The 288,358-nt window shown below is 41.2% G+C and overlaps 1 protein-coding gene across 1 annotated transcript; it reads left to right on the top strand.

Moving 5' to 3' along the window:
* The first annotated feature begins 28,246 nt into the window (after nt 1-28,246).
* On the top strand, nt 28,247-152,433 carry KCNU1 (potassium calcium-activated channel subfamily U member 1). The gene is given in 27 exon segments (XM_069485045.1): nt 28,247-28,441; nt 31,164-31,286; nt 43,702-43,763; nt 44,931-45,021; nt 46,520-46,631; nt 47,602-47,677; nt 48,941-49,016; nt 52,988-53,158; nt 54,081-54,172; nt 55,745-55,855; nt 65,341-65,446; nt 66,609-66,691; nt 67,812-67,881; nt 68,309-68,461; nt 71,661-71,773; nt 72,131-72,202; nt 76,183-76,272; nt 76,412-76,509; nt 91,470-91,581; nt 127,396-127,486; nt 130,710-130,934; nt 132,425-132,611; nt 137,301-137,375; nt 140,468-140,607; nt 148,248-148,442; nt 150,150-150,274; nt 152,067-152,433. Coding segments are annotated over 27 exon segments (3,411 nt in total).
* Nucleotides 152,434-288,358: the final 135,925 nt, after the last annotated feature.

The raw sequence follows: 288,358 nt of genomic DNA on the forward strand, positions 1-288,358 counted from the left end.
TCCATTATTTTCTCTCTGTGTTTAAATACCATATAAACAAGTGTAGACTTTTTGGCATTTATTCTGCTTGGTGTTCTCTGAGATTCTTTGATCTGTGATTTGTTGCCTGTCATTAATTTTGGAAAATTCTCCATTATTATTTCAAATATTTCTTCTGTTCCATTCTTGCTTTCTTCTTCTCATATTTTAATAATGTGTAGCTTATACCTTTGATTTTGTCCTACAGCTCTCGGATGTTCTTGTTGCTGCTGATTTTCATTCCTTTCTCCTTTGAATTTCAGGTTGGTAAGTTTCTATTGACACAAACTCACTCATCCTTTCCTTGGATGTGTCTGGTCTACCGAGGAGCCCATCAAAGGCTTTCTTCATTTCTGTTTTAGATTTCTAGCATTTCCTTATGATTTGTCTTAGAGTTTTCATTTCTCCACTTATGTTACCTATGTGTTTATACATGTTGTCTACTTTTTTCCATTAAAACACTAATGTATTAACCACAGGTACTTTAAAGTCCCTGTTTGACAATATCATACCGTGTGTCATATCTGAGTCTGCTTCTGGCGCTTGCTTTGTCTCTTCGGATTGTGCTTTTATTTTTTGTTTAACATCCCCTATAATGCTTGGTTGAAAGCCTGACATGATGTTTAAGATAATAAGAAATGAAGTAAACAGGCTTTTGTATTTTTTTTTTAATGTTCATCCAGCATAGAGTTGGGCTGTGTTTAATGCTTGCTGTAGGTGTAGGTCTCTGAGGCTTCAAATTCCTCTTGTTTTGTCTCCTCTGGTTGTCTAGGAATTCTTATATAGAATCTTCATCTTGCAGCTCTTTTGGCTATAATCCAAAATCACACTGGACCCCACTGTGGTGGTGGTAAAGTGTAGATGAGAGAAAGCATTTTATGCTCTTATGACTAAACCCCAGTCTTTTCATGAGCCTGTGCCCCTGAGCTGTGACTTCCACAAGAGTTTCTGCCCCCAGCTTTCTGCCCACCTTAGCTGAGACAGGAAGGCTAGAGGGAGTAGGGTAAGTGCTCCTTTCCATGTGGGGTAAGTCTCAGATAGCCTTTTCTCCTAGAGAGCAGGCCTTGGGGAGGGTAGTCAGAATGATTACTTCTCTGTTTCCTCTGCCAGAGCCAGGAGATCTTTCTCGGTTCTTCGACAGGAGAATTTGGCCGAGTTCTTGGAGACAAAACGTACTAACATGTGGGGGTTCCTCTAAGACTGAGGCCTCCAGGAGTTTCTCACTCTCACGCTAGTCTACACTTAGCCTCCACCCATTTGTCAAAATTAGCATTTAAGTATTCCTGCCACTTGATGCTACTGCTCTGAATGAACATATCTGGGTTGTGACTCTTTGGATTTGCTTATGTCTCTAGATTTAGGGGTGGCAATTTTTCCTGCAATCTCAACTCTCTGATAGTTCCAAAAAAAAAAATCATTGATTATCAGTTTGTTCAGCTTTGTTCTTATTGTAAGGACAGGAGTTATGATTTTCAAACCCTTTACATGTCAGTCCCAAAGCTGGAAATCTTTCTGTGTCTTTTAAAAAGTTAATGTCTTTTTAAAAAAAAAAAAAATAGAGGAAGGACTTTCCTAGAGGAGAAAGGCATTAACATAAATGCTACCAAATGAAATTTGTCTTGCTTTGCTTGTTTCTAGTTTGGACAATATGTATTTCTTTTTAAATACCACAAATTTGGGATACAACTGAGAACATTTTAACATAAACTTTGTACTAGATGATATTAGAAACATGTTGCAGTATTTTGGTGTATTAATTGTTATTTTAAAAACTGCCTAATTTTAGAGCTGTATACTGAGGAATTTAGAATATAATGTCATGATAGCTCTTAATTTACTTTTAAAAACTTAGAGAACATAAGGTAAATGTGACAAAATAATGTTAATTAAATTATTAAATCTGGGTAACAGATATATGAATGTTCATTACACTACACTGTCTAATTTTCTAGATGTTCAAACTTTTTCATAATAAAATCTAAAGATAAATTAAAAACATCCTACCTTGTCATGTTGATGAGTCTTAAAAAGTGCATATAAGATAATATTAATAAAGTATAATCCATGACACATAGTGGGAATTTTCCCTTTTTTTTTTTCCATTTTTTATTTAAGTGGATTTAGGGGGTCCAAGTGATTTTTTGTTTACATGGATGAATTGCCAAATAGAGAAGTCTATGCTTTTAATTTACCTGTCATCTGAATAGTGTACATTGTACCCAATAGGTAATTTTTCATCCTGCAGCCACCTCTCGCCCTTCCCCTTCTGAGTCTCCAGTGTCCATTAAGTCACTCTGAATGATCATGTATTAATGTATCCATTGCTTAGTTCTCACTTATAAGTATGAACTTGCAGTATTTGGTTTTATGTTCCTGGGTTACTTCACTTAGAATAATGGCCTTCACGAAGTGGGAATTTTCTGTTCCAGAATAAGGATTGTGTACTCATTTAGAATAAATAACGTGGTCCTCTGAAATTAGTTTCACTTCACCTAACACTCATCATTTTAGAATAATGGAGGGTAAATCAATGTTGCTTGTCAAACAAACACTATTAGCATGAATGTAGCATATGTTGATGCTATTTCAGCTTGATGATGAATGATCAGTAAGTGAGGTAGACACCCATAATACCAGCCCAGCTGTGAGTTCCTGGCTTTGGTGGGCATCCATTCAGTGATTGATGCTCATTGAAGGATCAGCAGGTCAGCACATTTCTTGATTTTCTGTGCTTCAGAGAAAGTTTCAGTCCACGAAGACATGATCAGGAGGTTCATGCATATTTCCTATATAAATGGTTTGTAAGCACGAAATTACATGCCTTCTCCCTACTTCATTAGGGCATTTGAAAATTCTACATTCTGTGACCTGTGAATTGCTTTCAACATCCGTGAGAACTTGAAACTATCTGAAACAACTCCCTCATTTCAAAAATGAGGAAAGTGGAAGTTCAGAGGAACCAAGGGACTGCCCAGGTCAGAAAACAGGGCTCTGAGTTTCCAGTTTTGTGTCCTAATATACATGACACGTTTGAAGGATGTTTCATAAAAAATTTTTTGAATGTGACTGCAACATATTGCTTGGAAGTTATTTTGTATTTTTCTCAAATATTTTTAGTTCAAATACACATTAGTTAATTGTTTACTGTGTGCCAAGCAATCAAGATGCTAAAAGAAATGAACTGTTTCTTGCCCTCAGCAAGCTCGCAATCCAGTGGGAAAATGAAATGACAATGGTAAACTGTGGGCCGTGGAGACATCAAATCAGGAGGAATCGATGGTTCCAGGGTTGACCATGAGAAGAGAGTAAACATCACGAAAAAAAAATGGATTTGATCTGGGCCACAAAGATAATGAGTGTGAGTTCACTTGATGAAATTGGAGTGCCAGCATGAGCAACGGCACAGTACTTTGCAAGAGCTAGGTATGTTTAGAGGAGGGCGAAGAGTGTGGTGGCTGCTGTGTGTGCCGCAGGGAGGTGAGATACGAGAGAAGGTGAAGTTACCAGGAGACAGTCCTCAGCTGTGGCCATGTGTTGAAATCACCATACAGTGTGTTCAAAACTACTGATGTCCAGGCACCACTCCCAGACCAAATTACACCTAGTGTCTGAGGGTTGCTGCAGGCACAGGCATTTTAAGAGTTCCCCATGTGATTCCTTTGTGCAAAGTTGAAAAGCTGTGAATTAAGCCAACATCTTAAGGAAGGAAAAGGTTTTAGGTCAACAGTTATCTGGATCATGCTGACCTGATCCAAGAACAGATCCTGAATGTTAAATGACTTTTTTATTTCTAAGAAGTAGTCTCAATTGAAAAACAACAAATGTATCTGATGACTCAGGATCCTAGCTCTTGCTGAAACTATTAATATTAGTTTTAGTTCTTAAGATAGTTCCTAACTCTCTGTAATAAGGTAAACTTCAGAGTCAGAGTCTGTAATTCGACTTGAAAGAATCTAGTTCCCCAAATTTAGTTCCCACTCAAATATCTAATGATCTAATGACACTGGCATTAAAGAAATTTCACCATGGGACATTCTCAACCTCCCTGGATTTCCCAAATCCTCGTATTACAGTTCCAGTCCTGAAGTTATCCAGCATTGTTTTAACTCAATAATTTCAATTTCCATTCATTTTGTTAATATGTGTTGAGTATCTACCGTGTGCCAGGCAGTGGCCTGGGCTCTGCGTTCAGAGCTGTTTCCGCACTCACGGTGCTCACAGTCACCCAGACGACTTCTCTCTTCCTTTCACGTCAGCACTTCCCACTTCAACCTCTCATTCTTTAAACAATCCAACCAATAACAAATTCTGAGTTTGATTATAATATGCAATCACCTTTTCTATCTCTCCTCTTACTGTCTCTCTTCTACTCATCTTCCATGTTAATCTTTTGAAAACATTACTGTCATTGTATGCCATTTCCTGTTCAAAACTCTCCAATAGCTCCCCCTGGCTTATAGCAGGGAATCTGTTATCATTTTTTAACCTCCTCTCCCATCCCACCGTTTTTTTTTTTTTTTTTTTTTAGGACACCTGCTGTGTCAGTTCCTGTTACTGAGATGAGTGAGGCTCACTCCTCGGGAACATTAAGTAGGAGAATAAAACACGAATACCTAACGCTAACCATGCCCGAGCCCACACTTATCTCTTCAGCCTTATCCACATCAGATAAAGAAATGCTAGTGGGCTGTGTTGTTGATGTCCCTTCCACATCCCTGCCTGAAATGTCTTTCTTTACCCCCTTTCTTCTACCCAAGAGGCCCCAGTACTTTTAGCCTCTTCCATTCTTTAGCAATTATTTTTTTTGTTTTTCTTGAAATATCTCTCATGTTCTTATTTTCATCTCTATTTGCTTCAAAAGGAAAATAGTCTCTTAAGAAATCAGGGCTTTATTTCATACACGTGTGCATTATTCATAGCACCCAGAAACAATGAGCACATTGGGGTAGTACAGGTTGAACGCAAAAGCTTTGGGTTTAGACTCTGACGGAGCCTGGTTTAAATCTGATAGCCAACATTATCAAATTCATTTTTCTCATCTCTACAATGGGAAGTGTAGAACTCACTTGTCAGGTACCACAGAATAAAAACAAACCACAAGCTCTTTGAAAAAACATAACTCTGTGTCTATTAACTTTCCAACAAGGAAACATACCAATGAAGAAATTCACTGAATTGTTTACTAGCCAGAGAAAAAAGAAGAAATCAAGGGATTTTAAGTGCTGAAAGGGAAGAGTCAATGGTGATTATGATAGTTAAGCATTGAAGATTAGCACCCTGGACAGAACAGAATGAGTCCATTGTTTGAAATAAGTCCCATTGTTCATGGGTTAGAACAGCATCTTCAGTTAGGTCCAGTGAGGGTTATTTGAATAACTGGGGTTATTCAAAGTTCGTGTCTTCTATCTGCTTCAGCTGGTTAGAGTCAGTTATTGGAAAGACAATAGTGAATTTTGGTATCACTTAAGAAAGTGCTTCCTTAAGTGAAAAATTTCTTTTATAAAGCGTTGCTTTAAAATGTTTTAAAAATAAGCAATTAAAATGCCTATATTATGTAGTATATAGCAAACAGTTGATAAAATTATATGTGGCATTCTTATTAGGTGAGCAATATTTGCTAATTAAATTTTAGATTGGTCCCAAAAGACATATTTTTGAGTTTTGGTAATGTTTGGAGAGAATTTTGGGAATGAGGAGAAGTAAGTATAACTATTTTAATAAATATTACGTTAGAGGGTGTATGGTTGAATTATGTCCCCCCAAAATTCATATGTTTAAGTCTTAACTCCCAGTACCTCAGAATATGAACATTTTGGGATTTAGGGTCTTTAAAGAGTTAACTAAGGTAAAAAAAAAAAAAAGGTGATATGAAGGGTGGGCTAATGCAATATGTCTGGTTTCCTTATAAGAAGAGGAGATTAGGACACAGACACCTACAGAAGATAAACCACATGAAGATTCCAGAAAACAGTGTCTACAAGCCAAGGAGAAAGGCATCAGAAGAAACCAACTCTGCTGACACCTTAATGTTGACTTCTAGCCTCCAGAATTAGGAGAAAATGAATTTCTGTTGTTATGGCCACCCAGTCTGTCTGTAGTTTCCAACAAGCTGTCCTAGAAAACTACTACAGACAGGAGCTTTCATATATTGTATCTGTTCTAACCACCACATAATTCTGTGTAGTACACAATGTCCACAGTTTACAGATTAGGAAACAAGGGTTAGAAAGGGCACCGTTTTTCTGTGGTGTTTAGATAAAGCAGAATAATTATTTACGAAAACTTTCCTGTCTTACTAGACTGCCCCTTTCCTGATCCTTTGACCAGAGAGAGCATCTGGCGGCAGCTGGAGCTTCCCTGCTTTAACTGGCCTTTGTGGGTCGCCTGCTTCTTCAGTTCCACGTGCAAGTTACAAGAGGCAAAAAGATAATCTAAGGAGCTCACCACGGTGTCATTCCTCTGGTCCTGGGAAACCTGTCTGCCTTCTACCATCATTACATGTATAATGTATGTCCAAGGTTTTTCATTGTACTTACTAGGAGGAATAAGAATAAGTATTTGTAATTTATCTCTTCGGGAGCAAGAGTTCCAATGCAATATTTTTAAAAATCAAAATTAATGCCAAAAAAAAAATCCATGATGAACAAAATATCAAAAGTTTAAATAAAGACAGGATTAGTTTTACCAAATTTTCCTCTTCTTCAAGGCTCCAACGTGGCCTTCTGTAGCACTGTTAATTGATCTTGTGTATAACAGCTACCAGTGGCGTAAACAAGAGAGAAATGTGTTTCCTTCTTGCATAGAGGAAGTGCTCTGAGTCAGCAGCTCTGGCAGATGCTCCAATGCATTCTTAGGAATCTGGGCTTCTCCTTGTGGAGTCCACCATCTACAGCCTACAGATTCTTTTTCAAGGTCACCTTGTGGTGTGCATGCCTGTGCTAAGGCCCAACAGAGGAGAAATGGCAGGACGGCACAGATGGGTCCCCGCTCGGCTCAGGCAGTGCTCTTCAAATAGCCTTTCTACAAATTCTACACATTTCCATTTATACCTTCCCGGTAAAGATTCATCCCTTTGTCACTTCCAGCCGGAAAGGAAGGTTGGATATAGTATATAGTCTTTTATTCTGGGCTGCAATGTGGACAGCTAAAAATCGGGATTCTCTATTTGAGGAAGAAGAGATCAGATGTTGGGGGAAGAGAGTTGGCAATGCCTGTCGTACATGTGATACTTCGTTAGTTCCCAAAGTCTGAAGAGGACTGGCCCAATCCCTACTTATTTCAAGACGCCATAACTACTGGTAAGTAGGAATAATTTTTTTGGAGGTGACTGCGAAGTCAAATGCAGTAAGTATAAATGCAAGACCGCTAAGGTACATGCGTGCTGAGAACTGCACGCATGTACATTAATACTTGCAGCCGCTGCCCTCGCTTTTCCTAGGGCTGACTCGGAAGTTCTCACTTACCACCCTGGTCACTTGAATGGATGCTAGTCTAGATCCAAGGGGCAGGGTGTCCCATTCAGTGACACAGAGTGTGTGCTCTTACTGCTTCAAATCAGTCCTATTGCTCCAGATACTTACAAGGCAAATTCTCATCAGCATTCAGGGTACCGTGGTTGATATCAATATGTTCACATGTCCTGTGCTTAAACTCTCTCGGTTCTGACTGCTGACAGCTTTATAGGGGCGACTGTAAAATTTCTAGGGCAGCTCATCAGGCCTAGAGCAGTATACCCATGCAAGGAAGCGGGACACAGCCTCATACTGTAGCAATTTTGAACAAGGTCAATAGTTTTTTTTGGCACGACCCAAACCGATGCAATAACAAGATGAGAGTTCCAAGCCAAGGGCTGAAAAGCAGGATTTTAATTAAATCTTCAAGGAAAAACAAACCAACCAACCAATAAAGCCATGAATCGGCAATAGGGAAATGTTTGTTTGTTTGAAGGCCAAAAATATTTAAATAAATAACATCACACACACAAAAACAAATATAAAGCATACACGGAGTAAAGCATACCATTTTAGTTTCCATTACTTTATATATTTTATTCAACTTTATATGTTTATATATGTTCATATTTACATTTTAAGATATTCATAAATATATATATTTCATTCACTCGATTTATAGATGTTAATGTAACGGACCTTTTCTCAAGGCAAGTTCAGAAAAGATTTTCATATATTTCAACTTGGGGAGGCAGGTGTAAAAAAGGGAAAAATAACACTTGAAAAGACCTTGTTAGTCGCAGATGTTGGGATGGGAATGGGATTCTAGCGTCACTGCCATCTAGGAGCTGAGCATGCTGCATTGCCTCTCAGAGAGATGAAAATATTCTCCTAAAGTCACACATTTGGAAGGAGTCGGAGTCAGAACTCCAACAGGTCTAAACCTTCAACCTACAGAAAAACATGCTGCTTTCCAGGCATGCGGACACAGTTGGCATCAATGGCAGTCAGGCAAAAAGTGACAGCCGGACCCCACTAGGGAACAGCAGAGAGCAGGAGTGGCCATGGCCAGGACTCCAGTGCTCCCCAGTGTTCCTAAGTGACTGACATCACAGCCCACCAGCCACCTGAGCTAAGGACAGCCTTGTCTCTTCCACCTGCCACCACAGTTTTGTGAAATATGATATTCCTGTGTGCAATCACTGTTCGTAGTTCTTCAATTTCTCTCTTCTCTTAAGCCACATACAGCACCCACAGTGGTGAATTAGGAGGGAATCGTGCACGGGCTTAAACAAAAAGGACCACATCATTTAATCTCAGAGGTAAATTACATTAAGTTAAAAGCCCTCCCCCGCCCCAACCCCTAGGCTGATGGTTTCTCACCCTGATCCAGGAGGTGGTAAGAAAAAGCCATCCTGTGCCCAACTCTACTCCATCCACCCATAATATGACCACATAGACCCGCCTGCAGGAGACTCCTGCCCAGTCTGTCCTTGGAAAGGTTCCATCCCTCTCTCTCTGGCCCACTCACTTCTAGGTGTTGCAGCTTGTGAGTCACTTGTCCTAGGACTTTCTTGAGAAGGGAACACATGTTTCTCTATTCAGTACAGATTTCTTTAACGTTCCCTTTATCTCTGTTGTATAATTGCAAGAAAACAGCTTTGCAATTCATTAACAACTTATTAGTATTGGGTTGCCGTATTAATTCTTATGAGAGATGTTAAATTTCACAAGGGAACCAAGAAAAGAAAATCTCCTAATGCAAAGGTAATGCAGGCTGGTAAATAAATCGCCGCAGAGGAAAGAGGGAAGGTGTTGGAACTTCACATCACTCCCTAGAGGCTGCTGCCAGGATTAACTTGCTCCCGACGGTAGAATCAGGAGTTCCGCCGCTGTCTTTCCAACTTGAAGGAAATACATGGAAAATGGTCACATTTTCTCTCCTCTGAAGCCTCCTGGTTTCTGTGGGCACTCAAAGATCCAGAGGCTGAGAATGGTTTCAAAGAAGATGCTTTTGTAATTGGGAGAAATGTCTATAGCTGCAATGTTAGCTTCATGAATTCTAGGAGATCTCTTTTATCTTCCAATCTGCAATTCAAGACAGGATAGCTTAAGAGTCATGTTTAATGGTTAAAAAAAAAGCTGTATGAGTAGCAAAAAAATATATGTGGCATATCAGAAGCATGAAGTAAAATTTAAAATATTAATAGTAAAATAATATATTCAGTCACATCACTGTATATAATCCTGTTTAAAAAAGGGTTCTTTCCTTTGTTTGCTTAACTTAGTCTAAAATTCCATCAGGTATCTGTGGTGTCATTGTAAGATTTTAAACCAAGGAGATTAGCTCACTATGTTAAAGAGGAAAACTCTTTCTGCTCAGAAATGTTAGTAAAAATGGGTTGAAATATTGAATATCATTCCTCTCAAGCAAAGCTGACAGAATATAAATCACTCTTAATGTGTCTTATCCTCTTTAAAAAATGCACCAGGAGAAAATGGTCTCTGCTCTTTACATGCTTTGAGGGGGTTTAATCCTAATTTGTCTTCTGAATCTTATCTGTAAAACAAATGACACTGAAGACGGAAGCAGGAGGTTGGGTTCTCATACCAAATGAGATTTTGGGTTCATTTGACATGTTGCCTAATCCAGAAGAAATCATAATCCCAGAACAGTTGTCAAACTAGGAGCCAGTTCTGGGTTTTCCTGTCATCTGACATTTTCTGACTTTTTTTTCTAGACCTAGAGTCCACTTTGATGCTAATCAAATTGATAGAGTTGTCAGGCTGGCAGGATCAACTGACCCAGTGCAGACAAATTATCTGGTCCTCAAAACATGGGCACCCCCTAGTAAGAGTTGACTCTTGTTAAGAGAAAGAATTAGGAGCCCCTATTCATGGCCAAAATCACTTTTAGTTACAGTGCACGTATTTGCTCAGAAAAAAAAAAAATTCTCTAAGATATTCTCCACTTAACAATTAAAACATTAAATATTTATGTTCTAAATAGAAAATAGATTTTAATAAGCCAGGGAGCCTACTGTATTGAAGCCTATAATTTATTAGAATAATTCAAATATGATTACTTTCTCAAATTAGAAACACTAATCATTTCGGCAAGTTAGTCTCTGTTTGATTCCTTTGGTGGAGACTCATATACCTCCGTGCATGAGTGTTGCTAAACCAGTATGATCCCAACAACCTTAAACATCTCTTTTATTTGCCGACCTACACAGTTTGGACTTAATCAGCATTCAACAAATGAACCTAATTACATCTAATATTGGCTACATGGAGAATTGCCTGACAATTAGCAGTGGGAGAATGGAGAGGGCCTGATAAACTAAAGCCCCAGAAAATCTTTAGGAGTCAAAATGGTGAGATATTTTAAGGTAGAAATCAATCATGTAGATTTCAATTCTGGGTTCCTAAAAACAGATGTCACAGAGGATTTCAGGTGTAGATGGACGAACTCTTCTTTTCACGAGTTACCCAGTATAGCATGTTATTGAAAATCCATGGTTAACTGACACAGAGAGGTGTGATGTCCTGTAGTTCATAAGTATGTGATCATGATAGGCTCTATAGACTAATATGACCAAGGTTGGAGTTTTCTGTAAAAAAAAAAACTTAAGAATACTCCATGGCTCAACTAAGACTATGTGAGGGTTAGTGAGAGATGTTGCAACAGAAGCCAAAGCAGAGAAATCCAGAATTTGGAAAATGTACAAGTGTCAAAGTCATTCAGATTTTATTGACTTTACCGGCTAAAAAGGAAACTGATCCCATAGGAAGTATCTCTGATGCAAGACAAGGTACTAGATGCTTTAGATAGACATTATTTCTTTTAATCTTAACAAAAACCCTATGACGTATGTATTATTAAGGTTATTAAGTATGAAATGTTCGATTTCCTTAAGTACTAAGTTTGACAGCTGCTGTCTCTGACATTTCACATTGACACTTCTGTTTTATTTTTTTTTTTTGTGAAGGTACAGCCTCATTCTTTCAAACACATAGTTTGGCTTGTGATTATCTTTCATTTTTAGAACATTTTTATGAAACCATGGGTAAGTCAAAAATTTGTGTTATTTTTGAATATGAGTTCCATCATGGAACCAATGTAGTGCATACAGCTCGAAATATCAACCAAGTGTTTGGAAAGGATGTGGCTAATGAATACACAGTACATCGATGGTTTCAGAAGTTCTATCCTTGTGATTTTAATCTTGGAAATGAGCCACGTGTGCGAACGGAGACCAAGGTGGAAAATGATGAGCCGAAAGCTGTAGTGGAAGTGAATCCATCTCAACCTATGCGTGAATTAGCAGCAAGATCTGATGTTACTATTCCAACAATATTGGACCATTTGAAACAAATCGACAAGGTAAAGAAGCTGGATAGATGAATTAAACAAGCGTCAGAAGGGAAATCATCATCTGGAAGCCTTGACTTTCTTTGCTGTCATGACATAAAGGTGAACCATTCTTACACCATACTGTTATGTGTGATGAAAAATGGTTCTTTCTGACAATCGCAAGCATTCAGCACAATGGTTCAATAAAGATGAAGTGCCAAAGCATAGTCCAAAACTGAATACTCATCAAAAAAAAAAAAAAGCTAATGGTGTCTGTTTGGTGATCCAGCACTGGTATTATCCACCACAGCTTCGTGAAACCTGGTCAATCGATTACAGTGGATGTTTACTGCAACCAATTGGGTGAAATGATGAGAATGCTTGTAAGTAAGCAGCCGAGACTGGTCAATAGAGACAGGCCGATCCTCTTGCAAGACAATACTCGACCACATGTTGCACAAACACTGCTCAAACTACAGAGGCTGGACTTGGAAACTCTCTGTCATCCACTGTATTCACCAGACCCTGCACCAACTGACTACCACTTCTTCATGCTTGCTTAAGAGGTGTAAGCTCTGGATTTGTGGAATTGCTGAAAATTTGTAAACATTGGTAGGTGAGGTCAGGACACCTATGGGTTCAAACTAAAAGAACCAAAGCATTATCATTATCCTTAAAACGAAAGATGTTCTTACACTGAAACAAAGGAAGGACTGGCTTTCCAATGGGGAAAAAAAAGTCAAAGGATATCAACAGATAATTTGCTAGTAAAGAACTTATACTTATAAATGCACATGGACAAACATGAAATTTTAAAATGAAAAAAATTAAAATGATAAAAAATATTAAATCACTGATTGAGACAACATGTAAAAAATATTAAATATGATAGGGTGGCTGAAATGGAGAAGATCTAGGACTCCCAGTAGGTGTAAAAATATTATGAACTTTCTAAGAAGAGATTTGGCAATAGATATCAAGCACTTTAAAAATGCTCATTGTCTTCGAAATAGTAATTTTATTTTTAGGAATCAACCCAAAGAATTCACTGGAGATGGAGACAAATATTTACAAAGATGCTCATTGCAGCATTTTTAGAATGAAAACATCCAAAACAAACTAAACATACAGGAAATGCCTAAGTAATTAAGATAATATAATAAGCACTGCACATTCATTAAAACAGTGTTTTAAAATAATGGCAGTGACATGGAAAATATTCACGATCTAATGTTCAGTGGAAGAAACAAAAGGATGCAAAACTATATAATGTGATTACCTACAAGCCATAAAAACCACTGAACTGTACCTCAGGCATTACCCAGGCCCCTGCAATCATTTTATGGATGAAGAAATTAAGGTTCAGAAAAGAAATTAAGGATCGAAGAGCATAAATGACTTCCTGAAAGTCACAGAGTTGCTTAACAGCGGAACCAGGACTGGGAAGGCCAGGCTCTCAACTTCCCATTCGATGGTTCTGAAATTTGCTCCCATTTATTTCCTTAATCACAATATGCATTTTTAGGGGCTCCCAACGTCCTACCTGTATCACTACCCTCCCCTTCTTTCGCTCTGTCTTCCTTAATATTACTCTCATCGACCCATCGTGGCTCTGAGTCAAACCACCTCATCTCCAAATCCTCGTGTCACTGAGAAAGGGAATTCTTTACTAAGAATTCCCTACGTTGCACCCTCTTTTCTCCAAGTGCTTTCATTCACCTCATCTGTCCCCATATCATCAACACTTTAAGAAACATGCATTCATGAGGGAATGTCCCTGGGCCTTCTCACACTCACAAATTTGAAAATACCACTTTTACATATCATTTGCTCCATAAAAATGCCATAAAGTATAACAAAATTTTAAGTGACCCCCTTAGACAATTAATGATTCTATAAATTCAGTGCTAAAGTCTTTTACACAGCTATTAAAATAAATTCTGGCAGAAGTAATTGCTGAAATAGTTTCACAGATTGCTTACTCTTGTTCCTCTGTACAGCGCATGATAATTCTTGAGTTGAATGACTTCTTTTTTTTTTTTTTTTTTTTTTCGGTTCTGTCTGAGAAACATAAGCTTTTGGAACCACTTAATTTTCATCCCAAACTTAGTTGTTGACTTTCAAGGTCATGTATTCAGAAGAAATAAATGTGAGTCTTGGTGTTTGTTTTTTGTGTTTTGTTTTCATTTATTTAATGCAATCACATAGTGAACAGACAGTGCTGAGCAGAGAATAAAGTTGGGTCAAAATTTAGCTGCTAGGAAGCTGATTAAATTCACCTAAGACCATTCTGGAATACTGCATTCAAACTCATGAGGTCTGCAAAATTACTAATTACTATATGTTCCCAAATAATTAAAATTGTAAATGTTATCCACAAATGCCAAGAATCTATTCTACTGTTTTGTTTTCTGGTAGAGTTTGATTCCCAATGAGACACTTCATTGTCTAGGGTCTATTTTTTAAATCATCCTATGCCCACCTTATCCCCCTTCCAAGTAGCCAATGTATTTTGTGTTCCTAAACTGATCTCCAGCACAATGTTCAACACATGTTAACTATTGCTCAGTACTCACCTGTTTGTCTGACAGGACATCTGCAAAAGCAGCAGGCCTGGATTAGTGATTAGAAGAGAGGGGAAGACTGAAAGATCCCTATGGTCTGATGCAACCCAACCTTTGATTTTCTACATTACCCCAAAGCAAATGCTTTGCTCTATTATAAGAGAGTGAAATGTACCATGATCTATTAGAGCCTTTCTTCAATGAAAATAGAATACTGTAGTCCCCAACCCCTGAGCCATGGACTGGTACCGGTCCATGGCCTGTTAGCAACCACACTGTACAGCAGGAGGTGAGCGGTGGGTGAGCCAGTGAAGCTTCACCTGTATTTACAGCCGATCTCCATCACTTGCATCACTGCATAAGCTCCACCTCCTGTCAAATGAACAGCGGCATTAGATTCTCATAGGAGCGCGACCCTACTGAAAACTGCTCATGTGAGGGATCTAGGATGTGTGCTCCTTGTCAGAATCTGACGCCTGATGAGCTGAGGTGGAGCTGAGGCGGTGATGCTAGAGCTAGGGAGTGGCTGCAAATACAGACTGTCATTAGCAGAGATATTTGCACAATAAATGCACTGCGCTCAAATCATCCCAAAACAATAACCTGTCCCACTCTCCATCCCCTGCCACCAGTCTGTGGAAAAATTGTCTTCCATGAAACCAGTCCCTGCTGCCAAAAAGGCTGAGCACCACTGATTTAATACACCAAATGAAAGGGGCAAATTGCATTGCAAATGTATAGTTGAAGGATCAAATTCTGCTATTCCTTGCATGAAATAAAGTACAGGTCGATACTTTAATAGTCATGATCTTCTTTACTTTCCAGCAAATACCAGTTTATCTCAGAACTATTGGATAAATGTGTCAAAAACCATAGTCTGGCCTCTTCATGCCAAGGACTATGAAAGGGTCTAGAACATGGTCCAAAGTGTAGGAAGCCAAGACTTCTAACTGGTGACCTAGAGGCAGGCGTTAATTAGAACATACATATTTGTGGCTTTCAACAGTGAATTATTTTTGATTTGGACTTAATCTTGACTATCTTTCTGGTATAAATTCACTTTGGTTAAGGGAACATTTAAAAGGTTTTTTTTTTTTTTTCCCCAGTGATTATGATAAAGCTCACCAGCTGTTAACAGCTCTTTGTGTCTAGTAAATAAATCTCAATTAGATTTCACATGATAAATACTATGTGCCCGACCACCATTTACATATGCAATCATAAACAAGTCATTGCAATTTTACCTCCTAAATATCCCTCAAATGCATCCACCCTTCTCTGTTTCCACCACCATCATTCAACTCCACGCCACCCTACACTTGCATTCTGACAACTGTTTTCCATTCTGGTTCCCCACCAATCTCTTCTGCCCATGACAGAGACAGATTTAGAAAATATAAATCTGTCATCAAGTTCAGGCTCAAATGCTTCAAAGCCTTCCTAGTACTGTCAGGATAATCACCAAATGCACAAGATAAGAATCCCACCACCCAGGGGCCTGGCATCCCTGCCCACCTGCCCTGATTCCAGTCGCATGCCCTCCCGGTGTCTGCATCCTCTCTCACTTCCGCCCCCCTCCCCCCCCCCCCCCCCCCCCGTTGTCCTCAAACCCACCCGGTTGAATGTTACATCACCTGGACAGTGGAACTGGAGCTGATGGGAGAGGGGTGGGGGGTAGGGTTGTATTCTTTTAAGTTTACCAGGTGACTATAATATCACAGTTGAGAACTATGTCTCCCAAGTCTTTTGGTTCAGGTTACTTTGTTTTAAATTTTTATGGAAATTGTTTTAATATTTGTTTTAATATTTATGGAAAATTACTATCTCCGTCTATAGTACATGTTCTCATTTGTAATCTTACACATGATCATTGGCTTGAAAGCTCCCTGGGAATAAAGACTTTGCTCACCATGCTGGGCAGGTGCCTAGCACCACAAAGCAACATCTCAGTAGTGACTTGTTCAATGAGTGGATGAATGAAGGAACAGCTACAAGCTCGCTGATTATTTTATTTAAAACATTTACTATGAAAGAGCACATATTCATTTTAAAGACTATGGAAAATATGTTTTAAAAATACCTATAACCTCACCACTAAAAAATAACAATTAACCCTGAATTACATTTCCTTCTAGTCTTTGTTTCCTAACCACATATATTTAAATACTATGGGGATACTATTGTACATTCAATGTTGCTACCTTTAAAAAAACTTAATATTCTTTTGTGATAATTATCTATACTATAAATGGCAGGACAGTAATCCACCAACGGATGTCTTTTTTGTTTTTTCCATTTAATACTTAGGTACTTTCCATTATTTTCCCATTAAAAGTATAAATTATCTATTGAAGTGGTTTTTTCCAAAGTTCTGATTACTTCCTCAGGATAGAATCCTAAACAATGAACAAATATTTTGATACTTCTGCAACATTTACGTTTTCAACAGCAGTATACGAGGCGACATTGCTGTATTCATGACAAACAAAGTTTCCTGCATTTGAGTTTTCAGATTGTTTTCAAATATTAGCTTTTGTCTTCATCACTGAATGTTAATGCTGTTTTTCATCTTTCTGGTAGTGTTTAGTGTTTCTTATATAAATTATCAGTTATTTATAAGAGGTAACAAAATTTGTACCAATTATTTGCTATAAAAATGTATGACTTGGTTTTAATTTTATGTTTATGAACTATAAACAATTTAATTTCTTTATAAGCAAAGAAATCTATTTATCTTTTGTGATTTTTTTTCATTCTTTTTATGCTTAGAAAGTTTTTTCCCCTAGTCCTATGCTGGAGTAGATAAATAATAACTGGATTTTCTTCTGGTTTTTAGTTTCTTTCCTTTTTGTTAGACATTTGTTTGTAAATCTCATTTTTCCTCTAAAATCAAGCTCTAAAATTAAGAGGAAACATGGTTTAGGAGGAAGAATCCAAGATTTGGGATGAAAGGGTTGGGGCTTTGATTCCTGATTAGGTCTGTGATCTTAGACAAGTTAACTCACATCCCTGAGTAAATTGGGTATCAACACCCCCATCAGGACTGTTATGGTAAAGGATATATAAAATGGCTAGATCCAAAAGATGTTATTTTCGCTCCATTCTTCCCTCTACACATACATTCATTCTTCCATTTCATGACATATTCTTATCCGAAATGACTCTGTCTCCTTCATCCTCGAAATTCTACCTGGTCTTTCTTTATTACTGTCTCTTCCTTAAAAACAATACCTGATCTCATGTCCCTCTTTTGGGCTGCACTCCTGAGGTCATAATTAAATACTAAATACTAAATGCTTCTTCATAGTTTTTCACTGCTTTTTTTGTTTGCCCTCCCTGCACGGGTATCTCCTCCACCAAACTCATCTTTCAAAATGCGAACAGATTTTGCAAGCTGCTGTGGAGGATGCAAAAGATCTGCAACTCTCAGCTGGCTGCTTGGTTGATTTATCAAAATAAAATCCATCCAGAAGAGTTTAACCCTGACTGCCAACTCTACCCTAACCAAGGATCTTGCACCTTAAAAAGATAAAGGAAAAGGTTAACCTAATTCCAGGCAGGTACACCGAATAGTGAATGGCAAATGAGGTACTGCATGTTATAGTCTCTTCCTGGTGCATTGCAGAGCTCTGGAGCTATTCCCAGGTTCTGAGCGTAGTCTCCAGAGTTCAGACCACAAACTGAAGTACTTCTCCATGACCTTGGCCCCACCTCCCGGAGTCCACTCCTTCCTGTCTCCTAGGGGACAGGAGCTCCTCCGAAGCACCACAGTCTCCTGCTCTGGCTGCTCCTTGGGAGAACTGTCCTCTGTGCAGGCTGCAAAATGCTGCTAATTAGGTGCGGGGGCTGGCTGTCCCTGTTCTCCAACTCCCGCCCCCTTTTTTTCCTCGTTAGAGTGAAGAGGTCCCCTTAGATACCACGTGATTTCCAAATCAGAGCGGCGGAGGCAATCAGGATAGTTATATAAGGCCATTAAAGATCCTTCATTAGCATCGAGTGCCCCTTTGTAAGGAGCCATGTGGCCTGGAAGGAGGAAGCAGGTTTAACCTCCTGCAGGGAAGCAGCCTCAGCTGCTGGAGATCTCGCTGCCCAAGGTAAAGGCAGCGGCTTGCGACAGACCGGTCTGCAAAGCCGTGTTGCTCCATCGTGAGGACACCAGCCCTGCAGCTGGCAGGACAGAGCTTTGAATCAAAATAACCACCTATTAGCTCGGCGACCCTGCGGAAATCACTGAATTTCCCTGTACCTCAAATTTGTAACCTCGTAAGTGGGGAAATTCATATCTACTCTGCATTGTTGTGATGAGTCAGTCTGCAAAAAGTGTTTAATATATAAATGACAACTATGATTATATAAACAATAATGGCAACTATGATCACAAGACCCCCAGTGGATGCCTGAAACTGCAAATAGCACTAAACCCTATATACACATACCATGCTATGCTTTTTCCTATACATACATACCTATGATAAAGTTTAATTTATAAATAGGCACAATAAGAGATTAACAACAACTGATAATATTAATAAAATAGAACAAATAATATACCATCCACAATATCATGGACAGATTTTTTCTTTTCTTTTCTTATTAAGTGGAGACCTTTCACCTTTTTTTATTTAAAGGAAGCACTTCACAACTTCTCTCTGGCAGATTTGAATGCCACCACCCTTCCCCTTGCGCTTTGGGACCATTATGAAATTAAATAAGGGTGACTTGAACCCAAGCACCACAATATTGTGACAGTCGTTCTGATAACCGAGAGGGCTCCTAAGTGACTAACGGGCAGGAGTGTAGACAGCGTAGGTACACGAGACGAAAGGGGGTCATGTTCTGGGCAGGTCAGAGTGGGACAGCCTGAGATTTCATCACGCCACTCAGAACAGCCTGCAATTTAAAACTTAGGAATTGTTTCTTTCTGGAATTTTCCATTTAATATTTTTGGGCTACCGTTGACCACATGGAAAGCACAGCCGCAGATGGGGGCGCTACTGTGTCATTACTGAGCGCTGCAGTGCTATGCCGTTGAGAGCTTGACACTTAAATTTATAAAGCGCTTCCTCTGTAGTACCTAACTTGACCTTTATGCGATCTATGTGGCGGACACGGTAGGTATTTTATCTCCCAGGATTCTGTGGGGCTTTTTTTTGTTTTTTCCAGATCTGGTAAGTAGCAGAGTCAAGATCAAAGCCATCCCCTGAGGGTCCTAGGTACTTTTCTCCCTGCCACAAGGCCCTCTTCACCATTCACAGAGGCAGCGATTCCTCTGCAAATAATGAGCTTCTTCTTTTTTTTTTTTTTTTGAGACAGAGTCTCACTCCGTTGCCTGGGCTAGAGTGCCATGGCCTCAGCCTAGCTCACAGCAACCTTGAACTCCCAGGCTCAAGTGATCCTCTTGCCTCAGCCTCCCAAGTAGCTGGGACTACAGGCATGTGCACCATGCCCAGCTAATTTTTTCTGTATATATTTTTAGTTGTCCATATAATTTCTTTCTATTTTTAGTAGAGACAGGGGATCTCGCTCTTGCTCAGGCTGGTCTCGAACTCCTGAGCTCAAACAATCTGCCCGCCTCGGCCTCCCAGAGTGCTAGGATTACAGGCGTGAGCCACCGCGCCCGGCCAATAATGAGCTTCTAAATGAGGTGCAGTGGTTTGTTTGGGTTGTTTTCATTCCATCTACTTGATTGAGCCAGGTGGTATTAAAGCCAGGCAGTCCAGCTATTGTGTGCTGTCAATTGTTTAATGATTATTCAAGGAGCAGGTGATTTCTATGAGATCACCCATTAGCTAGGAAAGGCGTGTTTTCCAAACCGGAAACCCTCAGCAAGCAGGGACGCAGAGCGGGCTTCTCTACCTCTCTTAGTGCCACTGTCCTCAATCCCACATTCAGCAGAAAAGCTAGTGATGTAGTTAGCTGGGGGGGTTGTGCACCGGACGGACTCTGAACGTGTTCTCTGTGTCACTCCACCAGTGAGAAGGACCTCAGACAGGCCAGAGGACAGAAAATGACAACCAGCTTGTGACAGGTTGAAAGAAGAGTCTAGAAACCAAAAGAGCTCCCAGAAGCTGATTTCCTAGTGGGAGAAGGAAATTAGGAAGCACTCGCATAGGCAAGAGAGTCCTGGACGATTTTCTAGATTTTCTAACAGCACCAGGGCCTTGCTGGGGAAAACGAGTTACATTTCTTCCACCTTTCTGTGCTGTGTTTTGCATGGTACATTAAATGGGGAAAAGTGTTAAGACTCTCCTGCCTCTCTCTTGATTCCTGGGTTGAACCTTGATTATCTCTGACTGCGATCACTGCTATAAGGTGGACTCTGCAACAAGAAGAGCCTGTGCTCAAGGCATGTTGAGTGGAGGTGCGATAAAGTAGTTCATTACTGTGGTTCTTTCGTGGAGTTTACCAATCCAAGAATGCTGACTCATGGCAAGGATTAAGTTTGCAAATCTATGGCACAGGTCTCTGACTTATGAAAATCCACAGAGGAAAGGTACATTGAGCAGCCCCTCCCAGTCCCAGACATCTGCCCTTCCAACTTGATTGAGGTGAGACCCCAAGTACTTGCCAAAGAAGAAATAGTCAAGGGCTCTCCTTCATCTCTTGTTAATCAGGACTGCATTTCTCCCTCCCTGTTCTGAGCAGGAGCTGCAAAGATGTGGTTTCTGAAGGGTTTGTTTGGCATATCCCAGGACAAAGAAATACTTTTCTTAAAAAGCAGGGAGGTGGTAGGGGCGGGCAGGGGATCAGGGGTGGGTGTCCCTCTCAAGGCAAAAGGTAGTCACTGTTGCCCCCTGGTGGCACGATATTTTCAAGGACCTGCAATGACAGTCCAGTGAGGGACTCGGTGCGTGGCGCTACTGATGCAGACAGTGTCACTGAGGAGAGGAAGGGGTTACTTGCTCAGAGATGGCCATTCCATAGCGTTTGCCTTCCTTGACAAGCAAATAAAATCTTGCCACTATCTCCCCTGGCCAGAAAGGATTTGATCTTTATCTCTCCTGTAATACTTTCTTTTCTCCCATCAGTTCAATGCTTGTTAGAAGTGAGATTAGAAGATATTTTAAAACACTCAGGAGGCTCGAAGATTTTGCCAAATAAGCTGACCATTAGTCCCTGATGATTATTCACCACCATAGGGTTTGTTTTTTTTTTTCCTCCAAAATGTTATGCATTTGGATGGGTTGGGGTAGCTCTGCTTTCACAGACTGAAGAACAAATTCTTCTGCGTGGTTGCAGTTTCTTCCTTTTTAAAAGGAGTAAGTTGGCTAAAGCCTGAAAGATTTAATGCTCAATGATTCTTGCACCCCAATACTTATCTACATAGTTTTTGCATATATATTCCAAAGGCTCTTACTTCAAGGACATGTTGAAAAAAGAAAATAAATGTATTAATGCAAACAGCTCTACATCAAGGGCATTGCATATAAAGGCAGTTCTTAGACAAATGCAATTAAAATCACAATACTGATAAAGTCAGAAATACCGATACAGAGGGCAACATTATCCTTTGATGGGCGAATAAGCAAAGCTCTGTCTTAGAATATGTTAACCAGTTTCAGGGTCTTTCATTTGCCTCATGCATGCGTCTTATATCATTTGTTTGGATTTTCTTTAAAATATGTAGATTAAAATGAGTTTTATTTTTGGAAAGTTTTTTATTTATTTTTTTTTTATCTGCGGCATTTTAGTTTTTCTCTCTTGAGATAATTGGAAAACTGCTGGGCTTTCCGCAAACCAGAGATGGGGCTAAAGACCAGTCCCTTCAACTCCTGACAAAGCTTGCAAGGAAACAGGGGGCCTGGGAGAGGAGGGTTTGCGTGAACATGCCAATTCCATGGGATCTGATCCAGAAAGGACAGCTTTCATCTCTTATGCCATTGGTGACAACTGTTTTTTAATCTAAGCTTCATGTTGGGACTCCAACAAACGCACAGTTCCTTATAATTAGGATTTTGGAAACACAATCACACAGAACCCATAGAAATAATGCGACCAGCCACTGGGACGATGCTTGGTGATTTGCTTTAGCCTTTCAATGGTAGACCAGTAATCCCAAGCAGAAGCAGCACAAGGGTGGGCAAAAGTTTGGCCTGACAATCCCTGCATTGGAACCACGGCCAGACCCACCGGTGGGAACTGCTTGCATTGCCTCCACTCCCGTCTCCCTCCCCTCGCTTGTGGTGGACACGAGCATTCCCAGAAAATTAGCAGCTTTAGGCTCAGCCGGCCTGATTGCTGCAGAGACTGATTGCATTATTCATTCTCATGAAAAGATTTTTAGGACTCTCAAGAATCCATAGAGATTAGATATGAAAAAAAAAAACAAAACCCTTCGGAGTTATCAACAGTTTAATTTATACTTCTATTCTTTCAAAAAGGACAGAATCACAGAAGATAAATACAGAAAACCGGAAAAGGAACCAGGTTTTTTGATAAGGTTTAAAGACTTTGGAAGCCCTGTATTTTACAGAGTTGCGTGCCGTTCTCTTCGTCTCTGACTTTCTCTTTCTTATTCCCCATCGTAACCTCTTTTCCAGGCAGGTCCCTCCATATTCTTAGCAAAAATAAATAAAATAAAATAAAATAAACAAAAAAGAAACAACAGAACCCAAATAAATACATAAACTCTGCAGCTTGCGGCTTGCAGCGTGCTGGCTAATTCCCTGTGAAACACTTCCATCTACTGGCCGAGTGGAGAGCACTCATGTCTTGACTTCTGTTTTTAAATTTGCAATGCAATTTATGAAGATCCCCCTCCAAACATTTAAGACGATAATTAGGAATCAGGAATCCTAAAATTAAAGAGGAAATTCTTCAGTTGCACTTAGCAATTCACCCAAGTAATACCGCCGTGTATTTGATGTACGGATGGACATACGTGTGCAGTCTGCCGCCCAAGTGAGGCACAGCTCTGCGGCACCACGGAAAGCAGACTAGTGAGGGGAAAAAGGAATTGGGACACCGAGGAGACAAAGGGGAAGAGAGGGTCTCTCTGGCAAGGCAGTTAGCATGTTTCTCATCTAACCACACAGGGCACGGGGCTCTGGGTTTAGAGACAGTGGCCAAGGCAACCATGTTCCCTGTAGGAAGAAAAGTAATTCCAAGAGAAATCAAATTAAATTCCAAGTTAATTTATTAAAGGGGATACCCCCTCAATAAAAAGCCACTCAGAAACAATGCTTCTTTCTTTTTGCTGCTTTTATAAAAGAATCCATTCGGGGAATGAGGTCAGCTCCCGGAATATGGTAAGATGTTTGTCATCTATTAGAGAAATTATCCAGGACTCTTGAGTAAAATATTGGCAGTATGTTGAGGCTGGGAGAGATCTCAAAGACCAGTCCAGACTCTTCGTTTTACTGATGAGAAAACTAGTATTCAGGAGACATAAGAAGCTTGTTCCAAGGCTTAACATTTCAGAAGTATACCAACAAATCCAACAATAAATAAAAAATGAAACTCAAGGTTTCCATATGGATTTTAAATACAGTTATATTGTTCATAATATCAGCCTCTCCAGATTTGTTAGCTTCTAAAAACAGACCCACACACCCATGAAACACCATAGACATTCTGCTGTTGGGTTCGAATTCATACCACAGTGGAACATCTTACTGTGGTTTGTCCACTTAGAATAAACAGGAAACAACAGAATGAAGGATACTAAAGGGTGGGTTTCAATAGATCGTGGATCTAAATAGAATATTCACTCAAGGATAAACTTTCTCTGAAAGTAGTTAATATGCTGTCTCCTCTATTGATGAGACTTAAAAGGGCTTAAACCAGTAACGAAACCTCAAGGTGGTGTAAAGAACAGACTTGGAGGCCAGCATAGTTCCCTGAACACACCCCGAGAAACTGAAGGCTTCATCTCTAAGTAACATTTCCAAAGTGGTAGACACAATAAGTCCACAAGGAGATGTTTACCCTAGGGACAGCTAGTTGTGAGCTTCTGTCACCATGACTCTAGTGCTCTGTGGAATTACAACCATCTCTATCCTTGGCTTTAGACCTGGTTTTGTCATTGACTAGTTGCATGGACCAAGGCCTAGTATCTCTTAACAGTGTGCTTGCCCAATGGTGTGGATGTTCGCTGAGGATAGAAAATCAACCTATGCTTGTAAAAATAGAAAAATGTAAGGTTATAGCATTGAGTGCAGTGGGATTTAGACACTTAAAAGGCAACATTACAATATAATTTATTACTTTCAGAAGCATTACAAACACACACACATATATACATATTCATGAATGCTGCCATGTGGCTTAAAAAATGTAATTCTTACTTTCCATTCTCAGATTTGGCATGCTTCTTGAAGAAGTAAATTTTTTAAATTAAACATTTATTGAATCCCATTAGAAAGTATAATTTTTCCAGAATATTTGAGTGCCCAGAGGTAAATTACAGAGATGTGTACAAAGTGGAGCAATTTTTCTAATCAAATCACTGATATGTTTAAAAATTCATCTGAACTAAAAAAAAAAAAAAAAAAAAAAATCTTCAGTAGCATAGTCTTCATTTCTTAGATTTAGTTTTAAAGGCATAGCGGTGAAAAGCCCAACAAGCACCCAGAGATACCGTCCAGAAACCCAGGGTCACCTTGGACACCTGCTGGTCCTCATGTCCCAAATGCTGACTTTTCTCCCTGAACGTCACTCACATCTGCCCACCTGTGTCTCCTCCCACCACCCCTTCCCACCAGGACTCACATTCTCTCACTGCCTAGACCCGTGTCTTCTCTGTGTAGAAGCTGGAATGATCCTTTTACAACTGAAGTTCAACCACTTAACTTCCTTCATTATAACCTTTCAGCTGTTTCCTCTTGTTCTTAGGCTAACTTTGCTCACTTGTTTGCATTTTAATCTTAAACCAGAACTCAAGGCCTTGTATAATTCAGTTCCCTTTCTACTCGGCCAGCCTTCCCTTGGGTCACTGTGTTGCACCTGACCGCCCTCTTTCCCGTTCAGCACTGCAGTCTCCCTCCCAGGGTCGCGCACCATAATTTCTCAGCCTAACACTGCTCTCTGGCGCCTCCCAACCCCATCCGGGTCCTGGCCTGGGCACCTTCTCATCCTGCAGACCTCAGCTTCAAACATGGCATACTCTAGGTGGCCTTCCCGATCCCTTGCTCCTCACTAGATTAGATTCCTCTTTCCACCATAGAGTTTTTCTCCAAACACTTCTCCCAGTGGTGAACCGTAAACATCTTCCTCGGTTAACTGTATCCATTATGAGGGAATGGACTGGGTTTGTTTTGTTCACTGTGGATTCTCTGAGTCCCTGGCACATAGTACTTGTTCAGCACACACACACACACACACACACACACACACTACAGATGGTGCTGCCTTCATGGGAACAGTTTGCAGTGAGAGGTGGGGAATATACAGGAGAGAAATGTGGAAAAATTGGATTGAGATCCACAGCGATTCAGTATTTCGTTCACCTAACAAATATTTCTGAAGTTTTACAATTCATTCCTCCAATCACCACATAGTTATTAAGCCTGTACACCCAGCCAGGTGTGCGCCAGGTACAATACTAGACGCAGGGTCCTCGGTGATGAGTAGAGCAGGAATGATTCCCCGAACCTGTGGAGCTTCAGTCTTGCAAGAGACCCTAGAGGGACAAACTGCCTGGCTGCTTGAATTGAATGGAATCTTTTTTGTGTGTTCCTAGGACAATCTCCGCACAAAGGGAAACGATGCCCAGAGAGCGTCTTGGAAAGAATCATAATACTTTGAAAATACTAAAGAGCAAAAGTTGAGAAAGCAAGAAAATTAAATCAGTGATGGTTTAATCATTACTTAAGAAGCAGCAGACTAGGTAAATGATGTGGAAGGATTTTGACTTGGAAATTCTGAACTTATTTTTCAGATAGCTGTAGGTATGTGTGTGTGTGTGTGTGTGTGTGTGTGAAATAAACAAATGATTCTTTCTTCTTTCCTTCTTTCTCTTCTTACTTTATAATTAATGCCATTCATAAAAGGAACTGAAATGGCTCATGGCATCTTTTCTTGCATCAAGTTTTATGCTTTTCAAAATATGCTCACACTCTTATTGAACCCCCAGAACAATTCTATCAAGTAGGTATTATCGTCTACGTAGAATCAGACTATGACAATTTAAATGACTTGTTAGACACCCCCAGTAATGAAATAGAAACACCATGGCTGGGACTCAGACCCCTAACTCCTAGACCAGGGCTCTTTGTCACACCAGCCTACGTTATTAGCTAGCTCAATGACAGGATTTTGTCGAAATGGTAGGTAAGCTGGAAGGATAAAAATATAACTGTGGTCGTGGTTCTAGGAAATGCCACCGTTATCTTCTAGAAATAGACTGCCACACAGAGCAGGGTCTGGTGGGCTCCCAAGGAAAGCACGATCCCCCTGGGACTCCCGCCCTCGTGTCGGGCCATCTTCGTCATAACTGGGGTGCGCCAGGCCCTCCACCAGGCTCTGACATTTCTCCTGCCCCTGGAGCACACTGAAAGGCATGACATTTCTTACGCCTTGGAAAACATCAGGGAAAATAAAAGAACTTTCTCTCATTCTGAACTTTACCTCTGCTGGACCAAAAGCTTTGATGACAGGACAGTGATAAAAGCCAGAAAGGGGAAGTTCCCACCGAGAAGAGATAAGGAGAATAGATTTGTGGGCTCAGATAAGGACCAACCAACGATCTCACGTAAAATTGCCTTCTACGCAACCTTCTACCATACCTGCATTTCTTATTTGAAAGATAAATTTTTTTTTCTGTTTCAAGTCAATCTTGGTTTTTTTATTGTGTATATTTAAGGACAACAATATTTGTAATTGATACATAATAAATGTGTTAATACATATTTTGGGATACATGTGACAATTTAAGAGATTCACATAATTTATACAGATCAAATCACCTTAAATATTTGTCTTTTCTTTATGCCAGAAACATCTGAATTATTCTCTTCCAGCTATAATATTGTGAAATATACAATAGATTATTGTCAACTGTAGTCACCCTACTGATCTGTGGAACTCTAGGTATCACTTCTTCTCTCAAACCATGTATTTGTACCCATTAATCAGCCTCTCTTTATTCCCTTCCCACCTCCCTGGCCTCTGTTAACCACCAATCTATGCTCTGTCTTCGTGAGATCTGACTTTTTTAGCTGCCACACACAAGTGAGAACACAGTTTCCACGCAATCACACACAGTAAAATGCTTACCGTAGCCAAGCACGCCAACATAGCCATTATCTCACATAGTTACCCTTGTTTGTGTGTGCTTGGCAAGAGCACCTAAAATCTACTCTTTCAGCAAAAATCCCAAATACGAAACAATAATATTAACTATAATCTTCATGTTGTACATTAGACTTATTCATCCTGTGTTTATATCTGCTACTTTGTTTAAAGGATAAATGAAAATATCAAAGTGCTTCTCTCTTCTGTCCTTCTGCAATGCCTGAGAATTTGGCATCCTCTCAGATAAAGAACCGACTCACTCCCACATAGAGAGGTGGATGCCATTTCACTCAAAAGTGTCGTTTTCAAATTGTTTGACCAAACAAACCAAATAGCCAGCCAGCCGCTCATAGATAAGAAGATGAGAAAGTCCATGCCCATTGGATCTAGAATTCCTGTCTTCTGACAACCCATGTTGTGGGCCTTAGCCACGTCCAGCTGTTCATTCATTTGCAACTTTTGAGCCAGCACCGCAGTGGTTAGCAGACTTTTGTTCCTGGACTGGATCTTAACCTCCAGCATCAGGATGCTGGAACACAATGAACTCTAAGCCCTGGAATTGTTACCGTGTGACCATGACGTCATAGAATAGCCCCACAATTCCGTCTCCTGATGTTTCGAACATGTTTCGGACTGCGCCACCAGAAGAAGAGAGGGAAGATTTGGGGAAAATATCCTGCACAACTGAGATCCAAGCGGCGTTTATTCTCTCCTCCTTTGTGACCTTCTTCAGTGGACTGATCATCCTATTTGTTTCCAAGCTAGTCTGGAGAGTTATAAATAGATGGCAAAGGCTCAAGGGAATAGGAATTTTCGTGGTCAGTTTCCTAATTTGGGTCCCCGCCATATGAAAATCAGAGACAGGTTTGGCCTATGTTTGTGCTTAGCGAATAATGTAGGCTTTGCTCAATTTTTCAGGCCGACAGAGCCAGTGGCTCTGGTCTGGTGCCCTAGAAAGGGGGGTAAACAGGACCCCAGGCCACCGTTCAAAAGCCTGCAGGACCAGGGATGGGCCTCCTCGCTCTCCTACCACCGGGAGAAGCAACATCTTGTATGGATGGATGATGAATGTTAGCTCTGAACACCAAGGTTGCTTTTCTGAAAAGACGTCCATAAACATTATGTCCAGGCTCGTATTTTGAATTTTAAAAAGACAATTGTGTTAGGTACCAGAAAGGAGGCAAAAAGGAACAAGACATCAATGTGTCAGTCTCTCCTTCAAACATTGTTCGTGTGTGATGAATGTGTGCTGACTTGTATACACCGCTTTTGTATACAATGGGAGCAAAACATAGCACGCACCAAACTGCGCATACCTGCAGAAACCCACACACACATGCAGGCGCCAGCCAGCCACAAATGCAAGGACAGTGCTTATACTTAAACAGGCTTTGCAAGTGTGGGTGTTGTAGTATGACAGCGGCAAATAATGATGATGAGAAAAAAATTATATATTACCCAGATCAGACACTGCTTAGGAACTTAAAATAAAGCTCTTGTATGCTACATAATGGCTATTCTATTACCTGAGGTCAAAGGCAAAGCACTTTATTATGGCCTATGTAGTTTCTTTCCATTTTTGTCTCCCTAACTTTGTTTTTCTCTGATTATAATAATTCCCATAATAGAACACATTTTACGTGTGCACCATAATTAATATTGAAAATATGCTTAAAATATTTCTCTTAATGCTAATAAATGAGATAAAACAACATAATTTATAACTTAGTAAATTTTTAAGGTTATTGGAAATATGAAAATCAGGTTTCTATATTTAAAAATTATCTAATATTGAAGCTCATAGATTTTGTTACTAAATGACTTCACTCTATTAATAATTATTTCTACATTAAAGATTGTAAGCAGTGGCATAAAAATTGCAGAAAGACTCTCAGAACACTGACTTATGGGTATATAGGTATGGTTAATCGGCCTCTTGGTTTCTACATTTTAATTTTTTTATAATGTACAACTGAATTTATAGAAATTGTATAGTCTCTTGCTTCAGGAAATGTTTCTTCTTCATTATATTAATGTTTGTATGGTTACAAACCTGTGAAAACATGTTTCAATTCATATTTGCTCTGTATCTTATTTCTTACTTTGCATGTAATTCATATTTATACTTCAATCCATGTGTACCTTTTAATTTCAAATATTAAGAAAATGTTACAAAACGTTAAAAATGGGGTCTGAGAAACCAGAGTGATATACTGTTCTGCTTTTGAAACTTGAGAAGAAAGTTTGATCAAAGTTGAGTTACTTCTCACTAATGTGTTATGTTAAATTGAGAATACTCTTGCTTTGCTCGAAATCTTTGGAAAGGTGGTCAAATGCAAAAAATGTCACAAATCTAGGTACTGTGAAGAATTCTTTTAAAAATTATTTGGAGAGTTACAATTTCTCCTTAAATGTGCATTTTGGAAGATTTACTACATCCATAAGTATGATTTTATTATATCTTATGGCCAATTTGGTTTTCTACAAAAGGCACTTCTGATTTTATAATGGAATTCAAATGAGTGTCCCATATTAGTATCACACTGTATTTTTTTTTAAAAAACTCAATTCTCAAACAACATCTAAGGAACATACATGATGAACCATGTATATTAGAGGGTAAATCATTGATCAGGATGCAAACTCTATCAAAAAGACTTTTTATAAGAGATTCCATCCTCCCATCCAGAAAATATGAGTAGAAAAATTTAAGCAATTTTTAAAGCCCTAGTTCCACATAAAATGAGCTTTTCTGAAAGTCAGAGGGACTCTGTCAGCTTGGTGTGGCCTGTCCTGGTTAGTGTCTTTGTTGGCAATAGTTCTCTAGCCTGTATCAACAGACAACGGGTGACAGTGCCGACTCTAGCCTTTTCCTCATTGCCTGATATTGGACTGGCCATTTAATTTCTCTATACCTTGGTTCCCATGTCAGTATAACATTGATCCAGTCATATCAATATAAAATTGATTTAATCATACCTGCTTTGTTTACCACATAGGATTACTACAAAATTAAAATATAACAAATAACAGCATTCTGGAAATGTGAGGAAGGATTACAATTTCAGGAGAATACCAGGGAAAGACCTAAAAGCAACATAAAATTGTTGAAACTTTTCTTCCTCCTTCTCTCTTAAAAAGCAGATGCTTAATTCATCACCTTCAAATAGATCTGTGATCTTTCTTTCTTTGTCCGTGTATCCGGATGGAAAATTTTAAAACACTTATCCCCAGAGCAGAAAGAACCATGCTGTTTCCAGTCCCGATCTCTACAATGATGTCAGTTTGAAAGGTGAAAAAAGGCATGGGTGAAGACCACAGAATTCAGGATAAAAGATCTGGGCAGAAGCCAGTACAATGCAAATGCAGTAACATTCATATTCTGAAATATTGAATAAGCCACTTCAGGGTTTCCTGGGTTGGACAAGGTAGGGTGATTTCCGGCTGATACCACAACAAGAGGCTCTGTTGACATAAACACAGCAGATCACTTTCTCTGAGATCCAGCTCACACAGTCAATTTCTTTCTCTTGCCTGTAGGAACTATTCTCACCAGATAGCGTCCATGATAAGCCTTACCTACGAAGCGTTCGCTTCCATGGAGTATTTCGTGATCGGATAGAAATGTTGCTTTCAGCACAGACCTTTGTGGGGCAAGTGTTGGTAAGTACGCTCTCCTTGTTAGCTGCTAATGAACTCTAACCATGAGTGTGATTGTAGTTAGTATATATAATTTTATCACCCAGGTAAGCATCTGGTATTCCCTGCTGGTCTCATCTAAAATTTCACTACCTCCCAACCACTATCTGCCTTTGTCGACTACTCTTTAGTTTTCTGCTTTTTTCTCTGGAGTAAATATAATTACTCTTGGCATTATATTTTATATTTATTGTCAGCCTCTCCACTAAAAGGAAAGCTTTCTTTAGACAAAGGTTGCCTGCATTTTGTTCATTTCCTCTGACCATCCAGATGGATGTCTGGCACATAGATATTTTTAAAAATGATGTTTAGTAAACTAATCTGACCTGAAGTGTGTAGTGACTTTCCCCTGCTTTGTTTCTGGTATATCTTTTTGCTTCATTATACGAACCTGCCTTTATTGCCCCTCTATGATATTGATCACTTTACTTCCTATTTTAATGCTGTAACTCAGGTGTATTAAAGCTCAGTTCAGGCATCATCTCCTCCGTAATGTCCATTGAACATGGTCATTAAAATTATCTGCACACATTCCTATCTCCCACAGGGCACTGTGGGCTCTTGCAAGAACAGACTATGTCATGGAAATGTTTGTGTCCCATTGTCTGGCTATAACACGTGCCCCGTAAATAGATATTGCACTGATTATCATTCCGGTAGTATAGTTTGATCTGAAAGATAGAAACAGGGCATCTGTAATTTGGGGTATGCTGCCACCAGGTGGTGTTTTGATGGAAGTAGGTTCACGTGCGCTAGAGATTATCCTCTGCTTTTTATAATTAGCAAAAACATGGCTCTTTTCCAGTTACTGTTGTTTAATTCAGATGTAATAAATTGCTAAGGCTTGCTTGGAAGTATATAAGGAAAATTGCTTTCGTAAAAGCTGCAGGGAGTGTTGACTCACGTGGAAATGTGTCCCTGCTTTTTCTGTCTTCTAAAGCTTTTGGTCTCTTTTCCTGAATTCCCTGTGGGGATGACCTGTTGCAGAAGGATTTTGTGATTCTCTCTGACTACATCAGGGATTTCTTGGCTAGGGTTTCTTCACACGTTCAGATCATGTTTGCCTGTGTGAGGATAATATTGGGAATAACTTGTTAAACGTCACTGGGGTGAGGCAGAAGGGAGTTTATAACACCCGGCATATAAGCATTGCGTATCAGGAATGGGTGAGGAAGGAATGATCATTGATGGTATGCCATTAAAAATTACTTCTTTAATGATGGAAAATTGTATTCTTTTAATCTGCAATAGATGATGATCATCTAGTTGGAGCACCAGGAGGCTCAGAGTTAAGGTTAGATAAGAATAAACACTCTAGCATTGAAGGGTATAACTGACATTCTTAGGGATTCCAAGTAAGTGTCTATGAAAGAGTGAGAAGAGAACAAAATGCCTTATAGAATTCCTCCTTCTATCTTTCTTTCCTTCCTTTGTAATTCCTTCACTTGTTTCGACAAATATTTATTGTTTGCCAACTACTCTAGGCATGATGAAACATGCATGTGTGAAACTTAAATTCTAGCAGAGATGGAGATGATATATATACACACCTAAATAAATAAGACAAATTCAGATGTTGATCAATGCTATGAGGGAAATACGATGATGTGTTTGTGCGGGCTGGTTATGGAGCTAGATCACATTAGCTACAGTGATCAGAGAAGAAATCTCTATAAAGGTTAAGATTTGAGCTGGGACATGAAGACCAAGAAGAACAAGGCAATTGAAGAATGGATGAAACAGGGCTTCAATTAGAGAGAACAGACTTGTAGAGGCAAAGAACTCAGATTACCGTAAGTACGGGAAGGAAGCCCATGTGCTAGCTGCCAAGGAGGCCAGGGCGGAGTGATGGCTGAGAAGAGACTGGAGCGTGGCACAGTGTCTGGTGATTCACAGGAGAGATCTAGACAGCTCAAGTGGAATCACTCCATTCTAACGCCACGGGAAGCCACTGAGGTCTCAAAGCGTGCAACGACACGGTCTGCTTATGTTTCAAAATTGAAGAGACACTACAGGCTAAAAATAAAGGAATTGCCAAAGATATACCAGACAAATGACAATAGAAATTGGGAATTCCATTTTAATATCACATTAGCTTGAATTCAGGGCAAAAAAAAGCATTAAATGAAGCCAAGTAACCTATATTAGTTGTCTAGGATTGCCGTACCAAAATGCCACCAACGGAGTGGCTTAAACAACAGAAATGTGTTGCCTCATTGTTCTGGAGGCTAGAAGCCCAAGATCAAGGCGTTGGTAGGACTGTTTCCTTTTGAGTCTGTGCAGGAGACTCTGACCCATGCCTCTCTGTTAGTGGTTTGCTGGCAACCTGTGTTCCTTGGCTGATAGCTGTGTCACCCCAGTTTCTGCCTTGCTGTTCACGTGGTGTTCTCTCTGTGTGCATGCCTGTCTCTGTGTCCAAATTTCCCCCTTGTATAAGGTTACCAGTCACACTGGATTAGATCCCACCCGCATGACCCCATCTTAAATTGAAGACATCTACAAAGACCTTTTTTTCAAACAAGGTCACATTTTGAGGTACCGGAGATTAGGTCTTCAACATATTTTGTGGATGAGGGGACACAATTCAACCCATAACCTTTGAAATGATAAATATAACCAACCACAACCAAGATATAACATCATTAATATCACTGCACCAAAACTATTACCTTAAGATGTGCAAGACATTGTAAAGTTATTCAGATAGATAAAAAATAATTAAAATAAATGAACTAAGTATCAAGCTCAAAAAGTTAGAAAGAAAACAGATTAAATCTAAGCAGAATACATTTTAAAAGATAAAGTCAGAAATTAATGAATTATAATACAGCTGATTATTTTGAACAAACAATGAGCTAAAGAAATCATCAGCCAGCCTAAACAAGGAAATAAAGGGAAAAATACAAATGTATGAAATAAGACATTAAAATGAGAAAATAAGTTCAGATAGAAACGAAATTGAAAGATATATATGCAATTAAATTTGTAAACTGGGTGACCCCTTAGAGTAATATAAATTATCAAAACTATCTGTAACAAAAAGGAGCTGAGAACAAACATCTGGAAAAAATAAAATTGTCAAAGACCTCTGATCATCATCATCCCACACCTTCCTCTCCCTCCTATGGGAGTCTTGATGATTTGAAGGTCCAGTCTAGGAAGCTCTCAGGGAGTGGATATCTTTCAGGCTAATTAAACAGTTCCAGGGCATAGGAAATAAAAGAAAGCATTAAATTTTCTTTTTCAATGAAAGCATGGAATCTATATCAAAACTCCCCAAAATAGAAAATTCTTAAAAATCTACAGACTAATGTCTTTAGTACTTTGGGGGGAGAATACCTGGACAACGGCCCAGTGTCAGAAGAAGAAAATGAAGAAGGTGGAAGATGAAAAAAAAAGAAGAAAATAAGAAACGGGGAAAAAAAAAAAGAAGAATGAAAATAACAGGAAGAGAAGTCCAATAATCAAATGGAAAGAAAAAATTCTCTTCCAAACAAAATGCTTTCTAGAGACAATTCTAGATTAGAACATGACAAGATATTGATCATCTCTGTAGTATCTATGGGTTTGGTATTTTAGTGTTATCACAAGGTGCGTTTTATATCAACTACCTGTAGAAGAAATTTTCTTCTGAATTTAGTGCCAAATGTAGTCCTATTTCTAAATAATTATTCTCTTTCATTTTGGATTTTGGGGGAATGTTCTTAATTGTATCACTGACTGCGTTTCTCTGTTGCATTGTGGCTAGAAAATTTAAAACGAAAATTATGGCTTATTTTTATCAAGTGTATCTATTGTTAGCATCATTCTAGGCACCACTGTATGTTCACATTCTACTTTTCTGTCTTCTCTGACTTCTATTTTTTCAGCCAATCTAGCATTTTATGTCTTTGTATTCTGCCTTAAATCCTTTCTGTAAATGTAAATGTAAATCTTTTTTCTGTGCATGTATAATCCTTTCTGTAGATAAATAAGGCCTTAGCAACAACAGTCGTCAGTTTTTGTACAGAAAACAACTAAAAGGAACAAATAAAGCATCACAATTCATTTGGAAATGAGAAAGATTGTTTGAAAAATGATGCTGGGAAATTGACTAAATAAAAACCTATTTTGAAGCCGACTGATCAGAAATACCAGCTGCCAGATTGTCTCAGAAAGAAGGAAAAGTTTTAGATGAAAAGAAAAAACAAACAAACAATCGTAGATTGGGTGTACTTGCAAGGAAAAAGTGCTAGAACCTACCAGAGATTGATTCTACGGGAAGAAGTTGCCGAGAAAACAAGAAGGAGCAAGATGTTGGCAGAGATCAACCCCCAAGAGGCTCGGAGTCAATATGGAAACTGCTTCCTTTCATACTGTCCAAAAGTCCACCCCCAGCAGAGGGAAGAGAAGGCTGGGTGGGCCAGGAGTTTCTTGGGAGAAATCCTAAAATTGACATATTTCCTGTTTGTAAGGAATTGCAACAGGGAGAGCAAGTTCTAGACCCCAAGAAATAAGGGATGAATGAGCAATGAACATGCCACTCAATCTGTCTTGTGAAGCCTGCCCTTAAAAAGGAACAGGGATTTTTTCAGCATGGCCGTGGCTCAAATTGTGTCCTGTGGCAGAGGGCCCTGGGCTCCTGCTGGAGCCTCTACCCTCCCTCTGCCATCCGCGGTGTGGTGGACCAGAGCGCGGTTGGCCTTGGCAGTCTCGTGCACTTGGTGCTTTCTCTTGATCACAGACCCTGGTCCTCGGTCCAGCAACCTGCAGTGACAGCTCCTCCCGCATCCACATGGACATGGACCCCTTCTCCAGACACACGGCAATCACCCACTTCAAGGCCAGCAAGTGGCTGATTGGCAAGGAACACAGGAACCTGGTAGCAATGGTCCCCATCCTTGAGACTGGCAGCCATGGGAGGTTTCTCAGGGCCCGGTAGAAGGTCCCGTAGGGGCTGCGTTTGATGGTTGCGCATAACTTCTGTGCAAGCAGCGTGGCACTTTTCAAACTTCTTTCCTCGGCTACCTGAGTCTGTGTCCTGAGGGGTCTGGCCAGTTCTTTGTTTCCTCCTCCTGTCATCAGGTTGGCGAATGTACTAGACCACTGGATCTTTGGACACAGAGCTGGGGCAGCTGTGATGAGCTACCTTCCTGGGCTCCGGTTCATACTTTGTCCTCTCGGTCCGTTAAAAAATCAGGCTGGCCTAATTCTTCCAGTTTCGTGAGTTGAATTTAATGTATAAAAATGTTTCCTCAGAGTTCTTCTTTGACTATATCTCGCAGACTTTGAGAAGTGATGCTCTTATTTTTATTAATGTCTCATTGATCTTTAAGTTATTTGAATTTTGATTTTGATTTCTTATTTGATTCATGATATATGTAGAATGTTGTGTGCTTTCGTTTTCCTTTGAGGGGAGAGCTTGGCGATACAGTGGCTGTCCTTTCTGCTTTGATAGACATTTATGGTCCAAGAATGTCTCAGCTTTTATGATTTCTACCTTATGGAATTTATGGAGAAATTCTTTGTTGCCTAGTATATGATCAATTCTTACCACTATTCAATGGACTTTTGAAAAACTATCCCTTATCTGTTTTATATATGAGCAATGCTAATTATGTTGTATGTGTTTTCTATATCCTTAATTATTTCCTGAATGATTGAAAGGGACATGTCAAAAAGCTTAATTTATAGTTTTTTAGTTTTATTGATTTTTTGCATTTCCAACAGACTTGGAATGATATATTCCTATATAATATCAATTGGTGCACAAAATTACCTATTATATTTTCTTGGCTGAGAATACTTTTTACCAATATGAAATATCCATTCTTTCACATTTAGCACTGTTTTTGCTGGAATATTTTAGAATACAATATTAGCATGTCATGTCAACTCTCCTGTTTTCATTTTAATCATACTTGATTGGGATATCTTTGCCCAGCTCTCTTTCAACCTTTCTGCCTTATTGCCTCTTAACTATGTCTCTTGTAAATGTCATGGAGCTGGAATTTTGTTCTTGTATTGATTTAGGAATACATTTATTTCTTAATATACCAGGAGAATTTAATCTTTTTCCTTTATGGTGATCTGTTTTATTGGTCTTTATAATATTTAGAGATTGAATTTGCTGGAAGTAGAATGTGTAGGTATCAGGGGCTTAAACAAACAAATGGGAGGTCTGTGCATATTCAAAGGGAGAACAGGCGTTGGACTGAGTTTCTTATCTCCCTGGAGAGGCAGAATTACACGGTGATTGTGCATTTTGAGGGATTTGGGTTAAAACTTTGGCTCCTCCACTTCCTATTTATGTAAGCTTGAGCAAGTTAATTTTTCTAAATTGGATTTCATTCACAAACTATGAATATAAAGGAGATTATAATAACCCCAATTAGAGTGTTGTAGGGAGAATTATATCATAATACATGTAAAGCACTCAGGGCATCGTAAGCACTGACCACTGGATATTTACATTTCAAATTTATTTTTTGCTACTTTATTTTTTTGTCTCCTCTAATGTGGATAATTCTATTTTTAATAGCATATTATAGGCATTGCATTATGTGAATCAAATACAAAACACACTTTCTACCCTATACCTCCCTATCTATCTCTGCATGTTTTATATTTTCTCCTTTTGCATGAGAACTTTCATGCTATTTTCCTCCATGCTATCCCTCCTTCCTTCCTGAAACTGTTGAACTAATTTGAACATTCAGTTCCAGATTGCTGTTGTGTATAGGGAGGGAAGGAGAAGGTAGCATTATACATTTGGTAAGACGACTTCTTAATATTTACTTTAAGGTTAAAAATTATATTAACCCTCAATATTGCAAGTTTCATTATTCACCACATTTTCTTATATAACATACTTTATCTTTCTGAATTTTTTCTTCTTTCTTTAGTACTTCCCATATTAATTTGTAAAAGGAGAGTATGAGTAGTGTCTTTGAATGTCCAAAAATGTTTTTTTATTTGCTCTTACAAGTAAATGACAATTTTTTTGAGTTTGGAATTCTTTTTTTTTTTTTTTTTTTTTGAGGACTAGAAAATTTCTTTAATTTTCAAAATAATTTTAAAAATTAGTATTAATATAAACATAGCTTGGCCTATTTAGTTGGCCAGTTTTTATTTATTTATTTATTTATTTATTATTTTTTTAATTCAGGATATTATCGCGGTATAAACATTTTGGTTACATATAATGTGTTTGCCTTCCCCAAGCCAGGCTATAAACGTGCCCTTCCTCCATACAGTGTGCTCTGCTTCCATTAGTTGTGGGTTTACCCTCCCATCCTCCCACCTGACCGGCACCCAATGAGTATTACTACCATGTGAGCACCTTAGTGTTGGTCAGTTAGTACCAGTTTGATGGCAAGTACATGTGGTGCATGTTTTTCCATCCTTGTGATGCCTCACTTCGAAGGATGGGCTCAATCCATATCCAGGATAATATAAGAGGTGCTAGTTCACCATTTTTTTTTTTTTTGTAATTTAGTAGTATCTAGAGTTTAGAATTCTTGACTTGCAATCATTAAAAAAAAAAAAAAATCTTTGTAAAAGCCGTTCCAATGTCTTCTAGCACTTATGGCTACATGCTAGGAAGTAAGCTGTTGTCTAGTGGTTCCAAATCCACACTTTTTTGTCTGCTTTGCTTTGTGGGGCCAGTGTTCAGCAAAGATGCCTCTCTGGTCAGCTCACTCATGGTGCTCACACTTAGGCTCTGCCAACAGGGGTCCACGAAGAGACAGGAAGCCCAGAAGAAGGGAGGGAACTGCTCCTTCTGTGTTTTATGTCTGCTCTTTTCAGCCTCACTGACTCAGTGAATTTGTAGTCCAGTTGCAGTCCTGGGTTCCTGTTTCCATTTTTCCCAACACCTCCAGAACCAGGTTTCAGCATCTCCCCAGAGGTACAACGACCAGCTGTGCTGGGACTCCTCCTCCTATCTCAGAATCACAGCTCCGAAAGTTACCTCTTTTAAACCACTAAATTTGGGTCATTTCAACCTTTTTTGTTGATCCCTTAAAAGCTTGCAGTTTTTAACTGTGTGTTACCCCCATACTCCTTTCTTGTCTTTCTGCTCCTCCAATCTTACTTAATAGATTATTTTATTTTTTTGCCATCAACATGAACTTTGTTTACAAAATATAAGTTAAAATTGATCACAGAAAGATATTGATCACAAAAGAATAGCTACTGTTATGAAAGGGAAGAATTATTGTTGCAGAAAAATACTTTTTTAAAAAAATTCAGAATACTACAGGGATACAAATATTTAGGTTACATAAATTGCCTTTGCCCTGCCTGAGTCAGAGCTTCAAGTATGCCCATCCCCCAGACAGTGTGCACCTCACCCATTAGGCATAAATATACCCATGCCCTAGATTGTCAAAATTAAATTCTCTTGTAAGATGGCTTATGTGATTTCTACCTTCCCTGCTGGACCCTAATTGATACAGATCAGAAATGAGAGTTATGAAGTTAGTCTTATACTCTTTAGTTTGTGAATAACCTATTGTATATATTTTCCAATGTAGAAGAACATAGAATATCTTTTCAATATCTGAAATTTCACTATCCTGTGTACCTTCTTCCAACGTTTCCTGCCTAATGACTCTTGTGAACCTTTCCAATCTAGACTCAGGTCAGTTTTAAGTTCAGGAAAGTATTTTTTTCTATTTTCTTTAGCTAATATTTTTTTTTTAAAAATGTGGTTTTTTTGTCATCCTAAACTGCACATTATAGTTGTATCTCTTGCATTTAACCTCCATGCCCCTTTGTATCGTAGTTTTTATCTCTGTTGTTTGCTTAGTGGTCTCGGAGAATTCCTTTATTCTATTTCACTTTCATCAATATCCATTCTGCTATTCAGGACCTCTGTTGAGATTCTAATTTAGTCAATCACATTCCCTCCAGCCCCAAGAACTTTCTCTTGCTTCTGATCGTAGGCTGCATTTATTTTATCAGTGCAATGCCCTCTCAAATCTCACCAGGAACCGTAATTGTGAGTTTAAAACGTTTAATCACATATTCTGCATTAACTCTTTCATGGAAGGTCATTTCACATGTTTTCTCTGCCTGCTCTTTCTGTTTTCTTGCTCTTCTCCTATAACTGACACTTTTCCATCATCCGCTAATATTCATAAATGGACATTTGGAATATTCAAGGTGTCCATTTTTACTGCATCAGTCATCGTGTTCTGAAGACACTCACAACTACCAACTCACTAAACAGGGTTTTGAAAGTCCCACTGTGGAAATCAAAGTCCCAATTTACTGTGTTTCCCCATAAACATGCGGGTAATGCCGTGGCCAGCAGCTGCACAACAAGGCTCTATCTGGGTGAGGTCCCAGATCCTTCAGTTTCTTCCTCTCACTATTTTCTAAGGTATTTCTGAGAAAAAAGTGCTGCCACTAGCCAAGAGGTCCCTCCTCTGTGACTGCTGGGCCCCCAGGTGTCTCCTCCAGGCTGCTCTGGCCCAGCGTCCCCATCTCCCATCCACACCGCCATGGCCCAGGGGCAGGGCTTTCTGCTCTTCCCTAAACAGCCAGCTCCTCCTGATTTTGCTCCTCCAAGCCAAGACAAACTTCCAAGTCCTCTCAGAGTCACCTCCCATCTGTACCTGACTCTCTCCCTTAATGGCATCCACAAGCTGTTAGCTCCTGGTGTCTTCCTTGGGTTTAGTATACATTTTGCTGCCAGTTGTATAGTATTTATGGATAATATTCCTTGGGCTTGTGGTGTGGGGTTGGGATTGTTCTTAGTTTCAATAAAACTAAAATTTTCTTATTTATTTATTTATGTTCATTTTTCCACGGTTTGGGGGGCTGTAAACATATGGCACACACGCCAACATCATCCCAGAAGTTTGTCAGTACAATTCATACTTTAATTTCCTGTGCGATTTAGTATGAGAAAAAGAAATATACATAATGGAATGTAAAGAAAAGAAAAAAAGACTTCATGAAAACTATTAATAATTATCTACATGCTATCACATATATAATGTACATATATGTATATTCACTCCCAACATTTTTCCTGAGCTTCAGATTACATTTCTAACTGAATATCTGCACCAAACCATCAAACTTAGTACTATCTCCATCAACATTTAGCCTAGATGTTGAAATGGAACTTACAGTAAGAGCCAGACCCAGAACTGCCTCTTACAAATCAGTTGGAAGAAAATCAGTTGAAGCTGTTAGTAGCTTACCCAATTACTTGCAAATTAGGGCAAATTGAAAATAGAAGAGCAGTTTGGGGATGATCTCTGCGCGGCAGAGGTGGGAGTACATTCCTCTCATCTCAAGCCTAAGGAGAGGGGCTGAAGAGAGACCATTCAGAAATCCCAATTTGCATCTCTTAGAATTTTGGGAGCACAGAGCACAGATTTCTGGCTCGTTTATGACAAGAGTCTGTTGGATAAGGAATCCTTTCCCCAGTGTATGTTTTTGTCTGCTTTGTCAAAAATTAGATGGCTACATGAGGATGATTTTATATCTGGATTCTCAGTTCTGTTCCACTGGTATGTGTCTCTGTTCTTGTGCCAATACCAATCTGATTTAATAACCACAGCCTTGTATAGTTTGAAGTCTGCAAGTTAATACCTCCCATTTTGTTCTTACTGCCTAAAATTGCTTTTGCTAAACGGAGTTTTCTCTGGTTCCATACAAAGCGTAAAATTATTTTTTCTGTATCTGTGCAAAATGATGTTGGTAATTTAATAGGGATTACATTGAATCTGTAGATCACTTTGGGCAGTATAGGCATTTTAACAATGTTGATTCTTACGATCCACAAGCATGATATGGTTTTCCACCTGTGGTACGTGCTCTGCAGTTTCCTTCGACACCTGCACTCGAATGTTTATAGCAGCACAATTCACAATTGCAAAGATGTGGAAACAACCCAAGTGCCCATCAATCCATGAGTGGATTAATAAAATGTGGTATATGTATACTATGGACTACTCAGCTATAAGAAACAGTGGTGATATAGCACCTCTTGTATTTTCCTGGATAGAGCTGGAACCCATTCTACTAAGTGAAGTATCCCAAGAATGGAAAAATAAGCACCACATGTACTCACCATCAAATTGGTTTCACTGATCATCACCAAAAAGCACATTTAGGAATAACATTAATTGGGTGACAGGCAGATGTGGGGGGGGAGGGGATGGGTGCAATATGCACCGTCTAGGGGATGGACACACTTGAAGCTCTGATTCGGGGGAGCGGGGCAAGGGCAATATACATAACCTAAACTTTTGTACCCCTATAATATGCTGAAATTAAAAAATAAAGAAATACCTGCTTAATTTGAATGTGGATTCAATTGGGATCTCTAAAAAGCAATAAGACCACCCATGAAAGTAGACATCAAACACCTTCCGTGCTCTGAGAGTTCCAGGGTGTGAGCACTAGGATCTAATGCCAGTCAATCATGACAGTTCCTGCCCTGACCTCCCCTTTCTGTTCACCTCCCACACTGGCCGACAATCCTGGAGAGGGCAGAGGCAGCCTAGTCAGTGGGAAACTAGGAATAAAAATCCAGAAAGGGCTAATATAGAAGAAACTGAAACCTTTCTCAATACAGATAGCCTTACCCAAGCAACATCTGAGCCAGAAGCAAGTGAAGATTTAATGGTAAAAAAAAATTCAGAGCTTTGTTATTAGAACTGCATTGGACTGGACATATTAAAAAACTGGGTGGTTTAAAAACTGGAAGCAATTGGAAGAATGTTAAGTTACCTAAAGTTGACCTAAAAAGTCATGAAGGCTCCAAAGGTTTCATTCAAAAGCATCAAGATCTTTGAATGGACAGTTTTCTGATAACATTGCACAAGTTCCTCCTGGTCTGTAAGATCAGATGTGTTGGTGCGTTAAAAGCACTCATTTTCTTCTCACTTGTAGCACTTTCCGTACTATCAAAATTCAGACTATTCTTGAGGGCACACATGTTCAGGACTGTTTCTTCTACGATATCTCGGGCAATCAAAGTCCAGGGTCCATTTCCATTAGCCTTGTTTTCTAGCATGTAATAAATTACATAACACCTATTAAGCACTTAATAAATGTTTGATGAGTGAATGAATAAATAAATAACAGGACATTGAGATCATAAAGCTCTCAAATCAGCAAGAGCAAACCTCTTAGTCTGAAGCACGTGAGAGTTAAAATTAGGTAAGTAAAATGGGTACATGTTCGTTTACTGAATGAACATGAGTAAAGGTCAAATCAAGTTTTCTTGAATGAATGAATGCTAACAAATGAATATGTGAATAAATGGCCGCTCATACATAGGCAAGATAAAAAGAGAAAACACAATTTTGTTGGTTTATTTGTTCCATGTCAATAAAATTGATTTGTACATTTGTCCCTGTTTTTTTGTTTTCAGGTGATCCTTGTCTTTGTCCTAAGCATCGGGTCTCTTATAATCTATTTCATCAACTCTAATGAGTGAGTAAAATCCCCAGGCTCCCTTGTCTGCTATGTCAGTAAGTTGCTCAGCTAATTTGGAATTATCTCCTCGGGGATAATGCTTCATGTACTTAATACGCTTTCACACACACACAGGCACATACATATGCACACACACACACAGGCACACATATATGCACATGTGCACACATGCACACACATACACACACACAACGTGCACGCACAAGCTCATAAAAAGGGTAAGCGTTTAGCTCCCCGGGCTAAGACCAGCTTTGCCAAATATGCAAGAATTTCCCCTGCATTCTGACACCTGCTTTGCTAGGGGCTGCAGATGGTGTTTACACGTCTACTCTTCAGTCTCTGGGGCTCCACGCCTCCAGCTGTCCTCTCCTACCTTGGACCATTTAAGAAGGCTTTGCACACCTTTGGATACCTTAGGTGTTGACTCAGAAGTTCTGTCGTAGTTTCAAGGTTTCTCATAGGTTGCAAACAACTTTGGACAGTCCTGAGAAAGGAAAATGGTAGACCTCACGTGTGATAAAGAAGCTGTCCTCTGAAGGCATTCCCTTCTTACCTCACAGGATTAGGGCACCTTTTTTTTGGACAAAACCCAATCTAATCTGAATTCCATGCCAATCATCTGGGAATTATATTGAATTTCCAGCTGTAATAAAATTGGGATTGCAGGGCCACAGCAGCCAGGCAATTTTCAAGAACCTAGAGAAACTGGTAATCTTTGCTCTGTAAATTCCTAACAGATCTTTTAGGAAGTTTTCTTTGAATTTGGTTCAAATTAGTCCATTTGACCCAAAGTCTCTCTATATTAGAAGGGTACAAAAGACGAAGTATTCTGACTGGTTAGGGGGTCTTGCAAACCAAGAAGAGCTATATAATCTCTGTGGCTCTGAATTCCCACTGATAAAATGGAAATAGAACCAATAAACCCAATGAAAGAAATGGTGAGTAATTTTTCTGTTATTTTCAACTCCATGGGCAGTCCAGTGGTTTCGTTTATGCATTCCTCTGCTCCCAAAAGAAAAGTAATTTCCTTGAGATCTGAACTTAGGTGTCTGGATTCATGGTGAATAAATAGAAAATTGCCTCCTCTTTCCCTTTATTTGGTCCAACATAGACACTGCTTTTAAAATGTTCATCTTTACAAACTGTCCTTGTTTCTTTTTCCAGCCCTGTTGGAAGCTGTTCATCGTATGAAGACAAAACCATTCCTATTGATTTGATTTTCAATGCTTTCTTTAGTTTCTATTTTGGGTTGAGAGTAAGTACCTAGTGAAAGTGGGGGTCAACACACAAGCACCACGAGTGCCACCTACGCAGACTCCAGTTGGTTTTACAACCTGCCTATGTTTTCAGGCTCTAAAGATAGAGGGTCTGTGCCCTAAATTGTCAAATATATAATGAGACCTAAAAACTCTTGCTCCTGTACTTGAAATTGTAAACTAGGTCAAAAGTTCTATCACAAAATGAAAATATGCTTTCCTTTGTTAAATATCATCATGCTGCGGCAAAGACCTCCTTGCTGGCTTCCCACCTACCACTGGGAAAGCTTTACTACTATAATAATGGCAAGCTAGCAGGACTTGGGAAACAAGTCTGTGGAGATGTCTGTGGCTCCCCTGATGGCATAAGTGCCATGTAACTACATGAAATACATTTGTAGCTTTGTTTGACCTCTTTCATACTCATTTATTAAATAGTTCTGTCATTCCACAGGCATTTATTAAGTACCTATCCTAGATCTAGATTTCAATGTGTTTATTCACCCCATATTTGTGAGTGACTGTGTATACATATACATATGTACACACACACATATATATATCATATATACCCCACACCTCTCTATATATAGGTTATAGAGGCTGGGCATGGTAGCTCACACCTGTAATCCCAGCACTTTGGGAGGCCAAAGAGAGGGAATCAGTTGAAGCCAGAATTTTGAGAACAGCCTGGGCATGGAGAAACCACATCTCTACAAAAAAGTAGAAAAATTAGCCAGATGTGGTGGTGCACAGCTGTAGTCTCAACTACTGGGGAGAATAAGGCAGGAGGATTGCTTGAGATGAGGAGTTTGAGGCTGCAGTGAGCTGTGATGATACCACTGCTCTGTAGCCTGGATGACAGAGCGAGACCCTGTCTCAAACACAAGAATGTTACATACATAAAACATATCTTTATGTGTGTATATATATATATATATACACACACATATATGCATATGTGTGATATGTATTTCTATGCGCCTCCTTAGAAACTTACTCCAACTACAAAGATCATCAAAATCTTTTTGCAGTAGTGGTCTCACCTTTCTGGAAATGCTTGCTTTCTTAATCTAAATGGGAACCTCATAAACATAGGCCCTGGCCAGCCAAGTTTTTAGAGAACTGCACCTTTTCCACTGGAGACCATCCTAAATCATGTATCTTCATTGCTCACAAGTAGGGTTTTATGTATATAATTGTATTTATCAGAAAGCTCTAGAAGCAGCAAGAAGGGCAAAGTGTCTATTCAGAAAGTGTGAAAGTTAAGTTCTGGTAAATAAAATGGGAGGTATAATCTCCCTCTCTCTATATATATGTATACACACATATATATCTATATAAATATATGTATGTTTGTACATATGTAAAATAGAATGAGATCAGATCAAGGCTTCAGTCGATATACAAAATCTAGCTGAATAATGCCATCTCTTGTTCTCCCTTTGAAATTCTTGAGGGTAACAGAACTTTGGGTTTTCTGTTTCCATTTCACAGTTTTTGGCAGCTGATGACAAAGTCAAATTCTGGTTGGAGATGAATTCAATTGTAGACATCTTTACCATCCCACCAACTTTCATTTCTTATTATTTGAAGAGTAACTGGCTAGGTGAGTGTACTATAGGAATCATAGCAATATCTAAAACAAAATGAAACAAAAACTCAGCATTCATTTATAAGTATCTATCCTTCATTTTTCTTTCATGTCTGCCTGTCATTTTAAAAATCTTCCACCTTAATTATATGGTTTTGTAATATATTTACAGAAACCATCTTTGGACCTCAGCACCTAGCAATGCACCTGGTGCACAGTAGGTGCTTAATAGTTGCTGACAGAATGACTGTCTCCACAACCTGAGAGTCAAGGCTCCAAAATCTCCTTCCCCCTGTGGCACTTTTAGGCTGAGATATCATGGAGACTTGGGGAGATGAAAAGCCTCCCTTGGTCTTTAGAAACTAATCACCATCTCCATACACGCTGTGACATGTTGGAGAAGTTTTTATTTAGTTGTTGTGTCTCCAAGGTGGATTAGGTTGACAGTGCATGGACATTATGTACTTTTATCTGTTTTATGCAATTTTATATTATTATTTATTATCTATAAAATAAATACCAATTCTATTCCTTGCTATTGTATTATCAAACTGCATAAAGTAAAACAACATACAAACATCGAGGAACAAGCATATTTTAGACATTGTATAGTTTAAGTGATTTATGGAAAATTTTCTCTCAATTCTAAAGAGGAGTTAGAGTGAAATGGATAGTGCTTATTATATGTGAGGCATGCTTCTTCATGCTTTATATCAATGCTACAACTCTATGAGGTTGGTACTATTATAAATCCCATTTTGCAGATAAGGAACTAGAGGGAGTAAAACAATTGCCTTAGATTGCAACAGCTATAAAGTGTCAAGCCTAGTATTTGGACTACAGCTCATGCTCTTAAGTCTGTAACATCATAATATGTTATATTTGAGAAAGAGAATGTAAGCAATCCCAATGGTGTTCTAATTGAGGCTACTCCCTGGAGTGAACCTCTTCTTTTGGCAGCTTTCTTCTTTCCATTTCTTTGTAGGTTTACGGTTCCTAAGAGCATTACGGCTGCTAGAACTTCCTAAAATCTTGCAAATTTTACGAGCCATCAGGACCAGGTAAAAGCTAGCCCTGTTTGAAGTACGGCTTACTTACCATCAATAGTTTGGATTAGGAAAGGAAAATGTTAACTGAACTCAACTTATTTGCCATCAAAATTTCAGTACAAAAATCATGAAATCCTTCAGCTCCCAAGATGATGTCCACTCACTTTCTTTCATTATATTGCATCACACACTGTCTGAAAACTTTGCAATCATTTTAAAGAGTTTGCTTATTCTTTGTTTTATAAAGCTATGATGTGTAAGTTCATTTAGGTTTTAATTTTGGGTCCCTCTACCACCAAAAAAAAAAAAAAAGTCAAAGAAATTCAGAGGCTTTGGTTCTACAAATTTGCTTTAATGAATCATGTCGCTCCTGGGTAAGTGAAAAAAAAAAAAATTTCCCCAGGTTTTAGAATGTAAGACAATTCCTCCAAGCATAGGAGTTACCAGGCAGCAGCAGTGAACTATTGCTTATAGAAATAATTCCTTATATGTCTCCAAGCAACAACAACAATCCCAACTACCTTTGAGCAGTAATACTTCTAAAGCTTTAAGCAGTTTTGTCTGTTGCCCACTCAAAATCTCCATGCCTCCACATTCTCACTAGAAGCATCAAATGCCAGGTGGATTTCACTGCTAAGTGTTTATGCATTATGGAGAAGTCAGGGCAGGAAAGCCTGCTCTAGCATGACAGGAGACTCTTGCTGAAAACCACAGAGATTTCAGCTAAACTCTAAGGCTCTACTTAGGAGACAAGAGTCCCCCTGATCCTCTTCACTCAAAGATCCTGTTACCGGTTCAGTAATATGAGTGACTCTACATTTCTGTATTCTGCTCAAAATTTCATTTTATAAGCCTAGTCCCTGGATTGCTGGCATACTGCATTTTGTAGTATTACTTAGGCAATGTAAAAACCTGTTAAAGTTATCTCATGTTGATCCACATAGAGTATATTTTTAAAAGTGATATAGTATCAGGCTAATGAATGTCACAGCAAAACTCAAACTTTTTGAACAAGTGTGTGCAACTGGTGAGTTTTAGAGCTGTGCATCTTAAGCTCTAGAGTGTACGTGAATCAAGCAGGGGATCTCGGAACAATGCAGATTGGTGGAGCGGAGAGGGGCCTGGGGCTCTGCATTCTAATGCACCCCCGGGTCACGCCATCCCTTCTGGTCCATGCACCGCGTACTGAGTAGCAAGGTCGTAGATGATGAGGTGACTGTGTTGCTCTGGAACCTGTCAGAGAGACCCAACAGCTCTTTGTCTTTCTTCCTCTAGCAATTCAGTGAAGTTTTCCAAACTGCTATCAATAGTTCTCAGTACCTGGTTCACGGCTGCAGGATTCATTCACTTGGTAAGCGTCTCATCGCAGTCCCTAACCGTGTCTGCCAGCGTGAGCATCCTTTCTTTGAAAAGGGGAGGGAGCCTGCTGAGCGCCTGTCTCCATCATTGGAACCCAGGGAGAGGTTCATCCTTTTGCTTCCCCTTTCTGGTTTCCTCCACCCTCGTATTCTCGCAAATATGGTGTCACCTACAATCTACCTATCTGTGTTCCTTCTTCCAAGTCTCGAAATCTGCCCTTAGGGAAAGATTTATAACCTTGTAAGCTCCAAACGTATAAGCAACAGGTAAAATGTATCACTATATCTTCCTGGGGGCTCTGGGATTTTAGCGTTAAAAAAAAAAAAAGAAAGTAAAAAAAAAAATGCAGCCAATTAGAGAATTTCAGACAATAAATGCTGGAGAGCTGTAGGGGAGGAGTTGCTGTTGCAAAAGACAGCCCTGGGGCTTTCTCCATTCCCCTGAAATCAACCCGTGTACCTGTACCTAGCTACCTCCTTTGCCCGTGGGAAGGTCCAGCTCTTATTTCCCATAATGAGCAGTATTAGTAAACGGATTTCAGCCATAGGAAAGACACTCCTCCTGGACTTTACTGCTTGAGAACATTCGAGGAGCAGTCATCAAAAAAGGCAGAAACTGAAGTGGGATGTTAAATGGCCTTTGAGAAAAACAAAACAGAAAATGTAGTCTTTTTTATTGGAGTCCTCTCAAAATCAATAATAACTAAGAATATGTTTAAAACTTGCCAGGTATAATTCATCGACAAAAAATGTCAAATGCCAAATGCAAATGATGATGCAAATCTTTAGGAAATCGGAAACCATTCACCTCCCTCCTCAGCACTCAAGCAGGAGGGAGACATCCAGCAAGGTTGTGCACACAGGCAGGAGGAGAAGCAGCCCATGGCTTGTGGATTAAAGGGCTCCACTTTGAGCCACACCCATTCCTAGAATATTAAAAACCTAGAACTATATCCCGGAGCAAAGAAAATAGCAGATCTTGTTGAAAGGGTATTTGAAGTTGCTATCCAAAATCACACCTATCATGACCTCAACCGACCATCTTCCCATTCTCACACTACCCTTAGTTAAAAGTTGATACCATTCAAAGATGAATAGTAACCAGAAAGGAATCGATATGGTGCTGATGGTAAAGTTCTTTAAAAAATAATAAGGGACATAGATACATTGATTGTAGCTGACACATATTTGTGAGAATATGAGGGTAGAGAAAACCTGTGGCAGACATCAGTGTAACAGCAGTCACATAACACAGTAGTTATAAGAACAGCAGTTATAAGAACAACAATTATAAGATAATTTGCCCAAGGAAGAGTTAAGAAAAAGCCCTCCATATTAAAAAAATAAGGCTTTAAAAAAGCTGAAAATGATTCTTTGTACAATATTCACAAGGTTTTAACTAAGGGATTATTAAACAATAGCCAGAGTTGAAAACAGGGCTGTCAGGTACCAGGAAAAAGAAGACGGAAAATAAAAGTTATTACAGAGCTGAAAACCCCATTGGAGGGAACCAGAATGTAATTAACGATGTGACAAGAACATGTTCAGAAACGTGGTGGACGGCATGGAAGCAAAAATCCTGACGTGAAAAAGAACAAAGACACTCAAATGATTGTAGAGAAGAAACATGAAAGACAGACTATATTGATTCGATATACTACACATGTGATTAGTGTTTAACAATAAAACACAACACATGGTGTCAGGAAAGTGTTTTACAATAAAGTCTTAGATCTGCAGATTAGAGGTTAGACTGTACCCCAGGAAAAATGATCCTAAATTATTAATTCCAACCATATTTTGGAGCATGTACTGACTTTCAGGGATAAGGAGAGAATCCAAGCAGAACAAAGCAAGGTCTTTACAAGGGGGAAAAAATGAAATTAGCGTCAGATTTCTTGGCAACATCAATCACTATTAGAAGATGATAAAGTGAAGTTTGTGTAAAAGAAAGTATAACCAGCATTGTCATTTTAATCATGCAAGGGAAAATGGCACTCGTGAGCCCCTATTAAAAACGTATCCTTTGAAGGTCATAATGTATGTCCTTTAAAAAACAAAAAACAAAACAAAACAAAAACGTATCTTTAAGATAAAATGCAGCCATATAGGAAATTAATCAAAATTAACAACTCAAGAATGGGGAAGCCATGGTAAAGAGTAGTGGTAGTGATTACTGAGAGTAGAGCTAAGACATAACCCAGGTAATTATGGTTACAGACTAGAATGCACATGAGCAATGTAAAAATAATATTGTTACTATATTAATAAATGTGGATGGGCAGGTAAGAGGAGATGGGAGAGTGTCCTTATATCCTTCTCCTTCATAGCATATCTTATCTAAAGTTGAACTGTAAAGTTTAAAAACATAAAAATTCAATTTTGAAATCTGGAGTTAAAATAGATAATTATTCAGTATCTTAACATTGGTCCATAATGCTTTATCTTCACCTGGACTTATGTCCCGTCTTGGACCGATGCGTTGATGCTAACGTGGTCAGGAGGAAGAGCAGAGAGAGCAAGTGGCCCGGCAAAAGCCCAACATCTCCCCTCCCCCGTAACCCAGAGAGACGCTGGGGAGGTGGGAGGAGATTTGAGACACCAAATTAATACTCCCAAAGACAGTGAGTTAAACCTTAAAGAATTATTTAAATTATTTTGAAGGATATTCCAGGTTGAAATAAATTTGGTTTTAGTTTGCCCAACATGTTGTGCAGGGTTAATATAGAACCCCTGAGTTAAGATGTTTCAAAAGACACTATGGCTTAAAGGAAACTGTCCTAATATATGTATGAGTGATTTAAATCTGTAGGATTAAACTTGATTTTCTTATGATGTACTAGTCTTAGAAAATAGTGAAGATCCCAGAAGTCAGTGAAAGCAGATTAGGAGACTTTGCAACACTATTCACTATCAACCATGGGAGTTAAGTATAGACTTGAAATCTCTTTCTTCTTTTGGAGTTGGGGTATTACATGAGTCCACACTTGCAACCTGCTCACTAAACTTAAGAATGAGCCAGCACTTGACACATCACTTTTAAAAAGTGATCAAATACCTAAGCAAACTGCAAGGTTTCTAATTTCCATTCCTCTTCCTAATGACAACAAAAAAGACCTACTTTCTTCAGCCAGACATCTCTAACATTTTATCACCTTTTGTGCTAAATAGAAAATGTCTAGAAAAATATGCAAACTATGGATAAAAAGGTCTAAAATGGAAAAACAAAGAAAAATTATATATAAATATCTAATTATAAATTATATGTAAGTATGAATGTATATCATATATATGGCATATATTATATATTTTATATATTGTACATTTATAACAAATTTATGTATAATATAAATAGAAATGCCTGTTATTTCATTGATTTAATATAAAAAAGATAATCTGATAAATTTAGTTTCCTTAAAATGTGAAGAATCAGTGAAAAAATCAGAGGAAAATATTTTCAGAGATTTTTATAAAAAAATCATTGAAAAGATTTTTGTGTGAAGGGGAAAATAACTTGGAAAATTCGTTTGTTTACTTTTCCTTAGATACTAGCATTCGTGTGATCTAGCTCCCTGAAATGCTTAATGATAATCTCTAATGATAATCCTGATCTAGATTAAACATGAGAATAAATAGTAATTGCTCAATCTGAGAGCCTTTGGCATCCCCTGGCTCCAAAATGAGATAATGTGGCTACATGAAAAGTGCTCAGCACAGGCATCTGTCCCCTGTGGAGCATCCCAAATGCTGGGCTCAAGCCACATGCCCCCTCAGATTTCAGCAATAATCACAGCTAAGGAAACTAACATTGTACAATCATTACCAAACCCCTCACAGCAGCCTGAGAACCATTTCGTATTTCATTTGGGTGAAGTGAAATTAATGTAATGTTTTGCCTATTCTTTAAAAACCTTCCTTTAGATTCCATTCAGAGACCTTTCCTGAGTCTTCTCTCTTTGGACAGGTGGAAAATTCCGGCGATCCCTGGCTCAAAGGTAGAAATTCACAGAATATATCCTATTTTGAGTCCATCTACCTGGTCATGGCAACAACGTCCACCGTTGGCTTTGGAGATGTGGTAGCCAAGACATCCCTAGGACGGACGTTCATCATGTTCTTCACCCTGGGGAGTCTGGTGAAGAATATTTTCAATGTCTTTTGAATATAGCGACATAAAGCAGAAAGCATTGGGTTAATAGTAATAAACAAAGCAATACAGGTCTGAGAGTGAATGTTGCATTATTCAGAGCAGGTGTCAAGTGAAAATGAAAAGGTGCACAGATCCTATGTTGTCCAAACTGCATCCCCTGGAGCACCTGATGCAATTGCTCGGCTGCCAGGGATGCAGGATGGTGGACGAAGGGGGGCAGACTTTCCTCATTAGGTTCTATGTTGATTTGAGCAGCTGTCTCTATCTGCCTTCATCTTTTGCCTATCAGATTAAGTCTTTCTTCTAAAGAGAAAGGGCATTTGAGATTGGATCTGAAGAGTTCAGTTCCTACCAGCCCAATGAGTAGGCTCTCACCAAACCAGTATTAAACGTTAGAGGAGTGAATGTCTGTGCTTGGTTCAGAAGTGTAGCGAGGGCAAAAGGAAGCCTCCTTTTCTTCCAGTGACTTTCGTTTCAATTCCTTAAACACCACAGCAGTGTTCTCCACTCCACCTTTCTGACATTTCCCTGTCCACGGTGTCACATCCCTCCATTCCAGCCATTAAACCTCCTCTGTCCCAAATGTTTAATTTCCCAAGCCCCAGTAGTATAGACAGAGCCGGAGGGGGTCAGAGTGAGGCACAGACGACTCAGACTGGGAGTGGCCTTGGTGCTCGTGTTTGCTTTCATCCTTTCAAACACAGAAAAGTGTTTTACTAAATCTTAACCAAACCCAGAGCCTGAAATCAGAAAGAAAGATGGGGTCCCTTTTAACCTGCACTTCACCCTCACGCCCCCTTAGAATGAGAGAAAGTTTTCTGTAGCTTCTCTCGCCTTACTAATCTCAGAATTTTGAAGCATCCATCAAAATCATGAGACCTGAAGTTTTGTTTGCTGATCATTTTAGATACTATTTGCAAACTACGTCCCTGAAATGGTGGAACTTTTTGCAAACAAGAGGAAATACACCAGTTCCTACGAAGTGTTCAAAGGGAAGAAGTAAGTAGCTTGTCAAGTATAATTTCTTCAGTTTGAGAAATTCTGTTAGTGGCGTATCTCATTCTAGACACCTACTGTCTTGCCTAGCTACATAACCAGATGTGAATACATTAGCAAGGTCCTTCATTCACCTAGGGCTGTGCTAAAATAAATACCATGAGAAGATGTTATCTGCTACTTGATATAAACTATATAGATGTTCACAAGAGCAGTAAATCAGCTAAAATGATAGCTAATGCTATAATTCACTGTCAATAAATGTTACTGATTGTGGCACTACTTTTATATTCCTTATCATTCACTGTTCACTTGAATCCACCACTAATTATCTTACTCACGTTCATCATGTGGTTAACAGATGCCTAACTTTAAATAATGGATCCAATTAAAACCATGGTTCCAATTTAAAATAATTGATTTCATTCAGTTGTCTCAGCCAAAACTCCCCTCCCCCGAATCATGGGGCTCATCCATGGCCTGGGATTTGCTAGAGAGAGAAGCAATTTCTACCCCTCGTCCACAAAGCCTCTTAGATCACTGACTTTGTCATGCACAGACATTTGTTCCCGATTTCCATGTGGAATCATGTTACTTCAGCTTTCATTATGCTTTTTCACATCTGAGAAGACAAGAATGGATTGGGCATCTTAACATTCAATGTAATTCTTTTTAAATTCAGTCCCATCGGCTATAGATGAAAGAGGCACAAAGGAGAGAAATTCCCATGGAGTAATCTCTTAACCCAATTGGAGAAAGACCACTCTTGACCTAGGAGTATGAAGAGGAAAGGAAACATATTATGAAGTGAATGAAACATACAAAATGAGAAGCAATGAAATAAACTAGATAAGCCAAAGTCTGGTCTCCTCCATCTCAGGAAAGGCACAGAGTAAATCAGCCGATAATGCCTGGACAATTTAAGGTTAACTTAGGCTAAAATTATGTTTTCAGTTTGCTTAAATGACTGATAGGGGAAAAAATAGCATCTTTAAACACATTAATCCTAAGAAAAATGTTTTCACCACAAAAACTACGTACATAGATTTCCGCACCTGTCCTAGATGTCTCTCCACTGGGCTCACTTTTTTGTAACTACTAGGTAATTTTTAGATGTGGAAGATAAACTGAAACAACCTAGAATGTGTTGCCACCTCAACCATAGCATTTGGCTAAGAAGAAAATCGATGAACCACTCCCAGCCTCAGACCCTCAATGAAAAAAGGCCACACATACAGGGCAACCAGGAATCAAGTGAAAAGTCTATTATAAGTTATAAATACATATGAAATCTCTAGCAATGATGATAGCTCTTGTCATATTCCTAAAAAGCTATGTGTAATTCAAATTTTTGGCATCATACCCTACTGGAGGTGGGATAGAAGACTGCAGACATCGGATGCTGCTTTTGTGCACTTCAGATGCAGGTTCTTGGTGTTTCTATGCTTAAAATCTGGGTGGTTGAAATACCAAATTTGCTTAAAACCAGGTTTAAGCTGATCATTCATCTCCAAATCCCGGTGGGAAGATGCTTCTGTTCCTCAGAGGATCCACTCAGCTGTTCTTGCCTCCTAGGTTCATCGTGGTCTGTGGAAACATCACCGTGGACAGCGTCACTGCTTTCCTGAGGAATTTTCTCCGCCACAAGTCAGGGGAAATCAACACCGAGATTGTTTTCCTGGGAGAGTGAGTATATCTGTATGGCTCATGGGTTCCAAATTAATACTTGAGATAGGCATGAATCTTTTTATTTCAAAATATTAAGGGGGTGCCATTGTTTTTGTTACATGAATGCCTTTTATAATGTTTAGGTTGGGGCATTTAGGGTGCCCATCATCTGAATAGTGTTCACTGTACCTGGTGGGTAGGCTTTTACTCTTCCTCTCGTCCCTCTCCCCTGCCTGATTTCCAAGGACCTTTACATCTCATTGTGCTCATGTGTGCCCATGTGTGCCCATCTATTAGCTCCCAATTTATTAGAGAGCACATTTGGTATTTGTTTTTTCATTTCTGAAATACTTCATTTAGGATAATGGTCTCCAATTCCATCCAAATTGCTGCAAAAGACAGTATTTTATCCCTTTTTATGGCTGAGTAGTACTCCATGGTGTGTGTGTATATATATATACATATATATGCATATATGTACACACACACACATATATGTACATGTATGCAAATATACACATATATGCATATATATGTGCATATATAATCCACTCATGAATTGATAGGCACAGGTTGATTCCACATCTTTGCGATTGTGAATCGTGCTGCAATAAACATTTGAATGCAAGTGTGTTTTTAATAACGACTTATTTCCCTTTGGGTAGATCCCCAGTGGTGGGATTGCTAGGTGGAATGATAAGTCTACATCTATTTCTCTGAGAAATCTCCATGCTGTTTTCCATAGAGGTTGTACTAATTTGCAGTCCCACCAACGGTGTATAAGTGTTCCTTTCTCTCTGCATCCATGCCAGCATCTATTGTTTTTTGACCTTTTAATAGTGGCTATTCTGACAGGGGTAAGGTAGTATCTCAGTGTAGTTTTAAATTGCATGTCCCTGATGATTAATGGTGTTGAGCATTTCTTAATATGTTTGTTGGCTATTTGTCTATCTTCCTTTGAAAAACTTCTGTTCATGTCTTTTGCCACTTTCTAATGGGTTTGTTTGTTTGTTTTCTTGTTTATTTGTTTGAGTTCTTTGTAGATTCTGGATATTAGCCCTTTATCAAATGTATAGTTTGGAAATATTTTCTCCCATTCTGTAGGTTGTCTGTTTACTCTGTTGATTATTGCCATTGCTGTGCAGAAGCCTTTTAATTTAATCAAGTCTCATTTATTTATTTTTGCTGTTGCTATGTTTGCATGAACATCTGGAAAGGATAAAAATTACTCTTGTAATATTTATAGAAAATTTAGGAAATAATAATAAACTAAAAGAAAAAGAAAAGCAATATCATGACCAAAGTTCACCTCTGCAGATATTTTAGCATATATCTTGCCAGATGTTTTTCTGTGTAAGTACTAATATTATTTACATGATTCTCTGTTATTTGGCATCTAGGTTACTCTACACTTACTATTATCATACATGGCCTAAATATTGTGCACAAGTTTGGCACACGTTATAATTGCTATTCTAAGTGTTACTTTTCAGAATTAGAAATGTGAAGTTCAAATCAATGCAGAAAGGATTGTTCTTAATGGTGTATTTGTTCCATGCAGTTTACCTTTCTTCTAGCAGAATCCAAGTCAAATATTCTGTCAATACTGGTAAATATGTATTTAATATGAAAAGATTTTTTTAAATAGTTTAAGTATACAAAATGTTTCTTATTGTTTTATTTTATAATTTTCAATTTTAGTTCCTAGTGAGATTGAATAAATTTCTATTTTTGACTGTTTGCTTTTCTTTTTGAAATGCCTCTTCATTTCTTTTATCTTCTTTCACTAGGAGGGTTATCTGTTGCTTTATTGACTTCTAAGCAGTCAATATATTTTGATATTAGCCCTTTTGTGTTACATATTATATACATATTCTTCCTCTTTTAATTTTTAATTTTGTTTTGCCTTTATTTTAATACATAATTATTTGATTTGCATATACTCTAACGCACCAACTTGGTTCTTTTGGCTCCTTGCTTTTCTGACATTCTTAGGCCTTTGTGTTCTAGAATTAAGTGAATATTTTTCTAGAATTTTGTGTTTTCATATTGCAATTTTTAATATTTAAACTCTCTGGGATTTATTTTGGGTGGTGTGTAGAAAACTAAATTCTTTATATTTCTCAAATAATTAATCAGTTATCTAAACACCATTGGCTCAATAAGTCAGCCAGATTCAAAATGACATTTTGGTCTTACACAGGATTGTATGTGGGATCAGCTCAACCTTCATGCACTTTGTAGTTGAGCACTGTGTACTTTCACGCTGTGACATGTCCAATCCATCGTAACTTTGGGCTCTTGTATATGCGATAACCAATAGCACTTTGAACTACTTTTTGATGCTATTGATGGACAGCCAACAGTTCTGTTTTAGGATCATGGCCACGCCTGTCTTTTCAGCAATTTGTGAATAATTTGAATCTTTTTTTAGAAAATAGTAAATTAAAAAAAGTGCTAATACTAGCTAATTATTATAGATACCTTATATATTATAAGAAGCTAATTATTATCCAATTGAGAAAAAGGAAATCTAATAAATTAGATTTATGGAAAGTGACATTTTATCTACTGTTACATTTTTACAAGCTAATGTGGATTCTTGTATGTACTTGTCAAGATAATGAATGAATATTTTTAAATGGTACAAAATGTTGGAAGTATCTATCTAGAATTTTGGCAATTACGCCTATAATCTGATGACTCTAAAGTTTACATCCTTCCCCAGACATTCTCTGTGGCTCCACATTTACACAGCTCATTGCCTGTTGGCTACTTCCACCCTAATGTTACAAAGACCCTTTCACAAAGGCCCTTTGTCTCTCCTGAATTTCTGTAAAGCCCACTTCACTGGTTTGTTCCTTTTTCTCTTTTACTGTACATGCCGCTACTCTCCTGTCTTCTGCCTTTGAATCTGGGCTGGCCTGTGACTGTATTTGATAAATAAAGCACAGAAGATGTGACACTTTGCTACTTCAGGCGTAGCCTTTAGGAAGACAGCCAGTTTCAACTTGGAGCCATGAGGCATCATGCAAAAAGCCAGAGTGCCTTGCTGGGGAGATGGCCCAGCCAGCTCTCAGCCATTAAAGTCACGTAGCCGAAACGACAATCATGTGTGTAAAGCTGTTTTGGACATTCCAGCTCCCAGTCAAGCTCCCAGGTGAAAATACCCATATAGATGGCCCCAGTCAACACAATACAGAACAGAAGAATCACGTGGATGAGACTATCCAACCCACAAAATCATGGAAATAATATTTTATTGTTGTTTTAGGTCAATAAATTCTAGAATGATTTGTTTCATAGAAAGGTGTAGCTGATTAAAAAAAGTGGTACTGGGAGTAGAGTGCTGTCATGCCCAAAGCCAAAATGTGGCCTTTTGCCTGGAACTAGTGGTAGGCAGAGACTGGAATGTTGTTCTGGTAAAGGCCAGAAAAGCAATGAGCAAAGTGCTGTTGGGTACTAGAGGGAGAGCAGCCCACATTCCCATGGCAGAATTTTGTAATGCCGTCACCAACAGCAACACGGAAGATAGAAAATGTACCTACTGAAATTAGGAAGCCAGCTGTGAAAATTTCCCAAAGGCATATTGAGTGTCATTTACTTTAGTCATGTATATATGATAAAGTATTATAAGAAAATTGAGCTAAAGAAGAAATTCTTTAGTTTTCAAGCAGAACTTAGAAGAAATATAGAGGACTCAGAACAGTCTCCCCCTCTGGCCAAAGAATTTCAAAGGGGAAAATGACCTCAGGGGAAAAAACCAAATCCAGGGTGCAACACATGATCTCAAGGTCAAGATCCAATCAAGGATGGAGCTGTGAAACCCTTTTCTAAAAAACTTGGGAAGATTTAATGTGGTAACTCATAGACACTCTCGGTCAGGCAAAGGGGCTTCAAAGAAGTTTAAACACATTCTTTGCAGAAGTCTGACATTCTCAAAGTAAAGAGAATCCGCCTCTAAGAAATCATGGAGATGACTTTTAGGGCATGACATGAATCTCAATAAGATTTATAGAAAATTTTCGAGGCTTTAAACAAAGTTTCACTGGTAACAGTCCTGCTAGCTTGAAGTAAAAGGGACAGAGAAGGTTCCCAATGAGAAGAAATAAATGCTTCTGAGCTCCCAATCTAGCAGAGGCAGGAATCAAACAGAGAAAGGCCCCCCTCGAGTAAGGACATAGAGTTTTTGTTGGGGAAAGGGAAGGATGATAACTCAGAGGGCTGGAGGGTAGCGACAAGAATCAAGAAGAACCATGGATTAGCTTGTGAGAACAGCATGGGGCCATAATCAAAAAACACTTTCTGTCCCCAGCAGTGGGACGCCCTACTGAGATGTGCTTGGATAGATTTCAGAATTGCTGTGGACCAGTGACTTTTCCACACCTCCATTGCCACTCCCACCCCTTTTGATTGAGGGTGTCTATTGCAATTTTTCCATCCCTGTTGGTGCCATTATGGGATGGTGGCTGTCAAGGTGAGGTCTTGAGTTCACAGGTCTTCAGATCAGAACGAGCTATACCTGAGCCCTGTCCAGGTCTAGGCCTGATTCAGATGACAAAACCCAGGAACATAAACTGATGCTTGTAAAGAGATGAGGCCTTGGGAGGAAAACGTGAGAGTATTTTGTACAGAGGAGGGATGTGAATTCTCATGGCCAGGGGGCAGGATGCGGTAGACTGTTTTCTCTTTATACATACAGATGCTCCCAGACTTACCATGCTCTGACTTAGATTTTTCAACTTTACAATGACGGGAAAGCAATATGCATTCAGTATAAACCATACTTCCAGTGCTAATACAACCGTTTAATTTTTCACTTTCAGTATAGTAGCAAATAAATTACATGAGATATTCAATACTTTATCATAAAATAGTCTCTGGGTTAGATGATGTTTCCCAACTGTTGGCTAATGTGAATGTTCTGAGCACATTTGAAATATAGGATAGGCTAAGCTATGATGTTTGGTAGGTTAGGTTATTAAAGACCTTTTTGACTTACCATATTCTCCCCTCATGATGTGTTTAACAAGATGTAACCTCATTGTAAGTCAAGGAGCATCTGTATTCTGCTCCTCCCACCAAAAGTAGAGTCTATTCTCCATTCTGTTGGATATATTCTGGCCTTTTGATTCATCTTAACCAATAAAATATGCACGAGTGACAGTGTGCCAGTTATGACCAGCCCTTAAGAGGCCTAACAGCTTCTGCTTTCAGTTTCTTAGAGCCCTGAAATATATACACACAGGCACGGGCACGCACACATCTCAGCTACTCTGATAGAAAAAAGGCCCATCTAGCTGCCAGCTGTTCCAGATGTTCAGTTGAGGCAGCACACATACAAATAATGCCATCTTGGGTGTTCTAGCCCACTAGAGCTGTCAGCCAAAGGCAGTCATCTGAGTTACTCCAACAAAACCACATCAAGCAGACGTGTCACCCAGCTGAGCCCAGTGAAACGACGGAATGCAAGAAATAATAATTTCTTGTTATTTTACATGTCACAAAGATCTTGTAAGATTTTATGAAAAAATAGATAAATGATGCAGAAATCATCACATTTCTTTCCTTCTTTGCTTGTTTATCACTTGCACAAAACAATATCCAAGATATTGTGCTATAAATGTCACAAAAGTGAAACATTAACTTCAAAAATCAGACAACTTAGTTGCACACAGCAAAAACTACTACGGCTAAATTAGGCAGAAAACATATATAAGTAAATGTTGTACAGCTTTCAAAACCTCCAGAAGATCCGGATAACTGGCCTCAGAGTTACACAACAAGCAGCAATAATAATGTGATGCTTCTTTGCTTGAGTAATTTATATCCTTATCATGCATGAGTGGGCACATAAATGTTGACTTTCTTAGCATTCTTTATCCTGACTGCATATGTCTTATATACTTTGTAAATGTGATTTTTGCACAATAAAATTTAAAAAATGAGAACTTTCTAGAGTTTACAAAACAAGTCAGTTCTCAGATGGGAAAGGTACAATAATGTTGGTCATGATAAATGAAAATCACGTACGCATACACTTACTTGAAACATGAAAATCAAAGCATAGGGTTAAAGAGAGGGATGCGTGTGAATTTTGTCATAACAGAGAAAGGATACCTAATTCGGCAATTGTTAGAGGACAGGGAAGATGAGAATTGGCACCCAGAAGAAGGCACCATTCCAGAGAGTAATACATGAACATAATTTGCACATGAAAAAGCAAAATGCTTACGAAATATTTATCTCTTCTTCCCCTTCCCCACTCCTACTGCTCAGAGATAACTGTCCTTGGCTCTTTCAGATTTAATATTTCTTCTAACCTTAAATCCAAATTTTACTACTTTTTGGATTCCTCAGTTGTAGATAGTATTTGTTAACCACCAAATATCGCAAATGAGCATTGTTCAGCACTCCGCACTACTTCCCTTCCTTCCATTGTTCCAATATAGTTATCTTTGAATTTGCAGTTACAGTAACAATCAGTATTTATACCGTTATGGTTAATAAATATTGTTCCTCAAAGATTCAGGTAGTATATTATGCTAACAGTATATTTCCTCAAAATTATTTTTAATCCTTAATGATTGCCTCATTTTATAATATGTTTATCATATATGATATATTCAATAAATATATAATGCATGGTAACAAATGTTTTCTAATTTCCCCAATGGTAAATAACCCAATAGGAACAAAAGTTAAGTAAGAAATTTCCAAGAGTGCACATGGGTCATTAGAGTAGAGAAAAAATATACTAGATCTTCTATTTTTAAAATGTTAATAACAAAGAAATAATTAAGTAACATATTTAAACCTTTTATTGTCCCCAAACATAACTGAAAAGGAAAATTACATAGAATTAAAATACGCACCATAATACATGATTATAAAGTGTATGCCCATGTAACCACAACTCAAATAAAGAAATACAGTAGTTCTCTTATCTGTGGTTTCCATTTTCACATTTTCAGTTACCCGCAGTCAAACACAGGTGGAAAATTGGTAGGTGTGGTACAAATATGGTATTTTAAAAGACAGAGAGACCACATTCACATAAATTTTATTACAGTATATTGTTATAACTGTTCTATTTTATTATTAGTTGTTGTTGTTAATCTCTTACGGTGCCTAATTTATAAATTAAACTTTATCATAGGAATGCACATATAGGGAAAAGCATCTACTGTGTGTATAGGGTTTGCTAATATCCATGGTTTCAGGCATCTAGTGGGAGTCTTGGAACATACCCTAGGGGCTAAGACTCCAAGTTCAATGCCTGAAGTTCCCTCTATCACCCAGGTAACAAACTGAGAGGGTCAAAGTCCACTTAAAAACTAGTCTATTTAATTTTAGCCTTGCCTTTGCTTGTATTCCTTTGTCACACCAGTTTAGAATTTGAAGGGGTTATCAAATACTTCCTTTTATGTGTCAGAGGAACTGGATGTTTTTATTCCCCTTGCTATGTGAGACCACAAAAATGTTAGCTCAGTTTGGTAACTGCTTCTTCTGAATTACTAAATGGCTCCAGGGAAATGCAATTGGAATTAACCCCTGAGGGTTTTCTTTTTTTTTTCCTTAGATTTTAGCTTGGTAATTCTTCATTGTCTGGTTATATCTTTGAGGATTTCTTAGGAGATGTTTTTTATACTTCATCCAGCTTTTTCATATATCTTGAGTAGGAGATTGGCTGAAGTTACCTAGTCCCAGAGCACCAACGCAGTGGCCTCTCCACGAACTAAGACCCTGTCCTGGGGTGAAGGTTAAGCTTTTATACTTTTCTGTATGCTAGTTTTCACACGACATGTTAGTCTGCACACGACACGCTAGTCTGCACACGACACACTAGTCTGCACACGACACGCTGGTCTGCACACGACACGCTGGTCTGCACACGACACGTTAGTCTGCACACGACACACTAGTCTGCACACAACACACTGGTCTGCACACGACACACTGGTCTGCACTTCATCCCCCTTTAGTTTATTTGTTCTTTTAGAAGTGGCTGATCGCGTTGGCTCCTGATTGGTTGACTCTAAGCTTCGGGCTTTTCGCTGGCACCAGTTGTAGTTAACGTCATTTAGGGGAAGAGGAGGGTCTCCGACGGGGGCGGGGGCTGTTGTTGCATACCTTCTAGTTTTTGGTTACAAGCGACACTGGGAACACACGCCCTGCACAAGCCGTTCCTGCGCTGATCATGTCTTGCGCTTCTTACCTACTTAGTTGTTTGGAGGCCCCTGGACTCTCCAGCCCTTTATCAAGAAGTAACTTGCGGTTTCCTCCCCGGGGCCTCGTTTCCTTTACTCTAGTGAAGCCCGCCATACGCTAAGCACCAAGCCAGCAAGCCATATATACAGAAGCAGAACTAGGCTGTTACCTTCTCACATCCAGGAAGCCTAGCCTATCATGGAGTTACCCTTGCTTTCATACCTGTTTTTCATTCTGATTAACTATATTTATCAAACAACTAAAAGCAAGCACAGTCACAGAAGCGAATAGCATCAGTTAGAATCAAAGAGAGCACACATTTTCCTACTATCAATTCCTGTTCTTCAATATAGGCTAATGATCATGTGTCACACACCAAATGCGAATGTTTTAACGGAAAAGGGGTAGTTACACCCAAAAGGACAGATGATTTCAGAGTATTTCAAAATATTGCTATGGATGGTGGGCCAGATAACAAAAGTGTCTTACAGGCCATTGTAAGGATTTGATTTTAAGGAAGATGATTTTCTCTGAGTCAGTTCTGAATTCTTGGAGTATTTTGAGCAAAAGGATGACATGATCAGATTTTTAGTTTTCTTTTCTGGATGTTGGAAAATTAGAATTGAATTGATCATAATTGTTATGATTTCTTCTTTACTCAAGAGATTTTTAGCAGCCTATATTTTAAAATTTCTAAATATGAAAGTATTTTTTATTTTTCTTTTGATTATTAATTTTAAGTTAATTATATTGTGATTAATGAGTGTAATATGTACAATGGTATTTTTTGCAATGTGTTGAGGGTTTCTTTCCTTGATGGTCAACTAAATTATCATTTTGATAACTATTTTTGTGCTCTTACAAAAATTGTATTCTTTAAATGTTGTTTGCAGAGTTTATAAATATCAAACTTGTATGTTCAAAATCCGTATTTTTTTTCTGCTTGATCTACCAATAATTGAAAGAGATGCGTTAAAATCTCTTCTTATAGTGGCAGATTTAATTTCTCCATCTGGTTTTGTCCATTTTCACTTCATATACTTAGAACCTATTTTTCAAAAAATTATAGTTGCTTTAACATTCTATGTATTTTCAGGAATTTAATTGCTTTTATTATACAGTAAACTTCTTCACCTTTCGTAAATCCCTTTTTTTTAATGGTATTAACTTGATTTGTATGTTTTCACATCACCATGAGGGGTTCTATTAAACGCACTGCATAAGTATAACAATCTCTAGACCCGGAGTCAATCATCTGTTTTATATCTTCGCCACTAAATTCTTTTGTCCAGGGTCCCTCCTTCTTTGGAACTGGAGACCATATTTAAATGCTACTTGGCGTATACGACTTTTATTTGTGGGTCTGCGATGAAGTGGGAGGATCTGAGGCGAGTTGCGGTAAGATCTGGTTCTTTTTCTCCTGTTAGTTTTCCTAAGCTGCAACCATTGAGATGATAGGATGCATTGCTCTTTCAAAACATGTTGTTTGAAATCCTCTAGCTGGGGGGAAAATATGACTTCCTCAACTTTCAAAACTGATCATAAAGGAAGTGTAACAATTGACTTTCAAATCTTTCTTGAAAAACATCAAGTAGACCTCGCTGTTTTCCTATGTTTATATTCAAATGATTGATTTCACTCAAGTCTCTATTTGTCTAGATCAGTTTTATTTTATCAGTCTAAGGGACCTGAAAAAGTTACAGATAGCAAAAGTGCTTTTGATCTTACCACCCAAACAGGATTCTTGCTGGAAGACAGATTTCTAAGAGTCCATCAGCTTTACCCTACTTCTCCTCCTACACATGCTAATATGCCTTCTGATAGGAGCAACATAAAGGAAAATAGCAGAAATTCTATCAAATTTGTCACTAAAAATGATGAGCAGCATCCGACCCTCTAGACAGGTTTGATTTAAGATCAAAGCCAGCTCCCGTCATGTTCTATATCTTACAGATGCAACAAATCAAAAGGTTTCAGTTTAAAGCAAACATCTATAGAGTTAACATAAAGAGTCGAAGCAGAAAATGACAGACCCAGAATAATCTTTCTCTTTCCTGAAACTTGGTACTATAAGAGCCACTTCAACAATTTTCCAGAACTTTGAAATTCACAATCCACAAATATTGAATGACTGCTTACTTTGGCCCAAGTAGATCCCCCCCCCCACCACCACCAATTCCTCCATCTCTTGCTGTCCTAAAAGGCAAATAAATATGTAGGCAGTTGCTTATAAAGGTCTTATTGCTCAGTGCTAGGCATAAAATGATGGTGATGGATAGTAGAAAATGTACAGCCTTGTACTTGACCATTTTAAAGCAATCTTACATCTGCGTCAGAGACTCTGTGCCCTGGTCCCTCAGCATCAGCCCTCACAGCCCTTGCAACATTTCAGAACTATGATCCTGATGTAATGGCCCCCTTATCTACTCCTTCCCAAGTGTGTTCTCTTCCTTGTTGGCAATTTTATGACAAACCCATAAGAAAGCCCCCCCTCCCCCGAAAAGCTAGAGCATTTCTCGTGCAATTAACAAGACGGCTGCTGTTTCCTCTGGAAGAGCAGGTGGAGCACGCAGAGGCATGCCTGATCATAGCCAACCCTCTGTGCAGCGACTCGCACGCCGAGGACACTTCCAACATCATGAGGTAAGAGGCTGGCGTTGTGCTGTGTTTGTTCCAGTGCTCACCTTCTTCTAGTTCTCTTAAAATAAAGCCTAGTGCGTAGGACTAAACAGGAGGGCACGCCATCTAGTACAGCACTAGGTTCATCTTATTCCAAGTTTCTGCCTATTATTTTGCCCCCAGCCCAAGGCTGGTCGCAAAAGGAAGTGAAAATAGAGCATACTGAGGGTGTATGTGCTTCTCCATTTGCTTCCCTGCAGTTTCACATGGAGAATCACTATCTGAAATTAAAAAGCAAGCATACAAATACCTGATGATTATTCAGATAGCACCATTATCACAAAGATACTCTCCTCCTCAAAAAGAAAGGTTAAATTCTTAAAGAAAAGAGCCCTATTAATACACTTTATTTATTGGGGTTTTTCCTCCAGTAATTCTGGAGAAAGATTATGCACGGTTCAGTGTGATGTGCTTGTGACCATTGGTAAGCGTTCTCAAGTTGTCTAGAGTTAGTGTTACCATTTTGAACTGTGAACTATGGATGAGCAGGAACTTGACTTGTGCTAAGGAGATTCAGCTATGATGGTGAAGACAATGGCATCGTGCCTAACCCAGATGGACTTCTGGTCCTCAGAGCAAAATAAGTACACACAGCTGAATGTGATGCTACATGTCCCAAGAAACAGCTGAGAGCTTGCGCCGTGCATAATACAGTAAATATTAGATAGATCTTAGTTTCTTAATTTGTAAAATGAGAAAGTTGTATTAGTCTCTGAGCTACTTTAAGCTATAGACAGCAATTAAGTCTCTATTTTTTCCTGTAATTACTATGTTTGCGTTTAATGGCTAAAGCATTTGAAACTGTTTATTCCCTCCTCAAGAACTAGTCCCACAAGACCAGTTTTCTAATCCCAAGAGATGATCTTTCCATAGATTTAGTTTACTAAGTCACTAAAAGAATAACACTCTTCCGTATATGCTAGTAGACATAACATCTTTAGAACATGACATAACAATAGATTTTATTATATATGTCAAGTCTTTCTACATTTACCTACACATCAATTTAACTCTGAATTGAATTATATTACAGAGCTGTTTGTGTGTGACATGTCACTGATGAGCCTGTTTGTGGTTTATGTAGGGTCCTCTCTATCAAGAGCTATTATCCTAACACCAGAGTCATCATACAGATACTGCAATCCCACAACAAGGTATCGTCATATTCCAGCATATTCAATCTCCTCTTTTAGTCCACAGAGCTAGATGAACCTTATTACTATCTAATGCATCAATAAATGAAAAGTTTTTGCCATCCTTAGGTAAAATTTGGAGTCTCATTGAGATTGTTAATCACTTAAGAATATAAATTGGGGGAAGAATTAGAGACCTAAGCCATTTGACCTGACTTTGCCATTCCAGCCATTTTTGTTTTTTTAAAAAATGGGAGGTGACTCCTAACCACTTTCAAATACTGCATTTGTTCTTATCACGTCCATTGACCCGGGCACCCCTTTTATGCCCAAGAGTAAAGAATAAATAGTTTCAAGTAAATTAAATGAAAGAAAAATATCCATCCAAAAGAGCCTTCTTGAGATATGTTTATTCCTAATTCTTGACCTACTTTCTACCACGAAACAGGTTTACCTGCCAAAGATTCCCACCTGGAACTGGAGTAGTGGAGACAACATTATCTGCTTTGCTGAACTAAAGCTTGGATTTATCGCCCAAGGCTGCCTGGTGCCAGGCTTGTGCACCTTCCTAACGTCTCTATTTGTGGAGCAAAACAGAAAGGTAGCCTTGTAAACTAATGTGGAATCTTGGCTCTCTCACCATATCTCACATATTAGGATCAGAATTAGGAAAAAAAAAAACTGAGAAAAGCAAGAGGGCCTGAAGAAATGGAATTTAACTTCTGTGTGAGCTGGGAAGGAATTGAGAGATCTAGATGAAGTCTCAGGTCCTGCATTTATCTTATTCTTGCCTAAGAGCATTTATCTCGAAAACAGAAACCATGACTCCAATTCCTACCTGTAGTTCATGATGTTAGGAATGTAAACATATTCATAAAGGTAGAAGGATTCTTTCTGAGTTATTGAAAAGTAGAAATATGAATAAAGGTTACATTATTAATGAAGTCACATATTTAAATATAAATTAAATACAAAATAATAATTGACATAATAATAATTTGTATCAATCAAATAGAAACAATGATATAAATAATAATTAAAATCTAATCTTCCAGGTTATTTTAGGGAAGTTCCATGCAGGACTAAAAACAGTGACCAGTAGGTACTAGTAAGTATTGAGTACCTATTGTGTTGTATTTTTTTCCCCCCAATAATATCAGCAGGTGGTATCCCAGCAATGGGTTGGTGAAGCTAACTAAACTCGATCATATAGTATGTTAGTGAGCAGCAGAGCTAGAATTGTTGGGTCCCCAGTTTTGCCACTATATCCTATGCTCCCAGTGTTGAGTATCTGCTCCAAATCTCCCATATTAGGTTTTCCAATGCCTTTGTCTGAGACAAAATAAGAGGCTAAAAGGGATAATTGGGATAAATTTCTACAGTACAAAATGTGGTCTTCCAAATATCATTCCCATGAAATGCCCCAAGAAAGGTGTTCTAACCCGTAGCCGGGCCTGGCATTCCTTGTCTAAAGCCCTTCCAGAGAGGGACCTTCATCTCCATTGAGTTCTAAGTCCACGTTCACCTCTTCATAAACTGGACTTCCTTTCTGGCCTCTCCTTGCACTTTATTTCTTCTGATCGACACAAATGTTTGCATCTTTTCCTGTTCCATCTCTGATGCAATTAAAGAAAAGCAAAAGAGGTGAAAAATGCTCTCTGGTCAGCAAAATGGAAGCTGGGCCAAACAGAATTGTTCTGTAATTCCATCTGTGAGTGCAAGGAGATACAACATAGAGGTGAAGAGAACTGCCAGCAGGCAGTAGGAAATGAACCTTGGTGCTGTGTCAGGGACGTGCTTTTACCTTCATCTAGTGCACGGCCTAGGGAAAGGCCTGTAAGGAAATTGTCTCCGCCTGTATCGAATGCTTAGAAAGCGGCAGAGAACTTTGATATCTGTTGTGATGACTGTGACTTTAATCTTCATGGCTGGAGAAAATGAATGGAACGAGAACTCTATATGAAGACTTTGCCTCCTACATGGAAATATCCAAGGTAGAGCTATAAAATCATTCCTACTATAGTTTTATTAAATTTAGAGCTGTAACCACTTCACTGAGGATGGTCAACTGACATTATTGCCACAAGATGGTTTTTGGAATATAGAAATTGAGAGATATCCATGTTCTCCTTAATCTTTGTTTTGTTTTGTTTTTAATGAAGTTAGAAACCTACTTTCAGAAACCCTAAGCTGAACAGCACTGGGGCAAGATTTGCTAACCCTATGCTCTGCTCTGCTGTTTTAGGTTCTGTAACAAACTGTTGACTTCATTTTAATGGCCAACTCTCCTGAGCTGTATGTCTGGTTTTTCTTGTATTAGACACTTACCTTCCCTGACTCGCAGTTTCCCCATCTGTAAAATGAGAGTTGTTCATCTCATAACCTGATTTTTCCAAGCGTTAATGTTTGTGAAACATCCGAGTACTCAGATTAAAAGGCCTTGAACCAATGCCATGGGTTTTAATTATATTGATTACATTGTGCAAAATCGTAGCTTGAAAAGCATTTCTGGTTGTTTCTAGGTTCATAGCACTGCCTTAAGCTTAACTTTAGCTCGAATCCAACTGGCTTGTGTGAGCTTCCAGATTCTTCCACCCAATGTCCACTTTGTCCTCCTGTTTTCCTTTCTGATCTTTTAAACCCTATCTCAGGAAGTCTTCTTCATCTCCATGGTTATCACTTTTTATCCTCTTCCAAAAAATTGAAACATTTGGACTAGAAGTACTAAGCTAATTTCTTTAGTAATTGAGAGGTAAATGCAGGTGTGAACTGCCCCATGAGGGAAGCCCTCACTGTGAGAGGAATTTAAGCAGGTGGAAAGAGGCAAGAGATTCAGCTGAATCTTGTTGGTGGGGGTGGACACTGATTTGCCTGAAATGGGTGGTGCTTTTTAGCAGGGCAGAGTTGTTTGTTTGTGTGTGTGTTTGTTTTTGTTTTGCTTTTCCCAAAATACATGACGACTGTCTGAGAATTTCTGAATCAGTCATATCCCTGCCCAGCAGCAGTGCTCTAGAAGCTTTAGAAACTCCATGCTTGCCTCTGAGATTCTGGGCTTTAAGGAGCCCGCCCTGCTGTCGCAGAGCAGGGTGGTGGCGATTGTCACGGCAGCAGGTGGGGCAGGACGAGAGGAGGACCTTACACAAATGTCAGCAGTGAGTTCCCAACGGTCTCCCTCTTGGGCTGAATTTAGCCTTTTAAAAAGACATCCTCTCCTTTCACATCTCACATTTCCCTAGAAACCTGCTGTCACCCTGGATTGCTACATTGTCACTTCCGTGGATCAGGATGGCTCTGCAAGTTCTTTGACCCTATGAAGGGTGCTGACACTTGGAGGAAGCCATGGATATTTTTTTTCTTTGAAGTATGTGGTTAGTAGAAAACTAAAATGTTTTAAAACCCATCTTGAACGGCGCTATCCAGAGAGAGACAACTTAGATTCCACATTATTCCTCCCATATTATGTTTGCTGTCTCAAAAACCAGTCCACTTTGATGAAATTGGGAGTGGACAAGAGAGAAGAATCCTGATTTCCAGTAAGAAAACTTGGAATGCCATCTGGGATGAAACTAAGTCATGATGTGTTCACCTCATCCTCAACGCTTTGGCGAAAATAGCTGAAAAAATGTTAGAATTTTAGTTCTTTAACATTCTTCTGTTATGCACTCCTTTTTTTTTTTTTTTTTTTTTTTAATCTAAATGCAATGGAGACTAGTTTGCCGGTTAGTGTAATTCACAATGTGGATTATAACATCCTATATCCCATGTCATTGGACTTCATGTGGCATAACTGTGTATTCCAGATTTCCCCGAAGCAGCCCTGGAAAAGACATTTCTTGAATGGCATGAAGAACAAAATTTTCACTCAACGTCTCTCGGATGACTTTGCTGGACTGAGTTTCCCTGAAGTTGCCCGGTAAGTTCAACAGAATCCTTTCCTCGTTCTTCAAGTAACAGTGTTCATCCAGGGCTCACTGCAGTCCAGGCTCCGTTACAAATGCGGAAAATATAAGAATGAATAACTCGGAGTCCCTGCAACTTAGGAGTTTGCAGTCTGTGGGGTACAATTTCATCTCTGTCCCAGTGGGCACCCTGGTTATCAGTCACTTCCGGTGGATTCACTTCTAAGTGAAACTTCCACATGTGGGAGTTCTTGCCTCTGCTAGGATGCTGGTTGTCTCCCAGGCACAGGGTGTGAAGTGTCAGTCATAGTCTTGCCGACTAGCACCCTGCCCTTCCTCCTTTCCTTACAACGCCTTGTCTTCCTTTCCAGGGTCTGCTTTGTGAAGATGAAAATCATGCTGATAGCCATCGAACACAAGTCCCTCTTTCAGGGTGGTTACTGGTACGAATGAGGCTTCCTATCTCTTCAGTTTTGTTTTGTTTTTAATTTCAGAATATTACAGTGGTCAAATGTATTGGTTATGTAAATTGCTTTTGCACCATCTGAGTGAAAGTTATAAGTGTGCCCATCCCCCAGAAAGTGTGCATTTACCGGTTAGGTGTGAATTTACCCATCCTTTCCTCCTCCCTCCCACCTGCTTGATTTCCAATGAATTATTTCCACATGTGCATATAAGTGTTGATCAATTGGTTCCAATTTAATGGAATTAATGAGTAAGTGCATGTGGTGTTTGTTTTTCCATTCTTGTGATACTTAGAAGAATCGTCTCCAATTCCAGCCAGATTAATACAAGTGGTGCTAGGTTTTTTTCTTTATTAGAATCTTTGAGATTAAGTCTTTTTCCAGAGATACAGCCATAACTAAGCTTTTTGCCACTGGTTGCGAGCCAGCCTCTGCACAGCCAGGCTCCTGCCACTGTCGTGCACTCAGTGCTGTCTCTAATGACGGGGGACACAATGCCCACCCTAGTGTGACCCCGCCCCAGTTCTCTCTCGGGAGCAGAGGAGAGAAGAAATGATCACCTTCTCAGATCTTTTCCTCTTAATGGTATTATCAGATCTTGTAAGTCTTGACCATGAAACAATACTATGAAATAGAATGATTTGGAAAAAAATGTTCCCACGAACTCTAGCCTTAAAAAGTAAGCTGCCAAATGTGGGAGATAGGAATTTGACTGGCCCACTGGACCAAGTCTGCCGTGGATGGGATAGGTAAAGGAAAAGGTAACATCACCAGAACACTAGCATTTCCTGAGAACCCGTAAGTGGATAATATGAGAAGTAAGAGAAGTCATCGTGTAATACAAAAGAAAATCCAAGACAAACAGAATGTACCAAAACATAAATGGGAGAAAAGTGGAAAAAAGAATCAGTGATTATACGGATAAAGTATGCTGAAAAATAAGAAAAAGTGGGTGCTTAAATGGGATGGGGGGCAAGAAAGTCTATTATGTTGCCTCATGTGTGCTTTTTAGTAGAAAATTAACTCTCACTACTTTGGAATCAACAGACTAGATCTTGAACCTAACTATGATTTGCTTGCCCTATGGCCTTGAAGAAGAGTTCATTTGTAGAATGAGGAAGTCAAGTGAATGCATTTCTAAGACCCCTTCCAGCTCTACAATTGGCATTACCAGGAATCCTATAATTATAGGGAGACACTAAAAATTTAATAATTTTAAATTATGTCAGATGGACTATGAATGAATGACTTTATGATTTTATATGAAAGGTTAGAAAGAATAAAAGATCTGAGTTGAGAGAATGTAGAAGGTATCTTGGGTAGAAAAAAAAAAACAGTGAGATACTGTGAAAAGCACATCTGTAAGGAAAGAATAACAGATAGTATTGCCTGGCTGGCTAAGTTCTATCTAACAATCTTGCCATGCTCAAGAAAATCTCCAAATCTAAACCTCTGAATGTAACATCTGCAAAACTGGACTCTCTACTGGACGCGAGTCAGAGTATAAAGGTAGTCTTAGAATCATAAGCCAGGCAGTTTGGGTTTCAGGCTGGCCCAATATTTGCTTGGGTTTTAGTAACAATTTTGGACTTCCACAACCTGGGCTATACGTCAGAATTATTTGCAAAATTTTAAAGATATGTGGATTCCAAAACCCCATTTCCGACTTGGCAAAAGCAAAATCTCCAATGGGGGGAAGGGGCTGGGAATTTTTTCTTAAGTCTTCATGATATAGTCAGTTTATTCACTGTCACTTGGAAAGTACAACCTCATGCTCTTAAGATCCTTTCCAACTCTAATATCATTTTCTGTAAACTTTATTAAGATGACTGTTAGAACATCACAGACCAGAAACACGAATATTTATCAAGCAACTAATTTCACGTAGATTCAAAAGGTCCTAGTATAGCTTACCAGTACACATCTACTGCCAATGAAAGAGAAACCCGCTCCAACACAGATTTTACTTTGGCTTCTCACTGAAAAGTCAGCTGAATCAATGGGATTAAATCCCAATTTAGCAAAAACATTGATCATAGCAATCTCTGACATGATTGCTACTTCACGACCAACACTGCTGTTGGTACTTTGTGTACATTAACTCTTGAACCCTCACAACAATGCTGTGAGATGGGTACAATTATTAGTCCCATTTTACTGGGTGTTATTAGTCCCATTTCACAGAGGAGCAAAAGTGAGGCCCAGAAAAGTTAAATAATTTTCCCGACCTCACAGCTCCCAAGTGGCACAGCCAGGGTCTGAACTCAGACAGTCTTGATCTGGGGGCTGCGCTTCTGATCACCATACTGGGCTAAACCTACCACAGCCACTATGGGTATAAGGAAGATTGGACATATTGATGGCTGGGCTTTTGGCAAGTATATTTAAATTCTGGGGAAAATCTATCTTTTCTCACCTTTTGTTTCTTCTTCTAATTGATGCACTTGAATAGACTCTAAGACTTGCAAAAGCCCTGGATAATCACGAGGGGATTTGTCTTAGGGAATAATTTGAAAGGGAGCCAGATCTGACCTTAGTCAGATAATGCAGTGAGTTTGTTCCAGTGACAAATATTCTCTGATAGAGCAATGGGCCGTGATTCATGAACAGAGAGAGGATAAAGCAAGCATGTCAGTTTGGGAAAAGCCTTAAAAGAAGTTCATCTTTTCTCTCAAATAAAATCAGAAATATGTATTATTGAGACAGTGTCTTTTCATACCTAGATACTTAACATGGGTTCAGAGGACTGTACTCCCTTTAAAAAACAAAAGGACACAACTAAGCATATATCTGCTAGTTAGTGAACATCAACCAATAGTATTAATATTTAGGGGACCACAAATCCATGTTCTTTTCCTGTCCAAGTTAAAACCAATTATTCCACTCATTAATATAAGTCAGTAAATACTCAGAAAATATCATCCATCGTCTTCAGCAGTAATCTATCTGAACACAGATATTTAGTCTTGTTCCACTCCTGGCATAGAGCTGAAGAGCTTTTGTTGTGCAAACACGTTTATTTTTTGTAAGGATTCTCTAACACTTGCAAGTTAACTCTGGAGTATCCTACCAACAGAATAAGCTGTGCCAAAATTAAGGCTTGACCTCATTTCTATATGAATGTAAAAGGAAGAATGATTTTTAAAGGAAGAAAGGAGTACTTTCACCATGCACAAAAGAAGTGAAGGGAGTTATCGAGTTACAAGACCTCATCACAGTGGGGGTCTGAAATAAAAAAAATAAAAGTGGGAGATCCTGACAAAACGGGAAATGTGGGTGACTTAGAGACAGCAGAGTACTGTATCAAGGGGTGTCATGATAGAAATTTATAAGACAGCATTTTCAAACACATAAACCATAAGCAAGTAGAGAATCCAAATGTTCAAGTCATGTTAAAAATAAAAATAATTCACATGGTTTCTGTTCCCAAAAATCTTGCAACCAAAGTAGACAAAAATGAAGTGCAAAGAAATGTACAACTTCAAAAATTGCATATGGAAATAAAGGAGACTTTTTAATTCAGCTGGTTAATTAGAATGTAATTTAATTTTAAATATTAATAGTAGGTGGCCTAAACATGAACACCACTAGTATGACCACGAGCCTGGCAACTGTGTGGTCTTGGTCTGTTTGTCATCTGATAGCTTAAATTAGCTTTCTGAGCTAGTTGGAGCATCTCAGATTCAAGACACAATCCAGGGAGGAACTTCCCCTCGGCTTGGCTGTATGTGCTGTTCAGCAATCAAGTTGTTACTTGGCTCTTCTCAGCATAATTAGCGGCAATCAAAGGATTAAATATAGTCCAATTCACATTTTCCACTGTGTTTGGCAATAAAAGAAGACTGAATCCTATTAACTCGGCAACTTAGAGAATCTATTGGTAATGACAGGATGAAGCACCAAATATTGCCACCAAAATCAAAGAGAAAAATTACTATACTTTTATTTTCTTTTTCCAGTGGTCTGATCCTAAATCCACCTGTACAAGTTAGGCTGCGTAAGAACTCATTAGGGTTCTTTATTGCCGAATCTTCAGCGGAAGTCAAAAGGTAATTTTTAAAAAATTACTTTATGGGGAGAAATCACTAAAGCACATAGAACTTCGTGGGAGGAAGACTTGAGTCAGCACCATGACTCCGTGGTATTAAGCCTCACATAAGTCATTCTGGATTTGCTTTCGTTGTCCAGAGCCGCCTTTTACTGTTTCATCTGTCACAGCGATGTGTGTAATCCTGAGCTAATTACAAGATGTAGCTGCAGAATCAAGAGCCGACAGTACATCACAGGTAATTTGCACTTTAAGTCTGGCTGTCCTTACTTAGCCCAGCTTCCAAATCCGGCCAAGGAAAGACAAGAGAGTTCTCTCTCTTAGAAGACAATACCAGTTTGAACTTGGCCAAGAAGGGGCAGACATTTCCCCATTGGACATATAAGACTTGAGAATCAGTCTTGTAGCTCTGGAAGAAAACTTACTAGTGATCCAGTTATTGATTCCCTTACAAGCCAGGCAAATGAGTTCCAAAAGAGATTCAGTCATGTTGTCCAAAGTCACATAGCCAGTTAGTGGCATCACCACACTCAATCCCAAGCATGCTGACTTCCAGCCATTGCCTTCTCCCTATTGCACGCTTGTTTTCTAAACTTCACCCTGTATCTGCCTGCTTGGCTGGCCATAAGAACACCACCTCATGACCGTTCCTTGGGGACTCTGTTTCCCTGATAGATGGTAGGGAGCTTAAAGTTTACTCATCCGACACAGTGATGAAAGGATGTAATTTCTCTATTCTCTCTAACTGAACTCAATGGTTTACCAACAATACTTTTGACTTAACAGCAGGAAAATAAAAATTAATCTCCTGCATTCATGGTAAACCAGAAAGACCATTCTGGTTTTAAAACTTAGTCTCTTCCAGGTGCACTCAGATTCTTTGGGTAACACCCTAGTGTTTCTCAGAATATAAACTTAGTTGGCCCGAAATGTGAATTTCCTATCCAGACTATTGTAATCTCTGAGAGTCTTATTCTCTCCTTCTCTCCAGAATGCTATTTAAATTCAGGAGTAACTTGCACAGCACCATGATTATTCTTGTAGGGCACAGCAAATTCTCACTGATTCCTCCTGAGACTCCTCATTCCCTTTGGTCTGCAATTGTCACCTTCTGTGACCTCTGCATCAACAACCAAGAAATGCATTCCTCAGGGCTTTGCATCATGTTCTACTATTTGTGCCTGAAATCCATTGCCCTAGCCTTGAGGTCTGCAAAACCCTTTTCAGTACTACTATGCCCTTCATTCCTTATGTTATATTTTTGCCTTTTATTTTTAGTTCACACAAAATAATTATTCATATTTATAGGATCCAGAGTGATATTTTGATATGTGCATACAATGTGTAATGATCAAATCACAGTGATAGCATATCCATCACCTCAAACTCTTATCACTTCTTTATGTTGTGAACATTCAAAATCCTCTTTTCTAGTTTTTTGAAAATATACAATAAATTATAGTCAACCTTGTGGAACATCAGAACTCACTCCTCCCATCTAGCTATAATTTTGTATCTATTAACCCACCGCTCACCATCCTCCCCTCCCTCCTACCCTCCCCGTCTACTAAAAACCACAACTTGACTCTCTGCTTCCATGAGCTCAATTTTTTTTAGCTCCCATATATGAGTGAGAACATGTGGTATTTATCTTTCTGTGCCTGACTTATTTTGCTTAACATTGTGTCCTCCAGGCTCATCCACGTTGCTGCATATGACAGGATTTCTTTCTTTATAATAGTCAAATAGTATTCCATTGTGTATATACCATGTTTTATTTATCTATCCATCCAGTCATAGACACTTGGGTTGATTCCACAACTTGGCTATTGTGAATAGTGCTGCAATAAACATGAGAGTATAGCTATCTCTTTAATATATTGCTTTCCTTTCTTTTAGATACATACCCAGTAGTGGAATTGCTGAATCATATTATAGTGGTTCTATTTTTAGTATCTTAAGGAACCTCCGTACTATTTTCCATAGTGGCTGTGCTAGTTTACATTCCCACCAACAGTATGAGAATTCTCTTGCCAGCATTTGTTATTGTTTTGTCTTTTGATTATAGGCATTCTAATTTGGGTGTAGTGATATCTCATTGTGGTTTTAATTTGCTTATTCCTGATGATTAGTGATGTTGAACATTTTTTCGTACACCTGTTAGCCATTTGTATGTCTTCTTTTGAAAAATATCTATTCAGATATTTTTCCTATTTTCTTATCATTCATACACACACACACACATACATATTGCTGTTGAGTTGAGTTCCTTGTATATTTTGAATATTAGTCCCTTGTTGGATGAATAATTTGCAAATACTTTCTCCCATTCTATAGGTTGTCTCTTTATTCTGTTGGTTATTTCTTTTGCTGTGTGGAAGCTTTTTCATTTAACATAGACCCGTTTGTCTATTTTTGTTTCTGTTGCCTGTGCTTTTGAAGTCTTAGCCATAAAATCTTTGCCTAGATTATGGCTAAGACTTCTAGTAATTTTATAGTTTGGGATCTTACATTTAAGTCTTTAATCCATTTTGAGTTGATTTTTGTATAGGGTGAGAGATGGGGGTCTAGTTCCAATCTTCTGCATATAGATATCCAGTTTTCCCAGCACCATTTATTGAAGAGTATGTCCTTTCCCCAGTGTGTGTTCTTGGCATGTTTGTGGACCTTATGTCATTTTGATACCTCTGCCCTTTGGGATTTTTCAGTCTCCCCATGTGCACATATATGTCAGAATGTGGGGACTGGGTGAATTTTCTCTGAGGATTTTTTCCTGCTTAAACATGTCTCCTCCTCTGTAGTCATCTTGCATTGTTACTAGGCACTCCTCCGAGAACACTCCACCATGGATCCATACGAAAAAGGAAGCACCTCTCCCATTTTCTCTCCTTGCACATTACAAAACTATTGCATTTTCCTTATCTAGTCACTCCTCATCAACCTGAAGCTCTACATGTGTGTATGGGAGGGTGGGGGACTGGCTCCTCTCTCAGAGATCCAGGCTCTGTTATTTTTATAACAGCTTTATTGAGATATAATTCAAGTGCCATAAAATGAATACCATATCCATTTAAAGTGTACAACTCAGTAGGTTTTAATGTGTTACCAAAGTTGTGTGGTCATCTACAATCAATTTTAGAACATTAGAACATTTTTCTCACCTCAAAAATAAATCTTTTCCCAATAACAGTCATTCCTCATTCTCCCTTACCCACACCCCTGGAAACCACTCATCTACTTTCTGCCTCTATATATTTGCTTATTATGGTCATTTCATAAAAAGGAAATCATACAGTATATGGTTTTTTATGTCTGGCACTTTTCATTCAGCCATGCTTAGCATGTATCAATACCTCATTTATTTTTATGTCTGGATAATATTTCATTGTATGGATATACTTCATTTTGTTATCCATTCATCTGTTGATGTAAATTTGAGCTATTTCCACCTTTTGAATATTGTGTGTAATGCTGCTATGAACATTGGTGCAAAAATGCCTGTTCAAGTTTCTGCTTTCAATTTTTTTTGTGTGTCTGTGGGTACACAGAAGTAGAATCACTAAATCAAATGTTAATTCTATGTTTAATTTTTTGAGAAACCACCATACTGTTTTCTGGCAGCTACAGCATTTTACATTCCCACTAGACATGCGGAAGGGTCCCAATTTCTCTACATTCTTACCAACATTTGTTATTTTTCATATTTTTAAATAGTAACCATAGTAATCTGTTGTAAAGTGGTATCTCACTGTGGTTTTCATTTGAATTTCCCTAATGGATAGTGATATTGAGCACTTTTTTGGTGAAGATCTTATTAACCATTTTTATATCTTCTTTAAAGAAATGTCTGTTAAGATTCTATTTTTTAAATTCAGTTATTGTCTTTCTATTATTGAATTGTATAAGACATTTATATATTCTAAATACGTATCCCTTTTCAGATATAAGATTGGCAAATATTTTCTCCAATTCTGTGGTTTGTCTTTTAATTTTCTTTGTATGCTTTAAAGCACAAAAAAATTAATTTTGATGAAATCCAGTGAAATATTTTTCCTTTTGTCACATGTGATTTTGTGTAATATCTAAGGAGGTTTTGACCAACCTAAGATTATGAAGATTTGCTCCAATATTTTCTTCTAAGAACTTGGCATTTTTGGTTCTTAACATTTAGATGTATGATCAATTTTGAGTTCTTTTGTGTATGGTGTAAGGAAGGGATCCAACTTCACTCTTTTCATTGCAGATATCCTGTTGTCCCAGAACCATTTATTCCAAAGACTATTCTTTTGCCATTGAACTTCTCTTGGCACCCTTGTCAAAAAAAAAAAAAAAAAGATTATAAATATCTGAGTTTATTTCTGTAATCTCAATTGTATTATCTAAATCTATATGTCTAGCCTTATGCCAGTAACATACTGGCTTGATTATAGTTTTGTAATAAGTTTTGACATTGGAAAATATGAGTCCTCCAACTTTGTTATTCTTTTTCAAGACTATTTTTTATTATTCTGGGTTCCTACATGTCCATATGAGTATTAAGATTGGCATGTCAATTTCTGCAAGAAAGCTTGGGATTTTAACTGTGATAGTTTTGAATCTGTAGGTCAATTTTGGAAATACTGCTATCTTAAGTATATTGAGTCTTCTGATCTATGAACATATGATGTATTTACATCTATTTAGGTCTTTAATTTCTTTCAACAATGTTTTATGGTTTTCACATCACAGGTTTTACAATACTTTGTTAAATTGATTACTAAGTGTTTTATTTTTTAATGATATCATGAAATTATTTTCTCAGTTTTATTTTCAGATGGTTCGTTGTTAGTGTGTAGAAATACAATTGATTTTTGTATATTGACCTTGTTCCTGCATCCTTGCTAAATGTGTTCATTCTAGTTGTTTTTTTGATTGCCTTCTATTTTATCTCTTGCCTAATTGCCCAGGCAGAACCTTCAGTACAATGTTGAATGGAAGTGGTGAGAGCTTACATCCTTACTTTGTTCCTGACCTTGGAAAAGTGTTCAATCTTTCATCATTAGGTGTGATATTAACTGTGAATTTTTCACAGATGCCCTTTATCTGGTTGTGGAAAGCCTGTCCATTCCTAAATTGCTGATATTTTTTTTCCCTTGAAGGGTTTTTATTTTTGTAAATTTTTTTCCTTATTGAGATAATAGTGTGTTTTTTGTCTTTTATTCTATTGGTATGATGTATTACATTAATTGGTTTTCATATTCTAAACAAACCTTGTGTTCCTGAGATAAATCCTACTTGGTCATAGTATAAAATCTTTTTTAAACATGGTTGGGTTTGATTTGCTAGCATTTTTGTTGAGGAATTTTTTTGCATCTATATTCAATAGAGATGATGATCCCTAGTTTCCTTTTCTTGTGATTTCTTTGCTTTTGCCACTGGGGTAAAACTGGCCCCATAGAATGAATTAGAAAGAGTTCCCTCCTACTTTTTGGAAGAGTTTGTGAAGGGTTAGCGTTTATTCTTTTTTAAATATCTGGTAGATTTTTACCTGTGAAGCAATCTGGGCCTAACTTTACTTCTTTGATTATTAATCAACCTTTTTACTTGTCACAGGTTATTAAGATTTTGTATTTTTTCTTGAGAGAGTTTTGATAGTTTGGTCTTTCTAGGAATTTGTTCATTTACTTTACATTATCAAATGTGTGGATTTATATACATGTACTCATATGTACTTATTGTATACTTATATATACTATATACACATTTTATACATGCATGTATGTACATATTGTATATAAAAAAGTGTTACCTTATATTCATTTTAATTTTTTTCAAGTAAGTAATAAAAATCCCTCTTTCATTTCTGATTTTAGTAACATGAGTGTTCCCTCTTTTTTTGTAGCCAGGCTTGCTAAAATGTTTGTTAGTTTTGTCCATCCTTTAAAAAAGATAGCTTTTAATAGATTTTTCTATTGTTTTTTTCTATTTTTTGATTGATCTATTTTCATTCTAATTTTTATTATTTCTTCTTGATTTGAGTTAACTTGAATTCCTTTTTTCAGTGTCTTAAAAAGAAAAGTTAGGTTAGGTCATTTATTTCAGATATTTTTTTGTTTTACTTTTTAAAAAATACAGGCATTTATACCTAAAAAGTTTTTTTATACACATCTTTGGGCTCATTTCATATTTTTAATATGCTGTGTTTTCATTTTCATTCATCTAAAAGTATTTTATAATTACTCTGGTGATTTGTTTTGAACCATTTGTTATTTAGAAGTGTGTGGTTTTATTTCCACATATTTGTGAATTTCCCTAATTTCCTCTGTTATTGTTTTCTCATTTAATTCCCTTGTGACTGGCAAGCACACTTTGTATATGTATGGTAGTTGCCACTGTTTGTTTAGTGACTTTTCTAAACTAATTCTGTAAAGTCTGTATTTCTGTGATTTTTGGCCACGGAATTCTCTACTCTGCTAGTTTAGTGGGCAGCTTATAATCAGACCAAGTTTTTATCAAACACCTGAAACCAGTAAGTCTTTCAGTCTTTGTCAAAGGATTCTGTTTCTATGCTGGGGCATGCCTTCGATATTGAGCTAGGTAGTTGACAACTCTGCTTTAGCTTTCACTTCCTGCTTGTACAGAGCTTCAAGGTCAGCCTGATAGGACAGCTTAGGGCCTTCTCAGGCCTTCCTGAGCATGAAAACAGCTGTGCACAGTCCTGAGCATATAAATTGTCATTTATATTCCCAGGAATATTTCCAAGTTTTTCAAAGTCCCTGTGGACATATTATTTTTCAGTTTTCTGTTTTAAGTGTTTATTTAGTCAATCATTTGTCCTAACTGTTATCGATTGCCTCAGACACCTGTGATGGTAATAGATTTGATAACATGTCCTTAGGATAGGCTTTTAGCACTCGGTAAATTCAAGTGAGGTTAAAAAAGAAGAGCCATTCAAGTAGGGTCATCCAGGGAACCACCAGGCAAGTCAAATAATGACTCCTCTTTATAAATGAGGCTTTAAGAGAAATGCTGTATTACCTCTGGAACCAACAATATTGGGTATTAAATTTCCAAGGCTACTGATGAGCTGGAGAGCTGGAGATGGGACTGATATAAATTAAAACACTACAAATCTTACTGTTTTTACTGATATGTTTTTATTTCAATTGCTTAATATTCCCTTGATTGATGCTAGTTAGGTTTTAGAGTTCTGGATAAAAAAAAAAAATACTGACAGTTTTTGCCAGTTTATTCTGTTTTTATGGGGGGTAACCTTTCTTAGGTCCTTGCTCCACCATTTTTTTCTAGTGTTCTGTCTCTCATTTCTTAAAGATAATTTCGCTGAATTTAGGATTCTTGGTTGACAGCTTATTTCAGCACTTTGTATATGTCATCTCACTGCCTTCTGGCCTTCATTCTTTCTCATAAAAATCTGCTGTTTCACTTGAAAATCACATTTGTTTTTCTCTTGGTGCTTTCAGAAATTTTTGGGAACACAATTCAGTTTATAGCAGTCACATATTGAGGTTCTGGGTAGATACGAATTTGGGGGGACAATATTCAATCCATTAATCCATTTAGTAAATAACTAACTTCAGTTAGTATACTTTTGAACTACAGAATTTCCATTTGGTTCTTTTAAAAATTTTCATCTCTTTATTGTTAGTGTCTCTTTAAGGAAACACTGTCATGTTGCCTTTCTTTACTTCTGTTTGTTTGTGGAATTTTTTTTTTTTTTTTTTTTTTTTGAGATGAGGTCTCATGTTGTCCAGCCTGGTCTTGAACTCCCAGGTTCAAGCAGTCCTCCTATCTCAGCCTCCAAAGTAGCTGGGATTACAGGTACATGCCACTGTACCTGGATCTTTTGTTTTTAAATTATGATTTTCTTTAATTCTTTGAACACATTTATAATAGCTCCTTTGTCTGCTAAGTCTGACATCTGTACCCTTGCACAGGCAGTTTATTTTGCCTGCTTTTTTGCCCCATGTATGGATCATGCTTTCTTGTTACTTTGTCTCATTTTGTGGTGTTGTTGTTGCTATTGAAAAATGAACACTTTAGATAATGTATTGTAGCAGCTCTGGACACCAGGGTGTATTGTTGTCATTACTTGTTTGATTAGTTGGTTAGTGACTTGGCTAAATTATTTCATTAAAATCTATTTCCTCTATGATGTGAAGACTTTGATGTTACACATCAAAGAGTGCAGCCTTGGGCTGCAGTGTTTAATAACCACTGGGCTGAAAGTAGTTTTAGCAGGGCTCTTTTTAACTGTCTCTTTCCCTGGTCTCTCCAGTAAGCTCTCTGCCTCTGTTGGTATCACACATATCTCCTAGGCTACACTGGTCGGCTGCTGATTACTCTCATTATTTTTGACAATGCCTAAGGCATATATTTCTCCATAGTATTATTCAATTAAATTTGGGCCCCTTTGCAAGAATAGTTTTTGAGACTGGTCTTTGAGGTTTGTTCTGGCCCTAGGAGAGCACTTATTAGCTGTCTCTTTCCCTGGTTCACCATGGTAAACTCTGGTCTATGGTTTATATTGTTCCCATGGAGCTACCAGGCTCCACTTAACTGTTCACCACCAAAGTCACCATTGTTGTCAAGGGTACCCTTGGGCTTGAACTTCTCCACACTCTGCTCCAAGAGTCAAGTCAATTACCTTGGGTAACACTTCAGAGCTCTTTGTTGCTGTGGCCTGCCCCTCCCCCTGGGCAAACTCTGTGAGCCACTGGCTCTAAGGCTGGGAGTAAAGATTGGGATAGTGGTCCACTTCTCTTAAAGTGACATGCTTCAAGACAGTAGGGTACTGGCAGTGGTGGTAGCCCCTGTCCTCCTCCGTTTGCTCCTCCCACTGTGAAAACTTTGCCTTGGTAGCCAGCTGGGGTGAGGGAGATTGGTGCTCTATTGTTTTCACACCATGATGCCCGGGCAGAGCCCCACCTGTGGGCAAGGGTTGTGTGGCGTAGTAAGCCGCTATCCCCCAGGCTGCATTCACCTGGAATTTAGCCTCTGCAACACAGAGTTTGAGGGGGGAAGGGGGGAGAAGTGCTGATGCCCTGTCCCTCGCAGGGACATAGCATCATCCTTGACTGAGAGTTGGAGGGAGAGGGAGCCTCCCTGTATTCTTGAGCACATTTATCCAGAATGGAGCCTTTTCCACACCTAACTGGAATTTAAGGAAAGGAAGCAGCGGTGGCTCAAGTGCCACAGACTCTTCCTGTTCTCACTAAGATTTCGTATATTTGCTGGAAGAAATGTTTCTTTATTTGCTATATGTCCACAGGACAATTTCCAGAGAATTTAAATGGCTTTGTGTGTGTGTGTGTATTAATAATTTTTACTATTAATAGTCATGGCTGATTCAACCGAGGAGTGAGTCCATGGAGTTCCTCCTGCTGCCATTCCCCACCCAAAACCAAAGGCTCTGCATCTTTATTTTCTCTGAAGATATTTTCAATTTCATCTTGAAAGTCTAAGACAATTTCAGGCATGGCAAGAAACTGCTCCTATGTAATTTCCTGAAATCCCTATCATCTAGAGGTTTTTTCAACTGAATTCTTGAGTCTGAAGAATATTGTTTCTTAAATAGGCTTCAAGACCCTATTTTGGTATTCAGAAGTTAAATATTGACTCTTTTTAAATTCTATAAAAATCTGAATCTTTCTTGAGGCAATGGATGAGTCTGTCTAAATCCGAGAAAGTCCCATTAAAGGAGATTTCAGTAAGAAAGAACAAAATAATACACTAAAATGCATAATCTCTCTACCCTTATCACTACCCTATGTGAAAATTCAGTGTAGTTTTATGCAGTAGATATGCATACCTGTAAACAAAATGTACAAACTAAACTTTTTGCAAATAAATTGTGCACATACACGCATATACTTCTGTCATCTTGCAAAACAAAAGTGCTTTATAAAAATAATCATCCCCTTATTTAGCCAACTTTTAAGTGAGATTTTACCCATAAATAAATATTTTAAAGCAGGAAGTTGCTCTAGTATAAATATGAATCTATTTCGTATAAAAACAAAGGCTCTGCCTTCATATCTGTAGATATGCCGAATTTTATCCTCTTCTATGGTATGTACTTTATAGTATCTAGGGAATAAGTTAGTGGGACGTTCAAATTCCAATCTAATTTCTTAGCTTCAGTGTAGTCATCATCCTCTTCATAGTCTTTCGTTTCTCTCCTAGAGACTCATTTTTTCTTCCTGCCTTATCCTCAATCACCACTACTACCAAGCCTATACTGATCTTCAGTCACCACTACTTAACCAAGACTATCCAACTCCACCCAGGAGGACTCTATTCATCTGATACTAAGATTCTTAAATAGCAGGCAATGAGTCAACTGTGTTGACTTCAATCCGCCAGACGATGGCAGCAGAGTACCGTGAAATGCTCACAGGTCCGGGCATGGACTGGTATAGGAGTTTCAATCTGGAGAGCAGTTCTAGACAAAATGTGCCAGAAGAGGACATCATTTTAGAGGGCTGCTTTGGCCCTTATAGGTTTAAAAGTCATGGCAATATCTGGAGAGTCTCCCAGAGAATTATCTTTCAAAAAGGACTTAGGAAATTTATCAATAAATGACAAAATAGAAAATATACTGACTTTGGATTAGTACAGATTTTCTGATCACAGCTATTCCACTGATCAGCTGTGGTTTAGGAAAGACATGTCACCTCTTGGGGTCTCAGTGTAATCAGCTCCAAATAGAGGATCCCTCGTAATCTGTACGGCCCTTTCCAAATCTGATGTTCTATGACTTCTGCTCCTTTTTCCTTTGATTGCTGCCATTTTTCTAAACTAGAACCACTAGAGGTTCTCCACTTAAGTTCATAACCTAAAATTTTACAGAGGCAGCATGGTGTGGTGGTTAATAACATGGTTTCTGAATCGGTCACTTGTTGGTGGTGTGATTTTGAGCGAATTATTGAATTTCTTGGAGAGCTTCAGATTTCTTTGAAATGTTGATAATAATGTTACATATCACACAGGGTTAAATGACAATATTAGTAGTGCATAAAGAGTATGCAAATTGATCCTATTAGTATAAAGATGATTAAGACTAGTGCCTGGCCAATAGTAAGTTTTACATATATGTTAATATATTACCTGTGGGAAAATAAACTCAAGAAGAATCTTACTATTTCCTTTTCTACCAATGAAATATGGATAAAATAGGAATTGGAGGGGTAGTCCTAGTAGATTATACTTATTTTAACCCATGATGTTTTGGAGTTCAGAGCATAAACACCAGTAGGGCTAGCCTTCAGAGTAGAAGGGTTAATGGTCTTACTATCCTTCAGCTTAATGGGATTAGATAAATTACTGGGCAAAAGCTCTCCCAGCCCCAGCTAGGTATTTCACTGCCTGCTATTTCACCACTTGAAGTTTCTAACATCTAAAATTTAGGAGTAGTGGTCCCCAGTCAGATCAGGGAGGAGCACGTAATAATATTTGCACGTGATGAAGTAGAGGGAGTGAGCAATTTGGAAATGGCCCTTAGGAAAGTTGTGCCCAAATTTCCCTAATCCCCATCCCCAAGAACTATTTTAAGAGTCATTAAAATGCTAGTATTCTGCAGTGGGTTCACACCTAAAGGAAAGTGGAATTATGACAAAGAAATTGGAAAGAGGGTGTGAGCCAAGTTAGAGACAGAAAGAAATTGACAAATGGTTTGAATAGGTGGGCCACACATGGATGTATCCATCTTCACAGTTCTCTTTAGGTTTGGTCCTGGGTCACTTTTTTCATAAATATCCCAGGCTATTAATTGACCTTTTTGAGAAAGGAATCCCCCCAGCCAACGTTCCTTAGAGAGGAGAACTCCAAACCCAGAGGTTGAGATATAGCTACCCAAGTGAATCTACCAGCTCATCTTCCCAGCTTGACTTACTGAAGCAGCGATGACATCCAGTCAAAGCCTTCCTCTTGTCCCAGTGGCCTCACATGGGAGAGCAAGTAAAACATATTTCTGCATGACTTGTTTTCTTCTCTAAAGCAGGGTTCAGGGACCACGTGTCCACTGAATTCTGAATAAAAAGCAAAGCAACGTGGGTAACAAGTCCACAAAGACCATATACAATTATCTTGCACTATATTTGAAACAGTTGCAATTACTCTTCTAATCCTACAGTTGATTGTGGATTTCTATTATTTCCAGTCCTTGGTGCCAGCTCTGCCTCAGCTCAGGCCTTCCTTCTCATCCCAGTGGCTTCAGTAGCCTCCCACCTGCTTCCCCTGCTTCTGGTCTCTTTTCACATCAATCCCTGTCATTTCTCATCGCTGTTATAATTTTCGTGCTGTTGGGATCATGGAAGGATATAGAAATAAATAGTAAATAGGTGGATGACTACTATTCCCACTTCTGCAAGATGGAGGCATGGGCTTGACCTGTCGCCCTGATGCTTCTGCAGCTCCTAAGGGAAGTGGTTCTTCTCCAGAGTATGTGACAGCACTTTTTAGGTGTGTCACAATGAATGGCAAAGCACTAAATTTTGTAAATAATTGCAGCAATTTAGCTATTTAGTAAATTGGAGCAGATTCAGGATTATCTTATCTAAATATAGTGGCATTATTTTCACTCATTTAAACCATGATAAGATTTCTTCAGGGAGATAGGAAAAAAGTGAAATTATTGCTATCCATATGGAAATCATACATGAGGCATTGCCTTAACGTGTCGTCCTATGATGTATGCCAGGAAAGGAAATGTTTGCCTGTTGCTGTCAAGGAAATCACTTCTTGAAAGAGAGAGAAAAATAACCAAAATGTTGGCCATGTATGGAAGGACTTTGACTTTTTTCAGTGATTCACAGATGTCAGATGCCATGTCTTTTTTTGGTGCCTAATGCTTTATCCAGATATCTTCCTTAGGGTGTCCAGCGGGAAATCACATTAGCAGCTTAGCTAGAGTGTTAGGCAAAAATCCATTCCTAATTTGTGTGCCTAAGATATGAAAAAATAACTACTAGCACACTGTCAGCTACGGGCAAATAGATAAAAATATAAATAAGTAAAATGATCAAACCGTCTTCAAATGAAATCAGAGAAACTTCACTTGCTTATCCACCACCTTCAGGAAAGGGATTTTGTCTTCCTATTTATTCCTTTTTTCCCCAAAATGTTTGAAGCAGCACTAAAATTGGGGACAAGGGTAACAGTAAATTGTTGAAATTTCTTTATCTGTCCTATCTTGCAACCTAGTAGAGAAAACACCTTTAGACTTCCTTTTCGGAGATCATTAGAATTGTAGAATTTGGAGTTGAAAGGAATGGAAAGAGACTGACTTGGGTCAATTCACCTTGACCTCCAGGCACTCAACACCCGGCCAGATACTTCACCAATCCCCACACACGCTGCTCTTTCCAACCCTCACGTTCATGCACGTACTTCCATAATTATGAAAGATTCCAGAACTATAAAAATCATTAATGTGCCTTCAGAGGAGGTTTCGAGAATGGCTCAAGGGAAAATTCAAAGCCTTAGCCACAATTTTGAAAGATTCACACACAGCACTCACCTCACCCACTTACCCGCCCACAGCACACACCATTTGAGACAGCTGACGAATGTTGGCTGGTGAGTTAGGCTTTGAGAAAAGCAAAGACTTCCCCAAAGTTCTGTTGTTCCTAAGCCAGTCTGGGCATGTCGTCTTTGACACTCCACAACTCAGCCTCCATCACGTGTCCCAAACCGCTTAGCCTTTAGAGAGTGACGGTTGGTAACACAGCCGGTCCGCTCAGATTTTACTTCAGATGTTCTGTTCCCTTCTCAAGTCATATCCCCCAGGGTAAAAAGGTAACCTCAAAATAAGGAAGCATCCGTCAAGCTGAAACCCCTGTCAAGCCTCCGTATGTAAGTGAAGGCTTCTGAGGATTACGGGTCGGGAGCGATCTTATTCCAAACCCGGCTCTTAGCACACCTGGGTGATGCAATTACTGCTGATTTAAGCTGACAAATGACATCCCCAAAGGATGTCCTTCTTCTCCCAGAAGTGTATTTTGACTCTGTTGATGTTTTTCTATGGATTAGAATGGTTTGGAAAGAATTACATCAAAAGAAAGAGGGATACCAAGACGTTCTTGTGGCCTTTTCTGTCTGCCATTGATCAAAATGAGGTGATACGTGGGTTGAAAGGCTCGTCCCACGTGACCTCCCCATTCTGGCTAGTCCAAGTGCAGAGATGATGCTTCCATTGAGACAGCAGGAAAAGGTCGTGGCTCTTTCCTCCACCTGGGTGGGCAGGGAAGAGGAGTGGCATTGATGGCCACCCTTGGACTTTCTCCATCTCTTTGCTGACTTCTGCTCAGACAATCTTCCCACCTCTGGTCTCCCAGCAATCAGGTTGAGGCAAGCAGATTATGCAGGATCTTTGAAGACTGAAGAGAAGCATTTAACTTCCAAAGCATTGTTTCAGAATGCCATCTTTTATCACAATACCATGTGCCAATTCTTATTGCCTGACCATGGCGTCAACATACGGGTGCAGGAAGAAGTAATGGCTTGTGAGTCACTTTGTTCCATCTTCAAGCTACTCCTTGTTGCTCATTTAATCTATTAATTTCAAACATTCTTGCATTTATCTGCATTATCGCCCTTCAAAGTCATGATATTTTCCCCATTTTGCAGAAGAGAATACCATCTACTTTTGTGTATTTCCAGATTTGAAAATCCACAAAAGTTTTTGAGACATATCCCCTGTAAGATCAAGATTATTTAGAAGTCAAAATTAATAATAACAGATGATCTGAGGAAAAATTAAGGAAAAGGAGGTAATGGCTAAGGAGAGTGAGTTGTAGCCTGAGCGGCATTGCGGAAAGGAGACAGGACTTGTACAGTGATGCTTTCTTAGACTCGTAAGGTGGCTCTAGACCCTGCTATAGCAAAAAGGCTCCCCAGGTGCTGTGCTCTCGGGTGAGATGGGAGGGGTGAAGGATTAGACAGGTGCAGCAGCAACTCAACAGGTCCTCACTTTAAGCGTATCATATGGAATTGGAATCCTCACACCTTCTCTAAGTCTGTAGAAGGAAATCAAAGAGTCTGCTGCAATTCATCCTCTTAGAACTAGTCTGTGTCTAGCTAATCCTCAGCTTTTCCCTAGATCGGGGCCTAGAAATGTCTCAGCCGAGGGGAATGGTCCAATCCAAAATCCCTTGTGAAGAGACGCCATGCCAACTCACTAAGGTTGCTATGCTCTTGCAGGGTCAAAGATGATGAAAAGCTCCTTGAAGGAATTCCTCCCTGGTGCAGAAAACCAGGATTCTCTTCCACAACTACATGAAAGCGCAGTTACCTTCTCAAGCCTGACCACCAGGTAAGAGCTTCAGAGAATCTCAGTTTCCTATAGTTTCCTGAGAATCGGTGAGCAGTAAAAATTTGATTTAAACCAGAATATTTGCTTTATCAGCTCCTCACCAAAATAAATTCGTCTCCACTCTCCCCATCTCATTAAGCTAAGCAAATATACCTCCCCCCACCAGTGCTCAAATCATCTATACCCATAACAACCAAAAGCTATGTACCCAATTTTCTTTTGGGTCATCTTTAAGGCACTCTAGAAATGTGGGTTAGAGCCAAATTTCAGCTATTCCTAAATGGCTTTTGTATTCTTAATCTGTCAAATTGATGAGATTGCCTTAGTATTCATATCTGCAAAATAGGACCAAGGAATCCTTCCTTCTGTGCTCTTTTTCCTACAGGTTTTCAGTGCATTAAAACCTCTGTTAACCAGAAAGCAGGGTGGGAGCTGGAGGGTAATCTGCTCGGTTTGTTTTAAATAGTCAACACAAAAGTTCTATCATTCCAAACTTTAATGAAAATAATTCTATATTATGTTGGCAACATTTCAGTTTAGTAGGTATAATATACCAGGAAGGTCTTTAATGATTGAGAATTGCAGTTGTCTAAAGGTAAATATATTGCCAAGAGAGCACAGCCATTATGCTCTGGCACTACATAATGTCATGAATACTTTGTAGATTTTTTGTAATGACTGTATGAGATTAGGTGCTTAAAGCATTTTGCTGGTATAGCCATTATGGAATGCAGTATGGAGGTTCCTCAAAAATTAAAAATAGAACTACTATGTGATCCAGCAATCCCACTTGTAGATATTTATCCAAACGAAACGAAATCCGTATCTCGAAGATATTTCTGCATGCCTGTGTTCATTGTAGCTTTATTCACAATAGCCAAGATATGAAAACAACGTAAGCATCAGTCAAAAGATGAATGGACAAAGAAAATGTGACATATAGATATACACACAATGGAATATTATTCACTTTTAAGAAGAAGGAAATCCTGCCATTGGCAACAACATGGATGAACCTGAAAGACATTACGCTAAGTGAAGTAAGCTAAGCACAGAAATTCTGCCTACAAATTCTGCATGATCTTGCTTATCGTGGACTCTAAAATAGTCAAACTCATAGAAACACAGAGTAGAATGGCGGTTGCCAGAGATTAGGGAGTGGGGGAAATGGGAAGATGGTGAAAGGGTATTTAAAGAAAGCACTTTTCTTGATTCCTGGCTGCTAGTAAGTACCCATGAAATGATTCTTATTATTGTACTTGTCAATTCTTATATCCAAGAAGGTGTATAAAATCGGTTTGAACATGTAATAAGTGCAGAGCCTTCCAAAGATGTGTATTTTGAAATAAATCCTTTGCGTAAATTTGTTTTTTATACAATTGACCTCTTTCTTTTACTGCATGGAGAAGCGTGCTTATGCTTAACTGAGGATTCTGGATTGCTGGGTCTGGTTAACGGAGATTTTACTGTACCTTCCCCGCAGGTGGGACAGGCGTCGAGTGTCTGAGCCACCAGATGTGCCACCACCTCATGTGTGTACTTTCTAAGAGAAATATAAAAGTCCTGGGAATTATAGTTTCTGACCTTTCTTTCCAAGATTTTATGAAACTAGGGGAGATAACCTGTGGGAAAGCCTGAAGAACCAGTGGAAGGAAAGGGGGTTGGGAATTTCAGAGATTCGCATTTTGCCGCACTATTTCCAATAACAAAAGAGCTACAGACTAGCGCTGGGGTTTGCAGATGTTTTTCTTTGAAACTGGTTGGTAAATAGGTGTTCATCCAGTATCCTCTATTCACTAAGTAGCCACTGTGCTGGATGCTTTTGTAAATATGGAAATTATGTTCCAACCCCCATGGAATCTATTTCAGTAAACCAGAAGAATTCATATCAAATAAATCAGAGGCCAAAGAAGGAATACGTTCCAGTGTTCAATATAGCACAGTCGGGTGACTATAGTTAACAGTAATATATTTTATATTTCAAAATAGCTATAAGAGAAGATTTGAAATGCTCTCAACACAAAGAAAAGATAAATGTTAGAGGAGATGGATATTCTAAATACCCTGACTTTATCATTACATATTATATACATGTATCAATATATCACATGTATTCCATAAATATGTACAAATATTATGTATCTATAAAAAATACAGGAAAGAGAAATTAATTTTCTCCCCTGGATATATAAGGGAAAGAAGTTTGAAAACTTTCACAATAAAAAGTCTTTTAAAGAAAAAAAAAATCAATCAATCAATCAGAGGTCAAATGGTTCTGGTAGAAAGTCAGAGGAGGAAGCGGTCAATGAGAACTGGATAGATTGTTCCGGAAAGCTTCTTGTGGGAGGTGGCATTTGGAAAGGTGGGAGCCGGTGGGCATCTCAGGTCCTATGTACAGTGCCATGCGGACAGGGCAGGGGAAAATGAGGCACGTTGCACACAGCAGCTCACCAGCCTGACTGGAGGTGGGAATGCACGATGGAGTGTTGGGGAGAAATAGCATCTGAAATTTCTCCACAACACATTCTTGGCGTTTGGTATTGTTATGCATGCGTGTGCGTGTGTGCATGCACGTGTGTGTATGTGTACATTATGTTTATGTTAATGCAAAGCTGTTACAAAAACATAAATCAAATTTGAAAATTGTTTTGAGAAAGGGAGACAACATACGTGATGACACACAAAGTGCTCCGGGCCTGTCTGTGCTTTCCTTTATTCTTCCCGTGTCTGCTCTGTGATAGCAAAGGGTTGGCAAGCCATGGGTAATCAAAGCCACAGAACGTGACCAAGTGTAATTTTAGCCATTCGGTTTCACTGGCTTTTCCTACTATGCTTTAGCACAGCTACAAAAACAAAGTCATTTAACTTATTGGTATCTTTCCCATTGGCTGAATTCCCCTACTGTATGTGTTAAATAAGGAAATGGTTGAAAGCAGGCGTCTAAAAGGAGAATTGATCCAGACGGTCCGGCCCATCTGTAAACCTGTTCCATTGGTCCTATGTCTGGTTTGGGAGTCCCTGAAGTTGCTTTTGTCCCAGAGAGGGCCAGAGATGGGGAGAGCAACCCATTGAGATCATCTCGAAAGCTGATGCTTAATTCACTTGCATTTACTTCAAAATCAAGGTGTGTTCACATGAACTATAAAGCCTAATAAAAACTAATCAGGGCCACACAGCTGAATCTCTTAGATGGTGGTATACACTTGGAGAGCTAAGGGTCATTTGAGGGTGAATTTCTGTGATATTTCATCAATGGAGTTGGTTAGCTCAGGTGATTCAAATGCGGTGTTAATGGCTCAATGGCAGATCTTGCTCCCACTCAGTATTAAAGAATAGGGTTTTGTTTGTTTGTTTGTCTTGCATGTGTTAGTTTTACAGGGCAAAGATAGCTCCAGCTAGAAAATTGGCAAACGTATGTCTTCTGTAACAATAAACAGTGATATAATAGACTGGATGGCTTAATAGAGACTAGTAGGCATTATTGGGAAAAATATAATGTGTGGTTTGTGCTATTTGTGATTCAGTTTCAATGTGTTAATAGTATTACATTCACATACCAAAAGCAGCATAATATTATTTATAGCTTTGCTGACAATGAGCTTGATGCTTTTAAAGATGCAGTCTTCAGGCCACCAGAGGGTTTTCCGGTAAGTTCAGAAACTACTGTCTTCTATTCTTAGTACCTAAAGCACTACAGACAGCCCTAAATTATACAAAAGTTATGGTCCAATATTTCATTGTATCCCTGGTGTCGTTCCTTTCCCATAGAATAAGCAGTGTTATAAAGAGCAGTTAGTCTGTCGGACTAGCACACAAAAGACTATTTAGTAGATAGTAGTTAAATATATATTTGTTGAATGAATAAATAAACAAACATTAGCTCTATTCACTTGAGTTCTGTGTCCTTAAATCAAGGGATCATGTGATATAAGAGAGAGAAGGTACGTATTTCCTCTTCCTTTTCAGGGAGAGAGTTAGACCCGTGCAATATTTTATGATAAATGAAAAGGCAGCTCATCCACTCCTGGAGTCTTTTTGTCCTCGGCTCCCATTTCTTTATTACCTACATTTCACTTTGGGTGAGCTTAGGAGAGTTCTGTGCATTTTACTTGTTCCACAATTATTTATTATTCTCTGCCTCTTCTCTGTCAAAACTCACTTCTTCGGCAAAACTGTTGTAATTAGATATTAGAAAGGACAGACTTAGATACAAATAATTCATATCATGTTGTGACTGACCAATAGCACCATAAGCACACCAAATCATTCCATCTTTTAAAAAGTAGATAAACTCAAGTAGATATTGAAAGATGTCTATTGAGTGAAACAAGGAAAGGCAGAAATTTCCAAGCAGTGTATAGTAGACTTGTGTCAGGAGAGGAAACCATTTTTAATAGAAGGATTTGTCTTCTTTGGGCATGTCAGCCTCTCCAGGGACATCCTCCCTTTGGGTCTGCCTAAGTCAACTCTTACAGACCATGCTGAAATCTAACTGCTTTCCCACATAACTTCCTTCCCACACATCTTCTTAATACCTGCGAATGAGGTCATAGTCATGGTATCAACTTTATCTTTATACTCTCCATGTGCTTCTTGAGATAACAAAGAACACAAATGCTATTTTTTCTTTCTTTTCCAACATCCAATCCCTTTAAAGAACTTTGGTTCTTTAAAGACCAAGTGGTCCACTGATATTAGCCATGAACAATAGTGCCTATCGCATATGTGAGCCCCAGACCACCACCCTCTTTAGTCTTTAAGCTTCAGTTTCTTCATCTATAAAATGGAGACAATAGGAGAACCCAAATAATAGAAATACCGTTTAATCCAGCAATCCCACTACTAAGCATCTACCCAAAGGAAAAAGACATTCTGTAATAAAGACATCTACACTCGAATGTTTACGGCAGCACAATTCACAATTGCAAAGATGTGCAAACAACCCAAGTGCCCATCAGTACATGAGTGGATTAATGTAGTATATATATACCATGGAATACTACTCAACTACAAAAAACAATGCTGATCTAGCACCTCTTATATTATCCTGGATAGAGATTGAGCCCATCCTTCGAAATGAGGTATCACAAGGATAGAAAAACAAGCACCACATGTACTCGCCATCAAAGTGGTACTAAGTGACCAACACTAAGGTGCTCACATGGTAGTAATACTCACTGGGTGCTGGTCAGGTGGGGGGAATAATGGGGATGGGTAAACTCACAACTAATGGGTGCAGAGCACACTGTATGGGGGAAAGGCAGGCTTGTAGCCCTGGCTTGGGTGAGGCAAAGGCATTATATGTAACCAAAATGTTTGTACCCCCATAATATTCTGAAATAAAAAAAAAATAAAATGCCTGCCTCCACAAATAAACAAACAAATAATAGAAATGTTGCGAGGATTGAATGAGAGAAGACAGATTAAGTTCTTATGTAGTGCCCAGTACATGTAAAAATACAGCAAGTGAAAAATAGTTCATGTTGTTGTTGTTGTCATTGTATTTTTCATCCCCCTCTGCCGTCATCTCCCTGGCTCTTAGATTTCCATGTTTCTGCAACCAGTTCAAGACCTCCCAAGGTTTCATTCACCGCCTACTGCCACCTTCCACACACCATCAGCCGGGGGGAGCACATCCACAGGGTTTTCAGAGCAGGTCTGTAATGGAGTAGCTCCTATTGGTGTGGTCACTTTGCCACATCCAAATCTGCCCGTAGTTTGCCATTCTTCCTCCAGAAAGCTTTTTTCCACAACAATTCCAGCTCCGTCCTTGGCTATTTCCCGGCGCCTTCTAGTACCACTGATCCCACGGCAGTCTTCAGTTTCCGGGCAGATTGCAGTTCACCCGGAAGGACGGTCAGGGTAGCCTCTGCCAGGTCAGAAGCTTGCTAGGAAGCAGTGCCCTGACCATCCGGACATAGGGAAATCCAACCAACCGGGAGAAGTTGTTTCTCTTCTGGAACGCCCATTCCCAACTCTACACAGTCTATGCCCAGGCATGACTCCTGAGACGTCTGTCCCTGTGACCTGCCACTTTCATACCCCCTCCACCATACACACACACTTTATTAAATTCTGTATTCCAGATGATCCAGGCAAGAGAATCACCATCTTTTAGCCTCAGGGGTGTCTGAACTGCCACCGAGGGCCAGCTTCCAGAAGGGTCCATGCAGGGGCAGAAGATGAGACACAAATCACCATACATAGCTCTTCTTCTTCCTTGTCATGTTTGAACCTCCAACAGAAACTAGCCAGTAACTGAGCAGTTACTTTTTCCTTCTTTTTTTTTTTTTTTTGTTTTTTTTAAATATTAAGCTGTTAAAGCTACTTTCCTTCTGGATGAGGATAGACTTTTCTGTTTGAGTGTAACATGCCTCATAACTAGTAGATCAAAAGCATTCTTTGTTCACGTGCACTCCGAGTATGCCCTTGTGGTAGCATTTCCAGTCATGTTCTAGAAACCCATCTTCACTTAATACTTCATAGCCAGCATTCCCTCTTCCAGAGTTACCTTTCTCCAAGAGTCCACATGGCACTTAAGTTCTCAGTCCTATGTTGTTGTTGTTTTCTTTTAACCTGATATTCCAGAACCTCTAATGATGCTCTCCTCATTTTAATTGGTGGTGTAATTTGGATCCACAAGAATCACTAGTAGGGGGTGTGTCTGCCATAAAGTTTGATAAGTATTTTTATCAAATCTCAATGCCAAGATCAAAGAAAAGAGTGAAACAAAATGTATCCATATATAATTATAGAAATAGGGTAGGGCAGGAATAAAATAAACACACACATACACATATAGAAACAATATTTTCATCGCAATGAGCCTGAGTTCCAAAGATAGATAAAAGAGTTAGGGTGGCAGGGAAGATAAGAATGAGAATTTGGCAAGAATGAAAAGGTGTTATCCTTTAGACCCTCTAAATACTCCTTTTCTTGTTCTTGTTTTATGTCTATAGGCAAAATCCCATTTCTGAGAAGCAATGTGCCACAACCCTAGCAAAGTACCATATATATGGTAGTAATTCATCAAGTATGTATTGGATAAATTGATTCTTTATATTAACAAACTACGTTTTATTATTATTGCTTAAAAATAGCAGACAAAAAGCTGTGGGCTTCATAAAAGCATCAGAGAAGTACCGTGGAAAATTTAACATATCTCTTCCATCACTCTTGTCTTCCTCATCCCGTCTAGCTCAACAGGGACACAGGCATAAACATCTTTGTGAATCTGTGCACAGATCTTAAAATAATGAAGTCAGATTCTCCTAGGAATTGTGAGTGTGGAAATTTCCACTGATGGGGCTGGGTGGTAAGGTGAGGAAGCCGCCTTCATGACAAGAGCATAAAAATGGCAGTGAAACGACTGACCGTTTACTGAGTGTAGATATTTATTTGCATTAAGTGATTAGCATTTGTATGTTTTTATTACTCATCTCATTTATAATCTCCTACATGGCATGGATGAGACCTTGTCTGTTTAGCGTCATACATAAAAGACCAATTCCATAAGACAAGGTGAAGTCACTGTTTAGTCACTGTTTAGGCAGCTTAGTCACTGTTTCTAAGTGAAATGCTATTTGAAAACTAAGGAAATGATTTGTATAGTTTCTAAGGGAAAAAATGGGAATTAGGCAGATGCCACAGTCTTGTCATTCAGCATTCTTTGCCCTCTGTGTGACATCTTTCTCAGGGGCTCACTGTGTCCCGCTACTTACTATCCCATCAAAATCTCTTATCTGAACCTCCACTACAAAAGTGGAAGTGTAAAATATTAACCTTTCCAGGGATAGCTCTTCTTTCTTCATGGGTCAAGGCTTCAGCTAGGAAGAAAGTCCTAACCGAGGGAATTTTAGCCATCAACCTTAAGGGGAAGTTATGATTTTAGGTGACCTCCAGCCAGGGCCTTCTCTGTACATCTAAAACCACACCTCAAAGCCTACTCTATGCTATGGAATGTTAGTTTTTAGATTTCAAAAAGAGCGATCAAGGAGAAGGCCACCCATCCCTATCTATGGCTTTGGAGGGGGCTCCAGAAGGGGACCGTCGAGGGTCAGATCTCAGCTCTGTGATTTCCATGCCGTGTGACCATGAGGAAGTCACTTACTGTACTGGGGCTCAGATCTTTCATCTGTTAAATACATAGTGCCAATCTCATAGAGCTGATTATTTAATGTAAGACTTTTAGAGAAGTTCCTAGCACAGAGTAAGCACTCAGTAAATGCCAGCAGCTATCACTACACAGGAGACAGGATTGTCCCACAAACGTGTCTACAGAGTCATCTCCTCAAAGCAACTTCCTGTTAAAATTGTATTAACATTTGCATTTGTGCTAACACCAATAACATGAGTAGAAAAGATAGAGGACTTAGAGATAAATGTCATTTCAACTTACATCTGGAGGTTGGCAAAGGTGCAACAAAGCTCACCTTTCGTAATGAGAGAGGTAAACATTCTTCCATTCACCCCAAGAAGCAATGTGGTCCTTGCCTGCTGGGAATGGTTTCTTTCCCTTAGCCCTTTCTCTAAGGACAGGAGAACATAAGAATCCCCAGCCTATGTTAGCCCATGCTTGGCTCCTAAAGACCACGCTGGCTTGGATGGTGCAAGTTAAGGGCAGGACCATAATTATCCCCTTTAGCTCAGCATCAGATATAAAGGCTGTTTATGCAAGATGGTTATAGTATTGGCTTTCATGCAATTGTTTAGAACGTTTTTTTGTGAACTTACCAAGAACAAATGAGTTTCGAGTTTATTGGCAAGTCTTTCTTGCCAAGAGAGGGTTAAGAAAACGTATCTTTAACAAACCCCTCTCATCTCACCTCCCTTTCTCTTTCTATTCCCTGTTCCACAGCAGGCCAATGACTCCAAACACCAGGCAGGCAAAACTTCAGGGTTGCTAGGTAGCCTTACAACTTAGCAGCTGTCCTCAGCACATGCGCAACTGTCAGGACAATAAAATATTGTTCATTGCTTCTACCCCACAACCAATTAGGTCAGCTGTAAATATTGGAATTGCTTGGTAAACATGCTGGAAGATTGTGCTGACTTGTTAATATAAGTGAAAATGTAATTAGATTTATAACACTTTTTTCCCAAACCATAATTTACAACAACAACAACAGGAGAAAAAAAATTCTCTTGCAACCTGCTGAAATATCATTATTAAAATGCACATGAAAAGTCAATTACGCCAGAGGGAGGTATTTAAGAGAAGTGAGTTTCCATACCCTGGGATTACACCATGGGGATTACATATTTCTTATTTATTTTTTTCCCGGAGATCTTTGCTGCTGCCAAATGAAAAGGAACAGATATTTTACTTATTTCACTCTGAAATATCGCTGCAGATGATGCTAAGAAGTAAACTAAATAACCTGGCTCCCTGGAAACCTACTCTGTTCTCCTCAAAGCCCCAGGAAAAGCGGAGCAGTCACCATTCTTTTTTATTTATAAGCCCGTCTCTCTTTAAGCAATAGTCATATTCCTTAAAAGATGTAGAAATCGAGTATGTTTTGTAAATGCTCTACTGTCTTGCACTTTAAATGAGTAGATTATTATATGGAATTCTGTGGGGGCAGTCCTTATGGAAAGATAAGAAATAACCCCTCATTTTCGTTGTAAAATGTGAAGTTTCCTCTACTCCCAGGATCACAGTGGGAGCACAGCTCTACCCTCAGACAAGGACAGCACAGACTGACAGGACATTCATATGTGTTAGAGGCTCAGGTCCCATCACGTGCTCTCCCTGGGCTGCAGAGCTTGGTGTCTGCACTTCCTGGGTTCAGACACCAAGAAAAAATGACTTTTCTTTTCCTTTGGGTAAATACACAGTAGTGGGATTGCTGGACCAAATGGTAGTTCTACTTTTAGTTCTTTAAGGAATCTCCATACTGGTTTCCATAGAGGGTGTGTTAGTTTGCAGTCCTACCAACAGTGTATAAGCGTTCCTTTCTCTCCACATCCATACCAGCATCTATTGTTTTGGGGCTCTTTGATAAAAGCCATTCTCACTGGAGCTAGCTGATATCTCATTGTGGTTTTGATTTGCATTTCTCTGATGATTAATGACACGGAGCATTTTTTCATGTTTATTGGCCATTAGCATATCTTCTTTTGAAAAGCTTCTGTTCATGTCTTTTGCCCATTTTTTAATGGGGTTGTTTGATTTTTTTCTTGCTGATTTGCTTGAGTTATTTGTAGGTTCTAGTTATTAGCTCTTTATCCAATGTATAACATGAAGATGATGTAAACAAATGGAAAAACATATCATGCTCATGGATTGGCAGAATGAATACCGTTAAAATTTCCATACTACCAAATGTGATTTACAGATTCAATGCAATGCCCATAAAAATACCAACGTCATTTTTCACAGATCTAGAAAAAATAATTCTATGCTTTGTTTGGAACCAGAAAAGAGCCCGAATAGCCAAAGCGATCTTAAGCAAGAGGAACACATTTGGAGGCAACACTTTACCAGACTTCAAGCTATACTACAAGGCTTTAGTAACCAAAACAGCATGGTACTGGCACAAAAATAGAAACACAGATTAATGGAACAGAATGGAGAACCCAAATATAAAACCACCCACATATTGCCATCTCATCTTTGACAAAGTAGACAGCAATATACACTGGGGAAAAGAATCCATATTCAATAAATGGTGCTGGGAAAATTGGATAGCCACATGGAGAAGATTGAAACAGGATCCAATTCTCTCATCGCTCACAAAAAATAATTTAAGATGGATCACAGATTTAAATCTAAGACATGAAACCATAAGAATTCTAGAAGAAAATGTTAGAAAAACTCTTGTAGATATTGGCCTAGGAAATACTTTTAAGAACTTCTAATGCATATATTGCAGATAAATTACTCTTGGGGCTAAGAGTTTGGTTTTGCCATTTAAGAATCAATCAATAAGATAAATCACGTATATCGCTGTGTGCATATATGCACACACATACACAATTTACCAAATGCATTTACCAATGCATACGCACATTATAGATATATTAATACATATATATAGGAAAATCCAGAAAAGCCAAAAATGGGGAATGGCAAGGTTTACAGCCTTTGATTCAAAGTAGCATCTTAATCTAGTGGTCTGGCTTTGTAATTGAAAACAATGCCAATGGTCTTCCGCATAAAAATGTCCCATTTTTATTTATTTATTGAATGTAGTCATTATGATGAATACATTTATATTTGCATTTTATTATAAGTGAAGAACACATTAAAACTTCTAGTTAATAAAATAATATTTTATGAAAAATATTTGTATATGGATTAGCTAGGTTTGCTTCAACTGAAATATTCTGTTTGGTTTTAGTCAAACAAGCCTAGTGCCTGGATTTTCCACTGCCTGGGGTAACTCTGAATGTCCTGGGACCTTTCTAAATATCCCCGGTTTTAGCTTTTGCCCACAGCATAAGCATTCAGATGCCAGGAACGTGGATAATGTGCTTCTTTTTTTTCTCACTTGACTTCTGTTTTACTCCTTTGAGAAACTCTTTTATGCAACAGCATTGGAAACCAGTTTTAAGAGATTTAGAGACGGCTCAGAGGTACAAGACAACTGGTCAGCTTGTGCAGGGCCAGGTGAAGTGTCTGCTTGGCCTGAAAGTTCAATCTTCCAGGAACAGTTCTCAGCATCTCCTTGACCACAGCAACTCCAACCTCACTCAAAGTCATTGGTTTCCATCACATATCACTTAAGCCCACCCAGGACAAGTTTTGAGGTAGCCAAGAAAAAAAAAAAAAATCAATGAACCAGTCGCATAAGCCCCTGATTTCTCTGTATGGATTCTACCTGGGTTCCTTTACAGCTAATCTGTAAGGATTTGGGTGAACACATTTAAAAGGAAAATAGGCAGGAGCCATTCTGGGGGACTTTAACATTCCTCTGTTTTTCAAAGCCAAAGACCTATGTCAGAAGACTCTTGGCCAGGGCACAGTGGCTCATGTCCATAATCCTAGCACTTTGGGGGTCCGTGGTGGGAGAATCATTTGAGCCAGGAGTTTGAGACCAACCTGAGCAAGAGTGAGACCCTGTCTCTAAAAAAAAAAAAAATAGAAAAATTAGCTGGGTGTGGTGGTGCATGCCTGTAGTCCCAGCTACTCAGGAGGCTGAGGCAGGAGGATCACTTAAAACTAAGAGTTTGAGGCTGTAGTGAGCTATGATGATGCCACCGCACTCTAGCCCAGGCAACAGAGTGAGACCCTGTCTCAAAAAATAAAAATAAAAAAAGAACACTCTCAATCTATAGGATTATTTGGGACCAGGAGGAAGGGCACAGAAGAAACATGTTTTTACAACTCCATAAGCAGACCATGCCTAGATCAAGCCTAATCATATCCCTCCTTCCAAGGGTCTTTCAAGGTCAGCCTTCCCAACTAGAACTATCTTCTTTCTTTGAGGGAGGGGCGGGGTACAGGAAACTCATCCCTAAGGAGGCACCCTCCCACTCTTGCACCAGATTTTCTCATCTCAGCCTCCAGATCTGGAGAGCTGCCTCAACCTCTTCCTTTACTCTCCTTCCCTTTACTGCTGCAGCCAGAATCTGGTCACAGTGTTTTTCCAAGCCGAGAAATAAGACAAGGGTAGAGAAGGAATGAAACACTCATTCTCAAGGGAGGGGGTGTATGTAGGCGTGGCTGTACAAATTCCAGGCACAGGAGGCTTCTTCACACCCCTGTCTAGTACACCCCCTGGGCTGGCTTCTTTTCACACTGAGAGTCGGGGCACACGAGGCCGGATGCTGACAAGGGGATCACCGAGGTAGACAGGAAGTAAGGAAGGAAGAGCAGAAATGGAGAAGCAGGAAGGGTCACCAGATTCTGGAACAACATCACTGTGCCACATTACAGAATAGAATTATAAAATTAAAACTTCCCCGCACGTACCTGACTTCCATCTAACCCAGCTCCATTAACTCCTCTCAGAAACATACTCTAAGGTAAGCAAAAGCAAATGGCAAGATAAAACAAACACTAAAACAATCAGTGAACTTAGCGGCGCCTGTGAATTGCTGACACCTGGCCTAGCAGTCTAGGGAAGGTTTAAAAGAATCAAGTGAGGAAGCCGTGGGAGTCAGAGAGCTTTCTCTCGTAAATTCAGTTTCCTCTGCTTTACTCCTAAGAATCTCTCGAATCTTTTTATTTCAGACTTAACCCCAGTTCCAAGCTGCCGTCTTCTCTTCCTGGACAGACGGGAAATGGCCTCTGTCCTGGTCTCCGCACGTCTATCCTTGCCCCTCTTATCCATCCCTGTGTTACAGTTTGTGGGATGTATCAGAAATGAAAATGTGACAATGTTGCTTCCCTTGGTTTTTCAGCGCCTTTAGGAATGAGATCAAAGTCCTCAAAAATGCCCTTATGCTAAAGCCCTTGTCTCTCATGAAAAGTTTCCTGAATTCAAACTATGTTATATTCCCTCACTTCTCCAAATACGCGTTATACTTCTTTTCCTGCCCTGGACCTGTGTGTTTACCTAGAATGTGCCTCTTCCTTCCTAAAATGTACTTTTCCTAGTAAATTCTTACTATGTTCCAAGGGTACTCAAAAACTCAGCTCTAAATACTCTGGACTACCACCATAAAAAGGGCTTTGTATTTTATTAATGCCCAAAAATTATCCAGCATCTCATTACAAGGAATGAATTCCTTTCAAACAAAAATATGTTTCCCATGTTGTCTTTTTCTCATAAAATATAAATATTTTGATTAATGCCCAATTAGTTGAAAGTAAGAGAAATCCTTTTTAAATTCACACAGGAAAATTTCTTTTTTTTTAATTCTTTTAATTTTTTCTTTTTTCTTTCTTTTTCTTTTTTTTATTTTTTGAGACAGGGTCTCATTCTGTCACTCAGGCTGTAGTGTAGTGGTGTCATCATAGGTCACTGCAACCTCCAACTCCTGGGCTCAAGTGATCCTCCCACCTCAGCCTCCTAAGTAGCTGGGACTAACTATAGGCATGTGCCACCATGCCTGGCTAATTTTAATTTTTTTTGTAGAGGTGGGGTCTCACTATTGCCCAGGCTGGTCTTGAACTCCTGCCATTAAGCATTCCTTCCACCTCAGCCTTCCAGAATGATAGGATTACAGGCGTGAGCAACTCTACCTGGTTGAAAATTTCTAATAAGGAATTACAGATCAGAAAAACTGTAAGGGAGAAAGTGAGACTCCTCCTTCAGGTGAGACTGGAACCAGGAATTGGAGATCTGTGTGCCCTGCCCAACCAAGGTGGCCACTCTCTTGCTGCACTCTGCCACTAGGCCATGTGAGCTATGGTGCAGGCTTCTCCATAGGCACAAAGGCTCTCTTTACCTCTGTGCAGCAGCGATGGCTGTTACTGTCCCAAACTCATATCCCTGCTTGCAAACGAGGTGACTAGCTTCCCAGTACCCCAGTTTCTCACTACAGGAAGAAAGAGCGTCTGATTGGCTCAGCTCAAGTCAGGGAACCTAATCCGGAAGGTAGAGTCAGCAGGAACAAACTTGACCATTGGGTGGGGGATGAGGTGGTTCTCAAAGAAGTGCAGATATGAGGGCTTGGTAGACACCTCAAAAGGCTTACTCCAAATAAACTAACAAGAGCAATAATCATAATAAATAAGCACTTCTGAACATTATCATGCCAATTAGAATGTATACATAGAGATTGCTCTTACAGGATACACAGTACTATAGCGAACACTTGTGGTGCTCATTAATCAGTAAATCCAACCTCAAAGAGCATGCATCTGATATGCAAGAACAATGAGCCATCAATTAATTGTAGACTGGATGGCATAAATTAATGCAGTGCATATTTCCATCTGATACTTGGTGAGTGCCTTTGACATGTATCGTGCTTTCATGAATTCGTTAATTAGAAAGTCGTGTTGAGGGAGAGGTCAGGTATTGTGCTAGTGATCAGAAAATTAGTGAAATTAATAAGGAAGGCTTCCTGCAGGAGGCAGGTCTTGAGCTGCATTTGAAAGGCCAAGTGCTTCAACAGCTGGCGTACTGTGATCCACAGGAATAATAAAAAATTAATACAAAGCGAAGCAAAACTGATGGAAGGAAAATGCAGATTGGCTTTCCCACAGATGAAATTTACCTGGCAACTGGCAGACCATCAGGAATTTGCTCAAGTCACTTTCTCAGGCCTTCTGGAAGGCCGACCTAGCATGGGCACTGTAAAGATTGGTTTATGGCTGGGATATTTGTTACATTTTAATAAGACTTGGAAACTTAGATGTTATTCACTGCGGCCGCCAATCAAGTACCCGTGTAAAAGCAAGACAAACATAACAATAAATGCTAAGCACTCCAGTGTTCGGCGCTCTGGCAGGATGCACTGCGGGTTTATGAATGTGTGAGAGTGAATATACAGAAGCCTGGGAAAAGGTCATTGGTATTTTTGGAGCAATAAATCAAGTAGGGAAAGATTTGCATTTTGGCTGTATAACATGCAGGACTGGATTAGAGGGAGAGAATACTTTGAAGTAATATTTCTCCGCTGACTTGTTTTATTAGCTTCCTTTAAACATGTTACATTATTGCTTATAGAATTTCATTTACTCGGATTGGCAGCTTGATAAATACGTCTATTGGCGATGATCTGGATTGCTCTGGGCATTAATATTATTAAAACCTGTCACAAGGAAATGTCTGAAAGATGACTTACTGTAAAGATTGCAGCACGAAATAAATCATCCAGTGGTATTTGTTACCATTTATGGCCTCTTGGAGCTGAGTCAATCCCTTTTTATGTTGCATTATTTTTCAAGTTTTTATAGCCTTACATTATATATCGCTGTCAGAAATGAACAGATGGGGTGTCAAACACGCATTTTCTGAATAATTCCCACCCTCCAGTTATTGGGATGAAGGACAAGTGCAAAACTGTGTGTTCTTGAGCAAAAAGGAGAGAGGAAGAGGTGGAGAAGCTGCGGTTGACGAAAGGGATCCCTTTGTCGGATGGTTTAGGCCAATTCCACCAGCTGCTTGGAATCCCTGACTGGCAGTCACCCTGTTTGGGTCTCAAGCAAGAGATGAGCCAACAAAATGCAGTTTTCAAATGCACTTTCTCAGAGTCCTTCCTGCTGAGACACCTCGCATTTGGAGGTGAATGTGCCATAGTACTTTCTTCCTTTTTAAAAAGCTGAGAAATTTGTGGTTTTGATTTGCATTTCCCTGATGATTAGAGATGATGAGCATTTTTTCATATGTTTCTTGGCCATTAGTCTATCTTCTTTTGAAAAGTTTCTGTTTATGTCCTTGGCCCACTTTTCAATGGGGTTGTTTGATTTTTTATTGCTGATTTTCCTGAGTTCTATATGGATTCCAACTCTCAGCTCTTTATCAGATGTATAGCATGCAAATACTTTCTCCCATTCTGTAGGTTGTCTGTTTGCTCTCGTGATAGTTTCTTTGGCTGTGCAGAAGTTTTTAGTTTGAGAAGGTCCCATTTATTTATTTTTGTTGTTGCTGTGATTGCCTTTGGGGTCTTCCTCATAAATTCTTTGCCTAGACCAATGTCTATAAGAGTTTTTCCAACATTTTCTTCTAGAATTCTAATAGAGTCATGGCTTATGTTTAAGTCTGTTATTCATTGTGAGTTGATTTTTGTGAGAAATGAGAGGTGCAGATCCTCTTTCAGTCTTCTACATGTGGCTATCCAATTTTCCCAGCACCATTTATTGAATAGGCATTCTTTTCCCAGTGTATGTTTTGTCAAAGATTAGATGGCTATATAAGGATGGTTTTTTATCTGGCTTCTCACTCCTGGTCTATTGGTCTGTGTCTCTGTTCTTGTGCCAGTATCATGCTGTTTTGGTTGCTATAGCCTTGTTAGTATAGCTCGAAGTCTGATAAATTGATGCCTCCCAATTTGTTCTTTTTGTTTAAGGTTGATTTAGCTATACAGGGGTCTTCTCTGAGATATCACTTACTACTAACTCAAGTGAGAATGGCTTTTATCAAAAAGTCCCAAAACAACAAATGTTGGCATGGATGCGGAGAGAGAGGAACACTCACACACTGATGGTGGGACTGCAAAGTAGTACAACCGCTATGGAAAGTAATATGGACATACCTCAAAGAACTAAAAGTAGAACTACCATTTGATCCAGCAGTCCCAGTACTGGGCATCTGCCCAAAGCAAAGAAAGATGTTCTATAAAAAAGACATCTGCACTTGAATGTTTATAGCAGCACCATTCACAATTGCAAAGATATGGAAACAACCCAAGTGCCCATCAATACATGAGTGGATTAATAAAATGTGGTATATGTAGACCATGGAGTACTAGTCAGCCATAAAAAATGGTGAACTACCTATTGTATTATCCTGGATGGAGCTGGAGCCCATTCTTCTAAGTGAAGTATCACAAGAATGGAAAAATAAGCACCACATGTACTCACCATTAAATGTATATTAATCTATCAACACTGATGTGTATATATGGGAAGTAACATTCATAGGGTGTCAGGCTGGTGGGAGGGGGGAAGAGGATATGGGTAAGTACACACCAAATGGATGCAGTGCACACTGTCTGGGGGGATCCATGCACTTAGTGGGCCGTGCAAAGGCAATTTATGTAACCAAAACATTTGTAATACTCTTTAATACTCTAAAATAAAAAACAAAAGTAAAACATTAAAAAAAGCTGAGAAATTTGAAAAACAAAACAAACCACTAAAAAAGCCCAGTAGAACAAGAAGAAAGATGCACAGAAAGGATTTAATATTCTTTGAGTGAGTGACTAACATGCAAGCACCCTGTTGAAAGGGGGCACAGAGGATTCTGAGCAATGTGAATTGTTCCGCAGGGCCCTTGGACTCAATGTAAAGAGAACAGAGGGAGCCCCCTTGGAGGGTCTCAGCACCTCGCAGAGGAGGCAGGAGCACAGCTCTCCAAGGCCTTCCTCCCACTGATGTGCAGTGCACCCTGGGAGTCTTTCACTGTCTTGCTGTGACTGGGCCAGGCCGCTGCCAACGGTCACAGGAGACCCTCTGCAGAGCCCTGAGGCTTTGCCACCATTAGAGGAGGAGAGAAAATCACCCCACTAAAAGGCAGCCAACTTTTAAGAGGAGGAAACCTGTGTACACTTTCCTCACTTACTTCCCCCATCTGCCCCTACATCCATTCTGAGTAGTTCTACAAAGTACCAGCCTATCGTAGAAGAACACATAGCATAGACACAAACTCAGGTGTCTGGAATATAAATTCACTGCTTACCATCTCAGGACTGTGCGTGAGTCACTTAATTTCTCTTCAGCATAACATGTGGATAAGAATAAGAATATTTTTGCCTGAGTACCTCATGACGTTGCTGTAGAAAGTCCTATCACACCACGCATGTGCACACACACGCGCGTACACAAACACGCACATACACACAGAAGTTCAACGACCCCTGCAGTTGTCAAAGATGGGTAATGGCATCAGTGTTGCAGCCAGATTCTTGCCTTCTCCCCTGTAAAGCTCTGCATTTGCATGAGTTTATCAGTCTCTATTATCAATGCATTTATCAATCTCAGCTTCTCATCCCCCCATCTCTAAATGTCGAGCCCTTTCTCCATTCATCTCTTAAAGTCATTTCCCCTACTAGGAGTGACTTGTGGATGGTCATCTGAGCTTCAGCAGGCCTCTCTCCCAAACCAGACCCAGACCCTTGTCTCAATCGCTTCTTTTTTATGTCATCTCCACAAGGACCTTCTATATGTTTGTAACAGTAGTTTCTGTCTATTTGTCACATTTGTGGAGGATTAAGCTCATATACCTGTTGATATTCACCAGTCACACCTGAAACAGGCAGGGCTGCAGAGTTTCTTTCTAGACCAAGTTCACAGCTTTGTGGCCTGTCATTTGAGATCTCACTCTCTAGCAGCACAGAAAGTTTTCTGCCCTTAACCCAGGGAAAGTGTATAAAAGGGTGAATTCAGATAGCCCATGAGTTGAAAAAGGCAATCAATTAGTTATATATGCAGAGCTAGAATTTCTGTATTCCTGTGAGAAATACCTCTCCACACCTTCTCTGGCCTTTCTTTTTCCCCATTTCCCTTCCAAAGGAATATTTGCATAAGTACCCCATCCCTCCCTAGCCAAACTGGCGATGCTGAACCCCGATGGGCTGACTGGTACAGAAATTTGTAACTCTTAAATGTCGCATCAATCTATATAATATGTGTTTCTTTTTTTTTTCTTCCTCCTTCCCTCCATCCCACCATCATTCTATTCTTCCTTCCTTATCTGTTACATTTTATTTACTTTTGCTTATCCAGAGATATATTGATAAATTATCAAAGTTCTTAGGCTCTTCTAATCAAGCATCATGAGGTCTGTGTTTCCACGTAGTAGTTCTCTTGTCCCACGTGAGGCTGTGATTCACTGAGCTAAGCAATCAGGGAATTACCTTTTCTGTCCTCTGGACACTTGGTGTGGATCTGCCTTTTATGTTCTCTCACCGGTCCCCTGCTGAGAGAGCTCTGATGCACACCGTGTCCCCATCAGCCTGTGGCCTATGGCATCTTAAAGAAGAGACACGTGGCACTGCGCTTGAAGCCTGACTCTCTTATCAACCATCAGCGATGCACTTTCTGTGGGCTAAATCCCCCGGGTGTAAATTTAGAGAGGAGATGAGACACCAGCATCTAAAGCTCCTTCAGGCTCCAAGTCGTCACTTGCTCCTGTTCCAGCTTCCACCTCCTGCAACAAGCTCAGAGTAACTCATTTCTCCTTGCGGCACTTTGCCTTTTCTGGAGAGAAAGGATTCTGCTGACGATAATCACCAAATCTCTCTCTCCAACCAGTTCCAAGATAGTACCTCATGCAGAGTTTATAAATCTTCCTCCCACTCCTTGTTTTAGCCCTCATTTAAAAAGTTACCGTAAATTCATGGAAACCATTAAACCATGTATTAAACTATACTAAAGGTAAGGGTGCCTGTGTGGGGTGTGGGGTGTGGGGTCAGGAGGAGATGCAAGTTTGACCCAGAGCGACCTGACATCATGAAGTTTCACAGTCATGTCTAATTACTGCTACCCACCTCTTTATTATTAATTCCACAATTCCAGCACATAAAATAACTTCATCATTTTCAGAATTTGCATGACTAATGGAGTGAGTTCTGATAGAATAAGGATAAGTTTCATAATTAGGTTTTGCCGGGAACTTGCGCAAACCAGTCTATTTATAATTTGGTCAGCTACTGATTTTTAATGAGGACACCAAGAGGGACTGAAGCCTCTGGCAGCATTCACTTCATATTTTAATTACCCGCAGTAATTCTGACAATTACACACATGTCATAAATCACATCATAATGACCCAGGAAGAAAGTGTATTTAATTACCAAAGGGGGAGTTCTCAGGTTAAACGGGTAGATGGGATGGACCAAGATGAGAACCACATTTGGAAAGCAAGCTGCCTGATTCTATGGCGTAGAAGCACCAGTCTCTGAAACTGTGCTATAGTGAATGAGGAAAGCTGTTGCCGAGTTTTCAGTCTTAACCCCAGTACGTAAAGACCTTCCAAAGTCATCACTCCTGTCCCTGCAACAAGAGAAAACTGAAGAAACTGAAAATTAAAGACTTTTCTCGGCTCATCAGTGAACTGAGGTTGCAGGGCAAACCATCACCTGGAAATGTGATGAATCACAGCTGAGACCTAGTGTGTGTGTGGGGCGGGGGGCGGGGAGAACCGCTGAAGCTCTAAGCTAGTAGGAACATTTACATGATAATTTTGATGAATGACTGGAGGCTGAGTGTAGACTAAGTGAAGAACGAGAAACTCCTGGGGGCTTCAGGATTGGAGCCACCCACCTTTTTGAGGGTTTTGTCTCAAGGAATCCCACCAGGTTCTCAAAGAAAAATCCCCTGGAGACTCTGGCAGGGTGAGGGAAGAGTAACCACTGTGAGACACACCCAGAGCATTCTCCAGTACAATGGCCTCCTCTCCGGAAGAAAAGACTTGCTCAGTGCCTTGTCTCACCTGAGGAAATGCATATCTTCTACTCTAGCCCCTCCTAGCCTTCTGTCTCACCTGAGGTCTGGAGGAGGAACAGGAAGAGTTAAGGTACACAGTGAAGGTCATGGCCCCAAGAAACAGGCCCAATAAAAACCTGAGATTCAATCATAAAATTATAATCTTCCCCTCTCCTAACACACTACCACCACAACAAAAGGGATCCAGGACAACAAAAGTGAATTCTACTTGAAAGAGATGCAAGGTGCAGACTCTTCAAAAAGGAGTTCTTAAGGAAACCAAAAGACAATAAAGAAGACAAAAACAACGACACTAGAGAAATTTGGAGCCTCTGGAAACTACAGCTACAACAAACACAGAACAATTCCTAGGCAGATTCACATAAAATCTCACATTAACACCTATTTACCTCAGTTTCTTTATTCAGTACACCATATCCCATCATAAAACAAAATTGCTAAGCATGCTAAAAGGCAAAAACAAAAACAAAAACAAACAACTAAAAACATACTATTTGAAAAGACAAAACAAGCACCACAAACATACTCAAATATGATACCAATTTGGAATTTGAAAAAAGTATGATTAATATGTTAAGGGCTCTTACAGAAAAAGTAGACAACATGGAAGAACAAATGGACAATGTAAGATGGGGGTGGAAACTAAGAAAGAAATTAAGCTAGAAATCAATAACAGAAAGTAAGCTGTAAAACTCTCTAAAAATGTGGAAATTAACAACACACTTTTAAATAACACTTGGGTCAAAGAAATCTAAAGAGAAATTGGGAAAAAAAAAATCACCTACAACTAATAAGTAATTATAGCAAAGTTCCACAATACAAGATTGGTATATAAAAGTCAATTGCTTTCCTACCAGACAACAGCCACAAATAACTGGAATTTGACATTTTAAATATACCATTTACAATAGCTCATACATATAATTTATATAAATATGTATAGGATCTACAAAGCTCTGATAAAAAAAAATCAAAGTTCTAAACAAATGCAAAGATGTTTCATACTCATGGATTAGAAACTCAATGTTGCTAAGATGTCAGTTTTTCCCAACATAGCCTCAATTGAAATTTCAATGAGCTATTTAGTAGGTATTGAAAAACTTGTTTTCAATTCTCTTGAAAATATTCCCAGGAGTAGGATTTTTGTGTCATATGATAACTCTATGCACAGCATTTTGAGGAACTTCCAAACCATGTTCCAAAGTCAATGCACTATTTTACAATCACACCAGCAATGCACAAGAGTTTCGATTTATCTGCACCCTCTCTGATATGTTTTATTATCTATCATCTTGATTCTAGTCATCCTATTGTGCGTGAAATCGGTACCTCATTGTGCTTTTGATTTGGATTTCCCTGATAGCTAATCATGTTGAGAATATTTTATGTGGTTATTGGTCATTTGTATGTCTTATTTGGAAAAATGTCTATTCAAGTCCTTTATTCATTTTTAATTGAATTATCTTTTTTGGTGTTGAGTTGTAAAAGTTGTTCATATATTACTGGTTAAACCCCTTTAGAGCAGATATAGTATTGGAAAATATTTTCTCATATTTCATGGGTTGTCTTTTCACTTTCTTCGTGGAGTCCTTTGAACTACAACAGTTTTTAATTTTGATGACATTCAAATTGCGCAGTTTTCTTTTATTGCCTGTAACTTTAGGTGTTATATTTAAAAAAATGTAATCCAAAGTTTTGAACATTTACACCTATCTTTTCTCCTAAGGGATACTTTGACTTCTCACATTTAAGTTTTTGATCAGTTTAGTTCATTTTCATATGGGGTGTGAGATAAAGCTGGAACTTTATTCTTTTGCATAAGAATATCCAGTTTTCACAGCATTTGTCAAAAATACCATTAATTTTCTCTTTGTATTGTGCTGGCACCCTATTGCAAGTGAATTTACCCTAAATGTAAGAGTTCATATCTGGGCTCTCAATTATGTTCCATTAATCTATAGACATAGATTCTTATGCCAGTAACTTGTTGCCTTGATTAATGTAATTTGTAGTTAGTTTTAAAATCAGGAAGTATTATTCCTCAACTTTTTTGTTCTTTGTCAAGATTGTTTTTGTTATTCTCTGTTCTTTCAACGTCCATATGAATTTTAAGATCAATACGACACAGCTAAGTTTTTGATAGAGATTGAATGGAAGCTTCAGAGCAATTTGGAGAGTATTACCATCTTATCAATATTTAGTTTTCCAGTTCATGAACATGGAATATCTTTCCATTTATTTAGATCTTATTTAAATTTCTTTCAACATAATTTTATAGTGTTCACTGTACAAATCTTCCATAACTTTTGTTAAATTTATTCCTAAGTATTTAAATGCTTTTTGTTGTAAATGGGATTTTTTTAACTTTATTTCAGACTTTTTGTTGCTAGTGTATACAAATTCTACTTATGTTTGAATCTTGGTTTTGTATGCTGCAACCTTGCTGAAGCTTTTTATTAGTTCTGGTAGATTTGGGGGTGTGTGTTTCTTAGGATTTTCTGTACAAAAGATTGTGTCATAGGCAAAAAGAGTGACTTTTGCTTATTTGAATTCCCTTTATGTGTGTGTCTAACTGCTCTGACTAGAACCTCCTATGCAAGGGTAAATATAAGCAGTGAGAGTTGATCAACTTTATGGTCACCTAATGATTGCACTGAGATTTCCTTAAATACCTTGAACCGGTAAGTCTCCTTGCCTTTGCCAAGGAGCTCTGTTTACATGTTGGGGAATTCCTTCTACACTCTGGCAGTTTACATGTCCGCCTTAGCCTTCATTTCTTGTTTGTTCAGAGACTTAAGATCAGCCAAAGATAAAGAATTAGGGACATCTCAGGTCTTTCCTGTGCGTGCATGCAGCTCTGCACATGCACATGATTTATTTTGTTTTTTGATATTTCTAGGACTTTTTTTTATGTCCTCTAAATACTTTTCATTCTTCAGATTTTCCTTTTAAGAATTTTGCTCAGTCTCTTTTCTGACATACTGTTATCCATTGCAGGTATCTGCAATTTTAACACATTGCTGCTGCTGATTTTTTAAAAATTCCCAAGGGACATGGCTACTAACACTGAGGAAGCTCTGGGTCAGGTCAAATAGAGACAAGCCCTGTGAGTGGGTGTCTCCAGAAAGCTGCTAGAAAGCTCAAATAATGACATTTTCTGTGAATAGGGATTTTTGGAAGGCTCCAAATCCCTTCTTTCCTCTCCAGTGGCTGCTGGACTGCTGCTTTTCATAGCCACTGTGATGCGTAAGGCTTCTGGTTTTCAAGCCTACTATGGAGCTGAGGAAAGAGGGGTGGGACTAGGGCCCCTCAAAATGCCACAAGGTTCACCTTTCTTACCAAGATTCTGCCATTTTGCTTAAACAAATACTCCTCAGATTGCTTCAAGCCCTTAGTTAATTTCCAAAACTTTAATGAAGTTTATTTTGATATATGTTTTTAGTGCTTTTATTGCTTTTATAGAAGGGTGAATATTCAGAAATCCTTAGCATGCCATCCTGGAAGAACTTTCCTCATGGTTACTTCTTATACTTTGTTTTTCATCTTCTTATTAAACTTCTAATGGTCTCTTAAGTTTTTATAAGACTGTCTCTTTGCAGAAACTCCTCTTTTTAACTATAATTTGCCACTTTTAATCTGCAAATCAAAACCCCAAACATATTAGAATTATAGATAATGCATGGAAAAATTTATCATCAATAAATGCCATAGAGATTTTGTGATATCATGGGTGTATGTAAATGCTGTTTTTAAGTGGTTCCAGGCTGTGTTCTAGGTCAGACGTCAAACTCCACTCCACCACCTGCTTTTTTATGGTTTGCTGTGGTAAAGCATTGTGCCTAATTTTCAATAAAAGTGTATCTGTGCTAAAAGCATACATTTTGACATTATCAAACTACGGACTTATCAAAAATCCCAATTTACAGAGAAGCAATGGTTAGAAAAAATAGAAAATTTAAAAAGACTACTTCATCACAGCATAATTTACAACCAAGTTTGTTTCTGAGGGGGTCACTTGGTAGTCAAGCAAGGGAAGCCATTTACTGATGGTTAGCCAATTAAATTGTGTTTGATTGCATCAACCAAAGAAATGTATCTAAACAAAATAAAACTGCTTAAAACTATTAACCTTTCAGCATAAATGGTTGCTAGAAGAGTTGAGAATATTTAGGGCAATATCAATAGTCAATTAAAAATAAGACAAATGATTTTGAATGATTACTCTTGGCTCTTAATCAGTTAACAGATGTCACTGATACTGCTTAGCTGCTATTTATTCAAGGAGTCAATGCTAAGTTTGATTCAACTAAAGAATTAGCATCTCTGTCTGCACAGCACAACTACCTCTGAAAATATATTCAAAGAGGTTGAAAAAACACTAATTCAGTACAAACTGAAGTGGAATCTGCTAAGATGTATTACAACTGATATAAAAATACGCATGGAGCAGAAAGATTCCTAGTTAGACAAATTTACTAAGGTTGTAAAATGTAAGGTGCAGAGTGAGTATTGGCTATTCATTATATTATTCTTCAGGAAGTATTTAGCAAAAAATATTTGAATTTATCATGAGTTATTCAACTAGGAGTGTCAATGGTGAACTTTGTGTGCTCTCATGGACTTTGTTATTGTTAGTTCCGCAAATTTTTGTAAGAAAGAAGATGCTCAAAATCCTGACTTGCTCTACCACACATCAGTTCAACAGGTTAGCATTAGTAAAAGTTTTATTGTGATTTTTTTTTTCTTGAGCTCTGAGTCAAGACTGAAATACTTCTGAAGAAGAAGAACTGCATTCAAGCACTACTTTTGAACCCTAAATGGCTTTATTACTTATTCACTGGAGGTTTGATAATTTTTCTTAATGAATTAAAATTAAAAGCCAAAGCAAAGCTTATATATGAAATTTATTCTATGATAAATTACAAATGACAATTATCAGCCTTTGAATCATAAGTAATGTCACACTTCTTTATATATTTTCCATGCTGTCAAAAGTTAAAACAAGAAATGAGATCACTATTTCCTCATAAATTTTCAGTGGATTTATTTTCTAATCTCAGTTCAAGCAGCATCTTTTTGGACCTTGATGCAAGTGCAAAATACATTTTTACATTTAAAAGATTATTTAACTATACAATTAAAAAGTGTCTACCGGCCGGGCGCGGTGGCTCACGCCTGTAATCCTAGCACTCTGGGAGGCCGAGGCGGGTGGATTGCTCAAGGTCAGGAGTTCGAGACCAGCCTGAGCGAGACCCCGTCTCTACTAAAAATAGAAAGACATTATATGGACACCTAAAAATCTATACAGAAAAAAAAAAATTAGCCGGGCATAGTGGCGCATGCCTGTAGTCCCAGCTACTCGGGAGGCTGAGGCAGTAGGATCGCTTGAGCCCAGGAGTTTGAGGTTGCTGTGAGCTAAGCTGACGCCACGGCACTCACTCTAGCCTGGGCAACAAAGTGAGACTCTGTCTCAACAAAAAAAAAAAAAAAAAAAAAAAAAAAAAAGTGTCTACCTAAACCTCCATTGCAAGTGATTAATCTGCAATATAATGACATGCTAAAAGGGAAATATCAATAGAAGGATATAATAGAGTTCTATAAATGTCTTTGAAATGATAAATATGCCCAATTAGAATTGTATGCTCATGGAGCACTCTCAGTCTTTGGCAGTACCTATCTGCATGAAAAGACATTTTCAAAGATGTAATATGTTAAATCTTATTACAGGTCAGCGTTAACATATGAACATTTGCAATTGATTTTGATGACAGAGAATACTGAATGCTGAATGCCAATTAAGCAAAATTCCTTTAAAATTCCTTTCTTTTCACTAGTGGAACTGTCATTTTAAAAATGTACTAAACTATTATTATTATATTTTAAATATTATCAGTAAAATTTGTGAAAATTTATTTTCTCTCTTATTATATAACTACCTACATAATATAAATTTAGCCTCATGGCCTGTTAGACATAAAATATTTACTATCCAGGTCTTCAAAGAAAAAAAAAGTTGTTTACCCTGTTCTAGATAGTTAAGTTGATCAGTATCACATTGTATGTCTGGAAATAATAAAGTTACCTTTATGATAATTTGACAAAGGAAATAATTTCCATCCCAAATCACCACTAAAAGTTTTAAATTTAGATTGAAAGGTTGTTGGAGAGCTGGGGTAAGTAGGGTAAATAAGGAATACCTTATAAAGAACAATTAATTATATAACCTCAAATTTCCACTGACACCAAAAAATAATATAGAAGTTAAGGAATCAAAGATTAGAATAAGATGATCATTTAGACACCTGAAATTTATGATGGTTATCGTTAGACTTTTGCCGTAGATTCCTGAATGAAAAAGGATCAGTTCTTCTCGGATGGTCAAATGGAAGAGGTTGGAAAAAGACCTCACAGGACATGCAGTTTCTCTACTCTTTCACAGACCAGCAAGAGTTCAGACATAACTGGGAATCTATTTCCATGGAGACTTTGATATGAAAAAGTAGGAGATGATAGGAAAGCATTTTTCTTGAAAATAGTCAAGAAATTAATCACCAGGAAGGCAATATTATTTTTATTTGCATTAAGATAGTTTTATACAGATGCCAATTTATTCTAGTCTATAAAAGCCGGGACACTTAACCTGAAAACCCTGACAATGCACGATTTTGAATCTTCCATTTGGTCCACAAGGGCGGTAAGAGGGAGACCCATGCACTCCTGCAGAACCATGGGAGGATCTTGCCCCTGCTGTGAGACAATAGCAAGAAAGATTCCAATTAAAATTCACTTATCAGCATGTTGCAATGGTTCCATGGTACAGACATTTAGGTTAAACATAAGAAAGAATTTTATTGCCAAAAGTCGCATGTGTGTATGTTTGGGGGTGATTTTTAAATGGTAGGAAAATTCCCTCAAAGTTTATGGAATCATTCATGTTCTCTCTCGCTCTCTCTGTCTCTCTCCCTCCCCCTCTCCCACCCCGCCCCCACCCACCAAAGGGCTGCAACTAAATAAACATTGAAAAGGAAAAAAAAGACTCCCAAAAGTTCCCTCTGTAGCTTTAGGATAAGAGGCGGAACCTCCAGATGTTTCTTGATGCAACAGGCCTCAGCTTCAAGGAATTCAGATATGAGTGTCACTATAGAGTTGTATGTAAGGAAAACCAAGGACTTAATGAGGTTTAGAAACCTAATTTCAAATTAGAGGTGAACAGAACAGGATTTTTCTCATTCGCCTTTACTATAAAGCACTAAAATACGGACAGTGTCTACGCAAGGGGGCCCCTTCCTTGCCGAGGCTGTCTCACCCTTTGCCTCCTCTTCCACTTCCCACTAAACAAACCCTGACTCTTCCCTTCCGTGCCTGTAACAGCTGGACTCTAGTCGGGCTTCTTGTTAAAGAACAACATCCACAACCTTTTCCCTCCCACTAGAGACCCCCAATTCTAACTTTTCATCTTTAATCAAGGCGTGCCACTTTTTGGAATCAGCCATCACGTAACACCGAGCAGGAGGGCCCCATGTCACCAGTGACCCCAAACGGCCTCCGTCTCCATTATCTCCATTGCTTCTTGACAGGTCACCAGTGCGAAGCAAAATGCTGTAACACTCAGGATGCCCGTGTTCAACAGGCTTCCCTCAGTGATGACTTCCAGATGGGAGGAAATTTCAAAAGCCTGTGGCCCTCAACACATCATTAGGTCCTTCTAATGTTTCCAAAAATCCGTAGTCACCAGCACACTATGTTGTCTCCATTTCAACATTCAGTCATAAGGATTTCAGATAAACTAAGCAATATAGAGAAGACTTCCTAAGGAAATAACTTCCTATTTCTAGGAAAAAAATACATAGTATCCATATACCTGTACCCCGGAGTTATTTTAATTTTCTCTGTAGAGTTTGTATTTTCAATTTGACACCCACCCCTCTGTATCTCTCTCTCACACACATACAAGCACATGTGCACACTTGCACCGGTAACATTCTCATGGACGCTATTGTTTCCACTCCTAATTTCTTTTAGAGGATATATTGTTAGTAATTTTTCCAGGCCAAGTCTCTCATCCCATTGCATAAGGAAAGCATTTATGTCATCTTAATCTCCAACCTGGGTTCAATCCATTGGAAAATGGAATACAGTAAAAAGGGAGGTGGTTTTCAGATTATTTCATGTTCCTACTCCCCACGTCCACACCCCATCAAAAAAGTAATAGAAAAATAGTCTTTTGCCTGAAATTTGCATTTGTTTCAGTAATGTATTGTAGGATTGAAAGTATCAGAGTTACTGACTTGATTGTTAGTTGTGAGTCCATTGAACAAAGAAAACTGCATCCCAAAGCTGTCTAGGGGAGGAAAATAATTTCCACGTATATCGATATGTTTTCTATGTCATTGGCTATTTAGAAAGTGTTAGGGATCATGGGTAAGAACACCTAAAAATACAACCTTATGCTGAAAAGATTGGCTGGGAAATTGTTCCCACGAGGGAAGAGACTTGCCCTGAATCCCAGGTTCTCCTGTCCAGGGCACAGACTCTGGCCTTCATTAAAGGTACCTGCGCCCCTGAGTCATGTCTGATTTGTCCTCACATTGTGGAAAATCCCAAATGCAATATCCATAAGATATAAAGGGATTTAAATGAAGGGCTGTCTGCGGAATGAGTGAGAAAGAGAGAAACTGTCTTTTTATCTTTCTCCTTGATCTTCCGTCTGGTAACAATTTATGTTCTGAGATGCCTACACATGTGTTTTCACAGACAAGGCTCTGCAGAAAAGCTGTCAGTTTTTACTCATCAGAAACACAGCAAAGCTCAACAGAGAGATGCTCAAATGTGGGCTCAGACGTGGGTTTATCTAAGAGAAACACCATCCTCTTCTTGCCATCACCTGGGCTGGGGCCACTCTGACCTCGGATCTATCTTCTAAGCATAGGAGACAGAAAAAATGTCTTTGTGGAGATTTCAAATTGTAAATACTGAAAACAGAGGCCACGAATTTGATGGAACCCATCTGTAAAGCAGTATTTAAAGGCAAACAGAACATTCCATTCACAGCTGATTGGTTTACCTTAAAACACAGTTTATATTCCCTATGTAGACTGAAATAAGATTATACTGAATACAGCGATATGGTGAATTATCATACTCCTCCTTTTTAAAACACCATTTACAGATAGTTTTTCATCATCCCTTCAATCTTTACCATTAAAGTTTATAGTTACACAATGACTTCATGAAGACTTTGCATAGGCAAAGAATCAGGAGAGACCAGGGAGGTTGGAAAATATATTCACTAGAACCTAGTTGTCTTAAAATATTCAGGACTATGGCCACCTAGCTGTCCTCTCTCCCATTAAACATCAGCAAAACTCATTTATAAACACAGAGACATGTGGAAAGTTTTCTGCACGCTGTGGAAGGTTTTCTGGGCATAGTGTTTCAAGTGTTTTATTCTTTTTTTTTTTTTTCCCCTTCCTCCCTCCCTAGGAGATTTTCAAATTAGCAGGGAGAAGCAACCCCATTTTGGAAATAGGGTGATCAGTTCTAACTCTGAAAGTCTCATGTTCTGGGAAGCCCCAGTCCCAAGCAAAGCAGAACGGCCCATCATCCCTCGCTGGTAGACAGCGGATTTATTTCCCTCTTCCCAGTTTCCTAAGGTTTTTCCAGATGACTCCCAGGAGGGCCTGGTGCTTTGGAGGCAACCAGGCTGTTGTCAGTGTATGTCATGTCCCATGGGATTTCCCGGCAGGTTTGTTCTCAGTTTACCCAGTGAAAGAGTATCAGCACGGATCGCCGGTCAAGCTTCATGCAAGACACGGAGCCTGGTGCGTGCTTTCCACTCCCCGTGGGAAAGGAAGGGCCACAGAGCCCTTTCTCACAGGGCAGTGGAGGGCCCTCGGCCTTCCTGAGACTCTTCCCCAGTTGCTTGGTCCTGGAAGTTTCTCGGAGCTCCCAGGATCCCTATCAGCTCGCATGCACAGGTTCCTGGGAAAATGAACTGCTCAAAATCATTCACATTTTTAAACTTGAAACTTCCCTCCAAGGTAAAAATAACGCCTTATAATGAAATGAAATCATAATGTAGCCGTAAAGATTAGGCTCAGATTTTGATATTTGACTGTAGCTGTGTGTAGGTGTGTGGGGGGAGGGCCGAGAGGGACCTTGGAGTTGGATAGAGAGGAACACACTGATTACACAACTGGCCCTTACGTTCTCCAAATTTTAGGTGACTTTTTCCCCATAACTCGAAAGCGGTGGTCAGAATTGACAATAAATGAATATTCCCAAGTCAGGTGTGAACTACATAGTCTTGTCACTATACACAAAGTCAGTGGAGAAGGCAGCTGTAGCTTTCGAGATACAAAAGTTTCAGCACCATCAGAGGGATCCTGGGACCAAGGTTGTCCTTCTCTATTTTTGGTAGGAACTTGACTATTACTGTCAAAAGATAGTTGCAATAGAGTTTTCAAAGACTGAGCCAAGAAGGTCATTGAAACTCTTGGACACACAGACATATTCCTTCTCTCCTTCCAACACTCGATCAGGGGACTGGTCCTCCTCCCTGTGCTGAAACGGCATGAGACTTGTTATTGTTGCATAAGTCGAGTTTTGAACAAAAAAATGTATTGCTCTGCATCCAGTCTAGCAAACGCTCTCCTAAGAATTTACAAGCCACCTGTGGAGTTATAAGGAGATTGCAAATGGAATGATTATAAGCCAGGATTTCCTGACACAGCCAAAAATTAGGCCTGTAAAAGAATAAAAGGAACTGTAGGGGCTTTTTGAAATTTCTAACAGATATTGTGAGCAGTGGAAGATCACGTCCACGGGCAGATCATCTTCGAGAATAATCTGAGTCAATTCTGCAAGTTGAAGAAAATAATGACAACTAATTTACCTTCTTGGAAACCATGCTTCCTAACTTGGCACTGTGAAACCTAATCCACCACGTTAAAAATGGTTTTCCTATATGGTTTCTTCTCTTTGTCGTCAGGTGGCACCGCCGGTAACCAGAGGCACATAATCCTTTATTTATATTTTCCTTTAAGTGATAGGATTCCTACAAGATAAGTTGCTCTGAACATGGGACAATAAGTGCTCTGCTCAGAATCGTTCCAGAAAGTAGGGAGGAGAGAGCCTGACTTCCACAGCTGGGACATGGTCAAGCACACACTCACAGGACAGTGGCTTCATGCAAATCAAAGCGGCTCAAAGAAGGGCAATCATGGGAAAAGAAAGCTGGAGTCTTCCTTCACATGTTGCTCCACACAGCTACATATGGACTAGCTGCAGAAGCCATTTTCACTCGGCACGCTTGGCCTATGGATTTCCAAAGGTGGAAGCCACAGACCTGACACTGAGGACCAGAGGTCCAGTACCTCCTGGAAGCTCCCAGGCAGAAGCAGCACTCCCTGGGCTGTAAGAAGCATGTCTTGAGACCAGGGAACCCACCCCACTCTCATCCCAAACATGCCCTGCTGAAGGCCATCCCAGACAACTCCCACCAGCCTCTCCCTTACACCAAAGCCCCTTCACCTAAGAGGCCCATACCTTGGTCAGTGTATGACATGTCTGTTTTGACCTGGATGGTGTCCCCATAGCTACCTTTTCCTCCCATAGCATCGCCTTTATGTTCTATTTCTTATTTCCCAGTTCTAAGACTGCTAGTGCTGAGCTTTCTTGTAGATGATTTATTAGTCTCTTTAGAAGGTATATTTCTGCAAGGATCATGTCATTTGCAAAGCATATGGCACAAGGGAACTTTAGTTAAGGGATGGTGATCTAAATCACATTAGGTTCTGCTTTGGCAAGGACACCAGATGGATGCCTTTATGATGAAGTGGGCGTCCTCCGCCTTTTCCTTTATGCGGGTCTCCAACAGGTGTTTCCTCTAAGGCATATCTGTTTTCCATAACATCGGAATGAAGAAAGATGTTGTCTGTGACAGCTTGTATACATAGATCATGCTTTTATTATGATAGAAATGTACAGTGATTGATTTGCTATTCTGAGTCAAGTTAAAATGTGCTTGGGAGAAGACCATCTTCCCTTTGCCAAAAGGGCATTTAATTACCAGACCAAGGACTCTTCATCCATCATGGGTGTGGAGGAGGAAGGGAAGGGAGGAAAAGCTGAAGAAACTGACCAGAAGAAGAATAGCAGTAGTAGCCGTAGACTTGAGCGCTGAGGGCAGAGAGCAGGAAGCCACCTCTCTGAAGGTAAGGTAGCTATTTCTAAATTGTTTTCAAAGTGTCCCTGAGAGACAGTCACCACCAACTTGGGTACTTTATGTAAACATATTTTGAGAAATCAAAGAGACAGTGTCCAGAAAGCTACTTATGGAGAGAAAGAAGGTTCCATAAATGAGTACTATAATCAGTTCTCCAAATCCTGATAAAAATTAAAACCAGACTCAGGTATTAAGTATGTTCCCCGGTGAGGCCCTTTAACAAGCTTAGCATAAAGCCAGCACTGTGGTCCTGTCTGGTACCATTCAAAGAGCCTGTGGGGATCTTGGAATTTGGTGTTGGGGCTCATGACTTATAGATATTTAAATTACCAAAAGCCATGCCAATTTGAATGAACAAGGTAACCCATTTTGGTCAAGCTGACCTTGAGGCTTACGTCACAACATCTTCTCAAGTGCAGGAGGAGATAAAGGATTACATCAAGGCCATGGCCAATCTCACTTGGAGTTACCTTCCCAAACCCTTCTCCCGTGCTCCATCCCCCACCCGGCTTCCCTGCCTAGGTCCTCTCCCTATCCCATTTCTGTAGGTCTGACACTTAGTCCAAATTTGAGTAAGTCCTTTTGCCTGAAAAATTGTGACATAAGGTGTTGAATAATGATCTACATTAATTCATAGGGAAAACCCTTAACCCTTCAGCACAGAGAGCAATAGGCTGTATTTCTCCCAGGAGGCAGAGTGAAATGCGCAGGAGAGAGTGCTGTCATAAGCTACCTGTTGCCAGGTGTGACAAGGTACAGTGTGTCCCTGCAGAGTGTTTCAGGGGATAGTGACAGGTATTTTAAAATAAGTAAATAAATAAAATAAGTAAGTACATAAGTAAATAGTGAAAGTTTATGTGGTCAGGTAAGTTTGTGAAACACTGGATTACACAATTTTTAAAGGACTTTGTTATTGCAAAAGTTCTCTTATGTGCTATTTCCAGAACGTTTCATATGCTATTTTCTCAAACTTTATTTGAATTCAGAAAACCTTTCCTTGGGACTTTTCCCATTACTAATATGCCATGGAACATGCTTTGTAGGAAAGGTGTTGGTGTTAGGATAGGTTGGACTTAACGCTGTGGTAACAGCTATGGAATCTCAGTGGCTCAGCAACACGAAGGTTTATTTCTTGTTCATGGGACATGTCCGACACGGGTCATGTCCAACAGGGGTCAAGCAGGCAGGGACCACTGTGCTGCCCACAACCGCTTGTGGACCCAGGCTGGTCATCCCTACAGCTTGTTAGGAGAGAGCCGGAAGAGGCCCAAACGCCGGGGGCACTTCTCATGTTTCACTGGACAGAGCCAGTCACGTGGCCCCACCTACCTGTCACCTACCTGTCCCCACGCTGCAGAAGGAACCTCAACCTCAGCAATATATTCAAGTGCCAGCGTTACAGTTTCTTAGATCTTTGACTTCTGTTCATAAAATAAGGGAGGATAGTCTTTCAAGTCTCTAGCGGAGACAGAAATGCTCACCAAATACTTCAGTTCCTTCCCATATTCCCCAGCCCCCTTAAAGGTAGCAGGAGACATGTGACTAGTTCTGGCCAAGGATATGTGACATGTGTCACTTTGGGCCGAGGCAGTTCCTTTCTCTTCCTCTGCCTGATGGCTGAGGATGCCTGTTCCAGACGTTGAGGCCATAAGACGGTAGAGCCTCTGACCCCTCTATGCCCCTGAGCAGCTGGGGGAGGCAGAGGCACTTTTCATCCGAGTGAAATATATCGTGTGGGTGAGAAATAGCCTGTGTGGTGTCAGGCCTCTGGGATTTTGGGGCCGTTTCTGCAGTCTAAGTGTAGATTTTCCTGGCTTACGCAGGCCTCTCTAACCCTAAACTTTCTGTGATTCTATTATAGAAGGGTTGCCTCTGTTCTCTAATAAGCAAATATGCATTCCTTAGGATGTGAGTGGGATTTTTCAAAAGCTCATCTAACCCTTTCCATGATTGAATATATTACAAACCGAGCATTATGCCTGACTGCGGTGTGGGGTGATCACACAGAGGGCTTTGCCAAGACTTAGATCAAGATCAGAGCAAAGTCTAGGAAAATGCACGTCAGTGATAGAAGCTGTAAAGAATGCAGAATGCATTCGATTAATAAGGATGTTTCCACAGACACCCATAAGGAAAAAGATATGTAAAAGGAGGAAGGAGAAAAATAGGCTAAAGAGGGAGATTCCACCCATAATTAAATCTCTCACAGCTTTTTAAATGCTATATTTGGGTGCCCTAAACACTGCTTATGATTTCTGCCGAGCAATAATAGCATCATGGTAACAGCAAAATTAAGAGCAGAGATAACTACCTTCAAGGTACATATAATCTAAGGTAAAGAAGACACCCTGAGGTGGTTTTTGCCCAAAGTGCTTAGTATGTTTCAGCTATGATATAGTCTGGTCATTCAGCCCCTGGCACTCTTCAGACGTGGACATTTATTCTGCAGTTTCGCAGACCTGAGATCATTCTCATTATGTTATTATCCACTTTGGGCTCAAGGCTATAATGAGTTTTGTATCTTGGCCTTGTTACGGTGGCGTCCCAAATGTTCCCAGACTAACTCTCCGCTCTCCCTATTTAGGACTTTTCTCTATAATCAAGACACTGACCTACTCGATAGCAGCGGCATGTTTCACTGGCGCAGATCGACCCCTTTGGACAAGGTAGTTCTGGTAGGTGATCTTGCGTGAAATCTCAAATAAGATAAGGCATCTCTCAGGGTAAATGATGTTCCTCTGTTAGTCATAAGCACCTGTCACTTCTCATTGTAAACTGTGAATGTAGGAAAAAAAAAACAACAACCCACATACCTCACCAGCCATGTGAATAACAGGGTAACGCCTGTGGCAATGACAAAGTGTGTGTGGGTAACATGCTGGGATTTAAAACAATTATGTCTTCAACTGTTCCCTCCCTCCTTTAACAATTTAGCTGACTCAGTTATTCAGAAAAATGTTCTCCTGAAGATTTGCTGTTTTGCTAGTAAATCTAATTAATTTAAATGCACCAGGGAAACCTCCTGTTTACAAAGACTCTGCAGTTTTTTTTTTGTTCCAAAGAAAATAAGTAGTTTCCTAATTGATTGGTTTTGAAATTTGGATTCTGTAGAGCTGGTTATACTTACGTTTAGCACATTAGCCACAAATGTGCCCCCTAAATGTCCTCCCCCCCCCAGCCCATACAACCTTGGTGAATCCTTGCAGATATTACAGTCCTGTCCCTGTGAGTCATCTCGAAAAGACAAACCAGCTTAGATCACAGAAGTGCCAGCAACTAAGATATAAAAAGCCTTGTATCCTAATCCAGGCTCTGCCACCTGCTTTCTGGATCTACATTTACTCTTCTTTTCAGAAGCTGGAAACTCAAGTATAATCTCAGGTGTTTACCTTACAAGCAGTAGCTGATAAATTTAACTAATAAAATGATTGCTTGCATGCTATATGAGCCCTATATAATCTTTCATTTTTTACTAATTGACAATTATATATATCTTGTCTTGCTTTCCGAAAGTAGTTTAGTTCATTTTTTTTTTTTCCTGCGAGACACAGATGTACACACACACGCACACACAACATCCTTGTGGCTTAGTGCCAGCGTCCTGACAGAATGTGTTCCAATTTTTTGTAAAAGCATGATCAATCATTTGATCAGAAGCACAAAACTGTCAGAGCTATCATAACAACTGAAGACTATAAGGGTTGCGGCAACTCACCATTTTGGCAATTATGTCTGATTCTAAACTATGAAAAATAAACATCCGTTGAGCAGGAAGCCAAACATGTTTTCAGTGGGAGGCAGATCTTTAGAAAGGTTGGGAATTTGGTGGCAAAGTGAGACATCCATGATCGAGGAATGGAAATAGCAGATGTTTTATTCGATTGCATTTAGATATTTCCCTTATGACACTTGATATGGGATATAGGTCAGAACACCGACTGAGTCTTTTGTTAAGTTTAGAATGTCTTCTAGTTTTAGAAAAGCTAAGGATTTTGAAACGTGTGTCCCTAGGAGAGAAATGTCCAGGTTGCAAAACTGGTTTTGTGAAAACTTGAAAACTCAAAAACTCGGTTTCATTTGCAGGAGGGTTAAGTGGAAGTGGTCAATTTAAGTTACTTTGAACAAATGGCACATACTCCCCTTCCCCCAATAGCCACCATCTTTCTTAATTGGGAGACAGTTTTGTGCCAACGTTTCTTGGAGAAATTTCCTCCCTAGCTGTGCCCATTAATGGTCTCTGCCATGTATCTTGATTCTAATTGTTTAGTTCTACTCAGAAGAGCAATTGTTGGACTTCAGGCTCGTTCCGTTAAATACCGTTAGAGGCTTCATTACTCAAGTTAAAACTAATCGGATTAGCAAGAGACAATTATTTAATAGATTTGGTTAAGATTCATATCCCTCTCTCGGAAGGCTCTCCAGACATATACCTTTATTTCCCTCATGGGGAGATTCCCCCTTAGAAAGAGAGGACAGTACAGTATTTCCCAGTATATGCTAACTTGGTAAACTCCAATTGTCAAGATGTCAGATGATACTTATTTATCCTGTTAGATTTTTTCCAATTTCCATTTCATAGAAGATGTCATCTAACCCAGCAAAGGACTGGCATAGGGAGAATGATATATCCACTTGAAATATTTTGAGTCTTTTTGTGTGTAGGAATATAGAACATCCCCATGCTTAAATTTAAATACATATAACTGATACTCTAATGACTTCTAAGTGTCTTCCTTTGAAAATCTAGGAATTTAATAAGATCCAGATTTGATTAACAGTAATTGAACAATTGCTAATGAGTCAAGTAACATATACTTTCAATACATATTTAGTTTTCAGAACAAAATTAACTTTTTGATTGTAATCATTTTAGAGAAATTGAGGATGAGAGGGGTTGAGTAATTTGCTTAGTCGTATATCTAACAATAGAATCAGAATACAGAGTCATGTTTTGTGATTCCAAGTTCAGTACTTTTTCTGCTGTGCACCAATGTCATAAGAGGAGACACTAGCCCATTCCCTGAAAGAAACCAGACATAGGCTTAAAATAAGTTTCGAACAGGAATATCATTTTCTTAAAGTCTATTGATTGTTAGTCTTTATGAATGTGTAGAAAACCTAATCTAAATATATGTCATATATATTATTTTGTTTTTAATTTAAAAATTTGGGAGAGATGTTAACAATTGGCAATACTGATAAAAGTATGATATAAATTTAAATGTTTGGAATCAAATGGAATTTTTATAACCTTCCTATTTCTTTTGTGCATTTTGCATGATGAATTTTCTTGACTCAGGAGTCTATTGATTGAATCAGTTCAGTGTATTAGTTTTAACCATATGAAATTGCCAATACTTAACCATTTTTGACCCATAAAAAGGTAAATACATATGGTTCAAACCAATATATGAAAAACATCTGAATACTGCAACATGTCATACAACTTGATATAATTTTCAGGGCTCACTAGATGACATAACTTTAGCAATGGACTTTAAAATGTCTTAGATTTTAACCAAATCTTACTATAGTACATACAAGGCTAACAACATATGATAAAAATCAAGAGATGTTTTCCCCATTTGGTCCCATGATTTTACATCCTGAGGAACGATGCTGATCTAAGCTTTAATTGATGCACTCCAGGCTAATAGAAACCTACAAAAAATAAAGAGAGATAAGAAGGAACTCCACAAAAAGATAAAAGGTATAATTGTACAAATTATGCATGATTTCCATTTTTATAAGCAGTTTGTGAAATTTTATTAAGCTTATGAAAGTACTGCTGTGGATATACCTAGAAGAGTTGGGATGAGAATAAGGAGAGGGAGCTCACTTTGAGAGACTCTCATCTTATGTATCAAAATGACTAGACTCTGGAATTCTTATCCTTAGAAACGAACTGACAAGTCAACACATGGATTTCGGAATCACATTGTAGCATGTGTATTTGGAGATGCCCATTCAACCCTGCTGGGGCTTCGTAACTTTGTAATGCCCTTGAGAACCAGCAACTACACCCGGCAGGAGCTGAAGGACATTGTGTTCATTGGGTCTCTGGATTACCTACAAAGAGAATGGCGATTTCTCCGGAACTTTCCCCAGGTATACATTCTGCCTGTAAGTATCACATAAGGTGATAGTGAATATTTATAATGATAAATAATTCTATTAGTACTAGAATTAACACTACTGCTACTAATAGCTTTCAATTATAAGTGCTTACTGGGTACCAGAAACTAACCGTTCTAAATATTTTTTACATATATTAACTTAATCTTCAAAATAATTGTATTGGGGAGATATCAAACATGGTGAACTTTAAGCACAAAAAGAGTAAGCAATCTGACCAAGATTACACAGCAGGTAAGCAGCAAAACTAGGATTTAAATCCAGACATTGTGGGACCTGAGTTTATGCTCAAACACCATGTCTTCATACAAATAAGAGTTTCCCTGCATTTCTGAGTCTGATTTTAATTTAATAGCCAAACTTAAGCTAATACTGACCAGCCTGTGTGCTATAACTTTTTCATCTTTCCTGGAGACATCTTATATGGATCACATAATGCCACATGGTCCCTGATTGATGTATGAAGAGGAAGAATTTTTTTATAAGAGACAGGGGCTTGCTCTTTTGCCCAGGCTGAAGTGCCATGGCATGACCATAGCTCACTGCAGCCTCGAACTCCTGGGCTCAAGTGATCCTCCCACCTCAGCCTTCTGAGGAGATGGGACTACAGGTGTACACCACCATACCTGGCTATTTTTGTTTGTTTGTTTTTTTAGAGATGGGGTCTTACTATGTTGCCTAGGCTAGTTTCAAACTCTAGGCTTCAATAAATCCTCCCACCTTGGCCTGCCAAAGTGCTGGAGTTATAGGCATCAGCCACCATGTCCAGTCAAAGAGGAAGAATTTGGTTTACTTTTTTGAGAAACGGAACTATGCAGATGTGGTATTGCAGTTGCAATTATATCTTCCCTGAACTTTCGTAGGTCTTCATCCTACTCTATGCCATTTTCCTGCATGAAAAGCCCATTATGTGCACTGTGAAATGCACAAAACCATTTGGATTTTCATGAAATAATACTAGCAATATATAAGGAATATTTTTCAAACTTGAAAAATAATTGTCTCAAGGAGCAAATTGCATTTGCTTCTTTTACAAAAGCCACCATATAGTGCCCTGAGCCATCCCTCTTGCTTCAGTCATAGAAAGGAAGAAAAGAAAATGACCGGAATCTCCAGATCTAGCTAATGTTAGGAATTACCAGTAGTGGCCTCTAAGCTGCCTAAAGGTGGGACCAGATCTATCCCTATTTCTCCACAAAGAGAGAAGCAACTGCCACTCTGCTGGTTAATCTGGAGAGTACATGTAGAGCCAACTACTAACTAGAAAGATTATGAGGATGCCAATTTTGCCTTTAGATCCATCTCTCCTTTCTCTGAATTTGTTCCTCACCACTGTTACCCTGACTCTGTTTCTCTTCTTCCACTTGAGTCATCTAATAGATTTAAATTGCATCACCCACAAAAAGCCACACCAGGAGTCATGAGACCAAATCTCTCCATCTGATAAGTCTCTCCTCTATCTGTTTTTCTCTCATTAGGGATCTGCACTCTATGCTGGAGACCTCCATGCAGTCAACATAGAAGAATGTTCCATGTGCGTTGTCTTATCCTCCCCACCCAAAGCATCAAGCAGCCAGACTCTGGTAGACACAGAGACCATCATGGCCACCCTCAACATTAGATCACTGCGGACTGGCTACCCTGCCCCGTCATCTTCAGTGGCAGGTGAAAGCAACATCCCAAGCAGAAAGAGGGTAGAAAGAGTGGAATAAGGAAAGAGAACTCCCCTCTGAAGTACTTCAGTTACAGAGGTGGGCCAGATGCCCTGCAAGATCCCTTCCAACTCTGAGAGTTCTATGATAGGCATAGCCTACAGTTTGGTCCTCTGGAATTATAAGTCAAAGGAAAAACACTATCTACCTTTTAAGTAGAATGCACATAACGTTGTTCTCTTATTTTTAGGAAAAATCACAGAATTGTAAGTGCTCTTATTTTTATTATTAATCAAATATCAGTGAATGTAGCAATTGGTATATTATTATAATTAATAGAGGTATTATTATTCAATTCTCATTAGATCTTGTGGTTAGGAGAATGAACTATAATTTCCTTTTCCTTTTCAAAATGCTTTCAGTGTATGAATTTTAGGAGAATAAAGTCTCTTCCAACTTCTAGACATTTAAAAATTAACTTCCATCAATTTCAGATTGGAAAAAATGATGGTGAAAGAGAAGTGAGGATCCCTTCAGAACAAGGATCATGTCTTTTCTCCTTTGTAGTCCTCTCATTGCCTGGTACAATTGCTGTCACTTAGGAGATACTTAACAAATACCTATTGCATTGAAGCAAATGAGTTAGTGAGCTGAACTCCCAAGGAGCTGCCATATATTTCACTGTACCCAAAATTGCCTATGGTTAATCCCACTGCAAAATTGCAAAGTTCTTTCTCCTTCAAAATGGGAAAAGGCTTATATATTAGTCTAATTCAAAAAAAAAAAAATTGACCACCATTCACTCAACCCTAATATTAAAGTACTATCACTAAAGAATTTTCTTTAGGTAAAACAGAACTTCAATTCAAGAAATAAAAGTAAACTGCGATTGGGATCCCCTGGGTCCAGCCATTTCCCTTGGGGATGTTTAATCCTCTGTGTCAAGATCAGGTACTCAATTCTCAGGCCACACAGCTGCTGACCACAGCTATTCTACTTCGTGTGGCACTTGAAGAGGTCAGATATCAAAGGCATCAGGCATCACGAGGCTTTCCATGATAATGGCTGTGGCTAAAAATATTCATGAGTCAAATTGGGAGGCCAAAGAACTCACTCTGATTCCTAGGCACTGTTGCAATGTGGGAAAATATAAGGCTATGGGGACAAAGGTATAAAGGAATAATCTAATCTTTGGTGGGTGACCTGAGCCAGGGACTAGACACACTCTCACTAAGCAACCAGGGGTTTTAGAGTGTTTTGCAAAACGGAACTAATAGCAAAGCACCTCATGAATAACAAAGTGCCATGAAAAGCCAGCTCAGGAGGTTTGAGCCCTACCTCTGATGAGCAAGTGCTATTGTGTTTTGCTACATGAATCCTGAGCTTAGCAATTAGACTCACTCCTTGATTCACACATTTGTATGTGTGTATGTACATGCGTGTGCATCTAACTCTCTATAATTGGGCAGAGATGTATTCATTTTAAAGGGAGTATCATCTGTGTACAAATGAATGTGCACCTGCACTAAAACTGTTGGACAAACTGACAACACCATAAGCCATCTAGTTGATGATCTGGGTGAGTCGTCCTTCCTGTTGTTGTTTTTTAACATCATGCCTCCTATATAGGCTAGAAAGAGATAAACCTATAATTCTCATTCCAGTTTCCTTTTTATCTAGCAATTTTCACATTTTCATTTATTCATTCACTCAACAAAAATATATTGATTTTGTGTGATGTGTCAGGTACTCTGTTACTGGCCAGAAGGTTGCCCTTAAAGGGGCAGCTGAGTAGTTTGGTAGAAGGAAGTAGAGGAGAGAGAGGAAAAGCCTTGGAAAAGGGGAACAGAAAAGGAAGGAATTTCAAAGTATTTGAATTGTCATGAAAAGAAGTAGGCACATTTCCTAAAGATGAAAAGTTAAGAGAAGAATGTGCTATGTGGTCTTGTGCCATTCCCTGTAGGGATGGGATCAGACCCATTTGTGTGATGGGGACTGTTAAGTCCAGACAGGCTCTACCAATCTGCCCCATAAAGATCATCAAGTCTGCTTATCTGGCACTATTGCATCAGTAATGTCACATTTTGAGCATATTTCGAGGTGACACATACATAGCAAAGGACCATTACCCTGAAACTTTACCAGTTACTCTAGAATCATAGGAATCTATCTGGAGTTTGTATATAGAAATTCCCACTCCTCAGATAAGCCTGTTTGGCACCTTAATCATTCTTCCCATTTCATATTAACACTTCTCTTGCACCATACATAAGCGATGGAACCGGGAATACCTCCAATAATTGAAAGCATAAATGATGGTGAAATTCTACCAGGAGGTAGAAAAGATCTTCCACACCTAGCACTCAAAAAGACTGGCCAATGGGCAGTTTTCTTTCCCTTTCTCTAGGTCAGTGGTTCTAAACCAGGGGCGATTTTTGCACCCTGAGGTCACCTGACAATGGCTGGAGACAGTTTTGGTTGTCACAACTGGGGCATGCCATCAGCATCTGGTGGGTAGAAATCAGAGATGCTGCTAAACATCTTACAATGCAATGGACAGGATAGCACCACCCAATGAGGATTGGCAAACTTGCCCTGGCATATCTGATCTGCCCTTTGTGGGCTCAGTGGGCTTTTCCACTGCTTCACAGCCATGAAAACTTCTATATGAAATCAAGCTAGGACCACCGGGGCTGTTCCATACAGAGATCCACCATTGGACGTTGAGGGTGACGGGGAGACAGCAGAGTGAGGACTCCCCGAAGGAACGGTGAGAACGCCAGGCCTCCTGGACATCTGCATGGGAAACTTCAGGCTTTTCAGTAATGCTCTAATTACTGCCCTGTCACACCACAAAGAGAACAAGGTTGGCAAACCTAGGTACTGAACTAAATAATCTGTGGCATAATCTAAACATATAACGGTAATTAAGCCTGACAACTTAATATGCTACTGAAATTTAAATGTACGGTAGTAATCTACAATTAAGCAATCTTTTGTAATAGCACCCTGCCAGCCTGCAAGACTTCAGGTATAATACTGTGTACCACTAGGTAGCAAAAATATTGACATTAGAAAAATGTACCCAGGCTATGATCTGACACACTCAAATTAACCGTTGCTCTACAGAGAGACGGAGTTAAGGCAGAAATTTAGTCTCTACCCTTCAGCGGGCATCAGAAGCAGATATTTATGCAGTCGCTTCAGTTGATGTGAATGTATTTGTCCCCAGTTGTAACATTTGACTCTAAAAGTCAGATATTCCAAACCCTTTGCTAGCAAGGGAATCAGAAAGTAGGAGTCAAAGGAGTATTTCCCCATAATGGATATGGAGCTTCAGCTTTTATCCTATATCCATGACTCAGAAATTTGCTAAATATCAGAAACATTGAGCTCTACTCTGCATTAACAAGACTTGGCTCTTTTACTGAATATGTCTCGGAGAGTTGGAAGAGGTGTTAAATATTGCAGTACATAGCATCCCCTCTGGAAACAAATAACTTTGCATTTCCTCTCTTTCCCTGTCTTCACCTCAGTGGCTCATGTGTTTTTCAGGGAGCCCTTGCCCACTTCACTCACCTACATTCATTTCACATCCCACCTCTCGCCAGCCAACTACCTAGCTCAGTAAACAAAGGACCCGCCAGAGATCTCACCCTTTTCCAAAGCAGCAAGGAATCTTAATTACGGGTAGACCAGTAGACCCTGAACGTTCACGGTATGTTTTTCCCTGTTGCATAACATCCTCAGAAAAGTTCACGAAAAGTACCCAATAGCTTTAAAGCATAACTTATGATGAGATAATTGTGGGTTTTTTTTTTAACTGCACCCTATCTTCCCATTTCTGTCATCCCTTTTCTTTCTTTACATTTTTAGTTTAACTTGGAAACCAAAAATCTAGCATCATGCTTCTTTTTGAAACTCTTCCTAGTTCTCTGCGTGGCAAAGCCGTATTTCAAGCTGGCCCTGTACCCCAGCTTTGTGCTAGAGTTGAGGCTCACAGGGGTCAAGAAAGTGCCTTCTCTCCTAGGACAGGCGGAACATGTGTCTAGACACTGAGCACAGAGGTCAAGGGTCCCAAGTGACATTCCATCCCTGTCTTTAAGAAACCCGAAGGCATTCCCAGTGGAGGTAGGCTAACCAGAAGGGATGGCAGCCTGTCCTGCTGAGAAGACAGAAGACAAAAGCAAGTGTCTCAGCCTGGAGAGGATCTCAGAGAGGCAGATGGCTCCAGGGGCCAGGAGCCAGTTGCAATGTTTCCAAAAGCACTCACGGAGCAGCACCACAAATTTATTCTCACTTTCCTGAAAGTTCTACAAGCAAATTGATGTGTTTTGAGGCCCTGCCTGACTGAGCCACGATCCGCTGGAGAATAATCATATCTTAGTTACAACGGCTAATAAGCAACAACTTGGAGAGCTTTGCTGTTTTTGTGCTTTATATGAAGCGTCATTTAGAAAGTACACACACACACACACACACACACACACACATCACTCTTCAAAAGGAGATGCTTAGGACACACGGTTAATATATACTTTTCTAAATATAGAAATAGATTTGGGATTTGGACATGAGAGTAACTTTCCTAAGGTAAAGCACCAAGTTGCATGATGTTCTTCTACATTCTTATCAAGTTTTATAAGCCATTTTGCTTGCATTTGTCATCTCTTGTCTTCTTTGTTCTTGTCTGTGTCTACAGAGGATATTTCAAATTGCTTAGGTGGAGCTTATGGAAAAGCAAAAAACAGAAGAGTCCCCATCCTCACTGAACTGAGTAAGTTGTGTTTTAAGGGCAAAATTCAACAGAGAAATTTTTGTGATGCATAACTGATGTCCCAAGGTTCTTTTTCGAATCCACAAAGGACTGAAGAACCAGAATGGGGCCCCAGGAACTCGAAGTGCTTGGCTGGATGTTACACTTGGCTTTTACTCAACTGGTGACATCATCCAGCAAAGCCTGTTACGTCTGGGTGTCAGGGTGCAGGAATATCACATGCCTTCTCCGCTCTTCCAGTTACCCGGAGACAGAGGGGGACCAAGAACTGTCTCGGTCTGACTTGTGGGGATCATGGATTTGAAGACAGCTAGAAAGGGTCTTCCTGTACTGATTTAACTGCCCTGTCACGGGACTTTAGGTCAGACACCTTCCTTTCCCGTAGTGACACCAGGGCTAGGGCCAGAGTTACGGCAGGCGAGGCATGCAGGGTGCAGACTTTGAGGAGGTGCTCACTCTTGGGGTCCTTGACTTTCGTGTCTCAGGTAAATCCCTTGCATCCTCTTAATCCCAGCCCTGAGTGATGCTTTCCTAAAATGGAAAAACCCTTTGAAGAAATAACAGAATATGCTATCATCTCTCACCAACACCTTATGGAAAATGAGCATTTCTGAATTTTCCCTCAACATGAGGGGCTCTGGGAGCAAAGGCAGGGGAAGGGAGCCAGAGAAGGGTGCTCGTGTGCACTGGGGGGGCTTTGATGGGGCACCAGGGGACACACTGGGATTTGCTAATGAGAATTTCTAAAGAGCAAAGGAGAAAGAACCAACCTTCTTCAGCAAAGTGATGCCTTTAATGCAGATTGAACCAATTCAGAGATGATCTCTAGAGCTGGTCCTAGGTGTGATTTGACCTGATTCCATACAACAGCAAAATGCTTAATGGGCATTTTATGATTAAGAATATCTAAGCCGGTGGGACTTATGCCAAACAGATGAACAGATCTCTTAGCCATCAAATGAAGCAGAGACTTAGAGAGGAATCAGTAGGTCTCGCCACCATGTGCGCTGGGAGAACCGTGCAGTGGTGGGAAACCGTACCCACCTGGAAGCCGTTGGCTGCACTTTTTATTTTTATTTTTCTCCCCCTTTGAACCATCTCTAACCCCCAAAGTGTGTACAGTTGGCCCTCCACATCCACAGGGGTTGCTTCCGGGACCGTGGATACCAAAATGCTCCGCTGCCCGAGTCCCTGATATAAAATGGCACAGTACCGTAGATCTTCCATAACTGTGTGCTACCATCCACAGTTGGTTGAATCCTTGGATGCAAAACATGCAAATATGGAGAGCTACCTGGATACACTAAATACATTAATTTGAAGAAGATTCTAAGTTGGGGTGGTTGGGAGGAAATCAGCCAGCTTCTCACTGGCCCAGAGGAGCATCTAGTCACTCTCCAAAGGCTTATGGGCTTTGTGCAACTAAAGACTTTCTGGCACCAGGCTGCCCTTGTCAAATGAGCCTAACGAGTCAGCTGCCAGCGCACTCAGTTTCTTGTTCTTTGTCTGGCTGGAAAGGGTTTTGTTGACATAGGAGCTGCAGGCCTGATGGCAGCACTGTGCCGCAGAGTGGACAGGGTCTTCAGGAAAATGACTGGCAAAGCTGAGGCTGCCGGTTTAGGGTGACACAGCAAGATTGGGACAAGGCTCGTGGAGTGTGTGTGTGTGTGTGTGTGGGTTGAGGGCTGGCAATGCAAGGAGAGGAAAGCGGGAGCACGCAGGACATGTGGGTTGATGTTAGTCATACCTTGCTCATTTTTTATAAAAATGATGCTGTTCTCGGAAGCAAATGATTCATTAACACCACCACTATGTCACTTCCCTGAAACTCACTAACGAATAATGTAAGGAATTAGGGAATAATCCAGTCTTAGTAAGGAATGTGTTCTGAGCCGTATGTCCAGTTGATCTGTTTTGATGGATAATATCAAGAACTGTAATGTTAAGGACTGTGAAGGGTTTAAGATGTCATCCTACTGGCAGACCAAGTTCACCTGCCACCACCTCACGGATACTGGCAGAAGACACAAGGCTCCTGGGTCAGAGACAAAACAAGCAGTTATTATTCAAAGCAGTAACAGTGGCCAGGTTGAGCTGGTTGTCCAAGCCCTGCTTCCCACACAGTGACATGAAGAGGACCAGGTGACACATGTACCCACAGTGGATTGCTTTGTAGGACAGGAATCTGACCTTAGGAAACCAGAATCTTTTGTAACAGGCAGTAAGCATGCCTTCCCTTTGCTCTGGGGGAAGATACTGTCTCTATCTTCCAGTGCTGTTTTGAAACAAATATTTTGAGGCAAGAATCCAGGACCAAAGGCAGCCAGCGCCCCTGCTCTCAAGCCCAACAAAGAGCGGTTCCCTTCACTGATGAAGGCTGCCTACAGCGGTCTGAGATGTTGCCTGGGGCCAGTATAGACATGCAAATGGATAATTTGTACTGGCCTCAATTAGGATGATTCTCTAGGCCCTTCCTGCCCAAAGTGTGGTCCATGAATCAGCAGCATGGCCAGCATCTGGGAGCGTGACTCTCAATCCCCACCCTGCACCCAGTGAATCAGAGTCGGCAGTATGCAAAGATCCCCAGCTGATTCATATGCACATTAATCCTGGGAACCTCTGTTCTAACACATTTTGGGCTCACATAACTCTGGGAACCCAATTAAATGCCAAGTCATCTACAACATAGTATTATGAGAAAAGACTATAGCTGGGGTGGCCATACGTTCCTATTTATGCCCTTTGTTCCAGTGCAATTATTAAGAGACCCCCTTTTACTCCCAAAAGTGTCCTGGTTTGAAAGATAAATTCTATAAGTGTGACAATCAGGACACTTTTCTGGAGGAACTGAGCCCGTGCTACAGGAATGTCCCCTCGATGGAGAAGGTACCCAAGAGGGATACATGGCTTTAGGGGAGGGAGACATTTGGAAAGAAAAAACATGTGCTGAAGTATGAGTAGATCCCAGAGACTGCTAAGTAGGTGTCAGATCCTTTGGTAAAGTGCTCACCCTTTGACCTGGCTTGGACGGCTGTTCTTGTGTTCCTGACCTCGTCTCCTTGCCTTCCCTTGTTGCCTCCGTTGCCTTGCAGAGAATCCTTACAACATCCACTTTATCGAGCAGCTTGGTGGAGTGGAAGGGTCCCTGCCAGGGACAGACCTGCATCTCAGCACTTCCTTTTCCACAGGCGCCGTCTTTTCTGGCAGCTTCTTGGATTCCCTCCTGGCCACGGTAAGGACAGCTGAGCCATGGATCTCCCACACCCAAAGCCCCTCGTAGAGGAGCGAGTGGGTGGGAGAGGGCCAAGTAGATACCACCTCACAATTGTAAGTTCTCTTTGAGTTTCCAAAAAACTCATTCACATACATTATTTCATCTTTTCTCACAACTACCTGGTGAGGAAAGCAAAATTTTCTCATTTTCAAGATTGAAAACTTGAGGCCGTGGAGCAGGGACAGCCGCTGTCGGGAACAGGTTGCCAGCCTCTCAGCCTCAAGCGCATCTCAGCGGCCCAGGCCCCTCGGTGTCAGAGCTCAGGAGATACTGCTTTTTCTTTTCTCTAAACTCTCCCCAGCAGCTCAGGTGGAAATTGACCATAAAGGGATGCAGGGATTTCGGGGGGAAAAGCTCTGGCCTTTGGTGGTGTGAGTTTTGTTTAGAGCTAAGTCAAATATTCCTCCACATTGCTCCTCCCTCCCATGGGGAGCATTTTTGACTACGGTTGTTCTTTAGCTTTCAGCACCTCTTTAGCTACTAAGCAGATCTCTTGCTCCCGCTGCAGAATTCCCCTAAGTAGAATTAGTTAGTCATACAAATGCCTATTGAACACCTACTCTGTGCAGGGTACTGTTCTAGGTGCTGAAAATAAAGCAGTGATGAGACAGATGTTTCCACCTGCGTGGAGCTTGCCCTAGTGGAGGAGGGGCAAACACACGATAAATAAGTAACAGAGGGATGCCGGCTACAAAAGGGAGGACACATGGGATGGGAAATGCAGGGTTTGGGGAAGTGGTTGCAGGTTCCATTAGTGTGGCCAGGGAAGGCAGCACTGAGAAGGTGGCAGGCGAGCTCGGCTCTGGAGGAGAGGAGGCCACACCACAGGGCATCAGAGCCTTGGGGGACAAACACTTCAGGCAGAGGCAGTGAGGCAGGAGCACCCCCAGCGTGTTCAGCGAATTTGAAATCGACTGAGACCCACGGAATCTGTGTGTAGCCATTTGTGAACAACTGCAAGAACTCCTCCGATGGCACACCATGAAACCCACCACCTCGCAGACCCTTCCCACATGGATTTTTCAAGGGAAGGATTGCAAAGTGGCTGAATGCCAACCTGCAGGTGCTTAAATGCACAAGGCTATGAGCACAGCTTGGTGGCCTTGCTGACTTCTGGAACTCCGTGTAGAGAGGCATCCCTCCTGAGCTGCAGAGGTGCCTCACGCATGGCTCGCACACTTAGGGGAGCGTGGCTGGACACATGCATCTCCCTGGTGGCACTAAAGCTGTTTGGTAGTGAAGGGATTGTGTTCCTGTTGATTCTGCCTCTCTAAGCCATGGCGGGGGGTCTCGTAAACCCCACGAGCTCTCAGACAGAGAACACTACTTCAGTGACAGTTTACCGTTCAACAAGTTGGTAGACTACAAGGTTCCTAAAGGGTTAAGCAGCAGCATCCAGCCTTAACTGAGCCAGACAGGGACGCCCCAGAAGAAGTCAAGTCAGCTCACTTTTCTGCGAAGGTGGCTCTGTCACAGAAAGTGCTCTATCACTGTCTGTCACCAGTATGTCAATTAACTTGCCTGGAATTAATGCCTGCAGTGTCAGGCGGAAGGTGACTTCTGATGAACTTGACCTGTCTGCAGAATACATTTAGATGGGTTTAAGGCCCCAGTTCTCTTTGGAGATTCTCAGAAGGAAGGAAGCTTCATGCCTTAAATTAAACTTGAGATTTAATTAAACGGGCCCACACAGGCAGGAGCAAGGCCACAGATTCTATTTATAGCTAGTCGGAAGGGCAGGATGGACGGAGCAGGGCTGGAAGAGTGGAAAGAAGAACAATGAACACACAACACAGGCCGGCATAGGGAACAAGGCTTGGTCATGAGTCCTGGACCAGGTGTTAGTACCTGGGACCAGCAACGCCTCCCGTCACGCACCAAGTGAGCATGGCACGAGCCCCACCCAGTCTGAGCAGCCCGATCCTTCCCAGGCTGCCTTCAGATATCGCATCAAACAAAATGAGCCACATAAAATCTCGGGACTCTTTTCTGAGTCCCCATGGCGAAGTCTGTGGGAGAGAGAGAAAGCCACGCAGCGTGGCCTGACTCGGGGTTAGTCACACGAGGTCACAACCCACATTGGACTATTGGCTTATCCTTAAGAATTCCGGGAAGTGCTTTACTGGGGACTGGCACTTGGCCACCTGAATCTGGGGCGGTGGTGGTGACAGGGCACCTGGGTAGGAGGCATCCTGCACGTTAAGGGTGCCGGTTTGGACCTCCAGGTCTCACCTAGTAGCCTTTGCCGCAGCGCTTGAGTCTTTAATGAAGTACAGCTCAGCAACATGAGCACATGTTAGTTCTATTAAAAGGACGAGCTGAACTAGACCATTGAAGATCATCAGCGAATGCTTCACACTCTCATTTCCTCCCCTCTGGGCTGGTACTACTGGTCCCACTTGCCCGTCTAAGGGCTGCTGTGACGTCCTATCATCACATCCATTCAGAAAGCAAGAACCCAAGGGTCAAGCCTGAGCCTCCAACTCCTTGTGTCCTCTCTTCCGGGAGCCATTTGGTCCCGGCTGGACTCCCGATCTTGCCACCTGGTCACACGGAAGTAGCCTCAGCGAGGAAGAGAACATCCCTCACTAGGGCAGCTCCGGAACATGTTCTCAGACACTCCGTTTATCCTCCCTGCACACTGGAGCATCTCCTTGCTGAGGGTCGGCAGGAAGGCAACGACTTTGGTCTCCCCATAAAGTTAGGGTGGCAGCAGTGGGCACGTGGCCATCATCCCCCAACAGACCCCCGTGGCAGATATCACTGATGACCACAGTTCTCCTCCCCAGGCCAAACCCAGCACAGGCCTCTAGGCAACTTACTTTGATAAACTCTGTTGTTGAGATAATAATCACAGCAATATCTGTCCTAGGAAGAGTAGCAACATCTCTCAAGCACTTACCTTGTGCCAAGGACTTCAGTAAGCTCATTACCCACATTACCTTGTTTAATTCTCCTGTCAAACACTGAGGCTTAGCAGGGTAAATAATCTGCCTAACGTCACATCACTTGCATGATTAAAAAGTTGGTTTTCAGACCCAAATTTATGTGATCCCAGAGTCAAACCTCACTACCACCATCAACTGTCCCTCTAGAAATCAATTTCTGTGATTATGAGCATCTTTCCAATGCAGTGATTTTCTTTTTTTTCTTTTTTTTTTTTTTTTTTTTTTTGAGACAGAGTCTCACTCTGTTGCCCAGGCTAGAGTGAGTGCCGTGGCGTCAGCCTAGCTCACAGCAACCTCAAACTCCTGAGCTCAAGGGATCCTCCTGTCTCAGCCTCCCGAGTAGTTGGGACTACAGGCATGCACCACCATGACCGGCTAATTTTTTCTATATATATTTTTAGCTGTCCATATAATTTCTTTCTATTTTTAGTAGAGATGGGGTCTCGCTCTTGCTCAGGCTGGTCTCGAACTCCTGAGCTCAAACGATCCGCCCACCTCGGCCTCCCAGAGTGCTAGGATTACAGGCGTGAGCCACCGCGCCCGGCCTCAATGCAGTGATTTTCAAGTTTGGCTTAAAGGAATCCATTTCTGATAGTGCTGGGGGATGGACAGGTTGCTGGGGAGACAGGTGGGGGGGAGCAAAAAGCATGTGCCCACCCCACGTGGCCCACCCACCCTTCTCCCCTGATAAGAGCATCAGTATCATCTTGGAGGTGCCCGCATGACATTTGATTGTTAAGAAGGTTTTGAAAACCACTTATTTGAGGTGAGAATATAGGACCAACAGAGAGAGAGAACATGGACAGAAGCCCGTTCTCCTCTGTTCCAAGGCAAGTTTCCAATTTCCCTCCCGAAGACCATCTTCCAGGCTTGGCTCTTCCAACCTGCAACCTTCATGCACCAAGAGATCTGTGTCCCGTTGCTACCCAGAGGTTATAATTAGACACAGAATTTCTCTTTCCCTGATGCCCACTCTCTACAGAAGGCCAACAACAGGTGCATTCAGAATAGACTCCCTCGCAAAAAGGGGGCTCACACTTCAACAGTTTCCAAAACACGTGAGAACACCAGTCTCGACTCCAACCCCTGTGAGCTGTATTTCCAACCTATTAATAATATTACAGGCCTCGTCCTTCCCACCGTCACTCAGAAAGCTGAATGGAAAGCTCTCCCACTTCCTTCCCCATTGCCCCTAATAAACACCAAGGAGCACAAATGTGCAAGTTCCCAGGAGGCAACAAAGTCCACAATAACGTGCTGTGAACGCGTCGCCACTAAGAAATACTAAGGTTTTGTTTTAAATTTTTCATGCAATTTTAAAAATTTTATTCCCTGATAGATCTATATTTTTTTCAATGTAAAATAATGGGTTTTCCCTCCAAATCTCCTAATACAGTTGACATTAGAATGGCTTCTAGTACCCTTGGTATCCTGCCATAAACTCCTGCTCCAGCTGAAGAAATATGCCTGTAAGGTGTAATTCAGATTCGCTTTGCATCCTCTAGCAGCTCAATGCTATAAAAATTAAAATACATTGAGGCAGTCGGGCCCATAGGCACAAATCTTGTATGCATTTACTGCAAAAGACTTTCAGAGCTAGACTTGAACTTGGGGAGCATTTTCCTTTACTTATAAGGAAACTGAGGCCCACAGAAGTGAAATGACATTCTCAAGGTCACTCAGCTTGTCAGTTGCAGTTTTCCTGCCGTATAGCCTCACTCTGAATTAGAAGTATTTCCCAGACATTTCATCTTAGGGCCTTTTGGGGTTCTCAGAAGAAAAAGCCACAAGAGGCTAGGGTCTATATCATTAGGTAATATTCTAGATTATGAGAGAGACCTCAAGATTCATTGAAGCTAAAAGGTAAAACACATTGGGCTGCAACATTCCCTAACATTGAAAGTCCAAGCTCTGGTAAATATTCTGATATTAGAAACACTTTCTAAGTTTAGAAGTCTGAAAATATTTCAAGCACATTTAGACTTACAGATTTTCTTGAGAAGGAAAAAAGAGAGGAGATCAGGAGAGAGGGAGAAAGGAAGGAAGGAAGGCAGAGAGGGAAGAGAGTGGGGAAAAAAGAAAAGAAAAAGGAAAGAAAGAAAGAGGTCGAGAAAGGTCGATACCAGAGAACCCAAATCATGAGACTAGGAGACGAGTTCACAGACTAAAGCTGACATATAAATCCCATTATGTTCCTCAATATAGAACTGCAATCCTTTTGATGTCAAAACTGAAGAAATGATATATTCAAAAGCTAAGCCTCTCTTAGTTAAATATGTAAAGCATGTTTCCCTAGAGCCAGCCACACCAGCATAACCCTGGAATTTACACCTTTTCTTTAATCAGTGGGGAATTATGCTAACAGTATTGTGTTTGATCACTCTACACTATGACCACATTTCCTTAAACGGATTGTGGCTCAAGCTGGATTTGAACCTCCTCTCCCCGCTGGATGTCAGGAACCTGATTCCACAATCCCCCCTGGGTGGTGGGGGGATGTAGCAGAGAACTGCAAGGAGGGAGCCATCACCCCAGGGACTCTTCTAGTCTGGAGACGAAGGTGAAGTCATCTTTCAATATGAAAAATATTATAGAACTTATTTTATTATATTTTCTCTTAATCCATATAGATTATATTTTTTTCTTAGGTCAACTTGTCCCAATCACCTCTGTTTTACTAGCAACATATGTTTATTTGCTAAAAGCACCTGCCTATTGCAGTCAATATTCCTACAGCTTCCAAACACCTGCCTTGTTCAATGCACGAACGAGGACATGACTGTTAATAGACAAAGTCTATCTTCTGAAGGCGCACAGCATTTCAAGGAAGTGTTGTTCAGTCTGATCAAAGGACCACCAGGGTCAGGACCACTCGGGGTGGCTCTTTAAATTCTGATTCCCACTCTTGCCCACAAATTCTGATCCAGGAGATCTGGGGTCCCAGAAATCTGCACTTGTTACTACCACTCCAGATGATCCAGACACATCAGAACCAATGATAAAGAAAGAAGAATGTAGTAGTGTTTGCCCCCATCTCATTCAACACTGCAAACAATGCTAGAAGGTGAGTATTATCATGTCCACTTTAAAGATTATAGATCTATTGCTAAAAAAAATAAATACGTGACTTTCCCACAGGAACTGGACTAAAATGTGACAGTCCGAGATACACACTCAGGTCCGTTTCATACACACAACTGTAAAGTGCAAAAGAATGAAACAGATGAAAAGCCGGTGGCCATGGGACCACACAGAAAGAAGAGCTTCATCCTGATGCAGAGGCCCAGGAAAGAGTCACCAAGCGGATGGGAGGTGAACCAGATGTTCAAAAGCAAAGGCATCAGGAGACCTTGAGCAACTACACAGATTGTCGTGCGCCGGAGGGAACAGTTGATGGGGCAGATGGCCTGGAAGGGGAGGTTGTTTCAGATCATGAAGGATTTGAAGGCCACAGTGAGGAGTCCGGGCCTGGTTTTACAGCGGGATATGCAGAGTCTGAGGACGTGCACAGCGTGATCTGATTTGTGTTTCTGGAGAATCACAAACAATGGAAGCATTGCAAACAATGGATTGCAGATGAAAAGAAAATCAAGGCAGGAAAACTATTAATAATAAAGAGGTCCCTACAATAATCTAGGCTTCGGAAGACAAACCCCTGAATTTGGGAGTAGAGAAAACGAATGACAAAATTTCTAGAACAATAACAATTGAATTCATCCCATTATTTAGTATAAAAACAAAGTCGTTGCTTTTTCTGTAGGTAATATACAAAAATAGAAATTCTCATTTCTGGTGTAGCAAAGTCTAATTTAGAAAAGACAAAAGGTGGGAAATTAAAAATATTTTATATTCAATAGATTTGAAGAAACACCCAATGAGTAATATATTAGGATGACATTTACATGAATACTGATGCCTAGTCCACACTGAATGTGTTTGGAAGCCCAGAGAAAGGGAATTTATGAAAATGACTAGGAGTATTCAGACTCAAGCATGTTTCAAAATAAGAAGTTGGTCCACATGTCCTCCTCTGGGTGCATTTTGATGCCAAAGATTCTAAAACCCCATGCATTTATTTATTCGGCGCCTACAATTTCTGAAGTCCACAATAAGAGTTTTGGGAAATCCACATATTAATAAGAGCTAAGTCAGTAGCTGTCCTCAAGTAGGTCAGAATCAAAAGGATTTTAAGTAAATTTACACCCAGAAGACTCAAGTATAGATGACAATGTTATCAGTAGTTGCCCCAGAGGAAAATCTATAGGAAATCAGATTAAATACATATATTTTATAAATGTATATATTGAGGATTATTAGGGTATCTGTGGCCTGACTTACTCCTCTGGTCATTTTTGAAAGAATGAAATCGTTGGTGTCAGTGTCAGGATCCACTTTCTTCTGCTTCTACAGTGTATCCCCCAAGGAAGCAGGAAGGGGGTCAGTCTTGCTTTCTCTGCACTTTGCCTAACCTAGCACCCGACCCAAGCTGCCAGCTTCTGGTTGGCTTCGGTGACAATAATGAGAGACACCACTCTGTACCTTCAGGTCCATTTTAAACAGTGATGCCCACTCGGTCCCCAAGTCGACACACCTCCACCGTTCCCGTGCGGGCTCCTCTGACTTTGCACGTGGCCTGTCCTTGCTTTCCAGGCGTTCTACAATTATCACGTCCTGGAATTACTTCAGATGCTGGTGACAGGAGGGATAAGCTCCCAGCTGGAACACCATCTGGATAAGGAGAAGTTCTACGGGGAGGCCGACAGCTGCTCAACACTCTTGTCCGGGAGAGCTCGGTGTAAGCTGGGGCTCCTGTCCTTACACCAGACCATCTTATCCGATGTTCAGGTGAGTCTCCTCCTGTCTTCATAGAGCTTCCTCCTTCCTTACCTCTCTGAGTTTCTGAAAATGGTTCAGGCTATTCGGGTTCATAGATGACCTGTGTAGCCCAGAAATAATAATAATGACCAAAAAGTAACACGACTTCATACTCACAGAGCATTTTACAAATCACCGTGCATCCACGTGTTATATTTTGTTTTTACAACACTCCTGGGCAGCATATAAAGCAGTTGTTATTCTCCCCATCTTCCAGATAAATAACTCAAATTTGCAGGAAGTGTCAGAGAGGCCCAATAACTTTGTACCTTGACAAGGGTATTAAAAATAATTATAGTAGCTAATGTTTACTGAGTATTTTCTCTGTGCTTGTCTACTTTAGTTTTTTCACATAATCCGTCCAAGGATTTACGTGGTGGGCATTATTATTAACTCCATCTAACAGATCAGGAAGTTGAGGCCCACAGAAGCAAGGACGTACCCAAGGCCACATTGTCAACCAGTATCAGAGCCGAGGTCCATCCAAGGCAGTCTGACCTCAGGTCTGCCCACTCTCTCTGATCCGGAAATGCTAAAGAAATCCGATCAGAGCCCCTGAAATCAGGCACGATGAGTCTAAGAATCTGGCTGTCCCAGCCAGTAGAAAATGCCTGAGTTTTATTAGCCAGAGAGCTGGTAAACAGCAGATTATGGCAAAGGAGAAGGTAACAATTCTGGCCACTTCCAATGGGCCCTCTTGGCATTTGGGAACCCGAGCAGACTCTAGCCTGGGAATGAGTAACCCACTGGTCGGTGTGGTGCCTTCTGCTTTCGTTCTGATTGACATCATGTGCAGCAGGCCAGTGTTAGGGTCAGGGGCAGGCTTTCACAAAGGGACAGCTTTCGTCGGTTCAGAAAACGTCGGCAGCACCCCCTTCTCAGGGAGCAGGCTCTTCCAGGCCTCTGCACCCAGGGCATGTTGACATGTGCTGCTCAAAAGGGCGAGTCCTGTATTCTACATATTTGAATTCCAGATGCAAACAGCATTCCAAACATATGGTCTGGTCCTTTGCGTGTCTGTGGCCCTGGGTTTCTTGTCCCCAGATGGCTTGGGAGGGCTGCTCCTGGCAACCTCTGTGTGTATCAGAGAGGACGGGAGACCAGTTCCCCACCCTTCTCTTCCTCTCTCCATTGACATCTTGTCCTCACTTTGTTCTTTATCCTGAGGAATCACAGACCTGAACAGACTATTTGCTTTTGACTTTGCTGAACCCACGTGTGACTGAGGGGCATTCAGAGTGACCCTGCTGGCCACAGCCTCAGAGCAAGGTGGACAAGAGTGTGCGGGACCGTGATCTATGTTAGAGTGGGACCAGAGGATGGTGCTTGGGTAGTCACTTAACACCCCAGCTCCTTATATACCTTGAAAACTGAATTTTCCAACCTGTTGCTCAGTGTTAATTTACAATGGTCACCAAAACAGCAACAGGAATTAGAACAAGCGCAACAATGTGCCACATCACACCCACCAGAGACTCTTGAAAGAGCCAGAGTGATAAAAACCGTCACTGAGACTCAAGGCTCAACCTGACACTGCCACCATAAAGATATTAGGGAATGGCTTTCGGGGCTTCCAAACTTCTGCTACTGCCAGAAAAGGTGGATGACACCCCAGTAAGTGCTTGTCATTGCTTGATCAAAGTGCCCAGCAGACATGCTTTTCTCTTTTCTTTCCAGCCAAGAGACACCTTTGGACAACTGTTCTGTGGCTCATTAGATCTTTACGGAATCCTGTGTGTTGGCTTGTACCGCTTGATAGACGAGGGGGACTTCAACCCGGAGCACAAAAGGGGAGTATGCTAGTTTGGAACGTGCTCACCACCCATCCAAGCATAAGAACCAAAGTTGCTTTATTCAACATGAGAGAGAAGTCCAGAGCTCAGGGGAAATAAATAGTGATGTAGGAAGAAGGAAAAATGAGTATAAACAAGAGGAACCCTAATGATTAGGGTTCGATTAATATTGGCCATGTAAGAAGAATGGAGTCTCTGCCCCCAGTGAAAATTGAAACATAGGCCTAGATTTTAAATCAGGGCTCTTCTGTAACTTATTTGCATGTGTACAACTTTCTAGAGCTGAAAGCCTCTGCCCAGTGGAAAGATTTACTTGTTTTCTGCTGGAATCATTGGGTAGATATTGACCGAGTGCTTCGTTTCCAGCCACTGTGCTTTGTACATATAAATCATGGGGGTGATAAGTTCAGATTTCAATGTACAGAAAGATCATCCTGGTGGCTGAGGGGAAGATCGGATTGGGGACATGCGTGTAAAGGGCAGGAGGGGAAGAGAGAGAGTGCAGTTCAGAGACAGGACAATCATGAAGGTCCAAACCGAGATCTGCACAGTAAATGACACTAAAGAATCAGGAGGGAGGGTGACGTGGGCTCCCAGCACTCACCGTCCAGACCATGGGGGAGGGGTGATGTTCTGGAAACAGTGTTGGGAAGCACGCATGATGCTGGTGTGTTCTCTCTCTCTCTCTCTCTCTCCGCCCCTACCACCCCCCAAACTCCACCCTCTCCCATAAACACCTCTGGAAAACCTATGCAACGTGGCAGTTGGGAGAATACGCAGCTTACACTTGAGAGAGGACCTGAGGAAAGAACATGATATTTTGGTTTTAAATGGAATATGTCATCTTTTTTAGTAGATCTTCTTTATGATAGAGTTGGGGTTCCAGAGGACTCAGTGGGAAAGAGAGGAGTAGGTAGATTATTGCATGGATGAAGGTCAATGGTGCCCTGAGATCCACATTAGGGAAGAGGAGGTGATCCTCTGGGGCAGCGGGGGGTATGTGGGATGCGAGCCCGGCACGGTCATCCTGCCCCCAAGTTCCCACACGAACACTGGTGTCCTCCCTCATTTAGTTCACACCTATGAAGGACGTGCTAAGCACCCGGTAGTGCGCTAAGCTTCCCTGCTACGTCTCCCCATGCAGGTCCAGGCTCCAGGTGTTCTTTAAGAGCACTGACATCCATTATCTGTTTACCAGTCAGAGTTTTAAATATAATTTTTGTGGGGTTTTTTTTTGTTTTGGAAATGCTTTCCTTCATTGGCCAGGGCACATTCCGTGTGGAAGTTTGTGGCATAAGCATTAGGTTGGGGTAGGAGGCCTAAACCAGAACAGAAACATCTGAAATGTATGTCATGTTCTGGTTTGACGAAGCTTGGCTCAGTGCATGGGTGCATGGCTTTGCGCCAGCTGAATGCATGGATGCAGTGTCCATTAAAAGTAGATAAACCTGGAGTCAGAAAGGCCATTGGCTAAGAACCAGTCCAAGCCACAGTCTGAGCCCTCTCCAGTTACAATAATGAAAACAGCAAGGCCCAGAGGAGGGACATGTCATGCCTAAGGTGAGGGGCGGTTGGGTTCAGAGACGGGGGAGGAAGCCAACCCCCTAATTCCACCTCTGGGACCTCTCTTATTGCATCCTGCCAGGGACATTTTCCATTAATCAGAAACCAACTAAGCAAGGCAAAACAAAACATTTCCTCTTTTGGCCCAGCAAAACGACTTCTCTTTCTGGGGCCATTACCTAAAGCTCTACTGTCCTAGCTGCAGAGGCTCAGAATTCATCTTTGGCTTGTCCCACAGGTTTGTGATTACCCGGCCAGCCAACGACTTCAAGCTGCTGCCCTCGGATTTCGTATTTTGTGCCATCCCTTTCAACACTCTTTGTTATAAGAGTGATGTTGATTCATCTCAAAATCCATACGAAACTATAAATATAGTGTCCCTGACACCAGAGACCAATTCAGTTGCAGATAACCCTTCCAAGAGTAGCAAGTCTACACCACCACCGCCACGATATTCACCCGTCCAGTCTTTGGAGCCAAGGACTAACCTCCATTCCGTAGCTAAGCAAATCATGTCGAATCAGGGTGTTATGAACAGGGCTGAATCATCCCAGGTGACTCTAGGCAAGAACGTGAAAGACAGTGGAAAGGAAAACAAGAAGTAGAAAGGAAAGCACAGAGGAGGCCACCTCCACACATTCAAAGCCAAGCTCAACCTGCCCATATTCTCCGCCAGCTCCTACCTCTGCTGCTTACAAAGGCATCTGCAGGGATGGGAACTTTGAACAAGAAAAATGAAAATGGGAGCAGGCCATTGTTGTGCAGATGGCTCAGTGGTTGGTTATCAAGGCCACACTGTTTTGGAAGAGATAAAAGTCTAATCGAATCCCCCTGGATCTGGTGCGATAAATAAAGAAATATATGATAAATGCCTCTGTAAGAAAAGTTGTTCTTTCTGTTCCCCTTGAGCAGAAAACGTGTTAGTTTGAGCTGCATTTAAAAAGTCCTCCAGTACTGGGTGGATCCCGTTCATCGGGGAATATAAATAATCCAATAAAAATAAGAAAGACTTAGACACAGGAGGGAAATAAGAAGTAAAGAGCCTCTCCAAATTAAGAATATTATTTTTTTCTATCCCAGAACAGACAAAAGGTAAACTAGTACATATCTCCCTTCTTTTTCCCCCTCATGCTTTTTCTTATTTCATCTTTTTGTAGAAGGTGAAAAAGACCAGGTGGGACGATGCTGTTTGGAACTGGAAACCAATTTGTCTATAAGACCTGGGCGTATGCCTGGCACACAGTAGATGCTTAATGAGAACACCTATAAGAGTATCCTGAGAATGGGGTACCTCAGTGAAGTCAGGTTGATTGAAATATGTAACCTTCCAAATTCTCTAATTCAGTAATAGAGTCATCATTGCATTAAAAGGATAAAGCATTTCCCCATTCCATATTCCAAAGCAAACCAATCCACTGTTCTATAAACCTTAAGTCACTTCACCCAGATACTACTCTGTTAACATAGTAAATAGTGTTCAGCACATCTAGGAAGTATTTACTCCCACTGGGTGATCTTATATTGATGAGCTTTGTGAGCAAACCCTTCTTGCATTATACATATAATATAGGTATAAAAAGGAAAGGAAAGAAAATAATAAACCGTATTTCCCATAAATTGTTTTATGTAATGTTTATGAGATTCTTGAAATTTTTAACAACATTTTTGCTGCTTTGGCATTATTACCCTTGTTTTACAAAGGAAGAAACTATGTCACAAATAGTGTTGCAAGATAAAATAAACACACCCAGTTAAATTTGAATTTCAGATAAACAACAAATAAATTTTTAGGCCAAATTATGGTGCTTATCTAATAAGTGATCAAATCAACACTCAAACTTGGTTTATTTGACTCCAGAACTTGTAGGCATTATGCCTCCAAACATGCAAATAAAAGAAAGGAAACAAACTAAAAGAAAAACAAAAACATGCATCCACAGGAAATGAAAGTTTGTATTAGTTCGGGTTTGGTTTTAAAGAAATCAACTCTGGCTGGGCACAGTGGCTAATGCCTATAATCCTAGCACTTTGGGAGGCCGAGGATCGCTTGAGTCCAGTAGTTCAAGACCAGACTGAGCAAGAGTGAGACCCTGTCTCTACTAAATATAGAAAAATTGGTTGGGCATGGTGTTGTGCACCTGTAGTCCCAGCTACTTTGGAGGCTAAAGCAGGAGGATCAGGATCACTTGAGCCCAGGAATTTGAACTTGCAGTGAGCTATGATGATGCCACTGCACTCTAGCCCAGGGAGCAAACAGAGTAAGATCCTGCCTCGGAAAAAAAAAAAAATCAACTCAATCTGTAGAAAAGAGAGAGAGTAAGAACAGTTGTCAGGGACTAAAGAAATTTTTTTTTTGAAGCTTACCTAAATCTTCATCATTCTTCCCCTTTTTACAGACTGACTTTCTTTATTTTTCCATATATGTGGCAACATATATCTTCCTGCAATTCCAAATTTATAGGTACAGTTATAAGCACATAAAGAATTTAACTGTCTCTGAATCCTAATTTCTGAAAGTGTATGACCATTCCATCCCAACTATTAAAGGCTGAGGAGCAGAGTGTCTCTGAATGGGGGACTGTCCTCAGAGAAGGGAGGACAGTTCAATGGCATGGGAAGATGTGTCACCAAAGTCTACTACAAAGGTAATATGATTCCCTTTTCCCCACTCCCCTGGCCATTTTATGCACATAGCAGATTTAGTAGAAACAAAATATTCCTGAGAAAGAAATTATGGATTAGCTCTATGGACATTCAGAATCCACAAACCCACTGCTATACATGTATTGACCAATCTGCTTAGCATCTCCAACTCAGCTCTCCAGAGTAAAAACTTATCCCACAGATGATTTTATTTCCAACAAAGTAGAGAAATTTGAATGAGAAATACTTCATTTTCCAGTATTTTAGAGGAATGTATACCAGAAATCTGGCTAAAGAATATTTAACTTATATGCAACTATAGCCAACATGTGAGCAGTCATATTGCCATCGTGATAAATCAAATTGTCAGAGTACCCCTAAACTCATGTGCCAATTGATTCTATAAACTCCAGAACCAAACTCTTCACCCTATAATACAGTTTTGTAAAGATAGATTTTTTTTTAAAATAGTTTTTAGACAGTAGTTCTTCAAATAAATGAAAACTCCCAGCCAGAAGCAAGAGTGAAATCATAACTAGAGAGGGTGTCTGTGAGAGACATGGAACCAAGACACAGGACTGTTTAGGGAGTGGCTGAGACTATAAGGTCATGGGATATAGATGAGAACTGAGACCCAATTTAACCATCGGCTGGGAAAGACCAGTCCATTTGAGAAAGAGGCAATAGACAGACTCCTTCCACTGGCCCCAGAAAGGGGCAAGAAAATTTATCTTTTCTTAGGGATATGGGTGTGAAAAACACCTATCTTGAGACATTGAAGTCCCCAAGTTCATATCATGTGCAGATGTAGTATCCAAATTTACACCATATGTGGCAGTAACTTAAAATTGAAAATGTAATGAAAAAAAACTCTGATTTCAGACCAGCCACACTCTTGAGGTAACTGGTGAAAGAAAAGAATAATACTTTGCAGGAATGACTTCTACAACTCAGGGCACACAAGACTCCATCAGGAAAAATGAAAAGTGAATTCAAAACTTTTTAAAAAATGGACAATAAGCCCATGATAAAAAAAAATTAGAAATGCCATGAGGAAATTATTCTCATAAGTGAGAGTAAGGACACAAATCAAACAAGAGAGTTAGCATAACCTCAGCCTTTGGATATTAGGACAATCTGAAAAAGACCATAGAACTGATATGTTTAATATGATGAAAATGGTTAAAAATATGATTAAAAATCTTTTTTTTTTTTTTTTTTTTTTTTGAGATAGAGTCTCACTCTGTTGCCTGGGCTAGAATGCTGTGGTGTCAAGCTCACAGCAACCTCAAACTCCTGGGCTTAAGCGATCCTACTGCCTCAGCCTCTCAAGTAGCTGGGACTACAGGTATGCACCACCATGCCTGGCTAATTTTTCTCTATGTATATTTTTAGCTGTCCATATAATTTCTTTCTATTTTTAGTAGAGACAAGGTCTTGCTCTTGCTCAGGCTGGTCTCAAACTCCTGACCTCAAGTGATCCACCGGCCTTGGCCTCCCAGAGTGCTAGGATTACAGGCATGAGCCACCTCGCCCAGCCCATTATTAGAAATTTTAATGAAAAAAGAGGGCATTGTGAAAAACTTAACAGAGTTAAAAAAGAATCAGAACTTCTACAAATGGTTAATTAAATTAAAATTTTAACATATTATTTAAACAATAAATTAGATATAGATAAATATAAATAATTTAGCTAAAAAGCGGGATAGAGCAATAAATAAAAAATATGAAAGAGAGGTCAAGAAACAGAGGAAAAAATGAAAAAAGTCCAATATACAAATAATTCAATTTTTATAAGGGGTAAGAATGAAGAAGATGAAAAAAATGACTTAAAATTTTAGAATTAATAAAAGATAAAAATACTGAGATTTCAGAAATCAAATGAGTCATCAATAGGAAAATTAAAAAAGCAGACTTCCCACAAGGGATTACAATTAAGAAATGGAAAGAAAAATATAATAGACCAGTAATACCAAAATTCTGAGGGTAAAATAACAGAAGACTTAAAAATGGGCATTCTATAATATTTAAAGTACAATTCAAGGAAAGAGAGCAAAAAATATGACAGTTTTAGGACAAAGACTGAGAACATATCACTTGGAAACCTTTACTGAAAGAAATAATAAAGGATATACTTCAGTAGGAAGAGAATGAATTCCAAAATATGGAGAAATATATCAGAAACAATGATGAGAAAATAACTCAAAATTATTATAAATAAATATCAATTATATTAAGTAATAGTTACAATTGGGGAAAGGTTAAAAATAATTTAGGGCTAACATTATTAGAAATAATAGGGCATGTGAAAAAGGTGTCATGAAGTAAAATTATCTAAGATTGTAGCATTACTCAGGAGGAGGGCAGAGATAATGATTAGCACTTGTTAAATCTATGATGTACGTAAACATTTTGGAGAGTAAACTCTAAAGAATAAAAGGAAGAATACATGGCTTCCAAATCAGTTGAGAGAAGCTAATTAGTAAAGGGACACAAAAATGGAAGTAAAAAATGTTCAATCAATTCATGAGAAATCAGGACTTTTTAAAAAAGCAAATGGAAATGATATAGAAAATGATATAAAAAGTATTAAATTCAAATGTATGATAGTAAGTAAAGGTAAGTGGATCAATATTGTTACATAAAGGATAAGGATAGAGATTTTTTCAGATTATATATTATTTTAAGTTATATACTCTTTAGAGCAGAAAATGATTCAAAAATGTGAAACTGAAAGTATATAAAAAATATACTAAACAAATTAAAATAAATGGCACTATTATTATCAGATAAAGTATACTTTAAAGCAAAAATCATTACTGAAGAAAATGATTTCATTTTGTAACCAAAATACTAATCTTCAAATAACAAACAATATAACAATTCTAAATTTTCATGCACATAGCATTGCCTTCCAAGATATAAAATGAAAACTGACAAAATTACAAAGAGAAATTAAGTAATCCACAATCACAGGGAAATATTTTAACACTCTTTTCTCAGAAATTAAAAAATCAAGAAGAAAAAAAGTTAGTACTTACACAGAATAGTATGAATATAATTAGCTAGCTTGATCTAGTAGATGGTTATATATATAGTTATATAGATAGATAGATAGATAGATATAGATATATCACTGATCCAATAATCAGCAGATGCCCATTCTTTTCCATGCACATATGTTTTGATTTTTCATGCAGTTGTCATCAAACCAGTCTGTATGAATCAACGATATCATACCAACCACACTGCAACAAAGTTAAAGATGAGTAACAAATACACAGATCTCAACAAACAAAACTTTCTAATGTATTTCAAAATAAACTACAACAAGTAAATCAACCCCATAGGTCAAATTTAATACTGTATATGGGTATAATAAACTTTTAAAATCTAAATGATAAAAAGACTATATATTAAAATCTGTGGTATACTTCTTCAACAAATGGTGCTGAGAAAATGGGATAGTCACATGCAAAAGAATGGCCGTTGCCTTACATCATATTCAAAAATTAACTCAAGATAGATTAAAGACTTAAATGTAAGAACTGAAATTTTAAAACTCACAGAAAACAACATAGGAAAAGACCTTCATGGTATTCATTTTGGCAGTGATCTCTTGGATATGACATCAAAAGGACAGGCAACAGAAGCAAAAATAGACAAATGTGACTACATCAAACTTAAAAGCTTCCACCCAGCAAAGGACCCAACAGAGTGAAAAGGCAGAATTGGAGAAAATATTTGTGAACCATGTATCTAATAAGCGGTTAATATCCAGTATATATCAAACACTCTTACGATTCAACAACAAAAAACCCAAATAACCTAATTTAAAAATGTGCACACCCATGTTCATTGCAGCATTATTCACAATAGCCCAAAGGTGGAAGCCACATAAATGTCCATCAACAGGTGAATGGATAAAGAAAATGTAGTATACACGTACAAGGAAATATTCAATCTTAACAAGGAGGGAAATCTTATCACGTGCTACAACACAGATGAACCCTGAGCCTCTATGCCAAGTGAAATAAGCCAGCTACAAAAAGACAAATACTACATGATTCCACTTGGAAGTGGCTGGGGTAGGGGGAAAAAGGGGAAATTGTTCAATGGATACAGAGTTTCAGTTTTGCAAGATGAAAAAGCTCTCACGAACTGTTGCACAACAATGTGCATACAGTTAACACCACTGCACACTTATGAATGGTTCAAATGGTAAGTTTTGTGTTTCTGACCACAATAAAAAATGCAATGTACGTATAAATTAGCGGAAAGAAGTGAATTTATAACTTTCGATGCATATGTAGAAATGAATGAAAGGTTAAGAACTAATGAGTAATTGCTGAATTTAGTAAATTAGAGAAAGAATAGCAGAGTAAACTGACATAAAAATAAAGGGATTTTGCATCAGCCGTTTCCCAACATGCTTGGCTGGGACACGAAACCAGGACACAAATCAAGAGTCTGATTTAGGGCCGGGCGCGGTGGCTCATGCCTGTAATCCTAGCACTCTGGGAGGCCAAGGCGGGCGGATTGTTTGAGCTCAGGAGTTCGAGACCAGCCTGAGCAAGAACGAGACCCCGTCTTTACTAAAAATAGAAAGAAATTATATGGACAGCTAAAAATATACATAGAAAAATTAGCCGGGCATGGTGATGCATACCTGTAGTCCCAGCTACTCGGGAGGCTGAGGCAGGAGGATCATTTGAGCCTTGAAGTTTGAGGTTGCTGTGAGCTAGGCTGACGCCACAGCACTCTAGCTGGGGCAACAAAGTGAGACTCTGTCTCACACACACACACACACAAAAAGTCTGATTTAGGCAATAGCTAATCACTTGTTATTCTGAGCAAAAGCAAAACTGTCCTCTATCCAATGGACTCCTTTGTTCAGGTGGCCCAAAGAAATCCTGGAAGAATATTTGAACGGGATCGAGGAGTGGGACGGCTGCGTTAGGAGGAAGCTGGAGGCCGTGCGTGAAATCTCTTTGAGGCTGCCGAAAATGCATTGCCTAAAAGTAGACTCTATCAGAGAACTATTGAATTAGAATCGACATTTTAACAAGATTTATAAATGGTTCACACATTAAAGTGTGAGAAGCAGGCTTTCAAGGAATATATATGTATGTGTTTGTGTGTAATACATATGTTATATGTGTCACACATGTATGTCATATTTACACATCCACATACACATATATGTAAATACATATACATAGATACATATAAACACACACGTACACAAACATAGTAGTTTCTGGAAATAAAAAAGATCTGGGTGGGGGTTTAGTTTTAATAAATCTACTTCCCCCAACACTTTGCTATTTGCCCTGCGAACTTCTATAAGACCTACGCTGTGTTCCAGACATCTCTAATTAATGATAAAATCCTCGAGCTGAGTACCTTCAAACTGTAAAAGGGTTAAGGGAGGTCAGAGTTCAATGAGGTTGGTGTATTTTTTCCTGGAGCAACAATAACCTATGGCTCAAAACCTAAGAGTTATTTCTTCTGGGCCCAAGAGACAAAAGAGCCCACGCTCTGAAAATAATCTCGCTTCAGTTCTGCCATCTGCAAGCAGGGAGCGCTGGGAAGCGAGGAGGAAGGGCGGCAGCGAGGAGGAGGAAGGGCTGCCGGGAAGGGGAGGGAGAGAGGGAGAAAGGCCCTAACACTAATTGGGTTTGAAAGACTACAGGCTGAGCCCCGCCACCGCGTGCTGAGAAGACAGGAACCTGCGCAGCTGATGCTTAAGTTCAGACTAAACTAGCTGCAAGTCCCCTGGGCACGTCACAAGGTAAACCTGATCGTCCCTGTCATTTACAATCATTATCACGCAGGCTGCTTCTGCAATTTTACTGGGGAGCCAATTAACAGATCCCTGAAGCTATGGGGAAATGTCCCAGCCCTCCTCTTGTTTTTGGAAACGAAAGGAAGGCGGTCTTTGTGCTGCTGTGGTCTGACTGCCACCCCCTCCTCCGGGCAGGGATGGGGCTGACTTCATACCACGCATTGTCTCCTCCGGTCAGGGGAAGGGTGGAAGTCAGTCTTTCCTCTGCCTTAATTTACTCTTTCCTCTGGCAGCCTAAATTAGCCTCCAGATCGCCCCACAAGCCTTGTTTCTTTTTTCCCTGAGATATGGAAATGCTGACCAGCTCTTTTACTCTTCTTTGCCTTCAGAAAATAACTGTGCAGCATTTCATCTTGCCAGAAAGTGGGGAGAGGCCAGCTGACGCACTGGAAGGCAGTACAATAGGGCTGTCTGTTGCTCGGCCCCCCGTATTTTTCCCTGCCACCTTCCTCTCTCTCTTGCCTTCTTGTCGCAAACTTGCAACTAGTCATCTACATTCCTACTGTATTTCCACATCTCTGACTCACTGCTTTAAACCTCCCCAACCTGGCTGTAAACCCTCATTATTCTACTAAAAAGGCTCTTTCTGAGATCATCAATGACAATGACATCACTCACTGTAGTAGAATATTCAGTGCTAGCCTGAGTTGAGCCTTAGCAGGATTCAGTGCAGTTGATCTCCTCCTCCAACCCCAAACGCTGTCTTCCTTTGACTCTGCTGATAGAAGAATCTAACCTCTATAAAATAATTTGAAGAGGTTTCTCCTAAGCTGAATGTGGCTACAGTGGCCTGGGAAACACACCCTCAAGGGGTCTTGAGAAAATGCGCCGAGGCAGCTGGGTTACAGTGGGTTTTAGACATTCAGGGAGACAGAATTGCAGGTAAAACCATAAATCAACACATGGAGGGTATACAGCGGTTTGGCCCCAAAAGGCGGGACATCTCAAAGCCGGGGCCTACAAGGCATAGGTGGGTTCCAGGGATTCTTTAGTTGGTAATTGATTGAAAGCGTTAAGGTTTGTCCAAAGACCTGGAGTCGGTAGAAAGGAATGCTGGAGCTAAGACAGGGCTCTAATAGGATGCTTCCGTTAAGGTAATGGGGTCTTCTGTCTGTCTTGTGATGTCATATGGAATCCAGTTAGAAAGTAAACCACGTTATGCTGGGTTAATAAAACCTGTTTAGTGAGATTTTATCATTTGTAGGCGTGACTCATCAGGCAGTCCTCTTGGAAAGGAATTTGGGCAAAAGAAAAAGGGTCAGAGTTCAGTCCTCAAGTTCCACAGTATAATAATCTTCCAGTTTTCCCTTCACTCCTCTGGCTTTGCATTCCCACATCACCTGTGACTCTGCTTGTCCACAACACCGTTGGGGATTCATGGCACCCCAAGCTTGATTATGCCCCTCTTATTACTAGCACAGATAAGTGAAAAGACCTGGATGGAAGTTAACTGAAACTAGAAGGACAGGGCTGCTTGCCTATAGCCTGTATTTTCATGCGAGAATGTGGACCCGGTGTTCTATTTTTTTTTTTTTTTTTAAGAGAAACTGGGAATTCTGTATTTGATATAAAAACACTCTCCTTTTTAATTTTTGTTTTTAGCTCAGTTAGTAGCTGTAGCAGACCAACTCTCACTCCAAGAACAAAAAAAAAAATGTAAAACTGGATAAAATTTCTTTACAGTATCTGTTTGAAGTAATCAGAGAGCAACAAAGTCAGCAAGAACTTGAAAGGCTAAGATCCAAGAGAACAGAACAACTTTGAGGTGAGCTCACCATTCTCCGCTGCTTTTTCCTCAAGGCATTTGCCAATTAGTAAGCGGTGCCGGCCAAGAGGTCAAGTTGAACTGCAAGGTGCAGAGCTTTCAGCCGTCTCCCGGGCCTGGGAGAACACAGGAAAGCAGTTGGAGTTGAGGGCTAGCAAGGTAGCCAGTATTGAGGGGACCAAGTTCTGGAGAAAGGAGATCTGGAAAGCAGTGAGCATGATTTTCTGTGCTGCTTTTGTCCTTGGGGAATTTATTTACGCCTAATGTTTTCAGCATTGGAGGCTGAGAATCTAAAAAGAAAGCATCAGCTAAGAAGCTACAAAGCTAAGCAGAGATTTCACCCCTCTCACAGTGGTAGGGAGGAAAAAATGGGCCTTCAAGTCTTGGCAAGGAGAATGGTCCTGAGAAAGCAACTTGCTTTCAGCTGAGTTTCTCGAAAGGCTCTGCTTTAGAATTACTTCAAGCTAGAAGTGGAGGAGTGCTCACAACATCTGAATCCACAATGCCTGGATTTTTCTCATTCCCTGACTACATTAAGGGGGTCCGTCAATACCTGCTATAAATGCCTAAAAGTAACAACAACAAAAAAAGATAAATATTCTCTGCTAGAAGTTAACATTCAGAGTTTCTACACTCTTTATATACAATATCAAACACTCAATAAAAATGGTTGGAGTCAATCTTATTTCTGCTTTGATTTACTCTGTTCTCTAGCAACCTAACTTTGCCTCCGATAGATCAGCAAGCCTTGTTCCCTTCTTTCTGAGGTATGGAAGTGCTGACCATCTCTTTTACTCCTTGTTACCTCCAAGAAATAAATAAATAATTATCATGACTGATAGCAACAAAGAGACAAAACAAATAAACAAACAAAATCCTAAAAACCAGAGAAAAGAAGTCGGTAGTGGAAATGCCCACAGGTAATCTAAATATAACATGTAAGACATAGACTTTAAAGTGACTCTGATGACCATGTTCAAAAAATTGGATGGCAAGATGAAGTAATTTATTATCAGAGAATGATGATGTCTCAAAAAATTATTTTAAAAATATAAGAATTAAAATTATAAATGTAAGAGATAGGTTTAATAGCTGTTGGATAAAGAAGAAGGTAAAATTAGTATGGAGAATAGATTAGTAAAAAAAAAAAAAAATTGCAGTAGAGCATGGAGGAAAAAGAAAGGAAAATGTCCCATATGTGTAAGAGACATGGTGATCATGTCTAAAATGTAATTGGAGTCCCAGAAAGATAGGAAAGAGAAAACATACGGGATAGAAATATTTGTGGAAATAAGAATAAGAATTACTCTAACCTGAAGACCTCAACCCATACATTCAAGAATCTCTTTGAACCCCAAGCATGAAAAATGAAAAGAATTCCTACACAAATCATAGTAAATTTTTCTTCATATTAAACTAAAGTAGAAAATCTTAAAGGCATCCCAAGAAAAGGCATTTCAAGAGAAAAAGACCTTACAAAAGCTACGATAAAATTTGGAGCTGATTTTTTCATTGAACCAATGTAAGTCTTGGGAGAGTGGACAATAAGTTTAAAGATCTGGAAAAGAGAGGAAAACTAACCACTTAGCATTCTATGCCCAGTGAAAATATCCTTTGTAAATAAAGGCGAAGTACAAATAATATCAGGTATACAGAAAGTCAGAGAATTTATCATCTTCAGACTTATATTAAAAGAAATAATAAAAGGTATTCTTTAATCAAAAGAAGAGATCATAAATAGGAGTACAGAAATACAGTATTGAATGAAGAGAAAAAAGTAGTAAATATATGGATAAGCAGAAATTGATATTGACCATGTTTAATAACAGTAATATTGTCTTGTAAGATTTAACTAAAAAACATAGGAGTTGGTAAATGGTGTTAAAATTATGTAACATTTGTGCCTTGCTGGAAAATGGTAAAAACAATGTTGAAAATACTAATTCATAATAACTTCATTAAGTGAAAGTTACACATTATAATTTCTTGGGTAAACATTAAAATAATGAAAAGAATGAATAATGAACTATTAAAAAGTAAAATGGAAAAATCATGATTGGTCAAAAAGGTGGCAAAAAGTAAAGAGAAAAAAGAAAAAAGCTAATAGTAGTCAAATAGCAAGATGGTAGATTTAAAAAATAAAAATGGATAAGTGCGAAGTTTCATATCAAAGAACACTTTTCATAGTTTTACAAAATCTCACTTAACTAATTCACAAATAAACTTATAAACTGTCAGAATGTGCATCCTGAAGTTTCATACCACTAAAGATGTGAACAAAAGAACTGTGGAATAATAGCAGTTCAATATTTTGTGGCTACCAAAGATACTCTGTGTTTGGGCATCTTCACGCATGGGATTCTGATCCTTCAGGACTCAGAGGAGATCTTCCTAGCCTGTTGCCAAGGAATTAGCACTCCAAGAAGTCGAAGAAAAATTCTTCTTTTGAACATATTCTTCAGAAAGTATGTCCTTTATTAATCCATGTGTTTAGAGAAGACTATTAAAAGTTCCACAATTAATAGAATCTTCTACTTTAAGTCATTCCAACATTTCCCAGATCTTCTCCTCATTGCATTGCCATTTTATTCTTGCCTTTTAAAAATCCCAAAACCAAATAACCTAATCCAACCCCATTAGAAAACCAGTGTCTTCTTATTGGGGTGATAAAAATCTGAGTACCAGTCGTCTGTGAAATGCAAGTTAAAGAAAAGCAGTAGGTTTTAAAGGCAGAGAGGCCCAGGCTCCAGCTTTGGCTCCGTTGGTTGGGGGCCATGAATTTGGGGAAGTGGCCTACGCTCTCCTAATCTCATTTCCCCACCTGAGAAAATTTGTCAATGATGCCTCCCTTGCAAGGTGCTTATAGGTGCAGCCATAGTCTAGTTGATTCTTGACACAGCTAGTTGATTCTTGACACAGCTAGTTGATTCTTGACACAGCTAGTTGATTCTTGACAACTTTTCTGGATCTTTGCTCCAAGGGCTCTATTTTGGTCACTGTCAAACAGCTGTTACTGATTATCATTACTAGTACCAGTGGCAGGGCTACCTGGTCCCAGGACACAAACAACTTGGGACAAATGAGAAATAAGGGAGACCTGAGACAGTTGTGAAAAGTCTCACTCATTATATTCCATGTAGCCACCCACGCTGACTGCAGTCACCGGGGAGATGGCTAATAAACACTTCAGAATGAATTAACAAATGAAGATGGGTGGTTTTTCTTCATCAGTTATCCGCTAGGTGAGCCTAGCCATATTTTCATTGTTTTGCTGTACTTTGCACGTAAGAAACCCTTGCACTTGGCTGTCTGTACAAAGGGAGCTCTGCCCTGCCCAGGAGCAACTGGGAAACAAGAGGGGGCGGGGGCTGTGGGGGAGGAGTTTTGAGTTAGGGGCGAGCAGAGATTTGATTCTGAACAGAAAACCTTTACTGGGTCAAGGCTGCTTTTGCATAATTCCATTATCACCAGGAAGAGGAGCAATAATCACATTAGGTGTGTGCAGCACTGCCCGGCCTGGCTCGTCTCACCTTACGTTTTGAAGTCATGCAGGTTTAAGTGCTTTGTGTGGGTGAGTTGTTGCGCGGCGCCCAATCAATAAGGCGTGCGCTGCCAGAGCAAAGCAGGGAAGTTTTTGATGTTGACAGTGACATACATTCTTGTGCAGAAAGGAGTAATCCATTTGGTTACAGTTATGAAAAAAAAGAAAAAAAGTTATATGTGTGTGGCTTTGGGGAACAGAGGCAGTGCCGTCTGGGAGGGCTGTCTCCAGGCCAGCTGGTGGCGGGACCTCAGGGTGCTGGTGGGTCAGCCCAGGAGCTCGGGCCGCCCTCCTTTTTGCGCCATCCGGCAAGTTCATAGCCCTCGCTTCTAAGCTCCATGCATTGCACCTCCCTGTCCTGTGTATGGAAAAATGGGCGTTGGCACCAGCAGCCGCTTGGTGTTGCTGAGATCATTGGCTCCACCTCATCTTCTGCTTACAGAGCCCGGGCATCTCATTGGTTTGCACTGAGTCTCTGCCCAGCATCTCCTCTTCCTCAAGTCCAGCACAGCCCATAGCAAGGCCCGTGTTCATCCAGGCGGGGCTCGTCCGAAGCCTCCCCTGCACTGGACCAGAGGTGGCCAGGGAAACATTGGAGCTTCCATCTTTCCAGACCGTAGCTCTTGCTCTCTGTCCTCAGGCCGGGTGCCTCTACAGTAGGGCCCAGGTGAAACAGAATCAAGAAAGAAAGGTGTCGATCTTTTTAAAGACATGTACACTCTTTATCTTTGAATTGTGTTGGCTTTGTAACCAAATGTCCCCCTTTCTAACTCTCCATTCTACCTCAGCCTCCACCAATGATGCCAGGCATGGCATAAGATACTGTCATAAAACTGTAAAGAGAAAAAAGCCATCTCCCCTCAAGTAGCTCCCAGCTCGCAGCAGAGAAGCTGTGTGTGTAAATGAAATCAGGATGAAAAGCAGAGGCGGCAATGCACAGAGCTTAAAAGCAGGAGCTATGGAAATAGCTTTCTTATTTTCCTCCAAATTCCACATTTTCCATTTATTCACTGGGCGCCCTTAGCAACTTAGTCCCCTGGTACCTCAGTTTTTGTTACTTCATACAATTGTAATGAGGATGAAATGAGATTATACAGGTGATACTCAGCATGGCTTGGGCGTTTAGTAAATTCTCCGCAAATGTTAATACTTCAAATAATAATCGTGGTGGAGAAATCCCCGTACTGGGTCCTGCAGATGCACAGAGAAGAGAGAAGTCAATGCCAATGAAGAGGATGGAAAGACACTCTTCATGTGAGTGAATCTTGCAAGATGATAATCATGTTGTTTGCATTATTAGAATTGCATTTTAAAACAGTTGCTGTGCACTGATCTTTGTGTTAAGTACTTGACAGACATTGTCACCTTCATTTACATGACAACCATAAAGATAAACTAAGTGCCCTTATCCCCATTTGACAGATGAACATAAGTATAGTTTTGTTAAAAACTAATAATCCTTGAATGAAAAAAGAAAATGTGTTTTTATACACTTACATGCACACGCACACACATACACGTACACACATACACTAGAATATTATTCAGCCATAAAAAGGAGAAAATCCTGCCATTTGCAACAAGGATAAACCTGGAGGAGATTGGGCTAAATGAAATAAACCAGGCAAAGAACGACAAATACTTTATGATCTCACATATCTGGAATCTAAAAAAGTGGAACTCACAGAAGCAGAGAGTAGAACCGTAGTTATTAAGAGCTTGCGGGTAGGAAAAGTGGGGAAATGTTGGTCAAAGGGCACAAACTTTCAGTTATAAGATGAACAGGTTCAGGGGACCTAATGTACAGCACGGGTGGTGATGGATGTGTTAAGTAATTTGGGGGCAATAATCATTATATGATGTGTATGTATATCAACTAGTCACATGGTATGCCTTGAATATATATAATCGTTATTGTTCAATTAAATGTTTTTAAAAATAATCTAGTTCAGACAATAGAGCTAAGAGCTTCCAAATGTGCCCTTACACAGAGAACACAGACTTGCCAGATACGTGTGAAGCAAAAGCAGCCTTTGTTATCAACTGTCACCTCTCTGGACCCTGCGAGAAGGAGAGTTCCCTAGTGCTGATGGGTGTTTGCTGTCACCGTGGCAGGCAGGACCCTGTGCTTGCAGACCACTGAGGTTCAGGGTGTCAGCTGAGAAGGAAGTTGGGGTCCACCTCTCCTGATCACAAGAGGGTGGAACAGCACAGACCAGAGTACAGTCCTGTTATTAAATATGCACACACGTGTGTTCAGAGACCAGCATACTGACTTTATGGGGCCAAGAGAAGTCTCAGCATGGCTCTCACTGAAAGTAGCCAGGTGTTCTCAGGCTGGGCGCATTTATGCAAATAACCCACAAATCCTCCCAAGTCACATGGCATTTGCAACGAAGCTACTGAACTATCACAACCTTGCATCCTCTTTCTTAAATCATAGGACCGACAGGCTGCAACTCGTTTAGGCAAGAGTTTGGTGAGCAAAGGGAAAAAGACTTATAAAAAGGTAACCTTTGCTTAGAGGGTCCAGGTAACTCCAGAGATTTTCCTGGGTGTCACTACGGTAGGTACTCTCCAGACGGAAAGAACATAAAAGGGCACACCCAAAGCAGTGTTAACAGGCAGAGTATGGTCACAGAGTTGTGGAAAAGTTTTGTGTATTCAGAGTACCTCAAGTGTTTTAATATGATTAAGGCTTAGAGTTTTGGGGAGGTATAGCAAAAGATAAGGCTAAAGAATTAGACCCAGGCCAGAGTATGGAAAGTTTTGTATTCTAGGCTAAAGAGTTCTGACTTTGTTCTATAAATTTGCAAACTATTTCCTGGTTGCATAAGGAACCTCATATTGAAGTTAGTACTTATAGCAGCTATAGTAAAAATATGTAGCACATGTAGCCACTCCAGCTCCCCACACCCGTGACAGACATTACTAATCGATCATAGCACTCTATTCCCTGAGCCTGGAGACAATTTAATTACCCTTCACCGGAGCCCTCTAGACAGCCATTAACAATTGATCAGTGTTTCTGTGAGCTAAAACCTGTTTGCCATCTCCAGCTCATGTGGAAGCCTAGTATGTCACAGATGAAGGTAGACTCTTTCTGATGGAGGCCATGGGTGGTCCAGAAGGTGGGGACAGTGGTGTTGTGCTGAAGCAATCCAGTGATGTTGGTATGTTGGGAGCTTGAAATTGCCCCCAATGGGAGTATCTATACCATGAAAACCAGCAGATTCTACACGTAAAGATTTTGTGGGTTTTGTTCTTGCTTTTTGAGAGCTGGTTGTTAAATCTTGGCCAGCACAATACTAGATGAAGGGCAGAGGGCAGAAAGCAGGCGTCTATGATTCAAAGCCCTTAATCACCCTCTCTGCCCACCCTCTACCGTGGCCCCACTCAAGTGGCCCTGCCGAACCTCTCCTCCCTAGGATGACAGCCGCTGCAGGCTGTGCACAGCCACACAAGGTTTAGAGTGTGCTTTTGTTTCAAATCAGATTTGTGTTTTACACAGGCGACCCTGGCTGCCACGTATTGGATAGGCTGAAAGGCTGTGAAATTTGAAATAATATCAGAGGCAAGGAAATCAGATGGGAATCTAACTGCCCTCGTCCTAATAAAAGACGATGAGTCCTGGAGTCAGACAGGAACAGCAGGAATGGAGAAGAGAGGACAACTATGACAGATGTTAGGGAAAGAGAGTTGAAAGGACTGATTGATTGGGTGTCAGGGTGAGAAAAAGCAAAAACATCCAAGTTTCCAATGCTGTTGCTATTCACCAAGTCAGGGTACGCAAAAGGATTAGTAGGTTTTGGTGGAAAATTTATGACTTGAGTTTACTTATTTATTTTTTTAGAGACAAGATCTCACTCTGTCACCCAGGCTGGAGTACAGTGGCACCTTCATGGCTCACTGAAGCCTCGAATTCCTGGCCTCAAGCAATCCTCCCTCCTCAGCCTCCCAAAATACTGGGATTATAGGTTTGAGCCACCACACTGGGCCTGATGACTTTAGAGCAAGGTGAGATGCCTGCACTGCAGGTAGATGGGACTGAGGTTAATTAGAGAGAAGGGGTTAATTAAACTGCACTTTGAAAGTCAACAGACGATGGGAGATTGACACTGGATAATTAGAAGAGGTCATGGGGAAGGTGGGAGAGGGTGTGAAGTGAGAAGATGTCCAAGGGAGAATCATACACAGAAAACACAATATTTAGGGGCCACACGAAGAAATAAGAGTCAGCAAAGGACAAGAGAAGAATCAGTTAGTGAAGCAGGAGGAGAACTGGACAGTGAGCAGAGGTGGAGACTCAGATGGCCATTAGTGTAAAATACCAGGTCTGAGTCGAGAAAGATGACGTCGAACGACGAACACATTGGGTTTGGCTGTCAGAAGATTGTTGGGCCTTTAGCCAGAGCAGTATCTGTGGAGTGCAGGGACAGAAGGGACCAAAACACGGGCGTTTGAAGAACAAGAGGAGGAAGGTGGACAGAACAGAGAACAAGTCAAGAATCAAGACATGTAAGCTTGGAAGGTAAGAAAAGGATGGGAGATGCAGGGCGAGGGAAGGACTTAATTTTTTAAGTTGGACACCAGGCTTGATCGTAGTTTTACGATCTGAGCAAGGACCAGTTGGCATGGAGGTGCCGACTGGGGAAGGAGAAAGGCAGTCACAGGTGCAGTAAGATCCCGGGGGGACAGAGGCATCTCGGGTCAAGGGCACAGGTCGAGGGAATGGCCATAAACAAGAGAAATAACAGCTCTTCCTGCAAGAACAGAAGGAGGGGGTGAGAACAAATGCAAATATGGATAGTTTTTCAATTGCTGGAAGTTGAGGGAGCTTAAACCTGATAATCTCTGTTTTTTCTTGGAGTTTGACAAGTTTAAGAAGAGTGGGAGAAGTTTGAACTAAGCACTAAGGGGTATAGGAGAGGGCATAACACTGGTTTTAAACCTACATTACATTTTAAGGGTCTAAAATACATGATTGCATTGTGCTGTCATGTTTTGTCTATTTTGTGTCCCCCTTAGTAGCAGTGTATCACAATCATGGTAGCACTATTCACACAACGTCACTGTTGCCCTTTTGCTCACCCACCTTCCTACCTAGCAATAACCCTGACAGGGTGGGAACAGGGCTTCCAGCCCAGCAGAGCACCGGAAACATAACGGGTAATTAACAGATATCTGTTGAATGGATGAATGGTTGAGTAAATGAGTAGATGTCTGTGTTAGTCCCGTCTCCCCACCAAACTGCAGAATCCAGGGTGGAGATTGTGTCCTAAATTTGGCTGGATTACTCGGTATACTCAGTCCATAGGAGCAGCTCGGTCAGGACGCATGAAAATGAATTGAGCCACTTAAAGACCAAAGCACTGATACGCAAATCAGGGAGTGCATCCAAGGGAGGAATGGAACTCAAATCTAGCTAAACTGGGAGAAGAAAATACAACTCTCTTCCTCCTCCCAATAGTTTCCTGTTACTGTGATTATATTTTTGAAGGTGCAGACATTGAACATCCCAGTGCCTGGTGCTTTCCGTTTGTAAGCAGAGTGGGCAGATCACACCGAGGGATTGCCGGGGTCCCTCATCCAACCTAGTCTCTGGGTCCTTGGACCTTAATCCCCATGATGTAGACACTGAGGCCCAAATAAAGCAGCCAATTAGTGTCGGCTGCTTTCCCGCTTTGTGGTTTTCCTGGTTCTAAAACCATGCTGCCAACCGCCAGCCCTCCGTACGGCGAGAGAGAGAGAGAGAGAGAGAGAGAGAGAGAGAAACCCTTCAGGCAGGCGGTGAGAAGCGGCTCCTCTCTGCCCTGCTCTGCAATGTCCCATTGCAAATGATCATGGCAGGGAAATGTCTTAATAGAGCGTGTTGTTTAGCATAATTGATGTTCAGATGCAGCGTTGGTAGAAACAAGCCCTGTTAATTGGTCTCTCAACCTACATTAGCTCCTGCATTGCAGCCAATTAGGCGGGGGCCAGAGGGCCCTCCACCTGGCCCTTCGAGACCCCCGCGCCGAGGCAGGCAGGGGCAACAGTGAGGTGGCGGAGCCCGTATAAACGGTCTTGATGAGCTGCGTGTGCAGCTGCACCGTAGCGGGAGCCATCTGTCCATTTAGGAGTACGAGACCCTCAACAACCGATCGCAGAGGTGAAAAAGAGGAAGGTGATGCTCAGGAAAGGGAAATCTGGACACTCCCCAAGGGGTGAAGCGCTAGAGGAATCTTTGAAGATCACAGATTTGAAGGATCTAAACCTAGCACTTGTCCTGCAGCAATATTTTTAATGAACTGAGAGCTCGTCTCTGTCCTCTGAGCCTTAGCGTTACTGCAAGCGCCCTGGATGGGAAGGAAGGAAATGTTTCAGACACGGTACGTCTTGCTGCTCAAAGTGAGGTCCGCAGACCAGCAGCGCCACCGCCATGTGGCGGAGTGTCGGGAATGCAGACCTCAGGCCCACTCCTGAGCTGCTGATCCGGAATCTACATTTTAACAAGGTCCCCAGGTATTTCATGCGCCCATTAAAGTCTGAGAAGCAGTGCTCTGGGCCGGGGTCACCAGACACCTTTTTTTGGAGCACAGCCCTGTCCGTTCATTAACCTATTGATGGTAGCTGCTTTCTTACCACGATAGCAGAGCTGAGTGTTTGCAACAGAGAACCAACGGCCCACAAGCCTTAAATATCTCCTCTCTGGCGCTGTTTTACAGGACCAGTTTGCCAATCCCTAACTCCAGGCCCCACTGATGGGGACGGCAGAAATCTCTGTAATACACCCATGTGACAAGCGTTTCTGTTACCCTGAGAGGGCAGGCTAGTATCAGATATCCAATTTGTTGTTTAAATATCGTCATGGATGTTATGGACGTGTAGTGATGTCTGTTAGATGATAACGATCTCAATTTCTAGGGGCTCAGAAGTTGATACAAACTTCAGTGAATGTTGGCAAGAACTTTGAACTTCCTCCTACCATGACTGCATCACATGGTTTGCAGAACCTTCTCCTCTCTCATATAGAGGATTGAAAAAAAATGATAAACTGGCATTTGTTATAAAACAATCACCAGATTTCCATATTGTACCTTGAGAGCATATTCATCGTGACTAGCAGTGTTAACTTTTTTCCAAATATACCAAGAGGTTGCTTTTGACTTTATTGCTAAAGTTTGGGGATAATTTTATACCCAACAAATTATCCCAACAAACCACTTTCTCATGTCTTGTTTTTCACAGTGTGGAATGTTAGAGAGACACAGACTCTCTTAAAAACTGATTTGAGCCTGGTGCAGTAATGTGCACCCACAGGCCCCCACTATTCAGGAGGCTGAGGCAGGAGGGTCGCTTGAGCTCAGGAATTCAAGGTTGGAATGTGCTGTGATTGCACCTGTGAATAGCCATAGCACTCCAGCCTGGGCAACATAGCAAGATCCCATCTCTCAAAAAAAAAAAAAAGACAGATTTGGTTGCTCTGCTGTATATGTATGAAGCAAAAGGATTGTTGAAAATATGCATTTTTTTTAGTGCATCCCCCATAAATTAAGCTTGATTCTGCAGTGACTAATGGTGAGGAAGAGGCCTGCTAAACCAACATTTCTGAAATTGCTGAAATATTTTGATAGGCGTTCCTGGCTTGGAGCTTCTAGACCTGCACTTACAAGAATATTAAAGAAGCACCTCGCTGTGTTTTCAAAACCCTTGGAGTTTTTCCAAGCTCTTGCAACCCAAGTCTGTTTCTATCCCTCTGTCTCACACACGCACACCCATATCCACACCCACACGCCACCAACAAAAGCTGCGCTGCAGCCTCAGACTCCAGACGTGGCATCAATCATAATTGCAGCACGGCCAGCAGTCATGTAACTGCTTAAAGACCTCAACAGCCTTCTGGCACTTAAAGGAAAAAAAAAAAATCATCTAATTAATCACAGGTGAAACAGCTTGGACTGTCTCCAAAAGCCCCTGAATTTACTGCCAAGCTTTGATGCTAATTTTCTTTGTAAGTAACCCCCTAAAGAAATTTACGATTAGGTAATTAAAGTAATGAATAAAGAGATACTTAGGTGGAGGGAAATGAGGAGAGGGAAAAAGTCTACATTTCCATTCCGCAATAAACACATCTGGGCATGCATCATTTGTGAACTGCAACTTAGAGGTCCCCAAGTGGCTTTCTCCCAAAGACTATTTTAAAAATCAATATTTGAAAGACCAAAATGAGGCTTATAAATGAAGTTAGGAGCAGGTCATTCTGCTAGGGCCTGTTAAGGGAGGGAAATCTGTCTTCTGCCAAATACTTGTTCTTGACTTTAAAAAAAAAAAAAATTTAAGGCCATAGCTTGTGCCCTATGGGAAGGTGAGTAGCAGTTTCTCCCTGTGAGCTGATTGGCTGGCATCACTGTGTTTGATTGAGAGATCTCGTCTTCCTCCTATTCCTCATGCCCCTGCTGGGATGGATTCTAGATTTCTGGTTTTAATTGGCTGGAAAGAAATTGTTCCAGTCTTTTGTCCTTAAAATTGGAAGTGTTCAGAAGAGGGCTTTGGATGTTATTATTCCGGCCCCGATCCTTCCCTGTGTCTCTGACATTTACTATTAGAACATTGTAGGAAGAGAGGCCGTGAGTTACCTGGTTACTTTAGGTTACAGAATTAAACAGAAATACTCTGCATTTAAATAATGAATCAAACAAGTTTCTGCTGAACTCCTAAGTGCCTAGGGCTTCAACTCTTGCTGAAAAATCTTGGTAGCTACTATTTTTCTGCCTTCATAAATATGGTGTAATGAGCGTAATGCTTTTTTAATAATTCAGAATCTTGAATTTCTGACTGAAGAGCTCTTTGCTCTGATTTATGTCTACCCTTTGAGATAGTTTACACGCTTTTTGCAAAAAAAAATCAGAGCTGGTCTCTTTCCCACGTCTAGCAGAGGACGAGTGCTTACTATTTATTGTTCCTTGATGGTACCCTGGTTTATGTAAAGAAGGTACAAGAGTTGGCACTAAATAAACACCTACTCAAAAACATATTCTGAAATTTAGTTTTATATTTTTTTTTTTAAATAAGCTACGATCTGAACTTATGTGTTTAGTTTTTCCCCTCCTGAAAGAGGAAGAGTGACAATAATAGGTTCAGAATTATGGCTGGAAAGTGAGGTTCGAGATGTTACAGTCTTAAGCTTTGCTTCTGAGCAGAGGGCACAGCATGGAGGCTCAGAGAGGTACGATGATCTGGCAAAGATGCACAGCTGCCTAGTGGGTGGTGAAGGTTACACCCTCTAAAGCCAGACGGGTCTGCAGTTCAAAGTGCTTCTGCTACTGACCTTGAGAAGTGACTTGTCCCCTGAGTTTCTTTTTCTGACCCACAAAATTAAAACAACAATATTCTTGAGTGAAGATTAAGTGAGCTAATATATAAGGAAGATGCTCAGCATCATGTCTGGAACATGAGAAACACTAACAAATACTTAGCTCTTATTCGTTTTATGTGTTCATTATTTATTTTAAATGACCTTGTATTTCATTGCATTTTGTTTTTATTTAATGAATTCTTTTTCATTATTTACAGTTCCTTACTGCCTTCCCAGGAGGGTGAGGTCATAGTCTAAAGTGGCCCTTTGGTGGCTCAGACGCAGTGGACGTTGCTGTTCGTGTTTGGAGAAGATGGACCAGAGCCCAATAGTATGGTGCTGAATGTGTCATCTTCTTAGCCAACACAGCACAAGAGAGATTTGGAACTTGCTTCTAATTGAGGAATGAATGATCCTGTCCCCAGAGAAAGTAATCTGAGGACACGGGGGAGGTACAGAGGTGGCAGTCATTGGGGGATTTAGGTCCGTCCCCAGTCTTCCCGCGTCAGCCACAGTTGAAGGCCACCCCCCACGCAGCCCCGTCCCTCTGCTCTACTTCCCAGTCCTAAGAGCCCCAGGGCCTGGCTCTTCTCTGCGCCTTCATCTGAAAGGCCAGAGAAGTCGGAGGATCCTGCCAAATAGGAATTAAAAATGACAAAACAGCTGATTAGATCTGAGGTGACAAGAATGAGAAATAAAAGCCATTAGAGCCCATTTGCAACGTGCCCTCAGCGAGTCAAGTTTCAAGGTGTTCCTCCGAAGATTATTAATGGCATGACAGTGCTTTCTGTGCCGGAATCTGATACCTGCAATGATGCGGGCGTACACACGCTGCATTCTAGATGGCAAGAGGAGCCTGCCCTCATTTATTTAGTTTCTCAGGTTTGAAGAGACACCCTAATCCGGCTGCCAGGGTGAGGACCAGCGTGGACACCCAGCCCTGGGAAGAAGCGATTTCCACAGTAAACAGTTTTCTTCTCTAGCAGGCGTCGGCAACCGTGACCCAGGGGCTAGACCTGGCCTGTAGCTTAACCTTGCACAGCCAAGGAGCAAAGAATGTCTTTTCCACTTTAAAATGGCTTTTAAAAAATCAAAAGAAGACTATGCTGTGACACATGGAAATGTTATGAAATTCAACTGCCAATGTCTATAAATAAAGTTTTATTGGAATCTAGTCGCATTCATTTGTTTACATATTGTCTCTGGCTGCTTTTGCCCTAGAGTGGCAGCTTTGAGTATTTGTGACAGAGACGGTGGGCCCAGAAATCCTAATTATTTACCCATCTGGACCTTTACAGAAAAAGTTTGCCAACCCCTACTGTATATATATTTCAGCCAAACTACCGACCTCTCTTTTGCAAAAACAAAAGTAGTCACAACTTAGAAAAATACTATAAAGTCTTCTATAGGAAGCCTATAGTCTCAAGTTCAGACTCACAGCTTGGAAAACAATTTAAACACCGTTGCCCAGTGATAAACTATCAAGTTCCAAGTTTTATAAAAAGACACTGGAATTGGGTCCCCCGGAATCCAGGTGGCCATTCAGACTCAAGAGAAGCCAGCAGTTCCAAAAGGCAATGTAAACATCTTATTCTTCTGGAAGTCATCACGGCTATCCAGCAGAATCTCCTGTAGTTGGTTTCCTTACATTTCACCTTCATTGGTGAAAGATAAGTGAGAGCCCAGAGAAGACATAAATCCTAATTATTTTTATATCCACCTCTGAGTCATCATGCATTCCTCTCTCATTTCTATGCTTAGACTTTTTTTTTTTACAAGGTTTATTAAAGAGGGGATTTTACTCTTTTCTACATAATTCCGCCCCCCGACCCCTAAAAATAGCTGTGGCCCTCAACTGACACTACCAGTTGTGTCCAAAATACTTGTTATTCTAGAGTATCGGGTTGTTTACAAAGTCATTTTCCAATACATTTGTTATTAGTGTTCTTTTTTCCAATCGGTTTCTATAAATCATAGCCAACGTGGTAATGTCGAGATGAAGGAAGATGCTGCTGTTGTTCAGATGAGAGAGGGGATGATGGTTGACGAGGACGGGCTGCAGTCACACCAGCCTGAGAGCCCGGACACCGTCTCCACCGACCAGTCGTGAAACCGCTCCAAGACACGCTCAGAGGAGGAGCAGAAGCCAGTGACCAGCGGGCTGATCATCCAGCAGGATGAAAACACGTGTTCACAAGTAATGCAGAGAAGTACATGTCAAAGAGCACGGACTCGCGGCAAACAAAGGGGGCTTACAGGGGAAGGGGCACACCCCTGGCAACTTAACGGAAGAGGTGGGATTGGAATTGAGTGAAAAAGAGAGGTCGGAAATTAATGGAGTTTTTGAGGTGAAAAAAGCCCTTAAATATCGAGTTATTGACTGCGGTCCCCAACCCCACGCTGCAGCCCGTTACCGGTCCATGGCCTGTTAGATGGGACATGCGTCACCACCTGAGCTCCATGCCACACCCTCCCCCCACGACACCCCACCCACCCATCTGCAGTCCGTGGAAAAATTGTCTTCCATGACACCAGTCCCTGGTGCCAAAAAGGTTGGGGACCACTGATACAATGATGCCTTAGTCTGGTAGAGCTGCTATAACAAAATACTTTAGACTGCGTAATTTATACACAACAGAAGTTTATTGCTCACAGTTCTGGAGGCTGAGAAGTCCAAGATCAAGGTGCTGGCAGATTTGGGGTAGGATGAAGGCCCGTTCATCATAGCGCTTTCCCGTGGCATCCTCACTTGGTGAAAAGGGCAAAAAGGATGGAAAGAACGAACTTGTACCCTCAAGCCCTCGTATAAGGTGCTAATCCCTTCCGTGAGGGTGGAGCCTTCATGGTCTAATCACCTCCTGAAGGTCCCACCTCTTAATATTCTGAATACCGCAGGTGATTGAGCTTTAATATACGAATTTTGGGGGACACGTTCAGGCCACAGCAAGTGAGCTGGTCACAGAGCCAGGTTCTTGACTTCTTCACTGAATGTTCTTTCAAAAGAATGAAGAGTAGACAAAGAACCTTTAGCCAGTGTCTCAGTTGCTAGAGGTAGGAACTTTTGCAGGTTGTGGTTTTTAAAACATAAAATGCCACTTAGCCCTATCTTTGGTGAGGCAGAGGGAGAAAAATAATAGGGATTTTGAATCCTGCTCTTTTACAAGCAGAGATAAAATTTGGACAGTCTCACCCTTTGAGTAATGGGACCACAATAGCTTCATTTTGGGGGGCTCCCAGCAGGATAAATAATCGTTAGATTGAATTGTGGGGTGCAGGTCACATGCCACCCCAAAAGAATCCCAAGCTAAATGCCCAAGCTGATCACGGAAATGACTTTTCTTCCTCCTCAATCTTTAAAAGTCCTTTCCCATAGGCCTTTGCAGTATTTTTTCCTCTTTTTTCCCATAGTGTAGAATCTCTTACCCATGGATATTGAGGTCTTTTAAAATCAAATCTGGAAGAAGAAAACCTTATTTTGGATGGTGACCTCATAAAGGTAGATGGGAGGGAACGTGTGTTGTTAATTTAAATGACTTCAAAGGGTCTTTTTGTTTTCTCTAGGTTTTTCTTTTTTTAAAATGCATCCCTGAGTTCTAAGCAGGTGCATTCACGTCCAACTGGGCAGGAATTGTGAGATGCTCAAGCTAATAGTCTTGCAAAAAAGTAGGGCATCGAGAAATCTGACGGAAACAGTGTCTGAAAGCAGGCACGTGACATAATGCCCATTTCACAAATAACATCACAGCCACTTGAGAGCATCGTAAGAAAGCAGAGACCTTACGGGCAAGAGGCTCCGCTGCAAGCATTGCCCTCTGAGCCTCCCTCTGGGGCCTGCCAATAGTTAAAATACTGAAGGTTGCAATTTCGCGTGAACCAGGTCCCTGCCCTTAGGTGCCCTGTGCAGCCTTGCGTATGCCGTCAAGCTCCCGTCCTTTGAGAAATGCAGAGGACTGTTAATGTCAGTGGGTTATGCCCAGTGTTTCAGGGTAAATTTCCTAATAATTAAGACCCCTGCCGTCCCCTCCCACCTGGTCATCCAGCTAATAGGAGGGCAGCCTTTGAGACTTGGCGGTGAACCTGTTGTCCTGCTCATTGCCTTCCAAATAGCTGGAATGAATCTTCCAAGAGGCACGAGACCACCTCTAGCCCAGGAAACACGAACAGGGAAAGGAAGGTGAGAACAATTGCTCTATTTAGGCGCAAATGTATATTTCTATATATAGAAGGCGGGATACTCCTCTTCCATCCTGCGGCCATGAATGTCCACATGTTGTGCCGCGTAGCTATCCTTTTGGGGGGGGACAAAAGAAAAACACGCATTGGCAGTGTGCTATTGTTATAATTACAATAAAAGCCTCTTTGACTAGAACAAAGTTGATTCCCGTGGAAACTCAGGAGAGGGAAAGGTGCCCGCAAGTTCCACCCAGAAGTGTCAGCAGGTTTGAACTAGCCTTTCTCCTCTCCTCTTACTCTGACAGTCACAGAGGCTGAAACCCCGTTGACACTCACCTCGGTGATGACAGATCCTCCCTGAAGACTCGACAGCAGCAAACAAATGCATTGTTCTCCTTGTCAACTCCCAACTGAAAGGTGATCTGCAAGGAGCTGCAGTTGGCCTCGTTTGTTAGTGTTCACAAGGGCTGGGCTGAAAGTCATTACCCCGAGAACACGTTCCTGAAATCAGGCTGCAGGATCAGAGACCTGCCAGCGAGCCCTGAGCGAAGGGAAGCCCCACCACCTGCAGCGGGTGACTAAGGCCCCCTTGCCCTTCCCCGTGCTCCTGGCCCATATGCAGATCCAGAAAATGGAATCACAGAGGTGTCGTCCATCAGAAACATGGATTTCGATTTTCTAGTCTAGTTGTTTTTTTCCTGTGGAGCAAGAGAACCCAATGACCATGACCCTAAGAAGCACGTTGAACAAGTGGCCTTCTCCAGCAGAAGTGATGTCTCCTTTGTCCTAGTTGTCATAAATCAAGGCACACCTGTTTCAGCATGACACATACAATCGCATCTTGCAGTGCGTATGGGTGCTTACCTGTTTATGTGTCGGTCTACCTCTGTTAAACTGTGAGCTTAAAGATAAAGGCTTGGAGGGCAGGTGTGGGGCAGAGCTTGGGCTTTGGCCTGGGTTCAAAAGCTGACTCCACTGTGTGCTCCAGATCAACTCTGGAATCTTTCCAAGACTCAGTTTCCCCACCTCTATAAGGAAGGAAAGAAGCAGAGGGTGGAATTGTGTCCTCACCTACAGTTCATTGTGTTGGAACCCCAACTCCCGACACCTCAGAATGCGACTGTATTTGGAGACAGGGTCTTTAAAGAGGTCATTGGGTTACATGAAGTCATTAGGGTGAAACTTAATCTGCTATAACTGGTGTCCTAATGAGAAGGGGCGATCAGGAGCCAGGCAAGCACAGAGGGGTGACCGAATGAGGATACAGGGAGGAGGAAGTCGCCATCTGCCAGTCAAAGAGCGGGCCTCAGACAAAGCCACCCCTGCTGAGATGTTGCTCTTGGACTTCCATCCTCCAGAATTGCGAGAAAGTAAATTTCTGTTGTTTAACCCACCCAGACTGTGGTGCTCTGTTACGGCAGCCATGGCCAACTCATGCAGGGAGGCTGGGCTGGACCCTTTCAGCCCTAACTCTGAGGATCACACACCTCGAGGAGAAGGCGTGGGAACAGGGGGACCCTCTGGGGCAGTGCACACACACACACTGAGCTTTGCAAACCACTCAGGGCCCCAGCCACCCAACTACGACTCTTAATACCCTAAGGCCTCCGAAACTTGGCTGATGACGTAGGAAGAGAAAAGGAGTGAAATCCTCATGTGATAATAAGACATTCTGAGGAGCTAGGGCTTCACAGCCGGGCCAGGAGAAAGTTAAAATTGGGAGTGGCAGGTGTGGAGCGGGAGGAGGGTTGCTGCTCTACCTTCAACTCACATTCCCTGAAAGTGACTTCAGTCCTTTGTTTTAGGGGAAAAAAATTGATCTGAGGATCAATTTTGTTTTCACTATCTTGGCAGACATCAGAAAGAGAAGCCCCTCGGCTCTGCTTAAAAACACAAATACATGAGCTGAACTTTGATATTTGGGGACATGTTCCTTTTCTGTCCAAAACTAAAGAATGAGAGCATTTGGCCATCTCACTTTATTTAGGGGAAAACGGTATGTGATGGGCAGGAAATGGCGTGACTTGGGTTCCAGTTCTAGAAATGTGTAGCCCTGTCAAAGCCACTGCGTTGGCACGGATAACTAAAGACTCTGACTTTAGCTTGAAAACTCTAAGAAAAACTTCACATGTTCATTCTTATTCTCCCCACCCTGGTCACCCACCAATGATCCAAACCTGAGCATAAACCTGTACGCAACATTTCTGGTTCTAAGCTCCCCTCCCTGCCCTCCTTCTTCCATCTCCCCCACAACCCCCAACCCCGTTTCCCATTATGTAAAATCAGCAGGTTGAAAAGGTCTCTATGGTCCCTTCCGACTGAAAAAAAGAAATCGTGTGATTTTATGATTCTCTGAATCCCAGGGCTGCAGTAGCTCTAATTTCAAGCTTGTCTTTACTTCTTTGCTTTGCTTCACAGAGCAGGAGAACAGCTTATGTTGCAAAATGCATCCCAAAGAGCAGTGCCCCAGAGACCAGGGACAGGGCACATGCGGCCCAGCAGCCTGACAGAGCGGTGACAGAGGTGGGGGCGGGGAGGGTCTTGTTTGCTGGCTGTAAAAAGCTTTGCTTGGCAATCTGGCCATGCTGGTAGTCATGGGAGGGAAGTGACAGTGGAGATTTGGGTCAGGAGAACTCTCCCGGGGGTTTCTCCCCAGCTGAGCTCTGTCGGAGTGTTGGGAGGGCTTGGAGAGAGACAGCCGAGGACACACCTTGACGAAAGCAAGTCAGCTCCCTTACCTACCTAATTATACGACATAACCCACACTGTCCTGAGCGAGTTGCTTTTTTTTTTTTTTTTTTTTTTTTTTTTGACACTCCTGGACGAGAACTTTCCTTGACATGAAATGGAAGGCCACTGACCCCCCCTTCCACGTCCCATCACATGTCTTCTAGGACACTCCTGCCAGATGGGACCCAAGGTAAGTATTGCACAATTTAAAGAACTTCATAAGAACTAAATGAGATCACATGGGCAGGGGCCATTGAAAAGTTGTGGTGTGTTAATCCAGTGAGGCAGGGTAAGAGCGGAAGCACCGTCCCTGTAGACAGAACTGGTTAAGGTCTGCCCTTGACTTAGCACTTGCTGCTTAGTAATCAACTCTCTTTATGTCAAACTTTCTCCAATTTGAGAGCAGTGTAGACGTCGCTATAACAATTGCAGAGTGAGTCAGGGTGGTGGTAGTAACTGCTGTAGCAATAGCGATACTAGTTTCCTTCAGAAGGAAAATGAACCACGCTCTCCAGAAGCTTCAGCTTTATCCTTGGCGCTGATGGAGTTTCTCCTTGAAGGCCTCTCTCCATGGAGTCGGCTGGGTCAAGAGTGTCTTGGTCACAATAGCTGCAAATGACATTTTCAAATTTCCAATGCCAAACCCTGTTGCCACCTTTAAAATCATCCACGTGAGAAATCACTCACCCTGAGCCACCAAGGAGCCATTTTACCTTTTCTCGTGTCTCCAGAGGGCATCAAAAAGGTGGTAAAACAAACTGGACAGAATTCTGTGAGGCCACAAACAATAATTCCAATTATAGCAGAGGTATAAATGTTAGGTTTGTAGCTATTATGGACATTTGTACATCCCTGTTATAGAGACACAGTGGGTATCTCTGGGTAATGGATTGGTGGATGATTTGGGGCATCCTTTCTATATTTTTCTTTATTTTCTTTGCTTTCTTCAATGAGCAAAAAAAAAAATTTTTTTTAGAAGGGACCTGAAGTGATGTAATGACAAAGCATTTTTATCTTTTTAAAAAAAAGAAAAATTAAGAAGGCCCAAGAAGAAGCAGCATGCTCACTTACACGCATGCACACAAATTGGAAAACATACATTTGAATGAGGAAGTTTATTTCTATGCCTGATTTCTTAACCTTCTCTCCGTAATCAGAAGAAAACTACGAGTTCTCCTCCCAGGCAGCTAATGGCTTTTTCTTTTATTCCACACTTTTCTAGTGATATTATTTATTCTGTAGGCTAAGAAAAGAGAGACAAGGAGAAAGAAGAGTCTACAGCAATGCTCAGGACCGCTCCAAGAGAGAACTGGACCCTGGCTGTTAGCAGAAAAGGTGAGCATGCGTCCAATTCTGAAAACCAGCCGCGTTTTCTGTGCCTCATGACAGGCACATGAGTGATTTATTGCTCCTCACGTCTCTTAGTTTGTAATAAAGTTTTCAGCGGCTCTTTTTAGCTGCTGCAACCTCTGCCCCTGCAAACACTCCCTCTCTCTCTCTCTCTCTCTCTTTCTCCATCTCTGTCTCTCCCTCTCTCTCACACACACACTTTCTGATTTCACTTTGTTCATTTTTCACATAATGTCAACTCATAAAGCTTTCATCAAGTCAACCAGGTGGAAAAATCCCTCTGCTGAAAGAAGCATTCATTCAGGTCTGGGTGGCGGGAGAGGACTGCTGGGCAGGAGAGGGGAGCGGGAGACAGGGTGGAAAAGAGAAGAAAATGTACCGCTGATGGGAGACATTTCAGCGTGGGGAGGTGAGCACCGGCTTCCCAGGGGCGTGCCTGCTCGATGAAAGGCCTCCTCTCCTCCACATGCCCTGCCTGCCAACACCCACAGAAGCTGATGGATCTGTCATTGTAGGAGTGAGGGATGGAATTCGTAATATACACATTCAAAGAAGTGGAGCTTTGGACCTAATACCCAACGATGATAACATGGCTTAAGCAAAGTCAGGAATCCCTCCCTCGTGGTACAGCCCAGCCTCTTGTGAGGAGCTTGGCTTCTCCTCCCTTCCTCCCACGAGCCACTCGGCCCCGGGCCTGCCCCTCCAGCCCTGCTGCATCCTTCCAAGGTCAGCCCAACCACCGGTCCCGTCTTGCCCGGTAGAGCCTTGGCGGCCCACTCACTTGGCATCAGCTCTTAAGTACCCTAGAGCCACGTGGGAAGGAAAAGGGCTGCTGGAAGAATGTGTTTGGAGAAGGAAAGGCGCAGATGAATCAGGACTACAAGCAAAGGTAGAACAAGAAAATTTATTTCTCAAGGACTAATGTCAATACGTAGGGGTTTAAGATTTGGGGCAAGGTTGAATATGGCCAGAACCCAGGTCCACCTGGTTTTCCTCACAAAAGATTAATGTGGCAGATACTCCCTGAATTCTCAGGATTCCAAAGAAAGCCACATGATATACTGAGGGTTTCCAGGGCTCCTGGGATGCACCTGGACATCAACTTCATCCTCCCAGAGATTGGATGAAGAAGACACCAGTCTCTGAATTCTGACTTTTTTCTTCCCTTCCTCATGATAGCAGATGGGAGCACAGAACACCTACTGCTATGCAGCAAATTAAATTTGTCCAAGAGTCAGACTAGACCAGAGAGCAGGAAGTAGCAAAGTGCACATATGCAAATATTGACCATAGCCTGCGTTGATGTATTGAGTAACTTCGTGTTCTCTCTTCCCTCCCCTTGATGCCAGTGCCAGAATAGACTTTCCAAAAACAAACATATAGAGCCAAACAACATTACTACCTTTATCAGTATTTTCTGTTTTCCTTTTATTTCAGCAGTTTGAATATAATGTGTGATTATTTTTGTTTGTTTTGATATTTATCCTGCTTGGGGTTCACTGAGCTTCCTGATCTACAAATTTGCCTTTCCCCAAAGTTGGCAAATTTTTTACTGTTATTTCTTTAATGTGTTTTTTTTTTCCTACTCCATTCTAGCCCTCTTTTCCTTGCAGCACCTCAATTTTGTTAGACACTTTGATATTGGTTCACACATCACTAAGGTTCTTTTTTTTTTTTCACTCTAGTTTTTAAGTTGAATGTTTCTCATTGGTCAATCTTCAAATTCACTGACATTTCTGTCATCTCCAATCTGTTGTTAAGCTTCTCCAGTGAACTTTTTAATAATTTTTTTTTACTTTGGAATAATTGTAGGTTTACAGAAGAGTTGCAAAGATAGCATAGAGATTTCCCCTCCCTACTATGTTCCTCCACCCACTGTCTGGCATTAATACCTTTCATTACTGTGGTACATTTGCTAAAACTAAGAAACTGACATTGGTACATTGATATTAACTAAACTCCAGACTTCATTTGTATTTTAACAACCTTTCCGCTGGTGTCCTCTTTCCATTCCAGGTCCAATCTGGGGCACTGTGTGACATTTGGTTGCAATGTCCTCTAGCCTCTTTTGATCCATGGTAGCATCTCAGTTGTTCTTTGTTTTTAATGACCTTGACAGTCTTGAGGAGTACTGGCCAGAGAGTCCATAGAATGCCATGATGTTTCTCTGATGTTTTTCTCGTGTTTAGAATAGCCTGTGGGTGTTTGGAAAGAAGACAGCAGAGATGAAAGGCCCTTCTCATCACATCGTGCTGGGGGTCCGTGATACCCACATAACATCACACATGATACTAACTTCATCACCCTATTAATGTCATGTTTGCCAGGTTTCTTCACTGGAAAGTCACTATTTTCTTCTTTCCCCACTCTATTCTTTGAAAGGGAGTCACTAAGTCTATCTTATCCTAGGGGATGTGAGGAGGATTAAGCTCTACCTCTGAAAGGAGAGATTATGTACACATCTTATTTGGAATTCTACTGCAAGGATGGCCTGCCTCTTCTCCCCTGAGCATTTATTAATTCAACCATCCATTTATGTCAGTATGGACTCATGGATATTTATTTTGGATTTGGGGTTATAATTCAATAATACTTTATTATTATTATTGTTTGTTTATATTGTTACTGTTTTGGCTATTAGAAGCTCTTCCACTTGGCCACTGGCCCTTTGAGAATCTTCATCCTTTGTGTGTGTGTGCATGTATGTGTGCATGTGTGTACTTCCTTACTTTCTGGTACTACAAGATGCTCCAGGCTTATGTTGTATTTTCCTTTCCTTGGCACTAGGATCAGTCATTTCTCCAACGAGCTCTGAATTTATTTATTTTTGTTTATTTATTTTGGAAGAATGGTATTTAGAAAACAAAGTCTAGGTGCAATGTGTACTTAGTGCTATCCAGTTAATTTTTTTTTTTTAATTTCAGGTATTTCTTTTTAAATTTTAGAATCTCATTTCTTTCTTTTTACAGTTTCTATTTTGTTGCTGAGATATCCTATTTGTTCATTTATTACAAGCATATTTTCCCTTACATCCCTGAGCATAGCCGCTTTAAAATCCTTTTCTCTTAGTTCCAACTTTTGGTAATATCAGGGTTGGTCTCTATTGGTTGCTTTTCTTTCCTCTTGAGTACAGGCCCTGTTTCCAGATCTTTACATGTTTAGTGCTTTTGGATTGTATCCCAGACCTTGTGAATGATATGTCATAAAGACTGTGGGTGCTTTTATATGTTATATTCCTCCAAACAGTCTTAATCATTTTATATTATTTTATTTCATTTTGCCCTAGTGGGCAGCTAACTTGGCAGGACTGCAACTCCAAAGTCTGTTTCTCTGTAATGACAGCAGCTGATATCTCTGTTCAATTCTTTTAAACTTAGGTATTTGAAGTTTGCCCTGCACTTGTGTAGGCCAGTGATTGACCAGACATTTGGGCCATTTTTGCACAGAATTTGAATACCCCATTTCTAAAATATCACCCACCCCCTTAGTTTCTGGTTGCTAAGGTCACTCCTCTGGTTCTTCAATCAGAAAAACAGCAGGTTTCTATCAGGGTTTTAGTCACTCCACATGGGCCAAACTAAGGCCTATACCTAGCCAAATAGCTTTAAAAAACAGGAAATTCACCCAATGCCATTCCTTTCTGCCAAATATTGACCTCCAATCTAGCTTTCATCTGTTTGAAATCATTCTTAAGTGCCTTTAGCTAGTTTTTTTTTTTTTTGTATTCTGTCCACAATTGATAGCTGTTATCTGTGAAACACTTGTCTAATAGAAGCTACTCTGCTATTACTAGAAGCAAAACCTTGCTACGGCTTTTTAATAGTAAGAAAAATGTCCACTGACCCTACTATTACCACACTTTGAGTTGTCTAGAAAACAGTTTTAAAATTTTAACGAGAAAATTCCATACAATATATATTCAATATAACACAAAATCTCCCTAAGAACTTTTTTTCAACATCCATAAATTTCACAGGAAACATATTGTACTTAGGGCCCTGGAGCTCTCCATCTTCCTTCAGGGAGGACGCAGACCAATCCGAGAAATAGGCCGGCCACAGCAGATGAACAGCAGGATGCAGCAGTGTAAACAAACACAACCAAGTGATGCCACACTGAGCAGGAAGAGGTCCGATCTTGAAGGAAGAAGAAAGACCTACATAAATGGATAAGAAATGGAAAGAATTTTCTATGGGTGGAATAAAAACATGAACAAAAAGCACAATCTGGTTTAGGGACAACAAGCAGACCAATTAGGCTAAAACAGAGAGTTCAAGTAGAGAAATAATGAGATGTAATGTTGGAACAGATGGCAGAAGACCAGGACTTCAAAGCAAAGTCATTCAGATTCCATTCTCTTATGAGCAATAGAGCTAAGATTCATCATATGCAGGTTGTGTGTCTGGAGAGCTCAGCACAAGATTTAATAGAAACAACCTGTGGTTGTACTTTTGGCTGTGTTCTGATACAACAACTGTAAACTACAGGGAGTACCCCATATCCCTTTGATTGAGGTTGGGGTTTCAAGCTGAAGTGAGTAGACTTTCCTAATGTCAAGTATCTGTGGAGGATATGGGTTTTGGAAAGGAATCTGGAACCAGCCTAAAACTACCTAGAGAGAAAACTACTTTTCCCTGGCCCTCACTCTCCTAAGTCTCGACTTCTATTGTGTTTCTGGGAGGTAGAAGAAAGATGATACATGCCACAAAGGACAGGTTGGAAACAAGGTGAGGAGATACTCAGACTGTAAGCTTCATGGGATCAGAGATTCGCACATCCACGTGGTTTAACACCCAGGGCTCACAGTACCTGCCACCCAGTGAACACAGAGCCAGTGTGGACCTTTGTATGAAGGTGGATGAGCCAGACATTATGAGCTAATTGCAGGCTTCTATTCATGCTTATTTTCCCGACCCTTTTTCTGTTTTGGGGGAGGGGGTTATTTGAAATATTTCAACCTATGAGTTTAGACTTAAGCATTAATTTAAAATGAGCAATGGTGGTGAGAGTAGAAATTAGTGATAATTCCTCAAGGAAGAGGCAAATCTCCAGAATCATGAATTTGAACTTGCAGCAAGACTTTCTGCACAGAGTACTCTCTGTATCATTAAACGTGGAGTGCTGCGTTCACTGGCACTGAGGAAGTTGGAAAATTCCCCAGCGGGTAATTCAAAATTTTCTTTCATTTTATAATTACACTAGCACTTACACAGTAAATGTGGTATTATTTGTATATTAAATGCTAGGAGATTGAGGTCCAGGAAAGTTAAATACCTTGCCCAAAGATACACAGCCAGTAGGGAACAAAGCCTGCATTTAAGCCCAGATACATTTCTCCTTTTTTACTTCAAAATATTAGGGGGATGCAAATATTTTTGTTACATAGATACCTTTTATAATGCTTAAGTCAGGTTTTTACCCTGCCTTCCTTCCCTTCCCGCTTCTTGACTTCCTATGACCTGTGTATCTCTCTGTGCCTGTGTATGCCCATCCATTACTTCCCAATTATTAGAGAGTACATGTGGTGTTTGTTTTTCCATTCCTGACATACTCCACTTAGGATAATGGTCTCCAGTTCCACCCAAGTTTATTCAAAAGACATTATTTCATTCCTTTTTATGACTGCATAGTACTCCATGGTGTGTATACCACATTTTTTTAATCCACTCATAAATTGATGGGCACTTAGGTTGATTCCATGTCTTTGAGATCATGAAGCCCCACTAGAGTTGCTGGCCTATGACCTGCCTGGGAAATCTGGGTCAAGTTTCCTCTGGGAGGGTAAAAGGCGGACACTGAAATGGACATGATCCCCTCTCCCACAGTCTCATGAAATCAGTCACCTGGGAGCTCCTGCTTTCCTTGTCATCTCTCCAGAGCCCACAATCATGACATCTTCCGCTTGTTGGGCTGCCAGTGATGGCAGAAAGTTCTAGCCATTGGCCAAGAAAGGACAACAGCAATCTCTGGTTGGGTGGAATATCTTACTTTTCTGTTTTTCTATTTGTTTTGCATGTGTCCTCCCCAGAACACAAAGTTCCTCACAGCTGCATACACATAACTTTGATCATACCTTACTTAGTACACGCTGTCTGCACACTCTAGTTGTTTGTGTATATCTTCTCTGCTCCAGCCAATGTGAGCACCTGAAGCCTCCAGCACAGTGTCTGACATCCAGGCAATCCGTAAGTGTTGGATGATTGACACTGAGCTTGGGGGTTTTCCACATACACAGTTTGTCAACAGGGTCTTAACATTCTCTGCTGGCAGCCCTGCCAAAATCTCCTGCCCTTCCCTCCACCTGCGAGCACCCCCAGCCACAGATTGTGGTCACATTCTCTTTGCCCCTTCCTTCATCTGAAATAAGATAATGCTCTAAACAATGGGCATACTACTTTTGGAAGAGTGCCAGACCCTAATGCAGGCCTTTGGCAGGAACAGACAGAGATAAAAGGGGCAGAATATAAATTCCTAAAGATTTTCTGTCCAGAAGGAATAGCAGGTGCCTGAACTCTACCAAAGGGACCCAAAAGCCAGCAGCAATCACAAGGATTGATCCTGATCTAACAGGTCAGTGAGCCTTCAGTGTGAAGTTGGCTCACAGTGCTGCTCTGAGTGCGTGTGTTGCAGAGAAGAGTATAGAATTAGACTCACGGGCTTCGTTTCCTCTCTAATTTTGCTATGAATTGTCACCTCCCTCAGCAATGCTGCCACATCAAAGACCTCATGGAAATGATTGACTGAGAGCTCTTTGAGGGAGATGAAAAAGAATCAGGAAACTATGAATGCTCTGACACACTTGCTTCCTCCTTCTTCTTCCGTGTTATTCTTTTTGGCATGAGAAACCCAAAGCCCAGCCAGAAAGCACAAACAAATGATGTTTTAAAGTTGCCCATACCTCAGGTGCCAGGCTGTCTATGGAAAATGAAATTGATCTGTTTTAAAGACTTGATTGGGCTTAGAAAGATAGTTCCCTGAGCTCCATTCATCTGCCCTAATCAGCAGCATTTTTTTTTTTCAGTCTCATTTAACTTTTTTTGCCACAGGAATAAAATGGAGTGAGAACAATAGAAAGAGGAGGGAGTGATGAAGGGATAGAAGGAATTAAAGGGCTCTTGAGTGAATAGGTAATTCGACTCAGTGTTTACATTGCTGGTGGAGATATTTAAACACTTGGCCTACTGATGACCCTTTAAATTGAGATTTTAGAGAAATTTTTAAAACCAAATAAACTTTGGAGTAATGAAGACTATTTTGTAGACTCTAAACTAATCCAGGTGTTCAGACCGGGAAGGGGTTGGGCAGGGGTCATTATCGGGGAGGGAGTTTAAAAGACAGTTTTTCTTTTTTCTGTTTAAAAGCCAGTTGTTATACACTATCAAAAATTTATGGCAACCTATTAAAAGTGCAAAATAATATTCTGGGCAATTAAAATATGGCTGGGGTGAAGATAGAATATTGAGCACACAGAAAAAATGTTATATTTTTGTATGTTCAAATGGTACACTCAATAAAAATGTAGTACGTGGGAGAGGGAGAGATGACCACGGGGTGTGATGTTTAAGGAAGATTTCACATGGTCTGTGAGGCTCTATAAGGGTCTTGTGTAATACGTAAAATTCAAAGAGAGGGGAGGTAGTTATGATTCTAGAAAAAGGAAAAGGCATGAGATTAGATAAGGGGAGAGGGAGGCACTAGAGATTACCGTGTTAATAGCTGTTTAGCAAGGTAATGAGCAGAATCCCATGAAGAATTTTTGGGTAGGATGGTAATGTTCAGTGAAGATTTACAAAATCCCCCTCCTATATACTGACCAAAAGAACCAAAAAGAAGCAAACTAGAGAAAAATACTTTCTCACTGCTCATTGTCATTCATGATCCTGGGGAATGATCATTACTTTATATCATAAATTCCAAGAAATATATGTATAAGATATAATTCGGTCTAAATTAAAGTGAGTCATCAAAGGCTGGCAAGCCATTGCCATTTTCCAAGAGATCTATGCAGTGTTATGTGAAAATGAAGAAATTCTATAGAATAATTTTTAAAAGACTCTAATCCTAAATTTATTAAAATGAAGCCTGGGTATATGAACAGGCTACAGGCAAAAAAGCAAACACCTTACTGATTTTTTTTTTTTTCTCCCTGAGGTCAAATGTACCTTGCAAACCCAACAGTCGGGACAGAAGATTGCGTAGTCTAACGTGACTTTCTAATGGTGGTAGAGGCTGACTCTGCCACAAAGACAAACCTTTCCTAATATGGAGAAACATGGTTTGAGGTAGAAACACACCCAATACAGTTGTTTCCACTACTCCAGGAAGACCGAGTATGCAATACCAAGTTCCTTAGCTGCCCATGGATTAAGCTCCTCACCCACCAACTGCAGAACAACCTAATTAGTTGTTGCAGTCCACCATCCAGGTCTCCAGACAAAATGTAAAGAGAGGATTAAAATAGTGTGCAGGTGTAAATTGAAAATGGGAAAAAGAAGAACCCATTTCAGTCATGAAGATAGCAAGCCCAGAAAAAAGTGATAATCAGGAGAACAAAACAAGCAAACCCAGAAACTATGCGAAATCCTGCAATTATAAATGTATACACAAAAAATGTAAATAAAAATAAATTTATAAATTTTAGATGAAATTCATTCTCTGGAATAATATTTAATAAGAAAATATTTTTTAAACATATATAACATCATACTTCCAAAGAAATTAAAGAAAATAGACTTTATGAAACAAATGGAAAGAGGGAGATAATTAGTTGACTGATTTTTTAAAGGGAGAGTTGCTAGAAATTATAAAACAATTTAACATAATGATGTCATTGCATTCAAGTGACATAAAATCCAGCAAAGTTTAGAATAAGCAATGTAACAATAGAATCAGAAACATGGAGAGTAGGCTTGCAAACACCCCCCCAAAACAAAAAACAACTAGACTATAAAGAAAAATGGCAAAACACTAAAAACAGTAATATGTATGGGGAATAGACAGAAAGCAAGCATATGGGATATAAACACACTTTAAGAAGAAAACAGAACAAATGAGACAGAAACAGTATTCAAAGACATAACAGAAGAAAACATTCCTAAAGTTTAATCTACAGACAGAATTTACCATAATCATCAGAATTACAATAAACTTCAAGACATAGTCTAATAAATCTTCTGAATTTCAAAAATAAAGAAAAAAAGTGCTATAGGCAGCCAGGCAAAAGTAGCTTACAAAGGAAAACAACCAGGTTGACATCAAAACCTCAAAAACAAAATATTTCAGAAGGAAATGGCACAATATAGAAAGAGTATTGAAGGAGTGTGGATATATGAAACAAAATTTTTATATCTGGCCAAATTTTTAGTTTTATGTATTGACAATAGAGAGATAAATTCAAAAGTTGTAACATAGCATCCCCTGAAAAACCTACTTAATGATAATCTAACCAACTATGAAATTGGTCAAAATAAAGAGGTCATGAATAAAGATTATTTGAGAAAAGGCAATGCTGAACATTTAATCTATACAAACACAGAGTTGGACCCAAGTAATTTGTTAATTACATTGAAGGGAAAAATCGTAAATATCTAATTCTTCAAAGATAAGGTATGTAATATAGAAAATAATAACTCAAACATAATTTAATACAGTAATAATAATTTCACTAGGAGAGCCAGGCAAGAATATAACAACAAAACTCAGTGAAGTCTAAGTCAGCAAGTCACCTTATTTCTTCATCTTTGATCAGAAAAGAATTAATATTACTGACATTCTCAATTTTATTAAGTAATAATTATAAGTTTTGGCAATTAGTTTACACATCAAATATTCACAAACTGAGAAAACAGTGTACAATTCTCAAAAAATTGACCCAATAAGGAATATAAACATAGCAAAAAATACACAAACATGTACAAATCATATAGCAACAAGGGAAAATACTTTAAAATAAAAATAAATTAGTAAAAAATAAAACACCATGAAAAATAAGGGGAGAAAAAGCAGAAACATAAGCTAACAGAATATAATACCAAATATATATTTTATAAACATAAATGTAAATTGATAACTTACCTATTCAAAGAAAAACTCTCAGACTGGGGTTAAAAAAAAGACATAATTTCAGCCTACAACAAACATACCCAAAAGAAGGTATTCATTAAAACTGAAATTGAATGATAAGTGAATAGATAACAGATAAACAAAGAGTAAAATAAAACTACGTACAACTAAAACAAAAGGAACCAGATTTTCAATAGCTACATCTTGCAATGCTGAATTCCAAATTAAAGGTTTAAATGAGACAAATAGAGTCCTATTTTATTGATGAAGACATAACACTCAATGAACATATAATTTTCCTCTACTGCATGTGTCCACTAGAGTCAAATTAAACTATATAAAATAAAAATCTGTTTAAAATGAAGTCAAAATTTTACGGAATCACACTAGGCATAGGAAACTTAAACACTGTTCAAAAACAAATATAAAAAGCTTTTCACGTTTTATATTGGGAAAATGCTTCAGGACATTGGTCTGGGAAAGGACTTCTTGAGTAATATCCCCAAAGCACAGGCAACCCAAGCAAAATTGGACAAATGAGATCACAGCAAACTAAAAAGTTTCTGAACAGCAAAGGATACAATCAACAAAGGGAAGAGACAACATACAGAATGGGAGAAAATATTTGCAAACTACCTGTCCAACAAGAGATTAACAACCAGAATATATAAGGAGTTCCAGCTACTCGATAGGAAAAAAAATCAAGTCATTCAATTAAAAAATGGGCAAATGATCTGAACAGACATTTCTCAAAAGAAGACACAAATGGCCAACAGGTATATGAAAAATTGCTCAATGTCATTAGTCATCAGAGAAATGCAAATTAAAACTACAATGAAGTATCACCTCACCCCAGTTAAAATGTCTTTTATCAAAAAGGTGGTAATAACAAATGCTGATGCTGATGTGGAAAAGGGGGAACCTTTGTACACTTGGTGGGAATGTAAATTAGTGCACCCACTATGGAAAATAATATGGGGGTTCCTCAAAAGACTGAAGATAGAACTATCATATGACCCAGCAATTCCATTGCAGGGTATATATCCAAAGGATCGGAATTCAGTATGTCAAAAAGATACCTGCACTCCCATGTTTATTGCAGCACTATTCACATTAGCCAAGATACAGAATCAACTTAAGTGTCCATCAATGCACGAACGAATAAAGAAATTGTGGCGCATATACACAGTGGAATATTATATATCCACAAAAAGAATGAAATCCTGCCATTTGCAACAACATGGATGGAACTGGAGAACATTATGTTAAGTGAAATAAGCCAAGGACCAAAGACAAATCTCAAATGTTCTCACCCATATGTGGGAGCTAAATATTAAAAACAATTGATCTCATGGGGACAGAGAGTAGAATGATGGTCATCAGAGGATAGGAAGGGTAGTGGGGGGGATAAGTTGGGATGGTTAATGGGTACAAAAACATAGGTAGATAGAATGAACAATATTTGAAAGCACAACAAAGTGATTATAATCAACAATAAGTTAGGGTATACTTAAAAATAACTAAAAGAGTGGAATTGCAATGTTCCTAACACAAAGAAACTTTAAATGTCTGAGGTGATGGATACTCCAATTATCCTGTTTTGATTAATTCACATTGTATGCCTGTATCAAAACATCACATGTACCTTATAAAGATATACAACTATTATGTACCCATGATAATTAAAAATAAAATGAATAAATAAAAAACCTTTAATGTTTTAAATAGAGTATACATGTTCTGAATGATATAATCAATGAAATTATAATGTATATCACTTCAAACTTTATGTACCAAATTTCCATATCTGAAAAATAAACATATAATTTTTTATGTGCAAAAGCTACATTTTCTTAAAAAGGTGATTATATAAAAATGTGAAGAAAATTTAATTAAATCCCCAAAATAACCGTTTTTTTAATCACAATGCAACAAAAGGAAACATAAACAACAGAAGTACAAATAATTGACAAACTGAAATATTTTAAACTCTAACTAAAAATCTCATATTAAAGAGAATTTTAAAATCATAATTAAAACATATTAAATAACAATAAAGAGAACTCTAATAATCAAACTACTGAATGCAGACAGAATTGTACTCAGTGGAAGATTCATAAGCTTAAATAACATCATTACTAAACCAAAATTGGTATAAATAATTAGTATTCAATTCAAACGTTTGAAGGGTAAGCAAATAAATCTAAGAAAAACAAATGAAATAAATTCACATGTATGCAAACTAAACTCAACGAATTAGGGTTTCATAAAATCCAAAGAGTAAAACATATAAATCCACTAGCTATCAAGATATAAAAAAAGAAAATGCAAATATACAATAATGGAGGTAATAAAGGGAGCATATGCACAAATTTTTAAAAAATTAGCTAACTTGAAAAAACAAAAATTTATTTGATACTGTACTAATATAATTAAAAAATGGCTACAAATATTTTATAGAAAAATATAAATTATACAAATCTGCTCAATAAAAGTAAGAACATTTAAATCAATGAATAACCATTGAAGGAAAAAAAAAAATCAAGAATACTACAAAAACAAAAATAAGCCACCACCAACCCCAAACCCCCCAAAAAAGACAGAACGCAGATGGGGCTCAGGAGTTTTTGAATGAAATACCTAATTCTGAAAAAATGAGCATTCTTCATAACATCTTCCTGAGGCTGTAGCCCTGGGAATAGCCTGGACTCACGGCCAGCTAAATCAGAAATAAATTTTAAAATCTTTATTTTTCTAGGCAGAATCAGGAGCCTGGAGAAGGTGGACAGTTAAATAAAACATCAGTTCACACCTATTAAAAGCAGTAGAGGCAAGGTTCGGGGCCAAATTGGCTTGAAGAAATAGCGTGGCAGGTATGCTTTTAATGAAGATCGTTTCTCCACCTTCCTGTTTTAATTTGATTTCCCTGGCACAGTTGTGCTTCCTTGGTTTGGAGGAAATCTGCTTAACTGCCACCATCCCAACCCTCAACCGTGAATCAGACAGAGCTGATTCCTCCACCACACTGGCAGCTTGGCTTTTGCCTTCCACGGGAATAACAGTGTCGTCTCTGCCAAAGTCCTGGGGCGTGTACAGCAGGAAAGGAGAGGCTGCTACCTTTGGCTGGGACAGGCCACGTGACGTCAGTGGCAGAGGCTTTGCCCACTTTAAGCTAAATTATAAACTGTATCTTCTTCCCAGATGGGTGACAGCTAGCTAGGCTGCCTTTGTAAACATCTCCCGCCACCGTGCAAGTGCTTCCCGAGCTAGGAGCAGGGCTGAAGCCTCCGCTTTAGCTTTAGAGCAGGCTGGGACTGTGTTCCTAGTTAGCATCTAGGGCTCTCCGTATTCAACTACACTTTTCTCATAGATTACATAAAAATTTCATGGCCATTTCATTGTTTACCAAATAGGTTCAGAATTAGATCAGCCTGCAGAGTGTCCCACGCGGCCTTAATCGAGGCAGACGAGTGTTTGCTGAGCACGTCTGTATTCGTTTCCTGTCGCAGCTGTAGCAAATTACCACGAATTTAGTGGCTTAAAACAACATATATTTTTTGTCTTACACTTTAGGAGATCAGAAGTCCAAAATGGGTCTTATGGGCTGAAATTAAGGTGTTGGCAGAGCTGCATTTCTTTCGGAGGTTCTAAAGGAGGATAGATATGTGTCTTGCTTCTCCCAGCTTCTAGAAGCCACCTGAGTGCCTTGGCTCGAGGCAGCTTCCTCCGTGATTAAGACTCATCGTTCCAATCTCTGCTGCCATTGTCAGGTCACCTGTCCTGACAGGTGGGGGTCCCCTTGCCTCCCTCATGGGGGACCTTTGTGACTATATTGGGCCCATCCGAGTAATGTAGGGCAATCTTCCCTTCTGCGGATCCTTGTCTTAATCATATCCCTTTTGCCGTGTAAGGTGATGTATCCCCAGGTGACAGGGGGCCAGATCTGGACATGTTGGAGAGAGCACCTTTCTGTCTACTACAGCGCCCTCTATGGGAATCCCATGGTACCTGCCTCCAGGGGCACAGCCTCTGGCAAGACAAGTCCACTAGGCAGAGCCACCTACCACAAGGTTATGTGTGATTAAGATCCAGTGAGAAAGCAAGAGGTGGCCCAAGTGATATGAGGTCAAAGGAGAGAGACCACATCTTGTTTGGGTGTGGTCCAATGAGACGTCATGGAAGGAGGGGCCAAAGAGTTGAACTGGACCTTGAAGTGATGAGGGAGAAGTTTGCTTCTCTGGGTTCCAAAAGGAGCCTTGAGGGGCAGTAGTCAGTCAAGGAGATGAAATACCAGAGCGCCCATCACACTCTTTCTACAGGCATCTTCAGATACACAAATGCCAAATAAATGGCTCTTTGGAGAGAAAGAAGTCAGACAGTTTCACTTTGGAGCCAAACTCCAAGCTGGCCCCAGTGAACATGGTCTCGCTGCTGTGTGATTATACTACTCCTAATTGCTAATTGAGATCATCAGTTTCCTCCTAGTTCATCATTCAACACATTAATTCTATGTCCCCTAAAATCCTCCTTTTGCAGATTTGTCTGCCAACACCTACATCCATTCACTCTTCAATCTCAGCTCACCTCTTTTAAGTTTTTGTATCTATTCCCAGGGTTCAGAATGGGGGCGGACAAGGAAAAAGGACAAAGAACTCTGGGATCACAGCTTTCTTGCTGTCAAGGACTGGCCTGCCATGAGACCAGGGATGACACTGCCAGCAAGACAATGTCCACACAGGAGGGAAAAAAATCAAGCATGGTCTCTCCCCTCCTGGAGCCAGTTCAAGTCAGTTCAAGAGGCAAATAAAAAACAAACAAACAAAATCATGCAAATGAACATGTATAGTAGCCTCACATTTGGAGAAGTGTTAGGAATAAAGCATATGCAATGAGGTAGAAGAATGGGCAGGGGTGAGGTTTACACTGGGGGGTCAGGATGGCTGCGCTGGTAGCTGAGAAATGAATATTGGATAGGGCTTGGCCAGAAACTGATTGGAAGTGAGAAAAGCATTCCTGGAGCAGAATATGTAACGATCGGACATCTGGAAAGAGCTTAGGTATTTGAAGACCTGGACAAGGGTCAGTGTGACCCCAGTCACACATCTGTCAATTCTCTCATATTTTTCTCCCAGGAGGGAGTTCATTTATGTTCTTCATGCCCACGGGAAAGATCTGTTCTCTCTGGGGTTGGAAATAAACTGACCAATTGTGTCAATGTGTAACTGTTCGTTTCCCATAATCAGCTCCCTAAGGTCACAGGCTCCATGACCCCGGTGAACTTGCCTGCAGAGGTGAAAGGCTCTTAACCCTTTAGCATGAAAGACGGACAGCCACCATCTGGCCTAAGCCCTGGTCAAGGCTTCAACCTCACTCTGCTGGAGAATGCAACCCCCGCCCTCACTTGGATGGGGCCTTGTGGTACTCTGCCTCTGCACATTCCTGTTTGTTCTCTGAAGGTTGGAGACTGGGGAACAAAACCTGCAAGGCCCCAGGCACAGAGTGTATGGAGATTGCTGGTGCAGGGGCAGCGATAGCCAAGGCCGGGATAGGTAAGCCTCTGGGAGAAGAAATGGAGGAAAAGGGAAAAAGAAAATTGTACCAACGATGTATGAGTCCAATCACAACCTCGTCGAAGCCTCAACAACATGCATGGACATTTTGATCCTTTTCTTACAGACTGAAGAGCCTCAGAGTGGAAGCAAATGCGTAACTCTTTCAAGCTCATAGTCAATACTGTACTTTGGAACCCAGGCCTGTTTATGAAGTTCTTGCTCTTTCCCCCATATTAAACAGTGTGAATCCCATCCTTGCCAGGATATCAAGCCCAAATCAGACTCCTTTCTGGTCCCTGGAAGTTCTTCAATGCCAGGGTTCTCTCTTCATGTGGGATCATTGTGTCATGAAGATGCGTCTAAGCTTTGGTAGGTTTCGGTGTCAGGAAGCTGTCAGAACCACATGTTCAGGGAGAATTTTCCAACCTAAGGTGAAGTCTAGCCAGTGAACAGCTAAAGTGGAATCTGACCCCTCGAAGGCAGGGAATGGCTGTTCCATTCTGTGGTAGAAGAGAGGGTCTCTGACTGAGCAGGCAGGCTCCATCTCCACCAGGAATCCGGATCCAGTTGGGCTGTCAACACACAGTGGTGGACAGGGAAGCTATAGCTACATGTTCAACGGGCCTTTAGGGCCAGGATCTCCCAGGATGACACCAGCACTTTACCTGCAGACTCTCTCCAGACCTCCACTCCGGTGGAGGAGATACTCCCAGGCACCACAGCATCTGGCTTTCACTGGCTCCAGAGAAAGGGACTTGTTCTATCGCACAGCTGGGCAGGGAGGAAAGGCAACAACTCCAGCTGGGACTAAAGTCTGTATTTGGAATCAGCCATGTCCCTTTGCTTCCTCGTGAATAGACTTCTGTTTTCCCAATCCAGCTATAGCTACTTAGAATTGTGAAGGACACGTCCTTCAGCAAAAGGAAGACCTGCTCAGGTACGTGAGAACAGGGCAACCCAGCAAGTAGCAGGTGGCTGGATCAGGGGTGGCATTGCTGAAATCTTATCTGAAATGTTCTCAAGTTTCTTCAAAATATGAAATATTTAATGTGAGTTCTCTTACTCTTTATCCTCCAAATTGGAGGCATAGGTGTTCACCAAGGCTCTTTGTTTATACTCTAGAAATTTCTGTGACATGGAAATGTTCCATATCTGCACTGATAAATATGGCAGCCACCGGCCACATGTGGCTGTTGCACATTTAAAATGTGATGGTGTGAATTAGGAAATAAATGTTTAATTTTATTTCATCTTAATTACTTTAAATGTAAATGCAAATAGCCACATGTGGGCAGTGGCCAATCTTCCACGTAGCACAGTTCTAGATATTCATGCTGTGTAAAGACAGCAGCTGTGACTTATTCAGCCCAACAGTCCCAGTGCTGTAACCATGCCTGGCACAGGTTCTGCCCCAAATAAATGTTTCCTACTTGATGGAATGAAAAGAGGAAAGAAGAAATAACTAAATTTAAATGATCCTACTGTGCTAAAATGGAAAGAGGACAAATTCTTGGCTGAATTCTGTCTCTACCTCTTATTAGCTGTATGAATTTTGGCAGGCTATGGCCTAAAATGATATAATAATAATAATTATTGATAATACACATGAGATGCTCCATGTGTAAAATCCTTTATGAGCATTAGTTCTTTTGATGCTTCCAACAAGCCCATTTTGTAGTTGAAAAAAACTGAGACTAATGAAAGATTAAGTCAGTAAGTTCACACTGAAGGTCATGACCCATAACTGGATGGAAAATCAAGTAAGTTGGCTCCAACTAGCCTATACATATGTACACACAACATATATATACATACACACATATGTATATAAAGTATACTTACATAAACATACATACATGTATCTACATTATATATATATATGTGTATGACATGTGTATGCATATTCAAAAGTGTCTGAAAGACGTTGGATTAAATAACTTTGCAAGGCTATTCAGCCACCTAATGGTGAGTTTAGATTTGTACCCAGGCTATCTGACTCCAAGACTTATATCTTAACTGATATAGTCTACAGTTGCCTATGGTTTTTTAAGAAATGCACTGAAATGTTAAACAACTGACTTATACACATATCTTAAGAACTTAACCCATCCATAAGGTATGATATGTGCATGTGCACTTGTGCGCCACACACACACACACACACACACACTTGCTTTGAGTAATGCCTAATATCTTTTAGATTTAGTCTATTGTCTCTGGCTATGGACCAAGGAAAATTGATCCTAATTTACATGTCTCTTAATCAACCTAAAAGTTTCCATGTTGGCAGAGATTTCTACTGTTCATGGACATGTGCATTTCTCCTCGTCATACTGGATGCACCACTAGGCTACATTTCCCATTTGTCTTAATGTTAGGTGGGGCCACATATTGGGTTCTGGCCACTGGGGTGCAGGTAGAAGTGTTGTATAGAACTAGTCTCTAAATCCCCCATGCAGTCCTCTAGGCTCTCTTCTTTTGTTCATCAGCGGGCTGGACAGGTAGAATGAAGTGGAGGACTCTGAAGCCTGATGGGTGGCAGAGCCACAGAAAGAAGATGCAGTGGCCCTGAGTGACCATGAGGAACATGGCCCAAGACCCTCTCCCCTGACCCTGCTTTGGACCATGACGCAAGTGGGAAACAGTCCTTGGTTGTATTATGCCAACTGAGATTTGTCAATTGTTTGTTACTGTAGTTTTTCCATCCTGAATAATAAATATATCACTTTAGTTGGTGAAATGCTCAAAAGAAAACAAATCTGATGCATGTCTTTCCACTCCCATCCCATCTCCACTGTCATACTGAGAAAAGGAGGACTAAGGTGTGTGGTGCTTTGTAATTTCTAAAAGTGCTTTTTCAAGACAGTATTTCATTTGATTATACTGAATAGGGACAAGTAACCCCATTCTACTGATGAGGCAGCTGAGGCTTCAATACAGCAAGATGTACCTGAGATCTCTTACACACATCATGAGCAAAGATGTGATTCGTAGTTATGTCTGTGGATCCTGAATCCAGTAACATACTGAGGAGAAGGGGAGAGGCAGGAGCCATTCTGAATCCAGCCAGGAGGTTAGTCTGTACGAAGCCAGCTCAAGCTCCTGTTTACTCGCAAGAAGAAAACCACAAATTGCATGTGGTGTTTTAAGCTCTCCAGAGAATTCTCACAGCTATCGTCCCGTGTGGTCCTCACACTCACTGTGTGAGGTAAGCAGGACTGACATTATTATCACCATTTTACAGATGAGGAAACTGAGGTCCAAAAAGATTAAAGTTGCCCTAGGTACATAACTGCTTAGTGAGAGGATTAGGATTAGAACCAAGTCTTCTGACTCCAAGGTTCACATTATTGTTGCTGAATTTTGCTTCCTCTCTATCCTTGATCTCAGAGAACCCCATGCCTAGAATGATGGTTCCTCACCAGCCGAGGTTTTGTTTTCTGGGAGTCACCATAGACACCAGAGACAGGGCAATTTACACATCAAATATTGGGATCTAATGATTTCTAAAGGAGGGCTGGTGTGTTACAAAAAGAATGGGGGTGGACATAAAGGATCTGGAGGGCAGGCAGCCTTTAGTAGACAGAGGATGTAGTCTTTTTGGAGAAGGAGGGAGCAGTGACTTGAAACCCCCTCTGGAAACTCAGGAGGTGTCCGGGTAGGATAGCCGATGATGTGCACAGGGAGGCCCTGCTGTGTCCCACAATGAGGGGAAAACAGAATACATTAGGCCCTCAACTTCCGGGCCAATTCCTGGTTCACCTCTGTGCACCTCTGAACCTATTACCAGAGCCTCTGAGTGAAAATTGCTTGAGACTTTCCCTTGGCAGAAGTGGTGGCCACAGCAGTATCTGGAACAGGGAGAATATTAACCCGTCCATAGTCTATGCAGAGGGAGGTGGGAGAAGGGGAGTAGAGTGGTGTCTACCCACAATGGACAATCCACTTGAGGCTTCCAACTTCTCCCCACAGAAAATAACATAAAAAGGGTAGTTGCACACATTATATAAAAATTAACGTATTCATTAAACCCCATCACATTTTCCCGTGCCCTTTGGGAAGTGTAGTGGAGAAGGAACAGGCATTGCAATCAAACATACTGAACCCCAGTGGCAGTCCTTAGCTGTGTATCTTGCAGCAAGTTACTTAATCTCTGGGTCCATTTTTCTCTTCTACACGGAGGGCCAGTGTCTACCTCACACAGTTTCAGAACTAAAGGACTGACGTATGTAATTTATTTAAACATAGCCACTCAATCAAAATTAAATCCCCTTGAAAGCAGTATTGGCTTCTGGACTCTGTGGAATCCAAGTGGTATCTGAGATAGCCTTCTCTAAATGAGAACTCAGAGTTGAGTCGTCCTTTAACCAGCAGCAATTACTTCTTGCGAACCTCCCACTCCTGATGCAAACCTAAACTTACCCATTCACCTCCTAAACTGGACCTTGTGGAACATATTTTTCTTACTGCCAAGAAATCCCAGATTTGAAAACGGACTTTCTATCCTTCCATTTGATGCCTTCATTAAAATTTTACATTTGCAGAAACCCGCTAAGTATTTATAGCCATTTGCTCTTATTAACAGGGGTTGGCGCAGGGCAGTTAAAACCTCCTGTCCGGGGACTATCTGAAAATCGGGGATGGAAGAAATGGGGTAACTGAGAGAGCCCAGAATTTGCTGTGGCCCCTCTCCCCGCCCCTCCCTCCAAATCCTCTTGCTGCCAAGGGAACAGGCAGAGTGAACAGGCCACAGTGGGCCTCCAACACCAGCTCTCTGCCACAAAGATTAAAAACACAACAAAATCACCAGTCTTTGCCTACTGTCCCTTTCCATTTGATTAGGTCTGTGAAAAGCAGAACCAGCAAGAAAACAATTTTTTCTTTTAATTTTAATATTGTCAATGGTAACAAACTCAACTAAGTTCCACTAGCAAACTGCTTTCTGTTTGTTCAGGGAAAATTAAGTTGTAGTCTTCAAATCCTGCCTTAACTAGATATTTGGTTTTGGAATAAGATTCCAGCCTCTCCCGACACTAATGAATTCTGCTCGCTGCTAAAGATCCGAAGACCATGCTGAGCTTGTGGGGCTATTTGATTCATTTAACACTGGTGACTCCCTTAATACGATATGTAAACAAAAGGAGAAATACCTTCTGAGGCACTGGAAGTACTTAATGGCGTCTGAGAAGACAGTCAAAGCAAGTTTGTTGACTCTTTCCATCCTTAAACAGCCTCTCAATTATAATCTCATACACAGGCAGTTGAGATGTAAGTGTTATTCAAACAGTTGAGATGAAACAAACTTTAGGATGTTGGATCTGGGTCTTGGGTGACTCTGGGAAGCTGAGTATTAGGTGAAGGCAGCCTAACCCCAAAGAAGGGGTTTCTTGTTTCTCAGGGGTCCCCCTGGTGTCTCCCCAGGAGCTCCTGATTCAGGAGCGTTCTCTGGGTTGCAGCCTTCTGGGGCCGGCAGCCCTTGGTTGGTGTCCTGGTCATGTCGGGATCAGAATGACAGCAGAAACACCACCATTGCTGTCTACATCTTTGTCCTTTCCTGGTTGGGAGAAACAAGCAAGAAGAATCTGAACTCAAACCATAAAGCCACAAGCTTGATGAACTATCTTAAGCCTGAGAAAGAATAGTGGGATCTTGATGGCCAGAAGGACTTTCCAGTTCTCTGAAGTGTCTTTCTTGACCCATGCTTCTAGGTTAGGTAGAGAGTTTCCAAGGTATCATCTGAGACAGAGACGTTGACAAATGCCTTCATCCGGCTGGTACGGGAGGATCAGGTCCCCACCTGGCTCTCCATTCCTGCTCTCTCTGCTGCCAGTTCTACTTCAATTCTCACTGGAGGCCTCTCAGTTCCTCTTCTGAAGGATCATGACTAGGTCCGCTCTCTGCCAGGGCATCCTCCCTGCAGTGTCCTTCCTCTGGGTAACTCCTGTTCATCCGGGCTTCAGGGGTTTCCTTGTCCACCCCCTTCCGCCATCCTGAGTCCAAGTGAACCGCTATTCCATCTGCAGTACCTCAATATCCTCAATTTTCTGCTCACCTTGTGGGTGCCTTCCCTCAACTCCATGAGTTTCATGGGGGTGGAGGTCATGTCTACCTTGTCCGCTGCTGTGTCCCTGTACCTCACAAGATTTGTGGCCTGCACTTACTGCATATTTGCAGTTTGAATGGAGAACGGAGAAGCTGTGTGTCTACAAGTATGTGCATACTTGAGGCTGACGGTGGGAGTTAGTGAGGAAGAGAAAGAACTTCAAATCAAGCTGTGGATGGTTTTATGTCTCTGATCACTGGCCATCTCTCTCGTATCAGTAGGCACCTTGAACATTTGAGATATAAAGGCCAAGGCAGCTCTCTGGTTGTTTTAACTGTCCTTAAAAAACAAGACTCAGGTCAGTATGCCTCCAAGCCCTACAACTTCTTAAATCTTCTTAAATTCTCAGGTGTCCCCATCGCATCTGTCCCTGCTCAGCGTATCCCTTGCAGTGCACCATCGCAGTCCTCCCTCTATGCTCGGGTCATTTCTTCCGTCCAGTTGATTCACTCATTAGCCTCAGCTCCTGCGTCTTGGGCCTGGGCTCCAGTCTCTGGCTCGGGCTGAACATGCAAGATTTTCCCTTCATCAGGCTAATGAAGTAGGAGTCTTATGTCATCATTAGTGCTGGTGTTAATCCAAGCAGAACTAATATTGGTGTTGTTCCAAGTAGAATTAACCCAGCCCAGCCCCCAACAAGCCAGATGTTAGTCAGGCATTTCTTACTGATGTTAATGAATAACTCCCTTGGGTTCCACAAACAGCTGAGTCCACCAAATGAACTTCAGGGACCCAGAAGCAAACCGCCTGCCTAATAGAGATTTGTCCTAGGAGGCTACCGAGGGCATGGAACTTCTGAGCTGCAAGCAAGAAAGAGTTCCTTTCCCTGGGTAACAAATGACGCCACCACTCCCAACTATCCAAAGAACAAGCCAGGCGGGGCAGCTAACAGGGCCAAGGGCTTTCTTAGGGAGCGCTTCTTTGCAAATCCCTCTCTTCCTCTGTCCCTCTCTCAATGACCGGGGTTATATGTCTGTGCGTTTATTTCCTCCACTGTTCTATGCAAGCAAGGACTGTGTCTTTTCCCCTCTGTGTCTCTGGCATCTGGTAGAGAGATCACCTAACTGTTGTCCAGAAGCAAATGATGACAGAGTGTCTTCCTGAGACAGTTTGCTTCATCTTACAGTTCCACACGGCTTTCCTCTCACTCTCCATCAAGGAAAATGTGTTGGCTTTAGACTTTCCATTTGTACTTGATCACTGCTCTCATAGGAATGTGATAATAAGAATAGAAACCATTTATAGCAAGGGCCAGACACTGTGCTAAAAAATTTGCATACATTTTTCAAGAACCCGTGAAAGCAGTATATCAGGATTTCTAAATGTATGACCGAGGGTTGAGGGCGGGTGGGGAAGGGGTTTAAATAATTCACTTAAGATGGTAGGACGAGCCCAGAGAAGATCCAGAATGGGGGTCAGGGCCAGCTGGTGACACATCTGTCCATTCCACTAGCAATCAGGTCACCTGTTCAGCAGGAAGTCACCCACCTACCCCACCTGGAAAGAAATGAGGCATATGTCTATAGTATTTCCTCCCTAGGCCATAAATCCTCATAGAAGAATGTGCAAATGAAAACCTTAAAATATTATGAGAGAAATAAAATAGAGAGGGACAAAAAGGGTAAATGGAAGCCTTTAAGAGTATTTTAAGGTTTGCTAGAATAATGAAGACAATATGCTACACAGACTTTCAAAAATAATTTGCAGATGTTTAATTATTAATATTACCACTGGCTACCCTACAGTTGACGTCCACTGACTCTACCCCTCCCCACCACGTTAGAATGTTTTCAGGCTCTCTTCCTGCTCTCAGTTACAGAGAGATGCATCAAAATGTCTTTTAATGAGCAGCAGAAACAATAAGGACACCAAGAGGATTTTTCTCCCAGTGGCTATTATGTCCAGGTGTTCAAAGTCTTGTCTGTGATGACTCACGGTCATTGGCTCCCTCCTCTTGGGTCTCTGCTGTCTCATCAGTCCCACCATGGACCTGGAGATGAAGCAGAACTTGGACTCCTGCACTGGGAAAAGTGAGACTTTAACAACCGGCACCCCCCACCCCCAATGCTGGAGCCGTGCTCCCCCTTGATAACCTCACGAGAGCACAGCAGAGCATGCCCACCTAACTCTGCCCATTCCCCTAACCAAGTCTCAGTCCCCACCCTGCTAAGAGCACAAGAATGTGTCCCAAAGCCAAGCTGGGTTTGTCTCCAATTCTTCCTCTCTTAAAGCAGCACTGAAGTAGTCTCGATACCTGTTCTTCCTAATGTCTGTTCCACTTGTGCCTCTTCTCTCTTCCCAACCCACAGTTTCCTCTTTTCCTAATTATCTTTGCTAAGAGTGACTAAAACATCAAGTATACTCAAACTGAAATATTCAGTTGGAAGAAAAGGATATAGAAGTAAACCCATTTATACTAGGCTTTTCTTTTTTTTTATTTCAGCATATTACAGGGGTACAAATGTTTAGATTACATATATTGACTTTGCCCCACCTGAGTCAGAGCAGAACTTCAAGCGTGTCCATCCCCCAGACGGTGAGCACTGCACCTATTAGGTATGAATATACCCATCTCCTCTTCCCCCACCACCTGCCTGACCCCCGATGAATATTACTACTAAATGTGCAAATAAGTATTGATCAGTTAATACCAATTTGATGGTGAGTACATGTGGTGCTTAGTTTTCCATTCTTGTGTTACTTCACTTAGAAGAATGGGCTCCAGCTCCATCCAGGATAATACAAGAGGTGCTAGATCACAATTGGCTTTTGTGGCTGAGTAGAACTCCATGGTCTACGTATACCACATTTTATTAATCCACTCATGTATTTGTGGGCACTTTGGTTGTTTCCACATCTTTGCAACTGTGAATTGTGCTGCTATAAGCATTCCAGTGCAGATGTCTTTTTTATAGAATGTCTTTTTTTCCTTTGGGAAAAAAGCCCATATACTAGGCTTTTCTTAAAGGACGTTTGTGGTTAGGGACAGTTACTAGACACGGATTTTTTCCCTGGGTCAACACTGGGTCCATTTGTGCAAACCTGTCTTCTGAGTTGAATATGATACTGATAGAACCATGTACTGAACGCCCAGCCCTGTGCTCCAAGCATGGTGCTAAGCCGGGCACTTTCCATGCAATATTTGTAATTCAAGGACTCTCTAAAGAAAATAGGATCATTTCCATGTTACCAATAAAGAAACTGAGGCCCATCAATGTTAACTGACCTGCCTTAAAGTTACATCGCTGAAGATGAGTGCACTTCTCTTAGCTTTGTGGAGGTAGCTCAGGAAGTCTAAATTCTTGGCACAAAACCATAACAACTCCTCCTCCCAAGAGGATTCTTTGATTGTCACACTCATTCTGCTGAGCTTAGTAGCTGACATCAACTTCTTGACTGGCCGTCTGTTGGTCTGATGCCTGTTAATCCAGATACTGGAATTTGGTGTCTCTGACCAGCCTGTTCATTTGAGTGAGGGGTATGTGAGCCCATCCTAAATGAGAAATGCTGGTGTTATGGTACAGTTGTTAGTGTTAGATCCTTATCCTGGTCTAAGCCCTCCCTTTAAGACTAAATCTCACCCTAATTTGAAACAGTGTACCTTGCAGAATATTTTGCCCTCTGCTGCCGTGTCATCTACGTATTCTTAGGTGTTATAAGTGATCTAACCTCTCCGTGATCGTCCAGGGTCAAAGCCTACAGCCAACAGCTCCTAGGGAGGTTCTGGCAAAGGCAGAGCTGAGAAGTAAGACTCTCTCCACCCAACACACCTCCTCCCAGGGAAGGAGGAAGACTCAGAGAAAGGAAGCATAGCCGATGGCTGGGCTGGAGGTTGATGCTGGGCTCAGCTGACCTGCAGGCTTCCTCTCCTCTGTGGCTCATGAACACGGGGGTGGGCTTTGCTGCCCTGCCAGAGAATGTCAACGGTGCTGCAGCCACCCAGTGCGTAGGACCCTCAGGGAGAAGGTAGGAAGACATCAGCGTGGCCAGGATAGACAAAGAGAACAAACTAAGGACTGGAAGTTTTTTGTGTTAGTAATTTAAAGCAAATGATGCACGCTGGCTGTTGGGCTCAGAAACAGATATCCATGGAAGTGTGAGGTCATTCAAGATCATGGAGTTATAAATGAAGGTTACAGATATGCACTGCTGTGATGCTTAGTTATGGCCTTTATTCTTCTCCCTCCTCTGTCCTGCTGTAGGTCATAGGGCTGACAGGATGTGAGAAATCTGTGCTTCAGAATTGTTTATCCCCGATGCATCTCTAAGTCTTTCTCTACTCCACCTGACATTCTACTAACACACATTGGTAAGCCCGCTATGGTGGCCTAACCAACGGGATTAGGTAAATCACTTGCCCCTGTGATCCAGTACTCCATATGTCCTGGGTGACAGCACTACCAGTGACATTTATGAAGTTCCACTTTCAGGCAATGCTCTAGTTGTGAAAACAACCATTTAACGTTTCTCCACACATATGTGCAGACCACATTCCCAAACACCCAAGTATATGTTGCATTTGCATCTTTTCTCAACAAACACCCAAACATTCATCTCAATAAAATGGTGACCACATGCTGAATTTAATTTCAAATTCAAGAGACCCATGGCCTATCCAGCTATACGGCAACCCAACAAGCTGCGCCCGTGCGCACCTATCCACACCCACGACGTCCACCATCCACCTCTGTCCAGCGAATCATTGCACTCAGATGCCCTCAGTTCCCTGTCTTGCCTGTGCAGACTGTCAACTCACCAGCCTCCTCTGATCTCTGCCCTCCTTTTCCACCAAATTAAATTTCAACTTTTTGTAAACCTCTGTGAAAATGACAAGCCGGTGGCAGAGCTGTCTTTTAATACACAAAAGCATAAATAATGCCATCCATCAGGACTGTCACTCAAAAAGATAGATTGCTAGTTGTCCAGACCCCTGAATGACACCAAAGCCAAAGTTAGAAAGTGTCTCTTTTCTTTTCTTTCATCTCTCTCTCTCTCCCTCCCTCTCTCACATGCTCGCTCACTCTCTCCCTTTTTTATTTGCTGGACTGCTTGATTCTGATTAATGGTCCTGTCAGGGTGGGATTCCACTTGCTCGGATAATGAGTCAAGAATGTATTCCCTGTCACAGGCGCAGCAGATGTCAGGGGCAGAAGGGCTCAGGGATGCCAGAAACAATATACAGTTTCTTCCTAGTCCCCTGACAGGCCAATATGCTGCACAAGGTCTAATTTATGTAGACAAAATGCAGGCGGGGCTGCAGCAACCAGAAAACTGCCCCAGAAAGCCCCAGCTTCAATGCAGCTTGCGAGCGGGGTCTGCTGTCTGGGGCGCCGGCAGTCGGCTGGTAATGAACCTCAGCAGCAGACTCAATAGTGCTGCCTCCAAAGGCCTGGACACACCGAGAGGCCCAGGACCTCTTTGACTTCATTAAACTGTACTTTATATCATTATGGGAAGAAATCAAACAGGGCAGAGGGCTTCTGTTTCCTTTAATGGCTTGATTAGGTTATTCACTGCTGGGCTTGGCCATTATCATGCTTGGAGCTGCCGAAGGCTGCAGAGAATTGCCAGCCTACATACTTGCTCCAGCCAGACACCCTCTTTGCTTTGACTGGACTCAGAAGTTTGTGCATGGACAGGGACCCTCAGGGCTTCCCATCATCCCACTGGTGCTCCTGCAAACAGAGCTGCCCCTTGGCCAAAACCTAGACATTTTGTCTCAGCCCAAAGGTGGACTTGCTTGCATGCAATGGACCTGTCTGCATAGATTTTGCACATATGCACGTATCTCTTTTATGAGAAACATCTCTTGGGCTGGTTTGGGAGTTATGACATTAAAGCAGTATATATTTCTCTTAGAAATTAAAATATGACCACATGACCTTGACAAACAACTCAAGCAGTTAAATGCTCAGGACACACTGGAATCAGGTAAATCAAAATTAGGCATGAGGGGATGTCAGATCACACAGACTGGGAAGATAAAACTCTTGTGTTTACCAACCTCCATTTTAATCTTAACCATTTCATAAGAATCTCCCATTAAAAAAAAAATCTGCAAAGAGATGCTAAAACTCTAAGTATTAAGGCTCTTTACTTGGATTCTAGATTTTATTTTTGTGGATACGGTGGACTATTAAGACAGGGTCTCTGGTTTCAAGTCTTCAGTTGTGGGTCCCGCTAAAAGGCGGCAGGCAGTGTGATTGAGCTTCAAAGCCCAGTCAAAATGCTATAAGCTCAGCTGACTTTAATTTCTTCTTTATAGTTTTTTCCTATTTTATTAACATGCTTTTTTTCCTTTGCAAATATATATTTTTTTAATTCAAAAAGGATGTTGCGTTACGGAACCCACATGATTGGTGGAAAGAGTGTGGATTATAGATGTGGGCAAGTGAGCGCCTGAGTGAGGCTCTGCCTGGCACAAGGGCCGAGGCTTTGGGCAAGTCGTTCACCCTCTCTGAGTCTCCTTCCTTCTAATTGCAAAATGTGGCTAATTTGATCTACCTGGTGGCATTTGCGATCACACATACACAGTGCAGAGTGTGTGTCAGACCTCAGATGAGCATTTTCTGAAAAGCAGGTAGCAGATAAATGGTAGCAATTATTGTTACATATTTTGTCCCACTGTCTCACATTGTCTCGTGCAAAACTGCTACTATGCCATCGTGATTACACAGAAAGGGAAATTAAGATGGGGCTGCTGTAGCCATTGCCCACGTCAGCTGAGCTCAGCCACACCAATCGTGAATATACATGCACCAATCTCATCCTTACTTGGACCCTCCACAGGCTGTCCCAGTTCCAAGCACATTCCACCACTTCTGCCTCTTCATCTGCAAATTTAACGATGTTCCTTCCAACAAATCCTGAGTGCTAGTTGGCTCTCCCTTAATTCCACCCATACATGTTTTACCACTATATGGCCACCTGAGATTTTTGTAAGAGTTAGCAAAAGGAGAATTTCTGCAAGGCAACCTCGGCAGCAGTTTGCCTCCATGCAGATAAAAAGATGTACCATTTAGTGAGAAAAAGAAATTAAGTTGCAGAAGATTATGTATAACAAAATTAAATATGTGGGCTTATTTAAATTCATTTATTTAATTTCTAGAAGGATCCATAAGAAATTTAACAGTAGTTACTGCTGGGTAGTTACCTCTGGGGAGTTGAATTTTTTTATCATGACTATATCTCACTTTTATATTAAAAACTGATTTTAAAATTCAAAAAAAAAAAAGAAAAGAAAAGAAAAGAAAAAGAAATAGGAAGGCCAAATTAAGCAAACCTACTTCCTGAATTCCCCCCAAGTTAAAACACTGACCTCTCTCTATTGGTCCAGAATTTACTAGGGAATCATCAGGCCAAACCAAATATCATAATATAAATGAGCCCCGTTTGACGAAAATTCAGTGGGCAAAACCCAAACAACAGGCAGAGCTCCCAACAAGAGACTGCAGCAAAGAACTTGGCTCTGATTTGCCATAAAAGGAAGATCAGATGGCGGGAAACAGAGTTGACAATAGACAAAAGTGGCCATAGGCTAAGGAGAGGTCACAAATAGAGGGGTGTGTGGGATGATTTGTGATTATAGAGGATTTTCATATTGCAAATGAATCTTTTGATGGCAAGCTCCTGAAATGTGCTTATACATTTATGTACAACACCAAGGGGCTGGAGCGGGCAGGGAGATTAACATTTGCAAGGTTTAGGGGCCATATTACCACATGGTGACCAATCAGATAGGTAGGTTGGCAGATAGTGCCCGCCTCCTCCAAATAAATAAGCCAAGAGAAGCAATTTATAGGCAACCTGTGGGAAACATCTTATTGTGTAAAATGAGCTGCCTTCACGCCAGCTTGACCTTCCAGCACACCTATTTTGATTTCTCGGAGTGGAGGTCATTCATCACAGACTACAAAATCCCAGAGCGGAGGCACGAAGCAAGGTCACCCGAAAAACACCAGGGTGAGCGCACTGGAACAAAAACGGACAAGAACAGTGGGATGGAAAATTAATTTTAAATCCCAGCTACTGAACTGTTTGCAGAGGCCCACCCGTTCCAGGGTGCAGGGAAGTGTGGTGTGGAAACTGCTCCTGTCTAGAGTAGGTTTGATGCTCCGGCCTTGCTAACGTGTGCTGGGCCCACGTCATCATTGGAAACAGGGACTTCGTGGGCTGCGAAGGGTTAAGAATTGCAGAGATGAAGGGCATTTCTGTTACTAAGCCGTTTTCCTCCAGGCAGTCGCTGAAATGTCCCTACACTGCTATAATGAGGGGAGGAGCTAGAGCGGGAGCTGGTTAGTCTCTGGCCTCGCACGTGCGTGGGGTTTCACGACTCTCTCCCTCTCCAACACTCAAGTTTTCCCACTTACCTGAGGTCCTCAGATTTCCCCTTTCATCTTAGTAAATCACCCATCCTGCCTCCCGGGCCAGTTCATATCCAACCTGCGTTGCCTTTCATAGTGTAAGTTGCCTCGGAGCCTTTTGGGAAGAAGGAGGCTCCTGCATGTGAAATAGAAAGCCACTCCAGGAACCTTCCTTGCCGTCCCCCACTCCCCTGGGATGCTCTCTAGGGACACGCAGTGGAGGGGAGGGCCAAAGGGACTGGTCTTGCCCTTACTCTGATCAGGGTGGCACAGATCATCCCTGGCAGTTGCCCTGGTCCTCAGTATGACTGCCGTCTCCGGATGACACTGGTATTCAGCAGGGGGATGGGAGTCATTAACCCAAACCTGGAAGTGACTATCACAACTATCTCCCCAAACCAAAAACACCTGGGGCCCTGCTGACAGATTAAGCAGGTCTTCATCAAAGAGGTTCCTGGTCACCCCAGCTCACGTGCCATCTCCTAGGAGAAGCCTCTCTAGTTGAGTCCTTGCCTCCCAACTCCTAGTCACTATCTTGCTGTACCCGCCTTTTTCCTTCATTAAGCTTATCTTAAAGTCTCAAAAGCAGAACTTACGGCAAGGGCTTGGCTTGGGTGTAGAAAGTTTTTTGGTGTTTTTTTTTTGTTTGTTTTTGGCAGATGATCCCAGGAAGCAGAAGTGACAAGGGGTGGGAGAGAAGCTCCTGTGCCAGGCGAAACCTGCTCATCGGTAGAGGGCACCTGAACATTCCTTCTGTCTTGTTCCTTGGCGTATCGCCTTTACCTAGAATGATAACTGCCCCGTAGTCTATGCTCAATAAATTTTGTTGGATGAAAGAGTTCAATTCATCTTGAGCAATCCCTTTATGCAAATTGTAAGCCTTATAAACTTTTGCATCCTTTGAACCCCAGAAGCAGTTCCCTCCTCCGGATTCTAGTATCCACGTGGAAAGGAGCAGAGCCGCGGAGTTGTGAAGATGATATCTGGAGGATCCAACCCCTCCCAGCATGGCCGGAGGTCAAGGTGGGCCAGGGAGGATGGGCCATATTGGGTGTGGCTCTGCCTTACAGCTGGTGGTAAAGGCACTGAGAACATGTCCCCAGGCCTCACCATGGCCACCCATTCAGAATCCGGATGCTCAAAACCAAAAACCTAAGCTCACAGACCAACCAAGCAAGTATCAAAAATATTACAGAAGTAACAGTTTTATGACCTTAAAACAGGTATCAGAGACAGAATAATCCTTTCTGACAAGTAGACCCAGGCAAAAAGTCTGAATTATATTTAACTGACAATTCTGAAGCCATTCGTATTTTATTTTATCAACAATCTTAAAGCAGTTATATTTGCCAAATGTTATAACATACACATAACACGTATGGACATACAGACACAGACAGAAGAAGATCATATAGCTTTCAGAAAGAATTCTCATTCGACAGCTTTCAAATAGTTTTTCTTTTCCCCATTCAGACTGTTGATCTTCCAATTACCTATTTGATTATCCTAAGCAATTGTTAGCTAGGTAATCCTAAATTTGCGTTTATCAAGGGTGGAAAATTTATATCTCAAAAGCACACAGCTGAGACTTTAGGTGTAAACATTGTACCATCATTTGCCCAAACCAAGGAAGGAGAGTATGAAGACCGAGTTAAGGCAAGAAGGCAAGGAAAACACCCTAAACACAAGTAAGACCTGCTATGTAAACTAAACCAATAGTAAGAGTTCTAGTGACACGGCCCTCCCTCTCTTCTAGGTGCACAGAGGCAGACACCCTTACAAATGGAGCTCTCCTTTACAGACAGATAGCTCTGAAAAAGGAGACTGCTTTACCTGACGGTCTACCTTTCATTGGCATTTTACCCAACATAGCTTTCTTTTAGCCTTTACGGCGGGATAGTAACTAAACCAAAAGATTAGCAGATTTAATTTTTCTTATCAATTAATTGCTTAAGCTTTCTATTGGCTTTTTATAAAATCTTTTAAAAAGGCAGTACGAATACTGAAATCTTTTTAGAAGCTTCTGCACATCTGTAGGAATCCCTGGATGAGACTCATTTGGGAACCCTCATTTTTTTAAACGCACGTCTTAATGCGGCTCATTTGGAATGTTCCACTATAATTTTAAATTATCTTTAGTAAGATGTCACCATTTCTGCAAGTGTCTGCTGTTTCCAGGGCCTAATACTCATGCATGGATACGGAGGCATAACCAGAAGGCAGAGTCCTCAGTTCCTCAGAAATTAAGGACCCTATTTTCACATCAAATCTTGGCTTTGACTCTTGAAGACCATTGGATCAACTTAGCCAATGATCTTTCTCTACCAAAGTGCACAAGGAAAAGAAGCAAAGGGGCTAGAACACAACATTCCTGTGAACTCCTCCGCGCTGGAGCTCACGCTCCCTCAGGATTGCCATTGACTGCCAGTTTCTGTCTGACCCAGTCAGACATCCGAAGCCTGTAACTAGATCCAGTCCAGTTTCTGTTGCATCTACTGCACCCAGTTCAGATCAAAAATTTGCTCAAACTCAGCTCAAAACACAAATCCCAGAGAATTTGCCCTCTGTCTCCAGTTGCTGCCAGAGAGCCATGGACGCCACGGGCCCAGTGGGTAATTTGCTTGACCACTCGATGCTCCTGGGGTTGTGGGGTGGTCTACTTTGGATTCCCACTTCTGAGGTCATCGGTTAAAAGAAAAACTTTAGACAGATTAAATTTAACAGGGTTTAATTAAGCAAAGAAAGATGCGGGCATTGGGCAGCACCCCCTAAACCAGAATAAGTTCAGAACGTGGCCACGTGGCCAGAGAAGACTTAGAGATAGAATAAGGAAAGTGATGGCGGAAAACAGAAGAGATATGGAAACAGCCAGATTGGCTATAGCTCAGCATTTGCCTTATTGGAACATGGTTCGAACAGTCGGCTGCCTGTGAATGGCTGAAGTACGGTTGTGCAATTGGCTGGGACTTGCCACTTGTTACAAGAGGAGGTGACAGTCTGTTTCTATTAACACATCCAGTTAGGTTATAGTTCACTATGCACAGAGAAACATTTAGGCTGAACTTAAAATATGTAAAGAAACAGCTTTAAGTTAAACTTCACAGTAGTTAAGATGAGGCCATATTGGAGCAGGGTGGGCCCTTAATTTAATATGAGTGATGTCCTTATAAGAGAGGAGACTGCCATGTGAAGACACAGAGACAAACGGGAGAAGACAGCCAGGTGACAGTGGGGGCAGAGATTAGAGTGACACATCTACAAGCTGAAGATTGCTAAGAACTGCCAAGTACAGGGAGAGGCAAGAAAGAATTCTCTAGAGCTGTCAGACAGAGCATGGCCCAGCCAATACCTTGACTTCAGACTTCCAGCCTCCAGAACTGTGAGATAATAAATCTTGGTTGTTTTATGCCCCCCAGTTTTGGTACTTTTCAGCCCAGGGAAACACATCCAGGGAGCAATCTAGGATGACATCATAGGAGGTAGATGCCATTAGAACTCCCTAAGTGTGGACGCCACCACCCACCTCCACCCACAGAGCACACACTGGGGCTCTGGACATGTACCTGCTGCGTTTCACAGAGAGGATCCGTCGGGAAATTCTTTTCAGTGGCCTAAACATTTTGGCCACATCACCAGCCTTCAGGCAGATGAGGGGTAGAATTCTATCCACCACCCCGAGATGGGGGTTAGATATCACTGGAACTTGGATAAGATTGGAAACCTATGTTTCCTCAAGAACATAGTCCATTTTCTCAGGGAACCTCTGGGGATTACTACAGAAGAACAATAGGAAGAAGGAGGAGGAGGAGGAAGAGGAAGAGCAGGAGGAGGGGAAAGGGAGAAAGACAGAGGGAAGACAGGAGCAGGAGGAGGAGCAGCATAAGACGTGATTTTAGAAAGAAAAGAACAAGACTCTAATCTTAACTCCTCTTTCTCCTTTGTCCTCGACATCCAGTTCATCCACAGAGGTAAGTTTTTGAAACCATGAACTTTCTCCCTTCCCACAGCCACTGCACTCATTCACAACTTTTTACACCTTCCCTTCTTGACTGCTGTTACAACTTCTAACAGCCTCTACAACCCACAGCTACACAGTTCCTGGGGTGACCTTGTACCTTCCCTGCTTACAGCCTTTCCCAACTTCCTGTCACCTGTGGGTAGGATCAAGACTAAACTCCTTAACCTAGTACGCTGCGAATTCCAAAATCACACCTCAATCCACCATTCCAGTGTTGTACCCCTCACTGAGTAGACGACTTTATAATTCACTCCAGTGGAATTATAGATGGTGGTTTTTCATAAGTGTTTGACCTTTTCCCCCTGCTCAAAATATCCTCCCTCCTCTTCCCTGTGAACTTTTCCTCATTCTTTTAGATCCAGCACAAATACCACCTTTGTAAAGACTTCCGTTGCCTCACCCCCACCACAGCTGTGGCAGAATGAATGTTTTGCTCTCCAAACAGCACCTACCAAACGACATTGTAGTTGTCTGGCTATGGGACAGTCTACCCTCAAAGACTGTATGTCCCATGAGGGCCTTATTCAACCCCGAGCCCCTGGCATCGTGTCTGAAACAGGAAAGGTTCTCAATAAATGTTAAAAATAATGACAGATGCGTGCATGGGGTTAACATATTCCAACCACCACACTTACCCCCGTGATCACCACTAGCTGGCCAGCTGTCATCCATCAGGCCCCGTTTCCCAGACCCATAAGAGAAAGTCACCTGATTCTTGGATACAACAGCCCCCTCCTTCCCTGAGCCTCCACACAGGCTCATCAAGTCCAGGGTCAGCGTCAGTCTAGGAAAATAAATAGGCCTCTCCTTGCACAGGATGCAGCCAGCTAATTTACATGAGAAAGAGAGGCCAGGCCCCCTGCTTCTTGGACTAAGCAGAGAGAGCAAGGGGAAGAGTTCCAGCGTGAGTTACTGCCTCATTCAGCCTGGCCTCTCTAACTTCAGGGCCCTCTGCTCCTTGACAAAGGTTTATGTTCTAACTCATTAAGGTTTTCTGCCAAAGCACAACGTGTTTCTCTTTAAAGGCCCTTGTTCCCACTCAGAAGATTCTTAATCAGAAACAGTGACTCACTGTTAAGCTCAAAATAAAGGAAATAAAATTAAATATCCCAATTGCTTTTTGCTGGTTCAGGCTTTGGTTTCATTTTATTATTTTCTTTACAAGCCTCAGGCTTGTGGAGGAACTCCCCAGTGCCCAACTTCCCATTCTGTTGTGCAGGGAGAGAGGTGTATAATGCCCAACATGATGTTTAAATTATGGTTTCTCCAGACTGCATGCAAACATTGATGAATAGGGATGTCAAGTGCCAAAGTTGAAAACTAGCATGTCTGGACTGTGTTTGCAAGATGGCTCCTACCTGCATAGGTGTTATGGTGTTTCCAGAGCCAGAGAGACAACAGTTCAGAAGGGAAGGAAAGGATTCTGCCAGCACGTACCCCTTTGAGTGGATTCCAGCTGCCCTTCCTACTCACGAAGGCCATTGTACCCATTGCCATCCTCCATCCAACCATGGAAACACCCAGCATATGGCCATTCAGGTAGAGTCTCGAGAAAAGTTCAGAAAACAGAGAAACAAGTCCAGAGAGGAAAAAAAAAAAAAAAAAACCCAGTAAGAATTAGAAGAACTGGATAGAGAAACTTAGAACCATTAACATTAGAACTAGAACATCTAGTTCATTGTACCCAGGTCTGGAACCCATAGAGCCCTGGACTCCCAACTGTAGATAAAAATTATTCAGTGCAGTCTTAACCTTACTGGTTGAAAGAAAGTGTAAAGACACAGGGCAGGTCAAAGTCTAAAACTTAACACAGTTCCTGGCGCAAAGTCGACAATAAATACTTGATGAAATAATGTTAAATAATAGTTCACACAGGAAATAAAATAACCCGACATTCACATTGTCCCTCAGGCAACTTCCCACAAAGAAAGTCTGGGTTTATTTTTAACTTTATTCTGGAATAATTCCAAATTTATGGAAGTTGTGAGAATAACACAAAGGGCCTCCATATACCCTTTACCCAGATTCATCCATTTTTAGTGTTTGCCACACTTCTGTTCCCTGTCCACCTGTATGCACACCTATTATTGTCTTTGAACCATTTGTAAGTAGGTTTCTTTGTGCTTGTTTCCCCTTATTATTTAATACTTCAATGTGTATTTGAGATGAACAAGGACACTCTCTTATACTTACCAAATCCAAGAAATTTAACATTCATACAATGTTTTTATCTAATCCACAGTTCATTGTCTGCTTTTGTCAGTTGTCTTAATAATGTCCTTTCTGGCACTTTCTCCACGCAGGACCCAATCCCAGATCACATCTTACACTTAATTGTCGTGTCTCTGTAGTCCACTTTAATCGGCGCAGTTCCTCGGCTCTCCTTTGTCTTTCGTGAAATTGACGTGGTGGGAGAGTGCAGGCCAGTTCTTTCATAGAGTGACCCTCATTTTGGATTTGCCTGATGTTTCTGCACGATTAGATTCAGGCTGTGCCTTTGCGGCTGAATCCTGACGTGAGTGATGCTGGGATTTTCTCGTGGGCTCACATCTGGGGGGCACATCACTAAGTCTGTTTTGCCCCTTAGTGATGATGTTAATTTTGATCAGTAGCTTCTCTGCTATACAGTTACTATTTTTCCTCTTGTAATTAGTAAGTAATTTGCAAAGAGTACTTTGAGACCGTGTCAACAGCCTGTTCTCCATCGATATCCACAGTGGATTTAGCAGCCAGTGAATTTTTTGCTTTTATTCCGTTGGGTTGCATAATAGTTTATTGCTGTCGTTATGTATTTCAGTACTCAAGTCGTCCACATTTGGCCAGAGGAACCCCTTCAAGCCCTCCTTTGTCTTTTTGGTATGTGCCCTTTTTATTTTCTTTATTTTATTTTTTGAGCTCTTTCTTACTTTTTGGCAATACAAGATGTTCTGGGCTCCTTTGTGTTTCCCTGTCCTGTTCCTGAAATTAGCCTTTCTCCAAGGACTCCTGGTTCCTTTAAGCAAGGAATAGCATTTAGAAACCAAGAGCAATGTGGTTTCTATTGCCATTGGGGTGCCATCGTTTTAAGGGCCTATAGACAGAATTGGTAAACATACAGTTTTAAAATTATCTGCTTATATTGATACTTCCAATCCAAATCCATTCTTCAGTGATTTGGCTTTTTCTATGTCATATTTGTACGTTCCTTCACAGTGAGAATCTTGGCTCACAAAACAAACAAAAACAATATATTTATTCATTCACTCAATCCTACGAGACACAAAAGCAAAATAGTTTTAAGATGGCTGTATCCATACCATTACCAAAAAAAAAAAAATGACTAAGAAAAGTTCAAGATATACTTGTATTTTTTTTCTTCAGATCAAGATAGCCACAGTCAAAGTACTGTGTTGAAAAGTTACTTAGAATAGTTTTTATTTCTCTCTTTGGTGTGGTTAGATTATCCCATTGAAATAAAGTTGGGTTTATTTATTTCCGTTTCCAAACAACTTTAGGGCTTTCTCCCTCCCCTCATTGACTTTTAATTTTTAAATTTGTAGAAAAATAAATAGAAAATAGAAAAATAAATTTGTAGAAAATTACCCAGATATGTTGTGTATATTTTCTTATTTTCTCTTCTTACAAAAAAGCAGTGTACAATTTCTGTATCCTTTTGCATTGTTTTCACTTAACAATACATGTTGAGATTCATTTCATATCAGATCATAGAAATCTTCCTAGTTCTTTTTCCCAGCTTCTTAGTTTGCCAACATGTGGATATACCAGTTTATTCAGCCAATTTTGCAACATTTATGTAATTTTCTAATATCTTACAATTACAAGTAACGTTGCTATGACCAAACCTTGTGATGTATTCTTGTATTATTGGAGGTGTATCTTGAGTATAAATTGTTAGGTCAAAGGGCAAGTGCGGCCGAGCATGGTGGCTCACACCTATAATCTGAGCAATTTGGGAAGCCAAGGAGGGAGGATCACTTGAGACCAGGAGTTTGAGATCAGTCTGGGCAACATAGTAAGACCATGTCTCTACAAAAAATGAAAAAAAAAAAAAATATCTGGGTGTGGTGGTGCACGCCTGTAGTCCCAGCTACTTGGTAGGCTGAGGCAGGAGGATGGCTTGAGCTTTGATCATACCCCTGCACTCCACCCTGGGTGACAAAGCAAGATGCTGTCTCTAAAATTAAAAAAAAAAAAAGACAAAAAAAAAGGCAAGTACATATGCAGTTTTGTTAGGTAATTCTATAGGGGCTATTCTCAGTAACAATCTGTATGTGTTTCCCCCATGGCCTTGCCAACAGCGTGTTGGTGTATTTCACTGTAGTTTTATAATATAAATGAAGTTGAACATCTTTTCTTATATTTCATCTGTGTGTGTGTGTTTGTGTGTGTGTATTGTTTTTTTATGTCTTGCCCTTTTTTCTATAAAATTTTAAGAGTTCCTTGTATGTTAGTCCATTATTTGTTGTATATGTTCCAAATATTTTCAGTCAATTTGCTATTTATCTTTTGATTTTACTCATGTTGTTTCCTGCCATGCATTTTTTTTATTTCAAAATATTGAGAGGGTACAAATGCTTTAGGTTACATGGATCAATTTTGTAATGCTTGAGTCCCAATAAAAGGTGCATCGGTCACCGAGATAGTGTTCATGGTACCCGTTAGGTAGTTTTCTGCCCCTCCCCCCTCCCCTCCCCCACCTGGTTGATTTCCACTGAGTTTTACTTCCCTCTGTGCACAGGTGTGCCCATCGGTTAGTTCCAATTTAATAGTGAGTACATGTGGTGTTTGTTTTTCCATTCTTGAGACACTTTGCTTTGGGTAATGGTCTCCAGTTCCATCCAGATTGTTGTAAAAGGCATTAATTCATCTTTTTGTGACTGCATAGTACTCCATGGTATACATACACATACATTTTATTAAACCACTCATGAAGCGATGGGCACTTGGGTTGATTCCACATCTTTGCAACTGTGAATTGTGCTGCAATAAATATTTGAGTGCCAGTGTCTTTTTGATGAAAAGTCTTTTTTCCTTTGGGTAAATACCCAATAGTGGGATTGCTGGATCAAATGGCCCATCTACTTTTAGTTCTTTGAGGAATCTCCATGCTGTTTTCCATAGAGGTTGTACTAATTTGCAGTCCCACCAACAGTGTATAAGCGTTCCTTTCTCTCTTCATCCACACCAGCATCTATTGCTTTTGGACTTTTTGATAAATGCCATTCTAACTGGGATAAGGTGATACCTCATTGCATTTCCCTGATGGTTAGTGATGTTGAGCATTTTTTTATATGTTTATTGGCCATTTGTCTTTCTTCTTTTGAGTGCCTTCTGTTCATGTCTTTTGCACACTTTTTAATAGGGTTGTTTGTATTTTTTAGTGTAGGCAAATTTATCAAATTTTTTTGCATCTTTATTGGGAATTACAGTTATAAAGCCTTTCCTTAGAAGCCGATGAAAGAAGAATTCACTCACTAAAAGATATTTAATACCTATATAATTTAACATTTATGTGTATGTCTCTTACCCATGTGAAGCTTATTTTTATGTATGGTGTGAGAAATAGATTCATTTTGTCCTTGTGCAGATAGCTATCCAGTTATCTCAACATTAGCCACAATGATTTAATCATCACCTGTATCATATTCTAAATTTCCAGATGTATTTGGGTCTTTTATTTCACTTTCATTTGCATTCCATTTCTCTTTATGCCTACCCATTGCTAGTTCAACAACATATTAATAAGAGAGATTTTACAGTACCTTCTGATACGTGGAGAGCTAGTTATCATCAAAGATCTGTCTTCTGTTGTTTTTCTAGCTATCTGTGCATGCTTATTTTCCATAAGAACATTAGTATTAACTTCTCTAGCTCCAGAAACATGGAGTATTGATATTTTTATTGGGACAACTCTCATCTTGATGATATTGAGCTATTCTATCAAAAAAAGGGGGATATCTTTCCATTTGTTTAATTTTAAACATCTGAATTTGGGGGGAGGTGTAAATTTTTTCATCTTTTTTTTTACACTTTCATTTAAAAATAACAACATAGAAACATAGGAAAAAAAACTGTAAAGCTTAGGGAGTCAAAAGGCAAACAACCTTGTATCCAAGGCAGGAAGCAGAACTTTGCCAGCGGCACCAAAAGCCCCTCCTCCACCTGCTCCATCCAATCTCAGCTTCCTTCTTCCCTCCACCCGTAGCTATTGTCTTGAAATTTAGCGTAATCACTTCACTTCCTTACTTTTCTTTATGTTCAAAGGCCACGTGTTCAGACTCCATCCTTTGTGACTAAAGTTTAAACTCTCCAATGAAAAAAAGTTGTTGCTGTGTCTCTTAAGTCTCATAGAACCTACAGACTTCTCCTCCATCCCTTCCGTATAGTCCATCCACTGGGGAACCTGGGCTGTAAGACCCATAAAGTTTTCCTAGTCTGGGTTCTGCCCGGTGCAGTCTCAACATACAGTTCATTGTGTTCCTCCTGGGAATTCGAATTCCCTATAAATTGACAGCTGGACCCAAAGGATTGATCAGACTCAGGTCTGATCCTGGGGGCAAGATTATAGATGGTGTGGCATTATTTCTTCAGGGGACAGAGAATGTTGGGTGTTCACTCTTTTTTTTTTAATTTCTTTTATCCTGAAATTTTAGAAGCAATGTTCACTCTTTTTGGATATTAATAGTCATTGTCGCTCAATGTGCCAGTCTTTTTTTCCCAATATCTCTAATCATTTTGAGTGTCTCAAACTCATTCTCTGGCATATGCCTTACAAAGATAGAAAGCCTGGATTTTTGTATGCCGTTTACATCCTTTAAAAGAATCAGAAGGTAACTCTGTCCCCTCCGCTTTGCCTGTAGCCTCATCTCTCTTCCCATCCACACGTAAAGCCAACGACATCACTTCAACTGTCTTGGTGGTAGGAAGTAAGCACTGTGTATACGACCTTTTAGGAGAAGAAAGAGTTGTATGGCCAATGCCCCCAAAGAGCAGCCATCCTCACCTAATGAACTCTAGAAGTTAAGGAAACTTAGGGGTCTGGAGTAGATAAACAGCTTGTATTTGTTTTCATTTGTTGACATTTATTGAAATACAGAGGACTGCTTAGCCCTGATGAGAGAATCAGCCCTAGATTTACTGCTCCAAAGGGTACTGTAGAGCTGAAATATTCCTTAGAGACAAGCTACTCTAAAGCCTTCTTTGATCCAGAGAGAATCTTATCTAAAGGTTGCTTGGCTGGTTAACACGCAGGACTGGAACCCAGGCACCCTGTTGCCTAGCTTGTTCTGCTGTAGAGGAGAGCAGCTTCTGCTTGGATAGCTACCTTCTTCCCTTCTTTCTCACCAAAACTAGAAAAGCAGACTACATTAAGTCTGCTTTTTTTTTTTTTAATTTCAGGATATTAGGAGGATACAAACGTTTTGGTTACATCTTGTGTCTTTGCCTCACCCAAGTGAGGTTTAGAGGCTTGCCCTTCCCCTCTGCAATGCACACCGGGACCATTAGTTGTGAGTTTGTCCCTCCACCCTCCTAATCCCTGGAGAATATTACTACCGCGTGAGCACCATAGTGTTGATCAGTTTTAAAAAGCTTTTGCACAGCCAAGGAAACTACCATTATAGCAAATAGACAGCCTACAGAAGGGGAGAAAATATTTGCTCCCTACACATCCGATAAAGAACTGATAACAAGAATCTATCTAGAACTTAAAAAAATCAACAAGAAAAAATCAAACAACCCATCAATAAATGGGCCAAGGAAATGAACAGAAACTTTTCAAAAGAAGGCAAAATAATGGCCAGCAAACATATAAAAAAATGCACAACATTTCTAATCATTAGAGAAATGCAAGTCAAAACCACAATGCGGTATCACCTAACCCCAGTGAGATTGGCCTCTATCAAAAAATCCCAAAACAACAAGTGCTGGCAAGGATGTGGAGAGACAGGAACACCCTTACACTGTTGGTGGGACGGCAAATTAGTGCAACCTCTGTGGGAAAGAATTTGGAGGTACCTCAAAGAGTTAAAAATAGAAATACCGTTCAATCCAGCAATCGCACTATAGGCATCTACCGAAAGAACAAAAGACATTCTATAATGAAGACCTCTACATTAAGTCTTATGGCCACTAGGAAATGCTCCTAGATCAGCTTTGTAAACAGGTGTGTTATTTCTTCATTAATTATTTTTTTTTACTGAGCACCTACTATATTCCAAGCTCCTTGATCAGCTATGGCTATACAGCGATGAACAAAACAGACATGGTCTTGCCCTCATGGAGTTTATTGCAGTCCACTGAGAAGGAAGAACAGTAAGTACAGATGGTACTAAATGCCATATAGAAAAAGAAGCATGCTATGGAAAAAATAATGAAGGAAGGAGGCTCATTTGTAATAGAACGAACCATTCAAGAAGGCCTCTCTGACGGGGTGTCGTTCATGCCGAGACTGGGAGGTGCAACGGCTCTTGGGCAAGAGCAGCCTCCTTCCTCCACCTGACGTCACTCCTTTCTTTCTTCAGTGAACTTTCACTTTCGTATGTACAAATCACTGTGCTAGGGGCTAAACTGTCTGTTGTCAGTTTACTTCAGTGAACCTTAGAGGGTAGAGGGACGCGTTCCTTTCACCCCTACATTGGTAAACAAACAAACAAACAAAAAAAACCATTCAGTTCTAGGGTCAGCAAATGCTCCAATCAGAAATCTGATCTCAGCCGCATACTTGATAACAGAAGATCCAAGCGCTGCACCTTGGTTCACCTTAGTTAGATAGACCAGGGGGCGTTCACTCCAACATCAAAGAAAGAGCTGATGGAATAGAAGGCCCAGGGTGGTGTTGGTAGGACTGAAGAAGCAACATGGAGTAAAAAAAAGCTCTTCTTCCATCCTCCCCACCTACACCCACCTCCCTTGCCCCCCCCCCCACCCCGTCTTCCTAGGAAGGCAGGGTAGATGAAGAAGAATGAAGTGAAATCCACAGTTGGGGAGGGAGGCATTCTGTTTACCAAGTGCTGTGTTTGGTGTTCGTATTTATAATTTCATGTAATTTTCAAAGCAAAAGAAGTCAACATTTTATTTCCATTTTATAGGTGAAGAAATAGTGGGTTGAAGTTAGAGTCTGGATTTAAGGGGGCTCAAGTCTTCCAAGTAGGTGGTCTGTATCCTTTTAACAGAGCCAGGCTGTCGGTGGGCAGCACGCTCAGGGTTGCCCCCTGTAGTTAATTCTTTTGAAAACATTACACAAACACAAAAAGGTTCACTGAAAGCTCGTCGTACTGTCCAAGTGCCATTAGATCCATTGTGAGATTCCCTGAAGTTCTGAGCTTAAGGCCAGAGCTCATCCTCACAGGCAAAAGATACAGCCGAATGTGATGGAAAAATTAGCTTTGGCTCCATCCAGGCCAGGCTCCCAGAGCCCCACGCCCGTGTGCATGAGTCTGAGTGAGCACCGAGGTCGAGCACGTGACTGACGTGGGCCGGAATAGATCAGCCCCGTCCCCGCTTGTTTGCAAACCAGAAATGCCAGAGAATTTTTCCATAGTCTTCCGTAACGTTCATTATAAAAGAGTCCCCAGATGGCAGATGGCTATTAGCTCACTGTGACCTATATAAATGTCAAACATAAAACTATTGCCCCAGCAAAAATCTCAAGATAAATAACAACAGGAGGGATGAGATTCTGTTGTCATCAGTATTTACAGTTTATGCATTTGGGCTCTTCCGTTCTCAAGCCAGCGCAGAGATGCTTTCATCCCACTAGGGAATTCCATTAGCAAGAGCAGTACAGGAAGCGGAGTCCACAAGAGTAACTCAGGCAGATGAAGAATAGCTACCCTTAAAAGGCAAATCGGTGGCTGGGAAGGCGGGGGGATGGCTTTGGAGTATTGCTTAGCTCATATTTTAAAGGTTTATCTCCAGATCTGTGTCCTCCCGGCCTGGTTCACTAAACCAGAAGGAAGGCTGGCTCCTCTAGCTTCACACCTGGGTAACCTAAAGCAGGAACATGCTTCACTAGCAAGGGAAAATCCCAGATCCCAAGAAATGTAGAGCAAGTTATTTTTGTATAGGGCTTAGAGAATCAACTTCTTCCTTATTTGCAATTCACAGGGTTTCCGCCTGCCAACTGTGAGCCCCGCAGAGAGCTGCTTCCCTCCATGATGTGTGTACATATGTGTGTGGTGTGTACACACACTATATATACTATACACATACATACAAAAAAGATATATATAGAGAGAGACAGAGAGAGAGAGAGAGATTTTTTAACATATCAATGTTTCTAACACAACACAATTTAAATCTGCTTCTCCAGATGAACAACTGGAAAAATGTTCAGTCAATCTGTTCAGTGACCGAAAATCAGCTTGCATTGTCTTGTTGACTTTATGGTGTAATGATTCTGTTTGAATTTTTTGCCCACATTTCTAAAGATCTAGATGGTTCTAGGAGCTAAGAAGTTAAGCCGGAAAAAATTACCTGGAGCTTGGGCAAAGGACTCACCATGAAGCAACTGAGTAAGCAGTATGATCCACAAGTTCAAAGGGAGGGTGACCCATTTAATTGACCTTCCAGACTGGGAAATTCTGAGAGTGAGAGGAGGTGCTATTAATAATTTCACCAAGGCAACAGGCATAAACCAGGGGTGGCCAGGCCAAACCAAGACATAAGGTCACCTTATTCCAAGATGATTTATAGACACCACAGAAAAGCTTATTTAAACAGTGCGTGTATCTATGGAATAAAAGTGTTCATTATGAGAAATAACCAAAGCAGAAGGCAGCACTGTGTAATGAAATGAACTTTGTAATTTGACAGCACTTTGTTTTCAGACTGGCTCTCTTTCCTAACTATGTGACCTTAGGCCTCTAATTTGTCACTTGAAAAGTGAGAATAAAATACCTTGAAAAACCATTGTCAGAATTAAATGAGATAAAAAATGTGACGTGTCTAACACATTGCCTGGAAAGAAGAGGCACATCGTCATTCTTCGCATTCTAAGGAGCAGGGAGACCCCTCTACCTCATAGCTGTGACATTACATCATCCCTTGGTTTTAAATCAGCAGCTACTAAAAAATGCACGTGGAACTTAATTTCCAACCAAGCTTTTGCTAACAACGGACAGCCAGCAGAATGCAGCATGGTTCTACACGTATTTTTGTGAGTTCTGCTGTGAGGTAGAAGTCTTTGATCCAAGTGTTGCTTTTGTTTTTTAACTTTTGAAAAAACATGGGAGCATACCAGTGACACCTCAGCCATGGTGACAGGCCAAGGTTTACACTGGTAGCAGAGGTGTCCTTTCCTAAAGAAACCTCCCAGTTTGGGGAAAATGTGCAGTGTGCGAGTCATGGACCACGGATCTCACCATCCATCCATTAATACGAGATCATTTCTGCCATGCTGGGGCTGGGGAGTAAGTACCTCATGTATCCTTTTACTATGTTGCAGAATGTAAAGGTTTTATAGCAAAAAGTCAGTTCATACTATTTCATTTAACTTCAAAAAAGCTCCCAAAATGGCCCAAATAGCAGATGGCCCAACTTCCATTCAATGCAATGCTTCCTCTGGCTCCCGCCCCCCACCCCCAACTCAAGGAACTCGCTGGTAGATACTTTATGTGTAAATCTCTCATAAAAGCAAACCTGCAATTGTTCCATTTGTTCCTTGGGAGTCATATTCCAAAATCCTACTCTCACCATGGAAAAACGTAGCGAAAAATTTGTCCCCAAAGGTCTTATATTAAAGTCGGATTCACACTCTGAGTACCACTCACACTCTGAAATGAGTTCTGAAGTTAAAACTCCTTTATTTACTATTCAATGTGTGTTTATATAGCACCCATCACATGCCAGCATCATGGGAACAAGAAGAAACTACTCAGTGTAGGCATCCAAAAAGCTCAATGACTTAGGGAAGGAAGCAGTAATGTATTGCAGTACACCACGTAGCTTCCTTAATGGGATTAAGAACAAATTAAATTGGAGCATAGAGTAAGACACATCTAGACAGACCTGGGAATGATGAGGTTACGGAGAGGGGCTGGCATTTGAGCTGGGATTTCAAGATGGAGTTTGCAATAGGGCCAGGGGTCTAGGAAGAGGGAACATGAGGCTGGGGAGGGAGCCGTGGGCTCTGGACATTCAAGCAGCACAGCAGAATATGACATGCAGGGGTGGGGAAAGCTGATAGGCTGGCCCTGTAGGGAGGCCCTGGTCATGAGGGACATGCTACACTTTGTAAAGAGTGCAAGAGTTTATCTTGCAAACCCTCAGCCTTCCGACAGTGCCCTGGATCTGCACAACTCCATTAGAAACCCTTGTTGGCCCTACACTGAGACTCTGTCCTACATCTGACCACGTCTCACCCCTTCCTGGCTCCCTTTCTGGTCAGGCTCCCACCTTCTCTCCCCTGGTGTTCAGGAATCCCCTCTCCTGAACCATCTCTCTGCTCTGCCTTTGTCTCCCATGGCCGACCATCAATGTACCCATCTTACATTTAGTACCTAAATTAAGTTGTGTTGAGCTTCTGCTCAAAACTCCCTGTTATACTCAGGGGACGGGTTTATTTTAGTTTGCAGAATGGCCTGCCATACCTGCTGTGACCTGTCTGCTGTCTTCTCCACCTCTGTGATCTCCTGTCCTCCCATCTCCAGCCAGGCGCCTCCAAGCTTTGAGACCTCAAGCTTTGGTGCTTCCATTCCCCAGGCCCAACTGTTAAGAGTCGTCTTCCTTGGCCACCTTATTTTAAGTGGAAAACCCATCCAAACCTGGCTTTTCCTAGTCTCTTGCCACGCCTAATTTTTCTTATCACTGTCTGACATAGTTTACATTCACTTACTAGTTCGTTTTCTTCCCTTTCTCCTCTGATGTCTACCACAGCTAGAATACAAGCTCTGCGAAGGAGGCGCCCAGGTGGATCACTGCTCGCTGGTTTACCCCCAGCGCCCAGAGCGGGGCTTGCACAGATTCGACATCCATAGACACGGCTGAGCAATGGGTGAAGGAGGCCCATTAGGGAAGGGGGAAGCCAAGCAGACGGCTCAGTGCCTCCTTCTCCTTTTATCTCTTTTATGTACTGGGGCTTCTTATAAGTTTGAAATGCAAATCAGATTCCACTGCTTAAACAAAACAAAACAAAAAAACTCAAAATACAGATAAAAAAGGAAACTCTTGTGTTGGCCTTGAAGAATTCTGAGCAGTGTGATGTGCTTGGACTTGAGGTTAGAAAGCTCATGATGTACAGATGAGATAGAGGCCTCAGGGCCAGAAGGTGGGAAAAGCAGGTAGGGAGGGTCCAGTCCGCCTAAAGGAGAGAAGCCAAGATCCTGCACCCAAGGGGGGAGTGTGGGGATTTGGGAATGGATGTGATGAGTGGATTTTTTACAAAGAAGAATCCTTAGGCTTGGATGCAGAGCAGGTCAAGAGAAAAAGGACACTCAGAACTCTTCCCAGTTTATGCCTTAAAGATATTGCACGGAGCGGGTCAGCGTCGAGTGAGACAGTGAAGACAGTCTGCAGCTTGTGCAAAGGTCTCAGGGGACAAACGGGTGACAATGTCCATCTAGGCAATTGAATATCGATGGTCCCCGACTTGTGATGGTTTGACTTAATGATTTTTCAACTTTACAATGATGGGAAGGCAATATGCATTCAGTAGAAATCTTACATCAAATTTTGAATTTTGATCTTTTCTTGGACTAGCGATATGCACTACAATACTCTCTCATGAGGCTGGGCCAGATCACCTATGACGAAGCCTATTTTATGACAATGCAATTTATTGACTACTATGCTGAACATATTCTGAGTGATTTTAAGGTAGGCTAGGCTAAGCTGTGGTGTTCTATTGGTTCGGGGTATTAAACACATTTTCGACTTACGATATTTTCTACTTAAACAATGAGTTATGGGGAAGTAGCCTGGTCGGTTCTGGGGTCTAGAGCTCAAGAGAAATATTGAATTCATCGACATTTGGGAGGTAGCTGAAAGCATGACCTAGAGTGAATTAGTCAAGGAAGGTGTGTAGAGTGAGAGAGTAAGAGAGCAGAGACACTCACGAGCAGCGCAAGCATCCAGCCAGCTTGTGCCTGGACCGTGTGGGCCTCGGCGCTTATCCAGCACACAGTTCAGCGGCTGCGTCATGTTATCTATCCAGTTTAGTGGACTCTTCAGGGCCTCGGCTTTCCCATCTGCCAAATAGTAGTAATAATAATATCCATCTCACAGGGCCACTGTGGAATTTAAATGGGAGACAACGTATAGTATGTAGAATATAGGAAGTGTGTGTTAACAGTAAATATTAGCTATGAGTATTATTGTTTGTTATCATTATACAGGTCAGATGAAGCCAAATAGGTCAACACTTACTAGGAAGAACAAAGCTCCCAAATTTAAGGAAGAAAAGAGTTGTAGGAAAAGGACTGGTCAACAGCATGACATACTGCTGACACAACAAGTAAAATTTCAAAAAAGTGAGTCAAATTTAGCAACTAAGGTTTTTGATGACCACCCAAAGCAGCGTGGGGAGTGGTGAGCATGGGAACCAGAGGGACTGGGGTGGGATGAGGACTCCAGCAAACAAGTAAGATGGACCCGGTTTCAAACCAGGCTCAACGTTCCCCACCCCCCAGCTCTGTGATCCTGGAAAAATTACTGAACTCCGCTGTGTACCGTGGTTTGAATATTTGTTCCCTCCAAAGCTCATGCTGAAATTGAATCCCTAACATGCCAGCATTGAGAGGTGGTGCCTTTGAGAGGTGCCTGGGTCCTGAGGGCTCTGCCCGAATGAATGGATTACTCTGTTCGTGGATTAGTGGGTCACGTGGGAGTGGCACTTCTGGATTCATAAGAAGAGGAAGAGACACCTGAGCTGGCATCCCCAGCCCCCTCGTCATGTGATGCCTGAGCCACCTCGGGGCTCCGCAGAGTCCCCACCAGCAAGAACAACCTCACCAGATGCAGCCCCTCAACCTGGAGCTTCTCAGCGTCCATAACTGTAAGAAATAAATCCCTTTTCTTTATCGATTATCCAGTCTCAGGTGTTCTTTAAGACGTTGTGCCTCAGTGGCCTTGGATATAACATAGGGAAAATATTACAGTGGGTATGACAGCGCCTGCCAGCGACGGGTGGTCAGTGAAACGCTAGCTCTCTTCCGTCGCTGCTTCTCCTTTCCTTGATAGTGAAAATGGAAAAAGGACCAGCCGTTGTGTTTGATGCTGCTTCAAATCCTTCAGCACAGAGATGCATCGATAATATGAAAATAGACATACGGGAAGGGAGCATCGAATAACTTAATGATAACATAATCTGTGTAAGTTATACAAATAATTATGTAAACATTAAATAATCACATTCGATCAATGTTTTATTTTTCCTGTTTCTTAGACCAGGTTTCCCCACTCAACGGTTACTCTCATAGTAACTAAATGTAATTGCGGTGACTGAATAAACCCCTGAAATGTATTTTCTTCACATCGTTCATCAGTGAAACTAACATGCTCACAGCCCTAACTCAAATCTAGCTCCCTTTGACTTCAAAGGACTCTGTTTTGAGTTTGGCCATAAATTGTTATGTGGCCCTAATGAGGAGCTATTTATAAGGTTTCTGGGCCCTGCTATTAAATGACCAGTCTGATATTTTTCTTGCTCCAATGACTTCATTTTTCTTAGAGCCAAAAAAGGCTCAGTGGCCTCCCTTCCCTCCTCAAGCATCCTGCTTCTGGGGGCCAGAAGCAAAAGAAGGAGAAGCTACACGTCCCCAACTCCAGAGGAGAATGTAGCATATCCATTTCCTGCCTAGCCTCCCTTTGGGGAAAAGAAGAGCCCTTTGTTCTCCTGCTGGTGAGGACAGAGTTAACACGACCCAAAAGAAACACAATAAAATCTTCTCCCTCTCGTGATCCTGGCGTGCCTACTCTTCGCTTAGATGTCTATTTGCACGATCATAAATTCTGAACTCAGGAGGGTAATCCCAGCCAAAGTCTACATGTGCCGGATACCATAATGTAAACTGCATATGTTGTGAGAAGCTGTTAAATGGAACCAGTGAATGAAAACATGGCCAGCTCGATATTTGGATCTCTGGATTTCCTCTCCTCTGTGCCCAAGGCCTCTCGCCTTAATTCTGAATTTCTGACATGCCCATAAATAAAAGCATTTTGGCTCCCAGATCCTCTGGGATATTTAGGCACAGCCTCAATTCCAGGGCTAAAGTTCAGGCTCTGCTCAGGAGCACCAGTGGCCAGGCCCACAGTCCTCCTTCCTCCCAGCAGTCATCAGACAGCGGCACACAGCAAAAGCGATGCATTTCTGTTCTTCACCAGCCCATCCCCACTGCTGTCTCCCCTCCAGCTCTGCCCTCCTCCCAGTGGGAAGATGACCCAGTAGCGGGGCACACTGGTTCAGAAGGGCTGAATCCAGGCCACGAAATTAATTTAACACCAATTTAAGCTTCCATTCAACTAGGCTCGTAGAAACTCATCTGAGTCATCGCAGCCCTCCTGCCTCCCATCTCCCTGTTGGCATCCAAGTTCTAAGTGATTACGTATCTGTGTCTGTTTGTATCCTATAAAGGAATATCTGAGGCTGGACAATTTAAAAAGAAGAGAGATTTATTTGACATCACAGTTCTGCAGGCTGTACAAGAAGCACAGCACCAGCATCTGCTTCTGGGAGGGCCTCAAGATGCCTCCACTCATGGCAGTCAGGGAAGGGGAGTGGCGTGTGCAGAGATCACATGGCGAGAGGGGAAGCAAGAGAGGGAGTGGAGGTGCCAGGCTCTTTTTAACAACAAGATCTTGCGGGAACTAATAGAGCAAGAACTCGCTCATTACCATAAGGTCGGCACCAAGCCATTCATGAGCGATCTGCCCCCAAGATTCAAATGCCTCCCAGCAGGCCCCACCTCCAACATTGGGGACCAAATTTCAACATGAGGTTTAGAGGGGTCAAATATCCAAAGCATGGCATTAAGCAATGCCAAGGCGTGAGTGGCAGACACCTGGACCTTGATGACTTCCAGGTAGAGGAGCATCCACTGCAGGACACATCTTCTGTCCTGATCCTTGGAGACTGGCCTATACAAGGTGTTGCTAGGCAACTGCCCATACCCATATGATCCCTTATGTACCAGGCCATTTCTTAGATTCATTTAAGCCATGATGTTTAGGATTTCTTCTCATATTTCTAGGTCCTTTTAGGTTCTAAGAATTTCCATAGAAATTACTTCTCTGGGCTTGTGTTGCATCCTCAGGCCTCTGCCCAGAAAGCAGGGTCCAGGGCACACCGTGATCTGCCAGCTTCTGAACTTTCATTACTTCCCCCCAGAGCCCAAAATTCACCTCTGCAGCTATTGCCAAACGGCACTCTGCAGTTCAGTAAGAGTTTCACTCAAGAGAGAAGGAAAGATCACACTCCTGGAGGCCAAACGTAGATCTCTCTTAGAGCCCATGTTTCTATGATGTGCTGCCCTCAGGAATCACACATCTGATGTCATGTTCTCTTTTGCAACACAGAGGCTGCAACTGATTCAGTAATGTGTTTACATATATATAAAACATATATACTAAATACATATATAAAATACATAATATACATAACTATGTATATTTACATGATTCTGTATATCTGTATATAGATACAGCTATACATCTTTGGGCAGAGGGAACTGAGGTATGTCTAATGCTCTGAGTGTAGGGTTTTCATTTCCACTGTGTAGGAACAGGCAACCTTGAAAGTTAGCACTCATTGGCCGTTCCATGAAAAGAGCAAAAAATGGGAATGTAATTGTAATGATAAGTGTAAATATTTCATTCAATATGAAATATGGATATTAATGTGTTAATAATTTATCTGAGAAGGGCGTTATCACAGGTCGGGCAGCCAGTGTACATAAACACGCACACAGAGAGAGGAAAGTAGAAAGACATCGGGATTCTGAATCTGGGAGTTCCACATGAGCGAATACTGGACTGAAATCCCGCAGCGCCAGAAAGCCAGCAGGCTCCTCTCCTCGAGGGCTTCACCCTGCACCCCAGCCCTGCCCCTCACCAAGACCCCAGAGCTCAGACATAAGTTTTTCCGATACGTCCCATTAGCACTTTAGCACAAACAGTCACCGTCAAGCTCTCAAGTCCTTTCTCAAGGCTGCCCACTCAGCTCACGGTGCTTTGGTCAAGTGGTTACGTGATTAAGGCCTCAGCATAATAGGGATAAGAGGATTAAAAAAATAGAATAAATGCATTGCCAAAAAAATATGAAAAGACTAGAAAAATGTAGAAAGAAAAATGAAAATCACTAATCACCTCACAACGCAGAAGCTATCTACTCCTAATATTATGAGGTATGTTCTTCCAATAGTACACATTTATTTTTTTTTTCAACTATTTTAATAAGATTGAAATCAAACAGTTTGGCTCCCTGCTTTGCATGCTTAGCATTTTGTCGTGGGCACTTGATACCGTCTCAATATTCTTCCCGAAATGATTTTTAATGTATGCTTGGCATACTGTACCTTTATAAAAAATTTTGAACATTCAGGTTACTTACAATATTTGATGACTGTAAATCGTACTATAACGATATTCTGATCATACTTGTGCATGGCTTTAATTACCTCCATTTGAAAAATGTCTAAGAAAAACCTAAACGCTTTCAAGCAGTTTGATGTATGTTGCCAAGTTGCCCTCTAAAAACCATTTACTAGTATTCTATCAGCCAGCCCTTTACAAACACTGGTTTTATTCATATTATCTTTAATAATATTAATGAACCAAAATCTTTAAATAAATGAAAATAATTTTTGACAGGTTTAAATTTATTTGATTATTAGTTGTGTATACAGTAGGCTATATAACGACCCCACAAAAGCATCAGGTCCTAATCCCCAAAACATGTAAATATCACCTTATTTGGAAAATGGATCTTGCTGATGTGATTAAGTAAAAGAATTTTGAGATGAGGACATTCTCCTGGATTATCTGATGTGACCATAGAGGCAGGATTGCAGTGATGTGACCACAAGCTAAGGGATGCTGGCAGCCACTAGAAGCTGGGAGAAAGATTCTCCTCTGGATCCTCCGGCGGGAGCACAGCCCTGCCAGGACCTGGACATTGGCCTGATGAAACTGACTTTGAAATTCTGGACTCCAGAAATGTGAGACAATAATTGTTTGTTGTTTTACACAACCAAGTTTGTGGCAATTTGTTACAGCATCCATAGAAAACTAATATGCTAGGTTTAACCTATCTTCATGTATTTATCAACCACTACCTTTCTTCTTATGTTGAAAATGCCTAGTTATTATGTTTCTTGCTCAGTTTTCTATGATGGAGTTTATTATTTTCTTCTGGATTTTTCAAATACATTTATAGCTTTGAATTTATACACTTGCATTCATACATTTATAGGTCTGTCTACCTAGGTGGTGCAATAGCTCTCCAGTATATAATAAACTTTTTAATTTTGTTTATGGCTTTTGGGTGAATATGGATTTTGTATTCTTTATGTTTTAAAATCCTTCAATATGTTCCTCTATAATTTCTTATTTTGCTTTTATGTGATGTCAGAGGGATGCCTGCCTACATTTTCTTCTGGATCATAAATGATTTTATTTTTTTAAGTTTATCTTTTTCATCCATCTAGAATTTCCTTTGGCAAATGATACGAGGTAGGTATCTAGCTGTTTTCTCCAATAATTAGCCAGTTGTTCCAGAACTATCTATTCAATAATCAGCTCTACTGACTTAAAGTACTATATCATTTGATTAATTATACACTACGGTCTGTTTCAGAGTCTTTTTATTCTATTCCATTATTGTCCTTGCCTAATTACAGCAGCTTTACAAAATCTTCCAAAATCTAGAAACACAAGTCTCCATATGTATTATTCTTTTTCAAATATTTAGAACACCTTCCAGCTGAACTTTCTAATTACTTTGTTAAGTTAAAAAAAAAATCCTTTTAGAATTTTTATTGGAATTTCCTTAAACTTGTCAACTGATTTTAAAACCTAAGCAATTGAGATTCACGTACACATTTAAAATGTTGATATTTTTTAGTAAGAACATGGGGCAAGTGGATACTAGTAGGAAGAAAGACCTAGACGTGGACAGGGAGAATTATCCCAGTTGTTCTGGTTCCACACCGGATTTCATCACGCATGTCTAGATACCATTTTTATTCATTGCTTAATACTCCGAACTCTCTCAAGAAACTTCTAGCATTTCTCTGTTTTCTTTACTCTCTTGTGCAAGCCCTGCTGTGAATATTTTGGATTTTCCAGAACACGACTTTTCATAGTTCTCTTATTACTTCTATTTATTGTTTTTTCATTTGAGTCTTGGGAGAATTTCTAGGACTTGCCTTCATTTCCACTGACTCAGCTTAGCAGCGGTATCCATGTAACTGTTCACTGCTACATTGTGGTTTCAAATTCTATACTTGCATTTTTATTTTCATTTGGTCTTTTATGATTTCATATTGTTACCTCTCTGTGATATTGTTAGAGTTTCATAAATGCAGTATCTACTTAAGTATCATAGAGCATATACATTAGAAATGTTCGGCAATTTCCCCATTTATTGCGGCAGTTTGAGTTTTATAGAAAGAACCTTGCTCTGAATCTACAGAATGTTTTCTTTTCAAACTGCAGAATATTTTTATGCTAGCAGTTTTTCTCTATTTGTGCATTTTAAAAGGGGGTTGTATATGCTTGCTAAGAGTTGAAGATAATAAGGTATTAAAAGCTGACATGGTTTCTATTATAGATTTTGTGAGCCCCTAAAAAAAAAAAGAAAAACAAACAACCTTTTCTGGCCCAAAAGAAAAGAGAAAAGTATAGATTTACACTGGTTTAACCCTACCAGTGCAGGAATTCACCAGCATTTATGGAGATGCCAGGCTGGAGGTGACTTGATCTTTCCACGAATGAATTTCTCTTAGGTGAGGTGAAGCAGTCAAAAATTCTTGGGGACCATTCTCCATCCCCTGTTGTCTATGCTGGGATTAAGAATTGGCATCAGCCACCTGCTCAGTGCAGCCTTTGGAACCTGACTTGTAGCAAGGACAAACTGATGGCAGATGTCTTCCTGGGCCATCTTATAGTATGTCCAAACTCAAACCCCCACTGCTCAGAACCTATGGTGGGCAGGGGAATTGGAGAGACTTGATTGGTTCTCTTCAGCAAGCTGAAACACTATTCTTTCACATTGAGGGAGATGCATATCTTCTTGGCCAGATATGGTAGATTTCTACCTACATTTTATCCAGTAAAATTTTCTCCACATTTCTGGAGCTTGCCTTGTACATTTTCCTAGTTTCCAATGCAGAGTAAACCCCACTATTGACAATTTTTGCAAGACTCTAGAGGCTAGAGATTACATGCATGTGTTCAAGTTGCCGTCTTTCTTGAAAGTTTGAAAACACATATTAGAAATAGGAAAACACAATATAATCTATTTCTGTCCATGTTGACACCATTCCAACTGTCATCCAGGTATTAAATTTGTATAGTTGCTTTGACCCCTTTTCCCTCCCTATCTTAAAGCAGCCCCCACATTTTTGAAGCTCTAGTTGCTGTTCAATCTTTCTTTTCTACTTCCGCTGTGACTAACCTAAACTAAGTCTTCTCTCTCAGGAGCCTCATGTTCCAGTTTCTTACCAGTCCTGTTCCCCACCTAATCTATCCGGCACACCTGTCTCAGTCCAGCGTGTGCTGTTATAACTCCACAGACGGGATGATTTATAATGAACAGAAATTTACTTGGCTCACAGTTCTGGAGGGGGGGAAGTTCAAGGTCAAGGTGCCAGCACCTGGTGAGGGCCTTCTTGCTGTGTTGTAAATAGCAGGAGGCATTACACAGGTGGGAGAGAGCAAGGGGCCAGACTTACTGTCTTAACAAAACCACTGTCGTGATAACAAACCCATTCCCATGATAACAACATAATCCATTCACGAGAGGAGAGCCTGCAGGGCCAAATCACCTCGTAAAGGTCCCACATCTCCACACCATCGCACTGGGGATTCAGTTTCCAACACATGGACTTTGAGGGACATATTCAAATCATAGCAGTGCCCCTGAAATTAACCTTCCCCAAACACCTCCAACCACCAGTGGCTCCCACTCATAACTGGACACAATTAAAATGCTTTTAGGCGTCTCACTATCTGGTTTCTTCATACATATAACAATCTTATTTCAGTCACTCCCTGACATAAATCATCTTCACTTCCCCGCACTGTATAGCTGGAAGAGGCAATGTTCAACTTTCATTCCAACCATTGCATGCTCTGTAACCAGCACAGAATGCCTTCCTCATTCCCCATGTTAGACTCTAAGCACCTGGATGATATGTACATGTCTTATGTATCTTCACACATCCCTACTAGAGAGTACCTGGGTCATAGTACTAGACAAATGCTTACTGAGCCATATTGACTTCTATCTTTTATATCTTTCCTAGTAGAGCTTGATACCATCTTCTGTGACATCTGTTACAAATACTCAAGGCTTATCCATTGATCCAAGTTCCTGCTCTTTATAATTATTTTTTTAAGTTTTTTCTTTGGGACATAATGCAGATCAATATTTCATAAATGTTTTATTGATGATCAAAATAAAGGATATTCTCTGCGGGATACAAAGATCAATATATACACATTCACACACACAGCTTATTAATTATGTTATTCAGGACTTGCATAACTTGTTTGCTTTTTTCTATTTGATCTACAAAAGATGTAGGTATGTGTGCTACAGTCTTCTACTAACATTGGAATTTATCCATTTCTCCCTCATTTTCTAAAACTTCCCTTTCTTTGTATATCTCAATGATATCTGTGAGATCAGCTTTCAAACAGATAAGCAGAACAACTGTAAGTCATGGATAAGGGGTTTATTGTAGCCATCAGACAGTATACAATTGTGGGAGGAGCTAAGCAATACATGTCTGAAAAGACGATTTGGAGATCAGAGAAGTCATTAACAGGCTACCTGAGAAGCATAGACCATCCAGTCATTAAGTGAGGCCATGCAGAGGAGGGATACATGCAAGAAATCTATAGGTCCACAGCCAAGTGTCTAGCTACAAGCAGTCGGAAAGAAGAGTGGGACGTGGAATTGAAGAACTTAAAGACAAGGTGGAACTCCCTGGCCCCTCCGAATCTGTGACCACAGCTAGCAGCCATAACCTTCTGCCTCCCAAATCTCATGCAAGTACTCCTTTTGACCCCCTCTGACTCAGAAGGGGATTCAAGGAAATGTTAACCAAGTTGATGATAAAACAAACCAGCATGGTTCAACACTCATCAATTCATACACACATCTTTTAGTTATATTTAATTTCTGAATGATGATATTACAAAAATCATGCTCCATGTAGTATGATACAAATAGCCCTCATACAACCTAAAGTAGTCCCTCTTCCCAGGACAAGGACACCAAAGTCCCCAAAGTCTCAAGTCATTGCATCCATTTGGGGGCCAATGTTCGTAAAATACAGGGATAAGGAGATGTAAGGAGGTAAAAGGTCAGCCACTATTAGCACATCTTATGTTAGGTGGTAGGGGAATTGGAGAGGCAAAAGCAGAAATCAAACTATGTTTGCATATACACTATATATATAAAATAATACATATATCTATATTTAAATATATGTAACTAGATATAAATAGATATATATTTTATGTGTCTTTACATAATATATATTATATAGTTAGATATTATATATGAATGTCTATATATTATAAAATATATAGTCATATATTTCTAGATATAACTATAAATTATTTATAATCATATACATCTATATATAACCATATATCATATGTAGTTATATATAATAGTTATTTATATATATAAAAATTCACATCTAAGTCAGGGAAAAATGACCTATTGGTTATATTATTATTATTGCTATCTGTCAATGCTTTCTTTCTCTACCTAGTCCATATTCTCTTTCCTTCAGCCAATTATAGTTCCTTGGCTGGACTCAAATCTTTATTCCTGAAGCATCTTCACATTAGCATCCCTGCTAATATTAACTATTTGTCACTGTGTTATCTGTTAATGAGTTCTTTAAAAATCTTATTTTATACCTTAATCTGTATTTTAGTAAGAATTATTTTAGTAAATGTCTACACAAGGTGCCTTAAGCCAAATGCCACTTTGAATCAGAACTGATATTTTAAAAAACATATAAGCCCTTGAATTTTATTTAATAATCACTGCCCTGTCAGAACCGTACTGGGCTTGGGGAACAGAGAAATTCTCCAAGGAGCTCAGATTTAGTAGGAGGTGTGTATAATATAAAGCAATGATTTCAGTAGCGTGGAATCCATTAATCTGTGGGAGCAGCAGTAATTGGCTCTGCTGAAATACTGAATGGAAATATTACAAGGGAACCAGAATGCTAGCTGGGTCTTGAAGCATGAGAAGGAGCTTCCCAAAGAGACATGTAGGGGAAAAGCAGCCAAGGTCAAAGAGCATCATGTGTACAGGTGAGAAGAAAAAAATTAGCAGGTTGGAAAATCAACCTTGATGATAAAATAGTAAAGGTATATCAGACAAAAGTTAAAAAATAGAAGGGGGTATAGAAATGGAGGGAATGGTGGGATGTTAATAAAATCATCACAAAAATGGGGAGTCAGCAGAACTCTCCTTTACAGAATATGATATGGGGTGTTAAGTATAATGTCTGCATTTGCAGATGGACAAAAGGAGAAACTTAGAATTCTTCCTTAAATATATTGAGAAGAAGGGGTAGAGGGCTGGGGAGGTGTGAGCTATGCCCACCCTGGAAAGGTGGGGAGACAGAGAACTGTACATGACAATGATAAATTGAAGAAAATAAAGATATGGCATTGTATTTAGATATTTGGCAATAACAAAAAAGGAGGAAGAAATAATTAATGTTAGGTTGACCCAAACTGTATTATACAAACCAGGATGCCTTTGAGAGTAAAAGCAGACACTATTAATAATTATAAGGGGAAAATATGCTTAAACCTGGACTAAATTGGGCAAACTGAGAAGCTGGGTCACTGTCCTAAGTCCATTTTGTGCTGCTATAACAAAATGCCCCAGACCGGGTAATTTACAATGCACAGGAATTCATTGGTCTCACAGTTCTAAAGGCTGGGAAGTCCAAGATCAAGGTGCTGGTATCTGGTGATGACCTTCTTGCTGCGTCTTCACATGGTAGAAAGTGGAAGGAAAGAGAGGGCAAAAGAGACCTAGAGGGGGCGAAACTCATCCTTTTATGATGGTATTAATCTTATATGAGAGCAGAGCCCTCATGGTCCTCTCAAAGGTCCCACCTCTTAATACTGTTTACAAAGGCGATTAAATCTCAACATGAGTTTTAGGGGGAAACAACATTCAAACCATAGCAGTCACCATACAGGGAAGGGAGCAGTTGCTTAGCTTTTCACTATCCTTCAATTTTTTTTTTCTGTATGCATTCTTTTAATTAGGACGAAAAAAAAAACAACACTTGCCTTTTTACTTGTGCATACGTCCAAGTGATGGGACTCTCTTGTCTGTCTGCGCAGTGTGGTTGTGAACTCCTGGAGAGCAAGAGTCACTTCTTACGCATCTTTCTGTTCCATGGGGCTAAAGATAGAAACTGGTGCATTTGCTAAATTAGCAAATATGACTTCTCCTTCTGGGTTCCTTAATTGGCTTTCACATTCTATTGCTCATTTTTTTTTTAATTAGTCAAAAGTATCTAATAGGTATGGGTCCTGGAGACAGAAAACAAATATCCGCTACAGCAATTACAAGGATTATATGAAAGGAACTCTGCTTTCTAATTGTCCAAAACACAAGGATGTGGGTCATTTCGTTGGATCTTCACAAGAACTTTACTTGGAGAGATCATGCTATATTCATCTTGCAGATGAAGAAGATGAAGTCCAGAGAAGTTGAGCAACTTGTTAGAAGTCATAGAAATTTTTAATGGAAGAGCTAAGCCCAATTCGCAAGAACTTTAATTGCCATCCCTGTTCTCAGCGCATTACCACTCTGTCTCTCTAATGAATCATTTTTCCTCTTCACTGAAGAGTCCTGGCAAGATCTGTATTTCCAGCTGCAGACAACAAACTCTGCCTGCACCTTTTCATATTCTTCGCCCGCACTGGCTCCTTCTCATTCTACACTGCCAGTTTCCTATGATTGAAATTTGAAAGCATGTAACTGTTAATCTAGGAGTGATTAAAGAGTTTCATTTCTCGGAAGAGTCAGTACTCATCATCAGCTATGATGAATGAGCCCCTAACATCCCCTGATCCCATTATATTGTGATTAATTGTGCCAGTTTAAGTCAATAATTCATTTGTTAAAAATAGGCCTGCAAAGTATCATTTGTCTCATGGGAGATATCAGAATAAAAAAAAAATTCATTTGATACTTCTCATTAAATTAGTGTTGGAAGTTATATTGAAGAGCCCTGTTCATCAAATACTTATTGCAGGCTTATTTGATAAGAAGTTGTATTTGTCTAAAATTACGTCTGCTAACTGTCATAATGGTCTTCATTTTCCCTGTTAATAGAAAGAATAAAAAGTCTAAATACGTGCATGACTGGAGAAAAGGATGGAGCTTGAAACTGGGATTAGACTATTTCCTAAATAAGTTTTTTTAAGAAAATAGGTATAAATGATGTTCTGGTTTTTATTGCATTAAAATATTCTTTTAAAAGAAAGTGAGAGAAATATTGAGTGGGATATCTTCTTCCTGGGTTTAGAAACTGTCCCTGGAGGTGCCAAGATGAATTCCTAAGAGTGGGATTTTCTCCTCTCATCTAGAAATTATTATAAATGTTGCATTTGGCCTCCTTGGGCCATTAAGCCATTTTCGGCTGTGATTCTAAGAGAAGATAGAAGTGAGGACAGCCTCACTGCAAGTGACACTGGTCACCATCATGTGAGACACAGGATTCATCCCTGGACTGAAGTGGGGTGACTCTAACACACGGATCAGCATCACGGGGGTACGAAGCCAGGTGCTGGATGCATATTGAGAACTTAATATTTGATGGAAGAAAAGAGAAAGAGAGAAAAAAAAGCAGATGGGAGAGAAAGAAGCAAGATGTAGGTGGAGGAAGAGAAAAAAAATGAAAGGACAGAGAAAATTGGATTGTCCTTAGAAGGAATTGTGCCTATCAGCAGTTTTTAGGGGCCAGTCCTGAAACCACAGCATGGGAAGAGTTTTTAAATATCAGAATCATAGGCCTTGCCCTCAACTTCCCCCACCCCAAATTCTTCTAATTAGGCTTGAGATGATACCCAAGAGTATGCATTTTTATAATGCTCCTCCGGTGACACTGATGTACAGTCCATTTTCAGGAGTCAAGAAGAATGCTTAGTTGAATGAAGCAACGCCCGGTGCTGCCTGGGTGGGAGGTGCTGGGTGGGTGGTGCTAAAACAGGGCCCAAGCCACTGTGGGTGACAGAAATAGAAATATTGTAAGAGCAATGCAATGTGGTACAAATATAAGGGGTTACCTATACACATGTCAAGCAAGAGAAAAATGCAATTTTAGAAAAGAAATCCCTGAAACCCTTCCTCATCGTAGAGGAGGCGCCAAGTTCCTCTGAGGCTCTCTGCACGGTTCTGGTTATGCAAACGTAACAGTCATCCCGTCATCCAGCCGAATCGAAACCAGGAAATGCTTTTGCTATTTTCTCTGATGCTTCAGAAGAGAACGGGAATGTGAAGTGGAGAACAAAAGGGGAATTTGGAGAAAGTTTTAGAACGATGGTGACAGTGCCCCCAACCCTTGGCAACCATAGGCAGCAAGGACCAAGGCATTTTCTGAAAACTCCCTGTGGCCAGAAGGCTGAAAACGTGGTTTCAGGCTTCGTGTTATTTTGCGCTATACTGTAGGGCTTTCACTTTCCCTCCAAATATTACTAAGTCTACTGTATACAAGAGCACTGGGCTCACGGTGTTGCTGGATGAGTAAAGAAGGAAGGGTATGTCCTCCCGGGGTGGGGAAATGCCATGTGCAAGGGACAGCAGTTGCAGGAAGCTAAGGAGAAAGTAGGGCCCATGACTGCTTCCGGAATAGGAATCTGGTGCAAAGGTGATGGGACAAATCGAGCTTGTACGACTCCCCCTCTAAACCTGGAAATTCTGGATTCTTGAAAAATATTTGGAAGGGGGCTGGAATTTTCACAGTGGGCTCATAGGTAGGCTTCTGTTACCTGCAGAATTTTTATACAAGAAAAGCCTTTTACTTCTTCAACTTGAAATTCTTTCCCATGGTAGCAGCAACAGGATAAAGGGATCATCTGAGAGACCCAGAATCTGCCTTTTCTGTGTTTCAATCTCTTTTGGCGGCATTTCAGTGGCCACCTCCTCTTTCCTAATAATCGGCTCAAAATCTCCTCTTGATCCAAAGAAGGTAAGTTACAAAAAACGTGAAACATTTATCTAGCATTTCCCTTTAAAGACTACCATTTATACTTAAGCACATTCCACCCATTTTTACCTGTTTGACAGAAGCGGGAGCACTGCCAGCGTCTGTACTTCCCTCTCCAATTTAAGCCCCAGGTGTGGAACTATTAATGCATGAATTAACAACGCTATTTGCACCACCCACCGTGGAGAAAGATGCTATAATTCTTAATGGACCTTAGAAATGCCGTTGACCTAACTTACTCTAAATATTTCTTGAGACAAGTCTGTAACTTTAGTTTTATTGTTTCCCTCATATAGTAATCGAATTTGGGCAAAATCTAACCACAGACATCTCTAAATAAGAAAAAGGATTTTAGAATGTTGGAGCTAAAAGCAACTTCAAAAATCACCTGGTGGCCAGGAGCAGTGGCTCACACCTGTAATCCCAGTACTTTGGGAAGCCAAAGCAGGATTGCTTTGGGCCAGGAGTTCAAGACCATCCTGGGCAACATAGCAAGACCCCTGTCTCTACAAAAAATAAAAATAAAAATTAACCAGGCATGGTAGCGCAAGCCTGTAGTCCCAGATACTGAGGAGGCTGAGGCAGGAGGATCACTTTGAGCCCGGGAGTTTGAGGCTACATTGAGCTATGATGGCACCACTGTACTCCAGCCTGGGCAACAGAGTGAGACCAGGCCTTTAAAGCAAAACTAAATCATCTAGTGAAAGCCCTTTTATTTTTGAGATGCAGAATTAAAGGCTCATAAATATGAAGCAATTTAACTAAGATTATATATTTCTTTGGTACCAAGTCTAAGATCAGAATACACAAATGTCATTCATTCATTGATAAATATTTGTTATAGAAATTCCATGTGCCAACCCCTTTCTGATTTAAAAAACAAAAATGAAAAGACATCGTCCCTTGGCTCAAGCTGCTTATAGATAAGAGACAAATGTATAAAGAATTATCTTTTTAATAAATATAATTTTCAATAGTTTATTAATTAATTTATTATTTAGAGATAGGGGTCTTGCTATGTTGTCCAGGATGGCCTCGAATTCCTGGGTTCAAGTGATCTTCCACCGAGTTCAATTTTCAATAGCATAAATTTCAGTCATTTAATCTGCCAGGGGATAGATGGGGAGGAGGGCAGAGAACATTGTGGCATTTGGGTCTCAGTGGTCATGCCTCCTGTCCCGTAAATCACAGTAAAGATGGTGTGTTTCTGAAAGCAACAGTAGTTGATGTCTTGCTCACATTCCAAACTCCTTTGGGTTTAAAGCAAAGGGTTCAAAGACCTCATGGGTCAGTGAAGTCCTGAGCTTGGGAACCTCTGTAGTTTGATAAAGATGAATTGGGAGGATCAGAAGTCAAAAAACACATTTTTTAAGGCTGTGCAGGTTAATACTACACTGAAAACACCATCAAGCTACTGAGAATATATATAGATATCCTAACATCAGGGAGGGAAATTAGACACCCAGCCATGCCCCTGCAGAGCAAGTCCGCAAATCTAGGTGCTTAAATCTCTTCTGGATCCTGGATTCCTCTGGTGCATAATTGGCACCACAATAGTTCTGCGGTGCCTGGCAGGTATTTCACACCTCCTAAATCAGACTACCTGGGACCTGCCCAAGCAGGCCTTCGCACCCTGCACAGTGGCCTCATTGTCCGGAAAGAACCTGCCTGCGTTTTGACAGGGCTCTGAAAACATATCGTCTCCTTCCCCAGCCCCACCAAGAAACCATAATGCAGCAAACCTCAGGCCAGAAGTAGATGACTGCCACAGAGGAGTTGCAAGACAAAGCTTTCATCACGGAAAGGCAAGTTTCATCTTCCAGGAGTGGGGCAGTGGAAACACATCGGTCCAAAGGCTTGGGGAAGCCTGTGTGGTCACTTACCCACTTGAGCAGACATACCTTGACTGTGGCCATCTGGTCAACTTTCTGGGGGCATTCAGCCAAATTGCCCTAACTTTTTGCTCCTGTGCCAGAGAGGAGATGGTCTGAGGTTTCTAGATGTTTCTTGAGGTTATAGATTGCATGATCCCATGGGTCATTTTCAACATACCTCATGTGCAGAGGAAAGTTAGGATAATTGTCTCATTTAGAGCAAGAAACAGGTGTGAGGACGAAGTGATCCAGGTCTCTCCTCCCCTAACAAAAATTGTTCCCTGAAAGGCAAAGCTGTGTAGAAGCGACGGTGAATATATGTCATGGAGCGTGTGTTTTGTTAGTGTAAAAGCAGTTATGTGTTGCCCTTTTTGAATTAGTGAAAGAAGAGCCAACAGTTATACTTTCAGAATAATTAAAGATTAACTTTGCACATTTCATCTGGATGCTGTTTAGGAAACCTGAGACTCTTGATTGTGACACTTGTCAGTCTCTCTCTTGGACTGGACTTTCAATGGGGAAAAGTCCACACATCCGACAGCATCCGAAGGGCTCCTGCCTGCTCATGGCCTTAGACTGAGACACATGGTACCTTGCTTCCTTTCCTCTGATAGCAACTAGCCCTACACTGTCCTTTCACAAACAAGGAAACTGAAGCTCAGAGGAGTGATCTGACTTCAAAGGTGACAGGGCCAGAGCCAGCACAATGATCCAGCTCTCCAGTCCAAAGCTTGTCATCTACAACAGTGATTCATTCGGGGGCACAACTGGATGGATAGCCAGCTCCACACTCAACGGCACTGGTAGAGAGCTTAACAAAGAGGGAGATGAACAATACAGAGCAGAGTGTGGACCACAGTGTTCCACCCGCAGTTTAATTTAGAACAAATGTGCTGTGGTCTCGCGGAACTTCCACGGAATCAGCCTATGACATGGGAGGGACAGGGAGTGGGGAAAGAGGGTTATGTGTGCGTGTGTGCACGCGTCAGGGTGTGCTGGGGAGGCGTGGGCGGACCTGGAGGCAGGCCAGCACCACCAGAGGGCCCTTTCCTCATAGAGCCTGATTTTCTCAGCGTCCCATGGAGCCCGAGAGGCGGAGAGAAGGCCTGAGTCTTTGCTGTGTGTTTACTTTCCAGCGGGTTATTTTACTACTTTCCTGTTCTCCTCCCCGTCTATTTGTTCAGGTCGGGTCCACGCTCGGGGGGTGAGAGTGGGAGGAAATTCACAGCCATGTGGTGGGGCCTTGGTGCCTCTTCGGAGACTTCCAGGGCTGGGTTACACACCTTCCTGTCTGCCAAGCTTCCCACCATGCTGCCAAGTAGAGAGTTGGTCACTGATCCACACCTGTCCTCAGCAATCAAGTTCTAGTGCCCATTAGCTTTGAGATGAGGAATGCATCGTGGCTTTAGTGAATGTTGTGCAAAAAGAAACGTTTAAAAACCTGCCAGGAGAAGAATGGTAAAATTGCTGCTTTGATACATCTTGACCACAACAGAGCAAGAAGATCTCCATATGAGCCTGGCCTTATGTTTTCCACTTGTGTGTAAGATACCTGCAGCTCTGCCTAACTGCCTAGTACCCGGTCTTTACCGCATCTTCAAGAAGAACCAGGGTCTCTTCTTGGAAGCCACAGTGTTTGGAAAGGAGCTAGTAAGTACTGGGTACTTTTCATAGGCCAAGCTCTGTTCTTAATACCGTACATATATTAACCTCATTTTATTGTCATGGAAATTCTGAGATCTGAACTCCACTGAGGCTCAGCCAATGCTGGAATCCATGTTTATTGTCTGTGTACCCTGTGCCAATAAAATGCCATCTTTCCAGCTGGAGTAGCTCAGCAAGAAAGTATGGTTGAATGAGAGATTCCGGTGTCACCATGTCCTAGAGAGGGGATCTAGAGCAAGTCACTTTAATCTCTGTTTATATCAATTCCTCAGCACATAGAATAACAATGACCAGAACCTACCATATGGGATGGTTTTGAGAATCAGATGAAATACTCAGTGAACCATAAAACATCATGCAAATATTACTAGTAGGATGGGGGTTTGGGCTTTTGTGTTTTTTGTGGGGTTTTCTTTGGGGGGGGACAAAGTCTTGCTCTGTCATCCAGGCTGGAATGCAGTTGCTCAATCCTCGCTCACTGCATCCTTGAATTCCTGGGCTCAAGCGATCCTCCCACCTCAGTGTCCCAAGTAGCTGGGACTACAGGTGTGCACCACCATACCTGGCTAATTTTTAAAAAATTTTTAGAGACATGGTCTCACTGTGTTGCCCAGGCTTGTCGCAAACTCCTGGCCTCAGTGTTGGCTTTTTTTTCTTTGATGTAAAGATATTAGAAACGTATGAACTATATATAAGGTAAACATTTGCAAGTCTGTAGAATGAAATCAAAGACTAACTCTGTCCTGATGTGAATGCAAATACAATTAATTCCATGAAACCTCCTATGACAATCATCTCACATACCCGGTGCTTCTTAACAGCAGTAGTCCTCAGCCAATCACATCTGATGTCCTTTTTGTGTTTATAGTTTAAACCATTCCTTATTATCCTGAAAGGAAATCTATAAAAGATATAATCTACCTAGACACATAATTTTAAAAATTATGTAACACTTCATTTTAGTAATGTAAAGGAAAAAACCAAGGGAAGAGCTATAATAGGCAAATACTCAGGCATGGCTTCCCTGGTAGGAAGCATGTAGTACTCAGAGGCCTGCTCCTGTACACGCCATCATCAGGAACGTACCAGCCACAAATGCAGACTAATGCTGGTGTATTTCATTGTGATTTAAATAACACATTGGCATTGCTGTTAGTGATATATTTTCTAAAATAATGAACAACTCTTGGTGAAGTTAAAAATAAAAGTACTATTTTCTGTCAATCTACAAAGCTGATGTTTTACCGGAAAATTTAGGGGGTACTAAAACAACGCAAAAAATGTTTTTGTATTTATACATAATATAGACTTAAGCTCAGATCATTCTAAATAGGTTTTTCACTCAACTGTGTGTCCAGTGGGACATTTGAGAATTGCATGTGAAACAGGATAATTCTTTGATGTATGGGGTTGACCGGTGTATTGCAGGATCTGTTGCCCTTGGCCCCATCCACAAATGCCAATTATGGTAGTGATCAAAAACACAAACTGGATGAACTCCCAACTCCCCGAGGGGTGGTAGCTCCTCCCCACCCCTGCCCCACATTGAGAGCCACCACTGCACAAGCGTCCTGGTACTTCAGGTCTCACCCTTCTGTCTCAGCTCACCTTCTCTCCCCAGATCACCCAGGATATCTCTCTCCTTTGTTCTTGTTCTTTCTCTGTGTCTTACCGTCTAAACACTTCAACTTAATCCAACATATCTTTCTCTCTTTACCTAAATTCTTTACTCTTAGCCTAGCAAACTGGGTTCTCTTTGAACTATTTTGCTTCTAAACAATAGCCTGGGTTGATTCCTGGAGGAGTGAGCAAGGCTTAAAATTAGTTCTTAAAACTAGAAAGTAACATGGGAGTCATTTAGTTCAACCCTCATTTTACTGGTGATCAGCTGAGGCTTAAAGATGTGCAGTGACTTACCTGAGGTCCCACAACTAGTGAGCGGTAGATTCAGGACAAGAACCTGAGCATCTTCTCCTACCCCATACCATGCTCAGTAAACCAATAAACCAAGCAACAAACACTTATTAACATCACATGTAAGGCAATGTGTTAGGAATTCCTTAACCTTCCTGAGTTTAAGGTAAAGTGGGAAGGATAGGAAATGGCAATAAAAACAATGATTCTGTCCAACGAAGCACATGTCTTGTATTCCAGTTTTGTTCAAGCTTTGTGCTCCATGACTCAGGAGATACAAAGAGTAGCTGCAGCTTCAGCCGACACTTCAGAGCACGTAGTCTGGTAATGCAGTGAGACCTCACTATAACACGAGGCAGAATGAAACATGCAGGTGCCACATGGAGAGATGCAAATTCTTCATAAGAGGGAAGGATGTCAGGGAAGACTTTATGGTTGCATTTGTGATGGTCTTGGAAGAATGGTGGGAATTTGTCGGGTGAAATAGTGATGGGCAATGAGAAAGCTCTTGGGGAAATTCATAAACAAAGGCCCAAAGAGAAAGGAAAAAACCCACAAGGTGAGCTTTAGGAATAAGCAGTTTGGTTTAATGGTGCACAAGGAATTTCTAGAGAGGTTAAACCAGACAAGGTCTTCAAGGCTAAAGTTAGCAATTTCTTGAAAGTCAAGCTCAAAGTGTGCTGTTAAATCGGTGGGCAATGGGTGTAGTATATTCTAATTGTCAGTTTACTTGACAGCCCTTCCAAACCCTGTGCGCTAGCGTCAGGGGCTACTTGAGCTCATCCGTGTTCCTGATTTCCTCCTCTTCTGGCTCATTTGGTGGAGTCCATTTCCCAGCCCTGTGCATTCTGTCCATGAAATGCAGGCAGAAGTGATGTCTACCGCCTAAAGACCTGGCCTTGAAACCTTCTCATGCATTCCTTCTCCTGCTCCCTCTTCTGCCAGCTGAATTCAGTTGTTTCCAGGGACGTCTCCAAAGCCCTAGAAGATGATAAAGCCACCAGGTAGAACAGCTGGGCTTCAAACAGCTGTGTAAAACAGAGCACACCCTCCCCTGCCTCAGATTTGCACTGGCTGTGACTCTACACTGGCTGTGGCTCTACTACAGCCAGATGGACCACTGAAATGTTGGAATTGTGTATCATGGCAGTGAGCTAATAACTCTGTGTGAATTATATTGTATCTTATTTGATCTACCTATCTATAGGGACTTGTACAAAGTAGCAACTCAATTAGTTTAAGAAGGAAATGATTAAATAAATTATTGAATGAATGCGGCCATGAACACAGTTGATTTTAGATAACAACATTCAAATGATAGTATGAAGGTAGAATATGTTGGAATGAAGAGAACCAAGAGGTGAAGAGATTACTTAGGCAACACTTGTTATCTGTTGTGTTTTTGATAGTAGCCATCCTACCAGATGTGAGGTTACGTCTCATTATGGTTTTGATTTCTATTTCCCTGATGATCAGGGAGCACGCTTTTATATATCTGTCAGTCATTTGTATGTTTTCTTTGGAGAAATGTTTATTAAAGTCCTTTGTCCATTGTTTAATGGGGTTATTTGGGTTTGGGTTTTTTTTTTAAGATTGAATTATAGGAATTTCATATACATTTTAGATATTAAACATGTATCAGAGATTCACCTTGCAAATATTTGCTTCTATTCCATAGGTTCCCTTTGTATCCTTTTGATTGCTCCCTTTGCTGCGCAGAAGCATTTAGATTGAGGCAATCTCATTTGTCTATTTTTGCTTTTGTTGCCTGTGCTTTTGGTGTCATATCCAAAACACTATTGCCAAGGCCAATGGTTCCCTAAGTTGTTTTTCAGGAACTTAGAGTAATCTCCTCGTCCAGTCTAAGCCGGTTGAGATCACCAACAGCAGGGCCTGGAGAGTGTCCCACGGGTGACCTTTCGATGTTAAAGGGCTGGAAACTCCGCCCTCAGGCCATGCAGACGCCCCGCCCTGTTCTGGACACACAGGCCGGGAAGAAGAACGACGCCTGCCCACCCTGGCTCTGATCACCGACCACCAGTTTCCTCTCTTCTTAGCTCCAGTCCCTTTTCCCGGCCTCAGACCACCCTGCGTCTCCACCCCACATAGATCGCTAACTCCCACTTTCAGGGAGGCAGATTTGAGCCCTGTTCTCCTGTCACCTCGCTCGGCTGCCACGCGGATAAACTCTCTGCAGCAAACCTTGCCGTCTCAGGGTTTGGCTCACCATGCGGTGGGGAAAACAGACCTGGTTTGTAACAGAACCAGAATAACGCAGATCCCCGGAGCTACGAAGGAAGATCCTCAGCCAAGCACAGTTTAGAGAGCCAGGGAGGAACAGGGACACCGAGACGGAGATCACCTGTGGGATCGGTCTCAGGGGAGGCAGAAGCATGGGGTGAAGAGCATGGGAGGAAAGACCCCAAGGATTAGGAGACAGTGACGGTCTTCCCTCTGCGAGAAGAGCAAAGCAAGAGAAGATGAGCAAACAGCAGAAAGAAGCAGGGAGGATTAGAGGCTGCATCCTCTCCGGGGAGCGAAAGGAAAGGCAAAGCCATGCACGTGAGCGAATGCAGAGGGAGCGGACGCCCGGGCGGGGAGGCAGGTGTCTTCAGAATGCCGCAGGAAGCCAGCAGGAAATGAGTGATGGGCAAGATCCTGATGGACTTAAAAGGTGCTTGAATGAAACGAGCAAGGGGAGGTGAACGCAGGGAGGAGGTTACAGTCTCAGAAAATGTAAAAGTTCAAGATCTAACTAGGGGAGGAATTTGAAATAAGGATGATAATCATCAGAGTGAACAATGATTACAGTATTAAAGTGCCAGGTAATATCCTAAGCAATTTCTATGTAGTATCTCAGTAAATCCTTCCAGCACCCCAGTGAGAGGGGTATTGTCATTATTTGATTTTGTAGATGAGTATTAAAGAGCAAGATGGATAAGCCATTTGCTCAGAGGTGCACAGTTAATAATGACAGGTCTAGAATTTAAACCTAGTCCTATCAGCCCCAGTGAACTTCATGCCAGGCTGCCCAAGGTAATCGTTGTTGCCAACCAGGTGGGACAGAACTCCCCGAGGATGGGGAGCCTGACCCGTGTCTGAGTACAGAGCTGGGAAGATAATCCATTTTGATGTTGGAGTCTCTCGGACTTTAGCAAAGAAAAGGCGGCTGTGAGCCAGGTGCTGGGCTCACTACGGAAAGCAAAGGTGTAAATGAACGATGCTGTGTGGGTTTCAAAACCAGCAAGCCTGTTGGGTAGTAGTCACAGAACAATGGTAGGGAGAAGTAAGGGGAGAACGGACATGCCAACCCCAGCTTCTGTCCAGTTATGGGACACGAACAAGAGGATAAGAGAGGAATATGTTGAGAGGCTTCCAAGAGAAATGGTGTCTTCAGAGCAAACACAGGGCTCACCTAACGCTAGGAGGTGGAAAAATATGTAAAGAATTCTATGGCATGATCTGTGAGTTACTTTAAAAATATAGAGTCCCAGGGCATAGGATGCACTGGTTCAAGTAGGACAAATGTAAGACAAGAGGTCAAGGCTCTCTGGGTAGGAATAAAAGCAAGAGGCCAGGCGGAGACAGGGGGAAATTTGGGATTTAAGACTGTAACGTCAATGACCAGAGCTGGGGAAGAAAGGGTTGGGGCAGGGATAGAAGGAATGTGGGAGAGTTGGTTTTCCGTGGTGGCCACCAGGGGGCGCTCCAGCCTCCTCCTCCCCCCCTCACATGGGCAAGGTGAGGCCCACAAGCTCCCAGCCCTGTAAACCTGGTTCAAAATCTGAACCTGTTTACTAGTTGTAGGACTAGGACAAGCCACTGAGTCCTTCTGTTAAACGGAGGTGAAGAAATGGAGACAATGAGGGTAGTTGTGAGGATTAACACATTAACTGCCACGTGAGTCGTATTTAATTCATGCTAGTTTTGAACTCGGGGCCTCGTGAAGCATATGTAACTCACGTCTCTTCACCTTGCGAGCCATGAGAACTATTTTCAAGTTGCATTATAACTCACGCACAGAAAGCAATAAGTAAAAACAAATATTTTATTAAATTAAAAAGGATCATTTTGTTTTCAGAGCTTTTATTCTATTTCCATAATAAAACACTGTGGCCCCAAGGGAAAAAAATTTTTTTCTAGTGTGGCTGTCAGTGTGTTAAATGAGCTACTACATAGTCTTCCCGGAAGACACTTAGCACGGACCAGAAACAAGGCCCAAGCGCCACCCGCCTGGTGTTCGGAATGGCGAGGGCCCACCACTAGCTGTCATCAGCTCTTCCCTTTAGCATGTGCTCCTGGGGACTGTCTTTCTCTCCAGTACTGCTCTGTGGCTCCTGTCGTAAAAACAGAGTGAAGCTGTCTCCGGTTTTCTTTTTCAAGACAAACCCATGAACAGGAAGTCCAGGATCAGGAACCCTGAGCCTTTCCAGGCCTTTGGATGGAATCTTGTCCTTCCTTGGGCCTGTTTCTCAGCATCCGTGGTCACTGTCCCCACGTGGCTGGTTTGGGATAAACATCAGCCCTTTCAGACCCCTCAACAAGGGCTGGACAAACAGCGGGAGCTTCCTTGAAGGAACTACTCACAGCGACAGTGCCCTTACTATTTTATTGTGTTTCTCTTCTCTACACCCTGAGGACTTTCTCTGGAATAAACATAAGACCAGTTACTTTAGACGTAAAATGTGCTTTTCATTAAACCCCTATTCTGGCCCCTCCAGTCCCAACAAGGCATTTCCTGCCTGGTCTAATTGGGTTTCAAGTTATCAATGATACTGTTTCTCTACGAGGAGACAAAAGTATAGAGGACATCCCTGTGTCCTGCTGAAAGCCCTCCTGCCACCGGCATGCAACAAAATTTCCCTGTGGGAAGCTATGAGGAAAATACCAGAACAAGAGGGAAGGTCGTTCAGACCCTGGAGAGAAAGACTCTCATTATCCTTGTGGACTCCAGAGCCACATTCCTTCCTCTTACCCTCATCCAAACCTTCTTCCTCCCCACTGAGGTGCTCTCCCCAAACCTATCAGCCAAGGGAAATACGTGTTCGAGACTGGAAAACAGGGCCTCTTAGCCTGCCCAAGTTGGAGGCATCTAGAATTTTTCCCAAGAGCAAACTCACCAGAGTTCTCTACAGAGACAACTCAAGCGAATGCATTCCAGAGCCAGCCAGTCTCCAGGGCACTCCTGCCCAGCGAGAAGAGAACCACAGTTAACACAAGTCCTGGCCACACAGAGCCCCTGACTGTCCTTGAGTAGGGGGACTTACAGTCATGCAGGGAACTTCTACAACTTCTGAGATAAGGGTCCCACACCAGGGACTTGGATGTAAATGCTGTGCTATGAAACCAAGTCACTGGTGTCTTTTAAAGCTTCTCAGAGGCGTTCAAAGGAGCAGCCCAAGTTGAGAACCATCATTCCAAAGCGGTACTGTCCAATACAGCAACCCCTGGCCATGTAGCTTTCTATGGCTACTTAAAGTTTAATTAATTAAAATTAAATAAAGTTTAAAAATTCAGTTTCTGAATTTTACTTGCCATATATCAGGGCTCAGGAGCCACAGGTGAGCAGTGAGTGACTGCTGTGTTGGAGAGTGTAGACAGGGAATATTTCCATCACCACAGAAAGTTCTATTGGACGGAGATGTTCCAGATCATCAAAATGGCCTAAGTCAAGACCGCTCAGCTCTTCTACTGACCTTGAAGATTGCTTTTTCCAAGTCTAATTGTCTCCCGCTCTCCCCGAGCTACAAACCTCACAGCAAGGTCCGGCGTGTAAGCCTCCTTTGCCAAGAGGCCTCTTTGGCCACACGGGGTGAGAGCAAAACTGAACCACGCGGCAGGGACTTCGCATTCATTGTCACCCTGTAAAAGATGACATTCGGAGATTCCCTGACCTGCCCCAAATCACACAGAGAAGGGCAGAGTCAGGATTTCAAACCAGATCTGTTTCCACCAAAATGCAAACTTGCTTGCTCAGCCCGGCCATTCCTCCCGGGAGGACTGGCCACGTCAGAGCTTCCTCCTCCAAAAGGAAAGGTCCTGAAACCCACTCTGCCCACCACGGGGTTTCCTTGCCGGCCGCTCTTCCTGCTCAGCACATTCTGACGCCGTCACTGCTACCACCTCCAAGGTCAGGTCCTGCAAAAAAAAAGGACATGAATTCATTGCGGTCAGCTGGCCTTGTCGTGGCCAGGAAACAAAGGGAAGTGCCACCCTTTGCTTGGCTGGTGAGACTTGCTGGCAGGGGCCTTTCTGATCAGAACCGTGGCGTGAACCTTAGGAGCAAACCCTTACAGGAATACAAAGAAGGGAACCAGCTCCTGCAGCTTTTAAGATAGAAGCTTCCAGGAGAGAGGCCGTGAGTTTGGGGTTCTTGCGGTGTCCTGTAGCCTGAAGCAAATTATTTTGTATCTTTTTAGTACCTGGGAGAAAATACCTGGGCTCCGCTTGGCTGCCATTGGCTTGATTTAAACTTAAAACTCTGTGCAAAGCACGAGCAGGTCTCTCTCACTCTGTGTGTGTGTTTCTGTGTGCGTGTGTGTGTGTGTGTGTTTCTGTGTGTGCGCTGCATGTGTGGTGACATGAGGGTGTTGAGGAAGAAGGAGATTGGAGCCAAGAATATTTCTGAACACAACAAATGTTTTACATTTTAATGATTTTCAATTATGCCCTTGCAAACCATCAAAAAGGGTACAAGAAGAAATTGACGGGGTAAATTTGGAGTAAATTGATCCTGGTCTAGAACACGAATAACTCACATCCTAGTGGGCGCAGACCACTGACTAGCAGCTGTGGATTTTGCCCAATGTCTTCCATGTTGTCAGATTTACCTTCTTAAATATGCTCATCGCCACCCAAAGTCACTACTCTCCTTTTACTTTGTCACCCTTTGCAGTCTCATGAGTTGCTCAAGCTGTGAATCCTGGGCCAGCGACCCTGCCAGTGGCCCGAAGACAAAGTGAGTGGCTTCTGCGCACTATGGACCTGGGCCCAGGGCCACCAGGGCCACCAGGGCCTCCTCTGCTGGACACACAAAATCTACCCCCTCAATACAGAATCTCATGAATCATCCATGATATTTTTTCTGTTTTCATGTCAGAATTGTAACGCGTATTACTAGTTTATGATCTGGGACCTTTAGCCTAACGATGCTGTTACCCAGCCTGGGTTTTGATGGTGGTTATTTCATTCGAATGGACTGATAGGGCTACAACCCTGATATAAATAGATAAAAGCACTTTGTTAATTTCCTCAGTTCTGCAAAAAGCAGGACACCAGCCATAACAAATTTCTGATGGAGATACACTGTATCCACTTAGGCCACCAGCCAGCATCTTTTTAACAGCATGAATCAGAACCTAAGCACCAAGTTCAAGACTCTTTTTGCTAATGCTTCCCTTTGATGGAAAACTTCCGTCATCAGGGTTAGCGTACGGGAAAGCACGATGCAGCTTTTGCTTGGGCTGAGGTATCTGTGAGGCCCTAGAGCATCCAGAAGGGAATGATGGGTCCCACTCTGCACTGGGGGCCCGTTCATCCATCACCCCATTTCAGAGGGTGGGGTAACAGGCTACTGCAATAGGCTTTCTGTTCCCCAGCAACTCTCTGAGCCTCCTTTTCTTTGAATGCTGCTGCCTCAGAGAGCTCCTTCATCCCGTGAGACAGAAGACTCTGCCACCTGCTGTAAGACGGGAAAACTCCAAGAGCCCCACTGCCATTTCCAGCCCAGTGGGCTGCACAGGGTCCTATGTGAACTGTGTGTGCAGCCGGCCACACCTGGAGACCGTGCTTGGTGTCTTGCCTGCAGGGCCGGGGCTGACTCGGGCCAGAGCTACGTGAGGCCTTTGGCTCAGTTTCTTTGGGGTTAATTCCCCATCATAATGCCCGTTGCCCAGGGGACAGGCAAATCACATGCAGATGATCTGATCTGATTTGTAACAAGTGGCCTGATTTGTTCACTTGTTTTAACAACCCAATCAGATGGACTCGGTGGCAATGCCTCGATTTCATGGCACTGCCTGAGTCCATCTGAATAAAACCATTTAGTGCCACATATAAACACAGCTGAATTCCGACACGTGGGGGGAAATCTTGCCGTTGAGCCCTTGAGGAATAGAAAATAGAACTACTTAGATGGCGTCTCTCTCTGTAAGGCTAAACCGACCCTGGTTTCAGTTCTGTCCTAACCCCTAACTCCCTAGACAGAATTCGACTTCTCCTCCTGGTTTCATTCAGCAGAGGCTCCCTCTTTGCACGCCCCGAGCTCCCAAACAGGATATCTATGATTGCAACAGAGAAGGACGGGGGACGAGAGGCACACGCGTTAACTGTTAAGTTCCTTTCCATGGGATTATGAAATCCCTGACTTCTGGCCCAGCGGTCAAAGACAGATTGATTATTCACTGCAGGAAAATTGGTCCAACAGAATTTATGCAAAATGAGGATTCTAAGAGATTCTTGGCTAATGCTATTTGACTAACACCTGACTCCCCGGCCTTATCAACAGCCATACTCCCTTCTAGTTAGACAAAAGAGTGATCCGAGGGGAGAGTTAAGATTATTTGGGGGGTTTTCCCTTGACTGCACCCTGGGGTCATGCCCAGCTGTCTGTTTCATTACTCCCCAGTACTGCACAGACATTACTCAAATCAAAAGGCCCATTGATCCTAGTATTTCTATCATTGGAGTATAGCAGGGTATTTATAATGACTATTCTTTCTCGTTGGCTGTGTCCTTCCTGCATCTCAGTTTTCTCATCTGCAAAATGAGACAGTTGGATTGAGTCATCTCTGAGATCTCTTTCGGCACTTGCCTTGTATGCCTTTCATAATATATCACGCTGGCATTCGCACAGCACATTTACATCTTGTAAAGCAATTTTGTATCTATAATCTGTGGTGTTTCTACTCGGTTGCTCTAGGAAAACAGACCCTTCAATCGCTTCAGACATACTGCCCTGTGGGATCCGATCAGACACCCGAGGGCCCGACAGACTTAGTGTGTAAGATGTCAGGTTAGTATGGCACCGCCTAACCATTGGATTCTCAGACGATTCTAGATTCCTTAGGCACGGTCATGCCCTGTTTGTGTGTAAGTTAACACCACCTGTCAGCGTTCCATGTGGCAGGACTGTGGCATGAGGCAATGAGCTTTAGCCATCTTGTGTTGAAAGACAGAACTTTCTTCCTTATAGTTAAGCTTTTATCAAGACCTTAATGCCAAGGCATTAAAGAGAGAGGGGGTGGAAAACCTTGGAAGGTTTTTGTACTTTTTATAAAAAAAAAAAACTTCTTTCTTTCAGATTTTTTTTTTTTTTACCATTACCAAAATCTCCTCTGAACACACAGACCCTACAGTACCCCTATTAAATTATATAGAGCGAGTCCAGCCCCTGACTGTCAGTGGGGCCCATCAGGCCTAATTTATCGCCCCAGGAAACACAGTACAATTATGGTAATAAATAATAATAGGATTCAGTACATGACAACATGAATGATGGAGCCTCTCAGAATTCATTTACATTGCTTTGTGTTGCAATCATCGAGCCTCTAATGTAATGCCAAGCAAATGAGCCCCTTTGAATATTGTGCAATCTCTTGCAAGTCAACTGGCACAAAACTCACTCAATAAATCATGTTCAAACACATGCCTGTAATGACAGGTAAATCAACAATGAAGTAATTGCATTTAATGTATTGAAATACTGGACAAAAAACAGTGACCTCAAAGTGACTTTTTGTAAAAGGTATGATATAGTTGCTACGGGGAGTGAGGCCCTTCCTAAGAGGCGCGCCTGGCTTAGATGCACACGCCAGAACCGACGAGGCTGCTCTCAGCAGACCTTGACTGGCCACTTTCTTCCTGCAATAAGCAGGAGATCCGGCTGCCTAAGGCTTCACGTGTTCACTACCCTGGACAGAAGAGTCCCGGGTGAGGGTGGAAACCAGCTTGGAGCACAGCAACCTCTCCTCGGCCTGAGCTGTCACCCAGCTCCGAGTTTTGTAGCCAGCTCCGAAGGCCACCTGATGGGGAGCGGAGAGCCTGAGTCAGAAGTCAGAAGGGCTGTGCCTCTGTCCCAGCTCTGGTAGTCACCAAATCACCGTGTGACTCTGGCCAAGACACTCTACCTTGCAGTCCTTTGTCTGGGAAATGAGACAGGTGGGCTTTCGCAGCTACAGTGAGTTGCAGTTCTAACGTTCGATGAAGCTCTGATTCTAATTTGAGGCCTTCACTTCTGAGCAGGCAGAAAAGAGTTCCCCCACCCTCTGTGCTGAAGACACTGGCTGGAGCCGGCGTGCCTCCCTTCAGCATTTCTGTGGTTCAGGCCAAGTGGATGTGCTTCTAATTTCTGTGAGTCTTGGGCCTGCCCCTTTCTGGGCAAGCAGACAAGTCTGAAAATAAAGCCCCAGGGGGCCTGTGGATGGAGAACAGACAGCACCGAGATGACAACCTTCCCCCACTCCCCAGTGGGCCCACCCCCGCCCCCTTCCCAGGGACAACGTCAAGAAGAGATGAAGCAGAGCCTCCTCGAAGCCAAAGGCCACTTAAGGAACTTTCCTGCTCTTGTGAAAAACGCCTTCTTGGCTGCGGGGCTCCCCAGCCCTCGCCCTGGCACGCCCTCCTTCTGCCCGGCCGCAGGCCCTGACTGTTGTCAAAGCAGACCTCAGGGACCCCATAATCCTGGAGATGTGCAGACGTGGAAAGGAAGGACGGAAAGTTCCCCGAATCTAGCGTGAGATCTGGCATTCAGTCCCGGCTCTCGGGTTTATTGGAGGTGTGACTGGGTGCCAGTCCCCTAACGTCCCCGAGCTTCTATTGGCTTCTCCTGTAAAGTGATAACAGGAATACGTGTGTCTCCAAGGAGGTTGTTGTGAGGGAAGTGTGACAAATGCGAACAGGCTTTGTTAGTTGTAAAGCATGATACAAAAAAATCTCATTTTTATGATTATTTGGAAGAAAAGAACACTCCGGGTCTGGCGTCCTGTGTTCTGCTCTCCAACGGTGGCTCTAACCGTAAGAGAGAATCATGTCGCTTATTTGCCGGTGTGGTGTCGATGGACTCCCCCGGGACAGGGAGGAGGGACTTGGAGGGTCTCGTTCATGTTGTTCATGTCACCAGCACCTAGGAGAACGTTAGGAAGCATTTATTGCATGAATGAGTAAAGGTTATCTTCTCTTTTTTTTTATAGGAAATTACAATAACACACTGAACTTCAAGGTACTTTTCAAAAACGTATTTGGTGCTAATCTACCCCACACCTATAAACACAGCCTCCTGCTTCCCGCACTTTCTGTGCCGAAAATGCAGCCGTTTGGAGGGAAATGGCTTCTTGAACAGCGGCCCTCCTGCAAGATGAGCAACTGGAAAGCCGCGTAAGCCCACTAAGACGCCTTCTGAGGCCAGAACTGGGCCACGGTTTCCCAGGCAACCGCAGTCCAGAAGAAGACGGCTCCCTCCCAAGCAGGAAGGGGTCTGGGAGGCTGGGAAACATCACAGAGGTGTGGGAAGTCGTGGTTAAGGGAACCATCGAAAGCCCTCGAGTGAGAGCTAACGGGTTTCCATTCTCGGTGTCGCTCGGCCCTAGACGCTGTCCACCCTCCTCTGGATGTCATTCCCTGCCAGAACCAGGAAGGCTTACTCAGCCTGCCTGCTTTCCCCTTCCCGGAGCAGCCCCGGCTCCCCTGATAGCTCCCAGATGACACACCCTGATTAGCAAGGCGGCAGCCACGGAACAAAAGACCCGTTAACCGGGGCTGGTGGGCAGGACGGCAAAACTGTGGGCCCTGGAAGGGGAGAGGAAAAAAAGAGAAAACAGAAAAACTCTAATTTTAGAAAATCGTTACCAGTTGTAGGATGTTGAAAGTGTTCCCCAAAGACGGGAACATCAGGCGTGGAGGGACCCCGCTTCTCCGTCTGACCTGAAGGATCCCTGATGGCAAATACGGCTGCGTTGATCTTGGGTTTTCTCAACACTGCGCTGGAGTCAGATAGTTCCTGAAGCAGGAGACGGTATTTGCAGCAACTTGGTAGCTACAACTCAGAGACTCCCCCACCCCACCCCACCCCGATTCAAAGGTCCCTTCAGAAAAAAAAAAGCCAGTGGCAAGCTGAGTCTAAGGTTAAGGAAGAGGAAGGCTGGGCCCTATGTTACAAGGAACAGTTTTTCTAATAAGTCCCTTTCAAAGGGACACATTGTTAAATTTCTGTATGGGAGGCAATGGTCTGACTAGTCAATATGAATGATTTATAAATATCCCCAAACTCTCACCATTCAACAGTCCTCCCTACTCCCCAATTCAGCCTCCCCCAACTCCATATTCTTTACCCTCCTTCCAGCTCCTCCCTTCCTGCCCCAGCTCTCTCCAACCCCGTCACCCCATTCTGCTCAGGAACTCAGGGGCAGGACATAAACTCCTGCCTCTTGTCATTTTCTGAGGCCGTTCCCAAGAGCCAATGAGATGCAGCCCTGGCTGGAAGTGGCTCTGGCTGAGGCCATTTGATTAATGACTGGGGGTCAGCAGATGTCACCTCTCCCACTGAGTCCCCAAGGAGCACACATGGCCCAGCTGGAAAGGGAGAAGAGAGGATGGGACACAAGAGAGTTGATGAACACAAGAACCAAGGACAAATCAGCCTGGTGGCCTGGACAGGAAGGGCTACAACCAGCTTCATCTGTCTTTCTTTTTTTTAATTTAATTTTTTTTATTTATTTATTTTTTGGAGATAGAGTTTTGCTCTGTCACCCAGGCTGGAGTTTAGTGGCACGATCATAGCTTACAGCAACCTCCAACTCCTTGGCTTAAGTGATCCTCCTGCCTCAGCCTCCCGAGTAGCTGGGACTACAGGTGTATGCCACCACGCCCAGCTATTTTTTTTTTTTTTTGCAGAGATAGAGTCTCACTTTGTTGCACCACAAGCCAGTCTTGAACTCCTAGCCTCAAACTGATCCTCTTGCCTCGGCCTCCCAAAGTGCTGAGATTATAGACATGAGCCACCACACCTGGCATGCCTTCTTTTTAAAGAGTGGATGTTTGATATTTGATATCAACTCTTTAAAAGGATCCCTCTTCTTGGAGAACATCTATATCAAACATGGGAAAGAAACTGCCCGGAACTCTCCCTATGTTGTTACTGGACCACCATTGGCACTCTGTGAGAATAAATTATGATCTATAATCACCTAGAAACCCCAAAACCTCAGGCAGATGATACCTGAGGAATCTTAGTCTCTGGGAAAGATACCTATAAGTTTTAATGGGAGTTTTGCACAGACAGGGCATACAATGTTTTTGTTTTCTTTAAATACCCCTTTCAACTCTATTTGCAGGAAGCACTCATACACTCCACTGAAATGGACTGAGATTGTATTTTCTATTTGTCAGACACCATCGAGACTTCCAGCCCAGGTGCCAACAGCAGACACCGACTAGACCAGAGATCCACAATGGAGTGATCTCGGGCAGCGCAGTGAAGCTCTAATGCGGACTTTGGGCCAGAATTCTAAGCACCTTTATTTGCCCTGAAGTGCAAACACTTAGGGGATTCCCTTTTTTCTACTTATTTTTTTAAAATTGTCACCCAAAACCCTGAATTTGGGGATTCTGGGCTTTCAATTATGAATTATTCTCCTGCTTTATGGGGACACTTTTTCTGGGCTATTTTTTGCTTAGAACAACCTTTAGAAACAAAAATCCCTCAGAATTTGAGAGCTTACGATCAACTTCCCAAGTGGGAGAGTGGGCGTATCTCCTCCCTCCTCACCTGTCCTGCAGACTCAGACAGAAAACAGCCAAATGTCAAACTCAGAAACAGTAAAATAGCCAAAAGGACCTTATGGATCATTGAGGCCACACCACCGTTTCACACATGAAACGACTAAGGTCTGGAGACAGCATCGGTCGATTTAGGGAGGTACCAATAGACGTGGCAGATCTCATGTCGGACCCAGGACTCATGGCCCCAGACTAGTGTTCGGTCAAAAATAAAACATTTTTCCTGGTAGTTGACAAACACGAAGTTATAGGCCAAGATGGGTAAAAAGCATGCAACTTGGCTAACTTCACTAGTCAAAAAAGGGTGGAGCTGAATGCTGGGAATTAATACCCAAAATGTGTTCTGCAGAAGAAGTCGTCAATTTTGAGATGCTGTACCAAAAAGGGTTATCGAATTATAGGAGAGAAATATCACTGTAAACAAACCTGTTTCATTTAGCATAACCCAACATTTTCTAAGGTTCTTTAATCGAGAATCTCAACGATACCCCTCTCTCTCTCTCTCTCTCTCTCTCTCTCCCCCCGCCCCACCTCTCCCCCCACCCCCGCTTTGCATAGCATTTATTAACACGCTACAGAACTGGCATTATTCCACAGAGCACACTTTGAGAAACGCTGGTCATGGGAGAGAGCTCTTCCAGGAATGAGGAAAAGAAGACTAACCTAGAACCCTGGATTCTCCAACAGATGAAAGTCAGCGTCCTCAGCAGGCGCTATTTTGAACCTTGCCATCACCAAGGCAAAGCCATTCTCTTGTTAAACTTAACTTACTAAATAAGCCTCCTGTATAATCAAATGAATTTGTTTTTAAAAAAAAATTATCTCTTTTCATGATGAAGCCAACAAAACATTCACCTCTCTCATTAAATCCTCTCCCCCTGCCTCTCGTTCCTAATGCCAAAATAACCCACCCATGCACCCCACAGGGGAGATGTCACCTGACTCTATATGGAGTTCAAAAACAGGCTCTCCTCTGAAATCACATAAATCCCTGAAACTTTCCATTTTGTTTTGTCAGTAATTATAAACTTTCCTTCTTTTTCTTTTTCTTTTTTTTTTTTTCCCCCAGACCCCACTCTGTGCTCCAGGCCAGCAGCCTGGCTGAGTGTCTGGGTCCCTACCAGCAAGTTCTCTGTGCTCTTTTAAAAAAAAGCATGCACACATGTTTTGCCTCTTATTTCCTGAGAGGTCCCAACACCTGGAGTGATCAGAGTCCAAAAAAGTCAGGCCAGGAAATTGAGTTCTTCTTGACTCCTGGCTGGGACATTTAAATATTGGACCATGAATGTGCTTTGCAGCTAACCCTGTGCAAGAGAAGACCAGGCCCTGCCAAGGAATTCATGGGACCCTGGAGTTCGCAAAGGAGAGGAACCTCACAGATCCGTCTGACAAGGAGCTGGACAATTAGTGATTTCACCCCAAATGTTTTCTTATCTCCTATGAAGCAAAAGAAAACTAAAAATCACTCTCCTTCATACACACACACACATACACGCACACACACAATTTTTCTTTCAAGGGGAGGTGACTTGGAAGCATTTATGAAGGCACAAGCCTGTTTATTACTGCCAAAGTGCTGATTTTTTTCTGCCTCTGGCAACTGTATGAGAATTGGAGACTCCGGCAGAGAAGAAATCCATTCACTTGTCATCGCATAAAACCTCTGTGTTCCACAGAGGAAATGGCAAAATTTCACCCTTAACTGGATTTGCCGATCCTTACTGGGGGCTGCAAGAGAGGTCAAGCTGTCCTACATCCTGGGACGCTCAGTGACCTCACTCTGCCGTGTGAGGGAACAGCTGGTCCTCCAGAGAGGCCTCATGTCAGCAGGAGACAAAGGTCCTCAGCCCAAGGACCAGCCCAGGCCAAAAGGGAACGAACGATTCCATCCACATTGCCCCAGAGGGCTGGATCAAAACTTTTTTTGAACGACTAGAGTGCTGGGGATATTTTATTTTCTCTGGAGTATAGCTCATGTTTTATTATATTTTTTAATAATAATTGTTTGGAACAATTGCTTGTTATTGAGCTTAGCACATTCTACATTCAGTCTTCGTGCTAAACACAGTGTTCATTTCCTCTTTACCTTTCCTGAATGTGGTTTTTCCGTCTACTACCTGTCTTGCTGAATTTAGCCCCATCCACAGAGACAGGGTGGAAATGGCAGGAGAGAACCAGAGATCACCCACTACAACCTCCCATTCTCTACATGAGATGTTTCCGTCTCTTCTTTCCAATACTCTTTCTTCCACTGTTTCCCATTTTGATATTAAAGTCAAAGTGTGGCAACTGCTGTATCCCTAAGAATCTCTGTATCAAATTGCCCTGAATTTCAAAGTGCTGAGGTCAAGATCCAAAAAAAAAACCTTGAAACCAGAGGAAATGAGGTTGCTAGGATGCTGGGATTGTTTATTATGCTCTCAGCCTTAATTAGGTGTAAGTAACATCTTGTCAGTGTTCTGCCACACATGCTAAAGCTGTAGGGGCAATTTTACTCAGTCTGACAGCTTAAATCAGAAACAAGAGAGTCAACATGTCAGTGATGGTGCTGGACATGATGGATATATTAAGAGGAGTCTGGAAAATTCTGGACTTCATTATATCGACTGTGCTTCTCAAAAGTTTCTGTCAAAAGAATCTCGGCCTTATTGGAAAAGCTCCACTAGGATCTGATTACACCCGATTACGGGGCCTCCCACCGCCACCTGGACACGTGAGGCTTTTTCTGCTATGGATTCATCGGAGGAGCGATTGAGGGAAGAGGAGAACAAGGAAATTGCTGATTTGGGTATAATTTCTACAAATAGATCTATTGAGATTTAAAAGGTGCAATAACTTGACATTTTTGGTAAGTTAAAAACTGCTTGAAAATTGGTTTGCAGGTTGCTTCTTTTTCCATCTTGGCCCCGGGCTATTTTCAAAATGAAAAGAATGGGATCAAGTCCTGAAAACCAAGGCGGCAGCGTTGAAGGCGATAATAAAATTTTAAACAAGATGACAAGGAGGAAAGCGATAATCTTTCGAAAGTGTTAGAGGCACACTTGACTTAGAGTGGCGGGTTTCTCAGAGGGAAAAAATGAGGGCAAATAAAAAGAACTTTTGCTCAGGAGCTGGTGCATTAGCAGTTGGCCTGAACGTGGCTCTTTCCTGCCCAGTCCCCAGAGAGCTGCTTTCTGGAAGGCATCGCAGCCAAGACCCCAAGGCCTGGCACATCACGGACTGCCACTGGCTTGTCATTTTAAGGGCAGGAGGATGTTTGCTACTCTCCAGCCAGTAGAGAAGAGGTGTAGCGACAGGGGGTGCACCTGGTCATGCTGGTATGGTCCCCTGCTGCCGCCACCCTAAGTCCCTGGTGATCATCAAATCACAAGGCTGAGCTCAGACACACAGCTGATCTATATATACGGTGCTCAGTTCTAAAAATACAGCGTCGAGAGTGCCTTTACAAAAGAATACCTTTTTTCCTCCTTCATTCTTGTTAAAAATAAGAGCTGTCCATCAAAAGTGTGTACTTACATTGCTGAGCTACAAGATTTTAAACCTCAGGCTTGCTGGAGAGACTCGTGTCTACACAGTACAGGGAGGGGAGGATGCACAAGAAGGAGGAAGCTCCGTGGATTTTAACGAGACATGTAGCCTTACAGGGGGCCTTTCTGTGCAGCCATTTCAGCGGCTGGTCCGTGGGCATTTTTTGCAACATTAGGTAGAGGCGCTGTGGCCTGACACCATTGACATTGCTTCGGAAGTTTATACCAGTGTTGCCTGAGTTTTGAAGCAGGGCATGAAATGGCTTGGAAACAACAGTGGGAAGGGAAAAGTACTTGCGTGTCACCTAGTAAGGAAACAATCCTGCTTTTCCATTTTTTTCCACCCCCCCCCCCACCACCCACGATGAGAAAAAAGCCAAAAGATCCCCACCCTCCATTCCGTTGACAAGCCATGGGTCATTTTTTCTTTTTCTTTTCCTTTTCTTGGTGATGTGCGGGCTAATTGTTTCCCCCTCTGCCTCATGCCGGATTGGATTGAAAACCTCTTTCCCCAAACAGTTTGGAGGCAATGAATCATCAGCCCTGGTGACTAAAGGCTCTTTTGTCAACCCAGCAGGTGTGTCAGCGGCTTCCTCTAAATGGCCTTTGCTCCAGGGCCTGTTGCCTCCAGGATCCCAAGAAAGGAGTCAGAGCCATGTGAGAGCTCTGAGAGTCTCAGCCATCTCCTGCTCCCAGTTTTCCCTTAAAGAAAACACGAGATCCCGTGACCACGAGGCCCACGTTTCAATTTCCCAGATGTGAATGCCGCGGACCAGGATTGGCGCTATTAAAGTCCCCAGTACCTCTCTGGCCTGTCCTCCCCAACGTCACTTGGCCAAAGCACAATAACATCTCTCAAAACCACAATCCTTCTTTTGTTATTCAAGAACTATCCATTGAGTTCATGGTATGTGTCATGGGCTATGCTAGATGCTGGGGACACAGAAACTAATGGGATAGCTCATATCACCTGAGCGTCGGCCCTGTCCCCAGCCCTATTCTAAGTGCTTGACAGAAAATAACTCCCTTCTTGCTGCTGGGTCTCAGAAAACAGTACCCCAAAAATGAAAGGCTCGGAAGCAAAAATTCTCCTCTGGCCTCTGCTTGTCCTCCTGCCTCTCAGCCGCATCCTCCCCCGAGGCTGGCCATAGAGGCTAGAATCTCGCTTCTCCAAGGCAAGTCATAGAAGCCAGAACCCTCTTCCCAAACACCAGCCACCAAACCTAAAATTATTCTATGTAAAAACTGTTCATAAAGAAATTATCTGACCTGCCTTGTTTGACTGTGGGTCATGAGACCCCCATTCCAGAGAGGGTCCTTCCTGCCCCACACCCAGAAGGAAGGATGCTGCTTGGAGAGGCCAAGAAGAATCTAGAAGACAGGCCTCACTGGGTTTTCCCACTCAGTTTGTCAGCATCAGATCATGTCCTTGTGTCCAATCATGTTTCTACACGGCTGTCCATACCTTGTCGAACCTGAGCCTAAAAATAGACAATTTCCCCTGTATCTTTGAGTTTGCATTCTGAAGGCTTGCAAGTGTACACGTTAAAATAAATTTGTACCCTTTTGTTCCTAGTAATCAATCTGCCTCATGTCAGTGATTTTTCAGGGAACCTTTATGGAGACAGGGGCCTTTGCTCCCCATAGTTTGGTGAACCGTTGGGGGGCCAGGAAATTTTAATCCCTACAATCCTTAGATTAAGAGGTAAGTACTATTATGATTATCTCAATTTAATAGATGAGGAAATTGAGACAGAAGTTAAGTAACTGGCTCAAGGTCACACAGCCAGTAAGTGGCAGAGCCAGGGTCCATTTCCAGGCGGGTGACTGCGGAGCCACACCACTCCACAGCCCTGCCTGCCAACAGCAGGACATAAGACACAGTCCCTGCCCTTGAGGAAATCACAGTCTATGGGTGGAACTCATAGAACTGAGTAATGGGACACGAAAGCATTAATGAATCATGCTGTGAGACACCAAGGCACAAACCTCGTCAGACGTTTGTGGAAGGCTCGTCTTAACCAGGTCAAGGCTGGTCAGTCTATGAAACGCTGAGCTCCTGCAACACGCACAGAAGCCTCTCAGAAAAGCTGGCATCAGCCATTCCCTCCTCAGGAATTGTCATAGTTTGGATGATGTCACCTGCCACCATGGCTATAACCAACAAGACCAGGAAGGACACCTGCCTTCATTTCCCAGGGTTGCTGTAACCAAGCACCACAAACTGGGTAGCTGAGAACAATGGAAATTTATTTTCTCACGGTATGGAGGCTGGAAGCCCAAAGTCAAGGTGTTGGCAGGGCGATGCTCCCTCTGAAATCTACAGGGAGGATTCTTTCTTCTAGCTTCCAGTAGCCCCAGATGTCCCGTGGCTTGTGGAAGCAGAATTCCAGCCTCTGCATCTATCCTCTCACGCCATCTCCCTGTCTTCCCTCTGTGCACCTCTGTCCCTGTGCCCAGTTGTCACCTTTTTGTAAAAACTCCAGACATGTTGGATTGGCCCATCCTAACAACCTCATTTTAACTTGATTATCACTGTGAAGACACTTTCCCAAATACGGTCACATTCTGAGGTATGAGGTGCAGGGTGGGTAGGACTTCAACATATTTCTTTTGGAGAAACACAACTCAACCCATAAAGATACTCTAGCCAAATGCAAACCAGGAAACTCCAAAGCCTAAGAGGTGGTCTGGTCCACTGGATGGTGACTGATGGACTCCATTGGATTCTAGTCAGACAGAGCATGGCAATTAAACTAACTAGCTAGCCACCTATTATTTTTATGCAAGCTGACAGAACTCCTGTCTAACCGATCCTGATTTTTTCATCCCTTCAAAACAACATTTAAAACTCATATGCTACGGAAAACCATCCCAGGTTCATCTTTTTTATTTTTGCTCTGTAATCATTGCAGCATCTCCTCATCACATATGTATATATACATTTCATATAATTTGTGTTCACTGTGTATGATTTACAACATACACACACATATATACATATGTGTGTATGCACACATATATGCATATGAATGTATCTTCTTCCTCATTCTAAATAGGATTTGTAGTGATTGCATTTATGAATATACATCTGTCCAAGAATAATTACAAATTTTTGAAATAATGTTGGTGATGATGATAGTAGTTTTTGTTCAGTGTTTAACATATGCCAGACACTGTGCTATGGACTTTACATCTATGATCTACTTTGGTCTTCACAACAGTCTGGAGAGGTGGGAATCAATATCCCCCTTTTACAGATGAATAGACTGATGCTTAGAGAGTTCACGCACCCTGTCCAGCATGACACTGATAACATTCGAAAGTTGGGATTTGGCCCCACGTGGCCTCCTGCCGGAGTCTGTAATGCTGTTAATCACTGTGTACTGCCTGTGCCTTAACCAGCGTGACATCATAGACACCTACCGCTAAAGGGGACACACGGGATCACTGGATCCAGCAGCTGGGAACAGTGAGCCACCCAGGGGTGAACTGTGGGCTCCCGGGGCTCAGTTGCTGCCGAAGCTGGACATGGAGCCCAGGCACCCACCTCCAAGACCAACGCTTTTCTGTTTCAACTCTGCCCCTTCTGAGCTGCATCCAGCGGAAATTTCCTCGAGCTTTTCCCGCATGGATGACTTCCCTTCTCGGGGAAAGTTTAACCAAGATTCTTAAAAGAGTTGAAACAAAAATTATTACAGTTCATAAAGGATTCAGCAGGCGCTCACCTGAAAGCCTAATTAAGCAGAACACGCCTGCTCCGAGCACCCGAGCTAGGCGGGGGTGTCCTGGGCGTGCTTTGTGTTGCTGTCTCCGGCTCAGCGCCGCACTCGGCTTCCCGTGTGAGCCAAGCTGATGTGTTTGACTGACAAAAGCAATTAAAAACATAATATACGTTCCCTGCAAACTTCGTTATGACTGTGAAGGTGTTTCACATGCGTGAGGCAGTTTTAACAATCCTTCTGATTAGTCATTCATGTAAGTATTTGAATAAACATTTCAAATCAAGTCAAAATAATCACAGAGGATAATAGCACTTAGGGTGTTGCTTAGTGACATTGTGATCACAGTGTGCCTTTTTTTTTTTTTTTGGAACTGAGTAAATAAATGTAACATGCTTTGCCTACTTTTTGGTTTCAAAATGCAAAAGGACTTGATGTTTTTCATTGTGGTGAGGATGCTTTCTAGCTCACTGTAATGGAAAGGCCAAATGCGACTGCTTTAACGTGTGGCCTCACCAAGGGAAGGTGGAATTTCTGCAACAGTAGAGATGAAAAACAACCATCTCCAAGGGTCTCCTGTTCACTAACACCAAACCCATAGAAAGCGAGTGACAGTGGAATGGGAATTGTAGACAATCCCGTAGACTTGTTCTCCAGGCACCTGCCTTTGCTCTCTCAATCCCAGCTACTCCTCTCTCTCCAGAATGCTCTGATCAGTAATTATTTATCATCAATGTCCACATACTCAGCAGATGGTCTCTTATTAAATAACTAATGGACCCCTGGAAGTATTTGACACCTCGGTTAAACCCAGCCTCTCCAAAACTCCTTCTCTGCCCTCTGGGTCGAACACTGCCCCTCCCGGTGTCTCCTCCTGCTGACTGTTCCTGTCTGCCTTTTCTTGCTGTAATCCTTTCTCTGCCACACCTTAAGCACTGATAACCTCAGGCCCGCCCTCAGATTCCTTGAGAGTCCTTCCAGTCTCACCCTGGGAGACAGCATTAGCTCCTAACCACTCCGCAAACACCATCGGACAGCAAGCCCCAAGCTGCTCCCGCAGTCGCAGTCGGAGATTCTGGCTCCCGCAAGCCCTCGACGGTGTGGACTGTCCCATTCCAGGCAGCCTTTCGTGCCACCACCAAAATCATCCTTCTGTGCTGAACATCTGAGGCCATCACTCGGCTTCTTTTTTTTTTTTTTTTTTTATAATTTTAAATAATGTACCTTTATTTCTTATTGTGCCTTTTTTCTTCAGTATCTTTGAAAGTAATTTCAACTATAATCCTTTCTAGAAAAACTTTGTTTTTTTTTTTCAATTTAATTTTACAGAATCAAAGAGTCTAACAGTATATCTTGTTAGATACAGTATGTCCTCATAATGTATACATTATTTCTTGTACAATGATATGAAATAATATGGGAAATATTCATGATAAATTATTAAGTGAACAGTGCAAGTTAAAAACAACAGTTTCATATTTTTTCCCCACCCCCCCTTTCCCGAGTCAGCACCTTCAAGTGTTACCACTCCCCAAACGGTGCGCAATGCACTCATTGTGTAGGCATACCCCCAGCCCCTCCCCCACCCCCCACCTCAGTCTGATGTCCAATTGGTGTCGTTCCCAGATTTGTATTTAGGTGATGATCAGGGAAACCAATTTTCTGGTGAGTACATGTGATGCTTGTTTTTCCATTCTTGGGATACTTCACTTAATATAATGGGTTCCAACTCTCTCTAGGAGAACCATAGAGATGTCGTATCTTCATCATTCCTTATAGCTGAGTAATATTCCATGGTATACATATACCACAGTTTACTAATCCAATCATGTATTGATGGGCATTTGGGTTGTTTCCACATCTTTGCTATTGTGAATTGTGCTGCTATAAACATTCGGGTACTTGTGTCTTTGTTACAGAATGACCTTTTTTCCTTTGGGTATATGCCCAATAATGGGATTGCTGGGTCAAATGGCAGGTCTACTTGAATCTGTTTAAGATACCTCCATAATGCTTTCCACAGGGGTTGCACTAGTTTGCAGTCCCACCAGCAGTGTATGAGTGTTCCTGTCTCTCCACACCCACGCCAACATGTGTTGTTTTGGGTTTTTTTGATAAAGGCCATTCTCACTGGGGTTAAGTGATATCTCATTGTGGTTTTGATTTGCATTTCCCTGATGATTAGAGATGTTGAACACTTTTTCATATGTTTGTTAGCCATTTTTATATCTTCTTTTGAAAAATTTCTATTCATGTCCTTTGCCCACTTTTTGATAGGGTTGCTTGATTTTTTCTTGCTGATTTTCCTGAGTTCTAAATAGATTCTTGTTATCAGTCCTTTATCTGATGTGTAGTATGCAAAAATTTTTTCCCATTCTGTAGGTGGTCTGTTTATTCTCTGGACTGTTTCTTTGGCTGTGCAGAAGCTTTTTAATTTAATCATGTCCCATTCATTTATTTTTGTTGCTGCTGTGATTGCCTTGGGGGTCTTCTTCATAAATTCTTTGCCTAGGCCAATGTCTGTAAGAGTCTTTCCTACATTTTCTTCTAGAATTCTGATTGTATCACGCCTAAGGTTTAAGTCTGTTATCCACCGTGATTTGATTTTTGTGAGAGGTGAAAGCTGTGGGTCCTGTTTCAGTCTTCTACAAGTGGCTAACCAATTCTCCCAGCACCATTTATTGAATAGGGATTCTTGTCCCCAGAGTATATGCTTTCCCGCTTTGTCAAAAATTAGGTGACTATATGAGGATGGTTCTATATTTGGATTTTCTGTTGTGTTCCACTGGTCTGTGTCCCTGCACTTGTGCCAATACCAGGCTGTTTTAAGAACCACGGCCTTGTAGTATTGTTTGAGGTCTGGCAAATTAATACCTCCCATTTTGTTTTTGTTGCTTAAAATTGCTTTTGCTATACGGGGTCTTCTTTGATTCCATACAAAGTGTATAATTATTTTCTCTATGTCTGTAAAGAATGATGTTGGTAATTTAATAGGGATTGCATTGAATCTGTAGATCACTTTGGGTAGTATAGACATTTTAACAATGTTGATTCTTCCGATCCACTAGCATGGTATATTTTTCCATCTATTTGCAAGTTCTGCTATTTCTTTTCTCAGTGTTTCATAGTTTTCCTTATAGAGGTCCTTTACCTCTTTAGTTAGATATATACCTAGATATTTTATTTTCTTTGTTGCTATTTTGAAGGGTACTGAGTCTTTAATTTGGTTTTCCGATTGACTGTTATTGGCATATATAAATGCCTCTGATTTGTGTATATTAATTTTGTAGCCTGAGACTTTGCTGTATTCGTTAATCAATTCCAGGAGTCTCTTGGTTGAATCCTGGGGGTTTTCCAGATATAACATCATATCATCAGCAAAAAGTGAGAGTTTGATCTCTTCCTTCCCTATTTGGACTCCCTCGATTCTGCTCTCTTGCCTGATAGCTCTCGCAAGGACTTCCAATACTATGTTGAAAAGTAATGGAGACAATGGGCAGCCCTGTCTGGTTCCAGTTCTAAGTGGGAGTGCTTTCAGTTTTTCCCCATTCAGTATGATGTTGGCTGCATCACTCGGCTTCTTAAGATGCGCCAAGTGTCTCCGTCACCCGTAGAAGAGAATTCGAAGTCCTAGAATGTTGCACGAGGACTTCCACACTCGGGTCTCTGCTTAACCTCCACCCAACCTTCCTGCCGTGCAGGTCAACCTGCTGCTCTGTGGCCATGTCGGGCCCTCCTGTGTTGGGGCCTGAGTGTGCTCTTCAGCATGCTTGGTCTGAGCCTGCCTTCCTTCCCGTGCCGCCTCGCCAACTTCCCTAGCCTTGCCAGGATGCGGTTCAAACGTCACCCTCCAAGAAATCTCTGACCCCCCACCCCACTGAGCTCAGTGGGTTTGAGCAAACTCTGCTTGTTTTCTGTGTTCCTATAGGACAATATGGCTGCACACGGCTCCTGGCACAATTTATTTACTTCTGTGCCTCTGTCCCCCACTCCCCCACACCCACCACTGGAAGTGTCACACAGCCAAATATTGGGAAATGTTGGATAAATAAATGCGGCTCACAGTTACCTCATAAACTGTGAAGCAGGAATTCAAATGCAAGTAAGTCCGAGTGCATGACTTTTTCATGACAACATATGGTTCCCAACAAGAATGGAGATACAGTGTGCACCAACAGACTAACCTTGGTAGACATTTTATATACACAGTAACGAGAGACTCAATTTTCTACCATTAACAGCTACATTGATATTTCCTATGGTGTAATTATAACAATATAATCTCATCGATCTACCCACAGATAACAAGTTCTTTCAACATACAATTAAAAAAAAAAACTTGTTTTCCATCCGTGTGCCACTGGTTAGGACCAGGATGGCATAAAATTCCCCTTTAAGGCTCGTCTGCTTCCTTCATCCCAGTGGGTGCCCGAGGGTTGAGACGTGTTGAAATAAGTGTGACTATGGACCCAGAGGCAAATGACTTTAAGATTTCCTTCCACCTGCCTTTCCTCATTTTATTTCCATTTCTCCGGTAAAAATGTTGAAAGATCAAAGAACTCTCTGGTGTGGGCAAGGCATGAAAGCAATGATCTAGCCTAAAACTCTGGTTTCAGGCGACAGCAAACATCTCAAATCACCTCCCAAGCTAGGGAAGTTCATAAGACTCCACAGATCGAAAACTCCACAACTTCATTGGGAAGAACTTTTCAGTGTTCTATCAGATGTCTTAAAAGAAATGCAGTATGTCCTCATAATGTATACATTATTTCTTGTACAATGATATGAAATGATATACTGTTAGACTCTTTGATTCTGTAAAATTAAATTGAAAAAAAAAATAAAAAATAAAAAAAAAATAAAAAAAAAAAAAAAGAAACCAGATACTGGGTGAAAGAGAGGAATAAAGAACGTTGTTAGAAGCTGTTATATCTGTGAAACCACTTTCAGTGATTGTTCTGCAACTCAGACTGGGCAATGAGTCCGTATTAGATTTCCGTTTGGTGGAAGTAATATAGATGTTTTGAAAAATGAAAAAAAAAAAAAAAAAAAAAAAAGAAATGCAAAGCCTACTTAGGGATCCAGAAGCTTCCAGAAAGGATATGTCTTGTTCCTCAGGAGGCATGGTTAGGAGGCAGTAATAGGTGGTCTAACTGCTCTGTGTGCTTGGCAGGAGCTATTCTCTGTCTTCTAATAGATCCACTCTCAGATTAGAGGGGAAAGAAATGTTGATTTCTAACCCAGACCAGTTTTCTTAGAAGTTGCCTCTAAATTTTCAGGGACATAGGAAACAAAAGCATGACCACTGGATATTTTGACCTATCAGTGAAATTAAGGAGTCAATATTTATTTTCCATGTTTAAATGTTAGTCATCAATAATTTTGTATAATTGCTAATTATACAAATTATTTTGAATTATTTTGAATCCTATAATGCTTTTCCTCCAGATAAATGGCTTTTCCTTCTCTGCTTTTGAGTTGATGTGTCTTGTCTTAGCTAAGCCCAACTTACATCTTTCTTAGGGAAGGACAAAACATGTTGGAGTGATCTACTTGCTAAATGTTCTACTTTACATTTTTCAGCAGCAAGAAGCAAAATAATAATAAATGTAATTGCAAGTGTCCCCATAGACATTTCTGTCATCTTCTATTCTTTCCTCTTTTTCTCTCTTTCCATCTCTCTTCCCACCTAACAAGCCAGGATAATGTCATATTAAAGAAAAAAAGATACAGATGTCTAGGAAACCCTTTCTTTAAACTTAAAAATAAGGATAGGATTTGAGCTTGGAATTACATTCAGACACAAAAGAGAAATGAAAAAAAAAATTGTATTTGGTACTTCCAATATGCCAGGTCCTGTAATAAGAATTTGATTTACATTTTCTTATTTAATCTTCAAAATAACCCTGTACAGTGGGTGTTATTTTCCTATAGATATGGCAGATGAAGCTAACATGACTATTGTCTAATATTGCACAGTTAATAAAAGGGAAAATCTAGATTTTTAACCCAGCTCCAGCTTCCAAAATCTCTAAACTACTCCTACACCATTATCCTTCCCAAGATAAAAATAATTTTTAAAAAATAGTAATTATCAAAAAGTCAATATTTTGATACATTTGGTTACATTTCAGAAAAGCCCTAATATATAAACACATAAGAGTGGGGGTTTATCTATGGGACTCTGTCAGGACTGAACAGAGAACTTTCCAGAGCTCTCCTTACTCAGTGCTGAAGTACTGACTACACTCTGAGTCACTTCTTTGTAAATGGTGGCACATCTGTCCTGATTTCTTCCTGTTCTTCCTTCCATCCGTCCCAAGGCCAGGCGTCGGGGAGGCTTACTCTGACGGTAGGAACATGAACAGAGGACCCACTTTTGCAATTTAAACTTCCTTGTTAACAGCTTTTTCTAAACAAGTGGGGTGGCCAATGACAGCCATTCAACAGCAACCTAATAGGATTCAGAATTGTAACGGGTGGCAGTTAATATTGGCACTAAAATCAACTAAAGGAAAAACAAAACAAAACTGTTTTTGTGTGATGTAGGTGGGCGGGGCAGTTAACACAAAGCTTTAGCACAGGTCTTCCAGACAGCAGAGGGCGCCAGACAGCCTGAGGACTAGCTAGAGGAAGAAGGAAATAGTATTTAGAGTCTGTACTCAGTAGTTCTTTTTTATTGATTGATTGATTTTAGACTATTACAGGAGCACAAATGTTTGGGTTACATGGATTGCTTTTGTACTGCTTGAGTCAAAGTTACAAGTGTGCTCATTGCCCAGATAGTGTGCATTGTACCCGTCAGGTATGACTTCACCCATCCCCTCCTCCCCGCCACCTACATGATTTCCATTGAATTTCACTTCCATCTGTGCACGTAAGCGCTCATCAGTTAGTTCCAATCTAACAGTGAGTACACGTGCTGTTCGTTTTTCCATTCTTTAGATACTTCACTTAGGAGGCTGGTCTCCATTCCCAACATGAGCAACTATTGTGCAATTTACATGTCCTGCCCTTAAAAAGAAGTAATAATCACTTAGTTAATTTCTCAATTCTTTTCCTACACAACACAGAACACTTGAAATATGAAACAAAAAAAAAATGTGTTAAGGTTTGACATAATTAAATATGCAGCCGTTTGCTCTGAGTAATACATTTTATTCCCTGTGGGGGGGAGCTACTATAAAAAAGAGAGACATTCTAAAGGCATTTCATGGTCCAACGGTTTTTGCAGCCAATCCAGCCTCAGTCCAACCCCGAAATTTTATCGTGATCTCTTTACCACACAGGAAAAAAAAAAAAGATAGCACCCGTGCTGAAATTTAGGAGGTAGGAACAGTTGATAAGGAAGAAAATGTGAAAGAAAATTGCATCACAGTTTTGTAGGCTGTTCTATTAAATTTCTCAGGGGGAAAAAATTGCTCTGAGACTGGCTGTGATTCAGTTCAGCTATTTCCTGATACACTCCTGGGTTCAGTTTATGTAACAACACTCCATTTCCATAACATGTCTTTTGTTTAAGGACCTTGGAGCACTTTTAAGTGCATTATCTCCCTTGTCCTGCCAATGTCCCTGGGAAGGGGTAGTAGGCACAGTTGGCTTCATCTGTCTTCAGAGAGGAACCCCAAAGCCCCATCTCAGGGCTTATCCCCTGGGCTGTGCAGCCTGTCACTCAAACCCACAGTTTGTCCAGCCTTATGCTTCTTAGGTTTCCAAACCGATGTCTCTTCTGGATACACCCAAACATATTAAACCCCCAGGGATCCATGGGACAGTTAGTTTCATTTCATTCATTTGGAAAGATGATTGAGCACCCAGGGTTTTCCAGACACCACTCTAGACTCTGGACATACTGCAGCAAATAAAACAGAAAAAAGAAAATAATAACTCTTGCTCTCCTGGAGCTAACTTTCTCATGGGGAGCTGGACAGTGTGCATAAAAAGAAAGTGAATTACATGGTATGTCAGAAGGCAGTAAGTGCTTGGGAAAAAAATAAAGAAAGTAAGGGGATTGGGAAGGAGATGACTTTTAGGGGTTATGGGCCTTACCCAGAAGGTGACTTTTGAGCAGAGACTTACAAGAGTGAGCCAGGATGCTGGGGGAAGGGGCAGAACATTCCAGTCAAGGGAGGAGAGAGCTTGCCTGAGAGTCTGAGGAAAAGGGAGGAGGCCAGTGTGGTGGAGGGGAGGAGCCAGCAGGAGAGAAGTGGGACCGAGGTCAGAGGGGAGCCGGGCAGAGCCAACAGGCTGGGAGGCTGCCATGAGGACTCAGCTGAGGAAACATGGGGGTTCTGAGCAGAGGGCCATCATCTTCTACTTATTCGCACTGGCCCAGAAGAACTTGGGGTGCTTTATGGGAGATGCTTGTTTTTTCAGAGCAAGAGGGTTTTGTTTTGATTCTCCAAGTGTAAAATTCTAGTAAAATACTCAATACATCTTTTCTTTTTCTTCAAATTTTGTTTCCTAGGGCTGTCTGAACAAAGTACCACAAACTGGGTGGCTTAGAACAACAGTGAAACACGAACACTGGAGGCTAAAAGTTCAAAAATCAAGTTATGGGACAGGCCATGACCCCTCTGAAACCCATAGAGGAGTCCTTCCTTGTCTCCTCCCAGCCCCTGGTGGTTGGTGGTTTGCAGATAACCCGTGGCATTGCGTGGCTGGCAGTTGCATCACGCCTACCTCCACCTCTGCCATTGCATGGCATTGTTCCCATGTGCCACTCTCCTCTGCTTATAAAAGTCCCAGTATTATTGGATTAGGGACCCAACCTACTCCACTGCAACCTCATCTTCCTGTAACTACAGGCCTCCTCATTTTATTGCACTTCATTTATTACACTTTGCAGATACTGCATTTTTAACAAACTGAAGGTTTGTGACAACTCTGTGTTGGGCAAGTCTATGGGCACCATATTTCCAACAGCATGTGCCCACTTTGTGTCTCCATAGCACACGTTGGTAATTCTCCCAATAGTTCAAACTTTTTAATCATTATCATATCTGTTACAGTGATCTGAGATCAGTGATCTCTGATGTTAATTGCAGTTGTTTTGGGGGCAGCGAGAACTGTGCCCATATAATACTGTGAAGTTAATTGATAAATGTTGTATGTGTTCTAACAGCTCCACCAACCAGCTCTCCATCTCTCTCCCTCCATATCTCTCTCCCTTCCCTTGGGACATTTGATCCCCCAAGATATAATAATATTGAAATTAGGACAGTTAATAACCCTACAATGGCCTCAAAGTGTTCAAGTGAGATGAAGACTAACATGTCTCTCAGTTTAAATCAAAACCTAGAGATGATTAAGCTTCATAAGGAAGGCATGCTTCTGAAAGCCAAGATAAGCCACTAAGCACCAGTTGGCCAAGCTGTGAATGCAAATGACAAGTTCTAGAAGAAAATTAAAAGTCCTACTCCAGTGAACACACGAATGATAAGAAAGTGGAACAGACTTGTTGCTGATGTGGAGAAAGTTTGAATGGTCTAGATAGACAATCGAACCAGCCACCATATCCCCTTAAGCCAAAGCCTAATCCAGAGCAAAGATCTAACTCTCCTCAATTCTATGAAGACTGAGAGATGTGAGGATGCTTCAGAAAAAAGTTGGAAGCTAGCAGAGGTTGGTTCATGAGGTTTAAGGAAAGAATCTGTCCCTATAACATAAAAGTGCAAAGCAAAAGCAGTAACTGCTGATGTAGAATCTGCAGCAAGTTATCCAAAAAATGGCTAAGATAATTGATGAAGGTGGTTACACTAAACAACAGATTTTCAGTGTAGATGAAATAGCCTTCTATTAGAAAATGTTGCCGTCTAAGACTTTCATAGCTAGAAAGGAGAAGTCAATGTTTGGTTTAAAATCTTCAAAGGACACACTGACTCTCCTGTTAATGGGCTAACGCAGCTGGTGACTTCAAGTTAACTCTCATTAACCATTCCAGAATTCCTAGGGACCTTAAGAATTATGTCAAATTTACTCTGCCTGTACTCTATAAATGGAAAAACAAAGCCTAGATGACAGCATATCTCTTTATAGAATGGTTTACTGAATATTTTAAACCCACTGTTGAGACCTGCTATTAAGAAAAAAACAGAGTTCTTTCAAAATATTACTTCTCATTTCTCATTGGCAATGCACCTAGTCACTCAAGAACTCTGATGGAAATGTATGTTGTTTCTGTAGCCCATGAATCAAGGAGTAATTTCAACTTTCAAGTCTTCTTATTTAAGAGATACATTTCATAAGGCTATAGCTGCCATAGAGAGTGATTTCTCTGACAGATCTGGGCAAAGTCCATTGAAAACCTTCTAGAAAGGATTCACCATTCTAGATGCCATTAAGAACATTCATGGTTCATGGGAGGAGGTCGAAATATCAACATCAACAGAGATTTAGAAGAAGTTGTCCAACTCTCTTGGATAACTTTGAAGGGTTCAAGACTTCAGTGGAGGAAGTCACTGCAGACGTGGTAGAAATAGCAAGACAGCTAGAAGTAGTAGTGGAGTTTGAGGATGTGACTGAATTGCTGCAATCTCATGATAAAACTTGAGTGGATGAAGAGTTGCTGCTTATGGATCCATAAAGAAAGTGGTTTCCTGAGATGGAAGCCACTCTTGGTGAAGATGCTGTGAGCATTGCTGAAATGACAACAAAGGATTTCGAATATTACACAAACTTAGTTCATAAAGCAGTGGCAGGCTTGGCGAGGACTGACTCCAGTTTTGAAAGATGTTCTACTGTGGATCAAATGCTGTCAAACAGCATCACACACTACAGACAAATCTTCCGTGATAAAGGAAGAGTCAATGAATGAGGAAAACTTCATTTTGTCTTATTTTAAGAAATTTAAGAATTTGCAGCCACCCCAACCTTCAGCAACCACCAGCCTGACCAATTTATGTGACTTGTGTTATTGCGGTATTTTCTTTGTTATAGTCATCTAGAAGTGAACCTGCAGTATCTCTGGGGTATGCCTGCAACTCCATTTGCAATGGCCTTATTTCCAAATACTGTCACATCTGAGATACTGGGGGTTAGGATTTCAACATATCTTTGGTGAGGAAAACTTACACACACATGAGGAAACTTACACAGAGTGGTTAAGGAACTAATTCAAGGTCCATAGCTAGTACGTAGCAAGGAAACCACTTCCATTCTCCAGAGGTTGGTTTTATTGCAAGTTTTCTTCATTATATTGAAGATTAGACCAAGTTACCGCTTCTTTCCTAGGAGCTAGAGAATGCTGTCTCTGCTCTAAAAGACTTTCATTCACTATTCACTCATAGACTTTCAATGATCACTAGATCATTGCTGTGCATCTGGGTTGGGTTGGAAACAAGACCAAGTCATCCAACCTCCCCAAACACAACACCAGTATCAGAGCCACAGAATTCAAAGATGAGCAACCCTCTGAGACAAAGCTGAGAGGCTTAGCAGTGGGCTGGGGGATTCCACAGGAATTCTTTTCCTTACCATTACTTTAGAGATAACCCACAACTCATTTATCCTTCCTGGCCCAACTTTCCTTATCTGAGAATTGAGGAGTTTTGAATAGACTATATGACAGCTAAGCTCTAGAATTCGGTTGTATACGAGGTAGGTGTGTCATAAAAAATTATCAAGACTCCCCTGGGGAAGACCGAGAGTTCTTACAGAGCATCGTAAACAAAAAAGCATTAGACAGTCATTAGGCATTATGATTGTTTTATGATTATTATGAAGCTAGCAGGGAAGTGCTTACAAATGGTTACAGGAGAGGCATCAAAGCTCTCACCAGGTAAATCTTACAGGAATCTCTAGCAATAAAGAACTCTATTTTTCTAGGGGAGTAAAGGAACAACCCAGAAATACCAGCTCCCATGGGCTAACCCCAACACATCCCATATATTGCAGCCATATAGAGCCCAGAGGAGCTCTCCTCAATATGAAGTGTTCCCCGTGACAGTTTAAGATCCGATCCTCAGGCCAGGCACAGTGGCTCACACCTGTAATCCTAGCACTCTGGGAGGCTGAGGCGGGTGGATTGTTTGAGCTCAGGAGTTTGAGACCAGCCTGAGCAAGAGTGAGACCCCATCTCTCCGAAAAAAATAGGAAGAAATTAGCTGGACAACTAAAAATACATATATAGAAAAAAAAATTAGCCAGGCATGGTGGCGCATGCCTGTAGTCCCAGCTACTTGGGAGGCTGAGGCAGGAGGATCGCTTGAGCCCAGGAGTGTGAGGTTGCTGTGAGCTAGGCTGACGCCACGGCACTCTAGCCTGGGCAAAAGAGCAAGCCTCTGTCTCAAAAAAAAAATAAAAATAAAAAAAAAGATCCAATCCTCAGACTGGCTCAGCGGAGCTGGGTTGTGTCCCTCTCTCTGCCCTTCTTCCTGCCTGTGTCACCACCCCAGACCTGCCAGCCCCATTGGCTCAGCACTTTCGGGTCTAGGCCCAGGAGCCTGTGACCACAGAATGTCCAGACATGGTCTGACTTGAGGGTTCTATCCAGCCTTTCCAGGGAAAACGAAGGCCCTTTCTGCATCCTCTTCCCAAACTGCCATTTCTTTCAATATTACAGACTCTACCGAAAAAACAAAAACAAAACAAAACAGAAAACAATTAAAAGCAGCCCTGTCCAAAAGAGGGAGATTTATGAGATTAGTGCCTACAGAGCCTCTCCCCAGACCTGTCAAAATTCCTGAGGCTGAGCCCTGGCGTTTCCCAGACTCCGGGTGCCCCCCTCCTCCCTCCCCTGCCTGCCCCCTCCTCCCTCCCCCGCCTGACCCCTTTGCTTCTAGTTGTTGTTTACAAGGAGCTCCCAGCTCTCTAAATTAAGCCCTGTAAGGTCTCCCACTCTTGGAGGCCATGTGTTGAGCCCCATGAGCTGACTTGTGGCATTTATTAGCGCAAGAGGAAAAGTGCTTGCCTCATCAGAGAGCAGCTGGAGACAGCGAGCTGTTCAAAGGCATGTAACTGACCTCTGGCTCAGCTGCCGGAGCCTGGGGATTGCAGACTCAGATGATTCTCATCCGCTGCTCTCTCGCTCTCTCCCTCTCTCCCTCCCTCTCTTTCTCCTTCCCTCTCTCCCCCTCCTCCCGCCAGCCTCCACCCTCCACCCACAGCCTTCTGCAGTGTCCTGACCTTGCAAGGCCTGAATCCCCCCCCAACCCCAATCCATCTCCCTACACAGTGTCTCTCCGGTGAACTCATGCTGGGAGATTAATTGCTGCTATCACCCCTAATCCATCACACTTCCCAAAGATTGTTTTGACATCTAGTTAATTTTTGGCTGATGATTTATCAAATTCTTATTACTGTGCTCTGAAGGGGCTCATTTATTGTGTTGATTCATGGTAATGATAAAAGGGAAGCATTTTGAATTTTAACTACATTTCCCTCATGCTTCTTCCACCCAGTGTAGTAAAAAAAGGAAAAAGGGAGCAGGGAGGGGACTGTGGCCAGGAAACTCTTAAACAATTCAGAATGTGAAAGGAAAGAGAGAGGGGAGAGAATTCTTCCATTATGTGAGCAAAAGCCAAAAGTCTGAAAAAGGTTACATATATATACATACACACACACACACACACACACACTCACACACACACACGAAGTATTTTTAGCATCTGCGTCTGAACTACATTTGGAAAGCTCATACCCCTAAGGCTCTTAAACATTTATTGCCCTGTAATATTACCTAAATGTCTACTACCACTTTATTCAAGTAGAACTTAATGGTAAATGACTTCAGTCATGTACCAGTGGAAATGCAAAATGAGTGTCTTCGCCAGGCCAGATGGCCAGCCCACCTTTTAAAAGTGCAAAGAGACTTTCCTTTTCCTCTCTGGTCCCTCCCCAGACCTTCCAAATTTCTCATTTGCCACTCAGCTTTTTTAATAAACCCAGATGGTGAGAAGGAGCCCAAGATTCTTTCTTCGTAGAATGAGAGAAGTTGGTGTTTCGGGGATGGAGCTCAGAAGAGACATGGCAGCCTCCCGGGATAGCCACTCACCTCACCAACAGTCACAGGGTGGCTGTAGGGGTGACATAATCAGGGCAGAGGGGCCAGGAAGGCCCTGCAGCCACCAGTGGACAGCCTCCAGGCCATGCACTTCCACAGAGTGAGGACAAGATTCCCAAAGGGAAGGAACGTGGGGAAACACGGGACTGTAATGAGTCTTTTCATCAGGAATCTCCAACAGGAGGGCTCCAGCTGCAAGATGCCCTATGTGAGCTTTCCAGACATAGACCAGACCTGTCATTAGTCATCCTCAGTGCCAAGAGTGTGTTAGAGAAGTGGCCATCCCACCATTTCTGCACACTCCTCCCCACGCCCCCAGTTCCACACCCAGCCTCCTTCTTCCTTCATGTCTTGCAAAGTCCAGTGCGTCACTGGAGGAAGTCAGGATCACCCCCAAATCTTTCATGCACCCACAGACGCTACTGACCTGAACAAATGAACATGGACTTTCACAGGCGAAATGACTCGCTGTGTGACATGATATGGAGAAAAAAGTATCAAGTGCCCTCCCTGCACCCTTATGAATAAATTGGGCAGTTTTCTCTCATTTTCTATTTTTTGAAAAATTTTATCAAATTATCTGTCCTTTGAAAATAATAAAATTCCTACATAAAACAAGCCTAGGCAGAAAAATATATTCACTTATATAGCCATAGCGAATATAGACACACACTTAAGGGAGGCAATAATAGAAATTATTTTAGCTTTAAAGTAGTTATGGATTTTGTCAGATTTTAATTTGCCAGATTTTGACCTTATTTCCCAAGCATCTTCCATTTTGCCTTCATTTACTACTAGATTGACTTGTAGTTGCTTAACATTTTCTGTTAACATTTAAAAACATCTGTGTCACCTGTAGTTCTTCTGTCTCATTGAACTTTATGTTCTGCATATTTGCATCTTCTCAATTTTTCTTGATCGGTCTTGCTAGATAATCTGTCTTCTTCACTGACCTCTTCCCACCTCATTCATGGCACCCGCATTCAGTTAGCTACACAGGCTAAAGTCCCCAGCGCTATCCCGGCCACGCCCCACGCCTTACGTACAATCCAACCACAAATCATTTAGGACAAAATGGTACCCTGCATCCGAGTACTCCTGACCACGCCCCCGTGACCACCCTCCCCAGCCCCTGCCACTGCTCCTGCTGTCCCCTCATCCCCAGCTGAGAGCACTGGCCGCCCACCTTCGTCCTCATGCCAGTGATGAAGCTGGTCCCACCTGGGCATGGATCTTCCCACTTCTGCTCTTCCCCTGCGAGAGTTCACCTCACCAGTGGGCTCCTCTGTGCTCCCCACTGTCAGCCCCCTGCAGCCCTCAACAGCCCCTTTCTCTGCTCAGCACTGAAGCAAGATCAAGTTGAATGCAGCATAGAAAGAATAATACCCACTTGGTCCTCAAGGCTTCCACTCTCCCCGCCTCCACCCCATTTGCAGCCAAAATTCTCCAAAGACGTATCTCACTCTCTGTCTCGGCGCCCTCCCCTGTCTCACTCCTCAACGCACCTAGGTCAGGATCCCACATTATAACTAGCTCTTGCTCAAATCCCAACTGCCTCCCTCTTGCTATTCTTCCAAAGTTTCATTTTCCTGACTCTTGGCAGCACTTGACATTGCCGACCCCTCCCTCTTTCCTGAAAGGCACCCGCCTGCCCCCTGACCCCTGTCTCCAGCAGTCAAGGGTGGCGGTATCTTTCCGTGTTTTCACTGCTTCCTCCCCCACGGTAGCACTGGGGTATCTTCTCCTCCCTTGGATTCCATGACTCTACTCTCATCTTTATTGTTACCTCTCAAACTTCTAAGTAGTCTCCTCTTCCTGAGTCCCTGCTTTCAATGACATTCCTTAAATGTGATTTTTCCCCCTTCTTGGAAAAATCTCCCTGGGTGATCCTATCCTGGCTCTAATAGTCATCTATGAGTTGATGTCATACATATATCTATATACACACACACACACACATACATATAGTAATCACAATAAAGTTACAAACTAATATCATTTCTATCAATTGAGGAAAATGCTATGCACCCCTATTAATTCAAGTCCTCTTTTATATGTTTCCATGAAAGCGTGACATTTTCTTCATGTGGCACCTGACCATTTTCTGTTTGACTTTATCCCAGGAATTAAATATACTTCTAATGCTA

The sequence above is a fragment of the Eulemur rufifrons genome, chromosome 12 (assembly GCF_041146395.1).
Source record: "Eulemur rufifrons isolate Redbay chromosome 12, OSU_ERuf_1, whole genome shotgun sequence".
NCBI classification, from domain to species: Eukaryota; Metazoa; Chordata; class Mammalia; order Primates; family Lemuridae; genus Eulemur; species Eulemur rufifrons.